The sequence below is a fragment of the Ranitomeya imitator genome, chromosome 3 (assembly GCF_032444005.1).
Source record: "Ranitomeya imitator isolate aRanImi1 chromosome 3, aRanImi1.pri, whole genome shotgun sequence".
NCBI lineage: Eukaryota > Metazoa > Chordata > Amphibia > Anura > Dendrobatidae > Ranitomeya > Ranitomeya imitator.
Genome location: NC_091284.1, coordinates 776,645,657 through 776,909,700, shown reverse-complemented (window position 1 = coordinate 776,909,700; position 264,044 = coordinate 776,645,657). Strand labels below are relative to the sequence as shown.

Here is a 264,044-nt window from a genome sequence, read left to right as displayed (position 1 = left end):
AGTCACCGCTCAATGTGATCCTAGTCACCTGTTCTGAACAGGTAATTTAGAACCACAATGGACATAGAAGTACAGAGCACACAAAGTGACCTGACAATTACCAAAAACAAAGGACGAACTTTGAGACGTGGGAACTCTGCTGACCGCAATCCCTAATCCTAGCACACCACACTAGAGGTAGCCGTGGATTGCGCCTAACGCTCCCTATGCAACTCGGCACAGCCTGAGAAACTAACTAGCCCTGAAGATAGAAAAATAAGCCTACCTTGCCTCAGAGAAATTCCCCAAAGGAAAAGGCAGCCCCCCACATATAATGACTGTGAGTAAGATGAAAATACAAACACAGAGATGAAATAGATTTAGCAAAGTGAGGCCCGACTTACTGAATAGACCGAGGATAGGAAAGATAGCTTTGCGGTCAACACAAAAACCTACAAACAACCACGCAGAGGGGCAAAAAGACCCTCCGCACCGACTAACGGTACGGAGGTGCTCCCTCTGCGTCTCAGAGCTTCCAGCAAGCAAGAAAAACCAATATAGCAAGCTGGACAGAAAAAATAGTAAACAAAAAATAACACAAGCAAAACTTAGCTTATGCAGGATAGACAGGCCACAGGAACGATCCAGGAGGAAGCAAGACCAATACTAGAACATTGACTGGAGGCCAGGATCAAAGCACCAGGTGGAGTTAAATAGAGCAGCACCTAACGACTTAACCTCATCACCTGAGGAAGGAAACTCAGAAGCCGCAGTACCACTCTCGACCACAGGAGGGAGCTTGGCCACAGAATTCACAACAGTACTCCCCCCTTGAGGAGGGGTCACCGAACCCTCACCAGAGCCCCCAGGCCGACCAGGATGAGCCACATGAAAGGCACGAACCAGATCGGCAGCATGGACATCAGAGGCAAAGACCCAGGAATTATCCTCCTGACCATAACCCTTCCACTTAACCAGATACTGGAGTTTCCGTCTCGAAACACGAGAATCCAAAATCTTCTCCACTATATACTCCAATTCCCCTTCAACCAAAACCGGAGCAAGAGGATCAATAGATGGAACCACAGGTGCCATGTATCTCCGCAACAATGACCTATGGAACACGTTATGGATGGAAAAAGAAGCTGGAAGAGTCAAACGAAAAGACACAGGATTAAGAACCTCAGAAATCCTATATGGACCAATGAAGCGAGGCTTAAATTTAGGAGAGGAAACCTTCATAGGAATATAACGAGATGACAACCAAACCAAATCCCCAACATGAAGTCGGGGACCCACACAGCGCCTGCGGTTAGCAAAACGTTGAGCCTTCTCCTGGGACAAAGTCAGATTGTCCACTACATGAGTCCAAATCTGCTGCAACCTATCCACCACAGTATCCACACCAGGACAGTCCGAAGACTCAACCTGCCCTGAAGAGAAACGAGGGTGGAACCCAGAATTGCAGAAAAACGGCGAAACCAAAGTAGCCGAGCTGGCCCGATTATTAAGGGCGAACTCAGCCAAAGGCAAAAAGGACACCCAATCATCCTGATCAGCAGAAACAAAACATCTCAGATATGTTTCCAAGGTCTGATTGGTTCGTTCAGTCTGGCCATTTGTCTGAGGATGGAAAGCCGAGGAAAAAGACAAATCATTGCCCATCCTAGCACAAAAGGCTCGCCAAAACCTCGAAACAAACTGGGAACCTCTGTCAGAAACGATGTTCTCTGGAATGCCATGTAAACGAACCACATGCTGGAAAAACAACGGCACCAAATCAGAGGAGGAAGGCAATTTAGACAAGGGCACCAAATGGACCATCTTAGAGAAGCGATCACAAAGCACCCAAATGACCGACATTCTTTGAGAGACGGGGAGATCCGAAATAAAATCCATAGAGATATGTGTCCAAGGCGTCTTCGGGACCGGCAAGGGCAAAAGCAACCCACTGGCACGAGAACAGCAGGGCTTAGCCCGAGCACAAATCCCACAGGACTGCACAAAAGAACGCACATCCCGTGACAGAGATGGCCACCAAAAGGATCTAGCCACCAAATCTCTGGTACCAAAGATTCAAGAAAGACCAGCCAACACCGAACAATGAACCTCAGAGATAACTTTATTCGTCCACCTATCAGGGACAAACAGTTTCTCCGCTGGGCAACGGTCAGGTTTATTAGCCTGAAATTTTTGCAGCACCCGCCGCAAATCAGGGAAGATGGCAGACAAAATTACCCCCTCTTTGAGAATACCCGCCGGCTCAGGCAAACCCGGAGAATCGGCCACAAAACTCCTAGACAGGGCATCCGCCTTCACATTTTTAGAGCCCGGAAGGTACGAAACCACAAAGTCAAAACGGGAGAAAAACAGCGACCAACGAGCCTGTCTAGGATTCAACCGTTTGGCAGACTCGAGATAAGTCAAGTTTTTGTGATCAGTCAAGACCACCACGCGATGCTTAGCTCCTTCAAGCCAATGACGCCACTCCTCGAATGCCCACTTCATGGCTAGCATCTCTCGATTGCCAACATCATAATTTTGCTCAGCAGGCGAAAATTTCCTGGAAAAGAAGGCGCATGGTTTCATCACCGAGCAATCAGAACTTCTCTGCGACAAAACAGCCCCTGCTCCAATTTCGGAAGCATCAACCTCGACCTGGAACGGAAGCGAAACATCTGGTTGGCACAACACAGGGGCAGAAGAAAAACGACGCTTCAACTCTTGAAAAGCCTCTACAGCTGCAGAAGACCAATTGACCACATCAGCACCCTTCTTGGTTAAATCAGTCAACGGTTTAGCAATGCTAGAAAAATTAGCGATGAAGCGACGATAAAAATTAGCAAAGCCCAGGAACTTCTGCAGACTCTTCAGAGATGTTGGCTGAGTCCAATCATAAATGGCCTGAACTTTAACAGGGTCCATCTCGATAGTAGAAGGAGAAAAAATGAACCCCAAAAATGAAATCTTCTGAACACCAAAGAGACACTTTGACCCCTTCACAAACAAAGAATTAGCACGCAGGACCTGGAACACCATTCTGACCTGCTTCACATGAGACTCCCAATCATCCGAGAAGACCAAAATATCATCCAAGTATACAATCAGGAATTTATCCAGGTACTCTCGGAAGATGTCATGCATAAAGGACTGAAACACTGATGGAGCATTAGAAAGTCCGAATGGCATAACCAGGTACTCAAAATGGCCTTCGAGCGTATTAAATGCTGTTTTCCATTCATCGCCCCGTTTAATACGCACAAGATTATACGCACCACGAAGATCTATCTTGGTGAACCAACTAGCCCCCTTAATCCGAGCAAACAAATCAGACAGCAGCGGCAAGGGGTACTGAAATTTGACCGTAATTTTATTTAGAAGGCGGTAATCAATACAAGGTCTCAGCGAACCATCCTTCTTGGCCACAAAAAAGAACCCCGCTCCCAATGGCGACGATGACGGGCGAATATGACCCTTCTCCAAAGACTCCTTCACGTAACTCCGCATAGCGGCGTGCTCAGGTACAGATAAATTAAACAGTCAACCCTTAGGAAACTTACTACCAGGAATCAAATCGATAGCACAATCACAATCCCTATGCGGAGGTAGGGCATTGGACTTGGGCTCATCGAATACATCCCGGTAATCAGACAAGAACTCTGGGACCTCAGAAGGGGTGGATGATGAGATAGACAGAAATGGAACATCACCATGTACCCCCTGACAACCCCAGCCGGACACAGACATTGATTTCCAATCTAATACTGGGTTATGGACTTGTAGCCATGGCAACCCCAACACGACCACATCATGCAGATTATGCAACACCAGAAAGCGAATATCCTCCTGGTGCGCAGGAGCCATGCACATGGTCAGCTGGGTCCAATACTGAGGCTTATTCATGGCCAAAGGCGTAGCATCAATTCCTCTCAATGGAATAGGACACTGCAAGGGCTCCAAGACAAACCCACAGCGCCTAGCATACTCCAAGTCCATCAAATTCAGGGCAGCGCCTGAATCCACAAATGCCATAACAGAATAGGACGACAAAGAGCAGATCAAAGTAACGGACAAAAGAAATTTTGACTGTACCGTACCAATGGTGGCAGACCTAGCGAACCGCTTAGTGCGCTTAGGACAATCGGAGATAGCATGAGTGGAATCACCACAGTAGAAACACAGCCCATTCTGACGTCTGTGTTCTTGCCTTTCAGCTCTGGTCAAAGTCCTATCGCACTGCATAGGCTCAGGTTCATGCTCAGATAATACCGCCAAATGGTGCACAGATTTACGCTCGCGCAAGCGTCGACCGATCTGAATGGCCAAAGACATAGACTCATTCAGACCAGCAGGCATAGGAAATCCCACCATGACATCCTTAAGGGCTTCAGAGAGACCCTTTCTGAAAATAGCTGCCAGTGCACATTCATTCCATTGAGTGAGCACGGACCACTTTCTAAACTTCTGACAATAAATCTCTATCTCATCCTGACCCTGACACAGAGCCAGCAAATTTTTCTCTGCCTGATCCACTGAATTGGGTTCGTCGTACAGCAATCCGAGCGCCAGAAAAAACGCATCAATATTACATAATGCAGGATCTCCTGGCGCAAGGGAAAATGCCCAGTCTTGAGGGTCGCCACGTAATAAAGAAATAATGATCTTAACTTGTTGAACTCGGTCACCAGAGGAGCGGGGTTTCAGAGCCAGAAATAGTTTACAATTATTTTTAAAATTCAAAAACTTTGCTCTATCGCCAGAAAATAACTCAGGAATAGGAATCTTAGGTTCTAACATAGGATTCTGAACCACTAAATCTTGAATATTCTGTACATTTATAGCGAGATTATCCATCAAAGAGAACAGACCTTGAATGTCCATGTCCACACCTGTGTTCTGAACCACCCTGATGTAAAGGGGAAAAGAAAGACAGAACACAGTGCAAAGAAAAAAAAATGGTCTCAGAACTTCTCTTTTCCCTCTATTGAGAAGCATTAGTACTTTTGTCCTCCAGTACTGTTCTGAACAGGTAATTCAGAACCACAATGGACATAGAAGTACAGAGCACACAAAGTGACCTGACAATTACCAAAAACAAAGGACGAGCTCTGAGACGTGGGAACTCTGCTGACCGCAATCCCTAATCCTAACACACCACACTAGAGGTAGCCGTGGATTGCGCCTAACGCTCCCTATGCAACTCGGCACAGCCTGAGAAACTAACTAGCCCTGAAGATAGAAAAATAAGCCTACCTTGCCTCAGAGAAATTCCCCAAAGGAAAAGGCAGCCCCCCACATATAATGACTGTGAGTAAGATGAAAATACAAACACAGAGATGAAATAGATTTAGCAAAGTGAGGCCCGACTTACTGAATAGACTGAGGATAGGAAAGATAGCTTTGCGGTCAACACAAAAACCTACAAACAACCACGCAGAGGGGCAAAAAGACCCTCCGCACCGACTAACGGTACGGAGGTGCTCCCTCTGCGTCTCAGAGCTTCCAGCAAGCAAGAAAAACCAATATAGCAAGCTGGACAGAAAAAATAGTAAACAAAAAATAACACAAGCAAAACTTAGCTTATGCAGGATAGACAGGCCACAGGAACGATCCAGGAGGAAGCAAGACCAATACTAGAACATTGACTGGAGGCCAGGATCAAAGCACCAGGTGGAGTTAAATAGAGCAGCACCTAACGACTTAACCTCATCACCTGAGGAAGGAAACTCAGAAGCCGCAGTACCACTCTCGACCACAGGAGGGAGCTTGGCCACAGAATTCACAACAGTCACCGCTCAATGTGATCCTAGTCACCGCTCAATGTGATCCTAGTCACTGCTCAATGTGACCCTAGTCACTTCTCAATGTGACCCTAGTCACCGCTCAATATAATCCTAGTCACTTCTCAGTGTGACCCTAGTCACCGCTCAATGTGACCCTAGTCACCGCTCAATGTGATCCTAGTCACCGCTCAATGTGACCCTAGTCTACGCTCAATGTGACCCTTGTCACTTCTCAATGTGACCCTAGTCACCGCTCAATATAATCCTAGTCACTTCTCAATGTGACCCAAATCACTGCTCAATGTGGCCCTAGTCACCGCTCAATGTGATCCTAGTCACCGCTCAATGTGACCCTAGTCACTGCTCAATGTGACCCTAGTCACTGCTCAATGTGATCCTAGTCACCGCTCAATGTGACCCTAGTCACCGCTCAATTTGATCCTAGTCACTGCTCAATGTGACCCTAGTCACCGCTCAATGTGATCCTAATCACCGCTCAATGTGATCCTAATCACCGCTCAATGTGACCCTAGTCACCGCTCAATGTGATCCTAGTCACTGCTCAATGTGACCCTAGTCACCGCTCAATGTGATCCTAGTCACTGCTCAATGTGACCCTAGTCACTGCTCAATGTGACCCTAGTCACCGCTCAATGTGATCCTAGTCACTGCTCAATGTGAGCCTAGTCACCGCTCAATGTGATCCTAGTCACCACTCAATGTGATCCTAGTCTACGCTCAATGTGACCCTAATCACCGCTCGGTGTGACCCTAATCACCGCTCAATGTGACCCTAATCACAGCTCAATGTGAGCCTAATCACCGCTCATTGTAATCCTAGTCACCGCTCAATGTGACCCAAGTCACTGCTCACTGTGACCCTAGTCACTGCACAATGTGATCCTAATCACCGCTCATTGTGATCCTAGTCACCACTCAATGTGATCCTAGTCACTGCTCAATGTGAACCTAGTCTCTGGTCAATGTGACCCTAGTCACTGCTTAATGTGACCCTAATCACCGCTCAATGTGACCCTAATCACCGCTCAATGTGATCCCAGTCACCGCTCAATGTGATCCTAGTCACCGCTCAATGTGACCCTAGTCACCGCTCAATGTGATCCTAGTCACCACTCAATGTGAACCCAGTCACCGATCAGTGTCATCCTAGTGACTGCTCAATGTGACCCTAGTCACCGCTCAATGTGATCCTAGTCATCGCTCAATGTGACCCTAGTCACCGCTCAATGTAATCCTAGTCACTGCTCAATGTGATCCTAGTCACTGCTCACTTTGACCAGAGTCACCTCTCAATTTGACCCTAGTCACTGCTCACTTTAACCCTGGTCACCGCTCGATGTGATCCTAGTCACCCCTCAATGTGAACCTAGTCACCTCTCAATGTGACCCTAGTCACTGCTCAATGTGATCCTAGCTACCCCTCAATGTGACCCTAGTCACCACTCAATGTGACCCTACTCACGGACTTGCCATGGGCCAGGATAGACAAGAGATCCGGGTTCAGTACCAAAAAGACTAGTAATAGACAAAGGGATTTTTTATTAAATAATATATAAAAGACAAAAGTGCACAAAGGCCCAAGGCCTGCAAACACGTTGATTTGATGCTCTTCAATATACAGTATACCCCTACGTGGCCCTAGCGGACCCTTTTGAATCCTTCCTGTCAGCGGAGGTTGGCACCCTAGCTTGTACGCAAAATGGCGCCCCCGCTCACCGACGGCTAACCCTAGATGCACCCTGGTATTCCCTATATAAGTATGGAGTGCAGCCAGTCATTAAAGAGAACCTGTCACCACCAAAATCGAAGGTGAGCTAAGCCCACAGGCATCAGGGGCTTATCTAACCTCTTTTTCTCATCTTTCAGGATACATCAGGGGCTTATCTACAGCATTCCAGAATGCTGTAGATAAGCCCCTGATGCCGGTGGGCTTATCTCGCCTTCGATTTTGGGGTGACAGGTTCCCTTTAACAGATAACCCAAAAAAGAAAAGAAAAATAGTGCCGTGATGATTGGAAAGAAAAAAGGGGTAAAGAAGGTGAACCCGATGAGGTGATGTCCTAGATAGATATCAAGCTGCTTCTCATCAAGAGCCCCAAAATCGTGACAAGATAAGCAGGTGAGGCATCTGAGAGTCTTTCCTGATCTCCTGGAAAACTTCCCCCTTTGTAGTCTCCCCAACATTTCAGGAGGGTTGCAAACTAGCAGAAATATAACTTGAAAGTACTGCTCAGCGATACAAAATCTCTAACAGGATAAACTTTAGTTTATAATAAACGTGGTCTTATAAACTCATTTGGAGACCTTCAACTTACTCAACCTTAGAGGACTTGTGCCATAGTGGTGTAGCATAGCCCCCACCAGCTGTTTGGCTGCAGTCCCATTGGATACACTGTTAGCAAGAGGCCATTTACTCCTAGAGCCTCTCTCAAGGCCAGTGCAAGTCACGTACATGCCACTTTACATGAGTTATTTAGGACTTTTTTTCTTCTATGTGCCTAAGAACTAACAAGCAGGTGCCCCAAGGAAGCCCACGCGAAACGCGCGTTGGGGCTGGCAGCACACAGTCCTAAAGTGAGAACTATGGGCAAGACCTAATGTATTAAGGTAGTTGCTACCTACCTGCCTGTGGCGCCGATCTCTGCCGACACAGAGTGGTCATAGATTGCTCCTACTGGCGATTCAGCAGCTTCCGCTGTTGTCATGTCAACAGAGCTGATGCTTCTCTTCAGCTCCGCTCTGTCGGCGGGGCGTGACTCATGATGTCATGCTGATTGACAGCCAGCTCAGCCTAACGCCGCAGAAAGCCAGCTGTCAATCAGTACGACTTTGGCAGTCACACCCTTTTGAAGGAGCAGCACGGAAGAGGAACTGATGTTCTGTAGATGTGTAGCAGATGAATCGCGGGCAGGAACGGTGAATGACCTCTCAGTTTCGGTAACTACCTGCCTGTTAGTTCTTAGGACCATAGTCAAGAAATAATCTTAGATAACCCTTTAACAGTAAATCTATAGCTGTGAATCACTGATTAGGACTGTCCACAGGACTCCTAGGCACAGAAAGCGCAGACACTTACTGTAGATGTTAGCATACTGTACATAGGATGTCTAAATGAAGCAGGACCCTGGACAGATTTTCTACAGAATTGATTTATTGACACATTAAAAAAAAATATATATATATAATAATTTCCTAATGTATTTGTACATTCAGAAAATAAAAGGCATAAAAAACATAAACATTACAATAACGATGACAAAGTAGATAGTTTGGATACAAGAGTAATAAGAAAATAAAAGGCAATAGAAGTAGATGCACAGTATACAGGAAGGTAATGATATCCCTGCAGTGGAGGGACTTGACCTAAAGTTACCCACTATCACAGTGCAGATGTTGTCCCCACGTGACATTGTTGTGGCTGTGATATATAAAGTCAGTGCTAAGCTAAGCAGAGCTGTGACTTCAGGGACAGTGTGTCCAGCCTGTGCTGGATCTTTTTGCAGCGGGGGACTTTTGCACTGAGTTTTAGCATGGCTATTACCATAACTGTCCTTGGGCCAGTGCTTTATCACTCCAGTAATTCTGTTAATCTGTGAAAGAGTTTAGTGCTGATGACTGTGGGTCATTTTCTGTGTGAGTTACTTTTAGGTTACTGACTATGGGAAGTTTCTCTCCAGAAAAGAAACAGTAGTAGCCAGGTCAGTGGTTTGGTGTAGTAGCCATAGATCAATAAGCCTTCCAGTACAAAAGTACAAGTGTGAGCCCTTATTTACCCAGTTGCTCACTTTTCTAAATTGTAGATGGGAGTGTGGGGCAGTCACATCTGACGTACCTGACTTGCCATTACTAACTTTTTGGCAGATATAAGATTAAAGGTACCTTCACACTGAACAACTTAACAATGATATCGCTAGCGATCCGTGACGTTGCAGCGTCCTGGATAGCGATATCGTTGTGTTTGACACGCAGCAGCGATCTGGATCCTGCTGTGACATCGTTGGTCGGAGCAGAAAGGCCAGAACTTTATTTTGTCGCTGGATCTCCCGCAGACATCGCTGAATCAGCGTGTGTGACGCCGATTCAGCAATGTCTTAACTAGTAACCAGGGTAAACATTGGGTTACTAAGCGCAGGGCCGCGCTTAGTAACCCGATGTTTACCCTGGTTACCAGTGTAAATGTAAAAAAAACCCAAACACTACATACTTACATTCTGGTGTCTGTCCCCCGGTGTTCTGCTTCCCTGCACTGACTGAGCGCCGGCCGGCCGTAAAGCACAGCGGTGCTTTACGGCTGACGCTTACACGGTGCAGGGAAGCAGAACACCGGGGGACAGACACCAGAATGTAAGTATGTAGTGTTTGTTTTTTTACATTTACACTGGTAACCAGGGTAAACATCGGGTTACTAAGCACGGCCCGGCGCTTAGTAACCCGATGTTTACCCTGGTTACCCGGGGACTTCGGCATCGTTGGTTGCTGGAGAGCTGTCTGTGTGACAGCTCTCCTGCGACCACACAGCGACACTGCAGCGATCGGCATCGTTGTCTAGATCGCTGCAGCGTCACTAAATGTGACGGTACCTTAAGAGTGCACACACTTTAGATAGATGTTAACCAAAAACTAAAGCTGGCCGTACACATTAGATTTATTTGAGCCGAACCTGTCGATAGTGGCCGGTTCGGCCGACAGTCTAGTGTGTATGAATATTAATTCTTTATTAAGTACAAACATATAAAAGATCAATTTACATTTAAAATAAAATAGAGAACGTCAGACAGAGGCATGGACCACACAGGGTACACAAGTAAATTGCAATCAATAGTACATAATGTAGTAACATATTTGTAAAAACACATAAATAATTACATCAAAGATTACTAACGTTCACAATTACTAACTAAAGTTCACAATGGGTGTAAATTAGTACATCAAAAACACCTTAGTATAAAGGTAAATACAGTATATGAATCCTGAAAAAGTTGTCTAGATATTAGGATACCTAATATAAAGGGAACCTGTCAGCAGGATTATGCTCAGTAACCTACAGACACTGTCAGGTCGGTGCCGTTATACTGATTACAATGATACCTTGATTGATGAAATCCGTCTTGTGGTCGTTGTTTAATCTTTATTTTCAGTATTCAGTTAATGATATGCTCGTACTCTGAGGTGGCCTGTGGTGGGGGGGTCTACATGTGATGCTCTGATTAGGTATTCATCAGTATGGCTTCTGACAGGTCAGTGATCCCTCAGTGACTTGCCCCTATTTTACATAATGTATTGAAAAATTCTCATGTATTTGATAAGCCGGGCCAAGTTACCTCTGCTACCTCATACCTCCTCGTACTACAGGCCAGTCTGTCGTGGGGCCAATATGCCGTCTGGTTCCACTCCCTGGCTTCTGAACACAGCTGGAACAAGGCTCTGGTAGCTGCCTTCTTGGAAGGATTGTCCGGAAAAATCAAGGATAAGCTAGCAGGTCAAGATATTCCCACTATGCATGTAAAGAAGCTGCGGAGAAACCATCACGTGTTTCTCGACGCAAGCAGTGAATAGCCAGGCCTTTCCCCGGGAAGGAACAACCACGGGAAGGGCAGCATCCTATGAAGGAAAGCCACCTATGCCAAGCATGGTATCCATCCACAGACAGCTGTTTCCACAGACAGACTAGTGGGATATTCCCACTAGTCTGGATGATCTATTTTCCTTTGACATCCAAATCAACCGGTTCTAGGAACGCTCTCGAGAGACGTCACGTGAAAGAAAGCCACTCGGCCCTTCCAAATGCCGCTCATTCTCAGCTGTCCATGGCTGCAGCCCCTCTAGAACCTATGCAGGTTGACAGTGTGGCGCTAACTGAGCAATGGCAGGTGCTCCTTCTGCACCTTCTATATTCTTCCAAGTCTGTCTCAACCACTTCTCCTGGGTCTTCCATGGGTCGGCCTTGACTTGTCATGCATGTCTTGTACCTGTTCGGCCGCCGGTGGCACCATCTTCTCTGCCAGGGTTACTGTTATGACCTGGTGGTTAGGACAATAATGGACCTGGTGGTTAAGAGCACACGGAATGACCTGATAGTTACAAATAATACAGGACGAGCTCTGAGACGTGGGAACTCTGCTGACCGCAATCCCTAATCCTATCACACACACTATCACACATACTAGAAATAGCCGTGGATTGCTCCTAACGCTCCCTATGCAACTCGACACAGCCTAAGGAACTAGCTAGCCCTGAAGATAGAAAAATAAAGCCTACCTTGCCTCAGAGAAATTCCCCAAAGGAAAAGGCAGCCCCCCACATATAATGACTGTGAGTAAAGATGAAAATACAAACACAGAGATGAAGTAGATTTAGCAAAGTGAGGCCCGACTTACTGACCAGACTGAGGATAGGAAAGGTAACTGCGGTCAGCACAAAAAACTACAAAAAGAACACGCAGAGGGCGCAAAAGACCCTCCGCACCGACTCACGGTGCGGAGGCGCTCCCTCTGCGTCCCAGAGCTTCCAGCAAGCAAGACAAAAATCAAAATAGCAAGCTGGACAGAAAAATAGCAAACTAAAGAAAAACAAGCAGGAACTTAGCTTCTGCTGGGAAGACAGGTCACAAGAACGATCCAGGAGTGAACTAGACCAATACTGGAACATTGACAGGTGGCATGGAGCAATGATCTAAGTGGAGTTAAATAGAGCAGCCAGCTAACGAATTAACCTCGTCACCTGTGGAAGGAAACTCAGAAGCCGCAGCCCCACTCACAACCAACAGAGGAAGCCCATGGACAGAACCAGCCGAAGTACCATTCATGACCACAGGAGGGAGCTTGACAACAGAATTCACAACAGTACCCCCCCCCTTGAGGAGGGGTCCCCGAACCCTCACCAGAGCCCCCAGGCCGACCAGGACGAGCCAAATGAAAGGCACGAACCAGATCGGCAGCATGAACATCGGAAGCAAAGACCCAGGAATTATCTTCCTGACCATAACCCTTCCACTTGACCAGGTACTGAAGTTTCCGTTTCGAAATACGAGAATCCAAAATCTTCTCCACCACATACTCCAACTCCCCCTCAACCAACACCGGGGCAGGAGGATCAACGGATGGAACCACAGGCGCCACGTATCTCCGCAACAACGACCTATGGAATACATTATGGATGGCAAAAGAAGCTGGAAGGATCAAAGGAAACGACACAGGATTGAGAACCTCAGAAATCTTATACGGACCAATGAAATGAGGCTTAAACTTAGGAGAGGAAACCTTCATAGGAACATAACGAGACGACAACCAAACCAAATCCCCAACACGAAGTCGGGGACCCACACAGCGCCGGCGGCAAGCGAAACGTTGAGCCTTCTCCTGGGACAATGTTAAACTGTCCACCACATGAGTCCAAATCTGCTGCAACCTATCCACCACAGTATCTACACCAGGACAGTCCGAAGACTCAACCTGCCCTGAAGAGAAACGAGGATGGAAACCAGAATTGCAGAAAAACGGCGAAACCAAAGTAGCCGAGCTGGCCCGATTATTAAGGGCGAACTCAGCCAAAGGCAAAAAGGACACCCTGATCAGCAGAAACAAAACATCTCAGATATGTTTCCAAAGTCTGATTAGTTCGTTCGGTTTGGCCATTTGTCTGAGGATGGAAAGCCGAGGAAAAAGACAAATCAATGCCCATCCTAGCACAAAAGGCTCGCCAAAACCTCGAAACAAACTGGGAACCTCTGTCCGAAACGATATTCTCCGGAATGCCATGTAAACGAACCACATGCTGGAAAAACAATGGCAGCAAATCAGAGGAGGAAGGCAATTTAGACAAGGGAACCAAATGGACCATCTTAGAGAAGCAATCACAAACCACCCAAATGACCGACATCTTTTGAGAGACGGGGAGATCCGAAATAAAATCCATAGAGATATGCGTCCAGGGCCTCTTCGGGACCGGCAAGGGCAAAAGCAACCCACTGGCACGAGAACAGCAGGGCTTAGCCCGAGCACAAGTCCCACAGGACTGCACAAAAGAACGCACATCCCGCGACAAAGAAGGCCACCAAAAGGATCTAGCCACCAAATCTCTGGTACCAAAGATTCCAGGGTGACCAGCCAACACCGAACAATGAACCTCAGAGAAAACTCTACTAGTCCATTTATCAGGGACAAACAGTTTCTCCGCTGGGCAACGGTCAGGTCTATCAGCCTGAAATTTTTGCAGCACCCGCCGCAAATCAGGGGAGATGGCAGACAAAATTACCCCCTCTGAGAATACCCGCCGGCTCAGGAACACCCGGAGAGTCGGGCACAAATCTCCTTGACAGGGCATCAGCCTTCACATTCTAGAAAAATTACTGATGAAGCGACGATAAAAATTAGCAAAGCCCAGGAACTTTTGCAGACTCTTCACAGATGTCGGCTGAGTCCAATCATAAATGGCCTGGACTTTAACAGGGTCCATCTCGATAGTAGAAGGGGAAAAAATGAAACCCAAAAATGAAACCTTCTGAACTCCAAAGAGACACTTTGACCCCTTCACAAACAAAGAATTCGCACGAAGGACCTGGAACACCATTCTGACCTGCTTCACGTGAGACTCCCAATCATCCGAAAAGACCAAAATATCATCCAAATATACAATCAGGAATTTATCCAGGTACTCTCGGAAGATGTCATGCATAAAGGACTGAAATACTGATGGAGCATTGGAAAGCCCGAATGGCATAACCAGGTACTCAAAATGGCCCTCGGGCGTATTAAATGCTGTTTTCCATTCATCGCCCTGTTTAATACGCACAAGATTATACGCACCACGAAGATCTATCTTGGTGAACCAACAAGCCCCCTTAATCCGAGCAAATAAATCAGACAGCAGCGGCAAAGGATACTGAAATTTGACTGTGATCTTATTAAGAAGGCGGTAATCAATACAAGGTCTCAAAGAACCATCCTTCTTGGCCACAAAAAAGAACCCTGCTCCCAAAGGTGACGACGATGGGCGAATATGACCCTTCTCCAAGGATTCCTTTACATAACTCCGCATAGCGGCGTGCTCTGGCACCAATAAATTGAACAGTCGGCCCTTAGGAAACTTACTACCAGGAATCAAATTGATAGCACAATCGCAATCCCTATGAGGAGGTAGGGCACTGGATTTGGGCTCATCAAATACATCCTGGGAATCCGACAAAAACTCCGGGACTTCAGAAGGGGTGGATGACGAAATAGACAAAAATGGAACATCACCATGTACCCCCTGACAACCCCAGCTGGACACAGACATTGATTTCCAATCCAATACTGGATTATGGACCTGTAGCCATGGCAACCCCAAAATGACCACATCATGCAGATTATGCAACACCAAAAAGCGAATATCCTCCTGATGTGCAGGAGCCATGCACATGGTCAATTGGGTCCAGTACTGAGGCTTATTCTTGGCCAAAGGCGTAGCATCAATTCCTCTCAATGGAATAGGATACTGCAAGGGCTCCAAGAAAAACCCACAGCGCCTAGCAAACTCCAAGTCCATCAAATTCAGGGCAGCGCCTGAATCCACAAATGCCATAACAGAATAGGATGACAAAAAGCAAATCAGAGTAACGGACAAAAGAAATTTCGACTGTACCGTACCAATGGTGGCAGACCTAGCGAAACGCTTAGTGCGCCTAGGACAATCGGAGATAGCATGAGTGGAATCACCACAGTAAAAACACAGCCCATTCCGACGTCTGTGTTCTTGCCGTTCAGCTCTGGTCAAAGTCCTATCACATTGCATAGGCTCAGGTCTATGCTCAGATAATACCGCCAAATGGTGCACAGCTTTACGCTCACGCAAGCGTCGATCGATCTGAATGGCCAAAGACATAGACTCATTCAGACCAGCAGGCATGGGAAATCCCACCATGACATCCTTAAGGGTTTCAGAGAGACCCTTTCTGAAAATTGCTGCCAGGGCACATTCATTCCACTGAGTGAGTACAGACCACTTCCTAAACTTCTGACAATATATCTCTACCTCATCCTGACCCTGACACAGAGCCAGCAAGATTTTCTCTGCCTGATCCACTGAATTTGGTTCATCATAAAGCAATCCGAGCGCCAGAAAAAACGCATCAACATCACGCAATGCCGGATCTCCTGGCGCAAGGGAAAATGCCCAGTCTTGAGGGTCGCCACGTAACAAAGAAATAATGATTTTCACTTGTTGAACAGAGTCACCTGAGGAGCAAGGTTTCAAAGCAAGAAACAATTTACAATTATTTTTGAAATTCAGAAACTTAGATCTATCCCCAAAAAAACAAATCAGGAATTGGAATCCTAGGCTCTAACATCGGATTCTGAACCACAAAATCTTGAATGTTTTGTACCCTTGCAGTGAGATTATTCATACAAGGGGACAGACCTTGAACGTCCATATCTACACCTGTATCCTGAACCACCCAGAGGTAAAGGGGAAAAGAGAGACAAAACACACTGCAAAGAAAAAAAAATGGTCTCAGAACGTTTCTTATCCCTCTATTGAGATGCATTAATACTTTGGGCCACCTGTACTGTTATGACCTGGTGGTTAGGACAATAATGGACCTGGTGGTTAAGAGCACACGGAATGACCTGATAGTTACAAATAATACAGGACGAGCTCTGAGACGTGGGAACTCTGCTGACCGCAATCCCTAATCCTATCACACACACTAGAAATAGCCGTGGATTGCTCCTAACGCTCCCTATGCAACTCAACACAGCCTAAGGAACTAGCTAGCCCTGAAGATAGAAAAATAAGCCTACCTTGCCTCAGAGAAATTCCCCAAAGGAAAAGGCAGCCCCCCACATATAATGACTGTGAGTAAAGATGAAAATACAAACACAGAGATGAAGTAGATTTAGCAAAGTGAGGCCCGACTTACTGAACAGACTGAGGATAGGAAAGGTAACTTTGCGGTTAGCACAAAAAACTACAAAAAGACCACGCAGAGGGCGCAAAAGACCCTCCGCACCAACTCACGGTGTGGAGGCACTCCCTCTTCGTCCCAGAGCTTCCAGAAAGCAAGACAAAAATCAAAATAGCAAGCTGGACAGAAAAATAGAAAACTAAAGAAAAACAAGCAGGAACTTAGCTTCTGCTGGGAAGACAGGTCACAAGAACGATCCAGGAGTGAACTAGACCAATACTGGAACATTGACAGGTGGCATGGAGCAATGATCTAAGTGGAGTTAAATAGAGCAGCCAGCTAACGAATTAACATCGTCACCTGTGGAAGGAAACTCAGAAGCCGCAGCCCCACTCACAACCAACAGAGGAAGCCCATGGACAGAACCAGCCGAAGTACCATTCATGACCACAGGAGGGAGCTTGACAACAGAATTCACAACAGGTTACCATGCCTCTATTGTCACGGATGTGTCAGAGGCTGCAAGCCATTGCACTGCATCTGTCTATAGAAGGTCTCAGTTGTTTGCTTTGCGAACTAAGGGCCACCTCCCACACCTGGACCTGAGTGTTTATAATTCCCTACTTCCTGTTCGCATGGACGGGTGTTATTTCCTGTTTGCAATTATCTGTTGAGAGTTGGAGCTGTAGCAGTCTGCCAGTGTCCTTTTGGAGTTTGAAGGGTATCAGTGTTTCTCTCTGAGTCTACTCACGCAAGTGTCCCCTGGTTTCATTTATCCTTACTGTCTTTAGTGTTAATGGGATTGACTAGCGTTTCATCCTGTCCTTCCCGAAGCAGGGCTTATCACCATGGTCTCACAGGGACTAGCAGAGATGCTACCTCCACATAATCCGTATGACTGCCCTATAGACCTGCTTCTAGGATCCTCACCTCTACGAGGCCGTATTTACCCCCTGTTCCAGGCAGAGACCCTAGCCATATCCAAGTATGTTAAGGAAAATCTGGCAAGGGAATTCATTCAGAAGTCCTCTTCACCAGCAGGAACCGGCTTCTTCTTTGTCATGAAAAAGAATGTGACTCTTCGGCCTTGCATTTATTATAGGGGCCTCAATCAGATCACGGTCAAGAACAAATATCCATTGTCTGTTGACCCCGGAGTTGTTCGATCACCTCAGAGGTGCCAGGATTTTTACCAAACTGGATCTGGGAGGAGCATACAATCTAATCTGGATCCTTCGTTATGAATGGAAAACTGCTTTCATTATACGGGATGGTCATTATGATTACCAAGTTGTGCTGTTTGGGCTCAGCAATGCCCCAGCTAACAAGAATTTGTGAAAGACATCTTCTGAGACTTCCTCTATACTTGTGTTGTGGTTTATCCAGACAATATCTTGGTGTTCTCTCCAGATCAGCCCTCTCATGGGCGGAACGTTTGCCAAGTCCTGCAGCGACTTAGAGAGAATCGCCTGTACTCTAAATTTGAAAAATGCCTTGTTTAAACAACCTTCTTTGCTTTTCCTCGGTTATAACATCTCGGACACAGGCCTGGAGATGGATCTGGAGAAAGTGTCTTCCATCCTTAAGTGGCCGCACCTTGCCGGCATTAAAGCTATCCAGTGATTTGTGGGAAGTGCCAATTACTATCAACAATTCATTACACATTTCTCATCCTGGATCGCTCTTATCTCCACTATGGTCCTTAAGGGTGACTGTCCAAAGGAATGGACTTCAGAGGCTGAAAATGCTTTTCTCTCCCTGAAACAGGCTTTTCCCTCTGCTCCAGTATTACATCGACAGGAAGTGAGCTAGCAATTCTTTCTGGAGGTACAGTAGACGTTTCATCATCTGGAGCCGGAGCATTCCTAACCCAAAAGTCTTCCTCTGGCTGCATGGTGACCTGTGGTTTCTTCTCCAAAGCCTTCTATGTCCCGAAGCGCAACTACTTGATTGGCGACTGAGAGTTGTTGGCAATTCAGATGGCTCTAAAGGAGTGGCAGTATCTTCTCAAGGGAATAGTCCATTCAGTCGTCTGTGTAAAAACTGAACCCGCGCCAGGCTAGGTGGTTGCCATTTTTTGCCCGTTTTGACTTTGTTCTGCATTTTCGGCCAGCTGACAAGAACATCCAGGCTGATTCGCTTTCCCGCACCTTCCTGCCCACCGACCAAAAAGAGGCACCCAACTTATCATCGAGCCATCTAAGATGGTTACTGTGGCATCGATAAACTTGTCCCAAATCCTCCAGGAAAGACCTTGGTGTCTGAATCGGAAAAGAGATGAGTTCTGCTATGGGAGCACTCCTTCAAGGTGGCCAGTCATGTCAGGCAGAAAAAGATGTTGCAGCTCATATCACATCGCTATTGATGGCACACCATGGAGTTAGTTTCCGCCAGTTCTTCCTGTGCCCACAACAAAACTCGTAGGCAACTCTCGTCCTGGAGACTCTTACCACTTCCTATGTGCTCGGTGCTTTGACAGTATATCTCCATGGACTTTATTACAGACTCTTTCCTGTGTCCTTGGGCTGTTCTGTCATCTGGGTAGTGGTGGATCGCTTCTCAAAAATTGCACATTTTACCCCATTGAGAGCTCTTCCGTCTTCTCCGGAGCTTGTGGAGAAATTCATCCTGCACATCTTCCGTCTTCACGGGTTTCCTCGTCACACCTGACTGAGGTGTCCAGTTCACATCCAGATTCTGGTGAGTTTTGTGCAAGCTTCTCAATTTAGTGCTGGATTTCTCTCCTGCCTACCACCCTAAATCCAACAGACAGGTAGAGAGAATCAACCAGAATCTGGCTAACTTCCTGAGGCACTTCACAAATGCACATCTTGACAATTGGGGCAAGCTCTTACCATGTTCAGAGGTCTCCTGTAACAACCATATTGATGAGTCTTCAGCAAGTTCTCCATTCTTTATGGTCTTTGGGCAACAGCCAGGAATCCCTCTTCTGGTGTCTGCCGTTTATGACGTACAAGCAGCTGATGCTTTCACAAAGAATTTCTCAAAGATATGGGAGCACACCAAGGCCACTTTAGAGAAATCAGAAATTTCATTATTTTGTTGCATAAATACCGTAGTTATTTTGCCCTTTTTTTTCTTTTTATATATATGCATAATTTTGGGTGTATAGATTATTTGTAATTTTTTTTGGTGCCAATCAGTTTCAGTATGCCCTGCCCTGCGCATACATAGTTTCTGAATCAAATTATTGATCTCTGCATTTTTTGCATATTTTCTACGGAAATAAATTGTATTTTTAACAAATTATCAGCTTCAATAAAGTTTTAATATATGTATTTTATATTTTTTATGGAGATGTATTGTGTGATTAATATGTGGGAATAAAATATTATCATGAATGGTGGTCTTATGAATATTTTTTAAGGGTTATATATTTTGATGATATTCATTGGACATATACATATATATTGCTTTAAAAGAATTTTTCTGGAATTTCTTTTCTATATAGGAGTCCACTTTCGAGAAATTGTCTGAAGAGGTATGCGGACAAGAGACACTTAGATCCATCTTGTTATCATCTGGGTGATAAGGTGTGGCTATTTTGTAAGTACATATGTCTCTAGATTCCATTCTACAAGTTGTGTCCTCACTTAATCGGTCCCTTTGAAGTCATCAAGCAAATTAATGCTGTGTCTTATATGTTGAAGCTGCCATCCTCATATCAAATGTCCAATTCCTTCCATGTCTCCCTCCTGAAGCTGAGTCCCTTCTTCAAGGATCCTGGTGTTATGCCCACTCCCATCAGCTCTGAGGATGTCTTTGAGGTGAAGAATATTTTAGCCTTGAAGAAGGTGAGAGGAAAAAGATTTGGAAGGGATTGGGACCTGAAGAAAGGTTTTGGGAGCTGAAAGCAAATATCCATGCTCCACTTCTATAGAAATTCCTAGGGCTTGAGGAAGAGGGGGCGTAATGGGGGTACTGTTAGAACACGTGTCCCCTTCCTCCTTCCAGCAGGTACGCAAGTGTGTTCACTTTCTTTGGAAGTGTGCTTAGGGCACAAGCGCGCTCCCTCCCTCTTAAAGGTGCAGCGTGCGCGCTTCGGAAAATGTCCCCAGCCAATAACTGGGACACATCTGATTTTTAAGGCACCCTCCCCAATTGGGAGGTGCCTTAGCAACTTCATTATTCAGTGTGTTTCCTGCTACCAAGTTGTAAGGTCCTTGTACATGTGCTCCCTGAATCTGATACTGTCTGCCCTTTTGAACCTGATTCTGTCTGTCCTGTCTGAACCTGGGTTTGTCCGCCCTGCCTGCACCTGATCCTGCCTACCCTGTTTAACTGATTGCTGTCTGATCTGTTGTAATCTGTTCCTGAGTGCGTCCTACTTTTACCAAGTCCAGAGCTGATCCGTCTTGTCCGCACCTGTACCGCTACCATCACCAGTCCAGTCTGAACCTTCACCTGTGATCCTGTACCTGAGGCCGACCTGTTCTGTCTACCAGCCACACGTCCCCTTGTTATCCAGTTCCTGGCCAGTCCTGCTTCCTCGCCCCTTTCGGGGGTCAGCTGCCGCGGCTATATTGTGTGTTGCAGAGAATAATATAATAAATGACAACCAGCTTGTCCTCACAACAGACAAGTTATATCTAAATAACATGCTGGGTTTCTATGAGGCGAAAAGTGCAAATCTGGATGTTCGTCATGCGGCTGATGTGATATATCTTGACTTTGCTAAGGCTACGTTCACACTTGCGTTGTGCGGGGCTGCGTCGGCGACGCAACGCACAACGCAAACAAGAATGCATGCAAAACACATAGTTTTGCGACGCATGCGTCCTTTTTTTGCCGGATTTTGGACGCAAAAAAAATGCAATTTGCTGCGTCCTCTGCGCCCTAACGCTTGCGGCAAAAAAGACGCATGCATCGCAAAACGCATGCAAACGCATGTCCATGCGCCCCCATGTTAAATATAGGGGCGCATGGCGCATGCGTCGCCGCGGCTGCGCCCGACGCAGCCCGGCAGAATGTACAACATAACAGCCTTGTTCTAAAGCTTCAAAAGCAGGGGCTATGGCAGACTATATGCAGATAGGTAAAACACTAGTTAAGGGACAGGAAACAAAGTATTTGTAAACTACATTCTGTATGAGGGATGAAGTCAGCAGTGGGGACAGCCCCTTTAAAGAGCTGAATATACTGTAGCTATGCTCTTTTTGGTGTTATGTTTTACTATACTGATATTTGTATGCTTGTCATCACATTTGGCAAGCTGTATTTTTATTAGGTAACCAATCTACAATTATAATTCCTCCTCTGTAAGCAGATCAGGCCAAAGAGGCAACAATATGTTACACTCCGAGGTGTTACTTTTATTTATACCTAAGAATGTATGATTGACTAAATGTGTTAATTTTAAACACTGCTCTGTGTTTAGAGCTATTTTGTATCCATCAGACTTTACGCCTGTTTATTCAATAGACTTTTATGTATACCAGAGCTAGACAATCATTTTCAGGGCTGCTTCCCTAATTTGATTCTTATTTGCTAAGTAGTACAATAGAGAACCTAGAGGAACATATAGACTGCTCTTAAAATAGAAAAACAGACAATATTAACAAATATATCCAAATTTACGTTAAAATGGTAGATGTAGATGATTTGCGTCTCCATCATTCACATCTTTAATTTTCCACATCACATAAAAAAGAGACACATGCCATGTGAAAAGGCAGCTCACGTAAAGGCTGTAGATAACTTTGACATAGGAAGAATGATTTTTACATGCTAGTGGTTACCTTTAGTTAATACAATTACACTATGTTTCAGGCTGCAATCTTCATTCCTATGTTCATTCTCAGACCCCTGCTATGCATTAGATTTTTTCAGATTTTTTTCTTGTGGGAGTGTCTCTTTCAGTAATATAGGCTGGATGTGAGATCTGTGTGTAACCAGAATGCTGCGGTCTTCATTAGCTCATAGATCAGCACAATGTTATGTGATTTTATTTTATAGATTGTTATCAAGGTTCTGGAGCATCTTTTCATATCACTCTTTGTTCATCTTGTGACCTGTGATTCCTCTTAGAAATGTATGAATACATTGACAACTGGGTGTTACCCTTCACCTTTTCAAAGATAGACATACATGTGGCTTGAGTTCGGGTTGAGAGACCCTCGGACAGTCCATGTTTGGGCCGAGTTTCACAAATGTCTATATGAGGCTGTCACACTGGGGTTGGGGGGACGTTCGGACCGTCCATGCATTGCAGTCTGTGGTCGGACCAAGGTTCAAGGATGTCTATATGAAGCTATCAAGCTTGTATCGGGAGACCTGCGGACAGTCCGTGAATTGCAGTCCATGTTCGAGCCGAGTTTAATGGATGTCTGGATTAGCTCTTACACTGGCAGCCCTGATTGGACAATGTCAGACTGTGCAGCGACACCCCCTACTGGAAACATCCCCTTGTCACCTGCTATTAGGAATAACGGAGGAACGGAACAACAGACTTATAATAAAATTTGCTCCAGCATTGTCACATTATGGGAAATACATACTAGTTGGAGTGGAGATCACCTATGAATAATGTCTCTCTCTGTGGGATCCATGGAACAGACCTTTGCTTTCAGTGGTAGCGGTGTAGGAGGATTGTACATTTCCCTGCAGACTGCACTTGATCGGTCTGAGGACACTTTGTGAACAGGAATAGATTGCCAGCATTTCATGTTTACGCAGTCTGATGGCCAGCACGGTGGCTCAGTGGTTAGCACTGCAGTGCTGGGGTCCTGGGTTCAAATCCCACCAAGGAAAACATCTGCAAGGAGTTTGTGTGTTCTCTCTGTGTTTTATGGGGTTTCCTCCGAGTTCTCCAGTTTCCTCCCACACTCTAAAGACCATACTGATAGGGAATCTAGATTGTGAGCCCCAATGGTGACAGTGATGATAATGTCTGTAAAGCGCTGTGGCGCTATATCAGTGAGTAAAATAAAAAAATGTCAATGTCTTATAAATCTAATTATGTAATAGACATACTGTACATATATTTAGGAATTGCTGTCTATGCAAGGGCAAATCTGCATTAGGTGGATCTTCTGGCCACTGAAGGGTTAACCGCCTGGCTCATGCTACGCTTCTGATAGCTTGCCCTCCAACCATGGAGATCTAGAGCAACCCTGTGTTTGCCATAGCAGAGCTGTATGAAATGAAGGTGGGGCCCTGCACTGAATATCAGCACCCAATCCCAGTGCACGTGTCATGTGTCAGGCTGGACAGCCAATCAGAGCACAGATTGTAGGAGACACCACGTAAATAGTCAGGGTTGTGAAACTCTGCTGCTGCTAGTCTGGATCCTTCCTGCAATCCGCACTTGTAGTCACAATACGCTACCGGTGAACATGCCTGACCCAAAGGAAGGGAGTATTGTGATTATTGGAAGGTAATTTACTGATAGAAAGCTTATTGCTGGAATTGCAATTCCTGTGTGCGTTCAGCTTATAGCTAGAGTGTGTCAGTTTACTGCAGAATGAAGTAATTTTCATTTCCCACAAGCTGCTGTAGAATTTACAAACCCCAAAACGGATTTGTAGATCTGCAATATTTGAAGCACAAAAGCCTGTTTATACCTAATGCGGGATAACCCGATATCAAATTTAATACCCATAGGAAAACCTACCGTAAGTTATTTTAACTATACCCGAAAAACATGGATATTTTAGATATATTTTAATAGATATTTATGCTTTATATATTTCATATTTTAACTGAATTTATTAATTATTAAAATTATTATTTTAGAGTATGCAGATAATTATGTATTGCTTTTTTATCACTTCTATAACTTGCATAATTTCTTTTAAACTCAGAGATTCAAGTTTCCAAAATTCCCATCCCCCCTCCAAAAACAGGAAGCAAAAGCCGCTGATCCTGGCTTATTTTCCACATATTAGTGTCGTGTGCCTTTCCATACAGATAGGTTGCGGAAACACATCCTGTGATTTCAAGTTATTCAGCAAATTGAAATCACATTAATATATTGGTATATTGCATTAATAGCAATTCCTGATATACTATGTGCATTACATTTGCTCTTTTTAAGTGCAAGCATTTCCAAAATAAACTCAGAAGAATTTAAATTACATCATGTTGCCAATATGTCAGAAAACTGCAGTGTGCCATACTTATCTAAGGCTAAGTACACACTGCATCTTCCTGGCAATTAGACCCCATTCACTTGTCTGATTTTTGCATGTTCTATCTGGCATTTATTGCAGTCGTAACATGTACTGATTAGGCTAGGTTCACATTGCGTTAGTGCAGTCCGTTCAACGCATACGTTAAACGGACTGCGCTAAAGCTACGTTCACATTTGCGTTCTGTCGGGCGCAGCCGCGGCGACGCATGCGCCCCTATATTTAACATGGGGGCGCATGGACATGCGTTGCATTGCGTTTTGTGACGCATGCGTCTTTTTGGCGCACGCGTCAGGGCGCAGAGGACGCAGCAAGTTGCATTTTTTTACATCCAAAATCATGCCAAAGAAAGGACGCATGCTTCGCAAAACAATGCGTTTTTCATGCGTTTTGGTTTGCGTTGTGCGTTGCGTCGCCGACGCAGCACTGCACAATGCAAATGTGAACGTAGCCTAACGCAAGTGCCGACTTTGGCACAGTGCTAGCGCAGATGGAGCATCTGCTAGCTCCTTCTGCGCTAGCAGTGACGGACCCTGAAACGCTGCAGCCCACGTCTCGGGTCCTTCTCTCAATGACGGAACATCTCTAGCGCACGCCCATTGCGGTCTATAGGACTGTCTGCCAAAAAAAGGACTTCTGGAAAAAAAATTGATCACACACAATACCATCCATGTTGCATCCGCGTCCAGTATGTTTTTCACTGACTTACTAGAAGAAGTTTGGGAAACCTTCATCAGTTTTATTCTCTGCAAGAGAAATGGAAGACACCTAGATGGACACAGGAACCTAAGAAGTTTTCCACAAAATTAATTTTGTGGCCCTCTCTCCAATGAAGCATTGCTGTTAACCAAGTGGTTCATCACAATGGGACAAAGAAAGGAACACAAATCTATGAGATATCTGGCGGTGGTACTGGAAAAAGAACGGGACATGAAATACAGAATCATGTTTCCTGTTGAAAGAAACCACACCAATGCTTGGAATAATTTTGCGTTAATAGAATTGCTCAAAGGTGTCCATGTACACAGCTCTGTCTACATGTTCATCAAATAATACTGGATCCACACTCCGAATGCTGATAGCAAAACATCTAAACTGATAGGATAGGAAGACCTTGATATTATATATCAAAATAATCCTTTGTTTCTGAAAATGAGCCTGTGTGTATGTAAGCAGGTTGTGGGATGCAGTGACAGACAAGAGGCAGAGCAATGGTTAACAAGATATAACAATTTAATAAACGGAATTCACTCCTCGCAGGGAGGTTAATGGTTAAAGGAGGGATAATAGAGCAGCAGATGATTCCGCAGGAGGAAAAGTTGTAGAACCGGCAGCAGCTGGGCGATGTCCTCAGATGGGGTCCTTTAAGCGATGGTCCGTCTTCTGGCGGCAACGGTCGGTCTCCGGTGCCTTGCGCTGAGCCCCTAGTCCATAAGCATGTGTGGCCGAAACAAACAAGGCTGCGGCACTCTCAGAGTCAAATGTAAACAGTTGGAAAGCAAGTGACAAGTTAGGCCGCAAAAGTCTGTCCGGTACTCGGCTTTCTCTCCTCTGCATATGCGTGGTACACACAGTCACGGAGCGTACGGCACTTCTGTTTCTGACAGCTTGTGAGCGCACGGCATTTCTCTTTGCAGCAGTCCCGCTGGAGGCGGCGGGGACCAAACAACGCTGCCCGTCGTGGTGCCGGTGCTCAGAGGACGGAGCACGCTGTTCACGCGGCTGCTGATTCCCGCCAAACTGCCTGTGGCTGAGCGCGCTTTGCTTTTTAAGCTGCTCCTCCTACCCAGGTCATGAGGTCGGACCTGCTCCTCATTTCTTCCCCCAGGCAACAAGGGAGGCAGCCTCAACAGTTCCGGACCTGGCTCGTTACAGGTACCCGCGGTCTGGTCTTCCTCCTTACACGCCACCTCTCCTTTAGCTCGCCATTCCACGGGCGAGAGTTCTTGTATCAGGCGTTTACGCTCCTCCATCTCTCGAATGATCCGCTGCCAAATAAACTGGTCTTATTCATAAAGGTTAGGAGGTATTCCAGCTGAAACTAAAGACAATTAGAGGGGGCACCATGGTCAATGTGATCACACCAAGACCTATATATAGACCAATTATTGAAAACAGAAAAGACAGAGAAGGTCTTATAGACGGGATCACCATAAAAGGATAAGGCAGCAATTAAGACACAACTTTATTTGTAAACACAAGTAAGTAGCAAAACACAGACCATTAAAAAACATTTAAAAAGATCATTATATAAGAAGCCCATAATGAGGCTATGACCCGCAGCGGACTCAAAAAAAGTTTTTTTAGTATTAATAAAGATATAGAGGAAGGTGGCTGGTACCACCGTGCCTACATAGACAGCTCTGCCAAACTACAATAGGTAAAACCCAAATGCATATAGATGGTATCCAAATAATCTGTAAGGAATTTAAGGTTTCAGAGCCCTAGTTTAACCCAAATATTCTTATACATACATCAGGTGGACCCAGGTGGACATCCCCTTCTATGGGTAGTCCTCCTCTGGGTCCAACTCCAGCTCGGTAATCTCTCGTCTTTTTCGGCCAAACAGCAGGGAGTATGGCATGTACCCAGTTGTACTGTGCACCCGGTTGTTGTACACCCAGACCAACTCAGCTACATACTCAGGCCAACGGACTTTTCTGTCTTCCTCCAACGTTCGCAACATCTGAATTAACGTCCGGTTGAAACATTCACAGGCTCCGTTCCCCTGCGGATGGTAAGGTGTCGTTCTGGACTTTTCAATTCGATACAGGCGGTGAAGGTCTTCCATCACTCGACCTTGAAAGCAGGCACCTTGATCAGAATGAATTCTCTTCGGGCAACCATACAACCAGATGAAATCGTGGCAGAGGGCCTGCGCCGCTGACTCAGCCGTCTTGAAGTGGTCGGTCATCACGAGGCAATGTTCATAGCCGAGATGAGCATGACCTATGGTCAAGTAGTCGATCATTAACAGTTGTAGAGGTGCGGAGGTCACGATGGTCTGTGTAGGGGCCCTCTGTTCAGGAAGTTTGACTAATTCACAACTTCGGCATTGTCGACATGCTTCTTCCACCACAGTCTTCAAACGGGGATGATAGACCAACTTCTGCAGCCACTGGAACGTCTTCTCTGGGCCAAAGTGAGCCCCTCTTTAATGGGCTTCCGTGGCCACCTCACTAGTCAACTTTTCTGGGAGCACCACTTGCCAGGTGACTCACAACTCTCTTACGAACTGCACTTTCCGATACAGTAATCCATCTTCTAATTGGAGCCTCTCCCACTTCCGGAGGACCTGCAGCGTTCCCGGGGATAAGGCATCTCTCTCACTTTGGCTGGAAAGTTGTTTCAAAGACACCCATTGCCTCAACTGAGTGAGCTCTTTATCTTCCTGCTGGAGCCGTACCCAATCATCAAGGGGTCATCCTTGCATGTGCTCCCCTGATGCCTCTCCTATCTGTCCCTGCGTTGCCGCCAATGTCCTGGCGAGAGTCCGAAATCCAAGGATCTCTTCTGCCTCCAGCTCTTCATCTCGGTTATGTCCGGGTCGCTCGTGAGTCACTCTGGACAAAGCATCGGCATGTATATTCTCACCTCCTCTTCGATATGCGATCTTGTATCGGTACTTTACCATATGGGCCACCCATCTTTACTTCAGGGCCCCAGTTTCACATTTTCTAAGTGGGCGAGAGGATAGTTATTGGTGCGTACCAAGACTTCGGACCCGGACAGGTATTCGATGAATTTCTCGGTCATCGCCCACACTAGCGCCAGTAGTTCCAGCTTGAAAGAACTGTAGTTATCTGGATTTCGTTCTGAGTCATGGAGGGATCTGTTGTGAATTCTGTTGTCGAACTCCCTCCTGTGGTCGTGAATGGTACTTCGGCGAGTTCTGTCTATGGGCTCCCTCTGGTGGCTATGAGTGAAGCTGCTGCTTCTGAGGTTCCTTACACAGGTGACGTGGTTTATCCTTTGGTTGGCTGCTCTATTTAACTCCTCTCAGATCGTTACTCCAGGCTAGCTGTCAATGTTTTTGCATTCGTTCAGTTCGCTCCTGGATCTCTCTGGTGACCTGCCTTTTCCTGCAGAAGCTAAGTTCCTTATTGTCTTATTTTGTTCTCTGTTTTCTTGTCCAGCTGGTTTTCATGATTTTGTCTTGCTAGCTGGAAGCTCTGGGATGCAGAGTGGCCCCTCCGCACCGTGAGTCGGTGCGGAGATCTTTTTTGCACACTCTGCGTGGTCTTTTGTAGGTTTTTGTGCTGATCGCAAAGTTACCTTTCCTATCCTCTGTCTATTTAGTAAGTCTGGCCTCCCTTTGCTGAAACTTGTTTCATTTCTGCGTTTGTGACTTTCATCTTTACTCACAGTCAATATATGTGGGGGGCTTCCTTTACCTTTGGGGAATTTCTCTGAGGCAAGGTAGGCTTTATTTTCTATCTCTAGGGCTAGATAGTTCTTAGGCTGTGACGAGGCGCCTAGGTCTGGTCAGGAGCGCTCCACGGCTATTTCTAGTGTGTGTGATAGGATTAGGGCTTGCGGTCAGCAGAGCTCCCACATCCCAGAGCTCGTCCTGTATGAGGTTTAATTATCAGGTCATTCCGGGTGCTCCTGACCACCAGGTCATAACAGTACAGCTGGCCATAAGTATTAATGCATCTCAATAGAGGGATAAGAGAACTTCTGAGACCATTTTTTTTTCTTTGCACTGTGTTTTGTCTTTCTTTTCCCCTAGACCTTTGGGTGGTTCAGGACACAGGTGTAGATATGGACATTCAAGGTTTGTCCTCTTGTGTGGATCATCTCACTGCAAGGGTACAAAACATTCAAGATTTTGTGGTTCAGAATCCTATGTTAGAGCCTAGAATTCCTATTCCTGACTTGTTTTCTGGGGATAGATCTAGGTTCTTGAATTTCAAAAATAATTGTAAACTGTTTCTAGCTTTGAAACCCCGCTCCTCTGGTGACCCCGTTCAACAGGTAAAAATCATTATTTCTTTGGGCATTTTCCCTTGCGCCAGGAGATCCTGCATTGCGTGATGTTGATGCGTTTTTTCTGGCGCTTGGATTGCTTTATGATGAACCAAATTCAGTGGATCAGGCAGAGAAAATCTTGCTGGCTTTGTGTCAGGGTCAGGATGAAGCGGAGGTGTACTGTCAGAAGTTTAGAAAGTGGTCTGTGCTTACTCAGTGGAATGAATGTGCCCTGGCGGCAATTTTCAGAAAGGGTCTTTCTGAAGCCCTTAAGGATGTCATGGTGGGATTTCCCACGCCTGCTGGTCTGAATGAGTCTGTCTTTGGCCATTCAGATCGATCGGCGCATGCGTGAGCGCAAAGCTGTGCACCATATGGCGGTATTCTCTGAGCATAGGCCTGAGCCTATGCAGTGTGATAGGACTTTGACCAGAGCTGAACGGCAAGAACACAGACGTCAGAATGTGCTGTGTTTTTACTGTGGTGAATCCACTCACGCTATCTCCGATTGTCCTAAGCGCACTAAGCGGTTCGCTAGGTCTGCCACCATTGGTACGGTACAGTCTAAATTTCTTTTGTCCGTTACTCTGATTTGCTCTCTGTCGTCCTATTCTGTAATGGCATTTGTGGATTCAGGCGCTGCCCTGAATTTGATGGACTTGGAGTTTGCCAGGCGCTGTGGTTTTTTCTTGGAGCCCTTGCAGTATCCTATTCCATTGAAAGGAATTGATGCTACGCCTTTGGCCAAGAATAAGCCTCAGTACTGGACTCAATTGACCATGTGCATGGCTCCTGCACATCAGGAGGATATTCGCTTTTTGGTGTTGCATAATCTGCATGATGTGGTCGTTTTGGGGTTGCCATGGCTACAGGTCCATAATCCAGTGTTGGATTGGAAATCTATGTCTGTGTCCAGCTGGGGTTGTCAGGGGGTACATGGTGATGTTCCATTGCTGTCAATTTCGCCATCCACTCCTTCTGAAGTCCCTGAGTTTTTATCAGATTACCGGGATGTATTTGAAGAGCCCAAATCTGGTGCCCTACCTCCTCATAGGGATTGCGACTGTGCTATTAATTTGATTCCTGGTAATAAGTTTCCTAAGGGCCATCTGTTTAATTTATCTGTGCCAGAGCACGCCGCTATGCGGAGTTACATAAAGGAATCCTTGGAGAAGGGTCATATTCGTCCGTCGTCGTCACCATTGGGAGCAGGGTTCTTTTTTGTGGCCAAGAAGGATGGTTCTTTGAGACCTTGTATTGATTACCGCCTTCTTAATAAGATCACAGTCAAATTTCAGTATCCTTTGCCGCTGCTGTCTGATTTGTTTGCTCGGATTAAGGGGGCTAGTTGGTTCACCAAGATAGATCTTCGTGGTGCATATAATCTTCTGCGAATTAAACAGGGTGATGAATGGAAAACGGCATTTAATACGCCCGAGGGCCATTTTGAGTACCTGGTTATGCCATTCGGGCTTTCTAATGCTCCATCTGTGTTTCAGTCCTTTATGCATGACATCTTCCGAGAGTACCTGGATAGATTCATGATTGTATATTTGGATGACATTTTGGTCTTTTCGGATGATTGGGAGTCTCATGTGAAGCAGGTCAGAATGGTGTTCCAGGTCCTTCGTGCGAATTCCTTGTTTGTGAAGGGGTCAAAGTGTCTCTTTGGAGTTCAGAAGGTTTCATTTTTGGGTTTCATTTTTTCCCCTTATACTATCGAGATGGACATAGTAACATAGTAACATAGTAACATAGTTAGTAAGGCCGAAAAAAGACATTTGTCCATCCAGTTCAGCCTATATTCCATCATAATAAATACCCAGATCTACGTCCTTCTACAGAACCTAATAATTGTATGATACAATATTGTTCTGCTCCAGGAAGACATCCAGGCCTCTCTTGAACCCCTCGACTGAGTTCGCCATCACCACCTCCTCAGGCAAGCAATTCCAGATTCTCACCGCCCTAACAGTAAAGAATCCTCTTCTATGTTGGTGGAAAAACCTTCTCTCCTCCAGACGCAAAGAATGCCCCCTTGTGCCCGTCACCTTCCTTGGTATAAACAGATCCTCAGCGAGATATTTGTATTGTCCCCTTATATACTTATACATGGTTATTAGATCGCCCCTCAGTCGTCTTTTTTCTAGACTAAATAATCCTAATTTCGCTAATCTATCTGGGTATTGTAGTTCTCCCATCCCCTTTATTAATTTTGTTGCCCTCCTTTGTACTCTCTCTAGTTCCATTATATCCTTCCTGAGCACCGGTGCCCAAAACTGGACACAGTACTCCATGTGCGGTCTAACTAGGGATTTGTACAGAGGCAGTATAATGCTCTCATCATGTGTATCCAGACCTCTTTTAATGCACCCCATGATCCTGTTTGCCTTGGCAGCTGCTGCCTGGCACTGGCTGCTCCAGGTAAGTTTATCATTAACTAGGATCCCCAAGTCCTTCTCCCTGTCAGATTTACCCAGTGGTTTCCCATTCAGTGTGTAATGGTGATATTGATTCCTTCTTCCCATGTGTATAACCTTACATTTATCATTGTTAAACCTCATCTGCCACCTTTCAGCCCAAGTTTCCAACTTATCCAGATCCATCTGTAGCAGAATACTATCTTCTCTTGTATTAACTGCTTTACATAGTTTTGTATCATCTGCAAATATCGATATTTTACTGTGTAAACCTTCTACCAGATCATTAATGAATATGTTGAAGAGAACAGGTCCCAATACTGACCCCTGCGGTACCCCACTGGTCACAGCGACCCAGTTAGAGACTATACCATTTATAACCACCCTCTGCTTTCTATCACTAAGCCAGTTACTAACCCATTTACACACATTTTCCCCCAGACCAAGCATTCTCATTTTGTGTACCAACCTCTTGTGCGGCACGGTATCAAACGCTTTGGAAAAATCGAGATATACCACGTCCAATGACTCACCGTGGTCCAGTCTATAGCTTACCTCTTCATAAAAACTGATTAGATTGGTTTGACAGGAGCGATTTCTCATAAACCCATGCTGATATGGAGTTAAACAGTTATTCTCATTGAGATAATCCAGAATAACATCCCTCAGAAACCCTTCAAATATTTTACCAACAATAGAGGTTAGACTTACTGGCCTATAATTTCCAGGTTCACTTTTAGAGCCCTTTTTGAATATTGGCACCACATTTGCTATGCGCCAGTCCTGCGGAACAGACCCTGTTGCTATAGAGTCACTAAAAATAAGAAATAATGGTTTATCTATTACATTACTTAGTTCTCTTAGTACTCGTGGGTGTATGCCATCCGGACCCGGAGATTTATCTATTTTAATCTTATTTAGCCGGTTTCGCACCTCTTCTTGGGTTAGATTGGTGACCCTTAATATAGGGTTTTCATTGTTTCTTGGGATTTCACCTAGCATTTCATTTTCCACCGTGAATACCGTGGAGAAGAAGGTGTTTAATATGTTAGCTTTTTCCTCGTCATCTACAACCATTCTTTCCTCACTATTTTTTAAGGGGCCTACATTTTCAGTTTTTATTCTTTTACTATTGATATAGTTGAAGAACAGTTTGGGATTAGTTTTACTCTCCTTAGCAATGTGCTTCTCTGTTTCCTTTTTGGCAGCTTTAATTAGTTTTTTAGATAAAGTATTTTTCTCCCTATAGTTTTTTAGAGCTTCAATGGTGCCATCCTGCTTTAGTAGTGCAAATGCTTTCTTTTTACTGTTAATTGCCTGTCTTACTTCTTTGTTTAGCCACATTGGGTTTTTCCTATTTCTAGTCCTTTTATTCCCACAAGGTATAAACCGCTTACACTGCCTATTTAGGATGTTCTTAAACATTTCCCATTTATTATCTGTATTCTCATTTCTGAGGATATTGTCCCAGTCTACCAGATTAAGGGCATCTCTAAGCTGTTCAAACTTTGCCTTCCTAAAGTTCAATGTTTTTGTGACTCCCTGACAAGTCCCCCTAGTGAACGACAGGTGAAACTGCACAATATTGTGGTCGCTATTTCCTAAATGCCCAACCACCTGCAGATTTGTTATTCTGTCAGGTCTATTAGATAGTATTAGGTCTAAAAGTGCTGCTCCTCTGGTTGGATTCTGCACCAATTGTGAAAGATAATTTTTCTTGGTTATTAGCAGAAACCTGTTGCCTTTATGGGTTTCACAGGTTTCTGTTTCCCAGTTAATATCCGGGTAGTTAAAGTCCCCCATAACCAGGACCTCATTATGGGTTGCAGCTTCATCTATCTGCTTTAGAAGTAGACTTTCCATGCTTTCTGTTATATTTGGGGGTTTGTAACAGACCCCAATGAGAATTTTGTTACCATTTTTCCCTCCATGAATTTCAACCCATATGGACTCGACATCCTCATTCCCTTCGCTAATATCCTCCCTTAAAGTGGACTTTAGACAAGACTTTACATAGAGACAAACCCCTCCTCCTGTTAAAGTTCAGGCCATTTACGATTGGACTCAGCCGACATCTGTGAAGAGCTTACAGAAGTTCCTGGGCTTTGCTAATTTTTATCGTCGCTTCATCGCTAATTTTTCCAGTATTGCTAAACCGTTGACTGATTTGACCAAGAAAGGTGCTGATGTGGTCAATTGGTCCTCTGCGGCTGTAGAGGCTTTTTAGGAGTTGAAGCGTCATTTTGCTTCTGCCCCTGTGTTGTGCCAGCCAGATGTTTTGCTCCCTTTTCAGGTTGAGGTTGATGCTTCTTAAATTGGAGCAGGGGCTGTTTTGTCGCAAAGAATTTCTGATGGCTCGGTGATGAAACCCTGTGCCTTCTTTTCTAGAAAATTCTCGCCTGCTGAGCGCAATTATGATGTGGGCAATCGGAAGTTGTTGGCCATGAGGGTGGCATTCGAGGAGTGGCGACATTGGCTTGAAGGAGCTAAACATCGTGTTGTGGTCTTGACGGATCACAAGAATTTGACTTATCTTGAGTCTGCCAAACGGTTGAATCCTAGACAGGCTCGATGGTCGCTCTTTTTCTCCCGTTTTGATTTTGTGGTTTCATACCTTCCGGGATCTAAGAATGTGAAGGCTGACGCCCTGTCAAGGTGTTTTGTGCCTGACTCTCCGGGTGTTCCGGAGCCGGCGGGTATTCTTAAAGGGGTAATTTTGTCTGCCATTTCCCCTGATTTGCGGCGTGTGCTGCAAAAGTTTCAGGCTGATAGACCTGACCGTTGTCCTATGGAGAAACTGTTTGTCCCTGATAGATGGACTAGTAGAGTTATCTCTGAGATTCATTGTTCAGTGTTGGCTGGTCATCCTGGAATCTTTGGTACCAGAGATTTGGTGGCTAGATCCTTTTGGTGGCCTTCTTTGTCACGGGATGTGCGTTCTTTTGTGCAGTCCTGTGGGACTTGTGCTCGGGCTAAACCCTGCTGTTCTCGTGCCAGTGGGTTGCTTTTGCCCTTGCCGATCCCGAAGAGGCCCTGGACGCATATTTCCATGGATTTTATTTCTGATCTCCCTGTTTCTCAAAAGATGTTGGTCATTTGGGTGGTTTGTGATCGCTTCTCTATGGTCCATTTGGTACCCTTGTCTAAATTGCCTTCCTCCTCTGATTTGGTGCCATTGTTTTTCCAGCATGTGGTTCGTTTGCATGGCATTCCAGAGAACATCGTCTCGGACAGAGGTTCCCAGTTTGTTTCGAGGTTTTGGCGGTCCTTTTGCGCTAAGATGGGCATTGATTTGTCTTTTTCTTCGGCTTTCCATCCTCAGACTAATGGCCAAACCGAACGAACTAATCAGACTTTGGAGACATATCTGAGATGCTTTGTTTCTGCTGATCAGGATGATTGGGTGTCCTTCTTGCCTTTGGCTGAGTTCGCTCTTAATAATCGGGCCAGCTCAGCTACTTTAGTTTCTCCTTTTTTCTGTAATTCTGGTTTCCATCCTCGTTTCTCTTCAGGGCAGGTTGAGCCTTCGGACTGTCCTGGTGTGGATGCGGTGGTGGATAGGTTGCAGCAGATTTGGACTCATGTGGTGGACAATTTGACATTGTCCCAGGAGAAGGCTCAACGTTTCGCTAACCGCCGGCGTTGTGTTGGTCCCCGACTTCGTGTTGGGGATTTGGTTTGGTTGTCATCTCGTCATGTTCCTATGAAGGTTTCCTCTCCTAAGTTTAAGCCTCGTTTCATTGGGCCATACAAGATTTCTGAAGTTCTTAATCCTGTGTCATTTCGTTTGGACCTTCCAGCTTCTTTTGCCATCCATAATGTGTTCCATAGGTCGTTGTTGCGGAGATACGTGGCGCCTATGGTGCCCTCCGTTGATCCTCCTGCCCCGGTGTTGGTCGAGGGGGAGTTGGAGTATGTGGTGGAGAAGATTTTGGATTCTCGTGTTTCGAGACGGAAACTCCAGTACCTGGTCAAGTGGAAGGGTTATGGTCAGGAAGATAATTCCTGGGTTTTTGCCTCTGATGTTCATGCTGCCGATCTGGTTCGTGCCTTTCATTTGGCTCATCCTGATCGGCCTGAGGGCTCTGGTGAGGGTTCGGTGACCCCTCCTCAAGGGGGGGGTACTGTTGTGAATTCTGTTGTCGAACTCCCTCCTGTGGTCGTGAATGGTACTTCGGCGAGTTCTGTCTATGGGCTCCCTCTGGTGGCTATGAGTGAAGCTGCTGCTTCTGAGGTTCCCTACACAGGTGACGTGGTTTATCCTTTGGTTGGCTGCTCTATTTAACTCCTCTCAGATCGTTACTCCAGGCTAGCTGTCAATGTTTTTGCATTCGTTCAGTTCGCTCCTGGATCTCTCTGGTGACCTGCCTTCTCCTGCAGAAGCTAAGTTCCTTATTGTCTTATTTTGTTCTCTGTTTTCTTGTCCAGCTGGTTTTCATGATTTTGTCTTGCTAGCTGGAAGCTCTGGGATGCAGAGTGGCCCCTCCGCACCGTGAGTCGGTGCGGAGGTCTTTTTTCCACACTCTGCGTGGTCTTTTGTAGGTTTTTGTGCTGATCGCAAAGTTACCTTTCCTATCCTCTGTCTATTTAGTAAGTCTGGCCTCCCTTTGCTGAAACTTGTTTCATTTCTGTGTTTGTGACTTTCATCTTTACTCACAGTCAATATATGTGGGGGGCTTCCTTTACCTTTGGGGAATTTCTCTGAGGCAAGGTAGGCTTTATTTTCTATCTCTAGGGCTAGATAGTTCTTAGGCTGTGACGAGGCGCCTAGGTCTGGTCAGGAGCGCTCCACGGCTATTTCTAGTGTGTGTGATAGGATTAGGGCTTGCGGTCAGCAGAGCTCCCACATCCCAGAGCTCGTCCTGTATGAGGTTTAATTATCAGGTCATTCCGGGTGCTCCTAACCACCAGGTCATAACAGGGATCGGCTCGCATAGTCAATCACTCGCTCTTTTCCATCCTCCATCTGCGACCATACAGCTCCTAGTCCATGTAAGCTTCCATCGGTGTAAAGGATGAAAGGTTGGGAGAAGTCAGCATAGGCCAGCACGGGTGCTTCAGTCAAGGCCATCTTTAGGACTCGGAAGGCTTCTTCCTGGCTGTCTCCCCAGTGTATGATCCAATTTTTTTTTTTTTGCACCGGACGGCACTCCCTTCAATAACTCCAGCAGCGGATTAGCAATACGAATGAAGTTTCTCACGAACCGTCGATAATATCCAGTAAGTCCCAGAAAGGCCCGGACATCTTTCACAGTCTTCGGGGTGAGCTAGTCCTGCACTGCTGCTATCTTCTCTCACTCAGGTTGCACCCGCTCAGCAGATACAACATGCCCCAGATATTCAATTTGCTTGGGAAGAAGTGACACTTTTGGGGCTTCACTTTCATGCCGTGTTTCTGCAATCAACTCAACACTTGCTCCAGTCGCCAGAGATGCTCCTCAAAGGTAGCTGCATAGACAATAATGTCATCCAGATAAATAAGGGTGGCTTTGAAGTTCACGTCTCTCAAACATCTTTCCATTAGTCGTTGAAAGGTCCCAGGTGCATTGGTAAGACCGAAGGGCATCCGACTGAATTCAAACAATCCCATGGGTATGATGAATGCCGTCTTTGATCGATCATGTTCAGCCATGAGCACCTGCCAATATCCACTGGCTAGATCTAGAGACAAAAAATATTTTGCTTTCCCCAAGGCAGACAATGACTCTTCAATGAGGGGCAAGGGGTACGAGTCGCCTACGCCAAGTGTAAGCAGGTTGTGGGATGCAGTGACAGACAAGAGGCAGAGCAAGGGTTAACAAGATATAACAATTTAATAAACAGGGAATTCACTCCTCGCAGGTAAGTTAATGGTTAAAGGACGGATAATAGGGTTAGCAACTGTAAAACAATAGCAGTCCAATGAAAGAACTTATCGTGTCCTGTATGGTCCTCTGCAGCAGATGATCCCGCAGGAGGAAAAGTTGTAGAACCAGCAGTGGCCGGGTGATGTCCTCAGATATGGTCCTTTAGGCGATGGTCCGTCTTCTGGTGGCAGCGGTCGGTCTCCGGTACCTTCCACTGAGCCCCAGGTCCATAAGCACGTGCGGCCGAAACAAACAAGGCTGCGGCACTCTCAGAGTCAATTGTAAATGGGAGGAAAGCAAGTGGTAAGTTAGGTCACAAAAGTCTGTCCGGTACTTTGCTTTTTCTCCTCTGCACGTGCGCGGAGCATACGGCACTTCTGTTTCTGGCAACTACTGAGCGTATGGCGCCTCTCTCTCTGGCACCTACTGAGCGCATGACACGTCTCTCTGTAGCGGTCTCGCTGGAGGCGTCGGGGAGCAAACACCTCAACCCATCGCGGTGCCGGTGCTCAGAGGACCGAGCACGCTGCTCATGCGGCTGTGCGCAGCTGCTGATTCCAGCCAAACTGCACGCAGCTGCGCGCGCTTTGCTTTTTAAGCTGCCCCTCCTACCCGGGTCATGAGGTCAGTCCTGCTCCTTATTTCTTCCCCAAGGCAACAAGGGAGGCAGCCTCAACAATTCCAGACCAGGCGTATTACAGGTACCCATGGTCTGTTCATCCTCCTTACACGTACATCGGCCTACATTATCACAGTTCTTTGAAGAATCGAATACAGCATATTAGATGCACAGTGTCACTCTGACTACAGTCCCCATCCAAGAGTACCACTCGATTAGCATGAATGTATACAATGGACATCATTCATTTATACTGCTCTGATTGCCTTTGAAGACCATACAAAGACAGAAGAACATCATAGCAACTTTAGTGAAGGCATTAAATTCCGGTATTTACTTAATGGACGACATCTGGTCTTCACTTCATGGTCTTGAAGCTCAAGTACAATTGGGTTATTCAGCAAGACAATGATCCAAAGTATAAAACTCAATTCTATTTTTTTTGTAACTCGAAATAAATAAATTCGCTACTGTATTGCTCCACAGACTCCACTTTATTTGTGGATTTCTGTATTTGTATGATTAGAATACTCCCCTGGGGTCATACCAGCGCTCATGTATGTGTACACCATTTTTTCTATGTATGTGACTCTTTGCACTTTGAACTTTTGAGGTTTGCCCGATTATTGTTATTTTAATACTTATATTAAAAGTTAATTTTTAGCCCAGTCCCTACATTACTACATATCTTCTGTTTGGGTACCACCTACCTGCTGATTATTAGAATGTTACAAATTAACCTCCTAGCTCCCTGACTGGACAGAACCACAAGTCTGCCAAGTACCACCTCCTCCTTGGGACTAGACTTATAAGAAAAAGAACGATGGAACCTCTTGATTAGGTTGTCAACATTGATGTTATTAGTCGAAACCCATGATTGTTCCTCTGGCCCATAACCCCTCCACTATATAAGATATTACGGGAACGCTTTCAGAACCAGATAATCTAGGATTGTTTGTACCTCGTACTCTAGATTGCCTCTAAGCAACACAGATGTAGGAGGGTTATTTACCAGGTGCCAGGGTAAATGGTGTAGTTTGTGCAGGGATTTATGGAACACATTGGGAATCCAGAATGAAGGGGGAAGTTTCAGAGGGTTACTGGATTCATTACCTAATTTATTTTGTATAAAAGAATGAACTTCGGTCCAAGTTTAGCAGTTGAGGCTGTGAGTCTTAATATTTTTAGTGGATAACCAAAGCTTGTTCCCATCACTAATGTTTGGCTCATCCATGTGTCTCCTTTTAGCAGAGGAGTTCTGTTTGCCTGGTGGCCATATCGGGTTTTCAGTGACCAGATAAGTTTCAACTTGTTTACGGATTTCCGGCCTCTGGATAACAGTCCTACTCTCGGAGGATGGTAGGTCAGTAATAAAGTCCACAGAAAGTGATGGGTCCTAGGACCTGAGGTTTAGGAATAGGTAAGGACTTGAGAAATCGGCAGGGCAAGTACGTGGCATTTTGGCTTGGGTGCAGATTTCACATGCCATCACATTCCTTACAATCTCGAACAATGGTTTGCCACAAAATTTCCTCGATGACAGATGGATAGGGTTATTAAACCCGGGATAACCTGTGAGTACAGAATCATGAGATTCCTAGATGACTTGCATACAAAAGAGGGTTGGGGGAGCAATAATTTTTGGGTAGATGTTTTGTCAGAGGCTAACTCTTAAGATAATCGGATCTCGCCCACAAGTTCCACTGACACTAAAGACACAACTATACCCTCAGCTAGTATGGGAATTTGTTTATAGTCCCCAGTTTGAGATAGACAAACTATGAGACAGAGCATCAACTATAATGTTTTTGGCACCGGTTCTAAACAATACAACATAATCAAACCTAGAGAAAAATAAAGCTCATCTAGCGTGCCTACAGTTTAGTTTCTTAACTTATTTGATATACGTAAGATTTTTGTGGTCTTTGATAGCAGAGACTATGTTTGGCACCTTCTAAAAGTGACACCATTATTCAAAAACCCATTTGATTGCCAATAATTCATGATTACTGTTATCGTGATTTTCCTCAGCAGATGGAAACTTTTGTGAAAAGAAGGCACATGGTTGAATTTGAATGAGAGACAGTATACATTGTGACAACCACTCCAATTCCAGCATCTGAGACATCTACATTCACTACAAAGGGACACTCTAGGTTGGGTTGGACTAATACAGGGCCAGATGATGACAGTTCCTTTAACTCAGGAAAGGCATGGATTGCCTCGTGTTTCCAGTTGATCACATCAGACCCTTTTTAATAAATTTACCATAGAAATTGACAAACCCAAACAAAAGCTTCAAAGGTGTCAGAAATTTTGGTTAAACTCAACCTGTAGAAGAGAACTTTCCTTATTAGCGTGTCCACTACTTTTTCATTGATGACTTATCCTTAGGATAGGTCATCAACGTCTGATTGGCCGGCGTCTGATCATCCGGAATCCAACACCAAGTCCTGCAGGAGAATGAAATTTCCATCTGCAAAAAGCTTGTCTGCAGAGGGAAGCATGAAGTGCTCTAAAATTTCCTGGTAGGCGGCTACCCTGACTTTGGTCTTGATAAAACACGGTGGACATACACCAGCAGATGACATGGCTCCCCAAACCATCACTGATTGTGGAAACCTCACACTAGACCTCAAGCAGCTTGGATTGTGCCTTTCCACTCTTCCTCCAGTCTCTGGGACCTGGATTTCCAAATGAAATGCAAAATTTACTTTAATCTGAAAACAACACCTTGAACCACTGAGTAACAGTCCAGTTCTTTTTCTCCTTGGCCCAGGTAAGACCCTTCTGGCGTTGTCTATTGGTCATGAGTGGCTTGACTGTTGTGAATTCTGTGATCAAGCTCCCTCCTGTGGTCACAAGTGGTACTGCGGCTTCTGAGTTTCCTTCCTCAGGTGATGAGGTTAAGTCGTTAGGTGCTGCTCTATTTAACTCCACCTAGTGCTTTGATCCTGGCCTCCAGTCAATGTTCTAGTATTGGTCTTGCTTCCTCCTGGATCGTTCCTGTGGCCTGTCTGCTCAGCATAAGCTAAGTTCTGCTTGTGTTACTTTTGTTGCTATATTTTCTGTCCAGCTTGCTTTAATTTGTTTTTCTTGCTTGCTGGAAGCTCTGAGACGCAGAGGGAGCACCTCCGTACCGTTAGTCGGTGCGGAGGGTCTTTTTGCCCCTCTGCGTGGTTGTTTGTAGGTTTTTGTGTTGACCGCAAAGCTATCTTTCCTATCCTCGGTCTGTTCAGTAAGTCGGGCCTCGCTTTGCTAAATCTATTTCATCTCTGTGTTTGTACTTTCATCTTAACTCACAGTCAATATATGTGGGGGGCTGCCTTTTCCTTTGGGGAATTTCTCTGAGGCAAGGTAGGCTTATTTTTCTATCTTCAGGCCTAGCTAGTTTCTCAGGCTGTGCCGAGTTGCATAGGGAGCGTTAGGCGCAATCCACGGCTGCCTCTAGTGTGGTTGGATAGGATTAGGGATTGCGGTCAGCAGAGTTCCCACGTCTCAGAGCTCGTCCTATGTTTTTTGCTTATTGTCAGGTCACTTTGTGTGCTCTGAACTTCAAGGTCCATTGTGGTTCTGAATTACCTATTCATAACACTTGACACAAAGAATGTGACACTTGTAGTCCATGTCCTGGATACCTCTGTGTGTGATGGCTCTTGAAGCAATGACTCCAGCAGCAGTCCACTCCTTGTGAATCTCGCCCACATTTTTGAATTACCTTTTCTTAACAATCCTTTCAAGGCTGCGGTTATCCCAGTTGCTTGTGCAGCTTTTTCTACCACACTTTTTCCTTCCACTCAAGTTTCCATTAATATACTTGGATACAGCACTCTGTCAACAGCCAGCTTCTTTAGCAATGATCTTTTGTGGCTTACCCTCCTTGTGGAGTGTGACTGCCTTCTGGACATCTGTAAAGTCAGTAGTCTTCCCCATGATTCTGGAGACTACTGAAACAGACTACGGGACCTTTTAAAATGCTTAGGAAGCCTTTGCAGGTGTTTTTTGTTAATTATTCTAATTTACTCAGATAATGACTTTGGAGTTTTCATTGGCTGTAAGCCATAATCATCAACATAAACAGAAATAAATACTTGAAATACATCACTCTGTTTGTAATGACTCTATATAATATATGAGTTTCACTTTTTGAATTGAAGAACTGAAATACATTAACTTTTTGATGATATTCTAATTTGGTGAAAAGCACTTGTAACACATTACAGAGAAACCCTGGCCTTTACCCTTTAACCTCTGTACAGAGATCTGGAATTGCACAGGGCCCTCTGGGTTGGGTTCAAAGAGGGGCTGCTGGACAGTAGAGTGCACTGACAGAGAAGGGTTGTCTAAGCCAGGTCCAAAACTAGAGAAGTTGAAAACCATGTTGAATCATAAGGCAAAGGTCAGACAATCTGATGTTAGAAACTAAATAACACACAGGATCAGGATAGCGAAAACCATGATTAGAATGATTAGGCATAACCTGGTGATTAGAGACATGAAGATAAGGATTTATATAGTGGGAGTCTTGTCCAAGGCTCATGGAAGGGAGATAATGAGAAGACTATGTTAGCCATTAACCACAAAGCTCCCCGCTTGGATGGCATTACAAGTCCCAGAAAATGAAACAGCGCGGTCACATTGTCGCCAACATTAAAAGCGCGACACCGACTGACAATAGATGCAAAAGGTGCCAGCACAGACACACATGTAACAGTTTGGAGAAAGAAAAACAGTGCATTACAACACTAAAATCCATACCAACTGTGAAACACGGTGATGGTAAAATCAAGGTTTTGGAGGTTTTGCTGCATCTTGGCCAGGACAGTTTACCGTCATTGATGGAACAAAGAATTCTGCATTTTAGCACCAAATTCTAAAGGAAAACATCAGGACATCTGTGTATGAGCTGAAGATCAAGAAAACATGAGTTATGAAGCATCACCCAAAGCACACAAGTTAACATTTTGGATTGGCCAAGTCAAAACCCTGACCTTTCTATAGAAATGTTGTAGAAGACTGAAATTAGTTGTTAATACTGATGAGCGAGTATACTTGTTGCTCGGGTGGTCTCTGAGTATTTATGACTGCTTGGAGATTTAGTTTTCATCACCTCAGCTTCTGCACAAAGGGGTCTCACCAGATACTGAAAGCAAAGGTTCACATAGTTTTGCCACTCACAGTCACATGGTATTGGATCATTTCCCTCAATAAAAAAAAATGCAAAATAATATTTTTTGACTCATTTGTTTTTTTTTAGTTCTGTTTATCTACTTTTAGGATTTGTGCAAGGTTGATGTAATTTTAGGTCAAATGTATGGATAAATAAGGAAAAATCTAAAGAGTTCACAAACTTTCAAGTACCACTGTAATCTCCAAAGAGAAAAAAACTAATGGGAAACTTATTCCTGATTTTTTTTTTTTTTTTTTTTGGACTAAATCTGATCCCCTTCTTGGGAGATCATAAATGTAATCAAGGCTTTGGCTTGATTCTTCTTATTGTAATAGCAAACAAAGTGTAATGGCTCATGTGTGTCCCCAATTAATTTTGCTATCATTTTCCTACCTAGGGGATGGTGACTTAAAGAAATAGCTCCAGTCTCTTTGATGTAGGGCTTTATATGGGTATATTGGGTATTATATGGCACTGTAGTGCATTTTTAACAAGCATTGTACTTTCTTGATCAAACAATTTGCCTCTGGAGTGGCCACAAAATGGCACTACCTGACTGTAAAAATGGCACACTTTAGGACTTTTTTTGTATTATGTGAACAGTATAAGGTACACTCTTGTGAGCTGCACAGCTCTATATGGACAGTGTGTGGCACTATTTAGAAATCACCTAACCCTACGTGAACATTATTTGTTGCTGTATGGTACTATGTGGGCAAAACTGTCATTCTGGGCTCAACAACTCTCTATGCATTGTATTGCTGCCCCTTGCTTTAAGGGCTTCATGTGGGCACAGTGTGACTTTTTTTGCTGAAATTATGGTATTCTAGGAAATTGCACATTCTTTACTTGATCAGTGTGTTTCAGCAACTTTGCACTTTTCCTACTATATCCTATATATGCACTATACACCGTAATTGGACAATATGTGGGCAATGTGTGTTTGCACAGTACGCAAAGGTACTCAAGTGTTTGTACAAAATTATAATTGTGACCGTACAACTATAAGGGTATGTGCACACGGTGCGGATTTTGCTGCGGATCCGTAGCGTTTCCGCAGCTGCGGATCCGCAGCAGTTTCCCATGTGTTTATAGTTCAATGTAAACCTATGGGAAACAAAAAACGCTGTGCACATGCTGCGGAAAAAAACATGCGGAAACGCAGCGTTTTACATTCCGCAGCATGTCACTTTCTGCAGATTCCGAAGCGGTTTTAAAACTGCTCCAATAGAAATCCTCAGTTGTAAAACCGCTGTGAAAACCGCGGTAAATTCTCTGTAAATCCGCTGTAAGTCCGCAGCGGTTTTCCACTGCGGATTTATCAAATCTGAAATCCGCTGCAGAAAAATCCGCAGTGGACCCAGAATACGTGTGCACATACCCTAAGGTCTGGGTTAGTGTAGTTTGTTCAAATGCATGATCTCATCTTTGGCAGGAGTGCACAACTCTTTTGTCTCCATACTCTCTGCTTTTTGGAGGGCGGCATCCTCCTGCTTGATTGGCAGATTGGACCAGTGACAGCGTTCAACTGTTGACTTGAACTTTTTATTCTGCTATGTGAGGCAAGCAAATGTCGTGTTTTTCTGCTGTGTGTTTGTTTGCCTGCCTTTCCAGCACAATTCCTTTCTCCTTAGTTAGGCTGGTGGGAGATTATTCTTGTTTCATTTATTAGTTTTCTTAGTCCTCCTTATTTCCCTTTCATGCACATGCTTTGAATTTCCTTACCCTGGGTTCTTGTATCCCTCAGCACACTTTCCCTCTTTTGGTTAGTGGCGCACAGTGACCTCACTTCAAGTTCTTCAAGAGGTACAAGAAACCCCTCGACGGCCTTTTAGGGAGCCAGGTCTGAGGTGGTGTTTTTAGTTGTGTGGCTAGGGATTGCCTAGTCTGTACAGGGAGCAGTAGTGTGTGAGTGTGGCTTCCATGTTGTAAGCTTCATTTTTCTCATTTGCAATTTTACCTCTAATAAACATAAGAATAACCCTTTAACGCTCGTAAAATTTCCGCTCACTTCCTCAGCACTTGCGGTATACACGGGAAGCAATTTCTTAAGCAATGTCCAGGTTTATTCAAACTTCATAAATCATACAGTCAATAAATCATATAATGGCCCTTGGTCGTAAGGAAAAAAAAATAGTCCAAGTACAGAGACACATACGCATTGGTCCAGTTCGCCCAGAGAGTGCAACATTCAGGACAAAAGACTGGAAAGAGACTTAAGACAGGAGGATTTCTCACCTCCACTCTCAGTCACTGAATGAGACTACTGGTCTCCTTTATATCTGCCATACCATGGCCCAGGGTGGGGATATGTGAGCAGCAAGTCCACTCCATCTCTCTGACTGCCCAAAAACCTGGTCCTTGATATGTCCTATTATCTCTCTCAGCACATATGTGCTGGAGCTTGCTTTTCGGGCTTACATCACCGAGGCTACCAACCTCGATGATACATATCTCCACTCCAGGACTTGCCTGGCAGTCATCTTACATACCCCCTCTGCTCAAAGCCGACACTCTCTGCCAACATACAATGCACCCATGACACGGTATCTGCATTTCCTTGCAGTTTCCCGGGCCTATCTTCCACATGAAAGCTAAAGTCCTGAAGTGCTAGAACCACCTGGTCACTGAAGCATTTTTTTTTTGCATCCACCTCAGTGGGGCATGGTCTGACACTAATCTGAACTTCCTGCCTAACAAGTAGTACTTTAGCGTGTCCAACACCCACTTAATGGCCTAGGATTCCTTCTCCACCATGGAGTATTTCTTCTTGCAGGAAGATAGCTTCCAACTAAAGGTACCTTCACACTAAACGATATCGCTAGCGATCCGTGACGTTGCAGCGTCCTTGCTAGCGATATCGTTCAGTTTGACACGCAGCAGCGATCAGAATCCTGCTGTGATGTCGTTGGTCGGGGCTAGAGGGCCAGCACTTTCTTTGGTCGCTGGACTCCCGCTGACATCGCTGAATCGGCGTGTGTGACACCGATTCAGCGATGTCTTCGCTGGTAACCAGGGTAAACATCGGGTTACTAAGCGCAGGGCCGTGCTTAGTAACCCGATGTTTACCCTGGTTACCATCCTAAAAGTAAAAAAAACAAACGCTTCATACTTACCTTCCGCTGTCTGTCCCTCGGCGCTGTGCTTTCCTGCACTCACTGTGAGCACAGCGGCCGGAAAGCAGAGCGGTGACGTCACCGCTCTGCTTTCCGACCGCTGTGCTAACAGCCAGTACAGAGAAGCACAGCGCCGAGGGACAGACAGCCGAAGGAAAGTATGAAGCGTTTGTTTTTTTTACTTTTAGGATGGTAACCAGGGTAAACATCGGGTTACTAAGCGCGGCCCTGCGCTTAGTAACCCGATGTTTACCCTGGTTACCGGCATCGTTGGTCGCTGGAGAGCTGTCTGTGTGACAGCTCTCCAGCGACCAAACAGCGACGCTGCAGCGATCCGGATCGTTGTCTGGATCGCTGCAGCGCCGCTTAGTGTGAAGGGGCCTTTAGGTATATTATAGGGGGCTCTTCCCTGTTCACCTCCTGAGACAAGATAGCACTCAAGCCGACATCTGACCGTCACTCTGGACCACAATCTCTTTGGAGAAGTCTGGTGCCACCCAGACTGGCTGTTTATACAGGGCTAGCTTCAGTTCCTGAAAGACCATCTCAGTGTCTCAGCTTCTGGAGACCACCTAGACATTGCTGACTTTGTACCTGTTCTGTCCTCACTAGCTGAGGCAGGCTCATACGTAGCTATACAGTCAGCTAAACCGCTATACCGGGGTCCAATAAGGAGACTGTGGTTGAGTCTGTGCTTTATTAAACGTAGTGGTATATTGATGCGGTGAAACTGTGAACAATGATATACATAGAATCAGTGCATGGCATAGAACAGATACATAATACACATGATATACATTATGCATAACATTTAGAAAGCTAGTGACTAAACTGGGAGTACAACTGGTTAAACTAAGCTAATATAGAGCAGGAATATCTATATGAAGCATAAAGACATACCGGCAATGCAATCGCAAGGGGGATGAAGTGAAGCGTCTTTCCTTGAAGGCAAACCGAAGAAAGTGAAAGGAAAAAATGGAGGGAAATGGAGGCTGAGCTACCATAATGCATTGCAAAGGAGGAGGAGAATCAGACATGGATAATACAAAAACAAGATTGAACTGCCAACATAACTCTGACCGCTAGAGGGAGCCAAAGCACTAAAAATAAAGATATGAACATCCATACTGAGAAACCTGCAATTACGCAAACAGATAATCAGGGTAACAATATTAGATGGCGGAGACAGAACACTCCCCGTCTGGCATCAACGGATGTCACTACTCCTTTCTTCCGAAGGCAACAATAGGACCAGTTCATATACCGGTCTGGAAAATGTCTTAGGTTCATTCCCTTTGGTCATCCTTAGCTCAACTTTGCGGACGTTGCCGTCCTTGCTCGGGAACGTTGCGGTAACTAGACCAAGTGGCCACTGGTTCCGGTGAATCTGACAGTCTTTCACAAGAACAAGGTCACCTCTGTTCAGATTAGGTTTAGTAGATTGCCACTTCGTCCGTGGCTGCAGGGTAGACAAATATTGTTTGCGCCACCTGTCCCAGAAAGTATTTGCAAGACTTTTTACCTGTCTCCATTGGCGCTTGTAGAGGTCCTTCGCGTCGAATCCTCCTGGAGGGGCACTGGACAGTCCTGTTTTCTGGGTAAGTAGAGTAGCTGGAGTCAATAACAAGGGCTCCTCCGGGTCGTTAGGAACTGGAACCAGGGGTCTTGCATTGATTATTGTTGCAGCTTCAGCCATGAAGGTGATTAGGCTTTCGTGAGTGAGCCTTGCTGCTCCTTTACATTTTTCCATGTCACGAGTTCTGGTGGTCCTGAATGAGCGAGCTATATGTGTCAGGCAGGTAATGGCTCGAGTAAGTGACTTCCAACTTGAGAATCTGTCGAACCTGCAAGATCCAAGCTGGATAACAGAGGTCATTGTATGTAGTGTAGACACCTGAGGGCGGATTTCAGCATCTGAGTCCTCTCCTACAAGTTCGAAGGTGTCTGGAAAACATTCCTCAATGTACAATAGTTTTGGTCCAGAGAGCCACGTTGTGCTTCCTAGTCGACTTGCGTCAACTGCTCTAGTTGCATGATCTGCGGGATTCTGGTCTGTGGGTATGTAATGCCACTGCTGTGGGTGAACTGATCTCCTGATTCGTAGCACTCTGTTATTGACATAAACGTAGAATCGCCTGGTTTTGTTGTGGATATATCCCAGGACTACTTTGCTGTCTGAGTAGAACTTGGCTTGCGTCAGGTCGATATCCATTTCGGATGCGATGAACTCCGCTAACTCAACAGCTAAGACTGCGGCACAAAGCTCTAACCTGGGTATAGTGTGCTCTGGTTGTGGTGCGAGTTTGGCCTTTCCCATGATGAAACCAATGTGGCACTGACATTTGGAGTCTACAGTTTTGAGGTAGGCAACAGCGGCAATTGCTTTGACAGAAGCATCTGCAAATACGTACAGTCTTTGGCTCTGTATCTCAGTAGATGGCACAGGGGTGTATGGTCTTGGCATATGCAAGTTGGAGAGTGCCGCTAACGAGTTCTTCCACTTTTCCCACTGGATCCTCTTATCAGGTGGCAGAGGTGCATCCCAGTCAGATGTTTCCCTAGTTAAGTCTCTTAGTCGGGCCTTGCCTTGTATAGTAACAGGAGCTGCGAAACCCAAGGGGTCGTACAGACTGTTGATGGTAGACAGGACGCCTCTACGTGTGAAAGGCCTTTCTTCCTGGCTGACCTGAAAGGTGAAAGTGTCTGATTGTAGATTCCAGAGAAGCCCGAGGCTGCGTTGCATTGGTGCGGGGTCTGACCCCAGGTCCAGGTCTCTGAGACCATTACATAGGTCTTGAGAAGGGAACGCTTCCATGAGTTCTTGGCTGTTTGAGGCTATTTTATGAAGCCTAAGGTTCGAGCAGGCAAGCATGTCCTGAGCTCTCCTGAGATGACTGATGGCAGTCTCATTTGAAGGCATGGCTTTTAGACAGTCGTCGACATAAAAGTCCTTTTCTATGAATTGTCTGACATCTGCTCCGTATTCTGGTTCTCCTTCCTGAGCTGACCTTTTGAGTCCGTAAATGGCGACTGCAGGTGAAGGACTGTTGCCAAAGATGTGCACTCTCATGCGATACTCTGTGACTTCTTTAGTAGGATCATTGTCTCTGTACCAGTAGAATCTTAGGAAGTTCCTGTCTCTCTCTCTCACAAGGAAACAATGGAACATTTGCTGGATGTCAGCGATGAAGGCAATGGAATCCTTACGGAAGCGCATAAGTACACCCAGTAGTTTGTTATTGAGGTCTGGTCCTGTCAGCAGAACGCCATTCAGGGAGACATCATTAAATTTAGCACTGGAATCAAACACGACTCTGATCTGGCCTGGTTTCTTAGGGTGGTATACTCTGAACATGGGTAGGAACCAGCATTCTTCAGAGTCTTTGAGAGTGGGAGCTAGTTCTGCGTGACGGTTTTCAAAAATCTTTGACATGAAGGAGAAAAAGTGATCTTTCATCTCTGGTTTCTTTTGCAGATTACGAATGAGAGAGGAGAAACGTTGTAATGCCTGATTTCTGCTGTTCGGTAGACGTGGTCTGTGGGTTTTGAAGGGAAGAGGTGCGACCCAGCTGTTGGTCTCATCTTTAACGAGTCCCTTGTCCATTACCTCTAAGAACAACTTGTCCTCTACCGACATTGCCACTTGGTTGTCCTGCTTAGTTCTCTGGAAGACTGTGCCCCCTAACTGATCCTCATAGCTTCCCGACACTATACTGCTGTCGTGAGTAAAGTCTATTAAATGATCAGGTAGTTGGATGCTGTGTGGCAGTTCCCTGACATGGAACTCATTGTTACAAGGTTGAAACAGAGATGGACGTCCTTTCTCCAATGTATTTGTCAGCATGCTTGTCACAGAAGATGGGGCGTGCATGCGTCCCAAGCATACGTTGCCAATTATGACCCATCCTAGGTCTAGCCTTTGGGCATAGGGAGCATTGTGGAGTCCGTTGATATGACGTCTCACTTTATGAACCTGTAGGATATCTCTCCCCAACAGCAGAATTATCTGGGCCTGATGGTCGAGTTTCGGTATGAGGTGTGCTATTTGTTTTAAGTGAGCGTGATGGATTGCTACATCTGGCGTAGGGATTTCAGATCTGTTGTCTGGGATCTGGTTACATTCGATGATCGTAGGTAGTGGTAGGCAGAATTGTCCGTCTAAAGACTCGATCTGGTAGTCAGTAGCTTTCCTGCCTGCTGTTGTCACAGTACCTGCACACGTCTTTAAGGAGTAGGGAGTGCTTGGCCCTTTGATGTTGAATAGGTCAAAGAACGTTGATCTAGCCAAGGATCGATTACTTTGGTCATCTAAGATAGCATACAGTCTTACAGCTTGGTCTCTATGGCCCTTCGGGTATACTTTGACGAGGCATATTTTTGAACAGGACCTACTGTCTATTGTCCCTTTGCAGACCTCGGTGCATTGTGAAGTGATCTCTGGCATAGCTGTATCAGTGTTCCTTTCCTCCCCGCCATGCTCACTGTCAGCTGGCGTGTTTTGTGTACTCCATGGAGCTGGGCCAGGGTGTAGAGCGGTGTTATGATCTGTGGTGCCACATTCTGTGCATTTTACACTGACCTTGCAATCCTTGGCGAGATGAGCTGTGGACGAGCAGCACTTGTAGCAGATACCGTTTTCTTTCAGGAAGCTTCTGCGATCTGGCATAGATTTTCCTCTGAAGGCTCTGCATTTCAGGAGAGGATGAGGCTTCTGATGAAGTTGGCACTGCTTGTCAGGGTCCTGCACCTTTGTCTCTGATTGGGAGCAGCCAGCAGACCTGTAATTAGAACCTGGAGAAGAAACATAAGTCTTGTGTACTTCCACAGATGTTCTGCGTGGATTTGCAGGTGGTGACGGTGTGGCATATGGTATTGCAAAGTCAAAGCTGGGATCGTTTCTAATTCTTGCTTGTTGGTGTATGAAGTCAACAAAAACGGAGAAGGGAGGGAATGGAACGCTGTGTTTGTATTTGTACGTGGAACCATGTGTGAGCCACCTCTCCTGTAGATTGTAGGGCAACTTCTGGACTATAGGGTTAACACCTCTGGCTGTGTCGAGAAATGCAAGTCCCTGTAGGTCGTCCTCGTATTTGGCAACTTGGACTTCCTTTAGCAAGTCGCTTAGCTCTCTAAGTTTCTGGAGACCTTTGTTAGATATTTTAGGAAAGTCATCGATTCTTTTGAACAAGGCTCTTTCTATTACTTCTGCTGAGCCGTAACACTCATCCAGCCTTTTCCAGATCTCTTTGAGGCCAGTCTCAGGGCGGTTTATATTATTAATGTCTCTGATCCTTACTGCATGTTTGACTGACTCTTCTCCCAGGTATTTGACTAACAGGTCTATCTCTTCCCTGTGTTGTAGCCCCAAGTCTCTAATGACATTTTGGAAGGAAGCTTTCCAAGCTCTGTAACCTTCAGCTCGGTCAGTGAATTTCATGAGTCCCTTGGCAACAAGTTCACGTCGTGTGAAGAACTTGGCAAATTCCGTCGTGAACCGGTTGTCAGCAGAGTATACTGGTGATGGGTCGCCCTGATAGTGATGTGAGGTGCGTTCGTACCTGTTAGTGTCCTCATGGTGGCGCCAGCCGGTGTCGTATTGCTTCGGCCTGATGTACGGTGCGTCAGCAGGGTGATCCACGTTGGTTACCTGATGAGGGGCAAGGTAGTCATTAGCAGAGTTGTTTTGCCTCACATTTTCGAGTTTGTTTCTGTCCTGAGCCTCGTGACGACTCTCGCTCACTTCGCTGGAGGTGTCGTATTCTGGTTTTGGTACTGGTTCAGGGTAATAGTTTGGATCAGGAAGGTCATTAACATACTGAGATGTGCGTTGTGGTGAGTCTTGCAGTGGAAACTCCAGACTCGACGTACTGCTTTGGCTATGCAGCTTGGGATTTTGCGCGGCTTCTAGCGATTCTGCTTCGGCAAGGGCTGCGGCAGCTTCCCTTTTTGCTGCTAGGCTTTCTAAGGCGGCATCCACACGTGCCTTCTCTAACTGCGACTTTCTCTTTTGATCGTCTCTCTCTAAGCGCGACCTTCTCTTTTGATCGGCTCTCTAAGCGCGACCTTCTCTCTTGATCGGCTCTCTCTTCATCTATGCGTGCTTTTTCTAATTTAAGTTGCATCTCTTGATCAGCAAAGCTCGCTCGTATTTTGGCAGCTTCAGCATTTGCGCGGGCAATGGCGACAGCGCTGCTGATGGATGTTGTCTTTGAGGAGACGGAAGTAACAGATCTTGTCCTATGCGATTTGTGAGACATGGTGTCTTGGGAAAGTGCTTGGCTGTGCAGAGATTGCTGTAGCTGTATTTAGTCTCTGAGTAGCCGGTGACTTGAATCCCACTAGTTGGATGGCTGCCGTTTCACTGTTCTGTCCTCACTAGCTGAGGCAGGCTCATACGTAGCTATACAGTCAGCTAATCCGCTATACCGGGGTCCAATAAGGAGACTGTGGTTGAGTCTGTGCTTTATTAAACGTAGTGGTATATTGATGCGGTGAAACTGTGAACAATGATATACATAGAATCAGTGCATGGCATAGAACAGATACATAATACACATGATATACATTATGCATAACATTTAGAAAGCTAGTGACTAAACTGGGAGTACAACTGGTTAAACTAAGCTAATATAGAGCAGGAATATCTATATGAAGCATAAAGACATACCGGCAATGCAATCGCAAGGGGGATGAAGTGAAGCGTCTTTCCTTGAAGGCAAACCGAAGAAAGTGAAAGGAAAAAATGGAGGGAAATGGAGGCTGAGCTACCATAATGCATTGCAAAGGAGGAGGAGAATCAGACATGGATAATACAAAAACAAGATTGAACTGCCAACATAACTCTGACCGCTAGAGGGAGCCAAAGCACTAAAAATAAAGATATGAACATCCATACTGAGAAACCTGCAATTACGCAAACAGATAATCAGGGTAACAATATTAGATGGCGGAGACAGAACAGTACCATTAATTAGGTCCGCCAGAGGGCTGCTTTTGTGGCACAGATAGGGGGATAAACTATCAGTAGTAGCCCATGATGCCCAGGAATGCCCTGACCTGCTTTTTTGAGAGAGGTTGTGGCCAACTCTGGATTTCATCAACTTTATTTATTTGGGGCTTGATTTCACCCTTGCCTATAACATAGCCCAAGTATTTGGATTCCTCCATCCCCATTGCACATTTCGTCAGGTTTATGATAAAACCCTGACTCCCTTAGAGCAACAAGTTTTGCCTGTACTTTGCTCAGATTGCTTCCCCAATCCTGGCTGAAGATCACAATGTCATCCAGGTAGGCCACAGCATACTTTTTGTGGGGGGCTAGCAACAGGTCCATGGCTCTCTGAAAGGTGTTACCAAACAGCACAGTGAGTATCTGTAGCCCTATATACCGACCCACTCACTGATTCCAAGATTGTAGACAACTGTGATGCTAATTAGTGGACACACCGCGATTTAACATGTGCCTTTTGTCACATTATTTTCAGGGGTACCATCATTTCAGTCCAGGCCTATTTCATGAATTTTATTTTATGTTTTTAAATTCTGTAGAAGCATGGTTGAAAAGCAATGTCTGGCTTTCATTTTTTCATTTTCTTAAATGTTTTATTTATTACTAGATGGCAGCCCGATTCTAAAGAATCGGGAGTCTAGAATCCATATATACTTTATTTATTCAAATGTAAGAAAAATACAATTAATAAATAATAGTAAGAAAGAACAAAAATAATAGGCAGTATATGGAGAAAACACCAAACAAAAGTTCAAAATTGGTGTGAAAATGTCACTGAACCACTTCACAACTAAATATATATAGTTTTGGTAAATGGTATTATCATTTTTTTGACGAAATTCGGCAGGAGCTTGAAGAGCAACGTCACTGGGCCCGCCTCCACGCAGTAGAAACTTGCTGTGAGGTAAAAATTCAAAAATCACACCAAAATGGCGGGCGGAGTGTGTCACAGTACGGCACGTTTCTGATTGGTCGCTCGCAGCAGGCGGCAACCAATCAGACACTGGACACTGTTGACGTCACTTATCTCCGGACATTAGCTCCGGACATTAGCTCCGGACAAAGCCACGGAAGTTGGCACAAATTGCAGGAAGTAGTATTCTAGGCAATTATATATTAGATTACTTTTGTCAGATTCAAGTTATTTCTGTGACCATTGTGGGTTTTTCTGTCATTAAACGAGGGGTACCAATAATTTTGACTACGTGTGTAACTGATCAACATCACTCCCAACCATCATTTTCCCAGCGCTTCCATACACATGAGGCCGGTGTCACACTGACATTTTAAACGGCCGAGTGCAATGCCATAAAAAAATCGCATTGCACTCGTACCAATGTTATGCTATGGGGCAGCTTCCACCAGCTGACTTTTTGTCGGCCGTTTTCCTCGGTCCGAGACAATCGCAGCATGCTGCGATTGTCTTAGACCGAGGAAAACTCTCGGCTCACTCGCACCCATATAAGCCTATGGGTGCGAGTGAGACAGCGCACAGCACTCGGATATCATCCGAGTGATGTGCGTTATAAGCGGACCCCAGCAATGGAGGAGATGGAGAAATTAATTTCTCTGCCTCCTCCGCAGCGCCGCTCCGATCCTCCCTGTGCGAGCAGGAGCCGAGTGTCATTAGCATATCGCGTCCGATGATCTCGCATCGGATGCAATACGTCAGTGTGACCCCGGCCTTAGACCATTGATCAGACCTGTCGATATCGGACAACATAAATCTAATGTATATGTCCATCTCTAGGCCCTGATTCATCATTTTCTATTTATCCTGCTTTTTTATCTATTTTTTTTGTGCTTTGTGCCTTTTTTTTTGCTTGCCCACAATTCATCATTCTATTTGCGCCTTTTTTTAAGTTTATTTTATACTAGATGGCAGCCCGATTCTAAAGAATCGGGAGTCTAGAATCCATATATACTTTATTTATTCAAATGTAAGAATAATACAATTAATAAATAATAGTAAGAAAGAACAAAAAATGGCTGCACTCACCAGCTCTTGACAATTCTTGTTAGCTCTGTGTCATTAGTATCCTTACTATTAGAGCTCATGTTGGCTAAGCTAAACAGCTTTAAGCGTGGTGGTGGCAAACAACAGGTTAATAAGAGGCAGTGTCAGGTAGTAGGAAAATAGCCAGTTAATAATAGGCAATAGTTCTTTGCAGGAATGCAGATATTAATAAATAGGCAGTTTATATTGCAGAGAAATTGCTGGGCAATAATGGACAATGTCCTTATGTGGCAAATAATAGAGCAATATACCCAATGTGGCAAAGAAGAGGTTAATAAACGGCAGTCTCTCAGTATAACAGTCAGTGAATAATAGGCAGTATATGGAGAAAACACCAAACAAAAGTTCAAAATTGGTGTGAAAATGTCACTGAACCACTTCACAACTAAATATATATAGTTTTGGTAAATGGTATTATCATTTTTTTGACGAAATTCGGCAAATATAAGGGTTGGGGGTCACTTGGGAAATAGCGATCACAAAATAATAAGTTTTCATGTATCCTTTAAAAAGATGTGTAGTAGAGGGGTTACAAGGACACTAAACTTCAGGAGGGCAAATTTCCAACGGATGAGAGAGGATCTTGGTGCAATTAACTGGGACGATATCCTGAGACACAAAAATACACAAAGAAAATGGGAGACGTTTATTAGCATCCTGGATAGGACCTGTGCACAGTATATACCGTATGGGAATAAACATACTAGAAATAGGAGGAAACCAATATGGCTAAATAGAGTTGTAAGGGGCGCAATAAGTGACAAAAAGAAAGCATTTAGAGAATTAAAGGAAGTAGGTAGTGAGGAGGCATTAAATAAATACAGAAAATTAAATAAATTCTGTAAAAAGCAAATCAAGGCAGCAAAGATTGAGACAGAGAGACTCATTGCCAGAGAGAGTAAAAATAATCCTAAAATATTCTTTAACTACATAAATAGTAAGAAACTAAAAAATGATAGTGTTGGCCCCCTTAAAAATAGTCTGGGTGAGATGGTGGATGAGGATGAGGAAAAAGCCAATATGCTAAATGACTTTTTTTCATCAGTATTTACACAAGAAAATCCCATGGCAGACAAAATGTCTAGTGATAAAAATTCCCAATTAAATGTCACCTGCTTAACCCAGCAGGAAGTGCGGCGGCGTCTAAACATCACTAAAATTGACAAATCTCCGGGCCCGGATGGGATACACCCTCGAGTACTGCAGGAATTAAGTACAGTCATTGATAGACCATTATTTTTAATCTTTAAAGACTCCATAATAACAGGGTCTGTGCCGCAGGACTGGCGTATAGCAAATGTGGTGCCAATATTCAAAAAGGGAACAAAAACTGAACTCGGAAATTATAGGCCAGTAAGCTTAACCTCTACTGTGGGTAAAATCCTGGAGGGCATTCTAAGGGACGCTATACTGGAGTATCTGAAGAGGAATAACCTCATGACCCAGTATCAGCACGGGTTTACTAGGGACCGTTCATGTCAGACTAATTTGATCAGTTTCTATGAAGAGGTAAGTTCCGGATTGGACCAAGGGAACCCAGTGGATGTAGTGTATATGGACTTTTCAAAAGCTTTTGATACGGTGCCACACAAAAGGTTGATACATAAAATGAGAATAATGGGGATAGGGGAAAATATGTGCAAGTGGGTTGAGAGCTGGCTCAGGGATAGGAAACAAAGGGTGGTTATTAATGGAGCACACTCGGACTGGGTAGCGGTTAGCAGTGGGGTACCACAGGGGTCAGTATTGGGCCCTCTACTTTTTAACATATTTATTAATGACCTTGTAGGGGGCATTCAGAGTAGAATTTCAATATTTGCAGATGACACTAAACTCTGCAGGGTAATCAATACAGAGGAGGACAATTTTATATTACAGGATGATTTATGTAAACTAGAAGCTTGGGCTGATAAATGGCAAATGAGCTTTAATGGGGATAAATGTAAGGTCATGCACTTGGGTAGAAGTAATAAGATGTATAATTATGTGCTTAATTCTAAAACTCTGGGCAAAACCGTCAATGAAAAAGACCTGGGTGTATGGGTGGATGACAAACTTAAATTCAGTGGCCAGTGTCAGGCAGCGGCTACAAAGGCAAATAAAATAATGGGATGCATTAAAAGAGGCATAGATGCTCATGAGGAGAATATAATTTTACCTCTATACAAGTCACTAGTTCGACCACACTTAGAATACTGTGCACAGTTCTGGTCTCCGGTGTTTAAGAAAGACATAGCTGAACTGGAGCGGGTGCAGAGAAGAGCGACCAAGGTTATTAGAGGACTGGGGGGTCTGCAATACCAAGATAGGTTATTACACTTGGGGCTATTTAGTTTGGAAAAACGAAGACTAAGGGGTGATCTTATGTTAATGTATAAATATATGAGGGGACAGTACAAAGACCTTTCTGATGATCTTTTTAATCATAGACCTGAAACAGGGACAAGGGGGCATCCTCTGCGGTTGGAGGAAAAAAGGTTTAAGCATAATAACAGACGCGGATTCTTTACTGTAAGAGCAGTGAGACTATGGAACTCTCTGCCGTATGATGTTGTAATGAGTGATTCATTACTTAAATTTAAGAGGGGACTGGATACCTTTCTGGAAAAGTATAATGTTACAGGGTATATACACTAGATTCCTTGATAGGGCGTTGATCCAGGGAACTAGTCTGATTGCCGTATGTGGAGTCGGGAAGGAATTTTTTTCCCCAATGTGGAGCTTACTCTTTGCCACATGGGTTTTTTTTGCCTTCCTCTGGATCAACATGTTAGGGCATGTTAGGTTAGGCTATGGGTTGAACTAGATGGACATATAGTCTTCCTTCAACCTTAATAACTATGTAACTATGTAAGGAGCTTGAAGAGCAACGTCACTGGGCCCGCCTCCACGCAGTAGAAACTTGCTGTGAGGTAAAAATTCAAAAATCACACCAAAATGGCGGGCGGAGTGTGTCACAGTACGGCACGTTTCTGATTGGTCGCTCGCAGCAGGCGGCAACCAATCAGACACTGGACACTGTTGACGTCACTTATCTCCGGACATTAGCTCCGGACATTAGCTCCGGACATTAGCTCCGGACAAAGCCACGGAAGTTGGCACAAATTGCAGGAAGTAGTATTCTAGGCAATTATATATTAGATTACTTTTGTCAGATTCAAGTTATTTCTGTGACCATTGTGGGTTTTTCTGTCATTAAACGAGGGGTACCAATAATTTTGACTACGTGTGTAACTGATCAACATCACTCCCAACCATCATTTTCCCAGCGCTTCCATACACATGAGGCCGGTGTCACACTGACGTTTTAAACGGCCGAGTGGAATGCCATAAAAAAATCGCATTGCACTCGTACCAATGTTATGCTATGGGGCAGCTTCCACCAGCTGACTTTTTGTCGGCCGTTTTCCTCGGTCCGAGACAATCGCAGCACGCTGCGATTGTCTTAGACCGAGGAAAACTCTCGGCTCACTCGCACCCATATAAGCCTATGGGTGCGAGTGAGACAGCGCACAGCACTCGGATATCATCCGAGTGATGTGCGTTATAAGCGGACCCCAGCAATGGAGGAGATGGAGAAATTAATTTCTCTGCCTCCTCCGCAGCGCCGCTCCGATCCTCCCTGTGCGAGCAGGAGCCGAGTGTCATTAGCATATCGCGTCCGATGATCTCGCATCGGATGCAATACGTCAGTGTGACCCCGGCCTTAGACCATTAACATAGTAACATAGTTAGTAAGGCCGAAAAAAGACATTTGTCCATCCAGTTCAGCCTATATTCCATCATAATAAATACCCAGATCTACGTCCTTCTACAGAACCTAATAATTGTATGATACAATATTGTTCTGCTCCAGGAAGACATCAAGGCCTCTCTTGATAGTAACATTGATCAGACCTGTCGATATCGGACAACATAAATCTAATGTATATGTCCATCTCTAGGCCCTGATTCATCATTTTCTATTTATCCTGCTTTTTTATCTATTTTTTTTGTGCTTTGTGCCTTTTTTTTTGCTTGCCCACAATTCATCATTCTATTTGCGCCTTTTTTTAAGTTTATTTTATACTAGATGGCAGCCCGATTCTAAAGAATCGGGAGTCTAGAATCCATATATACTTTATTTATTCAAATGTAAGAATAATACAATTAATAAATAATAGTAAGAAAGAACAAAAAATGGCTGCACTCACCAGCTCTTGACAATTCTTGTTAGCTCTGTGTCATTAGTATCCTTACTATTAGAGCTCATGTTGGCTAAGCTAAACAGCTTTAAGCGTGGTGGTGGCAAACAACAGGTTAATAAGAGGCAGTGTCAGGTAGTAGGAAAATAGCCAGTTAATAATAGGCAATAGTTCTTTGCAGGAATGCAGATATTAATAAATAGGCAGTTTATATTGCAGAGAAATTGCTGGGCAATAATGGACAATGTCCTTATGTGGCAAATAATAGAGCAATATACCCAATGTGGCAAAGAAGAGGTTAATAAACGGCAGTCTCTCAGTATAACAGTCAGTGAATAATAGGCAGTATATGGAGAAAACACCAAACAAAAGTTCAAAATTGGTGTGAAAATGTCACTGAACCACTTCACAACTAAATATATATAGTTTTGGTAAATGGTATTATCATTTTTTTGACGAAATTCGGCAAATATAAGGGTTGGGGGTCACTTGGGAAATAGCGATCACAAAATAATAAGTTTTCATGTATCCTTTAAAAAGATGTGTAGTAGAGGGGTTACAAGGACACTAAACTTCAGGAGGGCAAATTTCCAACGGATGAGAGAGGATCTTGGTGCAATTAACTGGGACGATATCCTGAGACACAAAAATACACAAAGAAAATGGGAGACGTTTATTAGCATCCTGGATAGGACCTGTGCACAGTATATACCGTATGGGAATAAACATACTAGAAATAGGAGGAAACCAATATGGCTAAATAGAGTTGTAAGGGGCGCAATAAGTGACAAAAAGAAAGCATTTAGAGAATTAAAGGAAGTAGGTAGTGAGGAGGCATTAAATAAATACAGAAAATTAAATAAATTCTGTAAAAAGCAAATCAAGGCAGCAAAGATTGAGACAGAGAGACTCATTGCCAGAGAGAGTAAAAATAATCCTAAAATATTCTTTAACTACATAAATAGTAAGAAACTAAAAAATGATAGTGTTGGCCCCCTTAAAAATAGTCTGGGTGAGATGGTGGATGAGGATGAGGAAAAAGCCAATATGCTAAATGACTTTTTTTCATCAGTATTTACACAAGAAAATCCCATGGCAGACAAAATGTCTAGTGATAAAAATTCCCAATTAAATGTCACCTGCTTAACCCAGCAGGAAGTGCGGCGGCGTCTAAACATCACTAAAATTGACAAATCTCCGGGCCCGGATGGGATACACCCTCGAGTACTGCAGGAATTAAGTACAGTCATTGATAGACCATTATTTTTAATCTTTAAAGACTCCATAATAACAGGGTCTGTGCCGCAGGACTGGCGTATAGCAAATGTGGTGCCAATATTCAAAAAGGGAACAAAAACTGAACTCGGAAATTATAGGCCAGTAAGCTTAACCTCTACTGTGGGTAAAATCCTGGAGGGCATTCTAAGGGACGCTATACTGGAGTATCTGAAGAGGAATAACCTCATGACCCAGTATCAGCACGGGTTTACTAGGGACCGTTCATGTCAGACTAATTTGATCAGTTTCTATGAAGAGGTAAGTTCCGGATTGGACCAAGGGAACCCAGTGGATGTAGTGTATATGGACTTTTCAAAAGCTTTTGATACGGTGCCACACAAAAGGTTGATACATAAAATGAGAATAATGGGGATAGGGGAAAATATGTGCAAGTGGGTTGAGAGCTGGCTCAGGGATAGGAAACAAAGGGTGGTTATTAATGGAGCACACTCGGACTGGGTAGCGGTTAGCAGTGGGGTACCACAGGGGTCAGTATTGGGCCCTCTACTTTTTAACATATTTATTAATGACCTTGTAGGGGGCATTCAGAGTAGAATTTCAATATTTGCAGATGACACTAAACTCTGCAGGGTAATCAATACAGAGGAGGACAATTTTATATTACAGGATGATTTATGTAAACTAGAAGCTTGGGCTGATAAATGGCAAATGAGCTTTAATGGGGATAAATGTAAGGTCATGCACTTGGGTAGAAGTAATAAGATGTATAATTATGTGCTTAATTCTAAAACTCTGGGCAAAACCGTCAATGAAAAAGACCTGGGTGTATGGGTGGATGACAAACTTAAATTCAGTGGCCAGTGTCAGGCAGCGGCTACAAAGGCAAATAAAATAATGGGATGCATTAAAAGAGGCATAGATGCTCATGAGGAGAATATAATTTTACCTCTATACAAGTCACTAGTTCGACCACACTTAGAATACTGTGCACAGTTCTGGTCTCCGGTGTTTAAGAAAGACATAGCTGAACTGGAGCGGGTGCAGAGAAGAGCGACCAAGGTTATTAGAGGACTGGGGGGTCTGCAATACCAAGATAGGTTATTACACTTGGGGCTATTTAGTTTGGAAAAACGAAGACTAAGGGGTGATCTTATGTTAATGTATAAATATATGAGGGGACAGTACAAAGACCTTTCTGATGATCTTTTTAATCATAGACCTGAAACAGGGACAAGGGGGCATCCTCTGCGGTTGGAGGAAAAAAGGTTTAAGCATAATAACAGACGCGGATTCTTTACTGTAAGAGCAGTGAGACTATGGAACTCTCTGCCGTATGATGTTGTAATGAGTGATTCATTACTTAAATTTAAGAGGGGACTGGATACCTTTCTGGAAAAGTATAATGTTACAGGGTATATACACTAGATTCCTTGATAGGGCATTGATCCAGGGAACTAGTCTGATTGCCGTATGTGGAGTCGGGAAGGAATTTTTTTCCCCAATGTGGAGCTTACTCTTTGCCACATGGGTTTTTTTTGCCTTCCTCTGGATCAACATGTTAGGGCATGTTAGGTTAGGCTATGGGTTGAACTAGATGGACATATAGTCTTCCTTCAACCTTAATAACTATGTAACTATGTAACTATGTAAGGATCTTGAAGAGCAACGTCACTGGGCCCGCCTCCACGCAGTAGAAACTTGCTGTGAGGTAAAAATTCAAAAATCACACCAAAATGGCGGGCGGAGTGTGTCACAGTACGGCACGTTTCTGATTGGTCGCTCGCAGCAGGCGGCAACCAATCAGACACTGGACACTGTTGACGTCACTTATCTCCGGACATTAGCTCCGGACATTAGCTCCGGACATTAGCTCTGCACATTAGCTCCGGACATTAGCTCCGGACATTAGCTCCGGACAAAGCCACGGAAGTTGGCACAAATTGCAGGAAGTAGTATTCTAGGCAATTAATCTCCGGACATTAGCTCCGGACATTAGCTCCGGACATTAGCTCCGGACAAAGCCACGGAAGTTGGCACAAATTGCAGGAAGTAGTATTCTAGGCAATTAATCTCCGGACATTAGCTCCGGACATTAGCTCCGGACATTAGCTCCGGACAAAGCCACGGAAGTTGGCACAAATTGCAGGAAGTAGTATTCTAGGCAATTATATATTAGATGTGCGCGCCTGTGTTTTTTTTTTTTTGTTTTTTTTTTCATTTACCACTTTATGGACGGAGTTTAGCGATTCCAGATTTTTACAGCTGATTCTTTATGAAAATTTTCAAAATTTGGTGCAACTCCACTCTAGTATCCCCCCTGGAGTGATTTTCTGCCCATTAAGCAAAATTTCCCTTTTTTTTTTTTGCAACATTGTGAAAAAGATGTGATTTATTACTCAAAAAGTTGCCCAAAAAAATGACAGGGAAAAAAGCACATTTTTGACTTTGCACAAAATCCGTGAACTACGTGTGACATTTTCATGTACTTCAGTGAAAACCACAAGACAAAAAAGAAAAATAACCAAAAAAAAAAACCCTGCAAAGGATGAATCAAGGCCTATGTGAATTTCAAACTCCTGAAACTCGTATACAAAACATGTCCGATTTTTATGAATCAGTTTTTATTAATCAGTTTTTATGAATCTGAGAAACAATATCTGCAGTGTAAATTGACGAGAACTGCGAGCAGGAGATCTGCAGCATGTCAATTTATTCCGCAGATGGCAGTGTGATGCAAAGGATGAAATTAGAGGTTTCCCCTGTACCTTCACAATGATTTCCAGTGGTAAATACTGCTGTGGGTTTTTTCTGCTGGACATCCACTGTGGGACTTCTCTTATAAATAGGTTCAATGGGAACATAGACTTAACATAAGTCCAAAATTAATGAAATATATGAAAATTCTTACTTTTTTTTTTTTTTTCAGTGGTCTTATTGGTCGCAGCTGGGCCATGGTGTTTGCAAGCGGTGGCTTTAAAGTCAGACTGTATGATATTGTGAAAGAACAAGTCGCTGCCGCTCTGGAGGATATACGGTATGATAGAATTTTGGATTTTATAAATACTAGAGACAGACTTTGCTTGTCATAACTCAAATAAACAGGGGTGTTGTATTACTACAGTATATGGATGAGTTATCCTTATGTAGGTAGTCATTATCGGATTGGTGGTAATCCATGTCAAATTAGTGGGGGTCCGCTTGTAGGGTGGTTACCTCCTAAAGAGAGCCTGCTTTCTTCCCCTTGGAAGAGGCCAGTTACAAAGTGTTAACGTATGTCTGTGGAACTGTTAACTAAAACGGAATGGGATATTCCTTTTCACTAAGATTAGTAAAGTTTTATAACTTTTAGAGGACAGTATGTCATGTCATTTCATCTCACCTTTACCCCCTTCACGACCGGGCGATTTTTTTAAATTTTTTTTCTCTTCTTTCTCGATTTTCCTCCCCCTCTTCCAAGAACCATGACTTTTATTTTTCCTTCCACATAACAGTATGAGGGCTTGATTTTTGCTAGAAGAGTTGTACTTTTAAATGACACCATTAATTTTATCATGTGATGCACTGGAAAGCAGGAAAAAAATTCCCAGTGTGTTGAAATTGCAAAAAATTTAAATTTCACAATAGTCTTTTGTTTTGTTTTTTTTATTTACCGTGTTCAATATACGGTAAAACTGACCTGGCATTATGATTGTCCAGGTCATTATGAGTACACTGATACCAAACATGTATATTTTGTTTTATTTAAGTGGTGAAAAAAAAATCCTAAATTTGTAAAAAAAAATGTATTTTGTCACCATTTTCCTAGAGCCGTAACATTTCCATTTTCTGGGATCTTGGGCTGTGTGATGACTTATTTTTTGTTCCCTGAGTTGACATTTTTGCTGATAACATTTTGGGGTAGATACGATGTTTTGATTGCCTCTTATTGCAAAAAATGTAATTCTGTCATTTAGATTTTTTCGCTACGCCATTTACCGACCAGATACATTTATTTTATACTTTGATAGATCGGACTTTTTCCAACGTGTGATACCAAATATGTGTAATTTTTATAGTTTTATTTTTAATGGGGCAAATTGGGGATGATTTGAACTTTTGTGTTCCACTAAATCAGACCCTCAAAAGTATATGTTGAAAGAAAAATAAAAAAGTTATAGCTCTTGGAAAATGGTGAGGAGAAAATTAAAGCGCAAAAAGCCATGGGCAAGGTACTCGTCTCTTACGCCCTGGCATGATACATGAAGATGGGGATCCTGGCTGGGTGTGTGGGGTTCATCTATGGGGGCACTACACCCTTGCAGGCCGCATGATGCCGGTGACAAAGCATTTCATTGCAAAAAGCACATCGGATCTGGTGGTGGGTCCCCAGTCGTCATCTTTGAGATACAGTACCTTATCACTATGTACTCTTCTGTTGTTTGAAACTGTTTGTATTCCTTGCATTCCCTTTTGCATACTGAAGTGCAGGGCCGGACTGGCCATTTGGCAATTCTGGCAAATGCCAGAAGGGCCTGTCTGGTTGTGGGCTGCCTTGTAACATAACATAGTAACATAGTTAGTAAGGCCGAAAAAAGACATTTGTCCATCCAGTTCAGCCTATATTCCATCATAATAAATCCCCAGATCTACGTCCTTCTACAGAACCTAATAATTGTATGATACAATATTGTTCTGCTCCAGGAAGACATCCAGGCCTCTCTTGAACCCCTCGACTGAGTTCGCCATCACCACCTCCTCAGGCAAGCAATTCCAGATTCTCACTGCCTTAACAGTAAAGAATCCTCTTCTATGTTGGTGGAAAAACCTTCTCTCCTCCAGATGCAAAGAATGCCCCCTTGTGCCCGTCACCTTTCTTGGTATAAACAGATCCTCAGCGAGATATTTGTATTGTCCCCTTATATACTTATACATGGTTATTAGATCGCCCCTCAGTCATCTTTTTTCTAGACTAAATAATCCTAATTTCGCTAATCTATCTGGGTATTGTAGTTCTCCCATCCCCTTTATTAATTTTGTTGCCCTCCTTTGTACTCTCTCTAGTTCCATTATATCCTTCCTGAGCACCGGTGCCCAAAACTGGACACAGTACTCCATGTGCGGTCTAACTAGGGATTTGTACAGAGGCAGTATAATGCTCTCATCATGTGTATCCAGACCTCTTTTAATGCACCCCATGATCCTGTTTGCCTTGGCAGCTGCTGCCTGGCACTGGCTGCTCCAGGTAAGTTTATCATTAACTAGGATCCCCAAGTCCTTCTCCCTGTCAGATTTACCCAGTGGTTTCCCGTTCAGTGTGTAATGGTGATATTGATTCCTTCTTCCCATGTGTATAACCTTACATTTATCATTGTTAAACCTCATCTGCCACCTTTCAGTCCAAGTTTCCAACTTATCCAGATCCATCTGTAGCAGAATACTATCTTCTCTTGTATTAACTGCTTTACATAGTTTTGTATCATCTGCAAATATTGATATTTTACTGTGTAAACCTTCTACCAGATCATTAATGAATATGTTGAAGAGAACAGGTCCCAATACCGACCCCTGCGGTACCCCACTGGTCACAGCGACCCAGTTAGAGACTATACCATTTATAACCACCCTCTGCTTTCTATCACTAAGCCAGTTACTAACCCATTTACACACATTTTCCCCCAGACCAAGCATTCTCATTTTGTGTACCAACCTCTTGTGCGGCACGGTATCAAACGCTTTGGAAAAATCGAGATATACCACGTCCAATGACTCACCGTGGTCCAGCCTATAGCTTACCTCTTCATAAAAACTGATTAGATTGGTTTGACAGGAGCAATTTCTCATAAACCCATGCTGATATGGAGTTAGACAGTTATTCTCATTGAGATAATCCAGAATAACATCCCTCAGAAACCCTTCAAATATTTTACCAACAATAGAGGTTAGACTTACTGGCCTATAATTTCCAGGTTCACTTTTAGAGCCCTTTTTGAATATTGGCACCACATTTGCTATGCACCAGTCCTGCGGAACAGACCCCGTCGCTATAGAGTCCCTAAAAATAAGAAATAATGGTTTATCTATTACATTACTTAGTTCTCTTAGTACTCGTGGGAGTATGCCATCCTGACCCGGAGATTTATCTATTTTAATCTTTCTTAGCCGGTTTTGCACCTCTTCTTGGGTTAGATTGGTGACCCTTAATATAGGGTTTTCATTGTTTCTTGGGATTTCACCTAGCATTTCATTTTCCACCGTGAATACCGTGGAGAAGAAGGTGTTTAATATGTTAGCTTTTTCCTCGTCATCTACAACCATTCTTTCCTCACTATTTTTTAAGGCGCCTACATTTTCAGTTTTTATTCTTTTACTATTGATATAGTTGAAGAACAGTTTGGGGTTAGTTTTACTCTCCTTAGCAATGTGCTTCTCTGTTTCCTTTTTGGCAGCTTTAATTAGTTTTTTAGATAAAGTATTTTTCTCCCTATAGTTTTTTAGAGCTTCAATGGTGCCATCCTGCTTTAGTAGTGCAAATGCATTCTTTTTACTGTTAATTGCCTGTCTTACTTCTTTGTTTAGCCACATTGGGTTTTTCCTATTTCTAGTCCTTTTATTCCCACAAGGTATAAACCGCTTACAGTGCCTATTTAGGATGTTCTTAAACATTTTCCATTTATTATCTGTATTCTTATTTCTGAGGATATTGTCCCAGTCTACCAGATTAAGGGCATCTCTAAGCTGGTCAAACTTTGCCTTCCTAAAGTTCAGTGTTTTTGTGACTCCCTGACAAGTCCCCCTAGTGAAAGACAGGTGAAACTGTACAATATTGTGGTCGCTATTTCCTAGATGCCCAACCACCTGCAGATTTGTTATTCTGTCAGGTCTATTAGATAGTATTAGGTCTAAAAGTGCTGCTCCTCTGGTTGGATTCTGCACCAATTGTGAAAGATAATTTTTCTTGGTTATTAGCAGAAACCTGTTGCCTTTATGGGTTTCACAGGTTTCTGTTTCCCAGTTAATATCCGGGTAGTTAAAGTCCCCCATAACCAGGACCTCATTATAGGTTGCAGCTTCATCTATCTGCTTTAGAAGTAGACTTTCCATGGTTTCTGTTATATTTGTGCGCTATGTTGTTAACAGAATCAATGTTCTCAAGACACCCATACTGTTAACAGTTGTGACGGAGCACAAAGCCGATCACTCTGTCGCTTACCTCAGCATGCCGTGGGTATCATTACAAATATTGGTCTTGTAGTAAATCTTCCTTTCCCTCATCCAGGGTAATATTAGTTATATATCCCATCTGGTTATTGGGGACGGTGACACCATGGGCCTGTGTGATTTCAAATGCCAGGGCTGAATTTCGGCCCCAGTCCGTACCTGCTGAAGTGACAGCCTTATATCTTGCTAATATCTTGTTTAACACATGGCAACTTAGCCCTCTACAACTCCACTAAAACCCTGATGTGAAGCTGCCAGCTCTGTATGAACACACCTAATGCTAAGTATCTTTCACATTACGTCTTTAATCCCTTGATATACGTGAATTGGCAACTTTAACTGCACCATTTATTGATTACCCTAATCCCTTCCTTGGGATTAAATCTATGTACTAGAGTCCATGCGAATACGTCATATTAATACTTTTTGAGTACTTGTTTGTGTTTACATACTGTCTGGGTGTACCCACTTCTTTCCTGTAACCTGTGGTGCTCTCGTTTTTACATATTGTTTTTAATGTGTATAATAAACTTTATACTTCTTAACTATTTATACCCAGGCCATCTGTAAAGTTTTCTCTTTGGTGGTTTTAACATTAACTTGGTGAGCACTATATACAATAGATAGCAGGTGCCTAACTTCACAAACATTTGAAAGGGGTTCAGGGCCGGTGGCTCTGGTCCGGAACTGAGTGAGTTCTTTTTGCCTTGAAGCCCCTCTTCTAAACAGAAATGTGACGTGAGTGTGGTGTGCTGTGAAATTATTTCTGTACTCACTTGTAGTTTGGGAGTCCTTGTTACCTCCCCATCTGTGGGACTGGATTCAGCTGCACACGTGACAGGAGACCATAGGTCCAGTTCAACAGGTTCGATTTTACTGTGCAATTTGGATTTATGCGGTTGCGGCACACATAGTGAGACAGAATCCCCTCAGGATGATAGTACACTGGAACATCAGTCCTTGACTCCGTTCTGCTAAACCTGCTCCTGCTTCAACTTCTCCTGTTGGGATCAGGGACCTTCCATCCAGCATAACAGCTTTCCTGAGACCTACCATCTTTCCCTCTTGCTGTGTCCTGACCGACATCTTCCTCACAGGGAGAATAGCGACATGGCACCCAATGCCTCTTCTGGGCCCTAGGCACGAGACTGCCCCAGGATCTGCACAAGACTTCAGATGTGCCCTCATACTGTTTGGAGACTTGGTACTGACAGGACCCCACCGCAGCTGCTGATGTATCACTGCCTTGAAACCTGTCAAACACTGTCACTGTTGAGCACTTCCTCTAATTGAACTTTCCTCCAGTAGCACCTGACTCTCAACTAGAAGCAACTATCTGATTTAACCCCCCTCCAGTGTGTGGGTTAATCCCAAGCTGTTAACTATATAGTATCCTAAATGATGCAAACTATATCCCTATCCTTGTAATAGTTCCCCTAATGGACAGAGCCCCCTAATTCCTGGGAACGGCCTTGAGGTAGAACCTCCAGGAAACATAAACTATATAACCATAAAACATTCATGTTTATCACTGCTCACATTAACATTTCTTCACCAGACGTTGTCTTCTACCCACCTACACGTTTCCTTTACAATATGGAGCATCTTCACACACATTCTCTCTACTTCCAAGCTTACTTGTTTCTGCTCCAAGTTATTCGGTCTTCACCACAACCCAGTACAGTACTACAGTCCCCTATATACCCTTAAGAGGCCCCATATAGTCTCCCTATGATCAGCAGGAGACCTGTTGTGAATTCTGTGGCAGAGCTCCCTCCTGTGGTCACAAGTGGTACTTCGGCTGATTCTCTCTGTGAGCTTCTGTTGGTGGAGGGAAGTGGTACTGCGGCTTCTGAGTTTCCTCCCTCAGGTGATCTGGTGAGGTCGTTAGGTGCTTCTCTACTTAACTCCACCTAATGCTTTGATCCTGGCTTCCTGTCAATGTTCCAGTGTTGGACTTGCTTTTCCCTGGATCATTCCTGTGGCCTGCTGCTCTGCATAGCTAAGTTCTTCTTTGCTATTTGTTTGCTATTTTTTCTGTCCAGCTTGTCTAATTTGTTGCTGGAAGCTCTGGGACGCAAAGGGTGTACCTCCGTGCCGTTAGTTCGGTACGGAGGGTCTTTTTGCCCCCTTTGCGTGGTGTTCTTTAGGGTTTTGTGTAGACCGCAAAGTTACCTTTTCTAACCTCGATCTGTTAAGAAAGTCGGGCCTCACTTTGCTGAATCTATTTCATCTCTACGTTTGTCTTTTCATCTTAACTGACAGTCATTATATGTGGGGGGCTGCCTTTTCCTTTGGGGTATTTCTCTGAGGCAAGGTAGGCTTATTTTCTATCTTCAGGCTAGTTAGTTTCTCAGGCTGTGCCGAGTTGCATAGGCAGAGTTAGGCGCAATCCACGGCTGCCTCTAGTGTTGTTTGGAGAGGATTAGGGATTGCGGTCTGCAGAGTTCCCACGTCTCAGAGCTCGTTCTATGATTTTGGGTTATTGTCAGATCACTGTATGTGCTCTGACCGCTATGTCCATTGTAGTACTGAATTGCCTTTCATAACAGTACAGGAAGCTCAAAGTACTAATGATTCTCAATAGAGGGAAAAAAGAAGTTCTGAGACCATTTTTTTTTCTTTGCACTGTGTTTTGCCTTTTTTTTCCCCTAGACATTTGGGTGGTTCAGTACACAGGTGTAGCGATGGACATTAGAAGTCTGTCTTCATTTGTGGATCAACTCTCGGCAAGAGTACAAAAGATTCAAGACACTATTGATCAGAAAGATATGTTGGAACCAAGAATTCCTATTCCTGATTTGTTTTTTGGAGATAGAACTAAGTTTCTGAGTTTCAAAAATAATTGTAAATTATTTCTGGCCTTGAAACCTCGCTCCTCTGGTGATCCAGTTCAACAGGTTTTGATTGTTATTTCTTTTTTGCGCGGCGACCCCCAGGACTGGGCATTTTCTCTTGTGCCAGGAGATCCTGCATTGAGTAATATCGATGCGTTTTTCCTGGCGCTCGGATTGCTGTACGATGAACCTAATTCAGTGGATCAGGCAGAGAAAAATTTGCTGGCTCTTTGTCAGGGTCAGGATGAGATAGAGGTATATTGTCAGAAATTTAGAAAGTGGTCCGTGCTCACTCAATGGAATGAATCTGCGCTGGCAGCTATTTTCAGAAAGGGTCTCTCTGAAGCCCTTAAGGATGTCATGGTGGGATTTCCTATGCCTGCTGGTTTGAATGAGTCTATGTCTTTGGCCATTCAGATCGGTCGACGCTTGCGTGAGCGTAAATCTGTGCACCATTTGGCGGTATTACCTGAGCTTAAACCTGAGCCTATGCAGTGCGATAGGACTTTGACCAGAGTTAAACGGCAAGAACACAGATGTCTGAATGGGCTGTGTTTCTACTGTGGTGATTCCACTCATGCTATCTCTGATTGTCCTAAGCGCACTAAGCGGTTCGCTAGGTCTGCCACCATTGGTACGGTACAGTCAAAATTTCTTCTGTCCGTTACCTTGATCTGCTCTTTGTCATCGTATTCTGTCATGGCATTTGTGGATTCAGGCGCTGCCCTGAATTTGATGGACTTGGAGTATGCTAGGCGTTGTGGGTTTCTCTTAGAGCCCTTGCAGTGTCCTATTCCATTGAGAGGAATTGATGCCACGCCTTTGGCCAAGAATAAGCCTCAATACTGGACCCAGCTGACCATGTGCATGGCTCCTGCACATCAGGAGGTTATTCGCTTTCTGGTGTTGCATAATCTGCATGATGTGGTCGTGTTGGGGTTGCCATGGCTACAAGCCCATAATCCAGTATTAGATTGGAAATCCATGTCGGTGTCCAGCTGGGGTTGTCAGGGGGTACATGGTGATGTTCCATTTCTGTCAATTTCGTCATCCACCCCTTCTGAGGTTCCAGAGTTCTTGTCTGATTACCGGGATGTATTTGATGAGCCCAAGTCCGATGCCCTACCTCCGCATAGGGATTGTGATTGTGCTATCAATTTGATTCCTGGTAGTAAATTCCCAAAAGGTCGACTGTTTAATTTATCCGTGCCTGAGCACGCCGCTATGCGCAGTTATGTGAAGGAATCCCTGGAGAAGGGGCATATTCGCCCGTCATCGTCACCATTAGGAGCAGGGTTCTTTTTTGTAGCCAGGAAGGATGGTTCGCTGAGACCTTGTATAGATTACCGCCTTCTAAATAAGATCACGGTTAAATTTCAGTAGCCCTTGCCATTGTTATCTGATTTGTTTGCTCGGATTAAGGGGGCTAGTTGGTTCACCAAGATAGATCTTCGTGGTGCGTATAATCTGGTGCGAATCAGGCGAGGAGATGAATGGAAAACTGCATTTAATACGCCCGAGGGTCATTTTGAGTATCTAGTGATGCCATTCGGACTTGCCAATGCTCCATCAGTGTTTCAGTCCTTTATGCATGACATCTTCCGAGAGTACCTGGATAAATTCCTGATTGTGTACTTGGATGACATTTTGATCTTTTCGGATGATTGGGAGTCTCATGTGAAGCAGGTCAGAACAGTTTTTCAGGTCCTGCGTGCTAATTCTTTGTTTGTGAAGGGATCAAAGTGTCTCTTTGGTGTGCAGAAGGTTTCATTTTTGGGGTTCATCTTTTCCCCTTCTACTATCGAGATGGATCCTGTTAAGGTCCAAGCCATCCATGATTGGACTCAGCCGACATCTCTGAAAAGTCTGCAAAAGTTCCTGGGCTTTGCTAATTTTTATCGTTGCTTCATCTGCAATTTTTCTAGTATTGCCAAACCATTGACCGATTTGACCAAGAAGGGTGCTGATTTGGTCAATTGGTCTTCTGCTGCTGTGGAAGCTTTTCAAGAGTTGAAGCGTCGTTTTTCTTCTGCCCCTGTGTTGTGTCAACCAGATATTTCTCTTCCGTTCCAGGTCGAGGTTGATGCTTCTGAGATTGGAGCAGGGGCTGTTTTGTCGCAGAGAGGTTCTGATTGCTCAGTGATGAAACCATGCGCTTTTTTTTCCAGGAAGTTTTCGCCTGCTGAGCGAAATTATGATGTGGGCAACCGAGAGTTGCTGGCCATGAAGTGGGCATTCGAGGAGTGGCGTCATTGACTTGAAGGAGCTAAGCATCGGGTGGTGGTATTGACTGATCATAAGAACTTGACTTATCTTGAGTCTGCTAAGCGGTTGAATCCTAGACAGGCTCGTTGGTCGCTGTTTTTTGCCCGTTTTGACTTTGTGATTTCGTACCTTCCGGGCTCTAAAAATGTGAAGGCGGATGCTCTGTCTAGGAGTTTTGTGCCCGACTCTCCGGGTTTGTCTGAGCCGGCGGGTATCCTCAAGGAAGGAGTAATTGTGTCTGCCATCTCCCCTGATTTGCGGCGGGTGCTGCAAAAATTTCAGGCTAATAAACCTGATCGTTGTCCAGCGGAGAGACTGTTTGTCCCTGATAGGTGGACCAATAAAGTTATCTCTGAGGTTCATTGTTCGGTGTTGGCTGGTCATCCTGGAATCTTTGGTACCAGAGAGTTGGTGGCTAGATCCTTTTGATGGCCGTCTCTGTCGCGGGATGTGCGTGTTTTTGTGCAGTCCTGTGGGATTTGTGCTAGGGCTAAGCCCTGCTGTTCTCGTGCCAGTGGGTTGATTTTGCCCTTGCCGGTCCCGAAGAGGCCTTGGACACATATCTCTATGGATTTTATTTCTGATCTTCCCGTTTCTCAAAAGATGTCAGTCATTTGGGTGGTCTGTGATCGCTTTTCTAAGATGGTCCATCTGGTACCCTTGTCTAAATTGCCTTCCTCCTCTGATTTGGTGCCATTGTTCTTCCAGCATGTGGTTCGTTTACATGGCATTCCAGAGAATATCGTTTCTGACAGAGGTTCCCAGTTTGTTTCAAGGTTTTGGCGAGCCTTTTGTGGTAGGATGGGCATTGACTTGTCTTTTTCCTCGGCTTTCCATCCTCAGACTAATGGCCAGACCGAACGAACCAATCAGACCTTGGAAACATATCTGAGATGCTTTGTTTCTGCCGATCAGGATGACTGGGTGTCCTTTTTGCCTTTGGCTGAGTTCGCCCTTAATAATCGGGCCAGCTCGGCTACCTTGGTTTCGCCATTTTTCTGCAATTCTGGGTTCCATCCTCGTTTCTCTTCAGGACAGGTTGAGTCTTCGGACTGTCCTGGTGTGGATACTGTGGTGGACAGGTTGCAGCAGATTTGGACTCATGTAGTGGACAATTTGACCTTGTCCCAGGAGAAGGCTCAACGTTTCGCTAATCGCAGACGCCGTGTGGGTCCCCGACTTCGTGTTGGGGATCTGGTTTGGTTATCTTCTCGTCATATTCCTATGAAGGTTTCCTCTCCTAAGTTTAAACCTTGTTTCATTTGTCCGTATAGGATTTCTGAGGTTCTTAATCCTGTGTCTTTTCGTCTGACCCTTCCAGATTCTTTTTCCATACATAACGTATTCCATAGGTCATTGTTGCGGAGATACGTGGCACCTATGGTTCCATCTGTTGATCCTCCTGCCCCGGTTTTGGTGGAGGGGGAATTGGAGTATATTGTGGAGAAGATTTTGGATTCTCGTGTTTCTAGACGGAAACTCCAGTATCTGGTTAAATGGAAGGGTTATGCTCTGGAAGATAATTCCTGGGTTTTTGCCTCTGATGTCCATGCTCCCGAACTTGTTCATGCCTTTCATGTGGCTCGTCCTGGTCGGCCTGGGGGCTCTGGTGAGGGTTCGGTGACCCCTCCTCAAGGGGGGGGTACTGTTGAGAATTCTGTGGCAGAGCTCCCTCCTGTGGTCACAAGTGGTACTTCGGCTGATTCTCTCTGTGAGCTTCTGTTGGTGGAGGGAAGTGGTACTGCGGCTTCTGAGTTTCCTCCCTCAGGTGATCTGGTGAGGTTATTAGGTGCTTCTCTACTTAACTCCACCTAATGCTTTGATCCTGGCTTCCTGTCAATGTTCCAGTGTTGGACTTGCTTTTCCCTGGATCATTCCTGTGGCCTGCTGCTCTGCATAGCTAAGTTCTTCTTTGCTATTTGTTTGCTATTTTTTCTGTCCAGCTTGTCTAATTTGTTGCTGGAAGCTCTGGGACGCAAAGGGTGTACCTCCGTGCCGTTAGTTCTTTAGGGTTTTGTGTAGACCGCAAAGTTACCTTTTCTATCCTCGATCTGTTAAGAAAGTCGGGCCTCACTTTGCTGAATCTATTTCATCTCTACGTTTGTCTTTTCATCTTAACTCACAGTCATTATATGTGGGGGGCTGCCTTTTCCTTTGGGGTATTTCTCTGAGGCAAGGTAGGCTTATTTTCTATCTTCAGGCTAGTTAGTTTATCAGGCTGTGCCGAGTTGCATAGGCAGAGTTAGGCGCAATCCACGGCTGCCTCTAGTGTTGTTTGGAGAGGATTAGGGATTGCGGTCTGCAGAGTTCCCACGTCTCAGAGCTCGTTCTATGATTTTGGGTTATTGTCAGATCACTGTATGTGCTCTGACCGCTATGTCCATTGTAGTACTGAATTGCCTTTCATAACAGAGACCCACATAGCCTCCCCAAGATCAACAGGAGACCCACATAGCCTCCCCACGATCAGCATGAGACCCACATACCGTCCCCATGATCAGCATTAGACCCACATAGCCTCCCCATGGTCAGCAGGAGCCCCACATAGTCTCCCTACGATCAGCAGAAGACCCACATTGCCTCCACATGATCAGCAGGAGACCCACATAGCCTCCCCATGGTCAGCAGGAGCCTCACATAGCCTCCCCATGTCCAGCAGGAGACCCCACATAGCCTCCCCATGTCCAGCATGAGACCCCAGATAGCCTCACTATTTCTAGCATGAGAAACCCACATAGCTTCTCCATGTCCAGCAGAGACCCCACATAGCCCCTCCATGTCCAGCATGAGACCCCCACATAGCCTCCCCAAGCCAGAAACCCCACATAGCCTCCCCATTTCCAGCATGATACCCACACATCACCTCCATGTCCAGTAGAGACCCCACATGGCCTCTCCATGTCCAGCATGAGACCTCACATACCCTCTCCAAGTCAAGCACGAGACCCCGCATAGCCTCCCCATGTCCGGCATGAGACCCCACATTGCCTCTCCATGTCCAACATGAAACCCCACATAGTCGCCTCATGTCCAGCATGAAACCCCACATAGACTCCCCATGTCCAGCATGAGAAACCCACACCCTGCCCATGTCCAGCATGAAACCCCACATAGTCTCCTCATGTCCAGCATGAGACCCAACATAGACTCCCCAGGTCCAGCATGAGAAACCCATAGCTTCCCCATGTCCAGCATGAAACCCCACATAGACTCCCCATGTCCAGCATGAGAAACCCACACCCTGCCCATGTCCAGCATGAAACCCCACATAGTCTCCTCATGTCCAGCATGAGACCCAACATAGACTCCCCATGTCCAGCATGAGAAACCCATAGCCTCCCCATGTCCAGCATGAAACCCACACAGTCTCCCCATGTCCAGCATGAGACCCCCATAACCTCCTCATGTCCAGCATGAGAATCCCATAGCCTCCTCATGTCCAGCATGAGACCACATAGCCTCCCCATGTCCAGCATGAGACCACATAGCCTCCCCATGTCCAGCATGAGACTCCCATAGCCTCCTCATGTCCAGCATGAGACCCCCATAGCCTCCTCTTGTCCAGCATGAGACTCACATAGCCTCACCATGTCCAGTATAAGATCTCCCATACACATGAAAAAAAACCACCACATACTCACCTTGCTCCTGTTCTGCCTCTGCTCTCTGATGCACTGACTCTCCGCAGTGCACAGCTGATACGATAAAATGACGTCATCATGTCAGCTGTCTCACACGCTGCTTGGTGGAAGAAGGGGCAAGCGGACCCTATTTCACCAATGCATTCACTGCTGCCTGCATCCCGAGGATGCAGATAGCTGTGACAGTGGGTGGCAGCGGACAGGCTGGGGAGCGCATGGTGCAGCCCGTGGGCCACTGTTTTCAGCCCCTCTGCTGTTTTGGTTTGTGGGCCAATCAGGAACAGCCAGAGGGCCGGATGTGACCCGCGGGCCACACTTTGCCCAGGTCTGCACTATGGCCTTTACTTAGCTTCTCTGCTTGCTAACGCCTTGGAACTCCAACCCTGGACACTTTCTTCATTTCACACTCCCTGTTCTGTCCTGGCGAACTCCAGATTTCCACAGATTTCCATTTACTATGATGATCCACCTCACGGTCCCCTATAGTGTATGATGGTCCCCCTACCCCGCACCTACATTGGGTACGGAAAGTATTCAAACCCCTTAAAATTTTTCACTCTTTGTTTCATTGCAGCCATTTGGTTAATTCAAAAAAGTTCATTTTTTTTTCTCATTAATGTACACTCTGCACCCCATCTTGACTGAAAAACTGAAATATCACATGGTCATAAGTATTCAGACCCTTTGCTCAGTACTGAGTAGAAGCACCCTTTTGAGCTAGTACTTCTTGGGAATGATGCAGCAAGTTTTGCACACCTGGATTTGGGGATCCTCTGCCATTCTTCCTTGCAGATCCTCTCCAGTTCCATCAGGTTGGATGGTGAACTTTGATGGACAGCCATTTTCAGGTCTCTCCAGAGATACTCAATTGGGTTTAGGTCAGGGCTCTGGCTGGGTCAGTCAAGAATGGTCACAGAGTTGTTCTGAAGCCACTCCTTTGTTATTTGAGCTGTGTGCTTAGGGTCATTGTCTTGTTGGAAGGTGAACCTTCAGCCAAGTCTGAGGTCCAGAGCACTCTGCAAGAGTTTTTCATCCGGGATATCTCTGTACTTGGCCGCATTCATGTTTCCTTCAATGGCAACCAGTCGTCCTGTCCCTGCAGCTGAAAAACACCCCCATAGCATGATGCTGCCACCACCATGTTTCACTGTTGGGATTGTATTGGACAGGTGATGAGCAGTGCCTGGTTTTCTCCACATATACCACTTAGAATTATCACCAAAAAGGTCTATCTTCGTCTCATCAGACCAAAGAATCTTATCCTTTCTCTTAGTCTGGGAGTCCTTCATGTGTTTTTTAGCAAACTTTATGTGGACTTTCATATGTCTTGCACTGAGGAGAGGCTTCCGTCGGGCCACTCTGCCATAACGGACCAACTGGTGGCGGGTTGCAGTGATAGTTGACTTTGTGGAATTTTCTCCCATCTCCCTACTGCATCTCTGGAGCTCAGCCACAGTGATCTTGGGGTTTTTCTTTACGTCTCTCACCAAGACTCTTCTTCCACAATTGCTCAGTTTGGCTGGACGACCAGGTTTAGGAAGACTTTTGCTGGTCCCAAACTTCTTCCATTTTGGGATTATGGAGGCCACTGTGCTCTTGAGAACCTTGAGCACTGCAGAAATTCTTTTGTAACCTTGGCTAGATCTGTGCCTTGCCACAATTCTGTCTCTGAGCTCCTTGGCCACTTACTTTGACCTCATGATTCTCATTTGGTCTGACATGCACTGTGAGCTGTGAGGTCTTATATAGACAGGTGTGCGCCTTTCCAAACCAAGTCCTATCAGTTTAATTAAACACAGCTGGCCTCCAATGAAGGAGTCGAACCATCTCAAGGATCACAAGGAAATGGACAGCATGTGACTTAAATATGAGTGTCTGAGCAAAGGGTCTGAATTCTTATGACCATGTGATATTTCACTTTTTCTTTTTTTAATAAATATGCAAAAATTTTACATTTCTGGGATTTTTTTCGGTCAAGATGGGGTGCAGAGTATACATTAATGTGAAAAAAAGAACTTTTTTGAATTTACCAAATGGCTGCAATGAAACAAACAGTGACAAACTTAAAAGGGTCTGAATACTTTTCATACCCACTGTATATACTGTAGTATGATGGTCCCCACACAGGCCCCTATATAGTATTGTGGTCCCACCACAGGCCCTTATATAGTACTAGATGGTGGCCCGATTCTAACGCATCGGGTATTCTAGAATATGTATGTAAAGCGCTGCGGAATATGTTGGCGCTATATAAATAAAATTATTATTATTATTATTATGTACCGTATGTATGTATATAGCAGCCACATAGTATATAGCACAGGCCACGTAGTATATAGCAAATATTATGTGGCCTGTGCTATATACTATGTGGCTGCTATATACATACATACATATTGTAGAATACCCGATGCGTTAATAGAGGCCACGCAGTATATAACAGTGGCCAAGCAGTTTATAACACAGCCCAAACAGTATATAACACAGGCCACGCGGTATATCACACAGCTCACGGAGTATATAACACAGCCCACGTACTATATAACACAGCCCACGCAGTATATAGCAGCCACGCAGTATATAACACAGGCCACACAGTATATCACACAGCCCACGGAGTATATAACACAGCCCACAGAGTATATAACACAGTCCACGTAGTATATAACACAGCCCACGTACCTATATAACACAGCCCACGCAGTACATAGCAGCCACGCAGTATATAACACAGGCGACGTAGTATCTAACACAGCCCACGCAGTATATAACACAGCCCACGTAGTATATAACACAGCCCACGTAGTATATAGCACAGCCCACGCAGTATATAACACAGCCCATGTACTATATAACACAACCCACAAAGCTCCCTATATTTCCATTAACAGATGACAGACCTGAGTGAGGACTTGCTTTTTATGTGGATTGAGTTGAACCTTTATTGGAAACATTTATATATGTAACGTTTGGGATCACATTTATTTGCCGCTTTTTGCTGAGCACTTATTTTGGTATTTCCATCTAAATCTCCAAGTGACGTGATTCAGATGAAACCCGAGGGATTCATTCACTATAATGAGGCAGCAGAGTTACTGTGGACTCAATCTGGCCTCTGTTCAGCGTTGTCCTTCTTTTCAGAAGTAACAAAATTGTGGCTGACTTTTATGTAATCCTAAAAAGACAGACACCGCCGGATCACAGGTCCTATGGCATCCACAGTGCCACCATCTGCCTCATTATATTGAATCTTCAACCAGAGGTTCCGTCCTAATCACGTATTTCAGAGATTTACACGGAAACCTCAGAGTAAACGCTCAGCGTGGAGCGCAGGATAAATGTGAGCCGAGCCTTACTGTGATCTTTGGGAAGCAAAATGAACAAATCAATAGCAGGTTAAGAAATGGTTTTATTTTTTTTTTTTATGCCATTCCTCGTGTAGTAATAATAATAATAATAATAATTTTTATTTATATAGCGCCAACATATTCCACAGCGCTTTACAAATTATAGAGGGGACTTGTACAGACAATAGACATTACAGCATAACAGAAATACAGTTTAAAACAGATACCAGGAGGAATGAGGGCCCTGCTCGCAAGCTTACAAACTATGAGGAAAAGGGGAGACACGAGAGGTGGATAATAGTATGAGTAGTAGTAGTATGAGTGATTAGACAGACAACTATATTTTTCGGGTTGGTGCGATTACAGCGATACCAGATTTATATCGGGTTTTTATGTTTGGCTTCTGTCACACACTAAAATACGCCTTTTATTGCAAAAACTAGTTTATGCATCGCCATATTTAGACAGCTATAATTTTTCCATATTTCGGCCGACATTGTCATTTGAGGGCTTCTTTTTTGCAAGACGAGTTGACATTTTTATTGGTACCATTTTTGGGCACATGACATTTTTAATCGCTTTCTACTCCGATTTTTGGGAGACAAAATGAACAGAAACCGGCAATTGTTTTTTGAGTTGTTTTTATTATGCTGTTCCGTGTGTGGTAAAATTGATAAGACAGTTTTATTCTTCAGCTCAGTACGATTACAGCAATACCACATTTTTATTATTTTTTTAGGTTTTGGCGCTTTTACACAATAAAAATCATTTTATAGAAAAAATGATTATTTTTGCATCACTTTATTCTGAGAGCTATAACATTTTTATTTTTCCACTGACAGCTGTATGGCTCCTTGTTTATTTGTGGGACAAGATGACATATTCAGCGGTACCATTCTTATATACATTCGCATTTTTTAGCACGTTTTATTACACATTTTGTTCGACAGTATGATGATAAAGTATAGTTTTTTGCCTCGCGTTTTATTTTTTTACGGTGTTCACTGAAGTGGTTAACTAGTTTTATAGGTCGAGTCGTTCCGGACGAACCCAATATGTGTACTTTTTCTTTTATTTTACATAAATAAATGTACCGTATTTATGGGATATTTTTTTATTTGTTCTTTATTTGAGGATTTTTTAATTTTTCTTCTTCAATTTGTAAGAACTTTTTATTATATATTATATTTTTTACATTGTCCCAGGATGGGACATCACTGTATAGTGACAGATTGCTGATCTGATACTCTGCAATGCTTCTGCGCTGCAGAGCATCAGAACCGCATCTGATAGGCAGGAGAGGAGGCTCTTAGCAGGCGCTCACAGGCCACCTTCCCTGAAGGACCCTAAAGGAACCCACAGCCATCTTGCGGCCCAGGGTCACATTGGAGACCATCGGCACAACGCCATTGCATCTCGTTCTGCTGATGGGAGCAGACAGGGAGCTTACTCCCTCTGCGATGATCCTCGGCCATGTAATACGATAGTGTGACTCTGGCCTTAGTCAGTTTCTACTCCCATCTATATACTACTAACATATTAATTAATTTCTCAACTTGTTTTTTTCTTGACTATTTTCTTAAGACAGGCTGAATAGTGACCACAATGTTAACACTGTAGCCAGCCAGAGGTACCTATTAATACATTGCTGATTTTAGATATTCTGATCATAAAACAAGCAATGTCTAAACACAAGAAGGTTTTTTTTTTTCAATTTTACAATCTTGTGTTATTCTTTCCCCCTTTTAGGAAGCAGATGGAAGAACTGAGAAACTCAGGAATGCTAAGAGGAAGTCTGAGCTCTGAGGAGCAAATCTGTCTGATTAGTGGTTTCAGTGATTTGAAATCGGCATTAGAGGGCGCCATATTCATTCAAGTAAGTTACTAGATTTGCTATAGCATACATACCGTACATATACTGCAGTGGAATATTACATATTAGGCCTCATTCAGACGCCTGTTACTTACGTAATAAACATGGATAGAACACGTAAACATTTTAATCTATGTTCACTTGTACATGTTTTTTTGAGGACCGCATGACCACAAAAAAAATTCTCCTAAACATTTTAGTTTTTGATTCATGTCATGGATGAAAATGACCCTAAGAAATCTATGCGTCTGTGAAAATCATTGACAGCATACGGATGACATCAATCGGTGTGATGTCCATGATTAACATTGAGGTGAATAAGAGAAGCTTTGTAATTTATTTATTGTGTTTTTTTTTTTATATGTGAATTTCACTGAAAAAACACTGGTGGTAAAAACTGGCACACGGACCAAACACCGATGAAAGTCGGATCCAAAACACTGATGAATAACTGTTTTTTTTTGTTGTTTTTTTTTAACGTATGTCTGAAGGAGTCCTTATTGTGCTATACCAGGGCATCTATAGTTGTTGTACTGGAAAGCTAAAGGGTCAGGGCATCTGTGTACAGGGATGTCTGTGACTGTATGGCAGCACAGCTTGTGTTTATGTTAATAGTTAGATAATCCTTGTAAAAAATATATATATACTGAGTATATATATATATATATATATATATATATATATATATATATATATATATGTATTTTGGAAGGTCGGCTCACTTAGCTGTTTAGCTGCTCTTCGAGGTAAACACAGGCACACTTCGCCCAGTTTTTCCACCACCTCGTATGGGCCTTGCTACTTGGCTCTCCACCGTCACCATCACTTGCTCTCCACCGTGGTGATAAGCACTAGCACGCGGTCCCTGGGCTGGAACTGCCTCAGCCTCGCTGACCGGTTATGCACCCTTGCCTGTGTTTCCTGTGCCTGGAGAACATACTTCTTCACGATAGGCATCACTTTTGCCATTCTCTCCTGCAGCTGGGCGACATGCTCTATGATGCTCCAGTGTGGCATGACCTCAGCTTCCCACGTTTCCTTGGCAATGTCCAGGAGCCCTTGCGGATGTCGGCCATACAGGAGCTTGAAGGGTGAGAAGCCAGAAGAGGCCTGGGGGACTTCCCTGATGGAGAAGAACAAAAACGGAAGACTGTAGCCCCCGTCTCGACCGTCCTTTTCAATGACCTTTTTGAGCATAGCTTTCAAGGTTTTATTAAAGCGTTCTACTAGGCCGTCGGTCTGTGGATGCTACACTGAGGTTCGCAGCTGGGCAATCTGGAGGATCCTACACAGTGTTTTCATTACCTTGCTTATGAAGGGGGTTCCCTGGTATGTCAAAATCTCCTTCGGCAAGCCTGTCCTAGCAAAAATATGACAAGTTCCCGGGCATTACTCTTAGCCGAAGAATTCCTTAGGGGTACTGCTTCAGGGTACTGGGTCGCATAGTCCATGACCACTAGAATATCTTGGTGCCCTCGTGCAGACTTAACTAAAGGACCTAATAGGTCCATGGCAATTCGCTCAAACGGGATCTCTATTACCGGTAATGGGACTAGAGGACTTCAGAAGTGAGAAGAGGGAGCGGTTATTTGGCAGGTTGGGCGGGACCTACAATAATTTAGGATCTGCCGGTAACATCCCCGCCAATCGAACTTAGACTGGAAGGACAGCCGGTAATGCAAGCAATAAATATCAAGAAACAGAAAAAGACCGACCAGAAAGTCCAAACTATATTGTAAAATTAAAATATATAATTTTATTGAAGAACAGATTTAAAACAATAAGATCACAAGATGTATACATATATTATAACATGACTTCAAATATTGTATATTATTAAATGAACGCAACCAATTCCAGTGAATGAATGACAAATCGTGGACTACACTGAGAGTACATATGGCAAAAGTGCAATCGAAGGCAAGGAGCCGAAACGCGCGTCGGGTGTTGGATGCCATTCCAGGAGACCAGGTATAAATTATATTCCACTGTAAGTAGCCTAATTTACTTCACTTTTGATTGAGGTCTGATTCCAAACAGTCCAGCTTGCAGCTACGTTACATTCCTGGTCTCGCAAATACATATCTGGTTACACTGACCTGCTTGGTCGATTGCACTTTTGCACTTTAAATATAGCTGTAAATATAGCATTGTACTTAATCACTTATTTGATTTATTTTGTATATGGATTTGTTTGAGAAATTTTACATGTGCACTTTATATAGTTTATATTGGTTTTGCAGTGCCAGTTACATTTTTTTTTATTAGTACTTTATACTTACACTTTTTTTGCACTGTATATTTATTAGCACACATCCATGAGCCATATGTACTATCAGTGTAGTCCACAATTTGTCATTCATTCACTGGAATTGGTTGCGTTCATTTAATAATATACAATATTTGAAGTCATGTTTATAATATATGTATAGATCTTGTGATCTTATTGTTTTAAATCTGTTCTTCAATAAAATTATATATTTTAATTTTACAATATAGTTTGGACTTTCTGGTCGGTCTTTTTCTGTTTCTTGATATTTATTGCTTGCATTACCGGCTGTCCTTCCAGTCTTTGTATCTTCTAGTATCTCATATGTAATATACACATACTTATATACATATATAAATTGAGAGATTTAATACCAATTATTATAATTATACTAGGAGATACCCCTGTTTTGTGTTAACTGCAGGCTGGGTAGGCATAATACATGCCCCTACCTAGGCTACAATCCATCTGCTCGGAAGACATAGGACAATGGGCCGCTATGTGTCCAGTACCGTTACACCGCCAGCAGATCAGGTCATTAGCAGCAGCCTTTGGTAGCCCCTCAGCTGCTCCTGAGGACCTCGGACTCTCCCAGTGGTGGTTCTTTTACCCCTCTTTTGTGACTCCGGCTCCCATTGGGTACCCCAGTATGGCGATGTACCACCCCCCGGCTTCCTTAGGGACCTCTCAACCACCTGGTACCTTTCTACGAGGTCTACCAAGTCATTCGTATTTCGGGGATCTCCCTGGGCAACCCAGGTCTGCACCGACCTTGGGAAAAAGTGAATAAACTGGTCCATGACTACCCGCTCGACCATGTGGGCTGGAGTGGAGGACTCTGGCGGCAACCATTTCTGGACCAAACGCAACAAGTCAAATATTTGTGAGTGGGGAGGTTTATCACCATAATACGCCCAGTGATGAACCCTTTGGACTCTGTCAGACATAGTGACCCCTGAGTGTGGGGCCAGTACATCTGTCCACTGTTCTGCATGGCTCATCTTACCACTTTCCAGACTCAGGAGTCATCACCTTGATGTAGTGTAGGGAAGGGGCAGTTTTTCCCTGTAACCGCCTTCACCCAGGACATACGGTTTATCCACCGCTGCTACACGTGTTACTGGAACGTTGCCCGCATCCAAAACACCACTTGTGAAAGGTCGGCTAACTTAGCTGCGCCTCAAGGTAGACACAGGAAACACTGATTGTGAATCAATTTCTCCTGCTGTTGTGCAAATGGAACAGACAACAGGTAGAAGTGATAGACAATTAGCAAGACCAATCCTTATAGTGGTTCTACAGGGGGTGACCACAGACCATGACAAAATGCAAATGTGATCACAATAGCCAAAAAGGATGAGAAGAGAGAAATGGTCTGTGGCCACCCCCTGCAGAACCACTCCTTTAGGCTATGTGCACACGTTCAGGATTTCTTGCAGAAATTTCCTGAGAAAAACGTGACATTTTCTGTAAGAAATCTGCACGCGTTTTTTGTGTGTTTTTACAGCATTTTTGGTGCGTTTTTTTTGCGGATTTTTCAGGACATATTCCAATACATTATATAGTGGGAAATCCGCAAAAAATTCGCAAAATGAATGAACATGCTGCGTTTTTTGTGCACAAAAATTGCGGAATTCATTCTAAATGATGGGATGCATAATGTATGCTTTTTTTGCGGTTTTATAGCGTTTTTATAGCGAAAAAAACGCGAAAAATCAGCAACGTGTGCACACAGCCTTATAAAGGGTTGTCTTGCTAATTGCCTATCATGTCTACCTGTTGTCTGTTCCATTTGCACAACAGCAGGAGAAATTGATTCATAATCAGTGTTGCTTCATAACTGGACAGGTTGATATCATAGAAGTGTGATTGACTTGGAGTTATATTGGGTTGTTTAAGTGTTCCCTTTATTTTTTGAGCATTGTATATACAGTATACCTGTGCGTGCATGTGTGTGTGTGTATATGTATGTATATATATATATATACAGTGGGGCAAAAAAGTATTTAGTCAGTCAGCAATAGTGCAGGTTCCACCACTTAAAAAGATGAGAGGCGTCTGTAATTTACATCATTGGTAGACCTCAACTATGGGAGACAAACTGAGAAAAAAAAATCCAGAAAATCACATTGTCTGTTTTTTTAACATTTTATTTGCATATTATGGTGGAAAATAAGTATTTGGTCAGAAACAAAATTTCATCTCAATACTTTGTAATATATCCTTTGTTGGCAATGACAGAGGTCAAACGTTTTCTGTAAGTCTTCACAAGGTTGCCACACACTGTTGTTGGTATGTTGGCCCATTCCTCCATGCAGATCTCATCTAGAGCAGTGATGTTTTTGGCTTTTCGCTTGGCAACACGGACTTTCAACTCCCTCCAAAGGTTTTCTATAGGGTTGAGATCTGGAGACTGGCTAGGCCACTCCAGGACCTTGAAATGCTTCTTACGAAGCCACTTCTTCGTTGCCCTGGCAGTGTGCTTTGGATCATTGTCATGTTGAAAGACCCAGCCACGTTTCATCTTCAATACCCTTGCTGATGGAAGGAGGTTTGCACTCAAAATCTCACGATACATGGCCCCATTCATTCTTTCATGTACCCGGATCAGTCATCCTGGCCCCTTTGCAGAGAAACAGCCCCAAAGCATGATGTTTCCACCACCATGCTTTACAGTAGGTATGGTGTTTGATGGATGCAACTCAGTATTCTTTTTCCTCCAAACACGACAAGTTGTGTTTCTACCAAACAGTTCCAGTTTGGTTTCATCAGACCATAGGACATTCTCCCAAAACTCCTCTGGATCATCCAAATGCTCTCTAGCAAACTTCAGACGGGCCCAGACATGTACTGGCTTAAGCAGTGGGACACGTCTGGCACTGCAGGATCTGAGTCCATGGTGGCATAGTGTGTTACTTATGGTAGGCCTTGTTACATTGGTCCCAGCTCTCTGCAGTTCATTCACTAGGTCCCCCCGCGTGGTTCTGGGATTTTTGCTCACCGTTCTTGCGATCATTCTGACCCCACGGGGTGGGATTATGTGTGGAGCCCCAGATCGAGGGAGATTATCAGTGGTCTTGTATGTCTTCCATTTTCTAATTATTGCTCCCACTGTTGATTTCTTCACTCCAAGCTGGTTGGCTATTGCAGATTCAGTCTTCCCAGCCTGGTGCAGGGCTACAATTTTGTTTCTGGTGTCCTTTGACAGCTCTTTGGTCTTCACCATAGTGGAGTTTGGAGTCAGACTGTTTGAGGATGTGCACAGGTGTCTTTTTATACTGATAACAAGTTTAAACAGGTGCCATTACTACAGGTAATGAGTGGAGGAAAGAGGAGACTCTTAAAGAAGAAGTTACAGGTCTGTGAGAGCCAGAAATCTTGATTGTTTGTTTCTGACCAAATACTTATTTTCCACCATAATATGCAAATAAAATGTTAAAAAAACAGACAATGTGATTTTCTGGATTTTTTTTTCTCAGTTTGTCTCCCATAGTTGAGGTCTACCTATGATGTAAATTACAGACGCCTCTCATCTTTTTAAGTGGTGGAACTTGCACTATTGCTGACTGACTAAATACTTTTTTGCCCCACTGTATATATACAAAATATTTATTTTTTCTTTTCTGTATTGAGAAGCATATTAGATTACTATGATTAATTAACGACTAGTGATGAGCAAGTATGCTCGGTTGCTCCAGTTTTCCCGAGCATGCTCGAGTGGTCTCCGAGTATTTTAGTGCTTGGAGATTTAGTTTTTGTTGACGTAGCTGCTTGATTTACGACTGCTGTACAGCCTGAGTACATGTGGGGGTTGCCTGGTTGCTAGGGAATCCCCACATGTAATCAAGCTGTCTAGCAGCCGTATATCATGCAGCTGCGGTGATTAACCCCTTCCTGACATGCGTCATCCTAGTCCTGCTCTGCGGCTAGCGCAGTTCGTGGGCATTTAGTAGTGACAGCGACATAGAGGGACATCGCGCAGGGACGTGGGCTCCTTGTGCTCTCCCACTGGAACGATGCAATCACGTTGTTCCGGTGTTCTCGAAGAAGTCCCCGGATCCAGGTCCTGAAGTGAGGTGGCTTCCTGGCGCCTGCTGAGAACAGGCGCCGGAAAGCCTCCTGCACTGCCTGTCAGATCGCTGATATGACACAGTGCTATGCAAAGTGTCAGATCAGCGATCTGATGTAATATAGTGATGTCCCATCCTGGGACAATGTTAAAAAGAAAAAAAAAAAAAGAATGTATAAAATATAAAAAAAAATCCCCCAAAAAGAAACAAAAAAATAAATATTTTCCAATAAATCCATTTATTTATGTAAATAAAGAAAAAAAAATAAAAGTACACATATTTGGTATCGCCGCTTCCGTAACGACCCGCTCTATAAAACTATCCCACTAGTTAACCCCTTCAGTGAACACCGCAAAAAAAGAGAGGCAAAAAACAATGCTTTACTATCATACCGCCGAACAAAAAGTGCAATAAAATGTGATCAAAAAGACGGATATAAACAAACATGGTACCGCTGAAAACGACATCTTGAAGAACAAAAAAAAGCCACCATACAGCGTCATCAGCAGAAAAATAAAAAGTTATAGCTCTCAGAATAAAGCGATGCAAAAACAATTATTTTTTTTATAAAGTAGTTTTTATTGTGTAAAAGCGTCAAAACATAAAATAATTTAAATGAGGTATCGCTGTAATCGCACTGACCCGAAGAATAAAACTGCTTTATCCATTTTTACCAGACGTGGAACGGTATAAACGCCTCCCCCAAAAGAAATTCATGAATAGCTGGTTTTTGTTCATTCTGCTTCACAAAAATCGGAATAAAAAGCGATCAAAAAATGTCATGTGCCCCAAAATGGTACCAATAAAAACGGCAACTCATCCCGCAAAAAACAAGACCTCACATGACTCTGTGGGCCAAAATATGGATAAATTATAGCTCTCAAAATGTGGTGATGCAAAAACTATTTTTTGCAATAAAAAGCGTCTCTTAGCGTGTGACAACTGCCAAACAAAAACCCGCTATAAAAATCCGCTATAAATAGTAAATCAAACCCCCCTTCATCACCCCTTTAGTTAGGGAAAAAAAATAACATTTAAAAAATGTATTTATTTCCATTTTCCCATTAGGGTTAGGGTTTGGGCTAACGTTAGGGTTAGGGTTGGGGCTAAAGTTAGGGTTACGGTTGGGGCTAAAGTTAGGGTTAGGGTTGGGGCTAAAGTTAGGGTTTGGATTATGTTTACGGTTGGGGTTAGGGTTGGGATTGGGGTTAGGGGTATGTCAGTGTTAGAGGTGTGGTTAGGGTTATGGTTGGGGTTGAGATTAGGCCTGGTAATAGGGTTAGTTGTGTGTTGGGGTTAGGTGTGTGGTCAGTGTTATGGTTAGGGTTGGGATTAGGGTTAGGGGTGTGTTTGGGTTAGGGTTATGGTTGGGATTAGACTTAGGGGTGCATTGGGGTTAGAGTTGGAGTTAGAATTGGGGGGTTTCCACTGTTTAGGCACATCAGGGGCTCTCCAAACGCAACATGGCTTCCGATCTCAATTCCAACCAATTCTGCGTTGAAAAAAGTAAAATGGTACTCCTTCCCTTCTGAGCTCTGCCGTGCGCCCAAACAGTGGTCACCCCCCACATATGGGGTATCAGCGTACTCAGGACAAATTGGAAAACAACTTTTGCAGTCCAATTTTTCCTGTTACCCTTGTGAAAATAAAAATTTGGGGCTAAAATATCATTTTCGTGGAAAAAAATATATTTTTTATTTTTACGGCTCTGCGTTATAAACTTTAGCAAAACACTTGGGGGTTCAAAGTTCTCACAATACATATAGATAAGTTCCTTGGGGGGGTCTAGTTTCCAAGATAGGGTCACTTGTGGGGGTTTCTACTGTTTAGGTACATCAAGGGCTCTGCAAACGCAACGTGACGCCCGCAGACTATTCCATCAAAGTCTGCATTCCAAAACAGCGCTCCTTCCCTTCCGAGCTCTGTCATGCGCCCAAATGGTGGTTCCCCCCCCCCCCAACATATGGGGTATCAGCGTACTCAGGACAAATTGGACAACAACTTTTGGGGTCCAATTTCTCCTGTTACCCTTGGGAAAATAAAAAATTGCGGACTAAAAGATAATTTTGTGGAAAAAAAATTATTTTTTTACTTTTCACAGCTCTACATTCTAAACTTTAGTGAAACAATTGGGGGTTCAAAGTGCTCACCACACATCTAGATAAGTTCCTTAGGGGGTCTACTTTCCAAAATGGGGTCACTTGTGGGGGGTTTCCACTGTTTAGACACATCAGGGGCTCTCCAAACGTAACATGGTGTCCGATCTCAATTCCAGCCAATTTTGCATTAAAAAGTCAAACGGTGCTCCATCCCTTCCGAGCTCTGCCATGCGCCCAAACACTGGTTTACCCCCACATATGGGGTATCAGCGTACTCAGGACAAACTGCACTACAACTTTTGGAGTCCAATTTCTCCTGTTACCCTTGGGAAAATAAAAAATTGGGGGCAAAAAGATTTTTGTGTAAAAAAAAAAAAAAAAGATTTTTTTTTTACGGCTCTACATTATAAATTTGTGTGAAGCACTTGGGGGTTCAAAGTGCTCACCACACATCTAGATTAGTTCTAGATTTTGGTCTACTTTCCAAAATGGTGTCACTTGTGGGGGGTTTCCACTGTTTAGGCATATCAGAGTCTCTCCAAATGCGACATAGTAACATAGTAACATAGTTATTAAGGTTGAAGGAAAACTTTAAGTCCATCTAGTTCAACCCATAGCCTAATCTAACATGCCCTAACATGTTGATCCAGAGGAAGGCAAAAAAAAACCATGTGGCAAATAGTAAGCTCCACTTTGGGAAAAAAAATTCTTCCCGACTCCACATACGGCAATCAGACTAGTTCCCTGGATCAACGCCCTATCAAGGAATCGGATGGTGTCTGATCTCAATTCCAGCAAATTTTGCATTGAAAAGTCAAATGGCGCTCCTTCCCTTCCGAGCTCTGGCATGTGCCCAAACAGTAGTTTACCCCCACATATCAGGTATTGGCGTACTCAGGACAAATTATACGACTTTTGTGGTCCAATTTCTCCTTTTACCCTTGGTAAAATAAAACAAATTGGATCTGAAGTAAAAATTTTGTGAAAAAAAGTGAAATGTTCAATTTTTTGTAAACATTCCAAAAATTCCTGTGAAGCACCTGAAGGGTTGATAAACTTCTTGAATGTGGTTTTGAGTACCTTGAGGGATGCAGTTTTAGAATGGTGTCACTTTTGGGCATTTTCTGTCATATAGGCCCCTCAAAGTCATTTCAAGTGTGAGGTGGTCCCTAAAAAAATGGTTTTGCAAATTTTGTTGTAAAAATGAGAAATCGCTGGTCAACTTTTAACCCTTAGAACTTCCTAACAAAAAAAAATTATGTTTCCAAAATTGTGCTCATGTGTAAAGCAGACATGTGGGTAATGTTATTCATTAACTATTTTGTATGATATGACTCTCTAATTTAAGTGCATAAAAACTAAAAGTTTAAAAATTGCAAAAGTTTCAAAATTTTTGCCAAATTTCCGTTTTTTTCACAAATAAACGCAAGTCATATCGAAGAAATTTTACCACTATCATAACGTACAGTATGTCACGAGAAAACATTCTCGGACACCAGGATCCGTTCAAGCTTTTCAGAGTTATGACCTCATAGAGTGACAGTGGTCAGAATTGAAAAAATGGCTTGGTCAGGAAGTTGAAAACAGGCTTCGGGGTGAAGGTGTTAAAACTAAATCTCCAAGCACTAACAAATACTTAGAGATCACCCAAGCGTGCTCGGGAAAACCCAAGCAACGAGTATACTCGCTCATCACTATTAACTACTACATAATAATAATGGTCAGAGTTTGACTTCTTTTCTATGGAACGCTAAATCTGCTGCTTCAATTATATGGGTTTCAGGGGGAATAAACTGAGTATGGTTTTAGGCTCTGTTCATACAGACTTATTACAGCCCCTTGCAGGATCCGTATGTTAGTGCTGCCAATGATTGAATCTGATCTTGTCCTATGAGTCACCAATACTATGGTACACGGATCACAGTCTCTACACCCTCCATTCCTCACCTGAACTTAGGTTCCTTGTAGCCCAGTCTCTAGCGTCCTGTATTGGCGTATTCCTATTTTGTCTCACCTGTTATCTGCCCGCCTTGCCTTTTCGTTTATCCTAACCTTGGACAATCTGACTAGGCTCCTTGCCCGCATGTACCCTGTAACAGAGTCACTGACTTGTAGAACTGTGTATTTAACTTTGCTTTAGTATGTATTAATGTAAAGGACAATTTGTAACACATAATTTAACCTCATCAAACGTCCTTGACGTCTAGCATAGACAAGTAGGGGCATATGCCATGTTCTGGATTTTCGTAACGTGCCAGCTTGTGCAATAAAGTTTACCTGAGGTTTTCATTAAAGCATCTGCGTGAGAGGATTAACATCCTTTGAATGAATTTGTGCCAATTTCCGTTTGCTTTGCTTGTTACAATGTGGTAGAATGGGCAATGCTAAAATCATGACACCCAGATTAGTTAAGTCGTTGTTCACTGTAAAAGTCACAACATCTGTAGGAGTATTTGAAGAAGGCAAGAATACTAAAAAAAATTTAGCAAAATGGTAAATTATGACCATCTGTTTACTTGTCTGCCTGGCAAATAAGATCTCAGTTTCTGCATTAAAAAAGCATTCTCAGATGAGCTGAGCATTCATGCTTATTTCAGTAGGCAGATTAAGCTGCTGCCAGGCATTACCAGAAAACCAAAGGCTTGGACAACTTAACCCCTTCATGACCCAGCCTATTTTGACCTTAAAGACCTTGCCGTTTTTTGCAATTCTGACCAGTGTCCCTTTATGAGGTAATAATTCAGGAACGCTTCAATGGATCCTAGCGGTTCTGAGATTGTTTTTTCGTGACATATTGGGCTTCATGTTAGTGGTAAATTTAGGTCAATAAATTCTGTGTTTAATTGTGATAAAAACGGAAATTTGGCGAAAATTTTGAAAATTTCGCAATTTTCACATTTTGAAATTTTATTCTGTTAAACCAGAGAGTTATGTGACACAAAATAGTTAATAAATAACATTTCCCACACGTCTACTTTACATCAGCACAATTTTGTAAACAAAATTTTTTTTTTGCTAGGAAGTTATAAGGGTTAAAATTTGACCAGCGATTTCTCATTTTTACAACGAAATTTACAAAACCATTTTTTTTAGGGACCACCTCACATTTGAAGTCAGTTTGAGGGGTCTATATGGCTGAAAATACCCAAAAGTGACACCATTCTAAAAACTGCACCCCTCAAGGTGCACAAAACCACATTCAAGAAGTTTATTAACCCTTCAGGTGCTTCACAGCAGCAGAAGCAACATGGAAGGAAAAAATTAACATTTAACTTTTTAGTCACAAAAATGATTTTTCAGCAACAATTTTTTTATTTTCCCAATGGTAAAAGGAGAAACTGAACAACGAAAGTTGTTGTCCAATTTGTCCTGAGTACGCTGATAACTCATATGTGGGGGTAAACCACTGTTTGGGCGCACGGCAGGGCTTGGAAGGAAAGGAGCGCCATTTGACTTTTTGAATGAAAAATTGGCTGCACTCTTTAGCGGACACCATGTCACGTTTGGAGAGCCCCCGTGTGCCTAAAAATTGGAGCTCCCCCACAAGTGACCCCATTTTGGAAACTAGACGCCCCAAGGAACTTATCTAGATGCATAGTGAGCCCTTTAAACCCCCAGGTGCTTCACAAATTGATCTGTAAAAATGAAAAAGTACTTTTTTTTCACAAAAAAATTATTTTCGCCTCAATTTTTTCATTTTCAGATGGACAACAGGATAAAATGGATCCTAAAATTTGTTGGGCAATTTCTCCTGAGTACACCTATACCTCACATGTGGGGGTAAACCACTGTTTGGGCACATGGTAAGGCTCGGAGGGGAAGGAGCGCCATTTGACTTTTTGAATGAAAAATTATCTCCATCGTTAGCGGACACCATGTCGCGTTTGGAGAGACCCTGTGTGCCTAAACATTGGAGCTCCCCCACAAGTGACCCCATTTTGGAAACTGGACCCCCCAAGGAACTTATCTAGATGCCTAGTGAGCACTTTAAACCCTCAGGTGCTTCACAAATTGATCCGTAAAAATGAAAAAGTACTTTTTTTTCACAAAAAATTTCTTTTCGCCTCAATTTTTTTATTTTCACATGGGCAATAGGATAAAATGGATCCTAAAATTTGTTGAGCAATTTCTCCCGAGTACGCCGATACCTCATATGTGGGGGTAAACCACTGTTTGGGCACACGGCAGGGCTCGGAAGGGAAGGTGCGCCTTTTGACTTTTTGAATGGAAAATTAGCTCCAATTGTTAGCGGACACCATGTCGCATTTGAAGAGCCCCTGTGTGCCTATGCATTGAAGCTCCCCCACAAGTGACCCCATTTTGGAAACTAGACCCCCCAAGGAACTTATCTAGATGCATACTGAGCACTTTGAACCCCCAGGTGCTTCACAGAAGTTTATAATGCAGAGCCATGAAAATAAAAAATAATTTTTCTTTTCTCAAAAATGATTTTTTAGCCTGGAATTTCCTATTTTGCCAATGGTAATAGGAGAAATTGGACCACAAATGTTGTTGTCCAGTTTGTCCTGAGTACGCAGATACCCCATATGTGGGGGTAAACCACTGTTTGGGCGCACGGCAGGGCTCAGAAGGGAAGGCACGCCATTTGGCTTTTTAAATGGAAATTTAGCTCCAATCATTAGCGGACACCATGTCGCGTTTGGAGAGCCCCTATGTGCCTAAACATTGGAGATCCCCCACAAATGACCCCATTTTGGATACTAGACCCCCAAAGGAACTAATCTAGATGTGTGGTGAGCACTTTGAACCCTCAAGTGCTTCACAGAAGTTTATAACGCAGAGCCATGAAAATAAAATAAAAAATTTCTTTTCTCAAAAATGATTTTTTAGCCCGCAATTTTTTATTTTCCCAAGGGTAACAGGAGAAATTTGACCCCAAAAGTTGTTGTCCAGTTTCTCCTGAGTACGCTGATACCCCATATGTGGGGGTAAACCACTGTTTAGGCACATGCTGGGGCTCGGAAGTGAAGTAGTGACGTTTTGAAATACAGACTTTGATGGAATGCTCTACGGGCATCACGTTGCGTTTGCAGAGCCCCTGATGTGACTAAACAGTAGAAACCCCCCACAAGTCACCCCATTTCGGAAACTAGACCCCGAAATGAAATTATCTAGATGTGAGGTGAGCACTTTGAACCCCCAAGTGCTTCACAGAAGTTCATAACACAGAGCAGTGAAAATAATAAATACGTTTTCTTTCCTCAAAAATAATTTTTTAGCCCAGAATTTTTTAATTTTCCCAAAGGTTACAGGAGAAATTGGACCACAAAAGTTGTTGTCCAGTTTCTCCTGAGTACGCCGATACCCCATGTGTGGGGGTAAACCACTGTTTGGGCGCACGTCGGGGCTCAGAAGGGAAGTAGTGACTTTTGAAATGCAGACTTTGATGGAATTGTCTGCGGACGTCACGTTGCGTTTGCAGAGCCCCTGGTGTGCCTAAACAGTAGAAACCCCCCACAAGTGACCCCATTTTGGAAACTAGACCCCCCAAGGAACTTATCTAGATATGTGCTGAGCACTTTGAACCCCCAAGTGCTTCACAGACGTTTACAACGCAGAGCCGTGAAAATAAAAAATCATTTTTCTTTCCTCAAAAATTATGTTTTAGCAAGCAATTTTTTATTTTCTCAAGGGTAACAGGAGAAATTGGACCCCAGTAATTGTTGCGCAGTTTGTCCTGAGTATGCTGGTACCCCATATGTGGGGGTAAACCACTGTTTGGGCACACGTCGGGGCTCGGAAGTGAGGGAGCACCATTTGACTTTTTGAATACAAGATTGGCTGGAATCAATGGTGGCGCCATGTTGCGTTTGGAGACCCCCTGATGTGCCTAAACAGTGGAAACCCCTCAATTCTAACTCCAACACACCCATAACCCTTATCCCAACTGTAGCCGTAACCCTAATCACAACCCTAACCACAACCCTAATTCCAACCCTAACCCTAAGGCTATGTGCCAACGTTGCGGATTCGTATGAGATTTTTCAGCACCATTTTTGAAAAATGCGCGGGTAAAAGGCACTGCGTTTTACCTGCGGATTTACCGCGGATTGCCAGTGTTTTTTGTGCGGATTTCACCTGTGGATTCCTATTGAGGAACAGGTGTAAAACGCTGCGGAATCCGCACAAAGAATTGACATGCTGCGGAAAATACAACACAGCGTTCCTGCGCGGTATTTTCCGCACCATGGGCACAGCGGATTTGGTTTTCCATATGTTTACATGGTACTGTAAACCTGATGGAACACTGCTGCGAATCCGCAGCGGCCAATCCGCTGTGAATCCTCAGCCACCGTGTGCACATAGCCTAATTCTAAAGGTATGTGCACACGCTGCGGAAAACGCTGCAGATCCGCAGCAGTTTCCCATGAGTTTACAGTTCAATGTAAACCTATGGGAAACAAAAGTCGCTGTACACATGCTGCAGAAAAACAGCACGGAAACGCAGCGGTTTACATTCTGCAGCATGTCACGGTTTTACAACTGCTCCAATAGAAAATCGCAGTTGTAAAACCGCAGTGAAATGCGCAGAAAAACCGCGGTAAATCCACAGCGGTTTAGCACTGCGGATTTATCAAATCCTCTGCGGAAAAATCCGCAGAGGACCAGAATACGTGTGCATATCCCGAACCCTAACCCTACTCGTAACCCTACCCCTAACCCTACCCCTAACCCTACCCCTAACCCTAACCCTAACCCTACCCCTAACCCTACCCCTAACCCTAACTCCAACCTTAGTGAAAAAAAAAAAATTCTTTATTTTTTTTATTGTCCCTACCTATGGGGGTGACAAAGGGGGGGGGGGGTCATTTACTATTTTTTTATCTTGATCACTGAGATAGGTTATATCTCAGTGATCAAAATTCACTCTGGAACGAATCTGCCGGCCGGCAGATTCGGCGGGCGCACTGCACATGCGCCCGCCATTTTGGAAGATGGCGGCGCCCAGGAAAGAAGACGGACATCGGCAGGCTCGGTAAGTATAAGGGGGGGGGGAGATCAGGGCACGGGGGGGCGTCGGAGCATGGGGGGGGCGTCGGAGCACGGGGGGGAGGCGTCGGAGCACGGGGGGGGGAGGCGTCGGAGCACGGGGTGGGGGGCGTCGGAGCACGGATGAGGATCGGTGTGAGTGCGGGTGGATTGGAGCACGGGGTGGGGGATCGCTGTGCAGGGGGGGTGATCGGAGCACGGGGGGGATCGCTGTGCGGGGGGGGGGTTGACTGGAGCACGGGGGGAGCGGACAGGAGGACGGGGGAGCGGAGCACAGGACGGAGGGGAGCGGACCACAGATCGGAGGGCTGGGGGGGCGATCGGTGGGGTGGGGTGGGTGCACATAAGTGTTTCCAGCCATGGCCGATGATATTGCAGCATCGGCCATGGCTGGATTGTAATATTTCACCAGTTTTTTAGGTGAAATATTACAAATCGCTCTGATTGGCAGTTTCACTTTCAACAGCCGATCAGAGCGATCGTAGCCACGGGGGGGTGAAGCCACCCCCCCTGGGCTAAACTACCACTCCCCCTGTCCCTGCAGATCGGGTGAAATGGGAGTTAACCCTTTCACCCGATCTGCAGGGACGCGATCTTTCTGTGACACAGCATATGCGTCACAGGTCGGATTGGCACCGACTTTCATGACGCATACGCTGTGTCACAGGTCGGGAAGGGGTTAAAACATAACATAACAAAACTGCTCTTTCATCGTGCAAAAAAAAATTCTCGTTAAACTTTTTAAGATTGTATAATAATAACTCAATGTTTTAACTGAGAAAAGGAGAGGTCCTAAATTGGTATCTGTCCGTGTGTCTATAGAGCACAATGTCTGATGAAACAATCGTTATTAGTGATGAGCGAATGTGCTGGAATAAGGTGTTATCCGCCGTGTTCGGGTGCTAACCGAGTGACTTCGGCATGCTTGAATAATATGTTCGAGTCCCCGCGACTGTATATCTCGCAGCTGTTCGACAGGCACAACACATGCAGGGATTTCCTGTTTGTTACGCATGCAGCCGCGGGGACTCGAACATATTTTTTTTAGCACGGTTAACACACAAGCATGCGCAGATTACACCTTATCTGAGCACATTCGCTCATCACTACTCATCACTAATCATTATTCAACCATTCCATTCACGATTCTTGCTCTTCGTGAGTTACAATCTTTCATCGTTTAAACAATTATCTACTTGTGTAAATAAACCATAAGGGATACAAAAGTGAAAAACTGGAGGGAATTTTCGGTCCTTCTCCAGGGGAAAAATACAATTGCGTACAGCGACTCAAATGTAACACACCAGATCCTTTTTACGAGCGCTCACCGTCTGTGATGGGTCACATGGAGAGATGTTTTTGAGACAACCTCGTTAAGTGAGACGTAAATAAAATTAATCAAAAATCCAATTAGTTTTCTACTCTTTCTGTCGTACTTTCTAATTTGCATCTTCCCTGCGGCGTATGTGATAATAGTCATGATTACCGAGTATTAAGGGAAGATAAAGGTTTGAAGAGATGCGGCTATAAACGCTGGGAGAAATGATGACACAGACTGATCTTCATGTAAATCCTTTCCTGCCCCTGTTCCCGAGGCGTGGTATAAGTAGCAGCAATTGGAGAACTTCTTAGGAGCCTGCTTTTATGTTTTATTACGACTTAGTTTGACTGCAATTTTGTCCTGGATAAAACGTGCCATTACTTGATTAAGCGACACAGGACTGGGATGAGTCCCTGGACAAGCTAATGGGTGCACTTATTGCCTAATGGTATCTCCATGTAAGTCGTCTCTGAGACAGATAGATTTATGTCAGATCTTTATTGGCTAATAAAATAACAATCATTCTTGATCAATGTGAACAGCGACTAGTGAAGCTTTATAATACAGACAGCGATAGCATAACAGGACGTTATTTGTGTGTCAGGTTAAATATATTTATAAAAATATATATATATAATGATTAATACAGATAATGTACCTCTGAGATGACAATCAACGGTCTTCAACAATTTATAGGCATTATTGCATATGGTAGATATCTCATCTACTGCAGAACCTCTTTTTATGGCTCGCTCATACGAGAGTGCAACTCGGTGAGTGCTATGCGGTATGTTATCAGGTAGCACTCGGACTAATGTTATACTATGGGGCAGTGCAGATCTACGTTTTTTTTCTACAGACCGAATCGGCCTGTGGGAAAAATCGAAGCATGCTGCGAATGGCTCCACAAATCGCATCACACGCGCCCTTTCAAGTCTGTGGGTGCGCGTAAAATGTCGGATTGCACTTGGACGTCATCCAAGTGAAGTCTGTTTTACGTGGACCCAGGACAATGGAGCAGATGGACGTTCCGATAGAATCGGATCACGCTGTGATCGATTGGATCAATTATGGTAATGGCGCTCTGATCAGAGTTTGAGTCGGGGGTCATTACCATAATAGATCAGATTCTCTCAGAATAGAGAATCATCCCTTGTGTGACTGAGCCATTAAAGAGAGAATAAGGAGCTTTTTGTCTAGGTATTTCTTTTACAAATCAGGTCTGCAGGAGCTGTGGCACAGTTCTGCATAATAATGCACGAGCAAAAAAGCAATCGGCTCATCTGTCTGGTGATCGGTAAAAGTACTCCTACAAATGATAAACCAAGTGAAAAAGCTGGCACTCTCATCTTCATAAAGAAGCATCTTCATTCATTCCAGATTTAAAAAGTAAATGACAGGAGGGTAACACATACAAGCGTCCAGGCAATGGGTTTTGACCCACACGGTTAGAAGTTTTTTTTACGTCTTTTTCACTTGGTTCAGGTTCATAGTTCTGCATAATACACACTACTGCCGCTAAAAGATGTTTTCCAGAGTTTTTCACTTTTGCATCGGGAGGTGAGAGACACTGCTGATATGGCGGAGAAGTCCTCTTGCCACGTATTGTCAGGTCTCGTGTACGTCCGGCAGTTGTCTTGCCACTTAAAATAGGATGAGAGCACGATCCTTGCCGGCCATGCACAAACTCTGGCAAAGTGATGGATGGGGAAGTGAGAGGCAACAGATATGCTTTTTAACCTATTCCCCCCCCCACCACTGTCTTTTGGTGGTCGGCACTCCAGGTTTTGCAGTGACATCTCCTATAGTCTAGCTGGAGCAGATTGGGATTCTGGCCATCAGAGACAGCCAAGGAGCATGGGGATAACTAAACTGGATCAGCCCAGCTCTGTTCACTATGTAGTGGCCACGTCCAAGAACGGTAGCTCCCATCCTATTCCCATGAGCTGCTGTTCTCGGCAGCAGCCACTACACAGTGAATGGAGCTGGGCTGTTCTAACCTTGTTCACTGCTTACATCTGTCCATCACCAGAGCTGATAACAGCTGATCAATTTTTGGAAAATAAAATATTGTAAAATTGAATTTTGATGTTTAAAGGGGTTGTCCATGGCACGGGAGGTGAGTTTACGTGTTTTTATTTTAACGGGGGCTAAATATCACCAATAAGAAAGGGTTGTCTAAGTAGTGGCCAGCTCCTTCAATGTCTCGTTTCCCTAGTCCGCTCAGCTATCAATACGGTTTTCCAATAAGTTTTCTTTTAGCAAAGGTTTTCCTGATATGTTAATATTGCTTTCACTTATCCATGCATGTGTTGGAGAACGTGATGTTAATTGCTGCTTCCCATAAAATGTCTCAAGGCAAAATTGCATAGAACTCTGTCACACCTTTTCTAATGTTCTAATCTAAATATAAATGCATAGAAACCTTATATATCAGGTAAGTGAAAGTCGAGTTCACAATAAAGTATGTTCCAAGCTGACTATTGAGCTACTTCTGATTTCCCTGTGCCTTGAGAACTGAGAAAGGACTCGTCAAAGGCAATTTTACCATTTTTGAACTTGAACCAAAACTCAGTCAAAAGGTCAAAAACATCAAAGAACAGCAAAGCATTTGTAAACCCTACCATACACATTAGATGACCATCGGACAAATGCTTCTGTGATCTCTATAAGAAAGTCGCTGACCGACATCTCTGATGGTGGCTTATCTCATTGTGATCAATGAACAATGTGATCGGCAGTCTGGAATCAGACAATCAGTTGGCCGGCTCCCCCGTACACATTATTTGGGCCTACACTAGTCTAATGTGTATGGGGGGCCCTAGGTTAGAGAATGAACACTTCGCGCTCCTGTATAAAATTTGACATATCTACGATGTTAGATTTATGCTAATGGTGAATTTCATATAACATTTCCTTGAAAATATAGTACAAGACTGTATTCAGGGTGGGTACAGCAAATTTTGACGCCTTGTAACCGGAGAAGGGAATTTAATGTCACGTTATTGTTTCAGGTGACAGTGCAATGAGATTAAACAAAGGAACACACTCGATGTTTTTACATGTTGTCATAATCTCCTGAAATGATCTAATTATTAAGGAGACTGTAAGACTTTTAACAACGGTTTTATTCCCGATTATGAGAAAGTTGTGTGTCTCCTAAGAATGTACTCGTACTAAGTACTTCAATTACCAGATTAGGCCATTTTTACCATTTGACGCTTATTAAAAGCTTGCATTCACCAAGCCTTCCTCCTTTTGCATTATTCCCATTTTAGACTTAATTTAAGCACTTGATGGATTGGTAATCTTACTAGTCCAGGACATTGACTGAATAATATCAAACTCAAGATTTAATACAGAGTCAAGTGGTAAACTAGAATTCCCTTCATGGGAAGTTCAACCCATTAAGGACCCAGACGTTTTTTCGTTTTTGCTCTTTCGTTGTTTTCTCGCCTTGTTCCAGGTGCCATAACTTTTTTATTTTTACATAAAAAAATTCCACCATTGTTTCTTATGTTTATATTTTACGGCATTCATTCTGCGGTAAAAGTGTTCTGGCAGTCTGATTCTTCAGGTCATAATGATTACGATGATACTAAACTTGAGTCATAAGGCTTTTGATCATATATACACTGCTCAAAAATAAAATAAAGGGAACACTAAAATATCACATCCTAGATATCACTGAATGAAATATTCCAGTTGAAGTTCTTTTTTTATTACATAGTAGAATGAGTTGAGAACAATAAAACATAAAAATGATTAATGTAAATCAAAATGAATATCCCATGGAGGTCTGGATTTGGAATGGTACTCAAAAACAAAGTGGAAGATCAAATTACAGGCTGATCCAACTTCAGTAGAAATGTCTCAAGACAAGGAAATGTTGCTCAGTAGTGTGTGTGGCCTCCACGTGCCTGTATGAGCTCCGTACATACTCTTGATGAGGTGGTGGATTTTCTCTTAAAGGGAACCTGTCACCTGAATTTGGCGGGACCGGTTTTCGGTCATATGGGCGGAGTTTTCAGGTGTTTGATTCACCCTTTCCTTACCCACTGGCTGCATGCTGGCCGCAATATTGGATTGAAGTTCATTCTATGTCCTCTATAGTTCACGTCTGCGCAAAAAATACTGACCAAATACTGAACGTGTGAACGTGGCCTTAGGCAATGTTGCCACGATGAGTTTTTGGTGACTTTTTTTATTTTCGAACAAATGCAAGTAACCTATTTTACTTGGGTGCAGAAATGGTGCAGAAAATCTACAACATCACAAACTCACCAAAAGCTCATAGTGGGAATGTAGCCTTTTAAAGGACCAACAAAAACTCTACCATCATCCGGGTACATCTGACTAAACTAAGGTTGGACCTGTACATTAGATCAAAGTTGGATTGGGTATGGACATCACAGCTTTTGCAGCCCCTATTGAGGTTTGTGTACAAGTTGGCCAAGCACATTAAATTTTCCTTTTTTGCTGCAGGCATTTGCACTTGGAAATGTTCCGTATTTGTCAGTAGTCAATATATCTATTATTCAGGTCAAGTGATTTTTTTAAGCACATTTATTTCTAATTATGGAGTGTATTCCTATTCTTTACATGTACAGTGTACTATAGCAAAAGAAGGTTTATCTTCATTTAAATTGCCATCCTTTGCCATAAAAATATATGAACAATAGTTTACATTGCCTTGAAAATGTCTTCATACCCCGTGAACTTTTGCACATTTTTTCATGTAACACTCGCAAACTTAAATGTATTTTATTTGGATTTTACCAACACAATGTAGCAAGTATTTGTAAAGTACAAAGGAAACGATACATAGTTTTCTAATTATTTAAAAAAATATAAATCTGAAAATTGTGTGATGCATTTGTATATATCCCCTCTAAATCAATATTTTGTAGGACCACTTTTTGCTGCAATTAGTGCTGCAAGCGTTTTGGGGTAATTTTTGCACATTATGCTTTGTAAACCCGCTCTAGCTCAGTGAGATTGGATGGAGGCGTCTGTGAAAAGCAATTGGCAAGTCTTTCCACAGATTGTCAATGGGATTGAGGTCTGGACTGTGACCGGGCCATTCACGCACGTAAATAGGCTTTGACTTCAACCATTCCATTATAGCTCGATCAATATGTTCAGTCATTGTCTTGCTGGAAGGTGAACCTATGCCCCAGTCTTGAGTCTTTTGTAGCCTCTAACAGGTTTTCCTCCAGGATTTCCTTGTATGTAAATCCATCCATCTTCTCATCACCTCCGACCAGCTTCCCTGTCTTTTCTGAAAAAAAAAAAAAGCATCTCCACAGCATGATGCTGCCACCAACATGTTTGATAGTGGGGATGGTTCAAGACACTGTATTATTTTGCTACTCATTATTAAGAGTGCTTCCAGGATGTATATCATGATACGTACCTCTATAGCAAAATCATTTTTTGTTAGGCTGTTTTCTAAAGCCAGGATTATATTAAAGTAAAACCTGCAAGTCACAGAGTTACCGCAACAGAGAGGAGCCCGAAGACTGCAGCGTTTGATTGCTCCTACTCCTGTGCTGAAAAGAAGCACTTCTTTTTAAACGGTGTAAATTTATTTTGGCAGAACAGAGGTTAATCGGCCATGTTGGGAGCTTTGGGAGTCTGGGCTCTCAGCTGAGCATGGTGAGCAACTCCTATCCCCTTTATAATTTGGGTCCTGACTGACACACATCGTCAGAGCTAGCTTATGCTGCATGGCTTGGAGGATAGGAGTTAGTGGTTATATGAGAAGGTGTTTGGTGGGCTTATCTGTGACTGTTGCTTGATTTAGTTAGTGTGATAATTCCCTTTCCTTCTCCTACTTTGGTTTTCACCCATCCTCAACTCCCCAATGTATGCTTCTGTTATATGAAAGTGAACATTTGTATGCCTGGTATTTTCTGTTGGCCCTGTTCATTTTACCTTCATTGTCTGGTTGGTGTACTACAGTGCAGAGGGCGGATTCAGGAGATCAGGCAAGGTATGTGGCCCCGGCATCTTCACCTTCAGAAGTAAACCTGAGAACAGAGTGAGCTAGTGCGCCCCCTAGTGTTAGGGACAGGGAAGGAGCCCTGAGTCACCTGACAACGTGCTGCATAATATTATGTATCACATTGGTATGAAAAGAACTCCACCTTCAGCTTAGGATCCTACTGTGCATTTTGGATAAGCTGTGAATACTTGTACTTGTGCCAGAACACAGCCCGGTAGGACCTTATTTGACCTACTTACCCTTTGCTTGAATTGATTTATGTAGGCATCACAATGTTCAGAACTTGACCTATATCACTCTGTACACTTTTACCTGTTCTTCTACCATAGTATCTTAAGTTCTATAATGTGTAGTTGCGTATTATCTTAGGCTACTCACAACAAGAAAAAAGTGTACAGTAAAAAATGCGTCGGAGGAAGTAAAATTTGTAGACATTCTTACCTGCAAACTAAAATGGTTTTGCATTGATATACAAAGAACTCAGTAGATTAAACTGGAACTGCACTTTTGGGCAACCTTTGTCGAGTCAGTGAAGTGTAAAAAAGCATAAAGATTTGTAATAAATTGTTACTAGCACATTGCCTTTTTTCTCAAGATATCAGACCCTTTTTGGGCCTAGTTATTGTCACAAGACCAATTAAATTTTTAAATGGAATCTGTCAGCTGGTTTTTGCTACCTAATCTGAAGTTAGAATAATATAGAGACAGATACCCTGATTCCAGTGATGTGTCACTTACTGGGCTCCTTAATGTACCGGTAATTTTGATACAAAATCCCTGTTTTATCAGCAGGAGATTATCACAAGAGGACTAGTAAACCTGCTGCCATGTAGTCCTCCATATTCATTAGCGCAGTATAGCCCCACCCCCCACAACTGATTGGCAGCTTTCTGTGTACATTGTACATATGTAATAAAGATGGAATAGCAGGTTAGCTGCGCTGATGATGATGATTCCAGTAAGAGATCCAGGAGACAGAAGAGTCATCTGACTTCTTCAGGACAACAACATGTACAAATATTATATCCCCCCCCCAAAAAAATGGAAGTAAAGAGCGAACTAACACATGAAGATAAAAATATATTTTATTGAAAAAGTAAATAGCAGAAATTATTTAAAAAATGAGAAGAGTCATGGAGTATCACATGACCAGGAACACACAGGGCCTGCAAACATAATGTAGATGATAAGTATAAAATAAGTATACAAGTGGGGAGAACTGTTGGCACTTGAGAAAAAAACTGAGTGGAGAATAATAATATATTCATATTTTTTGGGGGTATATTGTTTGAAAAGAAGTGTGACTTACATGTTGTCCTGAAGAAGAAGTCAGATGGCTTTGAAACGCGTTGACATTAAGCCACTTTGAATTATCTTCTGTCTCGTGAAATCTCTTACTAGAATCCTCAGCAGCACGGATGACTGTGGGTTTTCAACAGCTGATTATTAAGCAATTGCAGTGTTTGTATCGTACACAACTCTATCAGGTGAGCATCTCCTGCACTTTAAATGCTCTCATCAAACTTGGATAAAACCCTACTGCGCTTTACGTTTTCTCTCCAGCATATTCCCTACATTGAACATAGGCAAAATTCTGCCAATCAGTGACATGGACGGGTTTTACAGAGCTCCGGATTTAGAGAACTGGTAGTGAAAACAGTGGTTTTTATTAAAAATGACAGCAAATGCCTCTGTTTTTCTGCTTGGGGCGAGACACCCGACTCTTCCTAAAAACCTATTTAAGTTGGTTACTTATTTTTTATGGCTACTAAAATACACATTGCTTCGAAATGGAGGTCTCCCACATTGTCGCTACGAATGGTCAAGGAAAGGATGACTAACATCATGTTTTATGAACGCATTGAGGCTACTAGAAATAATATGTGGGATCAGTTTTTTTAAGATATGGAGCCCATGGATGGACTTGCAGCCTAATTTACTCCTGAGTCGGACTCTATGTCTGTCCCCATAGTGATTTGATCTGTGGGGACAAAGTTTGTTACAAATTAAAATGTAAATGCAGACCCCCTTACCCTCCATGTTTATTCCTTGTGTTGTCTTTGTAGTGTCCCCCCTTACATCCATGATAGGTATGTGTTCTTATATTTCTCGTTAATAGACTCCCCTGCGAGGGAGCATACTCACATTTAAACTACGTTTTATAATTGTTGAATGCTGAAATTTCAATAAAACTTTTTGAAACTAAAAATGAAAGCAAATAGAAGACTGGAATCATAGAAAGGCCATTTTTTATATTTGGTATCATAGACGTAGCACCCTGACCTGAGATCACGATATTACAACTGCCTGGGATGAACTCACTGCTAATACTGTAAAGGTACCGTCACACTGGACGATATCGCTAGCGATCCGTGACGTTGCAGCGTCCTGGCTAGCGATATCGTTCAGTGTGACACGCAGCAGCGATCAGGATCCTGCTGTGATGTTGCTGGTCGGGGCAGAAAGGCCAGAACTTTATTTCGTCGCTGGACTCCCGCTGACATCGCTGAATTGGCGTGTGTGACGCCGATTCAGCGATGTCTTCGCTGGTAACCAGGGTAAACATCGGGTTACTAAGCGCAGGGCCGCGCTTAGTAACCCGATGTTTACCCTGGTTACCATAGTTAAAGTAAAAAAAACAACCACTACATACTTACCTACCGCTGTCTGTCCCCGGCGCTCTGCTTCTCTGGTCTGGCTGTGAGCGCCGGGCAGCCGGAAAGCAGAGTGGTGACGTCACTGCTCTGCTTTCCAGCCGCTGTGCTTACAGCCAGACCAGAGAAGCAGAGCGCCGAGGACAGACAGCGGTAGGTAAGTATGTAGTGGTTGTTTTTTGCTTGGCACAAGCTCTGAAGTACAGCATTGTTCACATAACTGATTGCCTCCATGATGGTTAATTTTTTCAGTAATCTATCTTAGCAGCACAGCTTGATAACACAGTTTTGTTAATGTTAAAATAATATTGAAATGCAATTTTAGGTAATGACAGGTTGGTGATAAAACATTTTCTGAAACTTGTTTGTGATCTGATTTAGCCAAAAAATGTTATTCAAACTGAATTGATTTTGCTCGAATCGAAATTGCCAAAACCGGACATGCAACCAGGGCCGGACTGGCCATCTGGCATTTCTGGCAAATGCCAGAAGGGCCTTTATGGTCATAGGCTGCCTTGTCTGCTACATTGTTAACAGAATCTGTGTTCTCAAGACACAAAAAACTCATACTGTTAAGAGTTGTGATGGTGCACAAAGTCACTTACCCCAGCAGGCCACAGGTGTCATTAGAAATGTTAGTCTTGTAGTAAATTTTCCTTTCCTCCATCCAGAGTAATATTAATAATATATTTCATCTGGTGCTTGGGGATGGGGACAACATGGGCCTGTGTGATTTCAAATGCCAGGGCTGAATTTCAGCCCCAATCCGTACCTGCATGCAACCATATTAGTTAACATTTTTTAATCTTCTTCTTTGTAGTTGAAAAGTAAGATATCAGTTTTTTTATTGAATTTTTCACCATTGATGATGAAAATGTCCAAAGAGTCTCAGCCTCACACAGCAAAGCAGTTAAGAAGTTTATTTAGAAGTGAGGTTACAACAAAAAGAGTTAAAGGGGTTGTCCGATACCTAAAATATCCTTCATAAATAACAATTTTTACACCCAACTTTTGGAATTCACTTTACTGTAAACCACCTTGCACTTCTCCCTATAAAGCTAATCCCTAAATAAATGATTGAGGGGAGTATCAAATGGGACACCACAGGATGCTGGGGCTGCACTCATTTTCCCCCGCAGTGTCTGTCACCCCTCCTGGAACAGGACATCAACAAAGGGCAGCTCTGTGGCCGATTCCTTTGTTTTCTAAGAGATGAGCAAGCCACTGCCAGATGAGTCTTGCAGCAGCTCTCTCATAGATAACACAGGAGTTCTTGGCCAAGCTGAAGTAAAAGTAATAACATCAGCTAGTACAAAAAAGTTGCAGCTCTCAGAACATGGTGATACAAAAACAAATTAGGCTTTCTAAAATATTGTTTAGTGTGCAAAAGTAGCATAAAGCATAAAATGACGTATATAAATGTGGTATCACTGTAATTATACTGACATGAAGATTTACCGCACAGTGAAAACCAGAAAAAAAATGAAAACAATTCCTAAATGGATGTGTTCTATTTTTTATCTTAAAAATCTAATATATAGCAATCAAAAAATGTTGCATAAATGGTCTCCCCCAAAAGTAAAAAAATGTATAGTTCTCAGAAAATGGTGACAGAAAAAATAATTTTTGAAGAAAGTTAATTTTTTAGTGTGCAAAAAAATGGCACAACACAAAAAAAATATATAAATCTGGTATCATACTGACCAGATGAATAAGACTGTCTTGTCAAATTGTTCTATGAACAGCATAAAATAAATAAAAGCAATTTGTGTACTGTTGTTTATTTGTTCCTTCCGCATCCCAAAATGAAAATAAAATTCAGTTCACATTTATCTGTGCTTGATGCTGAGCACTTATTGCGAGGTTTCCGTCTTAATCCCCCCCAAAAAGCAATTCAGGCAAAACCCCAGGCAGATGGAGTCGTTTTGGATGCCGTTTTGCCTCTGTTCAAGTAGGTCCTGTCTTTTCAGGCTACATTACCACAATGAGATTTTGGTGAGTTTTTAATGTTGCAGATTTTCTGCATCACTTCTGTACCTAGTACATAATGACCCCCAAAGTACACAATTGCAAAAGCAATAATCTTTATTTGATTTTTGTGCCAAAGTCCTATTGTGTGATGTATCGATGTAGTCAAGATTATTTATTTGTGACCAAAAATCTGGAACCTTTTTACATCCATGGGATGATATTGTTTATCCAGCACATAGTTCTTTAATGATTCTTTATCCCTGTATTTGTGTTTTTATTGTCTTTAGGCATTGTCATATGTCAAAATAAAGATTATTGCTTTTGTAATTGTGTATTTTGGAGGTCTTTTCTATTTTCAGATTAGTATCTATCTGACCCACCCACTTTCCCATGGCCATATTATTATTATTCATTTTTATAGCGCTATTTATTCCATGGCGCTTTACACGTGGAAGGGGCAATTATAGACAAGTGCAATAAACATGAGCAAAACAAGGTACACACAAGTACAGAGGGAGAGAGGACCCTGCCCGCTAGGGCTCACAGTCTACAGGGGATGGGTGAGGATACACTAGGAGAGGCTAGCCATATAGGCGTTCTAGTAAATAATTTAGGTCACTTGCATTTTTTTCATTGCTTTTTTTGAGTGCGTTTTTTTTAAAATCTGTTTTATCACGTGTTTGGCGTTGCAATTTTTGTCTCATTGGTGTGTCATGCTCTAAACACAGCTGCTTTGTTTTTGACACTTTCTGGTATTTGACTTTCACAAACTTTCACAAAACTTTATTGATACAGTCATGTTCAGATTGCATGAATTATTATTGATGCTTTTCCTTCATGGAAATACATTAAAAACACATGTGTTTTTTTTTTTTTTTTACTTTTTTCCGCCTCTAATACAAGTCTATGGGGAAAATCCGCAAATAGAAATCAGCATTCCAGCAAAAGAAATTGATATGTTGTATATTGTAAACACGTACTGCAGGTCAGTTCACGCTGAGTAAAAAATAAACACAGAGGGCAGGAGATGTCTGTAATTGGATTACTTTGTATATACCGTATTTTTCGGACTATAAAATGGGGGGGTGCGTCTTATCGTCTGGATTTCCCTAATCTGGCTATGGTGGGGAGGAGGGGGATCGGCAGCGGCGGAGCAGTGGGTTACAGGAGGAAGGAGCCGGTTGCTGCGGCTTAGTCCCGTGCCAGGTCCTAAAGAGAAATTAATATTCACTGCAGTTAGTGGTGTCAAGGCTCCCGGGTGTAACTACTGCTGGGAGGCTACTCGCCGCAGTAAGGGAGCCCAGAGCAGAAAGGTGGAGAATTCACTGGGTAGCAAGCAGGACCTGAAGCATGTGACAGAGGGGGAGTGGCCAGGGGCTGAGCCAGGTGCCGAGGTGCAAAGGAGGCGAATGGCGCCAGAGAGTAATCAAACATGCCGAGGTCAGTAAGTTAGTAACCAGGGGACAAGCGAGGTACTGGAGGGTGAGACAGAAGGATAGTCAGGTGGAAGCCGGAGGTCAGAAGGCCGAGTAAGCAAGTGAATAAAAACACAAAGCAGAGAAGCCGAGAGAATCAAACAGACCAGATCAAGCACAGAGAGCAAACAATCAACACAGTATGCACATGCACACCAGGGGGTCAGGCACACAGACCAAAATGAAAGTATAACTGACAGAGAATCCTAGTCCAGCATGGGTATAAATATCCCTCCCAGATCCCAAAGGAGGCCAGAACAATTAACTCTGAGAGGGCAGGGCATTAACCCTGTCCAAACCATGACAGTACCCCCTCTTAACGGGGGGGCCACTGAACCCCCAGGCTTCTCTGGATATCTGGCATGGAAGGCCCGCACCAGACGATCAGCGTGCATTGAACTGGCCGGGACCCATGAATGATCCTCAAGAGAATACCCTTTCAAATGTATCAGATACTGGAGCTTCTGGCGCACCGACCGAGAGTCAATGATGCGCCCTACCTCGTACTCCAGCTGTCCCTCTACCAATAATGGAGGAGTATCGGATGAGGAATCTTCCCTAACTGTCCCCACTGGCTTTAACAGGGACCTGTGGAAGACATCATATTTTTTGAAGGAGGTGGGCAGCTGTAGTCTGTAGGCCACCGGATAGACTACCTCCACAATTTTGTATGGACCAAAAAACTTGGGGCCCAGCTTCATAGAGGGTATCTTAAGCTTGATATTACGGGTGGATAACTACACCTTCTCCCCTACTACAAACGCCGGACCTGGCCCCCTCCTCCTGTCTGCAAATCATTCGTACCTTTTCTTGGTTTTAGAGATGTTTGTCTGGACCTCCCTCCAAAGAGTTCTCAAACGCTGTACTATGAATTCGGCTCCAGGACAGCCTGAATCCATTCGGGAAAATTCCCCAAAATGTGGGTCAAACCCAAAGTTGACTTGAAAGGGAGATTTTCCAATGGACTGACTCACACGAGAGTTGAACTCAAATTCTCCCATGGGCAATTCCTCACACCCGTCCTCCTGTCTAAAAGATGCCAATCATCTCAAAATTTGCTCCAAGGATTGGTTCGTGCGTTCAGTCTGTCCATTAGACTCCGGGTGATAGGCAGAGGAGAAAGACAGCGTAATCCCCAGCGTCTTACAAAAAGCCCTCCAAAACGTGGCCACAAACTGCACACCTCTGTCTGACACTACATTCACGGGCACTCCATGCAACTGAACAACATGCTGTATAAATAAGCGGGCCAAGGTTTCAGCAGATGGTAATGCAGGTAGAGGTCCAAAAGTGGGCTTGTTTGGAGACACTATCCACCGCCACCCATACCACTGAGTTGCCCCTGGAAGGTGGGAGATTTGTGATAAAGTCCACGGACAAATGTGTCCATGGCCTATCCGGAATTGGCAAAGGCACCACTTCCCCGGCCGGCCGGGTATGAGAACTCTTGGAACGGGCGCACACCCCACATACAGTCACAAACTTTTTAACATCTGATACCATAGAGGGCCACCAGAAACCTCTAGCAACTGCCCCCTGCTTAGCCTCAATCCCAGGATGGGCACTTAAACCACAATCGTGAAACTCCTGCAGGAGAGTGAGACGGAACCGTTCCGGTACAAACAATTTACCTGGAGGTTTACTACAGGAGCCCGGGTTTGGGCCTCCAAAATCTCTCTCTGCAAATCAGATGAGATTTCAGCCACCACTACTCCTGGCTGAAGAATGGAGGAGGGAGGTTTTGGAGGGGACACAGAATCAAAGCTTTGGGATAAAACATCAGCCTTAATATTTTTAGATCCCGGGCGGAATGTGATGATAAATTAAAATTGAGAAAAAAAGCACCCACCGAGCATGTCTGGGGGTCAATCTCTTGGCAGACTCAATATAAGCCAAATTTTTATGATCAGTGATAACTGTAATGAGGTGGACGGCCCCCTCCAGGAAACGCCTCCATTCTCCAAAAGCCAACTTAACCGCCAACAATTCCCTATTGCCGACTTCATAATTTCTCTCGGCCAGAGAGAATTTTTTTTAGAAAAGAAGGCACACGGCTTCAGATTAGTGAGTGTGGAAGGACCCTGAGACAAAACTGCCCCCCCACCTCAGAAGGGTCAACCTCCACAATAAAGGAGTCAAAACAAAAGAAAGTCAAAACCGCACCCTTTTCTTTATAGATTGAAGGTCTCAGCGGACACAAGAGCGCACGTCCAAAACCAGGGAGCCCATCCCGGACAGTACCAAGACCACAAAGCACAAAAAGACAGTGCCACAAACGGATGGTGAAAAAATAAGAGCTTACATTTATTCTGCCTGCTGTAGCGACGTTTCAGTCAACAGACCTTTATCAAGCACAGTATACAGCATTCTAACCACCATTATATACACATAACCCCTCCCATTAATTAACATAGCACAATAGGGTGTCAATACAAAGTGAAAAAAAACACATAATAACCTCAACACACATACAAAAATATTACAAACAGTCCCATAGCGTCATTACCACAAAGGCCCTTCACATACTAGGCAGTTAAATAGCTCTGATCACTCTTATGAGTAAATCATATCATTTTAGAGCTCCCAACCCTTAAATTGTAAACAAAGCGATACCACCAATCAATACACAGCATTACAGTCCCCATGGCGATAATCACCCCCACAGGTATGCCCTTTTAGTGCACAAGCCAATCACGGTAGTAGCTACACCCCAAAGCACACACCAGTGTCCATGTCCACTCGCAATGTCCAGACCCTATCAATCAAGCATTGATAGGCGAGATCGATGCAGCTGTGAATCGTGAGTTCCTCCGTGTGCGTAGTTGAATCAATCCTCTGGTGAGCACACAGCTGGCCAAACTGCGCATGTCCAAGTTAACCCTGGCTTGCGCTTCTCCGGTGAAAGTATTGCGCAACTTGGGTAACTTGGCTCCCGGGACTAAATCAATGGCACAATCAAAAGGTCTTTGTGGTGAAAGCGCCTCTGCCTCGCTTTCGGAAAACACATCTTCAAAGTCCTTCAGTTATTCCGAAATACCCTCCAGACTGACAGACAACACGGATACAGATTTTAGAGGGGTGACAATAGGTACCAGGTTACAACATATACTGTTATCCTTACATACCCACTGAGTGATCTCCTCCATCACCCAATCAGTGATAGGATTATGGCGTTGAAGCCAAGGCATTCCTAGTACCAGTTCAGCAGACAAATTATCTAGAACAAAACAACTTAATTTTTCCACATGAGTAGAACCCACTTTCAGAGAAAAAATTTCAGACATGAAACAAATTCCGTCCTGAGTGAGAGGAGATGAGTCAATAGTCACAACTTTAGCAGGATCCTTAAGCCTATCTTATTAAGAGTCACCACCCGGGCATCGATTAGGTTAATGGTAGAACCACAGTCAACAAAGGCGGTGGTCATGACAGGACCACCAGCAAGTCCCAATTCCACCTGATGCAAAGTTTTAGCAAGTGAGGAAAAATGGACCTGGTAGTCTGGGTAAGATCCTCGATCGTTACCCAGACTTAGACGTTTCCCGACAGCTTAGAAGGACAAGAGGGACAGTCCCTTTTCCAATGTCCAGAGGCTTCACAGTAAAAGCATAGTTGGTTGTCTCTGCGGTGTCTTCTCTTGCTTTCCATCATCCATCATTACCCTTTGTGAAAATGATACATTTGAAGCTAAATAAATATTTTAGTGGAAAAAAATTTTTTTTCATTTTTTTTATTTCAATTTGTGTTAATTCCTGTGACGCACCTGAAGGAACCTGACAGCATTTTTGAAAAATTTGAGTGGTGCAGTTTTTAAAATAGTATCACAGATTTCAGTATAAATACTTCCCCCACCCCTCCATTACCCCACCCCAAGTCACTTAAAATGTAAATAAATCCATACAAAAATAGGATTTCTAAATGTCCTTTAAAAAGTGAAACATTGCTGATAAAATTTTAACCATTCTATCATCCTAATACAAAAAAGGAGTTTGGAAATAGATGGGAAATAGTATTTATTAACTACTTTCTGTGGAATGACTATCTGGTATTAGAGTGTAAACATTCAAAGTTGGAGAATTGCTGATGTTTCAAAATTTTTGTCAATTTGCAGATATTTTTATAAAATTATGCAAAAAATATCGACCTAAAATTACCAGTAACATAATATACAATGTGTCACAAAAAATATAGAAGCATTCCAGGGTTTTTACAACATAAAGTGGGGCTTGGTCATTAAGGTCAAAATTGTCTTTTTTAATTTCAGCAAAACAATATTGATGTTTGGTTAGTAACTTTCTCTATTTTTTTTAATCACCAGTTTGTTGTCAGTTTCTTAAAAGATTATTCAAAGGTGACAACCATATATGACTTCACCCTTGCAGGTGTAAGGGGGCAACAAAAAAAAACACATTTTGGTAATTGCTCTAACAACTAATTTTCCAATTTGTGTAAAGTTTTTACATAGTTTGGTGCAAATATTTTGTAATGGAGTTTTTCATATTTGACCCAGAGGATGGGACATGTTAGTTATGAACACTATTTAAGGTAGTCAACGATTTTTAGTCCTTAAATCATACATTTTGTTATTTTATCTGTGTAGATATGTCTGTATTTTAGCTTGGTGTCTATACATTTGTGATTACTAGCAGCTCTCGTTGCACTCACACATCTGACCAATCCGAGCTTGATGTAGACTATGTTGTCTTTTTCCTGATGATATGACTGGGGATGGGTGGTGAGGGGTTGTACACAATGGAGAATGAGGGTCTTAATAACAGAGTTCCATATTTACTATTTGAGACCACCCATGACTCTATGATCTAAAGAAGAGCATCCACAACAGACTGGCTGTAGCTCTGGCAGATTTGTCCCATTCTGATTTGCTGTAGTTGGCCCCAACATCCCCCATAACTGATCTCTGGGGCTTTGTGATTCTGGACCTTCAGTTATCAGCTGTATGATGGGCTAGCTTCAGTTAAAAAATGATTATTTTCAAGTGACATGTTTTACCATCAAAGTTATTGTATCCTCCTTGAGTACAGTACAATTCTCATTTATTGAAATGCTCACTAAACCGTGTGATGAAATGTGCTGGGAATCCAGGGCACGATGAACTGACAAGATGTTCCTGCCTTCATTGTCTTTAGATAAAAAAATTATGTAAGATCACACTCTGTGTCAATTGATAGAAGCCCAAAAACCCACAGGGTTCTTATTATCCCAGGCTGGAGTACAAGTATGTCTAATGAAGACATTGTGACATTTTAAACAAATTAAAAGGCAGACATCATCAGAAAATAACATAAAATGACTCATGTTTCTAGGCTACAATACAAGGTATAATATTTCCATATTTACACTAATATTTCAGGCAAAGCGAAACGTCCCTTGATTAGTTGTATTGGCCAATCTTACGCTGTTACATAGTTGACGGTTGAAAAAAGGACAAATGTCCATTAAGTTCAACCAAAGGATGGGAAAAGACAATTGGAAAGGTCACAAGCACAACCATAATACATGATCCATTCCACTCCAAAAGAGCTAATCGTTCTCTCCTGATCCCCGTTGTTGATTTACTGGACCAAACATTCAGAAAAGAACTGTACACATTTACATGAGCATTTATATTATTTTCTTCTAAATCAACATCCAAGTCTTTTTTGAAACCATCGACTGTTCCTACTGTGACAAGCTCTTGAGGTAGACAATTCCACAGATTAATAGTTCTCATGGGAAAGAAACCTTGTCTCCTCTGGAGATTGAACCTTTCGCCCTTTGTCTTTTGAAGGAGTTTTATATGAAAAAGCTTTCGACCATGCTTTGTGTAACCATTTATGTACTTGTACAAATTCATCATATTTTCTTTAGATACCTCTTCTAATACATAAATAAATGTAATTATTTTAATATTTCATCATAACTAAGCTCCTCCATGCCTTTTGTTTTGTGGCTCTTCTTTGTACCTTTTCTAACTCCAAGGCATCCTTTCTATGAACTAGTGACCAGAACCGAACTACTTATTCCATATACCACTAATGTTTTGTAAAGTGGTAGTATTACATCCCAAGCCCTTGAGTCCCTGTCTCTTTTATTGTATGACAATATCTTCCTGGTCTTAAAAGCCACTGATTGACATTTCATGCAGTTATTTTGTTCAGTTTGTTCTACAAGTACACCCAAATCCTTCTCTACAAGTGACTTTCTTGGATTTACTCCCTTTAAAAAATATGATGCCTGCATATTATTACTGCCCATATGCGTAATTTTACATTTATCCACACTTAGCATCATCTGCCATGTGGATGCCTAATGATTGATGCCTTTTAATGGCTAACTGAAAAGATGGTAACAAACGACAAGCTTTCGAAACTATGCAGGTCTCGTCATCAGGCATAGACTAATACAAATTCAGAAAAAATTTGCATTAGTCTATGCCTGTTGAAGAGACCTGCGTAGTCTCCAAAGCTTGTATTTGTTACCATCTTTTCAGTCAGCCATTAAAAGGTATCAACCACTGGGGACTCTCAATTGTAAATATTTTTCTATCCACTGGCTAACACTGTTAGGACTGGCGGAACGCACCAAGACAGATGGTATAGATGCGTTCGCAGTCCGGGGTCCACCGTGCAGGTGAAAACCTGCTGCTAGCAATTAGCAGACTATATGGCGGTAAACTAGAGTATACACGCGTGGGTTAACCTCACCCAGCGTGAAAGAAGCAATCCTGTTAAGGCACAGGACCGCGGTACCGCACCTAAAGCGCGAGCAAGTAGTCAGCGAACTTAACCCCAACTGGGATTGAAGTCCGATTAGACCCTTGCTGGCGCAACACCGCAACTGGGTGTGAAAAGAAACAGAAGAGCATGCAGTGCCACACTGACGAACGCCACTAACCACCCAGGCTTGGGTAAGGAAAGCACAGAGGAAGTGCACGGCGCCGTACTGGCGGTCACAGCAACTGGACGCTATAATGTGTGACTAGTGCTGTAGGATAAGTCGGGCGCTAGGTAGCAGCCATACACCTTCCGCGAACAGTCATACTATAGGGTAGGGGTATCCAAGGACGACTTGCACTCACAACATACACACATTAGCAATTGTTTGACAATACTAGCGCATGGCCGTGCGGTCATGCGCAGTTTATATAGCAGCAGCACAGGAAGTGGCCACAGCACTTTTGCCCTTCTAGGACCTGCCAAGAGGACCAATGGAATGTGCTGCAGAGCCTGAGCACATGACCCTCGATCTCCAACGGGAGACCTTACGCTGGGCATGCTCAGTACATGCAGACAAGGACTTAGTCCCAGAGAAGTCCGCTCGCTGCTGACCAGCACTGACTTTAATGGCAGAGACTGGAGAAGCAGCAGTAACTCTCAGAACAGAGTGAGAATGAGCAAGACGCTGGGACCGACGTCCTTGCTGAGCAGGCTCCACTGCGGCTGGACAAGAATGGGAGACCGCAGCGGAAGTGGCTCGAGATTCCCCCTGTGCAGAAGCGGGAACTCGACCCCTAACAAACACGGTACCAAGATATATATCTTTCCTGTATGTGGATGGCCAAACACTCGGTTTTTCCAAGTCAGCCTGTAACTTATAAACATATTACTTAGATTGCTCAATACTAGAGAGCTTGGTGTCATCTGCAAAAACAGAAATATCCCGATGAGACCCATCTTCTACCGTTGGGGTACACAACATACCTATAACTGAATCTCAAGTCTTGGGGCAAGTCTAATCACTAGTGCAGTGGTCCCCAACCTTTCTGACTTTGAGAGCCACATTTAGCTCTGAGAGAGGATCGTGATCCACATCCAGCTCTGGCCCTCCTCACAATAGTGGCAACCAAAGCCACCATTACGGGTATAATGATAACCAAAGCAGAATACCAAGATCCAGGTTTTCCAACAATACCCCCAAACAATATGCTTCCATCAAGCACTTCCAACACACTGCTGCATCCAGCTTCAAACACCTCCTCTGACAGGTGGTATCACCCTGTCTCCAGCGTACCATACTTAAATTCTCTTTAAACCCCTAAGACCAGTATATGTGCATCCAGATCTGCTCTTCTGTTCTGGGCTACTCACAAAATTCACCATTTTGAGATTTGCTCTTCATACCTGTTTGCTAGAACTGGAGCTAATGCACCAAGCTGGCAGACAGCCGTGAGCCACAATTCATGTGACCGCGAGCCACATGTGGCTCACGAGCTACAGGTTGGGGCCCCCTGCTCTAGAAAATCACATTAACCATAGAATAAACTGAACAGTCTTAGAATCACAGTGGTACTGGCACGACGGACTAGTACTCCTCAACTTCTACAAAATTGAAAATGAGTCCATATAAAGCTCCTTCAAATTTATCCACGTTATTAACAGAAATATAGATTAACTTGATATGTAAGTATGGTAAAATAACTGAATTTATAGATGAAGCCCTTAAGCATAAGACAAACCCAGATTTTAATAAAATGGAGACCAATCTTGAAACTCTGGTGGAACGCTACTAGATGTTAATTGTTTTTTAAAAAATTGGACAAGTGCAATCTGATAAAAAATCAGATTGCACATCGACCTGTAGTATTCAATGAGGCAGTGCACATCTGTATATATTTTTTATAAAATATATTCAACATGAGAAAAAACAACCATCAGTGGCATCCTATACTTTGCAATGACCACATCCTGATGAAGCGTAAGCAAAACGTGCGTCGGTGGCGACGTGGTGCATGTTCTGTCTTAACAAGTTATGGGTAAGCGCTTATAAACATTTATTGGTTATGGGGGACTGAGGATTGAAGAATCCTTATGCACACTTGGGCGATTACATGTGCTTTACATTGTACCTCCTCCACTTACTCTTACTTATATTGACACATTGATACTTTATTCATATCTTTGTTTGGAGTTTTGAGGACACTGTAGCCACTTTCTACCTAATCCTAATGCTTGTACTATATTTCTAATAACTATTGATTGATGCAATTATGTCTAGTTTCTTATGTCAAATAAATGTATACCTTTTTATTAATGTGTTTTGGACATTATACTCCATTTTTTGTGGTTGTTGCTCTATCAGGAGTGTCTTATTTAAATGTCTCATTTAAATGTTGTGCTATAGACCTCACCACAAGGTTGTTGGTCTATTTAGCTATTTGTCATTTATGGTTCCATTTTTGGTCTATATTTGTACTTTGCAATTCTGTAGCATAGGAAACTGGAAATGGTCCTGTAAAAGATTAGTATCTAAAAAAAAAACGGACAGCACTCGGATGACAAGTGGGAGAAAAATCTTCCCACTTTCCTGCATGAGAATAGGACTAATTATTTGTATGCAAGTATGAGCGAACCCTAAGGAAAAACATAAAAAAATTGTTAAGGAAATGTCCGACTTCAGAGGGCTTTCTTTTTTATTGAGCGGGACAAGGAAGAGGAGTGGACCGATCTGTCATTGACTGATACTGACCTCTAAGATACTGAAAGGGATCTGGTAAATAGAGACAAAAAATGATACAATATCAGATAAAGGTCTGATTGGAGGATTAAAATCAAGACAACATGGAAAAGACCAAACCAAAGAGGGTCCCCAAAATAGGAAGAAATACTCAAAGATCAAGTAATGCCTACAAAATTCTCAACCACTTTACGTACTCCAGCTATGTCAGGTTAGTCTTCTTTTTTAGAAAGAAGGACTGAGAAGGTACCATATCTACCGAGAGAGGGAGACAAGCAGGCACTTCGCATTCACAGGACCTATCCAAAAAATATTATTATTATATCTCACAACAGAACAAGAAGTACTGGCAAAGGTTTTGTCATTTGTCCTACCTAATAGAATTGAATTTTTCTCATGGATTAAGGACATTTGCCTACACAAAGATTGTTCTTGTTCATCTCACTTGTATACTGTATAATTTCGCGCTTGTTTTGTGCAAAATCCATACGTGATGGTTAAAAATAGAAGTTTTTTTATATTCTATTAGTTATTGGATTTGAAAAAAAATTCATAAACTCAAATTTTGCATACCTGTGTTACCCTAGCCTCTATAATTAAAAAAGCGTGGTTGGAACATAGATCAGTGGAATCGTTTAGATGTAGTAAATGTAAATTGTGTAGGTTTGTTATCACAACGAAAACATTTGCCAATAAATGCAACAGGGAAGAGATATGAAATATTTTGCCAACTGTAAGACCGATGCCAGATTCCATGCCGGAGACATACCCATCTTGTGACACATTACATAGTTACATAGGTGGAATAAAGACCTAGATCCATCAAGTTCAACCTTTCTCCACCAACTGCACATTCCGTTACTAATCTTGCTATAACCCGCAATGTTATGTGTATCAAGGAAATCGTCCAGCCTATATATAAAAGCTGTTATAGTGTCTGCCATTACTACCTCTTGTGGAAACTTAATTCCAGCTCACCCAGTTGCTCTATGCTCATCCACCTGGGGCTCAGACACCGGCCTCGCCCTGGCCTCACATCAAGGAAAATAGAAAAAATTGGAGTCCAGCTCAACAGGACTGGATTTTATTTTTATTTTTCAAAAGAAAATATGGTGCATACAAAAGAAAAATTTACTTGGTCGACGTGACCCAGTCGACGCGTTTCGACTGCACTAGGCAGTCTTACTCATGACTCATATGCTATGTGACTGCAAACTTGTGAATCCTCACAGCGCACACATGTAACCACAAGTATATCATTTACATACATGTGGCCATGTCTAGATGGTCGCATGACCACCCGTTTCTGAGACCAGAATATGCTCAGAGTGCGCAGTTTGCGCACAGTGAGAATTCACAAGTCTGCGGTCACATAGAGTGCCTGCAGACTTGCCATTTCAGACCGGACAACCCATTTATTGAGTAGTAGAAGCTTCAATTATTTTTTAAAACTTTTTTTTTGCATGCAAGTAAGGCCAGTTTCACACGTCCTGATATATCTGGTACCGAAAAAAATGGTACTGGAGATATCAGTGTCCGTGAGTCCGTGTGTGTAATACTTGTGCACACATGTGGCAACCGTGTGCTGTATCATTACAAAGACATACTGATAGGGAATTTAGATTGTGAGCCCCATCAGGGACAGTGATGATAATGTGTGCAAAATGTAAAGCGCTGCGGAATATGTTAGCGCTATATAAAAATAAAGATTATTATAAAGATTATTATAAGATTATTACCACATGTACCGGTGCCAGGGAAGCAGCGGTGCAGTTAGTGCTGTTCTCCGGCTGTTCAACCCTTTTAATAAGGCATTTAGAAAAGGTTTGTCTTGATGAGGCATCCCCTCCTAAACAATATTATCTAGTTGCCTGTGCTTGTCACCCATGTAACTGGACTGTCATTGCTACTGAGCTAGGCGCAGTGGTTGCATTTCTAGTCACATTTGGATATTTTATTGTATTCCCCAATACTTAATCGAATTGGTTAAGAACTCTTCACCTAATAAGAAAACATCTCCTTTCCACTTTCATTTGAATCTTTTTGGACAATAAAAATAAAACCTTATATCTTGTGTTAAATATTTGAGTTTTTGTCTTTTACCTTGAACAAATATTAGACTTTGGTGTTGATAAATCTGTCAGTTTTACTCCACGTGATAACACCTTTGTGAAAACCAAGCTTCTGGTGCCCAATCTAATCTTCCTGGCCGCCATGATAAGCCCTATGTAATCTCACAGATACACAGGTTTCAATCTTATACAACTAAACTGAGTTTCACCTTTAGTAAAATCTCCGTTTTACAGCAGTAGATTTATTGTGATTTAATATTAATTGTCAACCAAGTGTTAATCCATTGTTACATGGCACAATATTGTCGCTAATGTTACATTATGATGATCACATTAATTAACACACAAAAAATCATATAAGAGAAATGCCTGTCCAGCTCCAATTTTTAGTGCCCCTTTCTAAAAGAGAATAGGGCCATGTTGTAAAAAAAATGGCAACTGTAGGGGAAATTCCTGTCTGGCTGTGGTTTTCCATGTGAAAGCCACAGCTCTTTTCAGAAAAAGGTTTGGGCACAGGCTTAATTGGACTGGTTCACTTGAGAGCTGAAAGGTCCTCCAATGGTCTCAGGTTCTTACACGATACTGTACCCAAAAGGTTCAACTGGATGCAACCTTATTTGTAGGTTTTTGAAATAGGGTCTAGTTCCTTCTATTTCGGCTTGTTCACACTCTTCATTTTGAAGTATGTTTTTTGCCACTGAAAAAAACAGTGTTTTACAGTCCCAGGAAAGTGAATAAGATTTATGAAATCTCATGGACACACTTATTTTTTTCTTGCAGATTTGAGTCACCAAATGATTTTTTTCAAATCTGCAACATGTCAATTTTTTGATAGCACAGGTATGCAAAATTTTAGTTTATGAAAATATTTTCAAATCCAATGATTCTTATGTTTTCTATGCGCTGAATTTTAAAAAATTCGGTTTAAGCATCACGTATGGATTTTGCACAAAACGTGCGTGAGATTATGTACAAGTGACATGAACAAGAAAAATCTTTATTGTAGCTAAAAATGTACACAATATTATATATAAGAATTTATTGAACATTCATTCTGCAACTTTATTGGAAATTAATTCTTGCGCCTTCTCCTTTTCCCGTCAAAGCTTCTCTTGGTACCTTTTCTCTGTGAAGTATCCAGCAGTAGTCCCCCATCATGTTCACATTAAATCTACCTTGCTATCATCGTTCCATCTCCTTGATCTTGCGCCTTCGCCTTTTCCCTTCAAAGCTTCTCTTGGTACCTTTTCTCTGTGAAGTATCCAGCAATAGTCCCCCATCATGTTCACGTTAAATCTACCTTGCTATCATCGTTCCATCTCCTTGATTTTCCTCATGACATTTTTCTCCTTGATCTTCACTAGCAGCACCAAGATTTTCAGGAAAGTAGCCCAAATGGGAATATAAAAATTGTAACTTCAAATTCATCAGACAACCCAAGGCTTTAAAACGCTTCAGCATGTTCTCCATAATGGACTTAAATTTTGGATCTTTATGGTTATCTAGAAATTTCTTCTTTTTCAGAATCCCATGCCCTATTCTCAATAGCTTTCATTTTTGTTTCGAACACGTCGTCCTTCATGAGTTTCCGAATATCCAAAACCACAAAAATGCCTTCCTTCAGTTTTGCTTCGGAAAGTCGCTGAAACCTTATACACAGGTACTTAAAAGTCTCTCCTTTCTGTAGAGCTTTCACAAACTGCTTCGTTAGTCCAAGCTCAATGTGGAGTGGTGACAGGAGAACTTTAGTGGGATCAACTAAACTTTCCGCAACTATGTTCTTGAGTCCAGGTACCAAAGGTGTTCGCATTGGCTAATTTTTCTGGCTCCAGTGATGAGTCTAATCCCAGCTGGGCCAGTCATACAAAAAGCATGGGTACTTTGTGTATCCTCCTTGCTGCCCAAGGAGCAAAGAGAGAATTGTAAGATCATCACATATTGACCATCCTTGATCCTCATAGTTAAGTTTCTTGAGAATAAAGTCCAAATTATCATCTCTCGCCTTCAAGTGCACAGAATGCCCTACAGACACTAAAGCATACTTGCTGCCATTGTGCAGTAGCACAGCTTTCATACTTCTTTGAGATGAAACAATAAAGAGTCTCTTCTCCCTCACATTGTACTCAATGATACATTTTTCCATCAGTCCAGTAACATCTCTGCAATACACTAGAGCACCATCTTGAGAAAAGTATGGGAATAATTCCTTTTCTCTGGTTCTGTACCATGAAAAACAGGTACCAAAAGCTAGAAGGTTCTTTTCCTTTAGTCTGGAGCCTAAACGTTCTGCAGTATGTTTAGGAAAGTCTAAGTTATTGACTAAAACATTTACCGTATTTTCTGGCGTATAAGACAACTGGGCGTATAAGACGACCCCCAACTTTTCCATATAAAATATGGAATTTGGGATATGCCCGCCGTATAAGAAGGGGGTCATCTTATACGCCCAGTCATCTTATACGGCGTGTGGTTCCCAGGGTCTGGAGGAGAGGAGACTCTCCTTCAGGCCCTGGGATCCATATTCATGTAAAAAATAAAGAATAAAATGGATATACTCGCCCTCGGACGGGCCCTGGATCACAGCGCTGCAAGCGTCTCCCTCTGTTCCTTAGAATGCGGTGAGTGAAGGACCTTCGATGACGTCGCGGTCACATGAGCCCCTCATCAGTGTGGAGTAGGAAACTGGCTATCAGGAGCAGTGCCTAGTAGAAAGTCTATAAAGGCACGGATGATTGACCTCGTGGAGACCAAAACATCCAACACCGCGGAGACACCATCACGTGTTTCTCAACGCAGTAATCCAGAACACTGCCCCCAAATATGCAAATGCTTGTAGAGGAGCTGCGGAGACACCATCACGTGTTTCTCAACGCAGTGATCCAGAACACTGCCCCCAAATATGCAAATGCATGTAGAGGAGCTGCGGAGACACCATCACGTGTTTCTCAACGCAGGCAGTGAATAGCCAGGCCTTTCCCCGGGAAGGAACAACCAAGGGAAGGGCAGCATCCAATAAAGGAAAACATCCAATAAAGGAAACCACCTATGCCAAGCATGGTATCCATCCACAGACAGCGGAAGTCTTTGTCAGACTTCTGTTCTTCATGTTATGAATCTTCTAAATCAGGTGTATCTTCAAGTTTGTTCGGAGGTGAAGGGACAGGTATTCCTAAATTGTGAGGCACAAGGCAAATAGCTGATGGGAGGTCCGGGTATATAATTTCCTTCTAATTTTTAAGGTTGAATCCCTCCACATTGCACGTACAAAAGTAGCAATCATCACTATGATTTCACGTTTCCCTCCAGATCATAGGCACACAAAATGAAAGCTCTCTTTCTTCCATTTCGACCACTGTCGTAGTTCTTCTAAAAAAGCAGAACATACTACATGTGGTGCCCACGATTTGTCCTGATCACCTAGCTTTACATCAAAGTACGCAAAGTCTGTAATGTTTCCTTCATTCTTTCTTTACTACAAAACAACCACAAATGGAGCAAAAGTTGTTGGGTAATTTACGACAATCATGTTGTTTGAAACAGAAGATTAATCCACCACAACCACTAAATACTGATAGGAATTGTGGTGAGCACACCACCACACTCTTCACTCTTATGAACTCTGTCTAAAAGAAAATCTGACTCTGCTCCCAATAGCAACCAATCACAGTGAGGTTTTCAGTTCTTATACTGCTGAGGAAAAATGAAAGCTGTGCTCTGATTGGTTGCTATTGACACTATCACACTGTCATGAACTGTGATAACAAAAATCTAACTACTACTTTTTAGAGGGGACTTGTACAGACAATAAAAAGGTGGATGGTAACAATTGCTTGTATTGTTCAGCCATCAATATAATAAATAGGGTGTTCACAACATACTGCATGAAACAGTCACCAACCAATAGGTGTATGGACATAGAGGGCTATTAAGTGCATGTAGGGTGTGTGAACAGATGATACGAGGGTACTGGTATTGAAGAAAATTTTATATTGGCAAAACATGGATAGCTAGGTAAGTATGTTGAGGCGATAGGTTGGTCTAAAGAAATGCATTTTTAGGGCACCCTTAAAAATGTGGGTATTGGGCATTAATAGAAGTGTCCAAGGAAATGCACTCCAAAGAATTCGTGGAGCTCGTGAGAAGTCTTGGAGATGGGAATAGGAGGTTTGGATTATTAAGATGTTAATCTTAGGGCATTGGCAGAACGGAGGGCACAGGTAGGGTGGTAGACTGAGACTAGGGAGGAGATGTAGGGTAGTGTTGAAGTGTGGAGCGCTTTGTAGGTGAAAATGATGAGTTTATATTGAACTCTACAGCGTGGTCCAAAAGTAGGTGGACAGTATGTGTCATAGGGTTATGAAGGGGGAGATTTATCAAACATGGTGTAATGTGAAACTGACTCAGTTGCCCTTAGCAACTAAACAGATTCCACCTTTCATTTTCCAAAGAGTCTGTGAAGACATACTGTCCACCTACTTTTGGACCACCCTGTATATCGGATGAATAACGACTGGCACAGGATATAGGCGTCGGTGTAGCAGTTGGTGAGGATTATGATCCTGGCTGCTGCATCCAGGACGAATTGGGGAGGGGAGGGTTAAGCAAGAGGGAAACTGATTGGTAGAGAAATGCAATAGTCCAGACAAAAATGAATAAGGGCAACAGTAACAGTTTTTGCAGAGTCAAAGGTAAGAAAAGGTACAATTCTAGAAATGTTTTTGAGGTGTAGATGACATGAGTGGGCAACTTATTGGATGTGGGGAGTAAAGGAGTAAAGGAAAGAGCTGAATCAAGTATGACCCCAAGGCAGCGGGCATGTTGCTGGGGAGTAATGGTGGAACCACACACGTCAATGGCAATATCCAGCATAAATAGGTTAGTGGAGGGAGGAAACCCAAGGAGTTCAATTTCTGACATGATCAGTTTCAGATAGAGGGAGGAAATGATGTTAGAGATAGCTGAAAGACAATCACTGGAGTTTTGTAATAATGCAGGTGTGGTGTCATTCAGCAGCAGAATTGTATAATTGGATGTAATCAGCATAGAGATGGTACTGGAAACCAAATCTACTGATTATTTGTCCAATACGGGCAGTATACAAGGAGAAGAGGAGGGGGCCTAGGACTGATCCTTCAGGAACCTCAACAGTAAGAGGAAAGGGAGAGGAAGAGGAGCCAGCAAAGGATACATTGAAGGCGCAGTCAATAGATGGGAGGAGAACCAAGAGCGAAGCATAGTTAGGAGGAGCTCGTGATCCACAGTCTTGAATGCTGCAGAGAGATCCAGGAGAATCAGCATGGAGTAGTGACTATTAGATTTAAGTGTTAGTAGATCATTAGAGACTTTAGGGAGGGAAGTTTCAGTAAAGTGGAAACCGGATTGTAGAGGGTCAAGATGAGCGTTATCTATGAGATAGTGGATTAGATAGGAGTGGACCAAGAGTTCCAGGAGTTTAGAGTTGAAGGGAAGATTAGAGACAGGTCTATAGTTAGCAGTGTAGTTTTCGTCCAGGGATGTTTTTTTTAAGTAATGGATGTTCAGTACAGACCAAAAGTTTGGACACTCCTTCTCATTTAAAGATTTTTCTGTATTTTCATGACTATGAAATTTGTACATTCACACTAAATGCATCAAAACTATGAATTAACACATGTGGAATTATATACTTAACAAAAAAGTGTGAAACAACTGAAATTATATCTTATATTCTAGGTTCTTCAAAGTAGCCACCTTTTGCTTTGATGACTGCTTTGCACACTCTTGGCATTCTCTTGATGAGCTTCAAGAGGTAGTCACCGGGAATGGTTTTCACTTCACAGGTGTGCCCTGTCAGGTTTCATAAGTGGGATTTCTTGCCTTATAAATGGTGTTGGGACCATCAGTTGTGTTGTGCAGAAGTCTGGTGGATAAACAGCTGATAGTCCTACTGAATAGACTGTTAGAATTTGTATTATGGCAAGAAAAAAGCAGCTAGGTAAAGAAAAACGAGTGGCCATCATTACTTTAAGAAATGAAAGTGTTAGGGGTCGAGTTCCTGCCTCTGCACAGGGGGAATCTCGGGCCATCTCCGCTGCGGTCTCCCATTCTTCTCCTTCTGCAGTGGAGCCTGCTCAGCGGAGACGTCAGTCCCAGCGTCTCGCTCAGTCTGACTCTGTACAAAGAGTTACTGCTGTTTTTCCTGCTTCTGCCATTGAAGTCAGTGCTGGGCAGCGGTGAGCAGACGCTTCTGGGACTAAGTCCTGCTTTTCTCGTTTTGAGCATGCCCAGAGTAAGATCTCTCAGTGGAGATCGAGGGTCACATGTTCAGATACTGCAGCTAAAGCCATTGGTCCTTCAGGAAGGTCCTGTAGGTGCTCAGGCTCTGTGGCAGTCTCTCATTGGTCCTGCTAGAAAGGTCCTGTGCGTGCTGCAACTATTTAAGGCTCGCATGGCCGCACAGCCATGCGCTAGTATCTTTCTATGTTATATGCTTTGTGCCAGTGTGGTCATGTAAGAGTGTGTTCAGGGACCCAGCTGAAATAAGCCCCTAGAATGCTGGCACCTCCGGCGAGGAGATTGTGTTTGTGTGTATTCAGGGACCCAGCTGAAATAAGCCCCTAGAATGCTGGCACCTCCGGCGAGGAGATTGTGTTTGTGTGTATTCAGGGACCTGGCTGAAATAAGCCCCTAGAATGCTGGCACTTCCGGCGAGGAGTTTTGTGTGCATGCATGACCACTGACTGCTCTCAGTTGGGTAGTTAGCCTGTGCCTCTGTGAAGTCTAACAGGGCGCAGTGCTTTGCTTTCACGGCTACTCTGTGAAATAACAGAGCTAGTTCATACCGCCATATAGTTCCGCCATATGCTAGCAGCAGGTTCTCCTGCACGGTGGACCCCGGGCTGCAGGGCCGGCGTCAGCACCAGGCGTACCGGGGCAAATGCCGGGGCCCTGAACAAATGGGGGGGCCCACTCGTGGCCGGGATACCAGGGAGCCCGGGCCGCTCCCCCAGCAGCTTCGCCACTACTTGAGCTCAGCCGTCACTTAAATAAACATGGCCGCGCACAGTGCACTCTGCAGCGATGTCTCTGCTTCTGCAAGTAATGACGCGGCCGGGCGGACACACAAGCAAAGTTAAAGGCACAGTGTCTGCCTGACCGCATCATTAGTAACAGACACAGCTGCAGCGTGCACTGTGGGTGGCCATGTCTAAGTGACGGCCATCGATCAAGCAGCGCTCCCTCCACAGCCACATGCCAGAGGAGCCTGATGGGTGACAAGCCTGGGGGAGGTGAGTGAGGCTTGTGTGTTGTGTCTGTCTGTATGTCTGGGTATGCCTGTATGATGTGCATATCTGTGTATATCAGTGTGTTTGACTGTACATATTTATGTTTTTTTGTGAATTTGTCTTCAAATATATGTATGTAAATATCTGCGTATTGTATGTGTATATCTGTGCATTGTATTTGTGTGCATGTCTGCGTATTGTATTTGTGTGCATGTCTGCGTATTGCATGTGTATGTCTGCGTATTGTGTGTGTGTGCGCATATCTGCGTATTGTGTGTGTGTGCGCATGTCTGCGTATTGTGTGTGTGTGTGCATGTCTGCGTATTGTGTGTGTGTGCGCATGTCTGCGTATTGTGTGTGTGTGCGCATGTCTGCGTATTGTGTGTGTGTGTGCGCATGTCTGCGTATTGTGTGTGTGTGTGTGCATGTCTGAGTACTGTATGTGTGTGCAGCATGTCTGCGTACTGTATGTGTATGTCTGCGTATTGTGTGTGTGCATGTCTGAGTGCTGTGTGTGTGTGCATGTCTGAGTACTGTATGTGTGTGCAGCATGTCTGCGTACTGTATGTGTATGTCTGCGTATTGTGTCTGTGTATGTCTGCGTATTGTGTGTGTGCATGTCTGAGTGCTGCGTGTGTGTGTGCATGTCTGAGTACTGTATATGTATGTCTGCGTATTGTGTGTGTGTATGTCTGCGTATTGTGTGTGTGTGTGTGCATGTCTGCGTATTTGTGTGTGTATGTGTGCATGTCTGCGTATTTGTGTGTGTGCATGTCTGCGTATTGTGTGTGTGTGTGAGTGCGCATGTCTGCGTACTGTAGATGTGTGTGTATGTCTGCGTATTGTGTGTGTGCATATCTGCCTAAGTGAAGGATGAGGGGGAAGGCTAGGCCCTATGTAATATATCTATATTTCTCCTCCGTATCTGTGCATCATGAATCGTGGTATGTGGGCCCACTGAGACTCTTTTGCCCGGGGCCCACAAAATCCTGGAGCCGGCCCTGCCGGGCTGCGAACGCACCAATAACAATAAAACATCTATATTTACTCGGTGCGTTCTGCTAGCCCTAACAGAATACTAGCGCCAGGGTTTGGCTAGTAATTGGCAGACATTCAGCAATCCTTGCAGTATATCCAGCAGCTGGAGGGTAGGTTTGCGGCTCTTGAGAGCACAACTTCAGCTGTGGATGTTACCGCAGTTGCTGTACAGGCTGCTAGCGTGGCTGCAGCAACCTTGTCCACTGCCACCCCTGTTCCGACATTATCTCGCCTCCCGCTGCCAGAAAAAATTTCTGGAGATAGTAAATCTTGTAGGGGATTCGTGAGTCAGTGCTCTATTTACCTCGAGCTCCTGGCTGCACATTTTCCCACAGAGCGGGAAAGGTGGGATTTATTGTGTTTCTCTTGTCGGACAGGGCGCTGGAATGGGCTACGCCGCTGTGGGAGCGTGGTGATCATGTGGTGCAGAGTGCTCCGCTGTTCCTGAGCACTCTTAAACAGGTCTTTTTAGGACCTCGAGTCACCCATGACACGGTGCTCAAACTGCTGGCATTAACTCAGGGTTTGTCCTTGGTCAGCCATTTTGCCGTCCACTTCCGTACCTCAGCATCTGAGCTGGAGTGGTCGGATAAAGCTCTTATCCCCATATTTTGGAGGGGGCTGGCTGATCACGTAAAGGACTCTCTGGCCACTAGGGAGATTCCTGCCACACTGGAGGAGTTAATAGCTGTCTCCACTCGTATTGACCTCCGTTTTAACGAGCGGAGGTTAGAGCGAGCCCAGTGTAGGCAGAGGTTTTGGCTGGCTCCCACCTTCGCCAAACCTCTGGAATCTCCGGTTCTGGTCCCTGAGTCACATGAGGCCATGGAAGTGTCACGAGCGGGATCTAAGTCCTGGACCGCTTGTGCACTCAAGGTCTGTCATGTTTGCCAGCAGTCAGGACATCTTGCCACCAGATGTCCTCAGCGGTCGAGGAAACATCAGCGTCTAGTGGTAGTAGGTGGAGGTACACTAGACAACGCGAGGTTTGCCTCCAAATTGTCCTTTAAGGTGACAATTACTATAGGCTCATCCTCCCACTCGGTAGAGCTCTGCGTGGATTCTGGGGCGGAGGGCAATTTTATGTCTTCTGCCTTCGCCCAACATCATGCAATACCCCTGGTTATGCTAGCTCAACCAGTAACGGCACGAGTGGTGAATGGGTCGACACTGCCCTCACAGATAACATACCAGACCATACCTTTTACTCTGTCCATGTCGCCATCCCATCAGGAGATTATATCTCTGCTCGTCATTCCTGAGGGAATTAATGAGGTCCTGTTGGGGATACCTTGGCTATGGTACCACTCTCCTCATATCGAGTGGTCCTCAGGCAGAATTCTGGGATGGGGTGAATCTTTTGGGGGTAGGTGTCAGAGGGAGTGCGTTCAGGTTGCTACTACAGAGGTACCCGCAGATCTATCCTCTCTCCCCAAGCAATATTGGTCCTATGCGGATGTGTTCTCCAAAAAGGCAGCGAAGACCCTTCCACCCCATCGCCCCTATGACTGTCCTATTGATCTCTTGCCTGGTGCTGAGCCTCCCCGGGGTCGAGTCTATCCGTTATCTCTCCTGGAGACGGAGGCAATGTCTCAGTACATTCAAGAGAATCTGGCAAGAGGGTTCATCAGGAAGTCAGTGTCACCTGCTGGGGCTGGGTTCTTTTTCGTGCAGAAGAAGAATGGGGAACTACGTCCATGCATAGATTATAGTGGTCTTAACGCCATCACCGTTAAGAATAAGTATCCTTTGCCCCTGATATCTGAGCTTTTTGATAGGCTTCGGGGAGCAAGTGTATTTACTAAATTAGATCTGCGGGGTGCTTACAACCTTATTCGCATCCGTGAGGGGGACGAATGGAAGACGGCTTTTAACACCAGGGATGGGCACTATGAATATCTGGTGATGCCCTTCGGGCTCTGTAATGCCCCAGCCGTTTTCCAAGACTTTGTGAACAACATCTTCCGGGATATGCTCTCCACCTTGGTCGTAGTCTATCTGGATGATATTCTCATCTACTCTCCAGATATTGACTCCCACCGGAGAGATGTTTGCAAAGTCTTCGACCTCCTACGGACAAACTCCCTCTATGCCAAGTTGGAGAAGTGTGTGTTCGAGGAGGAGTCCTTATCTTTCCTGGGCTATATCATCTCTGCCCAGGGATTGGCTATGGATCCTGCCAAACTACAGGCTGTGATGGGCTGGCAGGAACCCCATTCTCTTAAAGCGGTGCAGCGCTTTATGGGGTTCATTAACTACTATCGCCAGTTCATTCCACACTTCTCAACTTTGGTTGCTTCCTTGGTTGCCCTCACCGAGAAGGGAGCAAATCCCAAATTGTGGTCTGAGGAGGTCTCCAAGGCCTTTAACTCCATTAAGTCACATTTCGCTAGCGCTCCCATCCTACATCTGTTATGAACTGGTGGTTTAGGAGCAACATGGGACGGGCTCTGAAGGAGGTGGTATCTGTACTGACCGCAAGCCCTGAACCTAGCAGCGCAACTAGAAATAGCCGTGGGGGGTACCTGGCACTCCCTAAACCCCTCGGCACAGCCTAAGATCTAACTTCCCCTAAAGACAGAAACAGGAAACCTATCTTGCCTCAGAGAAAATCCCCAAAGGAAAGATAGCCCCCCACAAATATTGACGGTGAGAGGAGGGGAAAATTACATACGCAGAAATGAAATCAGATTTTAGCATAGGAGGCCATACTAGCTAGATAGATAGGACAGGACAGGATACTGTGCGGTCAGTATTAAAAAACTACAAAAATCCACACAGAGTTTACAAAAATCTCCACACCTGACTAAAGGTGTGGAGGGTAAATCTGCTTCCCAGAGCTTCCAGCTAACAGAATTAATCCATACTGACAAGCTGGACAAAACATAGAATGCACAGAACAATTAAGTCCACAGCATGTGGACAGAAATGAGCAAAGCCAGGACTTATCTTCGCTGAACTGGTCAGGCTATCAGGGAAATCCAAGCAGAGATGTGAATCCAACCAGGAACAATTGACAAGTGGCACTGGCTGAAGGGAAGAGCCAGGCATAAAAGCCGAGCAGAAAGACAATTAGTGGAAGCAGCTGTAGACTGCTAAATCCAAGGAGCAGCCATTCCACTTAAAACCACCGGAGGGAGCCCAAGAGCAGAACTCACAAAAGTGCCACTTACAACCACTGGAGGGAGCCCAAGAGCAGAATTCACAACAGTACCCCCCCTTGAGGAGGGGTCACCGAACCCACACCAGAGCCCCCAGGCCGATCAGGACGAGCCAAATGAAAAGCACAAACCAAATCGGCGGCATGGACATCGGAGGCAACAACCCAAGAATTATCCTCCTGGCCATAACCCTTCCACTTGACAAGATACTGAAGCCTCCGCCTCGAAAAACGAGAATCCAAAATTTTCTCAACCTCATATTCCAACTCTCCCTCAACCAACACCGGGACAGGAGGATCAACCGAGGGAACAACAGGCACCACATATCTCCGCAACAAAGATCTATGGAAAACATTATGAATGGCAAAAGAGGCTGGAAGAGCCAAACGAAAAGACACCGGATTGATAATTTCAGAAATTTTATAAGGACCAATAAACCGAGGCTTAAACTTAGGAGAAGAAACCTTCATAGGAACATGACGAGAAGACAACCAAACCAAATCCCCCACATGAAGCCGGGGACCAACACACCGACGGCGGTTAGCAAAACGTTGAGCCTTTTCCTGAGACAACGTCAAATTGTCCACCACATGAGTCCAAATCTGCTGCAGCCTGTCCACCACAGAATCCACACCAGGACAATCAGAAGGCTCAACCTGCCCCGAAGAAAAACGAGGATGAAAACCAAAATTACAAAAGAAAGGTGAAACCAAAGTAGCCGAACTAGCCCTATTATTAAGGGCAAACTCGGCCAACGGCAAGAAAGCCACCCAATCATCCTGATCAGCAGACACAAAGCATCTCAAATAGGTTTCCAAGGTCTGATTAGTTTGCTCAGTTTGGCCATTAGTCTGAGGATGAAACGCCGAAGAAAAAGACAAATAAATGCCCATCCTAGCACAAAATGCCCGCCAAAACCTAGAGACAAACTGAGAACCTCTGTCAGACACAATATTCTCCGGAATGCCATGCAAACGAACCACATGCTGAAAAAACAATGGAACAAAATCTGAGGAGGAAGGCAACTTAGGCAAAGGTACCAAATGGACCATTTTAGAGAACTGGTCACAAACCACCCAGATAACAGACATCTTCTGGGAAACAGGAAGATCCAAAATAAAATCCATGGAAATATGCATCCAGGGCCTCTTAGGGACCGGCAAAGGCAAAAGCAACCCACTAGCGCGGGAACAGCAAGGCTTGGCCCGGGCGCAAGTCCCACAGGACTGCACAAAAGCACGCACATCCCACAACAAGGAAGGCCACCAAAAGGACCTAGCAACCAAATCTCTGGTACCAAAAATCCCAGGATGACCAGCCAACACTGAACAATGAACCTCAGAAATTACCCTACTTGTCCATCTATCAGGATCAAACAGCTTCCCCACTGGACAGCGTTCAGGTTTATCAGCCTGAAATTCCTGAAGCACCCGCCGCAAATCAGGGGAGATGGCAGAAAGAATCACCCCTTCCTTAAGAATGCCAATTGGCTCAAGGACTCCAGGAGAATCAGGCAAAAAACTCCTAGAGAGAGCATCAACTTTAACATTCTTAGATCCCGGAAGATACGAGACCACAAAATCAAAACGGGAGAAAAACAGGGACCATCGAGCCCGTATAGGGTTCAGCCGCTTGGCCGACTCGAGGTAAATCAGATTCTTATGATCAGTCAAGACCACAACGCGGTGCTTGGCTCCCTCAAGCCAATGTCGCCACTCCTCAAATGCCCACTTCATAGCCAACAACTCACGATTGCCGACGTCATAATTGCGCTCCGCAGGCGAAAACTTTCTGGGAAAAAAAGCACACAGTTTCATCAAAGAACCATCAGAATTCCTCTGAGACAAAACGGCCCCTGCCCCAGTCTCAGAAGCGTCAACCTCAACCTGAAAAGGAAGAGAAACATCCGGCTGACGCAACACAGGGGCAGAAATGTTATGACCTGGTGGTTAGGACAATAATGGACCTGGTGGTTAAGAGCACACGGAATGACCTGATAGTTACAAATAATATAGGACGAGCTCTGAGACGTGGGAACTCTGCTGACCGCAATCCCTAATCCTATCACACACACTAGAAATAGCCGTGGATTGCTCCTAACGCTCCCTATGCAACTCGTCACAGCCTAAGGAACTAGCTAGCCCTGAAGATAGAAAATAAAGCCTACATTGCCTCAGAGAAATTCCCCAAAGGAAAAGGCAGCCCCCCACATATAATGACTGTGAGTAAAGATGAAAATACAAACACAGAGATGAAATAGATTTAGCAAAGTGAGGCCCGACTTACTGAACATAGTTAGAAACACGTGTGCACAACCGTATGAGGTGCACGGGTAGGTTCCCAAACCGTAATCAGCAAATAATACAAAACCCGGCACTCAACTTTGTGGTGTGAAGAAACGAAAGATTTATTATCCCAAATCAGAAAACGTTTCAGTCCCACAACTGGACCTTCATCAGTAACGTTTACTGGGACAATATATAGATTCAAGTGGCTATATGGCCTGCCCGGAGGTAGCTACCAATATATCCAATACTATATTGGTAGCTACCTCCAGGCAGGCCATATAGCCACTTGAATCTATATATTGTCCCATAAATCTTTCGTTTCTTCACACCACAAAGTTGAGTGCCGGGTTTTGTATTATTTGCGACTTACTGAACAGACTGAGGATAGGAAAGGTAACTTTGCGGTCAGCACAAAAAACTACAAAAAGACCACGCAGAGGGCGCAAAAGACCCTCCGCACCGACTCACTGTGCGGAGGCGCTCCCTCTACGTCCCAGAGCTTCCAGCAAGCAAGACAAAAATCAAAATAGCAAGCTGGACAGAAAAATAGCAAACAAAAGAAAAACAAGCAGGAACTTAGCTTCTGCTGGGAAGACAGGTCACAAGAACGATCCAGGAGAGAACTAGACCAATACTGGAACATTGACAGGTGGCAAGGAGCAATGATCTAAGTGGAGTTAAATAGAGCAGCCAGCTAACGAATTAACCTCGTCACCTGTGGAAGGAAACTCAGAAGCCGCAGCCCCACTCACAACCAACAGAGGAAGCCCATGGACAGAACCAGCCGAAGTACCATTCATGACCACAGGAGGGAGCTTGACAACAGAATTCACAACAGTACCCCCCCTTGAGGAGGGGTCACCGAACCCTCACCAGAGCCCCCAGGCTGACCAGGACGAGCCAAATGAAAGGCACGAACCAGATCGGCAGCATGAACATCGGAGGCAAAGACCCAGGAATTATCTTCCTGACCATAACCCTTCCACTTGACCAGGTACTGGAGCTTCCGTCTCGAAATACGAGAATCCAAAATCTTCTCCACCACATACTCCAACTCCCCCTCGACCAACACGGGGGCAGGAGGATCAACGGATGGAACCACAGGCGCCACGTATCTCCGCAACAACGACCTATGGAATACATTGTGGATGGCAAAAGAAGCTGGAAGGGTCAAACGAAACGACACAGGACTGAGAACCTCAGAAATCTTATACGGATCAATGAAACGAGGCTTAAACTTAGGAGAGGAAATCTTCATAGGAACATAACGAGATGACAACCAAACCAAATCCCCAACACGAAGTCGGGGACCCACACAGCGCCGGCGGTTAGCGAAACGTTGAGCCTTCTCCTGGGACAATGGTAAATTGTCCACCACATGAGTCCAAATCTGCTGCAGCCTATCCACCACAGTATCTACACCAGGACAGTCCGAAGACTCAACCTGCCCTGAAGAGAAACGAGGATGGAAACCAGAATTGCAGAAAAACGGCGAAACCAAAGTAGCCGAGCTGGCCCGATTATTAAGGGCGAACTCAGCCAAAGGCAAAAAGGACACCCAATCATCCTGATCAGCAGAAACAAAGCATCTCAGATGTTTCCAAAGTCTGATTAGTTCGTTCGGTTTGGCCATTTGTCTGAGGATGGAAAGCCGAGGAAAAGGACAAATCAATGCCCATCCTAGCACAAAAGGCTCGCCAAAACCTCGAAACAAACTGGGAACCTCTGTCCGAAACGATGTTCTCCGGAATGCCATGTAAACGAACCACATGCTGGAAAAACAATGGCACCAAATCAGAGGAGGAAGGCAATTTAGACAAGGGTACCAAATGGACCATCTTAGAGAAGCGATCACAAACCACCCAAATGACCGACATCTTTTGAGAGACAGGGAGATCCGAAATAAAATCCATAGAGATATGCGTCCAGGGCCTCTTCGGGACCAGCAAGGGCAAAAGCAACCCACTGGCACGAGAACAGCAGGGCTTAGCCCGAGCACAAGTCCCACAGGACTGCACAAAAGAACGCACATCCCGCGACAAAGAAGGCCACCAAAAGGATCTAGCCACCAAATCTCTGGTACCAAATATTCCAGGATGACCAGCCAACACCGAACAATGAACCTCAGAGATAACTCTACTAGTCCATTTATCAGGGACAAACAGTTTCTCCGCTGGGCAACGGTCAGGTCTATCAGCCTGAAATTTTTGCAGCACCCGCCGCAAATCAGGGGAGATGGCAGACAAAATTACCCCCTCTTTGAGAATACCCGCCGGCTCAGGAACACCCGGAGAGTCGGGCACAAAACTCCTTGACAGGGCATCAGCCTTCACATTCTTAGAGCCTGGAAGGTACAAAACCACAAAATCAAAACGGGAGAAAAATAGCGACCAACGAGCCTGTCTAGGATTCAACCGTTTGGCAGACTCGAGATAAGTCAAATTCTTGTGATCCGTCAAGACCACCACGCGATGCTTGGCTCCTTCAAGCCAATGACGCCACTCCTCGAATGCCCACTTCATGGCCAACAACTCTCGATTGCCAACATCATAATTGCGCTCAGCAGGCGAAAACTTTCTAGAAAAGAAGGCACATGGTTTCATCACCGAGCCATCAGAACTTCTCTGCGACAAAACAACCCCTGCTCCAATCTCAGAAGCATCAACCTCGACCTGAAACGGGAGCGAAACATCTGGCTGGCACAACACAGGGGCAGAAGAAAAACGACGCTTCAACTCCTGAAAAGCTTCCACAGCCGCAGAAGACCAATTGACCACATGAGCACCCTTCTTGGTCAAATCAGTCAACGGTTTAGCAACACTAGAAAAATTACTGATGAAGCGACGATAAAAATTAGCAAAGCCCAGGAACTTTTGCAGACTCTTCACAGATGTTGGCTGAGTCCAATCATAAATGGCCTGGACTTTAACAGGGTCCATCTCGATAGTAGAAGGGGAAAAAATGAAACCCAAAAATGAAACCTTCTGAACTCCAAAGAGACACTTTGACCCCTTCACAAACAAAGAATTCGCACGAAGGACCTGGAACACCATTCTGACCTGCTTCACGTGAGACTCCCAATCATCCGAAAAGACCAAAATATCATCCAAATATACAATCAGGAATTTATCCAGGTACTCTCGGAAGATGTCATGCACAAAGGACTGAAATACTGATGGAGCATTGGAAAGCCCGAATGGCATAACCAGGTACTCAAAATGGCCCTCGGGCGTATTAAATGCTGTTTTCCATTCATCGCCCTGTTTAATACGCACAAGATTATACGCACCACGAAGATCTATCTTGGTGAACCAACAAGCCCCCTTAATCCGAGCAAATAAATCAGACAGCAGCGGCAAAGGATACTGAAATTTGACTGTGATCTTATTAAGAAGGCGGTAATCAATACAAGGTCTCAAAGAACCATCCTTCTTGGCCACAAAAAAGAACCCTGCTCCCAATGGTGACGACGACGGGCAAATATGACCCTTCTCCAAGGATTCCTTTACATAACTCCGCATAGCGGCGTGCTCTGGCACAGATAAATTGAACAGTCGGCCCTTAGGAAACTTACTACCAGGAATCAAATTGATAGCACAATCGCAATCCCTATGAGGAGGTAGGGCACTGGATTTGGGCTCATCAAATACATCCCGGTAATCCGACAAAAATTCTGGGACTTCAGAAGGGGTGGATGACGACATAGACAAAAATGGAACATCACCTAAACATTTCACTCCAAAACCCTTTGGTGGATCAATTAAGGAAGACCTTCCCATTTAAATGGTGCTTTGATTCCCTTACTTATTTAGGTATTAAAATAACAAGCAAAACGTCTAAACTGTTTGAAACCAACCTTGCACCAACCCTACGGAAAACAAACTCAGACTTGGAGAAGTGGCACAAGCTCCAATTGTCCTGGTTGGGTAGGATCAACGCAGTTAAGATGGACCTCCTGCCTCGCCTCTTATATTTTTTCCAAACAATCCCCCTATACCTACCAGCTTCCTTCTTTTCCCGCCTCAAACAAATAATCACTCGTTTTATTTGGTCTCATAATCGGGCCCGTATTTCATATACAACATTAAGTAGATCTAAACTGACGGGTGGATTGGGCCTCCCGGATCTTGCGATTTATAGTTATGCATCAATGGGAACTTGTATCCTGGACCTTTATCACAGTAAAAACAACAAAAAGTGGGTAAACCTAGAAAACGATCTTAATGGATGCGACTCCCAAGTTGTTCTTTGGACAGGAGGCAGGGGGCTAGGACCAGGCACCTACATACCCTTCCTCACGCGAAACATATTGCAGCTTATTAAAAACCGAAACAAGGACCTTCAGATCACAACTCTCCCGGGTCCCTTAATTCCAATCTATGACAATTCTGCTTTTCCGGCGGGACTGAATAGAGAGACATTTCTAAATAAGAGAAAAGATTCCAAACCCATCATCCACGACTACTTAAAAGAAACTGGGATGAAGTCCCTTCGGGAATTATTCCCAGAGGAGGAATCTCACTCTGTTGATTGGTTCTTCTATGAACAACTAAAAAGTTATATCCACTCAATATCTAAACAAGCCAATATCAGCAGGCCGCTAACTCCCTTTGAGATGCTTTGCATATCAGCAAATCCCCCGGATCATACTGTCTCGCTGCTATATAAAATCTTCCAAGAGGGGAGGGCTCCACTGCAGGGTTGGCCATTGTTTTTCTCGAAATGGGAGGACGATCTGGGAAGGCCCTTGTCATCTGAAGACAGGGGAAAAATTCTTCTCTTCTCGTCTAGATCGTCATTATGCGCGGTATCACAGGAGAGGAGCTATAAGATTCTAGCAAGATGGTACAGATGCCCCGCCATGGTGCATGCGGTGTTCCCCACGACTCCTGACACCTGTTGGAGATGCTTAAAGGCAATAGGGTCTTACATGCATATCTGGTGGGACTGCCCCCCCATAAAGGATTTGTGGTTGGCCGTCTTTGAACTTCATAATAAGCTGTCTATCACACAGATCCAACCTTCACCAAGTATAGCATTGTTGTCTTTATGCGACTTGTCAATATCTAGGTTCAAGAGGGGTATCCTCAGACACTTTCTTACTGCAGTCAGAAATCTGATCCCTCGGTTTTGGAAACAAGAAAAATTTCCTTCCCGTCCAGAATTTGTGGCAGAACTTAATAACATTTATAGAATGGAGCAGCTGATAAACCAGTCACCAGGTAACGCAGAAAAAATCTACAACGTATGGGCCCCCTGGATCGCTTTTAGGGAAACTCCTGAACTAGATCTCTGGGTTTCCAGAACCCGACACATTATATAGCTTATTTTCGTGTACGTCCGGGCCATTTCTTGACATGCGTTCTGTCCGCTGGGGTGCGGAGGCAGCCACACTCCTTCCCTGAATTTCCCACACCCTCTTCCATCCCTCTCTTTTTCTCCCTACCCTCCTTTCTTTCCCCTCTCTGACTTTCTATGTTTGTCCTCCCTATATCCAGTTTGATTATATGTATGTATGTGTGTATGTATATATATGTATATGTGTGTATATATATATATATATATATATATATATTTGTATAGTAAATGAATACAAAGGAACCTATCAACGGTTACCAACTATCCCGGCTGTTTTCTATTGATATTACCTCATAATCTCAGGACAGCCAATAGCAGTATCAATCAGAAAGATAAATTATAAGTCTTAAATGCTGTAACAATGCTCCTCTTGTTTGACTTGTAATTACTGCCTATCATTGCACAGATTTTCCAGTTTGTATTGTTTACCTTTATTCTTTATTGCTGTGTTCAATAAAAATGATTTATACAAAAATGGAACATCACCATGTACCCCCTGACAACCCCAGCTGGACACAGACATTGATTTCCAATCCAATACTGGATTATGGACCTGTAGCCATGGCAACCCCAAAACTACCACATCATGCAGATTATGCAACACCAAAAAGTGAATATCCTCCTGATGTGCAGGAGCCATGCACATGGTCAATTGGGTCCAGTACTGAGGCTTATTCTTGGCCAAAGGCGTAGCATCAATACCTCTCAATGGAATAGGATACTGCAAGGGCTCCAAGAAAAAAACACAGCGCCTAGCAAACTCCAAGTCCATCAAATTCAGGGCAGCGCCTGAATCCACGAATGCCATAACAGAATAGGATGACAAAGAGCAAATCAGAGTAACGGACAAAAGAAATTTCGACTGTACCGTACCAATGGTGGCAGACCTAGCGAAACGCTTAGTGCGCTTAGGACAATCGGAGATAGCATGAATGGAATCACCACAGTAAAAACACAGCCCATTCCGACGTCTGTGTTCTTGCCGTTCAGCTCTGGTCAAAGTCCTATCACATTGCATAGGCTCAGGTCTATGCTCAGATAATACCGCCAAATGGTGCACAGCTTTACGCTCACGCAAGCGTCGATCGATCTGAATGGCCAAAGACATAGACTCATTCAGACCAGCAGGCATGGGAAATCCCACCATGACATCCTTAAGGGCTTCAGAGAGACCCTTTCTGAAAATAGCTGCCAGGGCACATTCATTCCACTGAGTGAGTACAGACCACTTCCTAAACTTCTGACAATATATCTCTACCTCATCCTGACCCTGACACAGAGCCAGCAAGATTTTCTCTGCCTGATCCACTGAATTTGGTTCATCAAAAAGCAATCCGAGCGCCAGAAAAAACGCATCAACATCACGCAATGCCGGATCTCCTGGCGCAAGGGAAAATGCCCAGTCTTGAGGGTCGCCACGTAACAAAGAAATAATGATTTTCACTTGTTGAACAGGGTCACCTGAGGAGCGAGGTTTCAAAGCAAGAAACAATTTACAATGATTTTTGAAATTCAGAAACTTAGATCTATCCCCAAAAAACAAATCAGGAATTGGAATCCTAGGCTCTAACATCGGATTCTGAACCACAAAATCTTGAATGTTTTGTACCCTTGCAGTGAGATTATTCATACAAGAGGACAGACCTTGAATGTCCATATCTATACCTGTATCCTGAACCACCCAGAGGTAAAGGGGAAAAGAGAGACAAAACACCCTGCAAAGAAAAAAAAAATGGTCTCAGAACGTTTCTTATCCCTCTATTGAGATGCATTAATACTTTGGGCCACCTGTACTGTTATGACCTGGTGGTTAGGACAATAATGGACCTGGTGGTTAAGAGCACACGGAATGACCTGATAGTTACAAATAATATAGGACGAGCTCTGAGACGTGGGAACTCTGCTGATCACAATCCCTAATCCTATCACACACACTAGAAATAGCCGTGGATTGCTCCTAACGCTCCCTATGCAACTCGTCACAGCCTAAGGAACTAGCTAGCCCTGAAGATAGAAAAATAAAGCCTGCCTTGCCTCAGAGAAATTCCCCAAAGGAAAAGGCAGCCCCCCACATATAATGACTGTGAGTAAAGATGAAAATACAAACACAGAGATGAAATAGATTTAGCAAAGTGAGGCCCGACTTACTGAACAGACTGAGGATAGGAAAGGTAACTTTGCGGTCAGCACAAAAAACTACAAAAAGACCACGCAGAGGGCGCAAAAGACCCTCCGCACCGACTCACGGTGCGGAGGCGCTCCCTCTGCGTCCCAGAGCTTCCAGCAAGCAAGACAAAAATCAAAATAGCAAGCTGGACAGAAAAATAGCAAACAAAAGAAAAACAAGCAGGAACTTAGCTTCTGCTGGGAAGACAGGTCACAAGAACGATCCAGGAGAGAACTAGACCAATACTGGAACATTGACAGGTGGCAAGGAGCAATGATCCAAGTGGAGTTAAATAGAGCAGCCAGCTAACGAATTAACCTCGTCACCTGTGGAAGGAAACTCAGAAGCCGCAGCCCCACTCACAACCAACAGAGGAAGCCCATGGACAGAACCAGCCGAAGTACCATTCATGACCACAGGAGGGAGCTTGACAACAGAATTCACAACACAGAAGTAAATCGGCGTTTAAGCTCCCGAAAGGCCTCAACAGCCGCAGAGGACCAATTCGTCACATCAGTGCTTTTCTTCGTCAAATCAGTAAGGGGCTTAACCACACTGGAAAAGTTGGCAATGAAACGGCGATAGAAATTAGCAAAGCCCAAAAATTTCTGAAGGCTCTTCACAGATGTGGGTTGAATCCAGTCATGAATGGCTTGGACCTTAACAGGATCCATTTCCATAGACGGAGAAAAAATAAAACCCAATAAAGAGACCTTCTGAACTCCGAATAGGCACTTAGACCCCTTCACAAATAAAGCATTATCACGAAGGATCTGGAATACCATCCTGACCTGCTTCACATGAGACTCCCAATCATTGGAAAAAATCAAATTATCATCCAAATATACAACCATGAATTTATCAAGATAATTGCGGAAAATATCATGCATGAAAGATTGGAACACAGATGGAGCATTAGAGAGCCCAAATGGCATCACAAGGTATTCAAAATGGCCTTCGGGCGTATTAAATGCAGTTTTCCATTCGTCACCCTGTTTAATACGAACAAGATTATATGCCCCTCGAAGGTCAATCTTAGTAAACCAACTAGCCCCCTTAATCCGAGCAAACAAATCAGAAAGCAAAGGCAAGGGGTATTGGAATTTGACCGTGATCTTATTAAGAAGACGATAATCTATACAGGGTCTCAAGGAGCCATCCTTCGTAGCAACAAAAAGGAAACCCGCTCCCAATGGTGACGAAGACGGCCGAATATGCCCCTTCTCCAAAGACTCCTTAACATAACTCCGCATGGCGGCATGCTCTGGCACTGACAGATTGAAAAGTCGGCCCTTAGGGAACTTGCAGCCAGGAATCAAGTCAGTAGCACAATCACAGTCCCTGTGCGGTGGAAGGGAACTGGACTTGGGCTCATCAAATACATCCTGGAAATCCGACAAAATCTCAGGGACCTCAGAAGAGGGGGAAGAAGAAATTGACATCAAAGGAACGTCACTATGTACCCCTTGACAACCCCAACTAGTTACAGACATAGTTTTCCAATCCAGCACCGGATTATGTTCCTGTAACCATGGAAAACCCAGTACAACAACATTATGCAGGTTATGCAACACCAGAAAACAGCAATCTTCATGATGTGCTGGAGCCATGTACATGGTCATCTGCATCCAGTACTGAGGTTTATCCTTGGCCAATGGTGTAGCATCAATGCCCCTCAAAGGAATAGGGCTCTGCAAAGGCTGCAAGGAAAAACCACAGCGCCTGGCGAATTCTAAGTCCATTAATTTCAGGGCAGCGCCTGAATCCACAAATGCCATGACAGAAAAGGACGACAATGAGCAAATCAGGGTCACAGATAAGAGAAATTTAGGCTGTACAGTACTGATGGTAACAGACCTAGCGACCCTCTTAGTACGCTTAGGGCAATCAGAAATAACATGAGCAGTATCACCACAGTAAAAACACAGCCTGTTCTGACGTCTGAATTCCTGCCGTTCTGTTCTAGTCAAAATCCTATCACATTGCATAGGCTCAGGACTCTGCTCAGAGGACACTGCCATATGGTGCACAGCTTTGCGCTTGCGCAGACGCCGATCAATCTGAATGGCTAGAGACATAGATTCGCTCAAACCAGCAGGCGTAGGGAAGCCCACCATAACATCTTTAAGGGCTTCAGAAAGACCTTTTCTGAAAATTGCAGCCAGAGCATCCTCATTCCATTTAGTGAGCACAGACCATTTTCTAAATTTCTGGCAGTATAATTCTGCCGCTTCCTGACCTTGACACAGGGCCAACAGGGTTTTTTCTGCATGATCCACAGAATTAGGTTCGTCATACAATAATCCGAGCGCTTGAAAAAATGCGTCTACATTCAGCAATGCCGGATTCCCTGATTCAAGGGAAAATGCCCAGTCCTGAGGGTCACCACGCATCAAGGATATGATGATTTTAACTTGCTGAATGGGATCACCAGAAGAACGGGGTTTCAAAGCAAAAAACAATTTGCAGTTATTTTTAAAGTTCAAAAACTTGGATCTGTCCCCAAAAAACAAATCAGGAGTATGAATTCTAGGCTCTAAAGCCGGAGTCTGGACAAGATAATCTTGGATACTCTGTACTCTTGCAGCAAGTTGATCCACATGAGAAAACAAACCCTGAACATCCATGCCAGAGCATAAATCCTGAACCACCCAGAGATCAAGAGGAAAAAACAGACAAAACCAATGAAAAAACAATGAAAACCCTATATTAAGGGTCACCAATCTAACCCAAGAAGAGGTGCGAAACCGGCTAAATAAGATTAAAATAGATAAATCTCCGGGTCCGGATGGCATACACCCACGAGTACTAAGAGAACTAAGTAATGTAATAGATAAACCATTATTTCTTATTTTTAGTGACTCTATAGCGACAGGGTCTGTTCCGCAGGACTGGCGCATAGCAAATGTGGTGCCAATATTCAAAAAGGGCTCTAAAAGTGAACCTGGAAATTATAGGCCAGTAAGTCTAACCTCTATTGTTGGTAAAATATTTGAAGGGTTTCTGAGGGATGTTATTCTGGATTATCTCAATGAGAATAACTGTTTAACTCCATATCAGCATGGGTTTATGAGAAATCGCTCCTGTCAAACCAATCTAATCAGTTTTTATGAAGAGGTAAGCTATAGGCTGGACCACGGTGAGTCATTGGACGTGGTATATCTCGATTTTTCCAAAGCGTTTGATACCGTGCCGCACAAGAGGTTGGTACACAAAATGAGAATGCTTGGTCTGGGGGAAAATGTGTGTAAATGGGTTAGTAACTGGCTTAGTGATAGAAAGCAGAGGGTGGTTATAAATGGTATAGTCTCTAACTGGGTCGCTGTGACCAGTGGGGTACCGCAGGGGTCAGTATTGGGACCTGTTCTCTTCAAGATATTCATTAATGATCTGGTAGAAGGTTTACACAGTAAAATATCGATATTTGCAGATGATACAAAACTATGTAAAGCAGTTAATACAAGAGAAGATAGTATTCTGCTACAGATGGATCTGGATAAGTTGGAAACTTGGGCTGAAAGGTGGCAGATGAGGTTTAACAATGATAAATGTAAGGTTATACACATGGGAAGAAGGAATCAATATCACCATTACACACTGAACGGGAAACCACTGGGTAAATCTGACAGGGAGAAGGACTTGGGGATCCTAGTTAATGATAAACTTACCTGGAGCAGCCAGTGCCAGGCAGCAGCTGCCAAGGCAAACAGGATCATGGGGTGCATTAAAAGAGGTCTGGATACACATGATGAGAGCATTATACTGCCTCTGTACAAATCCCTAGTTAGACCGCACATGGAGTACTGTGTCCAGTTTTGGGCACCGGTGCTCAGGAAGGATATAATGGAACTAGAGAGAGTACAAAGGAGGGCAACAAAATTAATAAAGGGGATGGGAGAACTACAATACCCAGATAGATTAGCGAAATTAGGATTATTTAGTCTAGAAAAAAGACGACTGAGGGGCGATCTAATAACCATGTATAAGTATATAAGGGGACAATACAAATATCTCGCTGAGGATCTGTTTATACCAAGGAAGGTGACGGGCACAAGGGGGCATTCTTTGCGTCTGGAGGAGAGAAGGTTTTTCCACCAACATAGAAGAGGATTCTTTACTGTTAGGGCAGTGAGAATCTGGAATTGCTTGCCTGAGGAGGTGGTGATGGCGAACTCAGTCGAGGGGTTCAAGAGAGGCCTGGATGTCTTCCTGGAGCAGAACAATATTGTATCATACAATTATTAGGTTCTGTAGAAGGACGTAGATCTGGGTATTTATTTATTATGATGGAATATAGGCTGAACTGGATGGACAAATGTCTTTTTTCGGCCTTACTAACTATGTTACTATGTTACTATGTTAAAACAGAGCACAGAAAAAAAATGGTTCAGAATTTTTTTTTTCCTTCTTTTGAGATGCATTTAATTCATTTTTGGCCACTTGTACTGTTTTGAATTGGTGGTTTAGGAGCAACATGGGACGAGCTCTGAAGGAGGTGGTATCTGTACTGACCGCAAACCCTGAACCTAGCAGCGCAACTAGAAATAGCCGTGGGGGGTACCTGGCACTCCCTAGACCCCTCGGCACAGCCTAAGATCTAACTTCCCCTAAAGACAGGAACAGGAAACCTATCTTGCCTCAGAGAAAATCCCCAAAGGAAAGATAGCCCCCCACAAATATTGACGGTGAGAGGAGGGGAAAATTACATACGCAGAAATGAAATCAGATTTTAGCATAGGAGGCCATACTAGCTAGATAGATAGGACAGGACAGGATACTGTGCGGTCAGTATTAAAAAACTAAAAAATCCACACAGAGTTTACAAAAATCTCCACACCTGACTAAAGGTGTGGAGGGTAAATCTGCTTCCCAGAGCTTCCAGCTAACAGAATTAATCCATACTGATAAGCTGGACAAAACATAGAATGCACAGAACAATTAAGTCCACAGCATGTGGACAGAAATGAGCAAAGCCAGGACTTATCTTTGCTGAACTGGTCAGGCTATCAGGGAAATTCAAGCAGAGATGTGAATCCAACCAGGAACAATTGACAAGTGGAACTGGCTGAAGGGAAGAGCCAGGCATAAAAGCCGAGCAGAAAGACAATTAGTGGAAGCAGCTGTAGACTGCTAAATCCAAGGAGCAGCCATTCCACTTAAAACCACCAGAGGGAGCCCAAGAGCAGAACTCACAAAAGTGCCACTTAAAACCACCGGTGGGAGCCCAAGAGCGGAATTCACAACAACATCGCCCCGATGTAGATAAGCCATTTATAATGGAGGTGGATGCCTCATCTGTTGGTGCTGAAGCAGTCCTTTTCCAAAAGGATGCTCAAGGTCAGAAGCATCCTTGCTTCTTCTTCTCCAAGACCTTCACACCAGCAGAGAGGAATTATTCCATCGGGGACAGGGAGTTGCTAACTATGAACTTGGCTTTCTCGGAGTGGAGACATCTCTTGGATGGAGCTCGTTTTCCCTTCCAAGTCTTCACAGATCACAAGAATTTGGTATACAGGAAGACAGTCCAGCGGTTAAATTCTCGCCAGGCCAGATGGTCCTTGTTCTTCTCCCGCTTTCATTTTACCCTCCATTTTCTTTCTGGGGAAAAGAACATTCGTGCCGACGCTCTCTCTTGCTCCGTTGTATCATCTGTGGAGGAGGAAGAGGAGCCTCGGCTTATTGTCCCCACCGAGAGCCTGAGAACTGTGGCCCTGGTTTCGCTTGAGTCTGTGCCTCCGGGCAAGACTTTTGTACTATCCAGTTTGCGACCGGAAGTTCTCTCTTGGGCTCAGTCGTCCAGGATGGGTGGACATTTTGGTTCCAAAAGGACTTCTGAGTTACTGGCAAGGACATACTGGTGGCCGCATATGGCTCGTGATGTCGCAGACTATGTTCGGGCGTGTGTCTCTTGCGCCAAGAACAAGTCTCCTCGGCAATGGCCAGCTGGATTGCTTTACCCCTTGCCGGTGGTGGACAGGCCCTGGGAGATGGTTTTGATGAACTTTGTGGTGGGCTTACCCAAGTCTCGTAGCTGCACTATTATCTGGGTGATCACAGACCATTTTTCCAAAATGGTTCAGTTGGTGCCTCTTCCACAGCTACCCTCTGCACGGGCTCTGGCAGCGTTGTTCATCAAGCATATCTCTCGCTTACACGGTATGCCGGACAAGATTGTCAGTGACCGGGGTCCCCAGTTTGCGTCTCGATTCTGGAGAGAGCTTTGTCGTCTACTCAGTATTGAGTTGAATCTTTCCTCGGCTTATCATCCCGAGATGAATGGGTTGGTTGAGAGGGCCAATCAGACTCTGGTCACATATTTGAGACATTTTGTTTCTGCCAGGCAGGATGACTGGGCATCCTTGTTACCGTGGGCAGAGTTTGCCCTTAACAACCCTGTAGCCAACTCCACCGGTCAGACGCCTTTCCTCCTTTCTTACGGCCAGCATCCGCGGGTTCCTGTGCCTATGCCCGTGTCCTCTGCTGACTCCAGGGTGGCAGACTGGGCAGTGGAAGCACGGGACATTTGGGACCGCACTCAGGATGCCATCTGGGCCTCCAAGGAGAGAATGAGGTCCGTGCGCCCTGCCCCGACCTTTGCTCCTGGCGACTTAGTGTGGCTCTCCGCCCGTAACATCAGGCTGCATGTTGAGTCCATTAAGTTTGCACCTCACTACTTGGGTCCCTTCAAGGTCCTCGAACAGGTTAATCCTGTTACATAGTTACATAGTTACTAAGGTTGAAGGAAGACTGTAAGTCCATCTAGTTCAACCCATAGCCTAACCTAACATGCCCTAACATGTGGTCTACCGTCTAGCCCTTCCTCCACACCTAGGTATCACCGACACCTTTCATGTGTCCCTCCTTAAGCCCGTATACATGTCCTGGTTTTCTGAGTCATCTGCCAGGACATCGGGTTCGTCTATGGACGATTACGAGGTGAACGCTATTTTGGGGTGCAAGGTGGTACGTGGCAAAAAATGTTATTTGGTGGACTGGAAGGGTTAAGGTCCTGAGGATAGGTCCTGGGAGCCTGCTGAGCACATTCAGGCTCCGCAGCTCATTGCTGCCTTCGAAGCAGGTGATGAGGGTGTTGAAATAGATTTGTTTGGAGAGTTGAAGGGCAGAGTTGTATCTTTTAAGCATAAACTTAACCACCACTGTAGGAGATGTGTTTGCAGCTTGTGCCAGGGTCGTCACCATCTGAGCCGAGTCATTGTATGTGTAGAAGGTGCAGCTTCATCGAGGGCATTCTGCAATGTATCATTATAATGTTTCATTGCAGAGTCTGGACTTGAAAGAGAGGATATTGGAGCCAATGATGACTGCAACTTCTTCAAAAGTTTCTGTATGTTAATATCACATATATTTCGATAAGTGTGGAAATTGGGCGTGTTCTTAGGGGATACACCCACTTGTTGTGATATTTGGGTGCTATGGACACCACCACATTCTTTGGAAGCTGGCTTAACAAAAAATCTTCTCTGCACACAGCAGCCAATCAGAGTACAGTGTCCATTAATTTATAACCAATCTAATGACACCAAAATCATCCACCAAATGTCACGCAAATGGGTCCAAGTATGGTGCAAGAAAAAGTATAAAGTATAACTGTGATGGAATTTTTTCGATATTTTTACTACGTTCAGCAATTTAGAGTATATAAAAATCACCTCTTACTTTTCAAACAAAACTTGCAAACCTGTGAACCAGTGTTTTTTCTCGCACTTTTGGTTTTGCTGCAGAAAAATCTGCTACAAATACTTAACTGTTCTCAGTACCACTCCGGTCCCGAACCGTCATTTTGTGACAGCAACATCTGACTGCCTGGGAGCCAGAGGTAACGGTGAAAAGCTCTCAATTTAAGTCTATGAGAACCTTGTTCTGGCCTCGTTCTGACTCTGATAAACTTACATTGAGTTGTGACTTCCAGATCGTCCAGCAAACACTGGAGTTATCCAGCAGGTTACAACCTGCAGAAAATAGACCGGAGCAGCGCCGATAACCGAAGAAGATGGCGGATGGTAAGTATTTGACATGGGGCAAGGAACGTAGATTAGTAGCACCATTCCAGCGCTGCAATAAAAAAAATGTTGGAGTGGTGCTTTAAATGCTGCAGTCACCCATATAAAATAAAAAACCTCATACTTACCTCCAGCACCACCACTGATCCCGCAATGTCAGTGCCAGTCTCCTGGAGCATCATTGTACCACGTGAGCACTGCAGTCAGTCACATGCACACATGCACTCTCAGTTCAGCAGAGTGTGCATGGGTTTTGTACACAGAGGAGGGCTTAGGCAGCAGCCAAACATTTCTGAATGTGGATTATCTCCCCTGGGGACAAACTGACTATCGGGGTGTTGAAATTAAATAAAGGAATGCAGATTGTAGCGTAAAACCTTATGGAACTTTTTTTTTTATATAACTGGTAACCACTTATTAAAACAATACACATGAAATGTTAAACATACATAACGTTTTATGTATGCATTTGCATAATCAGCCCTGCCTATGTGTTTAAGAATCAAATACATAAAGGTTGCAAAGAAACCACAGCAAGTGTGCCAATGTAAATATCGGCATGTTTAGAAAAAGAAAGCAAGACACGTCAAACTACATGTAACACACATAATGTACTGAAATGATAATGTACAGTGGGGCAAAAAAGTATTTAGTCAGTCAGCAATAGTGCAAGTTCCACCACTTAAAAAGATGAGAGGCGTCTGTAATTTACATCATAGGTAGACCTCAACTATGGGAGACAAACTGAGAAAAAAAAATCCAGAAAATCACATTGTCTGTTTTTTTTAACATTTTATTTGCATATTATGGTGGAAAATAAGTATTTGGTCAGAAACAAAATTTCATCTCAATACTTTGTAATATATCCTTTGTTGGCAATGACAGAGGTCAAACGTTTTCTGTAAGTCTTCACAAGGTTGCCACACACTGTTGTTGGTATGTTGGCCCATTCCTCCATGCAGATCTCCTCTAGAGCAGTGATGTTTTTGGCTTTTCACTTGGCAACACGGACTTTCAACTCCCTCCAAAGGTTTTCTATAGGGTTGATATCTGGAGACTGGCTAGGCCACTCCAGGACCTTGAAATGCTTCTTACGAAGCCACTCCTTCGTTGCCCTGGCGGTGTGCTTTGGATCATTGTCATGTTGAAAGACCCAGCCACGTTTCATGTTCAATGCCCTTGCTGATGGAAGGAGGTTTGCACTCAAAATCTCACGATACATGGCCCCATTCATTCTTTCATGTACCCGGATCAGTCGTCCTGGCCCCTTTGCAGAGAAACAGCCCCAAAGCATGATGTTTCCACCACCATGCTTTACAGTAGGTATGGTGTTTGATGGATGCAACTCAGTATTCTTTTTCCTCCAAACACGACAAGTTGTGTTTCTACCAAACAGTTACAGTTTGGTTTCATCAGACCATAGGACATTCTCCCAAAACTCCTCTGGATCATCCAAATGCTCTCTAGCAAACTTCAGACGGGCCCGGACATGTACTGGCTTAAGCAGTGGGACACGTCTGGCACTGCAGGATCTGAGTCCATGGTGGCGTAGTGTGTTACTTATGGTAGGCCTTGTTACACTGGTCCCAGCTCTCTGCAGTTCATTCACTAGGTCCCCCCACGTGGTTCTGGGATTTTTGCTCACCGTTCTTGTGATCATTCTGACCACACGGGGTGGGATTTTGCGTGGAGCCCCAGATCGAGGGAGATTATCAGTGGTCTTGTATGTCTTCCATTTTCTAATTATTGCTCCCACTGTTGATTTCTTCACTCCAAGCTGGTTGGCTATTGCAGATTCAGTCTTCCCAGCCTGGTGCAGGGCTACAATTTTGTTTCTGGTGTCCTTTGACAGCTCTTTGGTCTTCGCCATAGTGGAGTTTGGAGTCAGACTGTTTGAGGGTGTGCACAGGTGTCTTTTTATACTGATAACAAGTTTAAACAGGTGCCATTACTACAGGTAATGAGTGGAGGAAAGAGGAGACTCTTAAAGAAGAAGTTACAGGTCTGTGAGAGCCAGAAATCTTGATTGTTTGTTTCTGACCAAATACTTATTTTCCATCATAATATGCAAATAAAATGTTAAAAAAACAGACAATGTGATTTTCTGGATCTTTTTTTCTCAGTTTGTCTCCCATAGTTGAGGTCTACCTATAATGTAAATTACAGACACCTCTCATCTTTTTAAGTGGTGGAACTTGCACTATTGCTGACTGACTAAATACTTTTTTGCCCCACTGTATATGTTAACAGTCATTTTATATAGTGTGTATAAAAATCCCTATGTTTTCCTCCAGTAATAACACTTATGTTCACTTCCGGTGCTGTTTCAGCTGTGTCAGCATTGTTCCAGCAGTGTCGGCATTGGCTTTCCCGGGGATCGCATGACATTGTTATGTCATGAGATCACTGTGGCTGATGAGCCCTCGCTTTACTCTCCTCTCCTTTACACTATTCAAGACAATCGGAAGAAGTGAGAATGCTCTCACTTCCTCCTTCAATTACTTCTGTTGGAGAAGAGAGTGAAGCCAGCACTGATCGGCCACAGGGATCACCTGACATAACAATGTGACGTAATCCCCGGTAGAGCTGAGACAGCTGGAACACCCCCCAAAGTGAGAATAAGTGTTATTATTATTATTATTTTTCTTAGGTGAAACACAGGGGATTCATTAGCGATTGTCCAAGTTGTGCAGCTTAGTAGGTATCAGATTTTCTATGGGAAATCTTGTCAACTAGGATAAAAGTACAACAGCTTAAAGATTATACATTCCATCTAAAGGATCAACTAGATCTTGTACAGTTTTGGACTTGGAACCTTTCATTTGTTCCGATAGCCTGGTTGGTAAAAGCAATGCATGATCAGTGATAGATCAGCTTTGATAGTGATGCAGGATGCTGTTGACCAGATTTTGACCATAACCATAGAGGCTGCTCTGTACAGGACTGTTATTATAAATCTGAAAACATATTAGCTATTGCCATGGAATTACTTCATTAGATGCATGTAGTATCCTCCCTGTTCCAAGTACTGGAGACTGGCACTGATACCAGTACAAAATGATCTGAGTGCAAGCAAGACCAAACAAGTCTTTTGCTTCATTTTAATTACACAGTGCGTGAATCAATTTTCGATTGATCCATTCTTAATGTTTATTCCAAAACTAAATGTTTTCAAAAACTTGGTGTGATCACAGATCAGAACCTAATGTTCAGGCACGGAACCTTACTGCCAGTGCCGGATTACCAGTTAGGCATAGGGGGCCCCACGTCTTTTCAAGGCCCCATGCAACGGATGAAAAATAATGTTATTTTAATATTAAAAGAAATCTCCAATCAGCATGGACAATGGAGGCCAGCTGGAGCAACCGAGCTCCAATGTGAACATTACAGCAATGAGCAGTGAAATGACGATTATCGGGTATATTCGAGAATTCACAAGTAGTAGAGGAGGAGCATCTATACGATTGGGCATGACAACTTTGTGATTGGCAAGAACGGGGAGTGGGAGTGGAGGAGAGGTCAATGGCCGTGATTTCTCGCTGTCTCTAAATCATGATTAAACATTCATGAGTCGAAGATAGAAGATGTATAAGCCTACACTCGAGATCCACGTTAAAGAGTAACCATCGTTTTAACTCTTATTTCATAAATTAATAGTGCACGTGAAAATAAAAAAAACTTTCTAATATATCTTATCAGAAAAATCTGCTTCTCTCTCTGCTAGAATTGATCAGTCATTATCAAAACTCTCATTTTTTAGGTCAATTTGTATTCAGTGAAGACTCTCCCATTATTGAGATAGGATATGGCAGCGGCTATGGATAGAATTCTATGTACACGGGAGGAGGGAGGAGCTACGGACAGAGCTCCACCCCTTCCTTTCTACATAGAATATGATGAGCACTAACTGTCATTTCCTATCTCAGTAATGGGAAGGTCTGACTTCACTGAACACAGATTTTACCTCAAAATGAGAATTTTGATAAAGACTTATTAATTCTGGCAGAGAGAGAGAAGCAGATTTCTCTGATAGATATATTGCAACATCTTATTTTCATATGTACTATAAATTTATGGAATAAAAATTAAAACGATGGTTACTCTGTAATTACTTTTTCTTAGTTATCAAGAAGTTTGAATAACTTAATTTTTGTTCTTTTTTTTAATAAAATGTAATCGGTGTACAAAAATGGTTGTTAGTAAATTTAAAAATGTACCATATTTGGAAATAATTTGCTTGAGGGGCCCCAAGATTTCGACTACCTAGCGGCCTCCACAGGGTTTAATCTGGCACTGCTTACTGCACTGGATGGATGCATTGGAGCTGCTTAGTATGGAGCCGACTCCGCCGTGCCTTGCCATACAGGCTCCATTAGACTTAGTATGTACAGAGATATTCTCCCTTAGATGCATGCCTTCATATTTTTCTGAGTTGTATAGGATCAGACAGAAAAATCTGTGAAAGCCATCGTACGAAACCAGTGGTCTACCAAACAATTGTTGAGGCCACGTGGCTGTGTGCATGAGAAGTCTCACAGTAGTCTCATGATTTGTTTATTTTCTGGTCCTGACTATGAATCATCCATTACATTTTTTTAATACCTACTTAGAGTAGATCTGTTACCAATTAAGGCTCTATTCACATGTCACTTTAGGGCGGTCAGTATGTCAACCGTATTTATAAGCCAAAACAACGTATTTATAAGCCAAAACACAAATTGGTCTGATTATTTCAGTTATACTTTTTTTTCTCGAGAGTTTGACTTTCAAAAACTGATGAAACAACAAAATTTGTAAGTAGCCCATTAGTTACTAACGTCTCTAAGAAGAGAATTAAAAAAAAATAATAATATAATGTGCCAGATCTGCCCCCTCATCTTTTTAGAAAATGTTTTCCTCCTTGTGCCAGTAAAAGATCCTCCTTGAGTGACGTAAGGAAGAGCCGATCTTTTGATCTAAATGTGTCTAATTTGGGTAACAAAAAAAAAAAATCATTCATAGCAAATATTTCAGTGGAAAACTTGAAGATAATTCCAGTTCCAGCTAAAACCTCTGAGTGCCAGCGATAGTAGCCACAGGATGTGCCAGTTAGACCTGTTGGGCAGGTTATTTTGTGCAATGTGAATTTGACCATTTTTGTAATTGTCAGCATGCATTTGTGTAAGCACTTATGAACTCTTGAGATTCCGGCAGCTCCATCTAGCTTCGGGAATGGTCCAACTAACTGATAGTCTACCCTGTACTTAGCAGAAACTAATGTATGGTGGAAAAGGATTTTATCACAATAGACATTATCTGTCGCCACCACGAGGCCCCCACCAGTCACGAGATCTGTGCCCCTGAGCCCCCTATTACTCATCAATGTACAATCTTAGCGAGAAGTTCGAAAGCAGTGGTAGCTGAGTAAGGCGTGGTGCCTCTCCATGTGAAGACCATATGAGACTGCCGAGCAGGGCCGGACTGGGACTAAAATTCAGTCCTGGCATTTGAACTAACACAGGCCCACTTGTCACATGGTGACTGTATAATATCTTTGTACACTTGTAGGTTACAAGAAGTGAGGGGAGTTTAACACGACTATATAACATATAATTACAGCTGCATCCAGCAATACAGCTCAGTCCTATTTATTGCTTTTAGTTGCAGTACCAATAAAAGCCGCTACTGTACCTACATAACTGGATCTCGTAGATAACCTCATTCTGATGCTCCATAAACTTTGCCTACAGCCACTTTTGGTTCCGCTGCGCAGCCCGAGACCTGGTGACTCTGAAGAGCGGTGACATCAGTAACGCCACCACTCTTCAGATATTCCGGGTCTTGCGCTGATCTCAGCGACTGTGAAGAGCGGTATTGTTACTACCGTCACCGCTTTTCAGAGTCGCTGGGTCTCGCCAGGTCTGGGCTAGTACTGGGGGTGTCTGATAGACACCTCTCCATTACTTACACCAGGGATTGATAGCAGCTGACATCAACCCTAAAAATCATTACACATACCAGAATTAAATGCTCTGATGGCTGGGAAAAGCAGTAGAGTTAGCGCTATTCCCAGGCGCCTGGTGCTAACTACAAACATCATCATCCTTGCCTGGTCTCCCTGCGAAGCATTTCTGCTGTATTTACATGCGCTGATCTCAGGCCCCTAAACAAGTGTGATTGACAATACTGAAGTCGTTCGCTTGTTTCCCGGCCTTTTTACACCAACTGAGAAAGAATGAAGGGAACAGAACAATCACAATTAGATCAATCTGTCCCCATACAGTATCATGATGTTATCAGCAGCACATCTACAGTTTACATCGGCGCTGTGCTGCTGAGAACAAGGATTTCTGTTCCCACATAAACAATCCAGTCACTCGATGAATAGGCAGCATTTTGCTTGTTTAGTATAATACACCCCATAGTTCTCCATATATTATAATGTGCACCTCAGTCCTCCATATAGTATAATACACTCCTCAGTCCTCTATATAGTATAATACACTCCTCAGTCCTCCATATAGTATAATACACTCCTCATAGTCCTCCATATATTAAAATACACTGCTCAGTCCTCCATATAGTATAATACACTCCTCATAGTGCTCCATATAGTATGATGCACCGCCATAGTTATCCATGTAGTACAATTCACTTCCCAGAGTATAATGCATCCCATAGTTCTTCATATAGTATAATGCATTCCCCATAGTCCTCGATACAGTATAATACAGCCCACATATAGTATAATGATGCCACCCCAGAGTATAATGCAGCCACCCCACAGAATACCGTATATTGTAGCCTCCTGAGTATAATGTAACCCCCAGAGAATATAATGCAGCCCCTGCATATATAATATATGGTAGCCCCCTCATAGAGCATAATGCAGCCCCCCATAGAATATAATGTAACCCCTCCATAGAATACAATGAAGCCCTCCTCATATAGTATAATGCAGCTCCCCATAGAATATAATGTAGCCCCTTCATAGAGTATGATGCAATCACCCCTCATAGAATACAATAAATTTAATACATAAAATACATTTAATACATAGAATATGATACAGCCTACCTCCCCATAGAATATAATGTAGCCCCATAAAAGACTATGATGCAATCCTCCCTCATAGAATATAATACAGCCCCCCATGGAATATAATGTAGCCCCCCAGAGAATATAATACAGCCCCCCATAGAATGTAATACAGCCTTCCATAGAATATAATACAGCCCCCCAAAGAATGTAATACAGCCCCCCATAGAATGTAATACAGCCCCTCCTTAGAATATAATGTAGCGCCCCCCCAATTGCCCCACAATCCAGTTATCACTCATTGATATATTAAAAAAACACACACAATCCTCACCTCTCCTCGTGCCCCGCGCTGCTCCTGGCTCCAGTCTCAGCAGCTGCAGTGACAGTCTGCCCAGCCCCCAGCAGGTGCGCGATGATCTGACATCATCATGCACCTGCAGTGTTAGAGGCAGAGTGGGGAATGATGGGAGAGGGAGCGTCAGCGGACGCTCTCTGCTCCATCATTGCATTGAACTGTACCAGCGTCATAGATGCCGATATAGTTGAATGCGGCGGGGGGGGGGGGGAAGGGGGTGAGTCAGTGCTAGCGCCGCTGACAGCGGCACAGCATGCAGGGATCGAGCGTCCCACTACTGGCACCGGCCCTTCTGGCATTTGCCAGAAGTGCTCGATGGTGAGTCCGGCCCTGCTGCCGAGTACAGCGCATTTATCAGGGCACAACATCTTGTCTCTACGTGTAGCTGTGTCTGATACTACAGATCAGCGCCTTTGTAATTTTGATTGGTAGGGGTTTGGAGAGTCAGACTATTTATTACCTGTCACACAGTATGGATTGTCCTGAAGATCAGCTATATCCCCACCCCCCCCCAAATAAAAACAATCCCTCTAACATAATTAATCCCTTATGACAGGGGTGTTTCAGTTTTTGAATTTCTGTTTTTCGCTCCCCTTCTTTCCAGAACTTTTTATTATTCCATTAAAATGGCCATGTAGGGGCTTGTTTTTTGCAGGTTTGCAGGGCAAGTTGTACTTTTGAACATCATTGCTTTTACCTTATTGTATACTGCAAAACGGGAAAAAAATTCCAAGTGTGGTGAAATTGCAAAAAAAGTGCAATTCCACAGTTGTTGTTTTTTTTTTTTTTTTAGCAATGTTCACTAACTGCTAAAACTGACCTGCCATTATGATTCTCCAGATCATTACGAGTTCATAGACATGTCTAGGTTTTTTTTTAAGTGGTGGAAAAAAAATCCAAAATTTGTTTAATAAAAAGGCGCCATTTTCCAAGACCCGTAGCATCTCTCTTTTTTGTAATCTGAGGCTGGGTGAGGGCTTATTTTGGCGCACCGAGCTGACCTTTTTATTGATACAATTTTTGTGTAGGTATGATCTTTTGATCGCCCGGTATTGCATTTTATTGCAATGTAGCGGCGAGCAAAAAAACCTAATTCTGGCGTTTTGAATTTGCTTCTCAATGTGCTGTTTAGCGATCGGATTAATTCTTTTTTTTAATTTATAGCTTGTGAGATTCTGAACTTGGCGATACCAAATATGTGTATGTTTGATTGTTTTATTTTGAATGGGGCGAAAGGGGGGTGAACTTTTATTTATTTTTATATTTTTTAAAACATTTTTTTAACTTACTTTTTGCATGCTTCAATAGTCTCCATGGGAGACTAGAAGTTGCACTTTCTACACACAGGTCATGATCAGATCGCCTGTGCAGCAGAAATGCTCACTTGCTATGATCACCGGGCGGCGGTCATAGCAATCTGCCTATGACAACCATAGAGATCTGCTTCAGACCTCTGGTTGTCATGCCGACTCATCGGTGACCCGCAATCATGTGACGGGGTCACCGATGGGCGGGATAAAGAACGAGCTTCCGGTAAGCGTGAGTTAAATGCCACTGTCAAAGATTGACAGCGGCATTCAACTGGTTACCAGTGATTCCACCCGCAGCAGTTGCAGGTACATATCAGCTGTATAGATCAGCTGACATGTGCCCAGAAAGGTGCGGGCTCAGCGTCAGATCCCGCTCCAAACAGGGCATCCAACATGGGCGTTACTATTACACCAAACGTCGGAAATGGGTTAATAAGAAAATAATTACAATTAAAAATGAAGACTAATTTTCTGTAATGTTACAGACCACTGGTCATTTTTATGAGCAGGTATTTAACTTTCTTTTCTTTAAGTTATAAAAGAGCATAGAAATAATAAAGAAAATTTCAGAGTAGTCAATTTGATATAAACCCCACCTCTGTTATAGACCACTATACAGGACAGTGGGAAGAAAAATTGGTCTATTAGATCTGTTAGCAATTATGGCTTCTAGTAAAAATAACAAATAAGCAACTACATTCAATTGAAGATAACACTGAATATAGCTGTCTTGATAAAGTATTCATACCCCAAGAACTTTTCTACATTTTTTTACGTTACACCCACTAATTAAGTGTATTTTATTGGGATTTTTATGTGATATACCAACACAAACTAGCAAATATTTGTGAAGTGTAAAGGAAAGATTATATGGTTTTCTAAATATTTGAAAAATATAAATCTGAAAATTGGGATGTGCATTTGTATTCAGCCACCCCCTGAGTCAATACTTTGTAGGATCACCTTTCTCTGCAGTTACTGCTGCAAGCTGTGCGCCCTACATGGCATGTGGAAGAAAGTGGTCAGATGACACCGAAGTAGAACCTTTTGGGCAAAATTCATAGCACGGTGCCAAGATGCGACCTGTTATGGACCTGGTGGTTAGGAGCACCCGGAACGACCTGATGGTTAAACTCACACAGGACAAGCTCTGGGAAGTGGGAGCTCTGCTGACCGCAACCCCTAATCCTATCACACAAATAGAAACAGCCGTGGAGTGTACCTAACACGACCTAGACGCCTCTTCACAGCCTAAGAGCTAAGGTGCGGAGGGGCCACTCTGCATCCCAGAGCTTCCAGCTAGCAAGGCTAGATCATGATAGCCAGCTGGACAAAGAAACAATGAACAAATAATTAACTAGCAGGGACTTAGCTTCTGCTGGAGTAGACAGGTCACCAGAAAGATCCAAGAGCGAACTGAACCAGTAGAAGAACATTGACAGCTGGCATGGAGTAACGATCTGAGTGGAGTTAAATAGAGCAGCCAGCCAAAGAATAAACCACGTCATCTGTGGAAGGAACCTCAGAAGCAGCAGCTCCACTCACAGCCACCAGAGGAAGTCCATGGACAGAACTCGCCGAAGTACCATTCATGACCACAGGAGGGAGTTCGATAACAGAATTCACAACAGTACCCCCCCCTTGAGGAGGGGTCACCGAACCCTCACCAGAGCCCCCAGGCCGATCAGGATGAGCCAAATGAAAGGCACGAACTAGATCGGCAGCATGAACATCAGAGGCAAAAACCCAGGAATTATCTTCCTGACCATAACCCTTCCACTTGACCAGGTACTGGAGTTTCTGTCTCGAAATACGAGAATCCAAAATCTTCTCCACCACATACTCCAACTCCCCCTCGACCAACACCGGGGCAGGAGGATTAACGGAGGGAACCATAGGCGCCACGTATCTCCGCAATAACGACCTATGGAACACATTATGGATGGCAAAAGAAGCTGGAAGGGCCAAACGAAATGACACAGGATTGAGAACTTCAGAAATCTTATACGGACCATTGAAACGAGGCTTAAACTTAGGAGAGGAAACCTTCATAGGAACATGACGAGATGACAACCAAACCAAATCCCCAACACGAAGTCGGGGGCCAACACAGCGCCGGCGGTTAGCGAAACGTTGAGCCTTCTCCTGGGACAATGTCAAATTGTCCACCACATGAGTCCAAATCTGCTGCAACCTGTCCACCACCGTATCCACACCAGGACAGTCCGAAGGCTCCACCTGTCCTGAAGAGAAACGAGGATGGAAACCAGAATTACAGAAAAAAGGCGAAACCAAAGTAGCCGAGCTGGCCCGATTATTAAGGGCGAACTCAGCCAAAGGCAAGAAGGACACCCAATCATCCTGATCAGCAGAAACAAAGCATCTCAGAATTGTTTCCAAAGTCTGATTAGTTCGTTCGGTTTGGCCATTTGTCTGAGGATGGAAAGCCGAAGAAAAAGACAAATCAATGCCCATCTTAGCACAAAAGGACCGCCAAAACCTCGAAACAAACTGGGAACCTCTGTCTGAGACGATGTTCTCCGGAATGCCATGCAAACGAACCACATGCTGGAAAAACAATGGCACCAAATCAGAGGAGGAAGGCAATTTAGCCAAGGGTACCAAATGGACCATCTTAGAGAAGCGATCACAAACCACCCAAATGACCGACATCCTTTGAGAGACAGGGAGATCTGAAATAAAATCCATAGAAATATGCGTCCAGGGCCTCTTCGGGACCGGCAAGGGCAAAAGCAACCCACTGGCACGAGAACAGCAGGGCTTAGCCAGAGCACAAGTCCCACAGACCTGCACAAAAGAACGCACATCCCGTGACAAAGAAGGCCACCAAAAGGATCTAGCCACCAAATCTCTAGTACCAAAGATTCCAGGATGACCCGCCAACACCGAAAAATGAACCTCAGAGATAACTCTACTAGTCCATCTATCAGGGACAAACAGTTTCTCCGCTGGACAACGGTCAGGTCTATCAGCCTGAAACTTCTGCAGCACGCGCCGCAAATCAGGGGAGATGGCAGACAAAATTACCCCCTCTTTGAGAATACCCGCCAGTTCAGAAACACCCGGAGAGTCAGGCACAAAACTCCTTGACAGGGCATCAGCCTTCACATTCTTAGAGCCTGGAAGGTACGAAACCACAAAATCAAAACGGGAGAAAAACAGAGACCATCGAGCCTGTCTAGGATTCAACCGTTTGGCAGACTCGAGATAAGTCAAATTCTTGTGATCCGTCAAGCTCCTTCAAGCCAATGTCGCCACTCCTCGAATGCCCACTTCATGGCCAACAACTCACGATTGCCAACATCATAATTGCGCTCAGCAGGCGAGAAATTTCTAGAAAAGAAGGCACATGGTTTCATCACCGAGCCATCAGAACTTCTTTGCGACAAAACAGCCCCTGCTCCAATCTCAGAAGCATCAACCTCGACCTGAAACGGGAGCGAAACATCTGGCTGGCACAACACAGGGGCAGAAGAAAAACGACGCTTCAACTCCTGAAAAGCCTCTACAGTCGCAGAGGACCAATTGACCACATCAGCACCTTTCTTGGTCAAATCAGTCAACGGTTTAGCAACACTGGAAAAATTAGCGATGAAGCGACGGTAAAAATTAGCAAAGCCCAGGAACTTCTGCAGGCTCTTCACAGATGTCGGCTGAGTCCAATCATAAATGGCCTGAACTTTAACAGGGTCCATCTCGATAGTAGAAGGGGAAAAAATGAAACCCAAAAATGAAACCTTCTGAACCCCAAAGAGACATTTCGACCCCTTCACAAACAAGGAATTTGCACGAAGGACCTGGAACACCATTCTGACCTGCTTCACATGAGACTCCCAATCATCCGAAAAGACCAAAATATCGTCCAAATATACAATCATGAATCTATCTAGGTACTTTCGGAAGATGTCATGCATAAAGGACTGAAACACTGATGGAGCATTAGAAAGCCCGAATGGCATAACCAGGTACTCAAAATGGCCCTCGGGCGTATTAAATGCTGTTTTCCATTCATCGCCCTGTTTAATTCGCACAAGATTATACGCCCCTCGAAGATCTATCTTGGTGAACCAACTAGCCCCCTTAATCCGAGCAAACAAATCAGACAGCAGCGGCAAAGGGTACTGAAATTTGACTGTGATCTTATTAAGAAGGCGGTAATCAATACAAGGTCTCAAAGAGCCAACCTTCTTGGCCACAAAAAAATAACCCTGCTCCCAACGGTGATGACGACGGGCAAATATGACCTTTCTCCAAGGATTCCTTTATATAACTCCGCATAGCGGCGTGCTCTGGCACAGATAAATTAAACATTCGGCCCTTAGGAATCTTACTACCAGGAATCAAATTAATAGCACAATCGCAATCCCTATGAGGAGGTAAAGCACCGGATTTGGGCTCTTCAAATACATCCCGGTAATCTGACAAAAACTCAGGGACTTCAGAAGGAGTGGAAGGCGAAATTGACAGCAATGGAACATCACCATGTACCCCCTGACAACCCCAGCCGGACACAGACATAGATTTCCAATCCAATACTGGATTATGGACCTGTAGCCATGGCAACCCCAAAACGACCACATCATGCAGATTATGCAACACCAAAAAGCGAATATCCTCCTGATGTGCAGGAGCCATGCACATGGTCAATTGAGTCCAGTACTGAGGCTTATTCTTGGCCAAAGGCGTAGCATCAATTCCTCTCAATGGAATAGGATACTGCAAGGGCTCCAAGAAAAATCCACAGCGCCTGGCAAACTCCAAGTCCATCAAATTCAGGGCAGCGCCTGAATCCACAAATGCCATAACAGAATAGGACGACAGAGAGCAAATCAGAGTAACGGACAAAAGAAATTTAGACTGTACCGTACCAATGGTGGCAGACCTAGCGAACCGCTTAGTGCGCTTAGGACAATCGGAGATAGCATGAGTGGAATCACCACAGTAAAAACACAGCCCATTCCGACATCTGTGTTCTTGCTGTTTAGCTCTGGTCAAAGTCCTATCACACTGCATAGGCTCAGGCCTATGCTCAGAGAATACCGCCAAATGGTGCACAGCTTTGCGCTCACGTAAGCGCCGATCGATCTGAATGGCCAAGGACATAGAGTCATTCAGACCAGCAGGCGTGGGAAATCCCACCATGACATCCTTAAAGGCTTCAGAAAGACCCTTTCTGAAAATTGCCGCCAGGGCACACTCATTCCACTGAGTAAGCACAGACCACTTTCTAAACTTCTGACAGTACACCTCCGCTTCATCCTGACCCTGACACAAAGCCAGCAAGATTTTCTCTGCCTGATCCACTGAATTTGGTTCATCATAAAGCAATCCAAGCGCCAGAAAAAACGCATCAACATCACGCAATGCAGGATCTCCTGGCGCAAGGGAAAATGCCCAGTCTTGAGGGTCACCACGCAACAAAGAAATAATGATTTTTACTTGTTGAACGGGGTCACCAGAGGAGCGGGGTTTCAAAGCTAGAAACAGTTTACAATTATTTTTGAAATTCAGGAACTTAGATCTATCCCCAGAAAACAAATCAGGAATAGGAATTCTAGGCTCCAGCATCGGATTCTGAACCACAAAATCTTGAATGTTTTGTACCCTTGCAGTGAGATGATCCACACAAGAGGACAGACCTTGAATGTCCATATCTACACCTGTGTCCTGAACCACCCAGAGGTTTAGGGGAAAAGAAAGACAAAAAACACTGCAGAGAAAAAAAAATGGTCTCAGAACTTCTCTTATCCCTCTATTGAGATGCATTAATACTTTGGGCCAGCTGTACTGTTAACGACCTGGTGGTTAGGAGCACCCGGAACGACCTGATGGTTAAACTCACACAGGACAAGCTCTGGGAAGTGTGAGCTCTGCTGACCGCAACCCCTAATCCTATCACACAAATAGAAATAGCCGTGGAGCGTACCTAACACGACCTAGACGCCTCTTCACAGCCTAAGAGCTAACTAGCCCTAAAGATAGAAAATAAAGCCTACCTTGCCTCAGAGAAATTCCCCAAAGGAAAAGGCAGCCCCCCACATATATTGACTGTGAGTTAAGATGAAAGTCACAAACACAGAAATGAAACAGGTTTCAGCAAAGGGAGGCCAGACTTACTAAACAGACTGAGGATAGGAAAGGTATCTTTGCAGTCAGCACAAAACACTACAAAAAGACCACGCAGAGTGTGCAAAAAGACCTCCGCACCGACTCACGGTGCGGAGGTGCCACTCTGCATCCCAGAGCTTCCAGCTAGCAAGGCTAGATCATGATAGCCAGCTGGACAAAGAAACAATGAACAAATAATTAACTAGCAGGGACTTAGCTTCTGCTGGAGTAGACAGGTCACCAGAAAGATCCAAGAGCGAACTGAACCAGTACAAGAACATTGACAGCTGGCATGGAGTAACGATCTGAGTGGAGTTAAATAGAGCAGCCAGCCAAAGAATAAACCACGTCACCTGTGGAAGGAACCTCAGAAGCAGCAGCTCCACTCACAGCCACCAGAGAGAGTCCTTGGACAGAACTCGCCGAAGTACCATTCATGACCACAGGAGGGAGTTCGATAACAGAATTCACAACAGCGACCGTGAATGAGCTGCTGACATCATCGAGGCCGGGCTGAACTGCGGTGAACTCAGGACCGTGGGAAAATTTCAGTGATGATGTCTCCGCTAGTCACTGAGTCTGCGCTTACAGCAGTTCATTCCCCAGTGGTTCTCAGCCTGGATGGTCGCATCTTGGTACCGTCCAGGTTGAAAACTATTTAGCCCCCAGACATGGTTTACAGCGTGGGACACAACGACCGACAGGTATGGTATATTGTTTTTTTTTTTAATTTTACTTTTATTATAGGAGATCGAGGCTGTCAGGGAATTAGGCGATGCAGTAAGTATGGTTTAAGTGAGATTAATAAAAGAGTCTGTGTCATTTTTCCAATTAAAGGACTTTATTCTGGCCGGGTCTTTGTTTACATATAACTATAGGACTAGTAATGGATAGGTGTCTTATAGACGCTTCTCCATTACTAAGCCGTGGGCTTGATGTCACCCGACAATACAAAGGTGACATCAACCCCACAAATATGAAACCCACTTGCCACCGCTACAAGGCAAGTGGGAAGAGCTGGGCAAAGCACCAGAATTGCCACATCTAATAGATGTGCCTTTTCTGGGCAGCTGCGGGCTGCAGTTTTTAGGTTGGGGGGCTATATCAATGGCCCCTTACCAGCCTGTGAATACCAGCCCACAGCTGTGAGCTTTAGCAAGACTGGTTGTGAAAAATGGAGGGGACCCCATGCTGTTTTTTTAATTATTTATTTAAATAATTAAAAAAAAACAGCATGGGGACCCCTCTATTCTTGATAACCAACCTTCCTGAAGTTGACAGCTGAGGGTTGCAGCCCCCAGCTGTGAGTATTGCCTGGTTGGTTAAAGAAAATAATGGGCAACCCACGCCGGGTTTTTCATTCATTTCGTTATATCGCAGGTGGCGGCGGAGTAATACCCCGATCATGCGCTCCTGCTGTCACTGTTATTAGCAGCAGCAAGTGTCGGATGATGGGAGTAAGAGTCCCAAGAGCCCCCACCTGCTGTCATCGTTCTGACTTTAATATAGCTCTCATCATTCTCTTCTGCTCGTGCCGAATGCCGGCAGAGCAGGGGAGAATGATGAGAGCTGTCTTCAGCACCTGCTGCCAGGGAACAACGCTTACTTGAAGGCTTCTTCCCTGGCGGCCGTCCATGCGGTAGTGATGCGGACACGGATATCTCCGGTACCGGGTTTTCCGGTACTGGAAATAAACGGACGTGTGAAACTGGCCTAAGTTTGTGTGTGTCACGTGATAAAAATGTTGGAAAGTTCACAGGGAATGAATACTTTTTCAAGACACTGCATCTGTAGTCTCCAAATAGTTTTTCATTTTGTAGGGAACTTTATTTTCAAAAATGCTTAAATTATTTTTGCAACTGGAGAGCTGAGGCTGATTACGCTATTGTATTATTTTTTCCTATGTATGTCTCTATGAAAAGTCTTGTAATGTATTTAATTTCCTTTTGTGCAATGAACTTTCCCAGAAAACTGAGAATAGTCTCGGACTTGTCTACGCTTTCTGAAGTTAAGCAGCGGGTCGTGACATTCTCTGTAAAGTGCAAGGTTCATATTGTCTATAAGGACATGGTGTCCCTGATCGGGGTGGATGATTTTGTGCCTGACAAAAACTTTATTGGAGTGATCCAAAAAGCACACGATAATTATACCAGTGTAAATGAGCCTTTCAGCAAACGGCCCATTCATGCATCCTGGATAATCAGAGCTGGTTGGGTTTCTTGCAACCTTGAGGTTTCTTACTCCAGGTTTTCATACGATCCGGGCTGAAGGGCATTGCCTTTCACTATTAGCTGACACAATGGGTCCATTCTTTGGACTCTTTTTATGGCTTTGCATAGAAACTCAAACTTTTGATACCTCTCTTACCATCCTTTAAGTAACTGTTTACACTCGCCTAGTGCACACGTTGTCATTGCCAAAATGCTAAGTATGTTTAATGGATAACTGTGATTTAAGAAAGCCTGTAAAGTAAAGAGCAAAACAAAATTTTTCGTCACTAATGCATTGTGAATATTTAGCAGTGAGATAATCTATTTGCTGCACTCTTTCAGTATTGAGGATCCGACATTTCTTGACATTACCTGATTAATTTCAATAATTAGTATGTAATGCTTCATTTGTTTAGAGTAGTGATAAGCGTACCCATGGAAGTTTGGGATTGTCGGGTTCGACCGAACTTTAGTCCAATACCTGGATCGCATTTCAGAACTATACCCGAACTTGAACCATGACCCGAACCTCATAGAACTCAATGGCAACCTGAACTTTGGAACTGGAAAATATATATATCTCTTCTCCAAACTGTAAGACTAACTTCCAGGAGAAGTCCATGTTCGGAGTTCAGCACCGGTCTGGTACGAACCCCAAACTTTACAGTTCTTGTTCACTCATCTTTACTCCACAGGTGTTGCTGTTGATGAATTGAACACTTGGAGCCCGATTCATTATTTACATTCTTTTTTTAAGTCACGTTTCTATTTTCACCTTGTGGTATTCACTGATGTTTATTATGCTAAATTCTTCAAAATGGAGCACGCGGTTCATGAATTTTGTGCAAATTCAAAATTTTTCTTTTTTTTTTTCAGTTCATAACTGTTTTTGCTCCAAAATTTCTAGTGTCCAGAAAATCATAGCAGGATATACTGGAGAACATTTGCCAAAAAGTTTGCAAGTTGCAAATGATGAATCAGGCAAAAGTATCTGGAAACCCTAAACCCCATTCACACTGGAGAACTAAAAAAAATCCATAGGTGAAAACATATAATATAGCATGCAAAAAAGGCGCAAGAAGATTAACTTAGTGCACATAAAAAAAAATAGGATCAAAGCACCAAAAAGGCACAAATGCAATAATGATTCTGGCCTTTGCTGTTAGGTTCCTACAATATAGATAATTACTGGTGTCCATAGCAACCAGTGATTGGATGTTGCAGGTCCAAATCAGACAGCTTTAATTTGAATCTATCACTATTCACTAGAGTTCACGTGATTAAACTTCTTGTATGCTACAGGACTTCTGAACAACGTCTAACCTTGTTTTCATACTGGTTTACTGTTACGTAGTATAAGGACTTTTACATTTCTGTTCTCCATTCTTCAATAGTCATCTGACCAGTGCTACAGTAGTGACTACTAGTGATAGTTACCTCCGTGTTAGCATGTCAGGTCTTCAATGAGGGTCAGTCCACCGAGCAGAGCTAGATCTGACTTCTCACACTAAGCAAGGAATCAATCAATGAAGACTAGGGAGATCAGAAGGACAACTATAGATGGCAGTGGGGTCTTTTGGCCATTGGTTAGAAAATGTTGAGCTCTAGATATGAGGTTTTCAAAAACTGAAGCAAAAACCACTTCAAGAAACTCTCCTTTTTGAGAACAGTTTCAGATTTTTTCTTGAAGACATTCCCTGAAGTAGTTATGAAGAGTTATGAAAGGTTTTTCTGAAGCGTTCTTTACAGCCTTTGGTTGGACAGTGCCTAGTTTAGTGAGGTCTCCTTCAGGATCCACTTCATGGACTTGATATATAAAAAGTGATCAGTAGAGATAGGTGGACACCTGGATGTTTGGGTCTGGCAGGTTTGAACGAACAGTTACACAAAGTTTGGGTTCGGGTACCAGATGAGTACCCGGATCCGAACCCGGTCCCCATTCACTTGAATGGGGTCCTGAACATGTGAGGGATATGTTTTTTTATTTTTGTTTTATTACAGGAGAGGAGGGATTCAATGGACCCCTCTATTCTTGATTACCAGCCCTGCTGAAGCTGACAGCGGAGGGTTGCAACTCCTAGCTGTGAGTTTTGCCTGGCTGGTTATCAAAAATACAGAGGAACCCATGACAGTTTATTTACTTATGTACAGCGCAGGTGCTAGCTGATGAATACTCCCATCAGCCGCCGGGTGCTCTCACTGTTATTAGCAGCAGCAGGCGTCGGATGATGGGAGCGGAAGTCCCATCAGCCGACACCAGTGACTGGAGGTAAACTTTATATCTCCGATCACAGCTGCATGCTCACGCTGTCGTTTGACAGCGTGGGAACCGCGACTGTCTGACCAGCAGTGATGATTTTACCACCTATCAGAAGCGGTGTTTACTGTGCTGTCATGCACATGACAGCGTGACAAACATTCCGTGTTTTGGGAGCAGACACGGACTTCCTGGTGAAGTCTGTGTTGGGAGTCCGTGCCCGTACGGACGCTGAACTCTATTGTTCGATTTCACCCATCTCTAATGATCAGCACTCAACTGAAAGTTGTGGAGGTGTGTCATGATCTGCTTAGTTTGTGGAATTAGGTAGCTCAGAGGTTAATCTGGACGACCTCACTGTGGGATTCTGGGAGGCTTCTTATAGCCTCATTTTGGGTCCAATCCCTGTTGCTTATACTCTGACCCTTGGCCGAGTGTGTGACCCTGTTCTGCCTGTGCTTTGTGCCTGTGCTACTTTATGCTTCTCTGGTTCTGTTATGGTTCTGTCCCCATTTAGAGGTCTGCCTGTTCCTCCTGTACTTCGCTGTTATCTCCGTGTATGACTCCTTGCCTATGTTCTGACTATTCTCTGCTCGCCCCTTCTGTACCATGCCGCCCTATCCGCGTATGACCCTCGCTGGTCCGACCTGAGTTCCCCTTCCCCCTCTTCCAGGGTCCCAGTAGCAGCCTGCATTCATCTCCAGTAGCAGGATGCTAAGCCCCGCCCCCTGTGGTCACATGATTGCAGGTCCTTCTGTTTTCTGCTATCCTCAGCGTCTACTCTCACCACGCTGCTCAGGTCCCGTCTACATGAGTTTTACCCGCGGCATCTGACCCCGGGCTCTCTCTCAGTGTGGGTGAGTGACCCTGCTCAGCCGTGGCAGTTTGCCGGTGTTGACAGGATCCTGATAAGGTGTCAGTCAGGTGCACATACTCAGATAATGTCCCAAAAATAAGGCACTTTCCAGTTGTAAATTCTTTGCAATTAGGAATTAAGTGCAAAGAATCTAAAAATGGAGACTATGTAAAAAAAAGTTACGTTTTTCTGAACTTGTACATTAAAAAAAGAGAAAAAAAACTTATATGAGCAGTAAAGTGGGTTTCCCATAGAAGTTCCCAATAGTTTTTGAAGAAGCTTTTGAAGAGGCTCTGTTTCCAAAAACTCTTTAAAAAACTCAGTCAGCAATGTACAGCAATGTTAAAACAGAATTGCTGTGCACTTTCCATCTTATGTCACTTATATGAACCACGACAGGGTTTTGTAGATTAATAGCAGATACTGTACAGGCAAAAGACGCTGGCAAGGGAATAGCTGCGAAAACAATAGCTTAACCACTGGTGGAGACATTTCTTGAAAAAAGCTGCCAGCATTTTCCTAAAGCGCTTTTGGGGAATGTGCACACGTCAGGATTTCTTGCAGAAATTTCCTGAAGAAAACCGGAAATTTTCTGCAAGAAATCCACATGCTTCTTTTCGCGTTTTTTCCCCGTTTTTTCTGCTTTTTCTTTTAGCATTTTGCAAGTGTAATTAGCTTGCAGAATGCTAAAGTTTTCCAAGCGATCTGTAGCATCGCTTGGAAAACTGATTGACAGGTTGGTCACACTTGTCAAACATAGTGCGTGACAAGTGTGACCAACTTTTTACTATAGATGCAGCCTATGCCGCATCAATAGTAAAAAGATATAATGTTAAAAATAATAAAAAAATTTAAAAAAGGTTATACTCACCCTCTGATGGCCCCCGATCTCCTCAGCTGTTGCTTTGTGTGTAGGACCTGCGATGACGTCACAGTCACATGACCACGACGTCACGATCACATGACCGCGACTTCATCGCAGGTCCTTCACACAGAGCATCTATAGGAACAGAAGAGAGAGCATGCACCGATGAGAGGCGGGAAGACTCCGGGGCCATCAAAAGGTGAGTATATCACTATTTTTTATTTTAATTCTTTTTTTTTTTACCAATTATATGGTGCCCAGTCCGTGGAGGAGAGTCTCCTCTCCTCCACCCTGGGTACCAACCGCACACGATCTGCTTACTTCCCGCATGGTGTGCATAGCGCCATGCGGGAAGTATGCAGATCAATGCATTCCTAGGTGTGCGGAATCCCCGCGATTCCGCAAATTTTATGAACATGTTGCTTTTTTTTCTGCGATGCGATTTTTTCGCGGAAAAAATGCAACATTTGCACAAGAAATAGGGAATACACTGAAAATAATGGGAGGCATATGTAAGCATTTTTTCGCGTTTTTATAGCGAAAAACCCGGAAAAAAATGCAAAAAATCCTGAATGTGTGCACCTACCATTGAAAAGGAAACGTTTGGCAGCATCAGATTAAATATGCCATATGTGGAAAGGTTTTGAGGAGTTTTGAGATTTGGAGGAGGATTTGGAGAGTTTGGAAAGTTTATGCTGCAGAAACTCCTTGAAAAACACTATGTGCACAAAGTCTTACTGTTGCCAAATCTGGGTTTTTCAAACTACATAGCATGAGATGAAAGTTAAGGTGAAATCCTTTGTAAAATGCTTCATGGAGGAATTGAAACTATGGTCAAGTGGAAAAGAAATATGAAAGGTGCCACTTCTGGAAACTAAAGTTTTTTTTCCAAAAGAGAGATTGAGAACAATCCAGTGTTTGAACAACTTATGGAAGAACATTGGGTGGCAAGACACCAAATATTTTTAAATCGTAGTCGATCATCTAACTTTGTCAGATTTAGCACTCCTAATTAACTTATTTTGATATCTGGTGAAAAGTAGGTAGGAATGAGAATAAACAGTGTCACATATTCTAAATTGGTCCACCATAATCACCACTATTTGGTCAATTTATTACTTTGGTCCAAGTCTTCAAGTGCATTGCATTATTTCACTTTTGGAAAATTTCTCCACCTTTCTCAATAGATGTTTACTTCATATTGTGAAACTATAACACTGCAAAAAATGTTCTTGCCAGGGCTTGATGGTTCATCTAATAAAAATAAATGAGCTTCTGGTGATTATTTTTATTGTTTTTAGGAATGCGTCCCAGAGAATCTGGAATTAAAGCTGAAGATATTTTCTGACATAGATCGTCACATCAACGATTCAGCCATAATAAGCAGCTCAACATCTTGCCTCTCACCAACAAAAATGTTTAATGGACTCCAACATGTCAAGAACTGCATAGTTGCACATCCCGTGAGTTCCAAACACTTCAACTAGATTGGGAGATAATCCCTGTGATTTTTTACATATATTAAAATGTAATAATTTTGTTTATTAGTCTGTCTAGGAGCCGGGGAATTGCATGATGCTTAGGTGTTTGTTAGAACATCACAGCTAGTGTTGGCCCATAATCAGTAAAACCTTAGCATTGAATCCCTGCTTAACCAGCACTGTACCATGTCTAAAGATGTCCATTGAGGAAGCTTATACACATTAAATAAAACGCTAATGAAATGATGACGATAACAAACCATCATCGACTGGTTCAGTGAAACCGATGAACATTCACAATTGTTCAAAACATTTGTTGGGCTTGTTGGAATTTTTTCATTGATGATCGGAATTAGAAGCACAGTTGACAAAAAAGCTAGTATTGGTTCATGTAGACTTTAATTTTAATCTATCGACTAATGTTTGATTGACAAACAATCATTCATCAGACAATTTTCATCTAGTATACATGGGGTATTTAACCCATTACTTGCCAAATTAGCAATTTTCTTTTCTTTTTTTTAAATGACAGATTTTTAATGATTTGGGTCCTAATGAATCAGAAACATAATTTGCAAAAAATTTTCAAGTAGGGATTTTTCAGAAATGGGCGTCCCAGTTTTTAATTAAAAATGACAATGACATGATTTCCTATTTTGAAAACATTCATTTTACAAACACAAAACAAAAAATTGAACCTAATTATAAAAATTATAAAATCTTAGTTGCTAGAAGCTAAAGATTAGGCGTCCCAAAAAAAGGACATTGGTAGATAATGGGTTAAAGGGACATCATGGCAACTTCTTTAGGCGAGGCCATACTATATCAAGATCGGCACTTTGCCACCTCTGCACTAATAAAGGCATGACCCAGATGAACAACAGCAACCATTTGTCTGCCAGGCAAAACCCCTTTGGCCCTGGGCCACATCAGCCCACAGGTAAAGCTAAAGCACCACAGCAACGTTGGCTGGCACACAGCACTAACACCAAGTGAAAGGATAGCAAAAACTCACCTTTCCATTTGGTCTCAGATGACACACTGGGCGTAAATAGGTGGATCACTTTTTCAGTCTCTTGCAAAGTAAAATATGCCTGGATAAAATTGATGCAAGCAAAAACAATCAAAAGACATTATGTAAATGTACCACAACTGTGAAAAAATGCCTGCCTGGCTGCAAGGATGTTGTTGGGCACCTGGGTCACTTTGGCTGTGGTCACCATGCATGTTGCACTTAATATAGTAGAGGTTGATCTGCCGTACTCGGCAGCAGCTGCTACACATTAAACACAGCTGTACTGGTCAACTGTGTTCTATGTTTCCAGCTGTCTCAGCAGGTAATGGCATCTGATCCGTAGGGGTTCTGGTTGTCGGACACCCACCAATTTTATATTGGGGTCCTAACCTAAGGATACGTCATTAATATTTTATGCCTGGGCAACTCTTTAATCCTTAGAGGCTCATAATTATGCCAACCAAGGGGATCCTCTGGTAGTCAAGTCTAACCCTGTGCAAAAAATGGATAATGAATTAATTTGTCTCTATTCTTCTTTTTCTGCTTAACAGGTAAATCCACCGTATTATGTTCCCCTGGTTGAATTGGTTCCCCACCCGCAGACAGAACCAGTCACTGTGGAGAGAACATATTCTCTCATGAAGAAAATTGGTCAGTCACCTGTAAAATTAATGAAAGAGACTGATGGGTTTGCGCTGAATCGACTCCAGTATGCAGTGATTAGCGAGGCATGGAGACTTGTCCAGGTACAATAGGGGCACAGAAGACAACATCCAGCGTGTTGCAGAAAGTTATATGTAATATTATGTGTTACGTCGCTCTATGAGAACGTATAAGATACAGTAGATGTTTGCAACAAGATGCAAAAATATGTGCAGTTCATATTCATTTTCCAAAGTGATTAATTTGGTGTTTTATTACTGGTGGGTTACAATAGTGGGTTTCTGGGATTCCCACTAGGAACAGCAGCTAAATATAATTTGTGTTCTTCTCATGCTTCCATGGGATTCCTCTATGTACGGTAATCTTTTTATGACATCAATGCTTGTATAAATGTGTGAGCTAAGATCTCTCCTGGCGCCATGCTGGTCAGTCTACAGGTCACACATGTGCACTTGAGTGGCCATGCTTGACGAATGCTCCATTGATTCTCTATGGGATTACTGGAGATGGCTGAGCACAGAAGTCCCCCATTCTGGCAATTATTGGGGCTCTTAGAAGTCGAACGTTCAGCTGTCACATTTTGTGTTCTCCAGGCACTATGCCAGAGCAGGTGGCACATGTGCATGCTCCATCGATGTTCTCTCGGTTTGCTGGAGATAGCAGGACACTACTCATCCATCACTGCCAGGCTCATACAGAATGAGTACAGTAGTTGGCAAGCATATACAATATCCCTCTGTTTGAATGGTGGAGAGAAGTCACTTGGCACTTATACGACCTGCAAACAATCTAGCATAGTGCTAGGGGGGCGCAGAAGGTGACAGCAATGTTTGGGGGTTTCAGTAGTCGAACCTCTACTGATCGATCAGTTATCACTTATCCTGTGAATTGGTGATAAAGTGTTTTTAATGTCTTCATGGGTAAAAAAATGCACAATCCCTAATACTTGAAGCTCTGGTTTAGCCTTAAATGGAATCTGTCAGAAGGTTTTTGCTATGTAATCTGAGAGCACCATAATGTAATAATAATAATAATAATTTGTATTTCTATAGCGCCAACATATTCCACAGCACTTTAGCTTCAATAGGTTTTATTTAGAAATAAGATATTGAAAGTATACAACAGTTTGGGTAGGTTCTCCCACGCAGGGGAGGTGTAAATTTCATAGGGGAAGACAAGGAAAAGATAGGGGGGAAAGACAGTACAAAGGGAAGACAAACGGGTAATCCACAGAGTGTTTTACACCAGTTTACTATCAGCTAATGCACGCAATGCCATCAACATAAAATAGTCAGAATTTCAGATTCAGATTGGGTCATAGAAGGAGTGTTAACTTAAGGTAGAGAAAGAAAGAATATAATTTATGATAAGGCCTACTCAAGTGGAGACATATGATTAAACCCCTAATATTTTGTTTGGACATCTTCCTTCTTCCATCTTTCAGATCCTGCCTCATCAGGGTGACAGACGTAGGGACTGATTTAGTTGCGAGTTTGGATCTAGATCTATCCAGGGGTTCCATATCTTAAAGAAGGGGTCCCACATGTCAGTTCTGGTGGCTTCAATACACTCATATAGCATGATAGTGTAATAGAGTGCAGGGTTGAGTATGTCACCACGGAACAGACAGACCAACTGTTGAGGGTGATTTATTAACAGGAGTAAGATTCTCCTCACAGGGAGAAATGGGGTTAATAGAGATAAAGCAAACAGTATAACAATACAGAACAAGCTAACTGAAGCTATGAAACAGTTAAGCGGAATAGAAATGGTTAACGAGTGTTCTTGTAACTTATCAGTCCAGCGAGGTCCTGACTGGAGGGTCCTTATTCCAACGTGGGTACAGTCACCAGCAGCACTTGAAGATTCTGAAGTCTCTCCTCTGTCTCCTGGGACCTGGACACTCCGGTGTTAAATCTTTGCAGTCTTTGTCTCAGAGTGAAACTGGAAGCAGGAAGCAGCACAGCACACTGCTGCAGGAGTCTCTGTATGTTAGGCTGGCAGTCCACACACACTGGGCAGTTACTTATCACACTCAGGGGACTTGGCTTGTCACTGCGGTCTCCAGGGCTGCGCGCTCAGGTCACTGTCTCTGCACTGTCAGGGGAAAATTTTTCCCTGATTACGGAGGCTTCCGAGTCCACACCCTCACATACAGGCTTCACTATGGTGGATATCTCAGCCTCAGTGCCCTCACAGGGAGCACTCTCTCGTGGGGAGCGCGGCGCTGCAGCCTGCTTTCTCTCTGGCGCGCTGTCCCGCGCGCTCTGCTTTCCCACTCTTTTCTGACCACACTCCTCTCTCTTCCTCTCCCCCCCCCCCCAGCAGTCACATGGTCCCCTCTGTCCAGGGCAGAAAGTCCTCCCCCCAACAACCCAGCTGTCCGACTAAGTGGTTCCAGGTAAGGAGCAGGGAAAGCAACCTCCTTTGGGCTCGTCTTCCTCTTCACCCCCTTACAAGAGTTCCACAGTACTTTACATTTTAGAGGGGACTTATACAGACAATAAAGACATGACAGAGAAACACATAATTCAACAGATATAAAGAGGACTGAGAACCGCGCTCGCAAGCTTCAATCTCTGGGGAAATAGGGGAGACACAAAAGGTAAATTATAAAAAAAAAGGTTGCATTGTATGGTCCAGCCAACAATATAATAATGCTTTGCACAAAAAGAAAAAAAAAAAAGAAATTTGGACTCATCAGACCAAAGCACAGATTTCCACTGGTCTAATGTCCATTCCGTGTGTTCTTTAGGCCAAACAAGTCTCTTCTGCTTGTTGCCTGTCCTTAGCAGTGGTTTCCTAGCAGCTATTTTACCATGAAGGCCTGCTGCACAAAGTCTCCTCTGAGCTGCTGTTAACCTGCGATTTCTGAGGCTGGTGACTCAGATAAACTTATCCTCAGAAGCAGAGGTGACTCTTGGTCTTCCTTTCCTGGGGTGGTCCTCATGTGAGCCAGTTTCTTTGTAGCGCTTGATGGTTTTTGCCACTGTACTTGGGGATGCTTTCAAAGTTTGCCTCTATTGCTATTCCTCTATTGACTTCATTAGTTCTTGTCCATCTAATAATCAATAGTCTGTGTTTTCACTTGTCTATATATTCACCTTGAGGGTAATTCCGAAACCTATCAGGAATTCCTGGACTAGTACATCATTCATCATAAAATTCTGGCTCCTCATTTTTCTTCTGACCAAGTAAAGATTGCTTGTATGATTTCTTCATTATTTGGTGAAACGTTTGACTGCTTTACTCCTCTCTGGTAATATAATCATTTGATGATGTCTACACAGTAGACCTATATACCATATAATTTTGTTCTTTGGCCTCAGAACTAAATTTGAACAATGATTTGTTGGTGGCAAATTTTTCTCCCTTTTGTAGAATAACGTTTCAGTGTCACTTGCTTCCCAGAAGTCTCTTGTTACAGTACAATCTTTCCTGGACTCTGCTTCTTTCAGCAAACCTTTATCACTGAACACTAGACGCCAGTGACTCCTCCGAGCAAATCAATCATCTATAAATACCATCTATTTTATTACCACATGTTTAGCAATCCATCAGAAGCAAATTTCTTTCTGCATAATTTCAAAATCTATTAATCTGCTCTTTATTTGGCTTATTTTGGCATCAGAAACATTCTCCTGTCATCAACTAAACAGTAGAAACTATTTCTTGGGATACTTCCTCTCATTGGGGATGCCTACCTGTCATCTGGCCACTTTTTCCATGTCCTGTCGCTGTCGCTGTCCTAGCCTGCCTAAAGTTTTTGCTGGCAATATCTCAATCAACCTTGTATAACATTAAAAAAAAAGGATTCCCTCAAGATCAGCCAATCACAGGACAGATATCTGTGGCAGACAGCCTAAAAAGCCAATTGCAGTGGCAATAAATAAGTTATAGGTAATAGATTATGAAGGTTAGGCTTACATACAGTGCCTTGCAAAAGTATGGAACTTTTCAACCTTTTCCCACATATCATGCTTCAAACATAAAGATACCAAATGTAAATTTTTGGTGAAGTGGAACACAATTGGGAAGTTGAATGAAATTTATTGGTTATTTTAAATTTTTGTGGAAATTCAGTGTTACCACAATGCAATTTGTTATTGTACATCATGTGGAAATTCAAAAACTGAAAAGTGGGGCGTGCAATATTATTCGGCCCCTTTACTTTCATTCCAGCAAACTCACTCCAGAAGTTCATTGTGGATCTCTGAATGATGCAATGTTGTCCTAAATGCCTAATGATGATAAATATAATCCACCTGTGTGTAATCAAGTCTCCGTATAAATGCACCTGCTCTATGATAGTCTCAGGGTTCTGTTTGAAGCACAGAGAGCATCATGAAGACCAAGGAACACGACAGACAGGTCCGTGATACTGTTGTGGAGAAGTTTAAAGCCGGATTTGGATACAAAATTTTAAACATCTCAAGGAGCACTGTGCAAGCGATCATATTGAAATGGAAGGAGTATCATACCACTGCAAATCTACCAAGACCCGGCAGTCCCTCTAAACTTTCATCTAAAACAAGGAGAAGACTGATCAGGGATGCAGCGAAGAGGCCCATGATCACTCTGGATGAACTGCAGAGATCTACAGCTGAGGTGGGACAGTCTGTCCATAGGACAACAATCAGTCGTACACTGCACAAATCTGGCCTTTATGCAAGAGTGGCAAGAAGAAAGCCATTTCTCAAAGATATCCATAAAAAGTGTTGTTTAAAGTTTGCAACAAGACACCTGGGAGACACACCAAACATGTGGAAGAAGGTGCTCTGGTCAGATGAAACCTAAATTGAACTTTTTGGCAACAATGCCAAACGATATGTTTGGCATAAAGGCAATATAGCTCATCACCCTGAACACACCATCCCCACTGTCAGACATGGTGGTGGCAGCATCATGGTTTGGGCCTGCTTGTCTTCAGCAGGGACAGGGAAGATGGTTAAAATTGATGGGAAGATGCATGGGGCCAAATACAGGACCATTCTTGAAGAAAACCTGTTGGAGTCTGCAAAAGACCTGAGAATGGGACAGAGATTTGTCTTCCAACAAGACAATGATCCCAAACATAAAGCAAAATCTACAATGGAATTTTTCACAAATAAACGTATCCAGGTGTTAGAATGGCGAAGTCAAAGTCCAGACCTCAATCCAATCGAGAAATTGTAGAAAGAGCTGAAACCTGCTGTTCACAAACGATCTCTATCAAACCTCACTGAGCTCGAGCTTTTTGCCAAGGAAGAATGGGCAAGAATTTCAGTCTCTCAATGTACAAAACCGATAGAGACATAGCCCAAGCGACTTGCAGCTATAATCGCAGCAAAAGGTGGCGCAACAAAGTATTAACTTAAAGGGGCCGAATAATATTTTTCAGTTTTTGAATTTCCACATAAATTTAAAATAACCAATAAATTTAGTTCAACTTCACAATTGTGTTCTACTTGTTGATGATTCTTCACCAAAAATTTACATTTGGTATCTTTATGTTTGAAGAATGATATGTGGGAAAAGGTTGAAAAGTTCCAGGGAGCCGAATACTTTCGCAAGGCACTGTAAATTGCATGTTTGGAGTGCAGTGGAGGAAATGCTCTATAGGTGCGTTATACGACCCACGATCAGCTACGTGCAGGCTGGTTGGAGGTCATTAAATGGCCTTTTTGGACCATGATTGTTTTGTGCGATTCGAGTATCAATGTTATTGGCGGCTTATCTCCTGTTTGCCCGAAATGATGTGTTGCTTATTATTACTTTAATGTCAACATGAACAATTCAATCACCAGACAAATGAGTACATTGCTCGTTTGTTGGGTGATTGCTGGCATGTTGACCAGTTATCAGTCTAAAGGGGTTGTCTGGGTCTTTAATATTGATGGGCTAGCCTTAGGATAGGTGGGGGTGCAATACCCAGCACTCGTGCTGATCAATTATTCCAACTGCTAGCGGCTGCCGTATCTGCTCTGTTGCGGAGTTCCACAGCACAGCTCCGTCAGTGGAATAGTGGCTGCAGTCAGGTATTGCACATCTGTCCCCTATTGATTAGAAGAAGAGGCATATTATGCAGTACCCATCTTTGGCCACTATTCATTACACGGAGCTGTGCTGTGCAGCTCCACAACTGAGCAGTTCTGCTTGCTGCCAGCATTGAGAACAGCTGATCGGCGGGAATACTGGGTGTTGCACATCCACCGATAATACCATTTATGACCTATCCTATGGATAGGCCATCACTGTTAAAGTCATGGACAAGCCCTTAAACACTAAGATGTCCAAAGTATCATGATGCATCTGCATGTGATCTTTAAAAAGGGAAGGATTTGCTCTTATGGAAACACTTTCATGGCAAAACAGTCATTAAAAAAAGGTTGTTCTTTTAAATACGAACTTTTGAACCAGTAAAACTAACACAGGGAATACTAATAAATGTATGTTATAGATCTGTGGTTTATTCTTCTAGGTTCTCAGATCTACTATAGCATTAAGTCTTATTAGTTAATACAATAGAACCATTGATGATGAAAGCATAAATGAAGAAATATCATAAAATATACAGGAAAATCTGGTGGGAGCCGCCCAGATGACTATTTCCCTCTTCCTGTGTCAGCGATACATTATGCAACGTAATAGATAAAGTTGTCCTTGTTCTATATTGTTCACTTATCCTTGTCTATGCCATAAAGGTTCAGTTTCTGGAATGGATAAACCATGTTCAGAATAGTAACAGGATTTAATTATGTAGTTTCCTAACAATATGTTTATTTTAAAACCACAACTAAGATTATTGCATTCCTTGTTATAGCCCACAATGATGCATTCCCTTTATAACATGGCAACTGGAATTTTTGGAAAAATAAAGTAGTAGTAACCAGAGATGAGCGAATTTGTTTTGAAAACGTTCGCCAATCTCAAATTCAACATGAACATTGCACATTCAGATTTGTGTTCGGATTCCCGAGCTTTATTCCTAAAAACCGCAAAAGTCGGCCCTGTGTTATCAGTGTGACAAATACCGGCACCTGGAAATCAGCGGTACTGTCCGTGCTGTTCCCCAGCGCAGGGTGCTGAAGTGAAGACAGCTCACATTACTGTACCCTGCTCGCACTGCGATCAGGCTAACAGAGAACAATGTTGAGAGTTGTATTCAACTGTTAACAGCCAGAGCAGGCGGTGCCTGATGGGAGTATTCATCAGCCGCTGCATCCTCTATAAATAAATAAATTTAAAGAAAAAAATGATGTGGGGTTCCCTATATTTTTGAAAACCAGCCAGGCAAAACTGACAGCTGTGGGCTGCAACCTTCAATTGTCAGTTTTGGCAAGGCTGGTTATCAAGAAAAGTGGGGTCCCCACGCAGTATTTTTTATTTATTAAAATAATTTTTTTTAAATTGTGTGGGTTGCCCCCTATTTTTGACAACCAGTCAAGCCAAAGCAGACAACTGGGGGCTAGTATTCTTATGCTGGTAAGGGGCCATGGATATTTCCCACCCAAACCTAATAATAGCAGCCTGCAGCCACCCCAGAAAAGGCGCATCTATTTGATGCCCAAATTTTGTCTCTTTGCCCGGCTCTTCCCACTTGTCCAGTGGCGGTGGCAAGTGCGATTCACATTTGTGATGTCACCTTTGTATTGTCCAGTGACATCAAGCCCATGACTAAGTAACGAAGAAGTGTCTATAAGACACCTATTCATTACAGTTACATTGTAAATAAACACACAGCCAGAATAAATTTCTTTAATTGAAAGAATGACACAGACTCCTTTAATTAATCTAAATTAAACCATACTCACGTCAACGCCTAGTCCATAGAAGATAAGTTCTCCTGTAACAGAATTAAAATAATAAGCCACAATATTCCTCACCTGTCCACTGATAAGATAATAAGTTTGTTCCATGATGGGTCTAGCTCTACTACATCTATATGGCAGGCTGCATTGTGACTATACAGCCTGTCATCCAGCTCATTATCTCGTGGTGACCTTCTGTGACCTGACTAATGTCACCATGATCATGAGAAATTTCTCACGCTCGCGGTGACGTCAAAAAGGTCCTGGAAGGTCACAGCCAATGAACTCAGTTCAACTCACTGATGTCAGTGCGAACCCCACAAATGTGAACCTCACTTGCCACCGCCACAGAGCAAGTAGGAAGAACCAGGCAAAGCTCCAGAATGGCGGATGCAGTAACGTAGAGGCACAGAGCAAGGATTAACAAAAGTGCGTTTAATTAGCAATAATGAACTCCTCGCAAGGGGATAACAGAAAGGGGGGAAACGGGTTAAACAGTGTAATTATGATTCCACGCAACAGTCTTTCTATCAAATTTAACTTATCGTGACGCCACTGTCCTTTAGTCGCTTGCAATCCGATGAATGATGGAATACCGGCGGAGGTCGACACTGCATCTTCAGGCTTCCTCACCCAACACATGGTCCCTCTTCTGGCAGCAGCAGGCGGTCACCAGTTTTGCCTGCTGAGCCCCTAGCCCATTGAATTGCAGAGCCGAAACCTAAAGCGTTTTGCAGTTATTGCACTTGCCAATAACTGGATGCCCGCACCGCAATGCTGCACTTGGCGCCCGACTCTCAGCACACCCGATGGTACCTGGATAGCTGCTCCGCCACACTTCCCTCGGTGCCCGTCTCTCAGCACACTCGATGGTACCTGGGAGTCCCCACTGCGCCTGTCCTAGGTCTCTGCTCTGCAGTCTGTGTCTCTCTGCGGTGCGCAGCAGGTCCCTGCTCTCGGTTTCGGCGGGAACCCTCTGCCTTTTCCCGTGATCGCCTCTCCCTCTTCCCCTTGCTCACCACACCCCTTCTCTCAGTCATGGGTCCTGTCTGGCTCCCATTTCCTTCCCCCTGCAACACTGGATGCAGCCTCTGCAGTTCCGGAACCTGGTGTCTCATAGGTACCCACAGCCTGGTCTCCTTCCTTACACATATGGGGGCTATCATTTCTTGCCAATCAACTATCATATCCGGTTCCAGATTATAGTCCTCTTACAATGTAGGAAGCTGAGACAGGAAACCGTTCTTTGTAGGTGATTGAGCTAAATTCACGCAGATAGCTGGGACTAAGTTTTTCCTGGCAGGATGGATCCCAATTGAGATTCTAAAGCTAATTTAGTGATAGAAAAATTCCTCAAGCCGGACGGAGCCTTAATTTGATGGAGTTATAGATTTATTGTACGTCCGTGGTGTATACAGTTTACATTTTAGAGATCTCAAGATGGGCCGAATGCCCGCCGGGTTCTCGACGTGTTCTAGAACCCAGGGGTAGGCAGATGCATAGAACAGCTAGTAGAATCCATGTAGCAAAGCCGTGTTTGATGTCCAAGTGTAACTTCTACCTGGCTGGATCCGATGGCACCATAACCGCCACCCTATGATGTTCCATAGAGAAGTTATGAGCCATCATAGGTTTTGGCGTTTCAGCTGCCAGAGCACATGAGAGAGAGATTAGGAATATCCCTGATGATGGGGAAGGAAGTAACTGACCAAGGAGTTAAGTGCATGTGCGACGATGTGGGCCTTCGTTCTCTGCCAAGGGAGATCACATTGTGCAGCATGTTGGAAGACACTGGAAATAGCTGGCCCTCACACTTCCTATGTGGTTGCCAGCATCCAACGCCGACTGTCAAACCGGTAACTGTCTTTTGTATCATATGCTTATACTTTGGTACTACCCACCTGTATTTGCATATCTGACAATTGTATATGTATAACCATTGTGTATATATTGTTTTTTTTCTAGTGTGCCCTTCAGGCGATGAAATATATAATTTAACCTTGGACTGCTGTTTTATCTCGATCATTGAATCCACACATCAGTGTTCTCGGTTTTATCTTTCCATTCTACCAGGGCTGGTTTTCTTGCTCAATATAATCCTGTTAACAGACCGGGCTTATATCTAACGAAGAACTGGTGGCAGTCCTACCAGGCTGGCAGCACTGTGTTTCACTGGTGCTACTGAAAGGGGCCTCTCAGCCTGTCAGGGTTGTAAGTGAGTGTGGTGCCACATCAGTGGATACGTGAGCCACCTTCTCTCAACCCGTGCCTCCTTAGGCCCGCGTGGATAGGGGATGTCTGTGTAAAACTGAGCCAAGCTGACCTTACATGTCTCTAGGGGGTGCAAAATGTCACGTTGGTGCAAGTGAGAACCGTGTGATCCCTTTGATGTAATAGCGATGTCAGGCAGGGTGGCGAGGTGCGGGTTTATCACACATATATTTTTGGAATTTGGGAAAACCCCTTAAGTTCTCACAATAGGACATTACATTGTGAAAATAGCACCTTTACTTCCTTTACTCCCATTTCCTCTATACTTTACTGCGAAGCTGTAACCAGTTTCTCATTGCATTCCTTCGTGCCTTACGTGATTATCATGGCACAGTTACATGTAAGCTGCTTATCTTTTTATATATTGGACATCATTTACATTTTTTATTATTAATACCTAGAATATAGTTTATATACTAGATACACATCAGTTTGTGTTTTGTTTTGTTTTTTATCTGGAAAAAATGGACCCCTTTTTGTCTTATGTGTCATTTGATTTGCACACATTATTCTTATCGCTTTTAAAAAACTGAAGTAAACAGTGTGACATTTTTTATTTCTGTTTGTCACATCTCCACCAGTACCTGCTCCTGTTACTTCTACTTCTGTCTCCAGCCTCCACTGTATTCACTCTGCGGGCATCGCTTGTGATAGAGGATATGTCAGAACCAGAAGCTCTGGACGGCAGCCACTGTCCAACCACCAAGGTTAAGGTGTCTTGTACCTGCAATGCTGGCCAGTTTGGTAGTATGGGTGTGTGTGCTGTCCAGCTGAAGGGTCCTGTTGTGAAACCAGGTATGAGGATTTTTCTGGAATCTGTTACATTGTATCTGGCCGATATCCAGATACACTTTAACTCCTGTACAGGGATCTAGTTTTACATCAGAAACCAAGCGGTAGGCTGCCATGGAAGGGCTGCCATCCAGAGGCACAAATGGTCGCCAAGCAGGGTCAGAGCTGAGTGGTCACATCAAGGACAAAATCAGGATCTGTAAGAATAGTCAGAAAAATAAGCTAAGTTCAAAACAGGAATACAGTAAAACCAAACAGGAGAAAAAGACACAAAGCTATATCTGGCAGCTTCCAGCACTAAGCTGGAAGCCTTAGTAGGTAGGGTGTGGTGCTCTCCGGCTGGAGCTGGGAGCTGATAACTTTAGCTGGACAGCACACGCACCCACAGTATAAAACTGGCCAGCACTGAAGATCCCAGCCACCCTAACCTTAGTAGCTGGACAGAGTCTGCCGTCCAGAGCTTCTAGATCTGATATATCCTCTATCACCAGCTCCACCTGCAGAGTGAATACAGCGGCACCTGACGAAAGAAGCAGAAGTGGCAGGTTCTGGTGGAGATGTGACACTGCTGCTCCTACAACGTCTGCTCCTCTGACCATCTGCCGCAGTATTTATTCTACCAGCAATACTGGTGATAGGGAAGACGTAGAGACCAAATGCTCTGGGTGGTGCAGGTTCTGTTCAGCCACTGACTAGGGTGGCTGGGACTTGTAGTGTCATCCAGTCTGGTAGTATGGGTGTGTGTGCTATCAGCTGTAATCATTAGCTCCTTAACTTGGCCAATTGGACTGCACCGCACCCAACTAACAGCTCCTACCTTCCCGCTGGAAGCTGCCAGATATAGTTCTGCTTGTCTGGTTTACACACCCTGATCTTCTGCGACTGTTTTCTAGTGGATTTCCCTTTTTCTGACCTCAGCTCGTTTTATCTTGCCTGACATATTTGTACTTTATCTGCCCTTCTAGTTCTGATCCTGCTGCCTGACCATTCCTGCCAGCCTGCGCCTCCAAAAACAACAGTCAACCCTTTGGCCCCAGCACAGATCCATGTACAGTGGTTAAAGGGTGAAGGCCAGTGCAACTCTTTGGATCCTAATTAGCACAAAACCATGTTTATTGTAGCCATTTTTTGAGATGTCAAGGGGCTACAAAGAGTGCCCCCCCATTAAACAATGCAATGAATCCGTTAAAAAAGATGGAAAACAAATGTCTTTCATTTTTCATCCATTGTTAACAAATCCCATAGACTTAAATAACTTGCAAAAAGGAATCACGAATACATTTTACCAGAAAGAACACACAAATCGTTAACATATTAGATGTGCTCATATTTCCATTATTATGGGTCCGTATGCTTCCTGGTCAGCCTTGGGTCTGCTGACCCGAACTCGACAGCCTCAGTCACCCAGATGTGTGAATACGGCCTTAGACTGACCTAGGAAAAATTTATAAGAAATTTATGAATGCTTCCTATAAATAAATATATTTTCTGAGCTAATAATAGTCTTTTGTACATACCATTCTGAGTTAATAACTCCTTGGATTGGATTTTTAACATATTGTATTATATGATGATTTATTTTTCAGGCATCACAAAACAAAGATTACACATGTCAGATGTTCTCTCCTATCGAGGTCCCGCACAGCGTCACCGAGGCTCCCGGCAGCTAGGGTTCCTAGTAATACATTGCGAAATCTCGCGAGACCGCGACTTCTCGCGAGATTTCGCAATGTATTACTATGAAGTAACGCTAGCTGCCGGGAACATCGGTGACGCTGCGCGGGAATGCCAGTAGGTGAGAATATTGCGATTTTTTTATTTTTTAAAATTATTTTTCACATTCTATCTTGTTACTATTGATGCTGCGTAGGCAGCATCAATAGTAAAAAGAGAAAGAGAGCGAGTGAGAGAGAATTTCCCTGACTGGAAATTCTTCCACACATTTTCAGTTTGAAAAGACGGGACCCGTCGCTGGATTCCTGCTTTTCACAGGCAGCGGCGCATCCTGCGCCCATAGGCTTCCATTGTAGCCAGTGACTGGCAGCGCAGGATGCGTCACTGACCAATTTTCCGACGTGCAGAAAAAACGTTCCTCTGAACGTTTTCTCTGCCCGACGGACCGTTTTTTTAATGCAGGATCCAGTGCATGACGGATGAAACAGATGGCCATCCGTCACAATCCGTCACTAATACAAATCTATGGGAACATGCCGGATCCTGCAAATTTTTTTGCAGGATCCTGCATTCTCAAATATCGACGGATTGTTACGGAAGCTGAAAGACGGAAGTGTGAAAGAGGCTTTAGGCATTGTCTAGAGGGGCACGTGCGTCCTGCCCTATGTATAGCGGTATTCTTTGATTGCCATTACTTTTCGGGGCACTTTCTGCCTTGTACTGTTAATGCATGATGTCTCTTCTTGGCATGGTAATAATAATAATAATAATAATCTTTATTTATATAGCGCCAACATATTCCGCAGCGCTTTATGTATTATAGGGTCCTCCATAACTGGCTGTGGGAGCAGTCTGACTGAAAATGGAGCTTACATGTAAAATATTTTCTAGGGTTTTTAACAGACTTACAGTCATGGCGGAATGTGTTGGCACCCTTGAAATTGTTCCAGAAAATGAAATATTTCTCCCAGCAAATTATTGGGGTCTTCTAGCAGTACAACAAAATATTAAGTTGAGGGTGCTAACAATTTTGTTCGGTCCATTTTGGGGGGTTTGTATGAAATGATGTGCAATTTGCCTTTTTTTCAGTTTTTTTTGTGTTGTTTCAATAGAGACAAAGGAAATAAACATGTGTAATTGCAATAATTTTTTGGGAGAAATTCTTCATTTTCTGGAACAATTTCAAGGGTGCCAACACTTTTGGCCATAACTATATGTGAGCATAAGCTTAAAGCAAACCCGACAGCTGATACATTTTGCCCGATGCACAGGCAGCATGTATCGGACAGTGGCTGCATGATTTCAGCAATATAAAACATAGTGTCGTGACTCTGGATGGACTGGTCCTGGCTCTGTTCTGGTCAGGTCTGGGTTAAATTACTCTGCCTCTTTTTGGTTCTGGGGCAGCTATTTAATGCTGGTGGTTCCTGGGTTCTGAGTCGGTTAAACTTCCGTCTACTTGGTTTGAAATAGCTGACCCAGGTTATTTGTCTGTATTCGTTGTGCCTCTGTGCGTGTCTTCCTTGCTGTGTATGTTACAAGTGACTGGCACACTCCAGAAGTGTTGTGATGCAAAATGGGGGTTTATTTTACATACAGTAAACACAAACGTTTCGGTCGTTACTGGACCTTCATCAGTGTGCTAAAGGGAAATATATACAGAGAAAGTGACATCCAATGCATAAAACAAAATATAGAAAATAAACATAAACAAAAACACGATAAAAATAAACAAAAGTATATACATCACATAGAGAGATAAAGTCATGATTGCAGGTAAGAACAACAACTCCAATGGAGAACTATCAAACAAGATGGCCGAAATATCTTTGCTGAAAAATCCGAACGTGTACAGGAATAGATATGATGATACACCAAAAAGGGGAGAGGAAACTAGGGGATTAGGGTGTGTCGAGGTGGTAAGGTGTAGATGCAACTTAGTTTTAACAGTTGGGGCTCCTCAAAACATACTAGTAAATTAGGTAGGTTTACCTTTTCCACTCATACCTCATGGTATATTTTGTTCCTCATCTACACCTTCCCACCTCGACACACCCTAATCCCCTAGTTTCCTCTCCCCTTTTTGGTGTATCATCATATCTATTCCTGTTTGTTTTCTATATTTTGTTCCTTTTTTTTATGCATTGGATGTCACTTTCTCTGTATATATTTCCCTTTAGCACACTGATGAAGGTCCAGTAACGACTGAAACGTTTGTGTTTACTGTATGTAAAATAAACCCACATTTTGCATCACAACACTTCTGGAGTGTGCCAGTCACTTGTAACTTACACATTAAGGCTTGGGAACCTATGACTGTGCACCTCCTCCCTTTGGCTGTGCTGAACATTTTCTATATAACTATTATTCCTTGCTGTGTATGACCCAGTTTGCCCCCTGACTACTGTCCCTGTTTTCTGCTTATTACTCCTGTCTGTCCTGGCTTTCTGACCCCTTGGCTTGTCTCTGACTACTCTGCTGTTTTGCCCCTTGGTAGCTCGCTCCCGTCTGGCTCTCGACCCTCGGCTTGTCCTTTGACTACATCGCTGTCTCACTACTCTGTGTCCTGCGCTTTTGCAGACCCTCTGCATCATCCCTGCAGAGATCATGTGACCAGCCTAGTTCAGGTCCTGTGTGAACTGCGTGCCTCATTCCTTCCTCTCCCTGCGCTCCCGCTGGCGCCCCTTAGGCTGCCTCTCTACTACTTCAAGCAGCGTCATTACACATAGTTAGCTGTCGGGGTCCAAACCACATGAGAGACTAGTAGGACAGGTGGGTCTCTTCTGCTTCTCCTCTCCTGCTGGCAGTAACTGACAGGTCTCTCCCAATAGATGCTCACAGGAAGAGACCTGCCACTCCAAGGTTGTGGATGGGGAGAAGCTTCTGGGGAACCACTTATCTGTTTAGTCTCTGTGCTTCTTAGTCCCTGGCGGCTATTAAACTATATTTTTTCCTGAAATGCTAGAATATTTCAGAGTTGAAGATACACGGTTGAAATTGTACTGCCTGCAGGCGGCCCCGAAGCACAAACACATTCCTCATCATAGACAGATTGTTTGTGCTTCGGGGCAGCCTGTGGGCAGGTCTTTCCTTGGTGTCTCTGGCTTAGAGCATGAAGATAAGACTCTGCCTACAGTCCTGCCCCGGAGCACGGGCATCTCATTAACTCAACATTTGTAACACTTTATACAAGAACCACAAGACAGATTTCTTGATTCCAGGTATCATTTTAATCAGTATAACAGTGGCAACCTGACAATGTCTGTGGTTTGCTTAGCAAAATAGTGCTGACAGGCAGTGGCGTAACTACCGCGGTCGCAGCGGTCGCCACTGCGACGGGGCCCGGCAGGTCAGGGGCCCGCCGCCCGGCAGGTCAGAGGCACCGGCCGACACCATGTTGCAGTGCAGGAGATCCCTCCCGCACGGCAACAGTCCGAGGCGTATCTAGGGGGGGCAGGCCGCAGCTGGCAGGGGGGGCGCAGTCGGGCCGCCTAATGTGGCGGTCCGCAGCGTCTCCCCCGGCGGCTGCATTCTGCCGCCCCCCGCACTGGGAGTCAGCTGTTCTCTGCGCCGACTGTCAAGCTGACAGCCGGCACAGAGAAGCTGCAGAGCGCCGACTCCCAATATGAGCAGAGGTGGAGGGGAGCCCCTGCAGAGTGGCTGCGGCAAGCAGGGAGAAATCCCTGCAGTGCCGCTGCCCAGCGATCTGTCTTCCTGCTTCCTCTCACACAGACGCGCCGCTGGATGACGTCATCAGCCAGCGGCCGGCTGTGTCAGAGGAAGGCGATGAGATGCTGCGGCAGAGCGTGAGGAGAGCTGAGGTGAGGTGTGGTGTGTGTGGTGTGTGTGTGTCTGTGTGTTGCACTCTGCAGGGGAATGTGCAGAGAAGTAAATGGTGTGTGTGTGTAGAGGGAGGAGAGGGCATGGATGGGGATGGTGGTGGAGGAGGAAATGATGGAAGTGGTGGAATGGGCAAGGATGGGGATGGTGGTGGAGGAGGAAATGATGGAAGTGGTGAAATGGGCAAGGATGGGGACGGTGGTGGAGGAGGAAATGATGGAAGTGGTGGAATGGGCAAGGATGGGGATGGTGGTGGAGGAGGAAATGATGGAAGTGGTGGAATGGGCAAGGATGGGGATTGTGGGGGAATGGGCAAGGATGGGGATGGTAGTGGAGGAGGAAATGATGGAAGTGGTGGAATGGGCAAGGATGGGGATGGTGGAGGAGGAAATGATGGAAGTGGTGGAATGGGCAAGGATGGGGATGGTGGTGGTGGAGGAGGAAATGATGGAAGTGGTGGAATGGGCAAGGATGGGGATGGTGGTGGAGGAGGAAATGATGGAAGTGGTGGAATGGGCAAGGATAGGGATGGTGGTGGAATGGGCAAGGATGGGGATGGTGGTGGAGGAGGAAATGATGGAAGTGGTGGAATGGACAAGGATGGGGATGGTGGGGGAGGAGGAAATGATGGAAGTGGTGGAATAGGCAAGGAGGCGTTTCTAGGGCAGTGGCGTATCTAGGGGGGGGGGGCAGCCGGGGCATGTAGGGAATTAATTAATAGGGAAAATGTGAATTTGGGTGGAAAATATTTTGGCATGGTGGGCCCCATTTGAAAGTTCACACCCGGGCCCATAAGTTTGTAGTTACGCCACTGCTGACAGGTTCACTTTAAAGATGGCTGAACAACTTTTCACAATGTTTTTTATTGCACTAAAATCAGTATCTTGCGATGATTGGTTAAATTGCCATCTTGTCCAAATCACTGAAAGTTTTCACCCTACATCCATATCCAAGTCAGTTTGCCAATTTTAAGACAATATAGAAACTTCAAAGGACATTGTTGGCTTTGGGCTACAATAAGGATAACAAAAATCATGTCAGTGAAACGTTTCTCTTTAAATGAGATGTGTCATTTGGTATTTTCTATTTTTGTTTTTGAGTTAAGAAAAAGTTGCAATAATTTACTATAGACATTGTGCAGTTCTGGGGTTTTTCCCCCTGTTGTTCTCTTTTGCATTCTTGTTCTTCAGGGATTTATACAGGTGTGAAATGTAATTCCTTCTAACCACAATATTACAAAATAGGATTACGATATTAATAAACTCACAGTAATGTATTGCAGTAAGGGATCATAAGGATTTGTGGTACTGGCATGTACTTCGAAACCAACAACAATAAAATGCTCATGACTTGATTAATAGAGACTACAGGTCTCTTCATCAGGCATTTGTTATGTCATGCTTGCAATTTGTTGCCATCTTTTCAGTTAGCCATTAAAAGGTATCAACCACTGAGGACTCTCAATTCTAAATATTTTTCTATCTACTGGCTAACACGGTACCAAGATATATTTCTTTCCTGTATAATGACTTGATTACAAATTCATGTGGTGAACATCTCAATGGACCTGTACTAAAGCTGTTTGATAGGCTGCAGTCACACATCCGTTGTACACATCCGTCTGTTTAAAAACAAACATCACATGGACCCATAGAGATTCATTGATCTGTAAAGTGCTGCAGAGCGGTAGTCACAACCAAGCTGCTGTCCTGTTGCGCTCTGGCGCATTACAGACAAGGGGTGTCTCAGTTCCAGTGCACTGTAGGGTGTGGGGTGCATCATACTCACTTGTGGGCCGCAGGCCTCCACTGCTTCCAAACTTCAGTCCTCAGGAACCACCAGACACAATACATGGCACACCAGGTTCTTTGAAATAGTCAAACTTTTACTAAGTAGACCAAGTTCATCAGGTGGATACAGGTGGGATAGGTCACAGCCATGCAGACTTCCTTCCTCCTTAGCACAAGTCATCTTCTGTTCTGCCATACTTTCATTCTGGACTACCCCTGAACCCGCTGACTCCATCACCCTTAGGGATTTATTGTCCACTCCAGCAGTGCACTCGGGACCTGCCCTGTCATGATTCCAATGGCAGGGAATCACAAAAGGACAAGCACCAACGAGCTCTAGGGTGATGGAACCTGAGCTGACCGCGACCCTAAACCTGAACACACAAATAACAATAGCCGGGGAACGTGCCTACGTTGATCCTAGACGTCTCGCACCAGCCGAAGATCTAACTTCCCCTATTAGAAGAAACACAGACCTCTCTTGCCTCCAGAGAAATACCCCACAGAAATAGCAGCTCCCCACATATAATGACGGTGAAATGAGAGGAAGGCACATACACAGTATGAAAACAGATTCAACAAAATGAGGCCCGCTAAAACTAGATAGCAGAGGATACAAAAGTAAACTGCGCGGTCAGCAAAAAACCCTTCAAAAAACCATCCTGTAATTACTTGAACTCATGTTCCAACTCATGGAACATGAGGAGCAATTACAGCCCACTAGAGCAACCAGCAGCAAAGAAACAATTATATGCAAGCTGGACAAGACAAAAATAAAACAAAACGTGGAACAAGAAGATCAAAAACTTAGCTTGTCCTGAAGATTACTGAAGCCAGAAGCTGAGGTAACAAAACACTCTGATAACCTTGATAGCCGGCGGGGAAATGACAAGAAAGCCCGGTTAAATAGGAAACTCCCAAATCCTAATAGAACAGGTGGACACCAGAGACAGCAGAACACAAATCACCCAGTACCATCAGTAACCACCAGAGGGAGCCCAAAAACAGAACTCACAACAGTACCCCCCCCTTGAGGAGGGGTCACCGAACCCTCACGAGAACCACCAGGGCGACCAGGATGAGCCCTATGAAAAGCGCGGACCAAATCATCAGCATGAACATCAGAGGCAACCACCCAAGAATTATCCTCCTGACCATAACCCTTCCACTTGACCAAATATTGGAGTTTCCGTCTGGAAACACGAGAATCCAAGATCTTCTCCACAACATACTCCAATTCTCCCTCCACCAGCACCGGAGCAGGAGGCTCAAGCGAAGGAACAACAGGTACCTCATACCTCCGCAACAACGACCGATGGAACACATTATGGATAGCAAACGATGCCGGGAGATCCAAACGAAACGACACAGGGTTAAGAATTTCCAAGATCCTATAAGGACCGATGAACCGAGGCTTGAACTTAGGAGAAGAGACCTTCATAGGAACAAAACGAGAAGACAACCACACCAAGTCCCCAACACGAAGTCGAGGACCCACGCGGCGACGGCGATTAGCAAACTGCTGAGCCTTCTCCTGGGACAACTTCAAATTGTCCACCACATGACTCCAAATCTGATGCAACCTATCCACCACCATGTCCACTCCAGGACAATCAGAAGGCTCCACCTGACCAGAGGAAAAACGAGGATGAAACCCCGAATTACAAAAGAAAGGAGAAACCAAGGTAGCAGAACTAGCCCGATTATTAAGGGCAAACTCGGCCAGCGGCAAAAAGGTAACCCAGTCATCCTGATCAGCAGAAACAAAACACCTCAAATAAGTTTCCAAGGTCTGATTAGTTCGCTCCGTCTGGCCATTCGTCTGAGGGTGGAATGCAGACGAAAAGGACAAATCAATGCCCATCTTAGCACAGAACGTCCGCCAAAATCTAGACACAAACTGGGATCCCCTGTCAGAAACGATGTTCTCCGGAATCCCATGCAAACGAACCACGTTCTGGAAAAACAGAGGGACCAACTCAGAGGAGGAAGGCAACTTAGGCAAGGGTACAAGATGAACCATTTTAGAAAAGCGGTCACACACAACCCAGATGACGGACATTTTTTGAGAGACAGGGAGATCCGAAATAAAGTCCATGGAAATGTGCGTCCAAGGCCTCTTCGGGATAGGCAAAGGTGACAACAATCCACTGGCTCGAGAACAGCAAGGCTTAGCCCGAGCACAAACCTCACAAGACTGCACAAAAGAACGCACATCCCTCGACAAGGAAGGCCACCAAAAAGACCTGGCCACCAAGTCTCTAGTACCAAATATTCCAGGATGACCTGCCAACGCTGAAGAATGGACCTCGGAGATGACTCTACTGGTCCAACTATCCGGAACAAACAGTCTCTCAGGCGGACAACGATCAGGTTTACCCGCCTGAAACTCCTGCAAAGCACGTCGCAAGTCTGGGAAGACGGCCGACAAAATCACCCCATCCCTAAGGATACCAGTGGGCTCAGAATTTCCAGGGGAGTCAGGCACAAAACTCCTAGAAAGAGCATCCGCCTTCACATTCTTTGAACCTGGCAGGTATGAAACCACAAAATTGAAACGAGAGAAAAACAGTGACCAATGAGCCTGTCTAGGATTCAGACGCCTGGCAGACTCAAGGTAAATCAGATTTTTGTGATCAGTCAAGACCACCACACGATGTCTAGCACCCTCCAGCCAATGACGCCACTCCTCAAATGCCCACTTCATGGCCAAAAGTTCCCGATTACCCACATCATAATTCCGCTCAGCGGGCGAAAATTTTCTAGAAAAGAACGCACATGGCTTCATCACCGAGCAATTGGAGCTTCTCTGTGACAAAACCGCCCCCGCTCCAATCTCGGAAGCATCAACCTCAACTTGAAAAGGAAGCGAAACATCAGGCTGACGCAACACAGGAGCAGAAGAAAACCGGCGTTTAAGTTCCTCAAAGGCCTCCACAGCCGCCGGAGACCAATCAGCAACATCAGCACCCTTCTTAGTCAAATCCGTCAAAGGCTTAACAACACTAGAAAAATTAGTTATAAAACGACGATAGAAATTAGCAAAGCCCAAGAACTTCTGCAAACTCTTAAGAGATGCAGGCTGCGTCCAGTCACAAATAGCCCGAACCTTGACGGGATCCATCTCAATAGTAGAAGGGGAAAAAATATACCCCAAGAAAGAAATCTTCTGGACTCCAAAGAGACACTTTGAGCCCTTTACAAACAAGGAATTAGCCCGCAGGACCTGAAACACCTTCCTGACCTGCTGAACATGAGACTCCCAGTCATCAGAAAAAAACAAAATATCATCCAAATACACAATCATAAATTTATCCAGATATTCACGGAACATATCGTGCATAAAGGACTGGAAGACTGAAGGAGCATTAGAAAGTCCGAAAGGCATTACCAAATACTCAAAATGGCCCTCAGGCGTATTAAATGCGGTTTTCCACTCATCACCTTGCTTTATTCGTATAAGATTATACGCACCCCGGAGATCAATCTTAGTGAACCATTTAGCCCCCTTAATGCGAGCAAACAAATCAGTCAACAAAGGCAAAGGATACTGATATTTTACGGTAATCTTATTCAAAAGACGATAATCTATACAAGGCCTCAAGGACCCATCTTTCTTGGCCACGAAAAAAAAACCTGCTCCCAAAGGGGACGAAGATGGACGGATATGTCCCTTTTCCAAGGACTCCTTAACATAATCCCGCATAGCAATAGCAGTATGCTCTGGCACTGACAGATTGAACAAACGACCTTTAGGAAATTTACTACCAGGAATTAAATCTATAGCACAATCGCAATACCTGTGAGGAGGAAGCGAACTGAGCTTAGGCTCCTCAAAAACATCCCGATAATCCGACAAAAATACAGGAACCTCAGAAGGAGTAGATGAAGCGATAGAAATCGGAGGTGCATCATCATGAACCCCCTGACATCCCCAGCTTAACACAGACATTGTTTTCCAGTCCAGGACTGGGTTATGAGTTTGTAACCATGGCAGACCAAGTACTAGAACATCATGTAAATTATACAATACCAGGAAGCGAATCACCTCCTGATGAACGGGAGTCATACGCATGGTCACTTGTGTCCAGTACTGAGGTTTATTCATAGCTAAAGGTGTAGAGTCAATTCCCTTCAAAGGAATAGGGACTTCCAGAGGCTCAAGACTAAACCCAGATCGCTTGGCAAATGACCAATCCATAAGACTCAGGGCAGCGCCTGAATCTACATAGGCATCGACGGAAATGGATGATAATGAGCAAATCAGAGTCACAGACAGAATGAACTTAGACTGTAACGTACTAATGGCAACAGACTTATCAACCTTTTTTGTGCGTTTAGAGCATGCTGATATAACATGAGCTGAATCACCACAATAAAAGCACAACCCATTTTTCCGCCTATAGTTTTGCCGTTCACTTCTAGACTGAACTCTATCACATTGCATTGTCTCAAGTGCCTGTTCAGAAGACACCGCCAAATGGTGCACAGGTTTGCGCTCCCGTAAACGCCGATCAATCTGAATAGCCATAGTCATAGACTCATTCAGACCCGTAGGCGCAGGGAACCCCACCATAACATCTTTAATGGCCTCAGAAAGGCCATCTCTGAACTTTGCAGCCAGGGCGCACTCATTCCACTGAGTAAGCACTGACCATTTCCGAAATTTTTGACAATATATTTCTGCTTCATCTTGTCCCTGAGAGAGAGCTAATAAAGCTTTTTCAGCCTGAATCTCTTGGTTAGGTTCCTCATAGAGCAAACCCAATGCCAGAAAAAACGCATCCACATTAAGCAACGCAGGATCCCCTGGTGCCAATGCAAATGCCCAATTTTGAGGGTCACCCCGCAGGAAAGATATAATAATCTTAACCTGCTGAGCAGGGTCTCCAGAAGAGCGAGATTTCAAAGAAAGGAACAGCTTGCAATTGTTCCTAAAATTCAGAAAACTAGATCTATCTCCAGCAAAGAACTCTGGAATAGGAATTCTAGGTTCAGACATTGGAGCATGTACAACAAAATCTTGTATATTTTGAACCTTAGCAGCAAGATTATTCAAGCTGGAAGCTAAACTCTGGACGTCCATGATAAACAGCTAAGGTCAGAGCCATTCAAGGATTAAGAGGAGGAAAAAAAAATCAGCCAGGCTGCAATGAGGGCTAGGCAGCAACCTCAGAGGAGAAAAAAAAAAAAAAAAAAACTTCCTCAGACTACTTTTCCTCCTACTTCAGCCCAAACATTTCAGGCCGGCTATACTGTCATGATTCCAATGGCAGGGAATCACAAAAGGACAAGCACCAACGAGCTCTAGGGTGATGGAACCTGAGCTGACCGCGACCCTAAACCTGAACACACAAATAACAATAGCCGGGGAACGTGCCTACGTTGATCCTAGACGTCTCGCACCAGCCGAAGATCTAACTTCCCCTATTAGAAGAAACACAGACCTCTCTTGCCTCCAGAGAAATACCCCACAGAAATAGCAGCCCCCCACATATAATGACGGTGAAATGAGAGGAAGGCACATACACAGTATGAAAACAGATTCAGCAAAATGAGGCCCGCTAAAACTAGATAGCAGAGGATACAAAAGTAAACTGCGCGGTCAGCATAAAACCCTTCAAAAAACCATCCTGTAATTACTTGAACTCATGTTCCAACTCATGGAACATGAGGAGCAATTACAGCCCACTAGAGCAACCAGCAGCAAAGAAACAATTATATGCAAGCTGGACAAGACAAAAATAAAACAAAACGTGGAACAAGAAAATCAAAAACTTAGCTTGTCCTGAAGATTACTGAAGCCAGAAGCTGAGGTAACAAAACACTCTGATAACCTTGATAGCCGGTGGGGAAATGACAAGAAAGCCCGGTTAAATAGGAAACTCCCAAATCCTAATAGAACAGGTGGACACCAGAGACAGCAGAACACAAATCACCCAGTACCATCAGTAACCACCAGAGGGAGCCCAAAAACAGAACTCACAACACTGCCCCCCATGTACCTCCATGTCCACCGACCTCATGATGTCAGAAGATTAGGCCCATTCCATGGTTGGAATGTCCATCAGGGTCTCCATTTGGCTGCCCCCTGCCCTGAACATTTGGCCCATGCTGCCCTTAGGAACCCACCACCCCACCTGAACTTGAACTCCACGCCACACTTCACTGGCTGACACTAAACTCCTTCTAACCAGGTTGTGCCCCCTTTCTTATCAGCACTGGTGCGCACACACTTGGCTAGTCCTAACCTTAACCATTTCCTATGATGTCCTACACTTATCCTTATGCTATATTCACACTTTGCTGTAACACTTTATATACTTTACATCACCATATTACATTACATTAGACACACATTACTTTGACATAAAAACCGCAGGACGGTATTCACATAGTGCATCTGTTGTCTTCAGGGGCAAGAACAGGTTAAGACAGTCCACATCCCTAGAGATACGTACACACATCAGTTTTAAAAATGGATCCTTGTGTCAGATCTGTGAGACTAAGAGCAGGTCCTATTCTCATCCGTTTAGCCAATCAAACTTAGCCATTAAAGTCTGTGGGGATCTATGTAAAATAGACGGTGGAAGACATCTTTTCTACTTCACTTTTTTATCTGTATTTCATCGATTTTTAACAGATGCTTAAATTAGTTAAATAAATACATGTTGAGGCAGTCTGTCTGCTTCAGTACAAAACAGATGAGAAAGAATCCGATGCAAAACGGACGACATGAGAAACAATGGTCTGTATTACATGGCGGTACAAATGAAAACGGACATGTGCGTGTGCATGTAGCCTTACTTTGAGTCAGTGCAAATAATGCCAATATTGGTAGTATAGATGTATAATGCTTCTAGGGAATTGTAAAGAGACCCACATCCCAGTAATACTGATCGAATGGACTATACATGTTCCAATACAGCCCCGAGACAAGGCTCTGTTTTCCTTCCCCACAACGTTTCTGGAGAAACTGTTTCTAAGAGAAATGCTAAGTCGGCATAAGAAGACATAGGCTAGGCAATGATGCCTGGGGAAAAAAGATATGCAAATCATCTTTCTTCCTTTCGGAAGTGCATCCCCACAAAGTGAAACCTAGCTGTATAAGTCATACAGAATTGACCAATTAATCCTGTAATTACTTGAACTCATGTTCCAACTCATGGAACATGAGGAGCAATTACAGCCCACTAGAGCAACCAGCAGCAAAGAAACAATTATATGCAAGCTGGACAAGACAAAAATAAAACAAAACGTGGAACAAGAAAATCAAAAACTTAGCTTGTCCTGAAGATTACTGAAGCCAGAAGCTGAGGTAACAAAACACTCTGATAACCTTGATAGCCGGTGGGGAAATGACAAGAAAGCCCGGTTAAATAGGAAACTCCCAAATCCTAATAGAACAGGTGGACACCAGAGACAGCAGAACACAAATCACCCAGTACCATCAGTAACCACCAGAGGGAGCCCAAAAACAGAACTCACAACACTGCCCCCCATGTACCTCCATGTCCACCGACCTCATGATGTCAGAAGATTAGGCCCATTCCATGGTTGGAATGTCCATCAGGGTCTCCATTTGGCTGCCCCCTGCCCTGAACATTTGGCCCATGCTGCCCTTAGGAACCCACCACCCCACCTGAACTTGAACTCCACGCCACACTTCACTGGCTGACACTAAACTCCTTCTAACCAGGTTGTGCCCCCTTTCTTATCAGCACTGGTGCGCACACACTTGGCTAGTCCTAACCTTAACCATTTCCTATGATGTCCTACACTTATCCTTATGCTATATTCACACTTTGCTGTAACACTTTATATACTTTACATCACCATATTACATTACATTAGACACACATTACTTTGACATAAAAACCGCAGGACGGTATTCACATAGTGCATCTGTTGTCTTCAGGGGCAAGAACAGGTTAAGACAGTCCACATCCCTAGAGATACGTACACACATCAGTTTTAAAAATGGATCCTTGTGTCAGATCTGTGAGACTAAGAGCAGGTCCTATTCTCATCCGTTTAGCCAATCAAACTTAGCCATTAAAGTCTGTGGGGATCTATGTAAAATAGACGGTGGAAGACATCTTTTCTACTTCACTTTTTTATCTGTATTTCATCGATTTTTAACAGATGCTTAAATTAGTTAAATAAATACATGTTGAGGCAGTCTGTCTGCTTCAGTACAAAACAGATGAGAAAGAATCCGATGCAAAACGGACGACATGAGAAACAATGGTCTGTATTACATGGCGGTACAAATGAAAACGGACATGTGCGTGTGAATGTAGCCTTACTTTGTGTCAGTGCAAATAATGCCAATATTGGTAGTATAGATGTATAATGCTTCTAGGGAATTGTAAAGAGACCCACATCCCAGTAATACTGATCGAATGGACTATACATGTTCCAATACAGCCCCGAGACAAGGCTCTGTTTTCCTTCCCCACAACGTTTCTGGAGAAACTGTTTCTAAGAGAAATGCTAAGTCGGCATAAGAAGACATAGGCTAGGCAATGATGCCTGGGGAAAAAAGATATGCAAATCATCTTTCTTCCTTTCGGAAGTGCATCCCCACAAAGTGAAACCTAGCTGTATAAGTCATACAGAATTGACCAATTGTTAGTCATATCATAGCGACATCAATATTATTCCAATCCGACTGCATTTTCTATAAGGTAATGCTGATCATCTACTACATTACACAATTGATTCTGCAGAAAAATTGTACCGGTGACTCATCTCACCCAGTCCCTGCCCTGCACTTTGGGCATATGCTCTGCCAGCCTTTCTTAGTCACACCCTGGCACATATCCATGCACATGAGCCTTGAAGAGAAAAAAGTATGACATTGCAAAAATACCCATACACAGACACACACACACACATGTACACTATTGAGACATGTGTCTTAATAATTGAATTTCTCATTCCGTCCCACCACGTCAGGTATAAAATACAGCCCTTGCCCTTATAAACAATGGTGAAAGAACAGGTAAAGAGACTGAAGTTGCACGCAGTCCTGTAGTAGGATGTTACCATTGTAACAAGTCAGTTTATAGAATTTATTCTCTCCTAAATGTTCCGTCATCAACTGTTAGGATATGTGCACACGGTGCGGATTTTGCTGCGGACCCGCAGCGGTTTTCCATGAGTTTACAGTACCATGTAAACCTATGGAAAACAAAATCCGCAGTGCACATGCTGCAGAAAAAACGCGCGGAAACGCAGCGGTTTACATTCCGCAGCATGTCAATTCTTTGTGCAGATTCCGCTGCGGTTTACACCTGCTCCATAATAGGAATCCGCAGGTGGAATCCGCACAAAAACCGCGGTAATTCCGCAGTGAATCCGCAGGTAATCTCCAGTGCGGTTTAGCGGTGGATTTACAAAAACAGGTGCGGAAAAATCCGCAGACATCCCACCTACGTGTGCACATACCCTTAATGGTATTATAGGAACCTGGAAGATTTTAGAAACCACACCAAAGTGGAGACCACATAGCGTTACCGAGCAGGGTCAGCGAGTGCTGAGTAACAGAGGGCATAAAAGTCACCAGAGCTGTGAAAATCTGTGGAATGACTTCTTTGTCAGGCAGTCTGATGGATGAGTCTGGGATTGGCAAATGCCAGATTGTAATACTATGATAACTGTAAACTTTGGTGGAGGACAAATAATGCTTTGAGTTCTTTTTTAGTCGGTGACTGTGTACCTTAGTCCCAGTGAAGGGAAATCTTAATGCTTCAACAAGAGATGGTGGACAATGGTAGCTTCCAACCTTGTGTGAATAGTTTGGGGAAGATTCTTTTCTGTTCCCTGTGACGGTGATTTTGTTGGCGGAGTTTGGAGTGGTAGAACATCACCAGCCGCACAGAACCTCAGCCCCATCCAACACCTTTGGAATGAGGTAGAATGGAGATTGTGAGTTCAGCCTCTCCTCCATCATCAGTGTCTGACCTCACAAATGCTCTTGGGGATGGATAGGCAAATAATTCCACACACACCCCAAAATCTTGTAGAAGGCTTCTCAGACGAGTGATAGCAGATTTAGCTGCAAATGGAGGACCAGCTCTATATTATCCACAACTTTTCAGTTTTGTGCCCTTCTGTTTTTTCCTCTTTGTCCAGCTTTTACATTTTTCCATCGACATAGCCTTGAGGATTTGTTTTTTGGAGGACGAGCTATAGTTTTGAAATGACACCATTTATTTTACTATGCAAAGTACTGAAAGACAGGAAAAATATTGAAATGCAATAAAAAGGTGCAAAAAAAATTATTGCAGTTCCGCCATTGTTTTTATGGATTTCTTTTTACGGCTTTCATTGTGCTGTAAAAATAATCAAGTAATATTCTCCAGGTCAGTACGATTGTGGCGATATCAAACTTATAATATTTTTTGTTTCATATTTTAGCGGTTAAAAAAAATCAGAACTGCGTAAAAATAAATTTGGTCAGTGTCGCCATTTTCTGATAACTATAACTTTTTTTTTTATCTTTCCGTCCATTGTCCTGGGTAAGGGCTCATTTTTTGTGCGTTGATCTATTGTTTTTAGTAATACCATACTAAGGTATACATGATGTTTTGACTGTTTTTTATTGTATTTTTTGAGGGGAACTGCTGTATCCAAAACACGTCAATTCTGGCGTTTCAATTTTTTTTTCCATTTTGCCATTAATTGTTTAGGATCAATATTTTTATATTTTACTAGTTTAGAGAACCACACATGTAGCAGTACAAACTAATTTTTTTTTTTACTTTTTACATCTTGCGTTTTACATTTGGGGAAAAGAGAAGTTATGTAAACTTTTATATATTTTTTTTACCTTTATGTTTATATTTTTTTAAATGTTTTTTACATTGTTAGTCCCCTTAGGACACTTAATCCTACAGTATTGCAGTGTATTTTGAATGTATTGGTTTCCTATGACATCCAGCAAGTGGATTGGCATCATAGTAAATTTAACATGGTAGGTACAGAGGCCTTCAGACGGTCCCAGGCTGCCATGGCAAGCTATAAGCCTTCCAAAATTGCAAGGCTCATGGTTCACTGGATGTCAGAGCCATTGGCTGCCATCTTAAAGCCTATTAAATACTATTGTCACACTTGACAGCAACATTTAAGGAGATAAAATAACCTGATGGGAGACATTTCCATTTTAGCAGAGTCGGCACTCATGTTACATGGATGCCTATAGATTAATATAGGATGTCAAAGAAGCTCTTGTAGGTGTAATGTCAAGGTGTCCCAATACTTTAGTATATATAGCATATCAGATCCAGTCTATATTATGTTTGTCATTATCTAGATGCAGGCATCGTTTATCCATCTCCGACAAATGGGATTGTGCAAGTTTTCATTGCGATGTATCGGAAGCTTGTTCACAAAACCAGAATTATGCAACATCAAATTATTCAAGGAAGAGACTAATATAAAAAGGAATTCCCACCCACTATTTTCCTTTGTGTTAATTGTATTTATTTTTTACTTACAAATGTTGTCATAACTCAGAACTATTAGAACGTATCTTTGTTAATGTGATGGTACGACACCCGGTATCCCCGCCAATCAGCTATTACCGGTGGCGGACAGAAGTTCTCAGAGGCTGCCAGAACACAGCAGCTCCATCATCTCTATAGTGGCCGCGGCCAGGTACTGCAGTTAACCTCCTATTCAAATGAACAAGGCGTGAATCCATAGAACCCGGCCGTGGCCACTATAGATATGTAGGAGCAGCTGTGTTCCAGCAGCATCCTAGAATCTCCCACTGGGGATATCGGGTATCACACCTCCACCAATCAGATATTGATGGCCTATCCTAAGGCTAGTACTTCACATAGCAGATAAAAAGAGGAAGAATACGACTCCCACCATAAATGCAAAAAAACACTTATCAACATAAATCGGCCGTCATGCCATGTCAGAAATGAGCCATCTCCAGACCTATGTCTAGCTTCTCCAGTTTTGACAAGTAAAAGAAGCTGTTTTTTTTGCATTTAAGGTGAGTGCTGCATTCTTTCTTTTTTTTCTACTTTGTGTAGTACAATTATTTCACTGTTTACTTCCTGAGCACCAACGATTAATTGATTGCTGCATCAACATCATATCACATTTTTCTCACTGCTGACTTGGTGGACTCTTTTGAAGCTTATTCTAAAGGTACCGTCACATTTAGCGACGCTCCAGCGATATAGACAACGATCCGACCTAAACTAGATCGCTGGAGCGTCGCTGTTAGGTCGCTGTAGAGATGTCAAACACAGCAACTCCAGAACGATGCAGGAGTGATCCAGTGACATACTTATCGTTCTCGCTGGTTGTTAGCTCTGTGAAAAAACATTGCAGGCATCGTTGCTTTTGCTGTCAAACATGACGAACCACGCCGACCTGACGATCAAATAAAGTTCTGGACTTTCAGCTACGACCAGCGATATCACAGCAGGATCCTGATCACTGCTGCGTGTCAAACACAACGAGATCGCTATCCAGGACGCTGCAACGTCACGGATCGTTGTCGTTGTAAAGTTGCTCAGTGTGAAGGTACCTTAAGGATTGGTCATCAATAAAAAAGTAGTGGTCAATCTCTTTAAATACGAAAAACACATATTACCCATCTGATAAAACAAAAAGTCAGCAGAAAGTCAACATTTTTTTTCATAACCTGCAGGTACACAAAAATGTTGGAAAATGAAGTTACAGGCTGATCCAACTTCAGTGGAAATGCCTCAAGACAAGGAAATGATGCTCAGTAGTGTGTGTGGACTCCACGTGCCTGTATGATCTCCCTACAATGCCTGGCCATGCTCCTGATGAGGTAGCGGATGGCCTCCTGAGGCATCTCCTCCCAGACCTGGATTAATGCATCCGCCAACTCCTGGACAGTGTGGTGCAACGTGACGTTGGTGGATGGTGCGAGACATGCTGTACCATATGTGTTCAATCGGATTCAGGTCTTGGGAACAGGTGGGCCAGTCCATGGCTTCAATGCCTTCATCTTGCAGGAATTGCTGACACACTCCAGCCACATGAGGTCTGGCATTGTCCTCCATTATGAGGAACCCAGGGCCAACCGCACCAGCATATGGTCTCACAAGGGATCTGAGCATCTAATCTCTGTACCTATTGGCAGTCAGGCTACCTCTGGCGAGCACATGGAGGGCTGTGCGTCTCTCCAAAGAAATGCCACCGCACACCATTACTGACCCACTGCCAAACCGGTCATGCTGAAGGATGTTGCAGGCAGCAGATCGCTCTCCATGGCATCTCCAGACTCTGTCACGTCTGTCACATGTGCTCAGTGTGAACCTGCTTTCATCTGTGAAGAGCACAGGGCGCCAGTGGTGAATTTGCCAATCCTGGTGTTCTGTGGCAAATGCCAAGAATCCTGCATGGTGTTGGGCTGTGAGCACAAGCCCCATCTGTGGACGTCGGGCACACAGACAATCCTCATGGAGTCGGTTTCTAACCGTTTGTGCAGACACATGCACATTTGTGGCCTGCTGGAAGTCATTTTTCAGGGCTCTGGCAGTGCTCCTCCTGTTCCTCCTTGCACAAAGGCTGAGGTATCGGTCCTGCTGCTGGGTTGTTGCCCTCCTACGGCCCCCTCCACATCTCCTGGTGTACTAGCCTGTCTCCTGGTAGCGCATCCAGCCTCTGGACACTATGCTGACAGACACAGCAAACCTTTTGCCACAGCTCGCATTGATGTGCCATCCTGGATGAGCTGCACTACCTGAGCCACTTGTGTGGGTTGTAGAGTCCGTCTCATGCTACCACGAGTGTGAAAGCACAACCAACATTCAAAAGTGACCAAAACATCAGCCAGAAAACATTGGTACGGAGATGTGCTCTGTGGTCCCCACCTGCAGAACCACTCCTTTATTGAGTGTGTCTGGATAATTGCCAATAATTTCCATCTGTTGTCTGTTCCATTTGCACAACAGCATGTGAAATTGATTGTCAAACAGTGTTGCTTCCTAAGTGGACAGTTTGATTTCATAGAAGTGTGATTTACTTGGAGTTATATTCTGTTGTTTAAGTGTTCCCTTTATTTTTTTGAGCAGTGTATAATTAGAATACCTTGGTGCAACCTTATATGCATAAAAACATAGAAATGCCGTAATTGCATAAAAATCTAAAATAAAACCCAGAAGATTTAAAATTATTAACAGGTACTCTTTTTTCAATTGCTGTGTTCTTACTAAACAGGATGGAGTGATATCAGCGAGAGATGTAGACACTGTCATGTCTGAGGGTCTTGGAATGAGATATGCTTTTCTTGGTCCCCTGGAAACTGCACATCTCAATGCAGAAGGTAACATCATGAATCTAATTACAATTAAACTATACAATTCTATAGCAATGCAGCGTCATTGAATGTTAATACCTTTTCTTTACATCTGGGCTGTCTTATTATAAAGGCTTTTACTACAGCTTTGTAAGTCATAATGTCCAGAAATGAAGATTTACTTACTCCTCTCCACCCACAGTAAAAAATGCAGAGTATTAAAAACCTAATTTACAATGTATGATTGTAGGTATATATTCTTGACTCTTCCTTAGGGAATAGGTGTCTGCCCTTCCGTAAAATATATGAGTAAGATTCTTTGTCCCATGTAATGTTTTTCTTGAAGTGTATCATTCCCTGTCCTGTCTCTTTTCACATGTTATCATGTCAAGTCCAACCCTACTGTAGATCACGTATATCACATACTCCATGTAGCCGCATCTTATAGTTTCTTGTATTACAGGATCCTGCAGATACAAGAATTGTATGTCGATCATATAAACAGAAAATGAATTTAAAAGGGAACCTGTCACAATGAAAATGCTGTCCAGTCTGCCAGCATCATGTTATAGAGCACGAGGAGATGAGTAAATTGATGTTTACTTGATCAAAGGAAAAAGTGTTTGAATCTGCTCTACTGAAGAATCCAGGTTAACGACCGTATCTTGAAAAGTTTTATTTGAGATAGGTTTTAATAGTCAACGCATTTTGAAGTGACACAGAGCAGATTCAAACACTTTTTTCTTTGACCAAGTATCCTCTCCGGTCTCCTGACCCATGTCCTGCTGCAGCAGGACAATTATTATTATTTATTATTATAGCGCCATTTATTCCATGGCGATTTACATGTGAGGAGGGGTATACATAATAAAAACAGGTACAATAATCTTGAACAAAGTCACAACCGGTACAGGAGGAGAGAGGACCCTGCCCGCGAGGGCCCACAATCTACAAGGGATGGGTGAGGATACAGTAGGTGAGGATAGAGCTGATCATGCAGCGGTTTGGTCGATCGGTGATTACTGCAGGTTGTAGGCTTGTCGGAAGAGGTAGGTCTTCAGGTTCTTTTTGAAGGTTTCGATGGTAGGTGAGAGTCTGATGTGTTGTGGTAGAGACTTCCAGAGTAGGGGTGATGCGCGGGAGAAATCTTGTTTGCGATTGTGGGAAGAGGAGATAAGAGGGGAGTAGAGAAGGAGATCTTGTGAGGATCGGCGGTTGCGTGCAGGTGTTCAACATGTTGGTAATTTGCAACCATACCAGGTGAGTTAGCACCCCTATTTGGTTCATCTCCATGTTACCAGTTAGGACCCTGCTGTGCTTGTTTTGCTCCCCAGTTTCCACGCTATTAGATTGACATTTAACTTTTTGAGAAAAGACTCAGTATATCTTATGTTTTCATAAATTAAACCTCTTCCCTTTCTGGGATTTTGGGTCCAGTGGGCGGCCATATTAGTGACTAACACCTTTCTCTGTTGCAGACAGAAAGCTGTCAGCCACTAAAAGGATTTTCCACTGGACTGAGGGTGGTCAATCACTGATATGACTGCCTTTGTACAGAGGATGCTCAATCACGGATAGGGCCACCTGCTGAACTGCAAATGGTCAATCACGGATAGGACCAGCCTCTGGACTGAGGATGGTCAATCACTGATAAGACAGCCCACTGAACTGAGGATGGGTAATCACTGTTAGGACTGCCCACTGGACTGAGGATGGTCAATCACTGATAGGACCGCCCACTGGATTGAAAATGGTCAATCACTGATAGGACCACCAACTGGACTGAGGATGGTCAATCACTGATAGGACCTTCCACTGGACTGAGGATGGTTAATCACTGTTAGGACTGCTCACTGGACTGAGAATGGTCACTCACTGATAGGACCGCCCACTGGACTGAGGATGGTCAATCACTGATCACTGATAGAACTGCCCACTGCATTGATGATGGCCAATCACTGATAGGACCGCCCATGGACCGGAAATCCCAGAAAGAGCAGAGGAATAAATGCTTAAAACAAAGATTATACTGAATCTTCTCTCACAAAACTATATATCAATCTGCTCAGCTCCCCCTGCACTATAACATAGTGCCTGAAGATTGGATGGTATTTTCATAGTGTCAGGTTCTCTTTAAAACATACGTGCAACCGAATTTGAAAAATTGGTTACAAATGTAGTAAATATTAGCACTATGTTTTTAAGCATTTTAGTCATTTGTTTAATCTGGAATGTTTGCTACAAAAAGTATCTTACAGCTATTCTCACAATCATTGGGCTGCTTTCTTGGTCGCAACAATTATTAGAAAATGGAAGAAACAACAGATGACTAACATGGTAACATAGTAACATAGTTAGCAAGGCCGAAAAAAGATATTTGTCCATCCAGTTCAGCCTATATTCCGTCAGAATAAATCCCCAGATCTAGGTGTTAGGGTTGGCGGAACACACCGAGTATATATATATATATATATGTATAAATAGGTGCGTTCGCAACCCGGGGTCCACCGTGCAGGAGAGGAACCTGCTGCTGGCAAATGGCGGTGCTATATGGCGGTATATGCGAACTCTGTTAACTCCACAGAGTCACTGGAAATAAGATGCTGTGCCCTCTTAGCGTCACAGGGGAACACCGCTAACTGCTGAGCTGATGGCAGTCAGTGGTCACGCACCCAGAAAAGCACACAAACACTCCTCACCGGAGGTGCCGGTATTCTAGGGCCTTATTTCAGCCGGGTCCCTGAATACATACATGCAAACTCCTCACCGGAGGTGCTGGTATTCTAAAGGCTTATTTCAGCTGGGTCCCTGAATACACACATACAGGCGCGACCACAAATAACAAGCTCATGACATGAGGTGATACTAGCGCATGGCCGTGCGGCCATGCAAACCTTTTATAGCTGCAGCAGCTTCAGGACCTTCCTAGGGAACCAATGGAAGTTGCTACAGTACCTGAGCAACTTCAGGACCTTCCTAGAGGACCAAAGATAGCTGCTGCAGTACCTGAGCATGTGACCCCTGACCTCCAATGAGAGGTCTTACCTTGGGCATGGTCAGTGTGTGCAAAGCATGACTTAGTCCTAGAAAAGCCTGCTCGCCGCTGACCAGTGCAGGCTACAACAGCAGAGCCTAGAAAGGCAGTAGTAACCCTTTGCACAGTATCAGACTGAGTGAGACGCTGGGACTGACGTCTCCGCTGAGCAGGCTCCACTGCGGCTGATGTAGAATGGGAGACCGCAGCACACATGGCTCGAGATTCGCCCTGTGCAGCGGCGGTAACACGACTCCTAACACTAGGTCCTTCTAAAGAACCTAATAACTGTAAGATACAATATTGTTAAGCTCCAGGAAGACATCCAGTCCTCTCTTGAACCCCTCGACTGAGTTCGCCATCACCACCTCCTGAGGCAAGGAATCCCAGATTCTTACTGCCCTAACAGTAAGGAATCCACTTCTATGTTGGTGGAAAAACTTTCCTCCAGACGCAGAGAGTGCCCCCTTGTGACCGTCACCTTCCTTGGTATAAACAGATCCCTGGAGAGATATTTGTATTGTTCCCTTATATACTTATACATGGTTATTAGATTGCCCATCAGTCGTCTTTAGTGATAAGCGAATATACTCGTTATTCGAGATTTCCCGAGCACGCTCGGGTGACCTCTGAGCATTTTTTAGTGCTCGGAGATTTAGTTTTCATCGCCGCAGCTGAATGATTTACATCTGTTAGCCAGCATAAGTACATATGGGGGTTGCCTGGTTGCTAGGGAATCCCCACATGTAATCAAGCTGGCTAAGAGATGTAAATTATTCAGCTGAGGTGAGGAAAACTAAATTTCCGAGCACTAAAAAATACTCGGAGGACACCCGAGCATGCTCATGAAATCTCGAGTAACGAGCATATTCGCTCATCACTAGTCATCTTATTTCTAGACTAAATAATCCTAATTTTGCTAATCTCTCTGGGTATTATAGTTCCCATCCCCTTTATTAATTTTGTTGCCCTCCTTTGTACTCACTCTAGTTCCATTATATCCTTCCTGAGCACCAGTGCCCAAAACTGGACACAGTACTCCATGTGTGGTCTAACCAGGGATTTGTACAGAGGCAGTATAATGCTCTCATCATGTGTATCCAGCCCTCTTTTAATGCACCCCATGATCCTGCTTGCCTTGGCAGCCGCTGCCTGGCACTGGCTTCTCCAGGTAAGTTTATCATTAACTATGATCCCCAAGTCGTACTCAATGTCAGATTTACCCAGTGGTTTCCCGTTCAGTGTGTAATGGTGATATTGATTCCTTCTTCCCATGTGTATAGCCTTACATTTATCATTGTTAAACCACATCCGACACCTTTCGGCCCAAGTTTCCAACTTATCCAGATCCATCTGTAGCAGAATACTATCTTCTCTTGTATTGACTGCTTTACATAGTTTTGTATCATCTGCAAATATTGATATTTTACTGTGTAAACCTTCTACCAGATCGTTAATATGTTGAAGAGAATACTGTAGGTCCCAACTGTCAATCTTCCTCTGTCTGGTGCTCCATGCAAGTTCCTGCCTCATGGGGTAAGGATAATTCGTGGAAAAGTCAGGAATCTGACCAGGGAGGACCTCGTCAATGACCTGAAGAAAGCTGGGACCACTGTCTCAAACATTACCTTTAGTAACATACTATGCTGTCATGGATTAAAATCCTGCAGGGCACGCAGGTTCCCCTGCTCATGCCACATGTAAAGGCCCATTTGAAGTTCACCAATGACCATCTTGATGATACAGAGGAGTCATGGAAGAAAGTCATGTTGTCAGATGACAACAAAATAGAACTTGTTGATATCAATGCCGTGTTTGGAGGAAAAAGAAGGATGAGTAGGAAGAAGAAGGATGAGTACAACCCCAAGAACACCGTTCCAAGTGTGAAGCATGGTGAGGGAAACATCATATTTTGGGGGTGCTTTTATGCAAAGGGGACAGGACAACCGCACCGTATTGAAGGGAGGATGGATGGGGTCATGTATTCTGAGATTTTGACTAAAAACCTTCTTCACTCAGCATTGTTGAAGATGGGTCGTGGCTGGGTCTTCCAGCAAGGCATTGACCCGAAACACACAACGAGGGCAACTAAGTAGTGGAGTGGAGTGCCCTAACCAGTCTCCAAACCTGAACCCTATAAAAAAATCTTTGGAGGGAGCTGAAACTCAGTGTTACCCAGTGACAGCCCTGAAACCTGAAAGATCAGGAGAACATCTGTATTTAAGAGAGGGCCAAAATCCCTGCTGCACTGTGTGCAAACTTGGTCAAAAACTACAGGAAATGTCTTGACTTTTGTAATTGCAAACAAAGGTTTCTGTACCAAATAATAAGTTCTGTTTTTCTATTGTATCAAATACTTATTTCATGCAATAAAATGAAAGTTAGTTATGTTAAAATCATACAATGTGATTTTCTGTCTTTTTTTAGATTCTGTATCTTACAGTAAAAATGTACATCCGATAAAAATTACAGACCTCTCCATTCTTTATAGGTGGGAAAACTTGCATAATTGGCAGTGTATCAAACACTTATTTTCCCCACTGTATGTCTGTGTCCATATTGGAATCATTCCCACCAAATATAAACACAAGGGGTGTAAATCTAGCCAAGAATTTGTCAAGTTAGATTGGAGAATAGATCATATCTCGATCAAAGAAAGAAATGTCAGTAATATGTCACCGCGAGGCTACAGGTTGCTCTCCTATCTTTCTCTTAGTTCAAAAGGTGACCTAGCGAGAAAATCCTGTACATCCTACGGGACCTTTTGGCTAAAAGGTAAATTGGACTGAATCCTAACGACAAAATAAATAAGACAATGAGAGCACCAGACTCTAGTGAGACGGAAACCTGAGTGCTGAATAGACTATAATGCTGCAACTCACGGAAAGAAGAATCTGTCCATTATTTTAGTAAGAATAGCAGCAGAACATGATAGTAGTGTGAACGGATTCCAGTACTGATGCTGTCTGCGATCCATGTACTGTACAAGTTCCAGAGCTTTTCATTCATGTAACTAAGAAGCACTGATGATTGAAACAGTGGCTAAATTTATAGGTAATTATACTTGAAGATTTATTTCTTGAATGTTATGGTCACCATTGCAATATTTTTTTTACTCCCATGTATCTCAAGCAAAAACAGTAGAGAAGAGTAAACCGATCCTTGGAGGATTGAGTTCGAGTCTAACCTCCGGACGTTCATGGTTTCACGCAAATTCATACACTTTAAGATTTGATGTATGGTTCACCCCCCAAAAAAACTTGCCTTGCACCATTTCCCACTCTGCTGAAGCATCAGAGAGCAGGCGAATATCTTTTTGCATGGCTGCTCGGGCTTCCTCACAATGAACAGCAGCCATGACATCTTACAGACTATCATACCTTATACAGTGGTGGTCGGTAGCGGGGCCATCACAGATCAGTGGTTCTCAGTGGAGCACAGTTTGATGGCAGAGTCATTTTCCATCTCCATAGTCACTGGGTTAATCTCTCTCTCCTGTACAGTGTAACCTCTTATGGTCAACAAGGTCCTCTATCTCCTGTAGAGTGTAAGCTCTTATGGTTATCATGGTCCTCTCTCTTCTGTAGAGCATAAATGCTTATGGTCAGCAGGGTCCTCTATCTCCTGTAGAGTATAAGTTCTTTTAGTCAGCGGGGTCCTCTCTCTTCTGTAGAGTGTAAGCTCTTATGGTCAGCAGGGTCCGCTATTTCCTGTAGAGTGTAAGCCTTTATGGTCAGCATGGCCCTCTCTCTTCTGTAGAGTGTAAGCTCTTATGGTCAGCAGGGTCCTCTATCTCCTGTAGAGTATAAGTTCTTATGGTCAGCAGGGTCCTCTCTCTTCTGTAGAGTGTAAGCTCTTATGGTCAGCAGTATCCTCTCTTCTGTAGTTCTGTAGAGTGAAAGCTCTTATGGTCAGCAGGGCCCTCTATCTCCTGTAGGGTATAAGCTCTTATGGTCAGCAGTGTTCTTTTCTCTGTGTATTGTCTGAGAAATTACAAGCTTTTCAGTATTGAGATTCATGCAAATTTATTTGTTGCACAGTGAGGCAAAAGTTTTTGGAGGCTGGACTTGTGTCAAGGGCACTCTAATAAAAACATCACAGACAGACTGATATTTTTTAGGAAGTACAGGAATTAGAATGCAGAGAACTAAAGTTGTAGTATTTCACTGATGAAGTCCTCTCAAGACTGTTTGGAACATCTAGAAGAAGAATTTTATGAAGAAAAGGTGAGTGCTACCATAAGTCCTGTGCCATGCCAACACTACAGCATCCTGCAACCATTCAGGTGAGGAGATGCTTTTCTTCCAAGGCAGTGGGCTCACTCACAATTTTGCCTATCAACATCACCATGAATATAGAATAGTATACATCTTCCAAGAGCAACTTCACCAAGTGATCCAAGAAAACTTTGATGCTGAACAATGCTTTTTCAGCTTCACAAAGCACCATGTCACAAGGCAGAAGTGGTAACTAAGTGTCTCGGTGAACAAAACATTGAAATTTGGGGTCCATGGCTAGGAAACTCATCAGATCTCAATCCAATTAAAAACCTGTGATCGGTGACAACATAGTAACATAGTTAGTAAGGCCGAAAAAAGACATTTGTCCATCCAGTTCAGCCTATATTCCATCATAATAAATCCCCAGATCTACGTCCTTCTACAGAACCTAATTGTATGATACAATATTGTTCTGCTCCAGGAAGACATCCAGGCCTCTCTTGAACCCCTCGACTGAGTTCGCCATCACCACCTCCTCAGGCAAGCAATTCCAGATTCTCACTGCCCTAACAGTAAAGAATCCTCTTCTATGTTGGTGGAAAAACCTTCTCTCCTCCAGACGCAAGGAATGCCCCCTTGTGCCCGTCACCTTCCTTGGTATAAACAGATCCTCAGCGAGATATTTGTATTGTCCCCTTATATACTTATACATGGTTATTAGATCGCCCCTCAGTCGTCTTTTTTCTAGACTAAATAATCCTAATCTCGCTAATCTATCTGGGTATTGTAGTTCTCCCATCCCCTTTATTAATTTTGTTGCCCTCCTTTGTACTATCTCTAGTTCCATTATATCCTTCCTGAGCACCGGTGCCCAAAACTGGACACAGTACTCCATGTGCGGTCTAACTAGGGATTTGTACAGAGGCAGTATAATCTCATCATGTGTATCCAGACCTCTTTTAATGCACCCCATGATCCTGTTTGCCTTGGCAGCTGCTGCCTGGCACTGGCTGCTCCAGGTAAGTTTATCATTAACTAGGATCCCCAAGTCAGATTTACCCAGTGGTTTCCCGTTCAGTGTGTAATGGTGATATTGATTCCTTCTTCCCATGTGTATAACCTTACATTTATCATTGTTAAACCTCATCTGCCACCTTTCAGCCCAAGTTTCCAACTTATCCAGATCCATCTGTAGCAGAATACTATCTTCTCTTGTATTAACTGCTTTACATAGTTTTGTATCATCTGCAAATATCGATATTTTACTGTGTAAACCTTCTACCAGATCATTAATGAATATGTTGAAGAGAACAGGTCCCAATACCGACCCCTGCGGTACCCCACTGGTCACAGCGACTCAGTTAGAGACTATACCATTTATAACCACCCTCTGCTTTCTATCACTAAGCCAGTTACTAACCCATTTACACACATTTTCCCCCAGACCAAGCATTCTCATTTTGTGTACCAACTTCTTGTGCGGCACGGTATCAAACGCTTTGGAAAAATCGAGATATACCACGTCCAATGACTCACCGTAGTCCAGCCTATAGCTTACCTCTTCATAAAAACTGATTAGATTGGTTTGACAGGAGCGATTTCTCATAAACCCATGCTGACATGGAGTTAAACAGTTATTCTCATTGAGATAATCCAGAATAACATCCCTCAGAAACCCTTCAAATATTTTACCAACAATAGAGGTTAGACTTACTGGCCTATAATTTCCAGGTTCACTTTTAGAGCCCTTTTTGAATATTGGCACCACATTTGCTATGCGCCAGTCCTGTGGAACAGACCCTGTGGCTATAGAGTCCCTAAAAATAAGAAATAATGGTTTATCTATTACATTACTTAGTTCTCTTAGTACTCGTGGGTGTATGCCATCCGGACCCGGAGATTTATCTATTTTAATCTTATTTAGCCGATTTCGCACCTCTTCTTGGGTTAGATTGGTGACCCTTAATATAGGGTTTTCATTGTTTCTTGGGATTTCACCTAGCATTTCATTTTCCACCGTGAATACCGTGGAGAAGAAGGTGTTTAACCCCTTCCCGACCCATGATGCCACGTAGGCGTCATGAAAGTCGGTGCCAATCCGACCCATGACGCCTATGTGGCGTCATGGAAAGATCGCGTCCCTGCAGATCGGGTGAAAGGGTTAACTCCCATTTCACCCGATCTGCAGGGACAGGGGGAGTGGTAGTTTAGCCCAGGGGGGGTGGCTTCACCCCCTCGTGGCTACGATCGCTCTGATTGGCTGTTGAAAGTGAAACTGCCAATCAGAGCAATTTGTAATATTTCACCCATTATAACGGGTGAAATATTACAATCCAGCCATGGCCGATGCTGCAATACCATCGGCCATGGCTGGAAATACTAGTGATAGATTATATCTCAGTGATCAAAATAAAAAAAATAATAAATGACCCCCCCCTTTGTCACCCCCATAGGTAGGGACAATAAAAAAATAAAGAAATTTTTTTTTCCACTAATGTTAGAATAGGGTTAGGGTTAGGGGTAGGGTTAGGGTTAGGGGTAGGGTTAGGGGTAGGGTTAGGGGTAGGGGTAGGGGTAGGGTTAGGGGTAGGGTTAGGGCTAGGGTTAGGGGTAGGGTTAGGGTTAGGGCTAGGGTTAGGGTTTCGGTATGTGCACACGTATTCTGGTCCTCTGCGGATTTTTCCGCTGCGGATTTGATAAATCCGCAGTGCTAAACCGCTGCGGATTTATGGCGGATTTACCGCGTTTTTTCTGCACATTTCACTGCGGTTTTACAATTGCGATTTTCTATTGGAGCAGTTGTAAAACCGCTGCGGAATCCGCACAAAGAAGTGACATGCTGCGGAATGTAAACCGCTGCGTTTCCGTGCAGTTTTTCCGCAGCATGTGTGCAGCGATTTTTGTTTCCCGTAGGTTTACATTGAACTGTAAGCTCATGGGAAACTGCTGCTTTTCCGCAGCATGTGCACATACCTTTAGAATTAGGCCATGTGCACACGGTGCGGATTTGGCTGCGGATTGGCCGCTGCGGATTCGCAGCAGTGTTCCATCAGGTGTACAGTACCATGTAAACATATGAAAAACCAAATCCGCTGTGCCCATGGTGCGGAAAATACAGCGCGGAAACGCTGCGTTGTATTTTCCGCAGCATGTCAATTCTTTGTGCGGATTCCGCAGCGTTTTACACCTGTTCCTCAATAGGAATCCGCAGGTGAAATCCGCACAAAAAACACTGGAAATCCGCGGAAAATCCGCAGGTAAAACGCAGTGCCTTTTACCCGCGGATTTTTCAAAAATGGTGCGGAAATATCTCACACGAATCCGCAACGTGGGCACATAGCCTTAGGGTTAGGGTTGGAATTAGGGTTGTGATTAGGGTTGTGATTAGGGTTATGGCTACAGTTGGGATTAGGGTTAGGGGTGTGGGGGGGTTAGTGTTGGAGGTAGAATTGAGGGGTTACCACTGTTTAGGCACATCAGGGGTCTCCAAACGCAACATGGCGCCACCATTGATTCCAGCCAATCTCGTATTCAAAAAGTCAAATGGTGCTCCCTCACTTCCGAGCCCTGACGTGTGCCCAGACAGTGGTTTACCCCCACATATGGGGTACCAGCATACTCAGGATAAACTGCGCAACAATTACTGGGGTCCAATTTCTCCGGTTACCCTTGTGAATCTAAAAAAATGCTTGCTAAAACAAAATTTTTGAGGAAAGAAAAATGATTTTTTATTTTCACGGCTCTGCGTTGTAAACGTCTGTGAAGCACTTGGGGGTTCAAAGTGCTCACCACATATCTAGATAAGTTCCTTGGGGGGTCTAGTTTCTAAAATGGGGTCACTTGTGGGGGGTTTCTACTGTTTAGGCACACCAGGGGCTCTGCAAACGCAATGTGACGCCCGCAGACCATTCCATCAAAGTCTGCATTTCAAAAGTCACTACTTCCCTTCTGAGCCCCGACGTGTGCCCAAACAGTGGTTTACCCCCACACATGGGGTATCAGCGTACTCAGGAGAAACTGGACAACAACTTTTGGGGTCCAATTTCTCCTGTAGCCCTTGGGAAAATAAAAAATTCTGGGCTAAATAATTATTTTTGAGGAAAGAAAACGTATTTATTATTTTCACGGCTCTGCATTATAAACTTCTATGAAGCACTTGGGGGTTCAAAGTGCTCACCACACATCTAGATAAGTTCCTTTGGGAACATATGGGGTATCCGCGTACGCAGGAGAAACTGGACAACAACTTTTGGGGTCAAATTTCTCCTGTTACCCTTGGGAAAATAAAAAATTGCAGGCTAAAAGATCATTTTTGAGAAAATAATTTTTTTTTTTATTTTCATGGCTCTGCGTTATAAACTTCTGTGAAGCACTTGGGGGTTCAAAGTCCTCACCACACATCTAGATTAGTTCCTTTGGGGGTCTAGTTTCCAAAATGGGGTCATTTCTGGGGGATCTCCAATGTTTAGGCACACAGGGGCTCTCCAAACGTGACATGGTGTCCGCTAATGATTGGAGCTAATTTTCCATTTAAAAAGCCAAATGGCGTGCCATCCCTTCCGAGCCCTGCCGTGCGCCCAAACAGTGGTTTACCCCCACATATGGGGTATCAGCCTACTCAGGACAAACTGGACAACAATATTTGGGGTCCAATTTCTCCTATTATCCTTGGCAAAATAGGAAATTCCATGCTAAAAAATCATTTTTGAGGAAAGAAAAATTATTTTTTATTTTCATGGCTCTGCATTATAAACTTCTGTGAAGCACCTGGGGGTTTAAAGTGCTCAATATGCATTTAGATAAGTTCCTTGGGGGGTCTAGTTTCCAAAATGGGGTCACTTGTGGGGGAGCTCCAATGTTTAGGCACACAGGGGCTCTCCAAACGCGACATGGTGTCCGCTAACAATTGGACCTAATTTTCCATTCAAAATGTCAAATGGCGCGCCTTCCCTTCCGAGCCCTGCCGAGTGCCCAAACAGTGGTTTACCCCCACATATGAGGTATCAGCGTACTCGGGAGAAATTGCCCAACAAATTTTATGATCCATTTTATCCTACTGCCCATGTGAAAATGAAAAAATTGAGGCGAAAAGAATTTTTTTGTGAAAAAAAAGTACTTTTTCATTTTTACAGATCAATTTGTGAAGCACCTGAGGGTTTAAAGTGCTCACTAGGCATCTAAATAAGTTCCTTGGGGGGGTCTAGTTTCCAAAATGGGGTCACTTGTGGGGGAGCACCAATGTTTAGGCACACAGGAGCTATCCAAACGCGACATGGTGTCCGCTAACGATGGAAATAATTTTTCATTCAAAAAGTCAAATGGCGCTCCTTCCCTTCCGAGCCTTACCATGTGCCCAAACAGTGGTTTACCCCCACATGTGAGGTATTGGTGTACTCAGGAGAAATTGCCCAACACATTTTAGGATCCATTTTATCCTGTTGCCCATGTGAAAATGAAAAAATTGAGGCTAAAAGAATTTTTTTGTGAAAAAAAAGTACTTTTTCATTTTTACGGATCAATTTGTGAAGCACCTGGGGGTTCAAAGTGCTCACTATGCATCTAGATAAGTTCCTTGGGGCGTCTTGTTTCCAAAATGGGGTCACTTGTGGGGGAGCTCCAATTTTTAGGCACACGGGGGCTCTCCAAACGTGACATGGTGTCCGCTAAAGAGTGGAGCCAATTTTTGATTCAAAATGTCAAATGGCGCTCCTTCCCTTCCAAGCCCTGCCGTGTGCCCAAACAGTGGTTTACCCCCACATATGAGGTATCAGCGTACTCAGGACAAATTGGACAACAACTTTCGTGGTTCAGTTTCTCCTTTTACCATTGGGAAAATAAAAAAATTGTTGCTAAAAGATAATTTTTGTGACTAAAAAGTTAAATGTTCATTTTTTCCTTCCATGTTGCTTCTGCTGCTGTGAAGCACCTGAAGGGTTAATAAACTTCTTGAATGTGGTTTTGAGTACCTTGAGGGGTGCAGTTTTTAGAATGGTGTCACTTTTGGGTATTTTCAGCCATATAGACCCCTCAAACTGACTTCAAATGTGAGGTGGTCCCTAAAAAAAATGGTTTTGTAAATTTCGTTGTAAAAATGAGAAATCGCTGGTCAAATTTTAACCCTTATAACTTCCCAACAAAAAAAAAATTTTGTTTCCAAAATTGTGCTGATGTAAAGTAAACATGTGGGAAATGTTATTTATTAACTATTTTGTGTCACATATCTCTCTGGTTTAACAGAATAAAAATTCAAAATGTGAAAATTGCGAAATTTTCAAAATTTTCGCCAAATTTCCGTTTTTATCACAAATAAACGCATAATTTATTGACCTAAACTTACCACTAACATGAAGCCCAATATGTCACGAAAAAACAATCTCAGAACCGCTAGGATCCGTTGAAGCGTTCCTGAGTTATTACCTCATAAAGGGACACTGGTCAGAATTGCAAAAAACGGCAAGGTCTTTAAGGTCAAAATAGGCTGGGTCATGAAGGGGTTAATATGTTAGCTTTTTCCTCGTCATCTACAACCATTCTTTCCTCACTATTTTTTAAGAGGCCTACATTTTCAGTTTTTATTCTTTTACTATTGATATAGTTGAAGAACAGTTTGGGATTAGTTTTACTCTCCTTAGCAATGTGCTTCTCTGTTTCCTTTTTGGCAGCTTTAATTAGTTTTTTAGATAAAGTATTTTTCTCCCTATAGTTTTTTAGAGCTTCAATGGTGCCATCCTGCTTTAGTAGTGCAAATGCTTTCTTTTTACTGTTAATTGCCTGTCTTACTTCTTTGTTTAGCCACATTGGGTTTTTCCTATTTCTAGTCCTTTTATTCCCACAAGGTATAAACCGCTTACAGTCCCTATTTAGGATGTTCTTAAACATTTTCCATTTATTATCTGTATTCTTATTTCTAAGGATATTGTCCCAGTCTACCAGAGTAAGGGCATCTCTAAGCTGGTCAAACTTTGCCTTCCTAAAGTTCAGTGTTTTTGTGACTCCCTGACAAGTCCCCCTAGTGAAAGACAGGTGAAACTGTACAATATTGTGGTCGCTATTTCCTAGATGCCCGACCACCTGCAGATTTGTTATTCTGTCAGGTCTATTAGATAGTATTAGGTCTAAAAGTGCTGCTCCTCTGGTTGGATTCTGCACCAATTGTGAAAGATAATTTTTCTTGGTTATTAGCAGAAACCTGTTGCCTTTATGGGTTTCACAGGTTTCTGTTTCCCAGTTAATATCCGGGTAGTTAAAGTCCCCCATAACCAGGACCTCATTATGGGTTGCAGCTTCATCTATCTGCTTTAGAAGTAGACTTTCCATGGTTTCTGTTATATTTGAGGGTTTGTAACAGACCCCAATGAGAATTTTGTTACCATTTTTCCCTCCATGAATTTCGACCCACAAAGGATAGAGATCTTTTGGAATTACCGATTTCCCTGGAGGCAATCCAACAGGCCGTAGGTAGGTAGAATTCCAAATGATAAGGCACCGAGGTGTGATTGCTTTCCAATAGAAATGTTTAAGCTATTTGAGGGGGAACTTTTGCCGCACTACTTGGAAATGATTAATAATGCGTTAATGATTGACAAGTTGCCTAAATCAGTATATGATGTGATAATAGTGGTCGTACCTAAAGACGAAAAAGACAATGAAATGCCAGACTCATACAGGACTATTCCGCTTTTGATGTCAGATGTTAAGATAGTTGCTAAAATTCTTGCAACTTCAGTGACTTTTGTTATTATTTTGTAATTCACCCAAATCTGTCTGGCTTTGTGCTCTCAAAATCAACTACTGTATGTTTCCGTAATTGGTTTTATATTTCAAAGCATCACAGACAGATCCCGGTAATAAAGCTATTCTTTCCCTAGATGCCAAGAAGACATTTGATAGTGTGGCGTGGAAAAATATCTGGGCTGTACTAAGGGGAATGGGGTTTGACCTCAACTTCATTAAATGGGTAACACTATTGTATAAGAACCCAACTGCTAGAATTAGAGCCTACGGTAATTTATCAGAGAGCTTAGAGCTCTACAGGGGAACAAGACAAGGCTGCCTTCTACTGTCGTTACTTTTTGCACTCGCAATAGAACACCTAGCTTGCACTATTAGAAATCACCCTGGGATTGAGGTTTTTAAAAATGGAGATAGAGAGGAATGGATTGCACTGTATGACCTGTTGCTATTTGTAGAAAAGCTTGCGGTTTTCTTGGGTTTAACTATTAACTGGTCAAAGTCCGCTCTTCTTCCCATGGATAACACAGATACTTTCCTATTAAATAATAACTTGGAGATTCTGGTGGGACACAGATTTAAGTACGGTATATAGGTAGTTATATTACCAGCCAGGTTAACGATTATATCCCTTTAAATTTGATCCCTTTGGTGTCTAAGTCAAAGAATAAAGTCAGTGCATGGGATAAATTACCACTTTCTACCCTTGGAAGAACAAATCTTATTAAATTGTGCCTTATGCCCTGTATTCTCTATGTCCTTCATACTTCTTCCATTGGGATTCCGAAATATTGGTTTAAAAAGATGCATAACATTTTTAGAGATCTGGTTTGGAAAAAAGGAACCCATAGAATAAAATTAGAAAAATTAGCTACCTAAAGACCAGGGAGGTTTAGCCTTGCCACACATCTGGGGGTATTTCTTAGCCTTTCAATTTAGAGGATGGGCACTGAAGGAATCTATTAAATTTATGGTTATGCAAAAATTTGTTGACCGAACTTAAGGAAGATCATAAACTACAGTAAACTAGAGAAATGGGGGTGACTTGGAAATTCATGTACAATTTTTAGCAACCTGTAAAAAGACAATGGCCTCATTTATTAAATTTATTTGAAGCCACGCTTGTCTACAAACCCGTGATGGTCTTTGTGGTAAAGTAGGAATTGTGCCATTTCACTTTTACTATCATTGTTGTACACAGAATTATAAGTTAATTGTGCTTCTAACTATTAAATCACATTTTCTTATCTAATTACATTTTCTCCCTGTTGTAAATTTAATAAACTAATTATATATAAATTTTTTAAATTAAAAATCGCTTACTGTTCTTCAAACTAAGATGATGGTATATATTCATTGATATGTTCCAGGCTTTAAAAGTTACTGTGAACGATATGGAGAAGGTATAAAACGAGTCTTGGGGACGTTTGGACCAGTTCCAGATTTTTCAGGTGAAGTTGCAGAGAAAATTGACCAGGTATGTATAAGGTTCTGAATCTGATGTCCTCCTTGGTCTCATGGTAAACTTAAAATGACCACCACTAAACCACAGAAAGTTTTTTGTGATCAAATTTCTGTGCCAATTCTTTTCATAATATGCACTAGTATGAACAAAAGTATTGTGACACTTAACCCATAGGCATTAATATGGACCCCATCCCTCATTTTCAGCTGTAACAGCTTCCACTCTTTTGGGAATGATTTCTACAAGATATTAGTAGTGGGTGTTTTGGGAATTTTTGCCAATTCATCCAAAAGAGTATTTTGTGAGAGGAGACACAGAGACGAGAGGCCAGTCTAACAATCTCCATTCTAGCTTATCCCAAAGTGTTCAATGGGGTTGAGGCTCTGTGCGGACAATCATGTTCTTCCAGACCAAAATCCCCCAACCATGTCTTTATGGACCTTCCTTTGTGCACTAGGACAGAGTCATGGGGGATCCGAAAAGGGCCTTACACAAACTGTTCCCACAAAGTTGAAGCTACAATTGTCCAAAATGCCTTATATGTTGTAAATGTAAGATTTTCCTTCATTGAACTAAGTTGTTAAAGCCAACACCTGAGAAACAGCAGATACGAGATAGATGCTAATACGCATGCGCCTCTTATGGTGCCATTTTGTTGTAGTATACTTTTTTTTTTCACTGCAGCAACAAAAAGCCGGCAGAGGCACTTATGCAGTAGCATCTATCTCGTACTGAGAGACACTACTGCACAAGTGATAGCGCTATTTTCTTGTAGTGTACATTTTTTTGCCTGCAGCAACAAGGAGCTGGTGTGTTGTGAATTCTGTGGCCAAGCTCCCTCCTGTGGTCGTGAGTGGTACTTCGGCTGGTTCTGTCTATGAGCTTCCTTTGGTGGATGAGAGTGGTACTGCGGCTTCTGAGTTTCCTTCCTCAGGTGATGAGGTTAAGTCGTTAGGTGCTGCTCTATTTAACTCCACCTAGTTCTTTGATCCTGGCCTCCAGTCAATGTTCTAGTGTGGATCTTGCTCTCTCCTGGATCGTTCCTGTGGCCTGTCTTTCCTGCATAAGCTAAGTTTTGCTGGTGTTACTTTTGTTGCTATATTTTCTGTCCAGCTTGCAATATTGGTTTTTCTTGCTTGCTGGAAGCTCTGGGACGCAGAGGGGGTACCTCCGTACCGTTAGTCGGTGCGGAGGGTCTTTTTGCACCCTCTGCGTGGTTGTTTGTAGGGTTTTGTGTTGACCGCAAAGCAATCTTTCCTATCTTCGGTCTGTTCAGTCAGTCGGGCCTCACTTTGCTAAAATCTATTTCATCTCTGTGTTTTGTACTTTCATCTCAACTCACAGTCATTATATGTGGGGGGCTGCCTTTTCCTTTGGGGAATTTCTCTGAGGCACGGTAGGCTTATTTTTCTCTCTTAGGGCTAGCTAGTTTCTCAGGCTGTGCTCGAGGCGCCTAGGCCTGGACAGGAGCGCTCCACGGCTACCTCTAGTGTGGTATGATAGGATTAGGGATTGCGGTCAGCAGAGTTCCCACGTCTCAGAGCTCGTCCTTGTTATTGGTAACTGTCAGGTCACCTTGTGTGCTCTTAACCACTAGACCCATTGTGGTTCTGAATCACCTGTCATAACAGTACTGGAGGCCCAAAGTACTAATGCTTCTCAATAGAGGGAAAAAAGAAGTTCTGAGACCATTTTTTTTTTCTTTGCACTGTGTTTTGCTTTTTTTTTCCCCTAGACATTTGGGTGGTTCAGGACACAGGTGTAGTGATGTACATTAAAGGTCTGTCTTCATGTGTGGATCATCTCACTGCAAGAGTACAAAATATTCAAGACTTTGTGGCTCAGAATTCTATGTTAGAACCAAGAATTCCTATTCCTGATTTCTTTTCTGGAGATAGAGCTAAATTTCTGAGTTTCAAAAATAATTGTAAACTGTTTCTGGCTTTGAAACCTCACTCCTCTGGTGACCCAGTTCAACAAGTTAAGATCATTATTTCTATATTACGTGGTGACCCTCAAGACTGGGCATTTTCCCTTGCGCCAGGAGATCCTGCATTATGTAATATTGATGCGTTTTTTCTGGCGCTCGAATTGCTGTACGATGAACCTAATTCAGTGGATCAGGCAGAGAAAAATTTGCTGGCTCTGTGTCAGGGTCAGGATGAGATAGAGATTTATTGTCAGAAGTTTAGAAAGTGGTCCGTGCTCACTCAATGGAATGAATGTGCGCTGGCAGCGATTTTCAGAAAGGGTCACTCTGAAGCCCTTAAAGATGTCATGGTGGGATTTCCTATGCCTGCTGGTTTGAATGAATCTATGTCTTTGGCCATTCAGATCGGTCGACGCTTGCGTGAGCATAAATCTGTGCACCATTTGGCGGTATTATCTGAGCATAAACCTGAGCCTATGCAGTGCGATAGGACTTTGACCAGAGCTGAAAGGCAAGAACACAGACGTCAGAATGGGCTGTGTTTCTACTGTGGTGATTCCACTCATGCTATCTCTGATTGTCCTAAGCGCACTAAGCGGTTCGCTAGGTCTGCCACCATTGGTACGGTACAGTCGAAATTTCTTTTGTCCGTTACTTTGATCTGCTCTTTGTCTTCCTATTCTGTTATGGCATTTGTGGATTCAGGCGCTGCCCTGAATTTGATGGACTTGGAGTTTGCTAGGCGCTGTGGGTTTTTCTTGGAGCCCTTGCAGTATCCTATTCCATTGAGAGGAATTGATGCTACGCCTTTGGCTAAGAATAGGCCTCAGTATTGGACCCAGCTGACCATGTGCATGTCTCCTGCGCACCAGGAGGATATTCGCTTTCTGGTGTTGCATAATCTACATGATGTGGTCGTGTTGGGGTTGCCATGGCTACAAGTCCATAACCCAGTATTAGATTGGAAATCAATGTCTGTGTCCAGCTGGGGTGGTCAGGGGGTACATGGTGATGTTCCATTTCTGTCTATCTCATCATCCACCCCTTCTTAGATCCCAGAGTTCTTGTCTGATTACCGGGATGTATTCGATGAGCCCAAGTCCGATGCCCTACCTCCGCATAGGGATTGTGATTGTGCTATCGATTTGATTCCTGGTAGTAAGTTTCCTAAGGGTCGACTGTTTAATTTATCTGTACCTGAGCACGCCGCTATGCGGAGTTACGTGAAGGAGTCTTTGGAGAAGGGTCATATTCGCCCGTCATCGTCGCCATTGGGAGTGGGGTTCTTTTTTGTGGCCAAGAAGGATGGTTCGCTGAGACCTTGTATTGATTACCGCCTTCTAAATAAAATTACGGTCAAATTTCAGTACCCCTTGCCGCTGCTATCTGATTTGTTTGCTCGGATTAAGGGGGCTAGTTGGTTCACCAAGATAGATCTTCGCGGTGCATATAATCTTGTGAGTATTAAAAGGGGCGATGAATGGAAAACAGCATTTAATACGTCCGAAGGCCATTTTGAGTACCTGGTTATGCCATTTGGGCTTTCTAATGCTCCATCAGTGTTTCAGTCCTTTATGCATGACATCTTCCGAGAGTACCTGGATAAATTCCTGATTGTATACTTGGATGATATTTTGGTCTTCTCGGATGATTGGGAGTCTCATGTGAAGCAGGTCAGAATGGTGTTCCAGGTCCTGCGTGCTAATTCTTTGTTTGTGAAGGGGTCAAAGTGTCTCTTTGGTGTTCAGAAGGTTTCATTTTTGGGGTTCATTTTTTCTCCTTCTACTATCGAGATGGACCCTGTTAAAGTTCAGGCCATTTATGATTGGACTCAGCCAACATCTCTGAAGAGTCTGCAGGAGTTCCTGGGCTTTGCTAATTTTTATCGTCGCTTCATCAATAATTTTTCCAGTATTGCTAAACCGTTGACTGATTTAACCAAGAAGGGTGCTGATGTGGTCAATTGGTCTTCTGCTGCTGTGGAAGCTTTTCAGGAGTTGAAGCGTCGTTTTTCTTCTGCCCCTGTGTTGTGCCAACCAGATGTTTCGCTTCCGTTCCAGGTCGAGGTTGATGCTTCTGAAATTGGAGCAGGGGCTGTTTTGTCGCAGAGAAGTTCTGATTGCTCGGTGATGAAACCATGCGCCTTCTTTTCCAGGAAATTTTCGCCTGCTGAGCGAAATTATGATGTTGGCAATCGAGAGTTGCTAGCCATGAAGTGGGCATTCGAGGAGTGGAGTCATTGGCTTGAAGGAGCTAAGCATCGCGTGGTGGTCTTGACTGATCACAAGAACTTGACTTATCTCGAGTCTGCCAAAAGGTTGAATCCTAGACAGGCTCGTTGGTCGCTGTTTTTCTCCCGTTTTGACTTTGTGGTTTCGTACCTTCCGGGCTCTAAGAATGTGAAGGCGGATGCCCTGTCTAGGAGTTTTGTGCCCGATTCTCCGGGTTTGCCTGAGCCGGTGGGTATTCTCAAAGAGGGGGTAATTTTGTCTGCCATCTCCCCTGATTTGCGGCGGGTGCTGCAAAAATTTCAGGCTAATAGACCTGACCGTTGCCCAACGGAGAAACTGTTTGTCCCTGATAGGTGGACGAATAAAGTTATCTCTGAGGTTCATTGTTCGGTGTTGGCTGGTCATCCTGGAATCTTTGGTACCAGAGATTTGGTGGCTAGATCCTTTTGGTGGCCGTCTCTGTCGCGGGATGTGCGTTCTTTTGTGCAGTCCTGTGGGATTTGTGCTGGGGCTAAGCCCTGCTGTTCTCGTGCCAGTGGGTTGCTTTTGCCCTTGCCGGTCCCGAAGAGGCCTTGGACACATATCTCTATGGATTTTATTTCGGATCTCCCCGTCTCTCAAAGAATGTCGGTCATTTGGGTGGTTTGTGATCGCTTCTCTAAGATGGTCCATTTGGTGCCCTTGTCTAAATTGCCTTCCTCCTCTGATTTGGTGCCATTGTTTTTCCAGCATGTGGTTCGTTTACATGGCATTCCAGAGAACATCGTTTCTGACAGAGGTTCCCAGTTTGTTTCGAGGTTTTGGCGAGCCTTTTGTGCTAGGATGGGCATTGATTTGTCTTTTTCCTCGGCTTTCCATCCTCAGACAAATGGCCAGACTGAACGAACCAATCAGACCTTGGAAACATATCTGAGATGTTTTGTTTCTGCTGATCAGGATGATTGGGTGTCCTTTTTGCCTTTGGCTGAGTTCGCCCTTAATAATCGGGCCAGCTCGGCTACTTTGGTTTCGCCGTTTTTCTGCAATTCTGGGTTCCACCCTCGTTTCTCTTCAGGGCAGGTTGAGTCTTCGGACTGTCCTGGTGTGGATACTGTGGTGGATAGGTTGCAGCGGATTTGGACTAATGTAGTGGACAATTTGACTTTGTCCCAGGAGAAGGCTCAACGTTTCGCTAACCGCAGGCGCTGTGTGGGTCCCCGACTTCGTGTTGGGGATTTGGTTTGTTTGTCATCTCGTTATATTCCTATGAAGGTTTCCTCTCCTAAGTTTAAGCCTCGTTTAATTGGTCCATATAGGATTTCTGAGGTTCTTAATCCTGTGTCTTTTCGTTTGACTCTTCCAGCTTCTTTTTCCATCCATAACGTGTTCCATAGGTCATTGTTGCGGAGATACGTGGCACCTGTGGTTCCATCTATTGATCCTCCTGCTCCGGTTTTGGTTGAAGGGGAGTTGGAGTATATAGTGGAGAAGATTTTGGATTCTCGTGTTTCGAGACAGAAACTCCAGTATCTGGTTAAGTGGAAAGGTTATGGTCAGGAAGATAATTCCTGGGTCTTTGCCTCTGATGTCCATGCTGCCGATCTGGTTCATGCCTTTCATGTGGCTCATCCTGGTCGGCCTGGGGGCTCTGGTGAGGGTTCGGTGACCCCTCCTCAAGGGGGGGGTACTGTTGTGAATTCTGTGGCCAAGCTCCCTCCTGTGGTCGTGAGTGGTACTTCGGCTGGTTCTGTCTATGAGCTTCCTTTGGTGGATGAGAGTGGTACTGCGGCTTCTGAGTTTCCTTCCTCAGGTGATGAGGTTAAGTCGTTAGGTGCTGCTCTATTTAACTCCACCTAGTTCTTTGATCCTGGCCTCCAGTCAATGTTCTAGTGTGGATCTTGCTCTCTCCTGGATCGTTCCTGTGGCCCGTCTTTCCTGCATAAGCTAAGTTTTGCTGGTGTTACTTTTGTTGCTATATTTTCTGTCCAGCTTGCGATATTGGTTTTTCTTGCTTGCTGGAAGCTCTGGGACGCAGAGGGGGTACCTCCGTACCATTAGTCGGTGCGGAGGGTCTTTTTGCACCCTCTGCGTGGTTGTTTGTAGGGTTTTGTGTTGACCGCAAAGCAATCTTTCCTATCTTCGGTCTGTTCAGTCAGTCGGGCCTCACTTTGCTAAAATCTATTTCATCTCTGTGTTTTGTACTTTCATCTCAACTCACAGTCATTATACTGTGCCTTTTCCTTTGGGGAATTTCTCTGAGGCACGGTAGGCTTATTTTTCTCTCTTAGGGCTAGCTAGTTTCTCAGGCTGTGCTCGAGGCGCCTAGGCCTGGACAGGAGCGCTCCACGGCTACCTCTAGTGTGGTATGATAGGATTAGGGATTGCGGTCAGCAGAGTTCCCACGTCTCAGAGCTCGTCCTTGTTATTGGTAACTGTCAGGTCACCTTGTGTGCTCTTAACCACTAGACCCATTGTGGTTCTGAATCACCTGTCATAACACTGGTGGTGGCGCTTGCGCAGTAGCATCTGTCATAACGCGATAAATGCTAGTGCGCAGGCACACCCAACAGCGCCATATTGATGTTGATTTTTTTTTCTTTGAAACACAAGAAGATATTAGACACTAACTGATAAGAGAGAGTATGCAGTTGCAGCAGGAGCCACCATTTTGATTAAGTGACATGCCTTTTTTTCAAATACACACATTAGTGTGTATTCATTATGCAAACTAGGGGGCAGGTCAGTGAGGGAGCAGTGACCTGTCAGCAGTCTGCATTATGAATAGCTAATCAGAGCACCACATACATGAACCCCGCCTTAGGACACAGGCTTATCAGTAACCAAAAACTGACACTGTGTATAGGTTTCTGTGCACAATCCTGCTGACAGCTTCCTTTAAAGAAGCAATGAAATGAAAAATGTTATCTTTTAGTCCTTTTACAAACTTTATTGTGAAAATTTTTACTTACCAAACGCCTCCTTCTCATATCAGCACTGTAAAGGTCGTTTTCTGCACCAAGTATCTTCTGTGAGGCCAGGAAGTCTTTTTCTTAACGTAAGCCTATGGGACTAACATGGAGTTTCTTATAGGATTGCATTGAGACTTATAGAGGTATATTAATTAAATCTGCTCACACCGAAATCTGTTGTGAATTCTGTGGCAGAGCTCCCTCCTGTGGTCACAAGTGGTACTTCGGCTGGTTCTCTCTGTGAGCTTCCGTTGGTGGAGGAAAGTGGTACTGCGGCTTCTGAGTTTCCTTCCTCAGGTGATGTGGTGAAGTCGTTAGGTGCTGCTCTATTTAACTCCACCTAGTGCTTTGATCCTGGCCTCCAGTCAATGTTCTAGTATTGGACCTGTTTCCTCCTGGATCGTTCCTGTGGCCTGCTGCTCTGCATAGCTAAGTTCCTCTTTGCTATTTGTTTGCTGTTTTTTTCTGTCCAGCTTGTCAATTTGTTTTTTCTGCTTGCTGGAAGCTCTGGGACGCAGAGGGTGTACCTCCGTGCCGTTAGTTCGGTACGGAGGGTCTTTTTGCCCCCTTTGCGTGGTTTTTGTAGAGTTTTGTGTTGACCGCAAAGTTACCTTTCCTATCTGTTCAGAAAGTTGGGCCTCACTTTGCTAAATCTATTTCATCTCTACATTTGTCTTTTCATCTTAACTCACAGTCATTATATGTGGGGGCTGCCTTTTCCTTTGGGGTATTTCTCTGAGGCAAGGTAGGCTTATTTTCTATCTTCAGGCTAGCTAGTTTCTCAGGCCGTGCCGAGTTGCATAGGGAGCGTTAGGCGCAATCCACGGCTGCCTTTAGTGTGGTTGGAGAGGATTAGGGATTGCGGTCAACAGAGTTCCCACGTCTCAGAGCTCGTTCTTATTTTTTGGGTTATTGCCAGATCACTGTATGTGCGCTGACCTTTATGTCCATTGTGGTACTGAATTACCTTTCATAACAGAAATCCAAGAAATAGGCAAATTTAATTTAATTTCACATGAGTAGAAAAAACATGATTAAAAATGTTTAAAAATACAGGAAAAAAACACCACGTCATCAAAACTAATCTGTGATGATTTCCTACAGTACTAGCTCATGAAATATAAGGCAGAGATCTCAAACTACCCTACTTAACAGACTAGGACGAAAAGTATAATACAAAGCAATACACACTCAGTAATAAGAAAAAAATAATAATGTATTACATAATCATTAAGAGCAGCAAAAGCCAAAAAGAACAACAGAACAATGCTTACATGTACACAACTTGTAATGACTGAGCCGTTTTGCTGTTTCCCTGCAAAATCAAGTACCGTACCGTAATTACTTTTCAAGCAATTAAAAGACTGAGCTGCTAATTGCTGCGGCCACCACAGTAGCACCATGTGGCCCTACCTTTATTTCTTCAACAAATGAACCAATTTGAATTCAAAATAATCTTTAGGCAAGGCACAGCCACAATAACCACAATCTAGACATCTACATTATCAGTGTATGTTCTCCTTAATTTGCAGCCTGACCACTGGGTGTTCCCTGAACTGCAGCATCGTCATATTTATGGAGAGCAGCTATGCTAAGATGAAAAGAAATACATAGAGACTTGAAAATTAGTCATATCTGTCAGCAATTAAAAGCCTTTAGATTTTTTCAGGAAATTAATCCCTTAATGAAACAGACAATTTTTGTTTTTGCGCCCTCCAAGACCGATAACATTTTTATTGTGTATTGACATAGCCATGCAAAACTGTGAGAGAACAGAATCCATTTTGAGTATGTGGTGTTCATTTTGCCTTGTTACTTTTGTGTAATTGTGATCAAATAACGCTATTGGACGGAAAAGTTTCACAATTGTATTCACGCCTCTAAATTTCCTATTGGTTCATAGTTTGGAGGGAACTTTTTCTTTCTCTGTGACTCAATTGAAAGTGCCTATATATATGCCAATCAAGCAGAAGTCCTGGGTACACCATACAAGGCTGTATACATCTTATTAATTTGGAGCTCAAAAGACATAGAAGAAAGTGTATTTCTCTCACACAAGGGCTTGTTTTTGTTGGACGAATTGTAGTGTTGAATGCCTTCAGTTATTTTACCACATAACATACTGAAAAGTGGGTGAAAAAAATCCACGTAAGGCCAGCTGCAGACAAAGGTATGAAAAATTGTCCAAGTTTCATCCAGAAAACATGGACTATTAACATCTGAATATCATCCATGTGCCATCTGTGTGTCCACTTTTACGTCCAAGTAACATCTGTGTAATGGTCGATGTTCATTTGTAATCTGTTTTCATACATCTACATTTAAAAAGTGTGTATGATCAAATAAATAGTTTCCTAGGTTTATATAGAAATGTATCCTTGAAAATTGGATGCAACACGGATGTTCTGTGTGCGATACAATTTTTTTTACGTACCCATAGATTTGAATGGGCGAATCTCAACGGATATACGCAATAAAGTAGTGAATGCTGCTATTTTTCTTTTCTGACAGACAGTAGGATATGGGAAAACCTCTTGAAAGCTATGTTAACATGTTGCGTTTTCGCTGCATTTTTTATTTTTGCCGCTTATGTATGCAAATTAAAAACAGCTTTTTACATTGCCAGTAGTGATGAGCAAATATACTTGTTACTCGAGATTTCCTGAGCACGCTCGGGTGTCCTCCGAGTATTTTTTAGTGCTCGGAGATTTAGTTTTCCTCACCTCAGCTGATTGAGTTACATCTCTTAGCCAGCTTGATTACATGTGGGGATTCCCTAGCAACCAGGCAACCCCCACATGTACTTATGCTGGCTAACAGATGTAAATCATTCAGCTGCGGCAATGAAAACTAAATCTACGAGCACTAAAAAAGACTCGGAGGACCCCCGAGCATGCTCGAGAAATCTCGAGTAACGAGTATATTCGCTCATCGCGAATTGCCAGCAAAGCTATGTGATTTCCGAAATCTCATCCACACAATTGTTTTTTTTCTGACTGAATTGGAAAGCTACAACGTTTTTAAAAATCTGCAGCATGTTAAATTTTTTTTGCACTTTTCCAGGATATTTTCATAAATAGAAAGTAATGAGAAAGTGCAAAATCACTGCAAGAATGCAACTAAGGATTTTTGCATCATTTTATGGTGAATAAAACTGACTTTATTAGACATGTGATGTGAACAAATCACACAAGTAATCCATGCCAAAAAAACATTGCAAAAAAATCACAGCAAAAACACTAAAAAACAGGCATCTTGAACCAGTTTTTACAGCAAAGAGAGCAGGTTTTGGCTGCTGAAAAAAAAATGCTGTAAATAGACAACATGTGAACATAGCCTAAGGAGCCAAACAGGTTATGTTCACTGTCCTATAACATGCACACGAGCTCTTATCTTTAGTAGTCAAGTAATGGACAGATTGTACGTTTCTTTATGACCTCAGTCGCACAACATCAAATACAGATCAATGTGCATTCCTGATTTTTGATGGTGTGCAGAGGCTAATAGTGTCACTGAAAGAATAGTTACTACAAGGCAAATAAAGGGAAATTATTAGTGATGAGCGAATGTGCTGGGATAAGGTGTTATCCGGCATGCCCGTGTGCTAACCGAGTGTCTTCAGCATGCTCGAAAAATATGTTCGAGTCCCCGCGGCTGCATCTGTTTGACAGCCGCTACACATGCATTTATTGCCTATTTGTTAGAGAGACATGGCGGTGCTGGGACTCAAACATATTTTTGGGGGAATGCCGAAGACACTTAGTTAACATGCCGGATAACACCTTATCAGAGCAAGTTCGCTCATCACTGGAAATTATACAGACCTCCAGTGAACATAGGTTGCCAATAAAGCCCTGAAGACCATCATTCAATATGGTAATACCTGAAAAAACCAGATGGTGACTTTTGTTCTTCGCAACTCTTGGGTTAAATGGAATCCACCAGTGCCCTAGAAATATGTTTTCATGTGTGGACAAAGTATTATCATCTACATTGAGTTACGTAGAAATTTTTGTAACCCACCTTTTTCTGTTAATATACATTCGGATGAAATGTGGACTACTCGTTACATCATTCTCTTAGACGTTTAGCTACTACTCATAAATAATTTCCACCATGTAGGATGGAGACAGTAGCCTGGGTTGTAGCCATATGAAACAACTTAACAAGGGATGATTCAATCCATATTTCATTCTTTTGCAGGCATTGTGGGAGGAACAGACTGATAAACCTGACCAGCTTAAGGCACGGAGAGAATGGAGAGATGCCTGTCTGAGTCACCTAGCCAAGTTGAAGAAAGAGCTGAAGAAGAATTAATTCATGTTTGCGTCCAGATGATTCAAAATGTCATTCAGTGCACAACCTGTTAATCCCTGCCCTTTGGCTTGAATACATACATGTGCTGCCAAAAAGACACTGGTGGTTTATATTACAACATATACAATGAATAGAACTGGAGTGAGAAGATCTTATGTTTCTGATATGTTTCTACCATGATTTTATGTGCTCCATGTCTGATTATGTGCCATATGCAGAGACCATTACTGTATAATATTAGCTTATAACCAGGGATCAATTATCAAAAAATGTTTTTTCTGCTAGAAATTTTGTCACTAAATTTGTATTTTCTTTACCGGAAAAATTGGTTTTCTCATTGGAAACCTTCCTGATTTCTACTAGGTCGAGCACGACTATGCAAGTGCATTCACAACTGGGTTGATAACATCTACCGCTATCACAAGGTGCTAGATTTCCTGTCCTAATCTTTTCATAACTATCAATTATTTTTGGCAATTTAGGGATGCTTTAGTCCCGTCCCCAGTCCCGCTTAGAATCCATTTCTGGGCAGGATTTGTGTAAACTGTGTCTTCTTTTAGCCTTGGACAACACAGATTTGCTGAAACTTTCTGAAAAATCACAACAGTTCACACAAATTCTGGACAGTTGGCACGTGTTCCTTTCTTGTGCTCAGATAGGGCCCCAATTGTATAAAATTTACCTCTGGTAACAGATTATTTCCCTAAGGACAATAGGTAAGTGGAGCGCCCACTAGGACCGTGGGGTACTCGGACCGGGTCCAACGAACCGAGGATGGTTAAGAGGATGGTCACGGCAGAAGTGACCCGGTCCATGGCCCTGAGCATCCAATAAAAGTCAATTAAAGGAAGGGGAAATAAAGTGTTTAGGGGATTTGTTTGTCCGCCACCCGTGGTGCTCGGCAATAGGGAATTGGCCGATGTTGCAGTTCAGGTCCTCTGGGGCAGATGATGACGCAGCAGAGATGTTTCAGCTCTCCATGGGTAGAGCTAGGCCCCAGGGCAGTTAAACAGTTAACGTTAATGATAGTGAATGTTGTGATGCAGGGCAGGTGATGCAGTAAAGAGAATGGAGAGGACACAGCAGGGTGCAGTTTCCACACTTTTTTTCACAGTTCTTAAATGCAGTCCCAGCCGGGTGCTGTGTCCTCCGGGTCTGTGGTCCAGCCAGCTCTCAAGTAATTCGGGGTCCACTTTGCCAGAATCCCCTTCTTATGTCCTTCCCTGGCCGTCTCACTGCGCTGGCTCCCGCCTCTCCTGCACTGCGCCTTCACACACAGTGTCCCAAGCCAGCAGCGTTGGATATTGTCGGGCAACATCCTCCTGGTCCCCTTGATCCTATGTGACTGCCTTTTCAGCGAGTGTGTGGTTGTGGCTGTGGCATGTACAGATACAACAGCCTCCGGCCGGCTAGCTGAGCCTTGTAGTTCCCCACTATTCTGTGTGTTCCCCCACTGTGACCTGGTCCCTCCACCCAACTACGGTCGGTGTGGATTCGGGCCCCACGGGTGGATTCCTCTCTACCCGTGCCCCTAGGACCCCTTCTCTCCTTTCTGTCAGGAGCTTCTCTCTATCTTCTGGTGCTGGGAGGAGCGCCTCACTGCTCAAGTCCCCAGCTCCCACTGTCTAACTCCCTAACTAACTCCTCCCTCTTGTTTCCATGACAACTCAACTCTCTCCACCCACTTCCTCTACGTAGTTCCCTCCAGGCCTCTAGAGGTCTGGTGTTGGATGCAAGTCTGTGAGTCCTGTGTAGTGTCCCCTCCTTACCAGAGAGCGGAGTACCACACCTCTGAGGTGCAGTACCTCTATGGTGACTGGACCCTTGGGTGCCACAAGAAGGCAGTTGAAATTCAATGTCAGGATTCCTATCTCTACTGTTGTGGAAAGTTAGGAGGACCTGACAAATTAGATGTTTGACCAGTTCTGCCTATATGTGAGGGTTCATCCTCCCATTTTTGGATTTTTGTTGGTGTGTGTACCCCTTTATTCAGATTAGCTCATCATCTAGTTTGGAGACAGTGTAAACACCTACCCAAAACACAGTATGATCAAATAAAAGGAATGAAATTCATCTTCTTCATCTATCAGTAATTTTTCTTGATCTGAGAGTACATTCTCGTTGACAATTTTCTTTTTTGTACCAATTTTTTCCAGTTGGGACAAAAATCATGCTGTACTCACAGTCGCCCCCATGGCATAAGGGCATATTTTACTTTTGAACCATGCTCCCATGAGAGAGATTTTTTTCCAAAGAAATTACCAAATCCCAGACATGAAAAATGTTCTTCCTTCTCTCTACTGTAATCAAGTATTATTCTGAAAAAATATGCTTTACTAAGCAATACACAATAGACCTGGTATGACTTTCAAGAAGATTCGGGAAAGGGCGTTAATCACTGCTCATGGCAGATTTTTTTAATTTATAAATATTTTCGAGTTTATTCACTGCAAACCTCTTAAATTAAAACGAATGTGTTATCAGAAAATTACCTATTACCTATTGTCTAAATCAAGATTTTATGTTAAACTCATTTTTAATAATTTTTGCTGCTTTTACTATCTCTTTTTTTTTCATTTTGATGTCACTATCTTGACCAAAAAAATCATGAAAACTTGCAGTTTTCGCTCTCGTGCTGAAACTCAAATTATAAATCACATCTTTGGAGATCAGAATAAATGTAATCCCAAACAAAGTGGTACTTTTGTAGCTAAAATAAATTTTATTTTCAACAATTAAAATAACTCATAATTTACAAAAAGGTGCTAGAACAAAAAAGAGGGACACAACAGCCATAGAGAGACGACCACTATAATAATGCTTAAGCACACCCAAACAAAGTAGCTTCCTATGTGACCCTATATCAATTGCTGAACAGGAGTATTGTAGAGGGAAAAACACCGGAATAGTAAAATACTAGTATCCACCATAGAAATGGCACAACCATGCCTAATTTCTAACACCTTATGGTATGTGTTGTAAGATCCCCCCCCCCCCCCCCGATGATACAAAAAAACTCGCTAGTATAACGCCACTGGTAAAAAAGGGTAAGTACAGGTATTACCTATGGTGCGCTGTGTGGTGTCTCCTCGGCGTCCCTCTGCATCGACGCGCGTTTCGCCAAATGCTTTTTCAAGAGGCTACAAAAGTACCACTTTGTTTGGGATTACATTTATTCTGATCTCCAAAGATGTGATTTATATGTATTAATTGGTGGTCTTTATTTCCCAAGTGTAGGGATATATTCATTCTGGGGCATTTTTTGTGAAACTCAAATTAGGCTGATTCTTTTTTTTCTGTCGAGATTATTTCTCAGCAGGATTCTCTTTATCACAGGCAGGATTACAATAACAACTATGATCTATATACAGATAACACAAATTCCACCATTTACAATGGGTGACAGCCAGAGATCATCTCCTCCCCCACACTGCAAAATTAGTTCTTGGGACATCACAACAACTCTCCCATAAATGTCAGTGAGTTACAGTATCTCCAGTTGTTTCCTATCGTCCATGTCTCTGCTGTAAACCATATCTCTGAATGTTAGAAGCTCAGACAAAATTGCAGCCTCATAATCAATTACATTCCCTTTCAAATAGCACAGAACATTTACTGTATTTTGTGTATTTTGAAAACTCTTCCAATAAAGGCGAACGTGATTTTGCCCTTGTGTTACCTAATGTTTCTCTGCAGCTCACAAATATTTGTTCTGTTGCATGTGCGCCTATGTGACTGATAAATTATCACTATTTGTTGTACATGATGTGATCAACTGGCTCTTCGTCGTTTTGGACAACAAGTATAAAATAATAATAATAATAATCTTTATTTTTATATAGCGCTAACATATTACGCAGCGCTTTACAGTTTTTCACACATTATCATCACTGTCCCCCGATGGGTCTCACAATCTAGAATCCCTATCAGTATGTCTTTGGAATGTGGGAGGAAACCGGAGTGCCCGGAGGAAACCCACGCAAACACGGAGAGAACATACAAACTCTTTGCAGGTGTTGTCCTGGGTGGGATTAGAACCCAGGACCCCAGTGCTGCAAGGCTGCAGTAAAAACAGAATTAATTCAAAAGATCGGAGCCTACAGATTGGCCAGACACATCCTTTCAGATCCACAATGTTGAGTTTTCTTCTCACATTCGAAAGATGGAATGGTACACCTTTTTTTCAGATTTAAGGCAAGAAGAGAGTTTGACTTTCCTGATCAGGGATCATCAAGTTATACTGAGAATCATGTTGGAGATGAATGTCCTGAAATTCGTGGTTCCATGCGAATTGAACATTCTGTGATTCCCGAGGATCAGAAGAAAAAGAAAATATATGCCTAGCGCCATTTCTCACACCCTGCTGAAGACTCAATGAGTATGCTAATGCCATTGAGCAGCTCCATGATGCTCAGCAACAATAAGCTAACATGGTGTAGCCTAGACAATCAGGTGGCTATCACAGGCAGTATAAAAGGTATGCAGTGGCCAAGGAATGTCATTTTATGCTTATACTGTGCAGGGATTGAAGAGCACAAAGCATAGATAGAAAAAAGCTTAGAGATTGTGGTGAACTTTTGCACTACTGATATACTGTACATGTACCACATAAAACATTTAAGTGATAGTCTCAGACTAGAAATCCAAGATTCAAGTGATATATGGGGAACTGCTGTAGCTGTATAGTCACTCAATGTGACTGTAAATTGATTGATCTGTGATATGCTGAGGTAGCACCACCTTAATAGCTGCATTTTTCTACACAGTGCAAGCAAGGAGGATCAGTATTAAACCCCTCGTTGCTAATTTTGCATTTAAAACCAAATTCTGATTTTAAAGCTTGCGTGTCATTAAAAGTGCGATTACTATTAGTGATGAGCGAGTATACTCGTTTCTTGGGTTTTCCCTAGCATGCTCGGGTGTCCTCAGAGTATTTTGGCATGCTCGGAGATTTAGTTTCTGTCTCCGTAGCTGCATGATTTGCAGTTGCTGGACAGCCTGAATGCATGTGGGGATTCCCTAACAAACAGGCATTCCTCATATGTATTCAGCCTGTCTAGCAGACGCAAATTATTATTATTTATTTATATAGCACCATTGATCCCATGGTGCTGTACATGAGAAGGGGTTACATACAAATTACAGATATCACTTACAGTAAACAAACTAACAATTATAGATACAGAGGGGTGAGGACCCTGCCCTTGCGGGCTTACATTCTACATGATGGTGGGGAAGGAGACAGTAGGTTGAGGGTTGCAGGAGCTCCGGTGTTGGTGAGGCAGTATCTCCGGTAGTGATGAGGAGGCAGTGGGATCAGTGCAGGTTGTAGGCTTTCCTGAAGAGGTGGGCTTTCAGGTTCCGTCTGAAGGTTCCGAATGTGGTTAATAGTCGGACATGTTGGGGCAGAGAATTCCAGAGGATGGGGGATAGTCTGGAGAAGTCTTGGAGACAGTTGGGTGAGGAGCGAATAAGTGTGGAGTAGAGAAGGACGTCTTCAGAAGACCAGAGATTGCGTGAGGGAAGATATCGGGAGATTAGTTCAGAGATATATGGAGGAGACAGGTTATGGATGGCTTTGTAGGTCAGTATTAGTAATTTGAACTAGATACGCTGAGGGAATGGGAGCCAGTGAGGAGAGAGATGAATTAGTCGGGCAGCAGAGTTAGGGATGGACTGGGGAGGTGCAAGGGTGTTAGCAGGGAGGCCACAGAAAAGGATGTTGCAGTAGTCAAGGCGGGAGATGATGAGGGCAAATCATGCAGCTGTGTCGACAGAAACTAAATCTCCAAGCACGCCAAAATACTCGGAGGACACCCGATCATGCTCAGGGAAACGTGAGCAATGAGTATAGTCACTCATCACTAATTACTATATTTTGAGGTGCGCAAGAGCATTTCCATTTTTTTTTAAAGAGAAATCCTATTAACCTGAAGAACAAACACAAACTGTTTATCTACACGACCACACTGACTGCGTATTTGTTTCCAGTTATGAACCCACCGGTAGCAACTTCATAACTTTTTTGCTTTCCTTAAATTATATTTAAGTTTGGTTAAAGGGGTGATCGTCAAGTTTTAAAATAAATATATAAATATATATATGTATATATATATATATATATATATATATGTATATATATATATATATATATATATATATATATATATATATATATATATATATATATGTATATATATATATATATATACCATTCATAGCTTCTGCAAAAATACTGTTGGCTGTTGCTGCAAATTTCTATCCATGCCTGTACCTGTATCGTCCTCTATATTTAAGGGTAGGATAATTTTAAACCAAAAATCTCTTTACATTTACTTACTGCCGACCTATTTCAATATTCCATTTTGACAACTGTATACCACATCACTATACTGTGGCCTAATGCAGCATTTTTTAGGCGATCTTCCTACCTTCTAGCATTAGTTTTTATGTGGTTCTTTCTGGCCAGTGGGAATCCATGTACCGTAATTTAACCCAAAATTTGCAAATAAATTATGACACTAAAAAGAGAAATTTCACTGTTCAGGTCTGTTCTGTCACACCTGATTACATTGTCAAATTGGAAACACATACACTCCACACTGATATTATAGGCAGCCTGTTATTTTATCCTTTTCATCTGTCACATGAACCCTGCCAGTGTCTAGCATTTTTGATTTATGTTACATTTTTCCGGGGTTGGCTAAGTTTGTGTGCTAAATCCACATATGCCATGGACATGCTAGTGCGACAACAGATTTTTTTTTAACATCAAAGATAAGAAAGTCTTAACTGTTAGCAGCAGCAACACCACTGGCACTATTGTCATCAACAATCCCATCAGTAGTAGTACCAAATGCAGGTCACATTTGTTCTCCTTGGGGGCCAAATCATATTTTCTGCGGTCACCTTTGGAGCAGGTGCTGCCCTGCATGGTGTTGGCTGAAAGGTCTGGACGCATTGGTGGTGAATTGTACATGTGTGCTCCTCATGTGCAGGAGTTCTTTTGAATGTTGCCACCAAACGATTCTTTGGCCCTCTGCAAGAGCAAAATAAGCAGTGGATGTCGTATCGAGTAGGAACTGTGGCTCTCAATTATCACGTGAAGCAACATTATCTGCTCATTTGACAAAGTCAAGCTGGCCAGCAAATAGAGCAAGCCTCCGTTTCCGCTTTCTTGCCACTCTTGCCTTTCTGTCTGCCAAACCGCACCTTGTCAGTGTCATCACCACCATCATCATCGTCATCATACTCTAATGGGGCTCATATTTTATTTAGGAGGCTATGTGGGGTCTCATGCTGTATATGGACAGGCTGTGAGAGGGCTCCTACTGTATGATTGAGGTTATGTTGGGCTCATGCTGTATATAGGGAGCCTGTGTGGGGGCTAAAGATGAATATAGAAAGGCTGTGTATGGGTTCATGCTGTATATAGGGAGGCTTTATGGGGCTCATGCTATATACAGTATAGAGAGGCTATGTGGGGGCTCATGCTATATGCAGGGGGATGTCAGCATCCTTAATTCTGCTCAATATTAAGTGATAATATAAAAATGAAACAATAATTATAATTGTAATTAATATGTTAATATTAACATTGAGCACAATTCATTTCAACCTATTGGCTCAGCCATCCACAACAGTCAAGGTCTCTCATGTGGCTCCTTGGGAAAATTAATTGCCCACCCCTGCGCTAATACATGTCAAACTCCAAGTGCGCTTCCTTTTCTGTTGCATCAGCAAGTATCCATCCCTGATTATGTCGTGGAAACAAGCTTACGCTCCCATCTACATCTGCTGGGTCACCAACTAACTTGCAATTTGTCAGGTTGCTGACGGTGTAGTCACTGCCTTACCAGCTTGTGGATTCTGCTGCCTTTTGAGAAATGATAATGTGCATTCATCCTCTTTGGAAGATACCCAGCCGCCATTATTCCTAGCAGAAAGCAATGCCTTCTTCCTTGTTGACACATACAGGAGGCCATAGGCTGCTCTCTGGGCTTTTCTTTGAGCTCCAAAGTGCACTGCACTCGATACCTGGTGCAGCTACCATGGCCAGGGACAATACATGAGCTTCATGGTCCACTGGTTGACAGGTAGTGAGTATTCTGTGACCAGGTGGTGGTTATCTGTCTCTTCCTACATCTTCTCTATATTGTGTTCAAGTGATATGACTGCATCCCTGAACAGCCATAGGATCCATTGTTGATTCCACACAGCAACCACTCTCTTCCCACTCATGCAAGTCACAATGCTGCCAAGAAGCGTTACAAAGTGGGCAAGTTGTTGCTGTTCATCAAGCAGCAACCCGCCTGTTGGCTGGCTCTCTGTGAACTGCAACTTTGAATTGTCATGAGCGAGTATACCCATTAATGCTGGTTCCCTGTATGGCCAGGCAAAGTAACACACATTCCCTGCATATGGATTTCTTGTTGCAGGAAATTGTTGGAGAGAGAAAATACAGGAGCGCTACCTAAGCGCAATAAAAGATGTAGAAAAATAGATATATGTGCTCACCTGGAAGCATAGTGCGGTAGGCACAACACTAAATTGCATTTAGCACGTGAATGGGATCCTCCACTGCGGTATGCTGCCAATCCGTAATGCGTGGAGCTGTGCTGGTCCTGGCGTGGCCACAGATCCAAGTAGTAGTATATGGATACAAATTCCGGAGGCGCTTCCATTTGAAGGTTTAATCCCAGTGTGTGGTGCAATCTGGTCTCCGACTGAATAACCAAACTGGTGGGACACTTTGCTATTCCAAAAAATTTGGTTTACTCACAAAGGTTACAAGTTTTTAAAAAAAACCTTCATGTCCATTAAAAAGGATTGCTAAAATTGACAAGTGTCATAGAAAGTGGTAACATATAGCGTTGGTACACAGCGCTGCTCACAAAGAGCCTTCATCAGGTTTCTGATCACACAACATACACCTGATGAAGGGTCTTTGTGAGCAGAAACATGCCATGTACCCACGCTACATGTTACCACTTTCTATGACACTTATCATTTTTAGCATTCCTTTTTAATAGACATGTAGGTTTTTTTTTTGTACTTGTAACCTTTGTGAATAATCCAAACCTTTTGAAATAGCAAAACATTCCCTGCATGGTTCACGTCCTGAATTTTATAGTGAAACATTTCTTTCACAAATATACAGGCTTGAGGAAGGTATGACCAGAAAAGTGTCAGCCCAATTCAATACATCTTATGTGGCAAAGTACTTCCTCCTGGCTTTGTAAAAAGAAAACAGGGAGCCAGGGTGCCAACCTGGTTTTCTAAATTGCAACCTGATGGATTTCAGCTCTGTGTGTGTTGCAGCATTTGTACAAACAGCGTAATACGGTGACAGACTACATGATGCAACAGTCAAACTGAACATGGGTTACTTTGAGATGCGACACTGGCAGTTAATGAGGCATGTGAGGCATGAGGCCAATTTTGTCAGTAGGAATACTTGTAGAATAATTAATTTAATCCTGCTAATATTTATCCTATAAAAACACTAACCAGCATGCAAGATGGGATGGAGGAAGAACACCAATTTGCAACTGTTTAGTACCACCCTGTATCTGTTGGGGACCCTCAAGGTCCATGTATCTTGCAGCAAGATTTGGAGGAGGATGATCATGAGTGGAAGGAAGTGAAGGGGGACAAATGTGAGTGATATTGAAAAATGGAAGAATTGCAGCAACTTGGCCACAAAATAGAGACCTCATAAAGTTAAATTCTGAGGTGCTAAGGGCACAAAAGTCACAAATGATCTGATGACTATATAACCGTAGAGTCCAAACCCCCTCTGGCACTAACATCAGCACAAAAGGTGGCTACTGGGAATTTCCATGGCGAGCAGATGCATGCAAATCTTACATTAGCAAGCTCAATGCCAAGTATTGAAGTAAAAAAGCATAACATCGCTAGACTTTGGAGCAGTGGAAATTTGTCTTGTAGAGTAGCAAATCATGTTTCTTAATTTGTCAGTCTGATGGACAAGTCTAGGTTTCGCAAATGCCAGTAAACTCTACCTGGCGGACTGCATTGAGCCAAACGTGTAACTTGATGTAGGAGGGATAATGCTATAAGGTTATTTTTTAGGGGTCAGCCTAGGTCTCTTAGTTCCAATAAAAGGAGTTGTTACAGCTACAGCCTTCCAAGTCATTTTGGACAATTGTATGCATACAAATTAGTGGGAACAGTTTGGGAAAGTCCCTTAACACTAGAAGTCCCAGAGAGGGGTCATTTAACATTTCTACCTTTGGAACCTTTGGAGCTCGAAAATTCTGGGACTTCTAGTGTTAAAAGGTATTTATGCGATGCTCACCCAGTCTCCAACATACACCGAATTGAACAGTGATGTCTGTTTAGCCAATCATTGGCTGAGGTAGGACACTGCTGTGGACACTGATTGGCTGAGGGATCATCTTCATCCATTTCTGATCTATTGAAGATGACACCAGCTAAGATTTAGCAACCAGGAACAGGAGGGGTGCAGAACAGGATTTTTGGGGAATTGCTTCCTTTTTATTTAAGTCAGTCTTGAGGTAATATAATATAATATAATAATTTAAGTTTTCTGGATAACCCCTTTAATGGTGGGACCATTTATTTTTTTTTAATAATAATGTGCTTTCTATAACTTTTACTTACTGACCTTTAAGCATGTACGGTATGTATCCAAAAAGATAATCCTTACCTAAAAACATAATAGTAATAGCATTAATTTGTACCTGTCTCATCATGTACAATGCAGTTATTCCTATAATAAAGATTTATGCTAGCCTTTGTTTTATATCAGCTATCAGCGACAGGTTTTAGCATCTGGTATTACCAATAATGTTAGATAGGAATACTGTGTCTGTACAATGTAATATTTGCCAAGGAATTCAATTCGCAGGAATATAATCCCTTTGTCAACTTTTTAAAGGTAACTGTGATGCACATTGTGTTCACTTGTTGTGCAAATAGTCCTCCCTGTTCAGTCACGTTCATCACATTGAGACAAATGATAAAATCTACACGGGGAAATGGATTCAATGTATTTAAGCGGAACCTGTTATTTCCAGAAATGCTATTTACTTGCAGATATAGTGGTAATATGTAGATAATCCGAATTTAAATCATGCCTGGTAAGTTTACTGGAGCAGTGGCTACAGGGAGAAAATGAATGTTATCCTCCCTGCAGCTGCTCGCTTAAGAGTCATTGGGGTGGTGCAAGGAGTTGGAACAATCACCGCTTACTACACAGCTGTGATCACTTCACCAGCACTTTGACTGACAGCCTGCTGTGCAATGTGTGTATGGGGGGAATTACAGCATGCTCACTGTATAATGAGCGTGATTGTTACTATCTTCCTGCACCGCCCCAATGCCTGGAAGCCAGTGAGTGAAGGGAGAATAAAACTTCATGTTCTCTCTGTAGTCGCTGCTCCAGTTAGCAAGCCTTACATACACTATTTACATGCAGAATACCCCTATATCTGCAGATAAATATAAGTTTTTGGAGGTGACGGTTCCATTAACAAAGCTTTTTCTTCTGTCTAGTGCTTATTTAGGTAGAATGTAATCTTTTAAAAAACTGATTTAATTTGGGTCATCTAACATCTTTCCTATTTTTCTTACTCTACATCCCTTTCCTTACTTTATATAGATGTCACTCTCTGTATTATCTCTGTTTACTTTTGGAAAAACAAAGTTTGAAGTCGAGTGCCAGCGCTTGCCAACCCCCTTCCCCCTCGGACAGCGCTGTTCAGCTGTTTGCTGTAGCTGCAGGGGGCTATTCCATACACATTGGCTATGTAGGTCGCACTTTGTGTGCTTTAACTTTTAAAGACAACCTTTTTCCTTCACTGAGGCCAAATTTTAATCCCAATCCAGAACTGGCTATAGAATATATAGAATTCGTAGAATTGCATAGCTGTTGAGATAGTATGACAAGGACTTGAATAGGTTTGCGATATTATTTCCGTAGCCTTGATCTTTTAAACCTTACTGAACCATTAGGCCATGTTCACATTCTGCGGTTTTCATGAGGATATACCATTGTAATGGGTTTTTTCTATTCCTTGTATATTCTTAATTGTACATTTCAAGTATATTATTTATATTCATTTAAAAAAAAAAAAAGTATTCCTCTAAAAACAATTGTGAAAAGAATTCTTCCCGAATTACTCTTTATGGTTCTGGACCATTTTTCAACCCTAGAGGGATTAGATGTTAATACATAAGTGGCAAACTCACAGTCTTTGCTCAGTTAATATTTATGGGTACGGTTTCACTTCTATTTTATGGATTGTGCTAATTATGCAAATTGAAAGGAAGAGGACTAGAACTCTAGTGCCACCTATTGGAAGTAGCAATCCTACAAGTCAATGTTGACCCTTTAACGAGCCTTGTCACATGACTTAGTATAATAGCCAAACCAGAATCTCAATTTGCAGACACTGTGTTTCCGATACTGCCCCTCGTCAGTGCAAAGTGGAGATCTGGTTTGGCTGAGTGAGAGGTGTCTGACCGGGATCCAAGAAATATCGTTTCTCCTTGCGGAGATTGACATGCTAAGCATGGCGAGATGAGGAGACTTAAAGCCGCAATGCTCCTCTGGGAAATATGCTAATTATGCAAATTGTCTTTTCAGAGAGGAAGAGAACTAGAACTCTAGTGCCACCTATTGGAAGGTAGCAATCCTACAAGTCAATGTCGACCCTTATCTCCACTTTGCACTGACGAGGGGCAGTACCCTGAAACACAGTGTCTGCAAATTGAGATTCTGGTTTGGCTATTATCCTAAGTCATGTGACAAGGCTCATTAAAGGGTCGACATTGACTTGTAGGATTACTACTGTACCTTCCAATATTAACAATAATCCCAATCTCATAGCGATAGTCTGAACCAGCACACAAAAATTTGGTGCCCCCAGACAGATCAGAAAAGCTCCATAGAATACATATATAAATTGGAGAACAAAAGGAGCATGAAGTAAAGATATTTTTTATAATAAACAAGTGTCTTTATTAATACACAAAAAAGCTAAAAAAACAGTAATACAATCCCGCGAGCTCAGGGTTCGTGTTCGTGAGCACGTGCGGGACATTGGCGCGGCCAAGACGGCGCCCACAGTAGCTGATCTCAAAACAATTCCACGCCATTTCAGACAGCATCATAACTGTAATGACAAATTGCTTGTCATCAGGGGGATTGACGCACTTCACCTCGGTATAAGAGGTGGGGACTATAAAAAATGTCTGGCTAGGATTGAATCAAAGTGGATTGTTCTACTTGATACTATGACCCCTAGGGGTCTAAATGAATTCTTGAGCTTCGCCCCTTATCTTTAGCGCACTTTGAGTTTAGCCTTTGTTGTGTCCCATCATAGTCCCTCCGGACTTTCTGTTTTTAATGGTTTTTTTATATGTTGTTTTTGGTCATGATTTTAATTTTTTGTCTTTTTATCCTCAGTAACACTTTCCATCTATGGGCCCTCTTGATCCTGTCTTCACATGGAATAGATACTATTTCACATCTTGCTGTTCGCAAATATGGATTCGTGACAGCCTGGAGCAAGTCATTTGTCTAATATGGACTATGTGTATATATACACATCTTTTTAAATATATGACTATTGTATGTACATACTGTGCTATTTATAATATCATGCGTTTATTTTGCTTATTTATGGCCGTGCGAGTGCCATTGGTGGTATTTGTATATCATGCACTGTTGCTCCATTTTCTCCCCCTCCCCCTCATCTCCACTTGTGTATTATACACTGGTGGATTAATTTATTGAGGATGGGTTAGGGGATTAGGTGGTTCTACACACCTACCACATAATGACACCTTCTTGTACTGTCTCCACATCTGCATATATCGGCCATATTGCTTTTCCTAAATATACGATTATTGTATGTACATATTGTGCTATCCATAATATCATATGCTCATTTTGCTTACTTATGGCTGTGCGGGTGTCATTGGTGGTATTTGTGTATTATGCACTGCTGCTCCTTTTTTCTCTCCCTCCCCCTCACCTCCACTTGTGTGTTATACACTAGTGGATTACTTTATTGAGGATGTGCTAGGGGGTTAGGTGGTTTTACATGCGGTATGATATGGTTGCGCTATGTGGTGGCGCTGCCCTACTCTATATGTTGCCAACATATGTACCCCCTTACTGTCCGTGGACGATACCTTGGTGGGTGGGCAAGTTGGTGACTTATTGTGCGGCTTAGGCATTTACTTGTAGATAATTGGACACCATCACATTGATTCTACCACACAATGACACCTTCTCTTACTGTCTCCATATTTGCATATATTGGCCATATTGCTCCTCCCACTTGCTTACCCGTGCGGCCGTGCGCATCGCGCTGTGCACGGGCGGCTTTGGTGTGTGGACGGGCGTCTGTGTGCCTTGTGCGCGGTCTCCGGGTTTTTTTTTTTTTCCCGGCGCTTGCGCACTCGGCCTGACGCCCAGTCCCCGCTCCTGGCCTGCCCGCCACAGTGCGCATGCGCCGCTGGTGCCGCTCGGATTGGCCGCCTATTTCCATGTGACCGGGGTCAGGGGGGTTATTACAAGGTCCTGCACCGCCCGATATTCATCCCCTTGAGGAAGCGGCGCTTTCTAGCCGCGAAACGCGCGTCGGGGCGTTCTTTCTTGTCCGGTGGGACCCCCTCTTGTGCCCTCCACTGGTAAGCCTACCCTTCAGCTCCATCTTGCTACTATTACTTATATAGCTTGCTATTTGGTCACTGCGTTACATTAGCTGAGGGATATGTGGGTTTACTTATTATTTTGATGTGATGTGGGGGTTTTTCTTCTTGTTCCCCCTCTGTTATTTACTGAGAATCTGTATGGGGGTCACGGGGGGGTGGTCCCCTTTCCTGTGCTTGTTTGGGCACACCTCCTATTGGATTGTATTACTGTTTTTTAGCTTTTTTCTGTATTAATAAAGACACTTGTTTATTATAAAAAATATATTTACTTCATGCTCCTTTTGTTCTCCAATTTATATATGTACCTTCCAATAGGTGGCACTAGAGTTCTAGTTGTCTTCCTCTCTGAAGAGACAATTTGCATAATTTGCATATTTCCCAGAGGAGCATTGCGGCTTTAAGACTCCTCATCTCGGCATGCTTAGAATGTCAATCTCCGAAAGGAGAAACGATAACTCTGTTTTATGAATTGAAATCCCTGGTGTTTGTATGCACATGAGTCCAGTGGGCGGTCCTACTCAATGATTGACAGTTTTCCCTGTATAACTTTGCATTCCGAAACAGCTGTCAATCAATGACTAGCACCGCCCACTGGACTTGCATGCATGCATACAAGCACCAAGGATTTCAATGAATAAAATACAAGTTAGGGCTCATTCACACGTCCATTTTTCTCGTTCGAGTTCTATCTGTGTTTTTCATGGATAGCACTCATACCTATTGGTCTATTTTACTGTCAAACCTTTTTTGAGGATCAGGTGTCACAATCACGGACCAATATTAATTTGTGTGGGATAAAAAGTACCAATGTTTATGGGTCTGTGAAAAAAAAGACATCTGAGTACTGTCATGTAATGTTCTATGCTGGTGCTGCAGGACAATGAGGCTGCCGTCACACTATCAGTATTTGGTCAGTATTTTACATCAGTATTTGTAGCCAAAACCAGGAGTGGAACAATCAGAGGAAAAATATAATAGAGACATATGCACCACTTCTGCATTTATCACCCACTCCTGGTTTTGGCTTACAAATACTGATGTAAAATACTGACCAAATACTGCTAGTGTGACCGCAGCCTTAAACACTTGCCGCCAGATTCATCCACAAATTTCTGCTTATCCCTATAGCCCAACAGTTGGACACCTTGCAATGAGCTAAGTTTTGGAGGAAGATAGACCGTCACCATTCACCTCTAGCATCAGCTTATCTCCCATAAGAACAAAAGACTGGGCATGTTAAAAATCCACTATGCCCAATCCATCTTTCACCTGACATCTGAGGATGGGGAAGATTTGGATCACCACGATAAAACATAGACATCGAAAAACTGGAGCAAGCTCAAAGAAGAGCTACCAGGATAGTGAGTGGACTGCAAACTATGTCCTACGATGAACAGGTAAAGGATCTGGGATTGTTTAGCTTCTACAAAAGAAGACTGAGAGGAGACTTAATAGCGGTCTACAAATAACTGAAGGGCTGTCACAGTGTAGAGGGATCATCCTTACCCTCATCTGCACATGGAAACACAAGAACCAATGGAATGAAACCGAAAAGGGAGAAGATACAGATCAGATACTAGAAAAAACTTTTTGACAGTGAGGGTAATGAATGAGTGGGACAGGCTGCCACGAGAGGTGGTGAGTTCTCCTTCAATGGAAGTCTTAAAACAGAGGCTGGACAGACGTCTGTCTGAGATGATTTAGTGACTCCTGCATTGAGCTGGGGGTTGGTCAAGATGACTCTGAGGTCCCTTCCATCTCTAACATTCTATGATTATATGAACATACAATACCACATTTGTATGATAACCTTTAGGTAGGTTTCAGGCTTGCCAACTTGACACCCTATTTTTTTCTAGACAGCGTATTGAAAATTAATGGACAGATAATATTTTTTATGGACACATTGTAAAACCTTAATAAAACATTATGAGTATAAGTGCTATATGTCTACAGCTAATAAACGTGACATCAGCTACAATACAGGGGTATTACCATGTCCACGATCCTATCTCAATATGTAGCAGTTGTAATAATAATAATATTAGCGAATCCCTTCAACTAGAAATGTAGTATAGTTCTTCTGATTTGCTATGTTGCTTCCCCCATGTGCAGGATATTGCAGTAGCTTAAGTATCCATGGGTATGAGCACTAACAGCTAACTAACTGTCACTACATGAGTGGTCATTTCCATGGATACCTAAGCCACTGCAATGCCCTGCACATGAGGTAAGCGACATAGCAAATCAGAAGAACTATCCTACATTTCTAACTGAAAGTACAGGGTGGGCGATTTATATGGATACATCTAAATAAAATGGGAATGGTTGGTGATATCACCCTCCTGTTTGTGGCACATTGGTATATGGGAGGGGGGAACTTTTCAAGATGGGTGGTGACCATGGCGGCCATTTTGAAGTTGGCCATTTTGGATCCAACTTTATTTTTTCAATGGGAAGAGGGTCATGTGACACATCAAACTTATTGAGAATTTCACAAGAAAAACAATGACGCGCTTAGTTTTAATGTAACTTTATTCTTTCATGAGTTATTTACAAGTTTATGACCACTTATAAAATGTGTTCAAAGTGCTGCCCATTGTGTTGGATTGTCAATGCAACCCTCTTCTCCCACTCTTGGTTCCATTCAGTTCTTCTGAGTTTTGCCCCTCCCATATACTAATTTGCCACAAATAGGAAGTTGATAATACCAACCATTCCCATTTTATTTAGGTGTATCCATATAAATGGCCCACCCTGTATTTGCTAATATTATTATTATTGCACCTACTACATTTGGGTTAGGATCTTGAATATGGGAATACCCCTTTAAATGTGACCTTTAAAATGATGATAATTATAAACCAAACAATCTGTGTTACTTCCTTCAGCTCAATATTTTTATAGCAAAAAAAGTACCCTATTGCTACAGAATGTCTTGGAATTTCTGGACAGTTGGAAACCCTGGTAGGGTCTTATATACGAACATCCAATTTGCATAATCCTAAAATCCTAACATGATCTAAGGTCAATTAACTAAATCTACAAGAGATCTGGGCTATTGCCCTGTAATACAGATGCATAAATGTGGTTTTATCACAGCAGTTTGAGATTGGCTTAAAGGAAATCTCTTAGTATGTTTTGCAATGTAATCTGAGAGCAGCGCGGTGTTGGGGCTGAGACCCCCATTTGAGCAATGGTGTCACTGGACTGTGTGTTGCTGTTGCAATACAATCAGTGTTTTATCAGCAAGAGATTATCACTGCATTAGTCACCTTGTTCTGTATAACCCCGCCCCCATCACTGATTAGCAGCTTTCTTTCAATATACAGTGTACACAGAAAGCTGCCAATCAGGAGTGTGGGCGGAGTAATACAGGTCTCAGCATTCTGAGATATGCTAGGTCTGCAGCAGAGAAAACAGTGATTGTTCCAAGGTGACTACATGCAGACCAACAAGTGACAAATCACTGGAATCTGGGTCTCAACCCCTACATCATGCTGCTGTCAGATTACATAGCAAAAATTGATTCCTTTAAGACATCTCATCTGCCAGTGGGGCCCTGGAATTTAGCAGTAGCATTAATTTGCAGCTCCATTCAAATGGCTACAAATATTTTACGATTGGTTGTTTATTTTAGAATTAGCATAAAAAAGCAAGAAACTCATTATCTTACAATGTTCTCCGCTATCCGTACCGGTCTACCGGTCTACAATGAGGACATTTTTTATTGACTTCTCACCCAGAATCTTGGAACGACAAGTATCTCAATATACAAGCCAAAGTCCACACCCAAACCACAGACCACGTCACCTCTTCCAGGAACCCGGTGTATATAATGTGCTTTAGTTGTTGTTTTTTATTTTGGCCATATAAAATCTCAAACTATTGTCACCTGATCAGACGGCCATATATGGACAATGATCGAATTGCAGGTGTACGGACTGGCCGGCGGCTCGTCTTACAGCTACACTAAAATACCAGCTGTTACGCTTGGGTCAGGAGAGCCGCCGGCCAGTCCGAGCATTGCGAAGCGATCATTGTTCGTGCTATACAGCCATCTAACTGCGCACTAAGGGTATGCGCACACTGAAAAAACACAAGAAAAAAAGCATCAAATGAACATGATGCACAGCAATGTCAAAACAACATTGCTGTGCACAGGTTCTGTCTTATGTCATTTCTTTTACATGCTTCAGTGTTTGGAAGCCCGGAATCTGTTAAAAGAAGTGGCCTGGGAGCTTTCTATAACTGAAAGTATGGAGGACAAGAAGCAGGCGGCATAGGTGCCGCAAGAACTACGGCAAAATCAAGGTCGAACCCCCTTGAGGAAAATGGCAGCCGGTGTCGCACTTGGGAAAACTCGGCCGGTGCACTAGTGTCTGAGAAACGGCGTGACGACATTTACAAAGCAGACTAGTGCATGTAAACTGCAGGCAGCTCCTACATCAATCCACTATGTGTAACAAGGAGATGCAGAGCAAGGGTTAACAAGAGTGTGAGTTTTATTTACAGTAATAAATTACTCCCAGGGAGATAACAGGAAGATAACAGGGAGAGAAAAAGCAGGTGAAAACAGTGTAATTGCCATACAAATGCAACAGTCTTGCTACCTAATTTAACTTATCGTGACTCCGCTGTCCTTTAATCACTTGCGGTCCAATGGATGATGGAATGCTGGCGGAGGCCGACACTGCGTCTTCAAGCTTCCCCGCCCAACACACGGTCCAGTTTCTGGCAGCAACGGGCGGTCACCGGTTTTGCACGTTTAGCCCCATGTCCAGTAAACTGCAGAGCCGAAGTGTGGACATGCACAAGTCTCTGCTCAGCGTGCGCTCTGCTGCACACCCGCCAATAGCTGGATACACACCCCATGGTATTTCTTCTGGCGCTCGTTCCTCAGTGCACCCGCACTACGCTGCTTCGCTTGGCGTCCGTCTCTCTGCGCACTCACTGGTACTCGGGAGCCCTCACTGAACCCCTCCCGGATCTCTGCTCCACACTTCACCTCACTTCGCAGAGTGTAGCCGCACCCTGCCTTCTCTTTCCTCCGGCGGGAACTCTCTGCCTTTTCCCGCGCTACACTCTCTCTCATTCCCCTACTTACCATGCCCCTTCTCTCCGGGTCATGGGTCCTGTCCAGCTCCCATTTCCTTCCCCCCTGCAACACTGGACGCAGCCTCGGCAGTTCTGGACCCGGTATTGCACAGATACCCACAGCCTGGTCTTCCTCCTTATACCTGCACAATTTGTGGACAGATATCCATTTTGTGTTTTGATACCGTATACAGTAGATTAATAGCACAAATTTCACCAACTGAAAATCTGTTCCATACATGTGACTGGTGTTGTTTGTCCACCTTGGGCATGAATAGCTCATGCATGAGATAAAAAAAATATACAGTATATATTGTAAGGTGGTTGTCGAACACCTAGGACTAGAAGGGGTGCAATCGGCTGTGACAGATTGATTGTGAGCAACTGATGAGTTGGGAGAGACGGCTGCTCACCATGTCTCCACCCCTGGGTGTGGTTCACTTTGTAAGTTGAGAGCTCTTTGTCTCACATATGCCTGTGTGTATGGAGGTGTGCAGATCTCCTGGATTGAGTGCCTTTGCTAAACGACTAAGGGTACCGTCACACAGTGAAATTTTGATCGCTACGACGGCACGATTCGTGACGTTCGAGCGATATATCTGTGACGTTCGAGCGATATCGCAATGTCTGACACGCTCCTGCGATCAGGGACCCCGCTGAGAATCGTACGTCGTAGCAGATCGTTTGAAACTTTCTTTCGTCGTCTAGTGTCCCGCTGTGGTGGCATGATTGCATGGTGTAACATATATCGTATACGATGTGCGCATAGTAACCAACGGCTTCTACATCGCACATACGTCATGAAATTATCGCTCCAGCGTCGTAGATTGCAAAGTGTGACAGCAGTCTACGACGCTGGAGCGATATTGTTACGACGCTGGAGCGTCACGGATCGTACCGTCGTAGCGATGAAAATTGCACTGTGTGACGGTACCCTAAGAAGCTGGACTCTATGCCTGGCAGACTAGCCAGCGCTATTGTATGGACTTGTTACTTTATGTTTTACCTTTTTTGGTGATGTGATTTATGAGGACTGCAATAAACCAGCCGGGCTTTAAATAGAAACGGTTCCTGTGTGTACCTCTTTAAGAAGCCGAGTGAGTCAACCTATCACTACATATTTATATACTCATATCTACAGCTATCTCTTTGCACTATAAATTTTGGCTTTGAATTTTATCCTTTGAAATTAGCTAAGACTGCATTGAAAAATATATTTAATCCATGTGCACACAGCGTCTCTTAGATGCCACTGCAGCCACCGAGTTTTCCCAGGCGCTTTTGCCATCGTTCTTGCTACTGGTGTCTCTTTCTGAAGCCTGAAGCAGGTAAAAGAAATGACATAAAATGGAAAAAGTGCATTTTAAGTCTTCTTTATTGACAGTTTTGCAGATGGATTCTAGGCAAAAGGAGCCTAAAAATGACATTGTGTCCACATACCCTAAATCACACTTCTTCTCTTATTCCTTTTTGGATCTGACACCAGTATTGGCTCAAGTATCTGCTTTTAAAAACGAAGTAAAACCTGCACTGTGTAAATGCAGCTTTAGGACGGGTGCAGACTAGAACATGAAAAATCCTTTGCTGTTCATCCAGAAAACTTGGACGATTTACATCCGTATTGTCATCCAAGCGCCACCCATATTTACACACCAACATTTTAAAATACACAATCAAATACAATATCCTAGGGTTAATGATGGCAATGTAGACATAAAAATCAGATGCGTCCCAATAGACTTGTACAGGCGAGTCTGATCAGAGAATTTTGCACTTGTCTGTGACTGACTGCATATTCTGAACTGTGCTAAAAGAATATAGTTCTTGGACACAGTTTCCATTTATTTTACTAAAACCATTCAACGCAAAAATGGCATTGTTACAGACAACTCCGTGCCCTCTAGGGTAAGCTCTAGCGATGAGCGAATATACTCATTACTCGAGATTTCTCGCACACGCTCGGGGGTCCTCCGAGTATTTTTTAGTGCTCGGAGATTTAGTTTTTCTTGCCGCAGCTGAATGATTTACATCTGTTAGCCAGCATAAGTACATGTGGGGGTTGCCTGGTTGCTAGGGAATCCCCACATGTACTTATGCTGGCTAACAGAGGTAAATCATTCAGCTGCGGCAATAAAAACTAAATCTCCGAGCACTAAAAAAATACTCGGAGGACCCCCGAGCGTACTCGAGAAATCTCGAGTAATGAGTATATTCGCTCATCACTAGTAAGCTTCCTATGGGCAAGCACAAATGATTTTACAGGAGGAAAATCTGTGGCCTTTACCTGCATTCTGGTTGAGATTGATGAAATGTAATTTGTACACAATCGAGAACATCTGCACTGTAAATTGACCAGCGCTGCGGATTTAAACGGAACCTGTCTTGTCCCTAAAAACTACTAACCTGAAGATATGGAGTTAATCTGCAGGTTAATAACGATCTGAAGCCGCACAGAGCATTGAGAGCTCGGCAGGGCCGGACTGGCCATTGGGCACTTCTGGCAAATGCCAGAAGGGCCGGTGCCTGTAGTGGGCCGCTCGATCCCTGCACGCTCTGCCAGCGGCGCCAGGGTGACTCCCCCGCCACCGCCTCACCCCCCTGCCAGGGCCGCCTCACCCCCCCACCGCCGCACTCAACTATACTGACGTCCATGACGCCGGTACAGTTCAATGCAATTCATCATTCCCCTTAATGCATCATTCCCCTCTGCCTCTGACACTTCGGGTGTGCGATGACGTCATATCGCGTACCTGCTCTGTGACGGGCAGACTGCAGCCGCTGAGACCAGAGCCAGGAGCAGCGCGGGGCACGAGGAGAGGTGAGGATTTTGTGTGTGTGTGTTTTTTTTTAATCTATCAATGAGTGCTGGACTGTGAAGCCATTTTATGGGGGGGTTGTATTTATTATATTCTATGGGGGGGCTGTATGACATTCTATGGGGTGTGTGCTGTATTACATCCTAAGGGGGGCTGTATGACATTCTATAGGGTGCTGTGCTGTATTATATCCTATGGGGGCTATATGACATTCTATGGAGTGCTGTGCTGTATTACATTCTATGGGGTGCTGTGCTGTATTATATCCTATGGGGGGGCTGTATGACATTCTATGGGGTGCTGAGCTGTATTATATCCTATGGGATGCTATGCTGCATTATATCCTATGGGATGCTGTGCTGTATTATATCCTATGGGGGGGCTGTATGACATTCTATGGGGTGCTGTGCTGTATGACATTCTATGGGGTGCTGTGCTGCATTATATTGTATGGGGGGCTGTATGACATTCTATGGGGTACTGTGCTGTATGACATTCTATGGGGTGCTGTGCTGCATTATATTGTATGGGGGGCTGTATGACATTCTATGGGGTGCTGTGCTGTATCACATTCTATCGGGTGCTGTGCTGTATTATATCCTATGGGGGGGCTGTATGACATTCTGTGGGGTGCTGTGCTATATTATATCCTATGGGGGGCTGTATGACATTCTATGGGGTGCTGTATTACATTCTATGGGGTGCTGTGCTTTATTATATCCTATGGGGGCTGTATGAAATTCTATGGGGTGCTGTGCTGTATTACATTCTATCGGGTGCTGTGCTTTATTATATCCTATGGGGGCTGTATGACATTCTATGGGGTGCTGTGCTTTATTGGATCCTATGGGGGGGCTGTATGACATTCTATGGGGTGCTGTGGTGTATTACATTCTATGGGGTGCTGTGCTGTATTATATTCTATGGGGGCTGTATTATAATATATGGAGAACTATGGGGTGTATTATACTAAACAAGCAAAATGCTGCCTATTGATCAAGTGATTGGATTGTTTATGTGGGAACAGAAATCGTTGTTCTCAGCAGCACATCGCCGGTGAAAACTGTAGATGTGCTCCTGATAACATGATACTGTATGGGGACAGATTGATCTAATTGTGATTGTTCTGTTCCCTTCATTCTTTCTCAGTTGGTGTAAAGAGGCCGGGAAACAAGCGAAGGACTTCAGTATTGTCGATCACACTCGTTTAGCGGCCTGAGATCAGCGCATGTAAATACAACAGAAATGCTTCACAGGGAGACCAGGCAAGGATGATGACAGTTGTAGTTAGCACCCGGCGCCTGGGAATAGCGCTAACTCTACTGTTTTTCCCAGCCGCCAAAGCATTTAATTCTGGTATGTGTAATGATTTTTAGGGTTTATGTCAGCTGCGTAATGTCATCTGCTATCAATCCCTGGTATAAGTAATGGAGAGGTGTCAGACACCCCCACTACTAGCCCAGACCTGGCGAGACCCAGCGACTCTGAAGAGCGGTGACGGTAGTAGCAATACTGCTTTTCACAGTCTCCGAGCTCAGCGCAAGACCCGGAATATCTGAAGAGCGGTGACATTACTGACGTCACCGCTTTTCAGATTCACTGGGTCTCGTGCTGCGCAGTGGAACCAAAAGTGGCTGTAGGCAAAGTTTATGGAGCATCAAAATGAGGTTCCAAAGCCTTTGGACATCTCAATCCCTTCATTATAATAATAATAATTAGGAAGACACAAAAGAGAATGGTAAAACCAAAAACACTCAGTTTGAAAAAATGTTTGCAGTAATCCGCAAGTGCTAGTAAAAGATGTAAATAACAGGGTATTTGGTTGATACGTTTTTTGCAAAAAATGTATACTAAGCTGCTCTACCAATCTTCACGGTATACCCATATCAGAGCAACCAAATACCCTGTTATTTACATCTTTTACTAGCACTTGCGGATTACTGCAAACATTTTTTCAAACTGAGTGTTTTTGGTTTTACCATTCTCTTTTGTGTCTTCAGGTTTCTTGGTGGTGTGTGAACATGTTCTTACAGACTTGTTCACTGTGCAAGTAGCCCATGTGTTCCTGTTTCCATGATTGTTCTCTTGTGTCTACAAGACTGGGGAGTTCCACCACTCCTCATGGGCTAGCTGCACAAAAGCTGTTCTACCCTGTATGCACACATGGATTTTTCCTCTCTGAACCCTGTTCACACAGGTAATATACAGATGATCAGGTTTTTAAATACATCAGATAGGGATTGCATACATTAGTTAGGACTGCTCTGATATGGGTATACCATGAAGATTGGTAGAGCAGCTTAGTATACATTTTTTGCAAAAAACGTATCAACCAAATACCCTGTTATTTACATCTTTTACTAGCACTTGCGGATTACTGCAAACATTTTTTCAAACTGAGTGTTTTTGGTTTTACCATTCTCTTTTGTGTCTTCAGGTTTCTTGGTGGTGTGTGAACATGTTCTTACAGACTTGTTCACTGTGCAAGTAGCCCATGTGTTCCTGTTTAATAATAATTAGGGTTGAGCGACCTTGACCTTTTTAGAGTCGAGCCGTGTTTCACGAAACCCGACTATCTTAGAAGTCGAGTCGAGTGGAATCGGCCGATTATCGCGAAAAGTCGGGTATCGACCGAAACACGAAACCCAATGCAAGTCAATGGGGGAGCATAGTCGGCAGTGAGTGGAGGCCAGGAAAACACCTACACTGCCCATTTTAATGGCAAAAACATCCATTCTTGTTACTGAAGCTTGTCAATCTTAATTTACCTTATAATAATAGTTAGGCATTGGAAATTGGGGGTCATTTGGCTAAAGTTGTGGGGGGTAGGGCTGGTTCAAGTAATTAGTGGGCCCAGGAAATCTGGACCACGTCACGGCAGTGGAGCAGGGAGAGGTAAGTATTTAAACTTTGCAAGTGCTGTGATCCTGAGCAAGCAGGGGGGCCCACTCGTTGGCATTGGCACTGGCACAGGGCCCCTCAAAGTACAGCGGTGTGTTTGCACGGCGGGGGCGCCTCCCACCGGCAGCAACACTTTTGCGTACTATGAGAGGCCCTGTGCCAGTGACGTCGCCAACTAGTATTCCTCCCCCCACCTGATGAAGGAACCTGCACTTTCATCTGCACCTTCCTCTTTGTCCCCGTGTAAGGTGGTATGGTATGCGGGAAGAGGAACCTGACTTTCAGCAGGGTCACAATCTTGCAGTGTAGCGTGCACGGGGAATTTTGCGTTATGGGTCAATGTACCAGCAGACTCATCTATCACTGGCTGGGCAATGGGCAGGATGAGGAGGAAACACAGATATAGGCCCAAAGAATAAAGTTGGCTAAATGCAGTTCAAAATTGGTAACACAGGACTAACCAGGGGGCATTGCAGTGGAGGACAACTGGAATGACAGGCTGACACAGAGAGTAGGCCCAAATCAGTAAGTAGTCGAAATGCAGTTCAAAATTGGCAACCGTAGTAAACAGGCGGCACAGCTTTGTTCAGTGGAGGAGAACAGCAAGGAGTGGCAGACACCGATAGTAGGCCCCAACCCAACTAGTAGGCCAAATGCAGTCTAACATTAACAACTACTTAACGAGAGCCTGAAAATGGAATTTCAGGACAGGAAACCAGGAGAACAGCAAGGAGCGGCAGACACTGTTAGTAGGCCCCAAACCAACTAGTACGCCAAATGCAGTTGTTCCATTTAAGCACTATTTAACAGGAGCCTGAAGATAGAAGCTCAGGAAAGGCAACCTGGAGAACACCTTGGAGTGGAAGACACCGTCTCTACACCCCATACCAAATGTGTAGGCCTAATGCAGTGTAGTTTCCAACAACTACTAAACGAGAGCATTAAGATCGAAGCAATAGCGAGCAAACCTGGGGAACACCTTGGAGTGGAAAACACCGTCTCTACACCCCATACCCAATTTGTAGGCCTAATGCCATGTAGTTTTCACCAACTACTAAACGAGAGTAGGAAGATCGAAGCAATGTGGACGAAACCTGGGGAACACCTTGGAGTGGAACACACCATCTCTCTACACCCCATACCCAATTTGTAGGCCTAATGCAGTGTAGTTTCCAACAACTACTAAACGAGAGCCTGAAGATAGAAGCTTAGGAAAGGCAACCTGGAGAACACCTTGGAGTGGAACACACCGTCTCTACACCCCATACCCAATTTGTAGGCCTAATGCAGTGTAGTTTTCACCAACTAGTAAACGAGAGTGGGAAGATCGAAGCAATGTGGACGAAACCTGGGGAACACCTTGGGGCGGCAGACACCGTTAGTAGGCCCTACCAAAGTTGTACCCCCAATGCAGTTTTAAAATTCCTAGAGGCTGAAAACAAGACTATTGACGCTCAGATTTTTTAAAAGGAACACAGCTGAATTGAGTGTCGCAGACAGACACAGGTAGTAGGCCTTAAACCAAAAATGTGGCTCACTGCAGCTTAAAAGAGGTTACAGGGGTACACAGGCAGCATTGCTCTGGCAGTGGAGGACAATTTCAATAGTGGACCGCAGACAGACTTTGTACGCCTACTATTAAAAAAAGGATGCTCTATGCAATAAAAAATAGGTTCGAGGGGTACACGGGCAGCAGTAGACAGGTCAGTGGAGGCCTAGTGGAAGGAGGGACAGCAGACAGGCTTCGAAGGCCTAA

At 43.6% G+C, this 264,044-nt stretch overlaps 1 protein-coding gene across 2 annotated transcripts; it reads left to right on the top strand.

Annotated features, from left to right (window-relative positions):
- Positions 1 to 23,925: 23,925 nt before the first annotated feature.
- Positions 23,926 to 240,429, top strand: CRYL1 (crystallin lambda 1). 2 transcript variants are annotated; one of them, XM_069759097.1, is made up of 8 exons: positions 23,926 to 24,064; positions 64,336 to 64,443; positions 82,446 to 82,572; positions 174,573 to 174,734; positions 176,319 to 176,513; positions 208,808 to 208,913; positions 225,242 to 225,348; positions 236,649 to 240,429. In XM_069759097.1, the coding sequence occupies exons 1-8, from the start codon at positions 24,024 to 24,026 to the stop codon at positions 236,760 to 236,762; spliced, it is 960 nt and encodes a 319-aa protein (XP_069615198.1). In that variant the 5' UTR covers positions 23,926 to 24,023; the 3' UTR covers positions 236,763 to 240,429. The 2 variants fall into 2 exon arrangements, with proteins under 2 accessions (XP_069615198.1, XP_069615199.1); XM_069759098.1 differs by lacking the exon at positions 64,336 to 64,443.
- The last annotated feature ends 23,615 nt before the right edge of the window (positions 240,430 to 264,044 follow it).

What these genes read in the sequence shown, in the direction of transcription:
- CRYL1 (XM_069759097.1), top strand. Translation starts at nt 24,024, where the DNA reads ATGCCTGACCCAAAGGAAGGGAGTATTGTGATTATTGGAAG. An exon ending in GCCGCTCTGGAGGATATACG is followed by an intron (nt 64,444 to 82,445) that starts GTATGATAGAAT and finishes TCCCCCTTTTAG; the next exon opens with GAAGCAGATGGAAGAACTGA. An exon ending in AGGGCGCCATATTCATTCAA is followed by an intron (nt 82,573 to 174,572) that starts GTAAGTTACTAG and finishes TATTGTTTTTAG; the next exon opens with GAATGCGTCCCAGAGAATCT.